General features: G+C 42.4%; 6 protein-coding genes across 9 annotated transcripts; 2 read left to right on the top strand and 4 right to left on the bottom strand.

Annotated features, from left to right (window-relative positions):
- Positions 1-55,067: 55,067 nt before the first annotated feature.
- SPON2 (spondin 2) lies at positions 55,068-64,175 on the bottom strand. Its single transcript, XM_078861628.1, has 6 exons — positions 63,986-64,175; positions 62,631-62,882; positions 61,090-61,331; positions 58,692-58,883; positions 58,037-58,196; positions 55,068-56,497 (listed from the first exon to the last, which is right to left on the bottom strand). Exons 2-6 carry the CDS (start codon positions 62,848-62,850, stop codon positions 56,313-56,315), a joined length of 999 nt encoding a protein of 332 aa, XP_078717754.1. The 5' UTR covers positions 62,851-62,882; positions 63,986-64,175; the 3' UTR covers positions 55,068-56,312.
- Positions 64,176-82,449: 18,274 nt separating this feature from the next.
- LOC144935163 (extracellular matrix protein 2-like) lies at positions 82,450-91,976 on the bottom strand. Of its 2 annotated transcripts, none has more exons than XM_078861627.1 (8): positions 91,620-91,976; positions 90,459-90,686; positions 88,092-88,275; positions 87,189-87,292; positions 86,830-86,980; positions 85,533-85,714; positions 84,875-85,010; positions 82,450-82,884 (listed from the first exon to the last, which is right to left on the bottom strand). In XM_078861627.1, the coding sequence occupies exons 2-8, from the start codon at positions 90,684-90,686 to the stop codon at positions 82,757-82,759; spliced, it is 1,113 nt and encodes a 370-aa protein (XP_078717753.1). In that variant the 5' UTR covers positions 91,620-91,976; the 3' UTR covers positions 82,450-82,756. The 2 variants fall into 2 exon arrangements, with proteins under 2 accessions (XP_078717753.1, XP_078717752.1); XM_078861626.1 differs by having other exon boundaries at positions 90,459-90,689; positions 91,620-91,903.
- Positions 91,977-95,512: 3,536 nt separating this feature from the next.
- On the bottom strand, positions 95,513-153,717 carry LOC144935162 (cytosolic purine 5'-nucleotidase-like). The gene is made up of 19 exons (XM_078861624.1): positions 153,566-153,717; positions 140,795-140,929; positions 136,782-136,855; positions 133,853-133,970; positions 130,941-131,036; positions 130,131-130,222; positions 127,715-127,772; positions 116,360-116,453; positions 113,877-113,930; positions 110,595-110,678; positions 108,713-108,754; positions 107,968-108,075; positions 106,549-106,615; positions 105,923-105,924; positions 105,022-105,190; positions 103,889-103,940; positions 103,307-103,367; positions 102,115-102,291; positions 95,513-98,505 (listed from the first exon to the last, which is right to left on the bottom strand). Exons 2-19 carry the CDS (start codon positions 140,893-140,895, stop codon positions 98,113-98,115), a joined length of 1,842 nt encoding a protein of 613 aa, XP_078717750.1. The 5' UTR covers positions 140,896-140,929; positions 153,566-153,717; the 3' UTR covers positions 95,513-98,112.
- Positions 153,718-157,906: 4,189 nt separating this feature from the next.
- Positions 157,907-176,419, top strand: LOC144934967 (sodium-dependent phosphate transport protein 2A-like). Its single transcript, XM_078861230.1, has 13 exons — positions 157,907-158,104; positions 158,691-158,756; positions 161,150-161,377; positions 162,414-162,542; positions 163,648-163,791; positions 165,451-165,562; positions 168,837-169,032; positions 169,990-170,085; positions 170,890-171,004; positions 171,920-172,087; positions 172,629-172,745; positions 174,488-174,612; positions 175,156-176,419. The coding sequence occupies exons 2-13, from the start codon at positions 158,693-158,695 to the stop codon at positions 175,708-175,710; spliced, it is 2,049 nt and encodes a 682-aa protein (XP_078717356.1). The 5' UTR covers positions 157,907-158,104; positions 158,691-158,692; the 3' UTR covers positions 175,711-176,419.
- A 2,969-nt stretch (positions 176,420-179,388) lies between these two features.
- LOC144935161 (sodium-dependent phosphate transporter 2-like) lies at positions 179,389-256,034 on the top strand. 3 transcript variants are annotated; one of them, XM_078861623.1, is made up of 12 exons: positions 179,389-179,574; positions 215,500-216,559; positions 229,014-229,154; positions 232,026-232,111; positions 235,323-235,419; positions 235,958-236,077; positions 237,055-237,339; positions 238,429-238,801; positions 243,337-243,717; positions 244,665-244,850; positions 248,127-248,211; positions 250,283-256,034. In XM_078861623.1, the coding sequence occupies exons 2-12, from the start codon at positions 216,271-216,273 to the stop codon at positions 250,445-250,447; spliced, it is 2,208 nt and encodes a 735-aa protein (XP_078717749.1). In that variant the 5' UTR covers positions 179,389-179,574; positions 215,500-216,270; the 3' UTR covers positions 250,448-256,034. The 3 variants fall into 3 exon arrangements, with proteins under 3 accessions (XP_078717749.1, XP_078717747.1, XP_078717748.1); XM_078861621.1 differs by lacking the exon at positions 248,127-248,211 and adding an exon at positions 246,782-246,866 and having other exon boundaries at positions 179,390-179,574; XM_078861622.1 differs by lacking the exons at positions 179,389-179,574; positions 248,127-248,211 and adding exons at positions 212,188-212,453; positions 246,782-246,866.
- A 4,841-nt stretch (positions 256,035-260,875) lies between these two features.
- Positions 260,876-278,739, bottom strand: KCMF1 (potassium channel modulatory factor 1). Its single transcript, XM_078861620.1, has 7 exons — positions 278,517-278,739; positions 273,174-273,341; positions 268,576-268,715; positions 266,870-266,970; positions 265,663-265,853; positions 263,865-264,183; positions 260,876-263,679 (listed from the first exon to the last, which is right to left on the bottom strand). The coding sequence occupies exons 1-7, from the start codon at positions 278,530-278,532 to the stop codon at positions 263,268-263,270; spliced, it is 1,347 nt and encodes a 448-aa protein (XP_078717746.1). The 5' UTR covers positions 278,533-278,739; the 3' UTR covers positions 260,876-263,267.
- Positions 278,740-280,653: the final 1,914 nt, after the last annotated feature.

Genomic DNA, 280,653 nt, shown 5'->3' with positions numbered 1-280,653 from the left:
ACGATTACTATGTGTAATCCCCATTGAGTCAATTGACGGGTCATTTTAGAATTTGCCACATTCGAAACCTGACTGTGCCACTTCTCACGCCTAACATTACGTAATGTAATCAAGTAATTATACACGCCGTACATATTAAGAACACCTGTAATTTATTGATGTGGTGTTACACTCCCACACAGATAACACATGCATTATCAGGTACCTTACGTCGTTAACACATTGTATTTGCTTCAAAATTGTTGTAGATGTGTACGTCATGTTGAGACAAGAATGTAATGAAATACGCAAAAAACAAGTTCACTCAACGAATTAAGACATTTGCTGGAGAACACACCAGAGTTTACACTATGAGACCTCCTTTACCAGTGGCAAAATATAGTAATAGGTTTTTACCCTTTCAACTGGTACAAAACTGACACCTTTATACAAGGCATCATGTTTGCAATAACCACAACACAAGCAGTCAAAATTGGACGAGATGACGCCAACAGGCGTACGTACGCGTACGAACGCCTTTTGGCGTCCTCTGGTCCAACACCAATATAGACGAGGCTCTAAGAAAAGCTGTCTCGGGTGTGGACCAATCAACTTCAAGGACAGTGCATATCATTATCATCATCAGAGTTGTTTCTTTCTGTTTGCATTTTGACTGCTTGTGTATGTGGTTATTGCAACATGATGCCTTGTATAACGGTGTCAGTTTTGTACCAGTTGAAAGGGTAAAAACCTATTACTATAACACACCAGAGTGTTGGCGAAAGGAGACTGGTGACAGAATGGGAACCAAAGGATGAAAAATGCAAGAGAGGAAGACCGCAGCAGAGATGTATCAATGAGATCGACTCGTGTGCAGGAGCTAGATGGATCGCTACATTGGGGAACCAAGAAGGATGTTGACAACTAGCGGGATGCTTTCCATTCTTTCATCCAAATAGACCATAGGTAATTATTAGGATGATTTTCAACCACTCAATATTTTCGTCCTTTGAAAATGTGCCACTTACTGGTAATGAAAATGGATCAATCCCACGAATGATTACAAGTATGTATATATGAAATATATGCATACATAGCCATATGACTGGAGGTTTGAGACAGCTGTATAGTATACCTTTTTTAATTCCATGAAGGTTGGGAGTTATATTCCTGGATGGGGTCAGCTCAGCCATTCATCTCTCTTCGGTCAATAAAATTTGTACTACTTTGTGGGGAATTCAGGAGCAGTTGTCCACCGTGGCATTGAGGAATTTTCACGACTGGCTCAATGCTGTAAGGATAAATATAACCGCCCATGCTCACTTGAGCAGGATACTACTTTGACTTGCCTTTCTCTTGCTAAGATAGTGTATTATTGGAGCATTACCTACTATAATCACCCAGAAATGTCTGTCCGTCCCGCCGTGACGTCACTCCACGTGAGGCCCACCCCCCTCATTAATATTCATGAGTGGGTGGGTTTTTACACTAACGCAGAGGAAGGTCGACCTGAATTAAATAATTTATTACACAAAGTCGCTTCAAATATGACGTTTCTTTACAGAAAGTGACGGTAAAAAATAAATCTACACAGCACAGTGCTACATCCGTGCATGACGTCACTGCAAAAGACCCCACCCCCCCTTCATTAATATTCATGTCCGCGCGGAAATTTACACTAACGCTCAAGAAGGTCGCGGACTCCACATGCTGCGCCCCTCCCCAATAACCATTAGCGGGTGACGTCACTCCGCATGCCGCACCCTTCCCCAGTAATAATTAGTGGGTGACGTCACTCCACATGGGGCAACCCCCCCCCCCCCCTTATTAATAATCATGAGCTGAATAATTTTTCTATTGAATATTTCAGATTTACTGCAATGTACACCCGTCCTTGGACGGGCAAAAAAGTTAGTTTAGAATATAATGAGGCAACTGAAAATGTTGGATTTTACACTTACCATATGCCAAATGCCCACTTGAATGAAATGGCTGCGAAGATCATTTTCCCATCCGTCGCTTTTTGCTTCGTTGGATAGGAGCTTCCGGATTAGCGCAAGGACGCTTTTATCCATCCAGGTTGGTATTTCCAGCTTGAGGGAAGCAACGATCAGCTCTTAATGCGCAGCTGTGTTTTCTTAAGCTGTAGCTAATTTATTACCCTCAAGACATGTTGCAAGCATGATGGAAATTGCACGCCACAATCGCGACTCTCTCCTTTGCTTCAGAAGTACTGCATCAAGGTTTAACATATTGAGTTGAATTGTTCCACGACTTGTTATTTCAGATGTCCTTTAAAATATTTGGGGTAAAAGGTTTTTTTTTTCCGCAGCATTTCAACTCTTCAATACATTTTATATAAGCTCATGAAAATTGTGTATCCATTTTCATCTACGTAATAAATTATATTTGCAGTACAGGGAAAAAAATCACTTTAAGAGATCGTTCAAAGGTGCCGCTTGTATTAACCAAAAGGTTCAAAGACTGAAATGAAATGCTGTTTAACATGATACTGAAGCATTCCTTTTTTTTATAAAGAGATTTACATTGATCGCAACTGGTCTATATTTTTACAAAGCCAACCCAATAAAACTCAAGGAGGAACTTACACCATCGGTCGTTTGTATTTGCTTTTAGTTTCACAGTGTTTCTCTATTGCCATGTGCCTTGCCAAGCCTGTTTCTTCTGCTTCCGCTAGTTCGTGTACAAAATGTCTCCGACTGGTTTTGATAAGCTGATATACGTCAAGTGTACGTGTGTGTACAGTGGACTGTTCAGCAACCTGAGTTCAATTCCCAGCCATGGTCAGTAGTTCGTAAAAGTTGAACCAGTCTCTTCATCAACCTGCACTGCGTAGTTTGAAGGAGTTTGTTCAGCAATGCAGTGACAAATTGCTCTAGGTTATTATAAGTGGTATGCACGGCATTCGCTTTTCCAAGAGCAATATTTTCACGATTATATATCTAAATAGCCACATGGCATCCAACCCAAACCTCATAAAATATAAGGTTAGGGGCTTCAATCTTTTTTTATAAAAAAAAAATATATATAAGTGGGATAAATAATCTCAGCTTGTTATTGTGAATAATGAATTAACTTCCCACACATTAAAACTTCCAAGGAACTTTGTTTTAGTTTTCCACTGAATAACGAAGAGACGGTTCTTGAAATATTTTTTGTTCCTCCATAACTTTGTTTCCACGATTATATGCACATTATCCTCATTTTAAATGACTGTATTCACGAGACTAAAACATAATTCTGAAGTAGATAAACATCCGTACTGTGCTCTCAATGGAGCGAAGCAAATATTTACACGATAGAGACAAACTGGTGAGGGCAAGAGTGAATGTCTTTCATAATGAACACATTTTGCAGACTAGGATGACATAGCATAAACCATTGTGCCGATATTACCAGCAGGTCAGCACTATGTCCCCCCCAGTGCTACTAGCATGAATGGTACAGAAAACCCCATCGACTGTTGGACCAAACAATTTTTTATTATTTTTTTACGTGAAACTAAAAACCAACAGGTGTCTTAATGGTTCATTTGCTTTCACAGAGAACAATCATCACCATGATCCACAAAACAACAATAAGTTCGCATCAGATACCCGCAGCTGGTCACCCTCGCATCTTTAAAATGCAGTATATGTTCATATGCATTTGCTTGAACTTTACCGAAAGAACCAAAGAGTATGGTTAATGATTTATCTGTAGGCTATTATTTCTCATCTCCGATGTTTACAAAGTATCTTCGAGTGTCACTAAATAGCCTTGGTGTGAGCATACATATACCTCGTCGCCCGACTCGTCCTGATTAGTATTTTGTTATTTTATTCGTAGCCGTGATATCTCTATGTACTTATTTAGGCCGAGATTTGTGAGAACTTGGATGATTGCATCAGTTTCAATCGATTTAAATGCGTTTTCATAGCTTACAAGAGGTAATGTAAAAACGGTGTTTGATATTCATGAGTCTTTTCTAGAATCTGGTTTGTGGTATGTGGTCAATGGTATAAAACCTATATATATTTATATTTTTTAAACTGGTTACTCTCGTGATTGGTTTGCTTATAAGTTGGCCATTATTCCTATTTCCATTTTAACTTCCTTTTGATCAATGATTGAGGGGTTGTTCTAACCTTCTTGGCTCTTTCGGTAAAGTCACGTAGAAGGGAAGTAATAAAATAATAAAAACAAAACATAAGAAAATAATTCTCACGACGTTTCGGCCACAACGGCTGCTTGCGTAATTCTCACGACGTTTCGGCCACAACGGCTGCTTGCGTTGTGGCCGAAACGTCGTGAGAATTATTTTATTATGTTTTGTTTTTATTATTTTTATTATTTTATTACTTCCCTTCTACGTGACTTTACCGAAAGAACCAAGAAGATGAATCCCTGCAGTCACGAAAGCTTTAAATCGAAGGGTTGTTCTAAATTGAGGTATTTCATATCTGTATCATTATTAGGTTTGATGATTTTGATACTACAACTGGCTCTTTCTCCATGATGATGTTCACATTAATTATTCCCGCTGGTCTGGCAGATTTTTATTTTTCGTACTACAAAGATATTACAAGCCACTGATTGGTAATTATATATCTTTATTTTGAAAACATAGCAATTCATTTTCAACAAATTAATTCGAGATATATTGTTTTCCTTTTGTCATTGTAGAAATAAAAAAAGCTTAAGAAACATTACAAAAACATTCCTTAGAACTTAATAAAAACCACTAAAAATACCCCATTATGTTGATACAAACGTGAAATGTACACTCTCGGCAAAGAGCAAGGTTCACATCACAAAGTGAGTTATTCTTCAACGCTTGCTTTTTGTGTTTTTAATCTGAGGGGTTTTGCCCTCCCATAGCTGAAGGGCGCATAAGGAGCATTTTAGTTGCACTTTATCAAAGGTCGATACATCTCTCCCTGCAGAAAGCTACTGTTGTTAATGTAAACAGCAGCTCGGTATTAGACAAGCTGGACTGGCCCTCTAGGTGATAAGTGGATTGAAAGCAATATAAATCATAGCGGCAGAGGTTGCCTTAAGGACGCCCAGGCCGTTCTGCCTCGCAAGCGAGAGAACAAGTCTCCCCATTGTTTGCACGGAAGAAAAGGGGGAGAAAATAAAATAAAATGGCACTCAAAATGCTCAGCGAGTGTGCTGCACCGGTCGACTTCCAGTATCCCTCCTGACAGAGGTGTTTGAAGTGGAACTGATCCTGGAACACAGGTGCCACATTCACTATTATGGCAGCAGAGGGAAACGGTAGCTCAGTGGGAGCGAAGTTAGAATTGATACTAAATGGCGTAATAAAGGAAAAATGAGAGCGAGTGAAACGCAAGCCCCTTCCGCCAAACACAAAGAATTGGGGGTTGCACTTTTCTGATACGAAATGGAGTGATGGAGAAGGCTAGGTAGGTAGGGAGAGAGGGCGGAATATTCAAGTTAGGCTGCACAGACCCTCGGAAGGAAAACGAGAAGGAGGGGTGGTGGGAGGGGGGGGATGTAAGAACGGGCGCAAATCACTCAGCACCGCTGGGCCACTCTGATCGCGCTACTGAGTGATGGATTTTGCTTCGTGTCACAATAAAGGTTTGTGTGAGCCGCACTTCTCCTGCAGCCAATGCCTTCAGTCTGCACCGGCATGTATCATTTCCAAGGAACATTGAGGGTGTTTTTTGTTCCGCTATAAAAGAACAACAATGAATAATAAAGAAAAGAAAAACACCCTTCTGAAAGTTAAACCACGTGATTTTCGTTTCTTTACACACATCGCTGTTGGTGTAAATAAACGTCCTTTCACTACCAGCTATATCGTAATGACCACAAGTGTTTCATTCATTTTTTTTAGAGTTTTGTTATGTTTTGTTTGTTCACCATTAATCTCGATATAAATCCACAGCATCACTGAACATCTACATTGGCCTTTAACGAGAAACAAAGTCTTGCCTTTTCACACATGTTTACAACACACATTCAATCTCCTTTAGATCTCCCGTAACGTGGTTTTACTTTTTCAAAATTCCATCCGACGAACCGCTCGGGATTCACACAAAAGCTTGCATGAGCCCGAAGAAAAGATGCCGTCGATAAAATCCCGGTGCTTGTGGTACAACATGCGGGCGAGGCTCCTGAAGTTTGCCACGACGCGTGTTGTTGCATTGCCCACTGATCTCCGTCTTTCAGTGCAGAATACCAGAACAACAATCCTACCTGTGAAGTGCATTTCCACAGAAGCCTTGCTCGCAACTCTGCTCTCAGCAGTGATTACGGCACAATAGGGGGGGGGAAGGGCGCTTTCAGTCAGCTTTGCTGCTATCTGCCATCTAACTTCTGTCACTGGACACTGATTATCAGTGTATACCACCAGCTCCATTACACGATCACCTTGCCTGCTTTGAATTCCATTCTAAACCTTTCCATTGCGACCAAACCAAACTATATTTTTGTTTGGGAGGGAATATGACAGATATGAGCCATTTACATTCAAGAAAGCAACGGCAAATTGTGTTTTTCCATTTTATAATCCTTTGGTAAAGAATGTCAATTTTTCATTATCCTTTTAGTTTTTCTCCATAACTAAACCATACATGTATACTGTATTCAACAGAAGAAGAAAACGACCTTAGAGGAGTGATGGCACAATGGTTAGTGCACTGTGCTCTGAGCCCGGCCACATGAGTTTAATTACCAGCCAAGGCCGACAGCAGTGGCGACTGACATCTGAACCCGTTCCGGGCGTTCTCATTCACCAACTTAGGCTGGCCAGTGTGGAGCAGTATGGTCAGACAACACATATGACCAACATAGGATGGGAACCCTTCATCAGCAGTGGGTCGACAAAGAGCTGTGCGTGATTATTATTAATTGAGTTCTGTACAAGTGCAGTGATTCTTCACAATGTGTAGACATTCATATAGCGGACATCTGCTTCCTATAATGTGATTAACACGTTTAAACAAATGTTGGCAATGTAAAAAAAAAATTACGCAATCGAACATTTATACCAATAATACTAAGCGTGAAAATACATGAGGGGTGACCAAGATGCATTTGAAAATTGTACAATGATCCTGAGTATGCGCATACACCGCCGTCTTCTGCCCACCACTCACTCACACGCGCTGACAGTCCTCGTGAGCGAGGCTGGTGTGCAGACAAAGATTCCTCCTAGAGCCTCAACCAGACTATTGGGGCAAGTGCTGTTCGCGAGCACCTATGAAGGCCAGGCACGGTACACGCGGTGGTGGGAAGGTCAGTACCACGCCCCGGCCACCTTTCTCTCCCCAGTGGCGATGTTTACACATCACACCAGGTACTCGTTTGAGGCTGAGTCGAGCTAGGGGAGGCCCAGGACCGGTTCAGACAATCGTCACCGGTATTCGCCATGAGTTTGTAATCGAACACAGTTTGCCGGGTTCGTAGCGCAGCGCTAACCACTACACTACCCCTGCCCGCGTAGCTGCAGACACACACGCACACACATTTACCCCAAGCACATGACAGTGCTCATGCGGTGTGTATTAAAGGTATGTGCCGCTATTGAACAACAATGTAAACACTCCTTTGTTTCTTCCTTTTTTGCTCGATTTTGTTTTGTTTTTTGGTGGGGGGGGGGGGTGTGGAGAAGGTCCAAGCATCCACGATTGAGAGCCGAGAGAGAGAGAGGATGGGGTTGATGGGGGTATAAGGAGGTGTCTCCTCTAATCCACGGCAATAATGACGCCAGCCGTGTTGGAATGCGACCTCGGCCACAAAAGCGTTTTGGCCGCACGTTGTTCAAACAGCACCTGCCCCACGGTTGCAAAAGGCGCACGCACCGGCGAGCCAGACGGCACACCTGCCCTCAGCAACCCGTGCTCCCAGGGTGCCTGACGCAACAAACAAACACAACAAAAGGATGGCCCCGCAATAGCAAACATCATCGACATCCGGGCATCACTCTTCGCGTGCCTTCGACGAGGAGCAGTTTGAGATGTGACCTAGGTTCACCGGGCAACTGGTTTATTGTGACTGTGCGGGTTTTAATTGCGTACTTGAACGAAAAAAAATGTTCACCCAAGCAGCGTTACTTCGTAAAAATGTAACGTGTGTTGTTGTTGATTTTTTTATGTGTGTATTGCCTACTTCTCGAGATAACATGACCTGATTTAACCTGAAAATGGGATTAAGTTGTAGTTGCAACCCATCCATATTTAGTGGGGGCAGTACATGTTTTAGAGTTGAGATGGTTCTCCTCGGCAGAGTGGCAGCCACATGTTGTAAGTAGGGGCAGTTTTACTACCGTGTGTGAATGTGTGTGTGTATACCGACCGTCAGAATGTGTGTGTGCTGACTGTGTGTACGTGTCGAATGTGTGTGTGTGGGGAGCGGTGGTGCATCGGTTAGCGCGCTGCGCTACGAACCCGGCGACCCGAGTTGGATTCCTGCTCTCGGCTGACACCGGTGACGATTATCTGAACTTGTCCTGGGCCTCCCCTAGGTCTACACAGCCTCAAATTACTACCTGGTGCTGTGTTGTAAACATCGCCACTGGGGAGACAAAGGTGCTCGCTAACAGCACTTTCCCCAACAGTCTGTCAAAGGCTATACGGGGGGATCTTTGTCTTCTTTGTTTTTGATCAGGGGTGTACCGTTTTATGGGTGTCTCTTAGCCATATTTATACACCCACGAGACCCACACTGGCTGCCACTCTGCTCCTCGCCGCTATTTTGACTCCGACTTTTTTTGTATCTTACGTGTAACCTTTGTCCCATGAAAATCCCATTTGCCAGGATATGTGGCTGTGAATGTACAATACTTTAGCATTATATCTCTGTCCATATTATGTTAAAGTCAAAGGTGGTAATCCTAGATGTATGCACGTTAAACGCGTGTTTAACTTAGGTCACTGCCCAGGGTGATGTTTGCGATTTTGTTCAATGTGCATTTTGGAGACATGAGTAACCCAGTGACGTCGTAATGTGTGTCATTACACCAAGTGGTATGAGCGGTGTTTTATTTAAAATCTGAATGTTTTTTTAAGAAGCGTTCGTCACTTGTGCTTTAACAATAGGATATGTTCAATACTTTATACAAAATATTAAAAAAAGTTATAATAGTTTTTTTCATACATTTTTTTCAGTTTTCCACATCTACGTTTTAGAGTTATATTTAAATAATTGTATGTTCTTGGAGCTCATTTCACATATATGCTTCCCAGACAATTTTGTACTGATGATGATGACATTTTTTGTACCAAATAAATATACTTGCAATGCATAATTTACTCTTCCTGTTGCAATAAAATTGCTGCCTAAGTATGGAAACTTTCTGCCTAATTGGTTATTTCTTAATTACACTCTTTTTGAGACACTCATTTACAATATTTAAAGCCGTAAAATAATAATCAAAATTGCATTAAACGGCATTCGTTATTAATTCCTAGCTTTGAAGTGTAAATCAATGGAATATTTTATTGAAATTAAGACTTTATGTACAGTAGCCATTAGTCCGTCCGTTTGCTTTCGGGAATTCCCGTTCAACTAAAAACCCCTTTCCAATGGCGCCCAGCCAAACAGCCAGATGCGATAGCAAACGTGTAGACTAAATACCATTGCTCTACAAGAAATATTTACAATGATTTTCAATGAATAAAGAAGGAAAAGTTAATTTTCAGAGAACAGTTTTAATTACATTATTTCTCCACAGCCACCCTTTACTAAAATACCCAAGTGGAAACAGTCCAGAAGCGTTCTAATGCCAGCAGAGTTAAAATAATATGGTTAGTACTAAAGCCATTTTACAGCATCATTTCCGGTGAACTACATTTCATCAAGAGGGTATTTCAGAATATCCACCCAGATGGCAGTCTAAGGTGGCTACTCTGGGCTGTGTGTTGGGGTGGCTACTCTGGGCTGTGTGTTGAGGTGGCTAATCTGGGCTGTGTGTTGAGGTGGCTACTCTGGGCTGTGTGTTGAGGTAGCTACTCTGGGCTGTGTGTTGAGGTGGCTACTCTGGGCTGTGTGTTGAGGTGGCTTCTCTGGGCTGTGTGTTGAGGTGGCTACTCTGAGCTGTGTGTTGAGGTGGCTACTCTGGGCTGTGTGTTGAGGTGGCTACTCTGGGCTGTGTGTTGGGGTGGCTACTCTGGGCTGTGTGTTGAGGTGGCTACTCTGGGCTGTGTGTTGGGGTGGCTACTCTGGGCTGTGTGTTGAGGTGGCTACTCTGGGCTGTGTGTTGAGGTGGCTACTCTGGGCTGTGTGTTGAGGTGGCTACTCTGGGCTGTGTGTTGAGGTGGCTACTCTTGGCTGTGTGTTGAGGTGGCTACTCTTGGCTGTGTGTTGAGGTGGCTACTCTGGGCTGTGTGTTAAGGTGGCTACTCTGGGCTGTGTGTTAAGGTGGCTACTCTGGGCTGTGTGTTAAGGTGGCTACTCTGGACTGTGTGTTGAGGTGGCTACTCTGGGCTGTGTGTTGAGGTGGCTACTCTGGGCTGTGTGTTGAGGTGGCTACTCTGGGCTGTGTGTTGAGGTGGCTACTCTAGGCTGTGTGTTGGGGTGACTACTCTGGGCTGTGTGTTGAGGTGGCTACTTTGGGCTGTGTGTTGAGGTGGCTACTCTGGGCTGTGTGTTGAGGTGACTACTCTGGGCTGTGTGTTGGGGTGACTACTCTGGGCTGTGTGTTGAGGTAGCTACTCTGGGCTGTGTGTTGAGGTAGCTACTCTGGGCTGTGTGTTGAGGTGGCTACTCTGGGCTGTGTGTTGGGGTGGCTACTCTGGGCTGTGTGTTGAGGTAGCTACTCTGGGCTGTGTGTTGAGGTGACTACTCTGGGCTGTGTGTTGAGGTGGCTACTCTGGGCTGTGTGTTGGGGTGGCTACTATGGGCTGTGTGTTGAGGTGACTACTCTGGGCTGTGTGTTGAGGTGGCTACTCTGGGCTGTGTGTTGAGGTGGCTACTCTGGGCTGTGTGTTGAGGTGGCTACTCTGGGCTGTGTGTTGACTCACTGTTGAGGTGGCTACTGTGGGCTGTGTGTTGAGGTGACTACTCTGGGCTGTGTGTTGGGGTGACTACTCTGGGCTGTGTGTTGAGGTGACTACTCTGGGCTGTGTGTTGAGGTGACTACTCTGGGCTGTGTGTTGAGGTGACTACTCTGGGCTGTGTGTTGGGGTGACTACTCTGGGCTGTGTGTTGAGGTGACTACTCTGGGCTGTGTGTTGGGGTGACTACTCTGGGCTGTGTGTTGAGGTGACTACTCTGGGCTGTGTGTTGAGGTGACTACTCTGGGCTGTGTGTTGGGGTGACTACTCTGGGCTGTGTGTTGAGGTGACTACTCTGGGCTGTGTGTTGGGGTGACTACTCTGGGCTGTGTGTTGAGGTGACTACTCTGGGCTGTGTGTTGAGGTGGCTACTCTGGGCTGTGTGTTGACTCACTGTTGAGGTGGCTACTCTGGGCTGTGTGTTGAGGTGGCTACTCTGGGCTGTGTGTTGAGGTTACTACTCTGGGCTGTGTGTTGAGGTGACTACTCTGGGCTGTGTGTTGGGGTGACTACTCTGGGCTGTGTGTTGGGGTGACTACTCTGGGCTGTGTGTTGAGGTGACTACTCTGGGCTGTGTGTTGAGGTGACTACTCTGGGCTGTGTGTTGAGGTGGCTACTCTGGGCTGTGTGTTGAGGTGGCTACTCTGGGCTGTGTGTTGAGGTGACTACTCTGGGCTGTGTGTTGGGGTGACTACTCTGGGCTGTGTGTTGAGGTGGCTACTCTGGGCTGTGTGTTGAGGTGGCTACTGTGGGCTGTGTGTTGATGTGGCTACTCTGGGCTGTGTGTTGAGGTGACTACTCTGGGCTGTGTGTTGAGGTGGCTACTCTGGGCTGTGTGTTGAAGTGGCTACTCTGGGCTGTGTGTTTGGGTGGCTACTCTGGACTGTGTGTTGAGGTGGCTACTCTGGGCTGTGTGTTGAGGTGGCTACTCTGGGCTGTGTGTTGAGGTGACTACTCTGGGGCTGTGTGTTGGGGTGGCTACTCTGGGCTGTGTGTTGAGGTGGCTACTCTGGGCTGTGTGTTGAAGTGGCTACTCTGGGCTGTGTGTTGAGGTGGCTACTCTGGGCTGTGTGTTGAGGTGGATACTCTGGGCTGTGTGTTGGGGTGGCTACTCTGGGCTGTGTGTTGGGGTGGCTACTCTGGGCTGTGTGTTGAGGTCTCTACTCTGGGCTGTGTGTTGAGGTAGCTACTCTGGGCTGTGTGTTGGGGTGGCTACTCTGGGCTGTGTGTTGAGGTCTCTACTCTGGGCTGTGTGTTGAGGTGACTACTTTGGGCTGGATGTTCTAGAATACCACATCGAAGCATTCCCAATAATTCCAACGCTAACCCTCAGAGGACAAAAAACACACACAAAACGAGATGTTGCTTTCTTCATGTGCAGCTGTCCAAGGGCACTTCCTTCTTAAATCACGTGACATATCTGAAGTCTAGCAGGGATTTTTTATTTAAAAAAAATATATTGAATATGATTACCAGGCTCATGCCAAAATCACGATGCAAGTGTTTTTTAAAACTCATACCAACATGAGTTGCAGAATTATAACAAATCTCTTTATTTGTTGAAATGCCTACATGCATTGTGCAAAGTAAAAGGTTGTATGCCTCTGGTGCAAAAGCTTGAAAACATTTTATCATTACGCTTGTTTTTTCAGGAAAGTCTCTCCGAGTCTCAAGATTAGTTTTCAGGATGCTCCTGTCAGGTTTTCGCAGAAGGGGATGATGCTGCTAATTGAGTAATTTTGCAAGTCAGTGCTAAACATTGGGATGCTTGGCCAATGCTGAGTACGTAGTGTGGGTTTTTCTTTTTTGCTATGGGAAGGAACTGTAAAACAGGGGCAGAACATACAAACTCCACACGACAAGGCACTCGAATCAGTATTCGAACCAAAGTCCTTCTTGCTGTGAGACACAAGTGTTCCCACTACGCCACCCTGCAGCCCGAAATAGTTTAATTTGTTTGCAAGCTGTTAGCTATGGAATAACGTAGTAAAATACAATTTATTTATCTAGTCTCTGCCGGGCTTCTGGCAGAGTCATTACACGAAGAAAGTGACAATAAAAGTCCCCAATTGTTGACTCTTGTATCTCTCATTGATGATTGTGAAAGTATCACGTGACATGTAAAACACATATATGGAGCCTTGCCTCGTGTATCCAAAATGTTCAAAATGCTCTGCTGGTAGGGTGCTGTATACAATGTATCTTACATATGTTGAACTTCTTTCGCGCCATACGTAGCCAACCGTGCTCGGTAGTAATGAGAGACATTTGTAAATTAAACGCTTTTAACAATGGGTATGCCACCCATGGAGAGGGCAGGCGCTCCATCCAAGCTGAGCAGAGGCCCCGTCTGCCATCCACACCACCTCAGAGAGAACCACATATTTACATTTCAATATACTATCAAACAGAGGTGGGACAAAGTCATTGTTATGCAAGTCCAAGTCGAGTCGCAAGTCATCAAATTCATGACTCGAGTCTGACTCGAGTCCAAGTCACATGACTCGAGTCCACATCTCATAGGTGGGACAAAGTCATTGTTATGCAAGTCCAAGTCGAGTCGCAAGTCATCAAATTCATGACTCGAGTCCGACTCGAGTCCAAGTCACATGACTCGAGTCCACACCTCTGCTATCAAAGCATTCAAAAGGTAAAAGTGCGGCCCTTCAAACGCTTGCTCGCGTCACTGCTCGGAGTAACGGCCTCAACTAGAGAGGACTCTAGAAATGCTCTCTAGTGTTCGCTTGGCCTACTCTTTCACACTGGCCAGATGAGAATGCCCACACTTGGGGTGGGAGCACCCACGCTTCGGCACACCGCACGAAAGACTTGCTGAAAGACCATCTGTGCTGTACCCAATGTATACTGATGGCTGGACGCAAGTGATGGGATCTTAGTAAGTATCTTTCCGTTGTTTCAACTGCCACGCCGTGCTGATCTAACCGATGACCTCTGGAATTCAAGTCGAGTGTGCGAACCATTGCTTCACGGCAGCATCCCTTTTAAAATGTATCGTGTTTGTACCGAGCAAGGGACACTTTTAATGAGTGTTCTTCCCATACATTAAGCTCGAGAGCATCTATCTATACACAGAGCATCTGGACAAACCGGTGCTATATACAAGTAAAGTAATTCCGACCTCCATCCGGTTGTTGACCAAAACAAAAAAGCTGCACCTGGTGTGCTGAGTGCAGACAAGCCACTTTTATCCATACAGTGTTAGTGTACGACCCAGTTAGGAAACAAACAGGGCACGATGTTTGCAAATCAACAGCCTATGTTTGCCCCAGGTGCGTGCCCCATATGGTCAGCGAGATATGCACAGCCATTCGTCTTCCCAGCGGACAATGCTTTGACAAAGCCCTGCTGTTGGCAGCTTGGTCTCACCTACGCATCAAGCCAGCCCTGACATGGGGTCAGGCATGGGGGTCACACTCTGAGGTCAAGCTGTGAAAGGAAGGGTGAAGACAGGTCACATGGGTACCGCTTGGCTCCCACTTTTTTTTGTCTCTTTTGTTTTTTATAAACAGAATTTTCAGGTTCATTTAGCTCCAACGTCGAAGCATGGTACGAATTAGCCTGTTCTGAGCAAGAGCAGCTGCACACGGCACAAATACTGTGATCTAGTGCACTGCAGAACATTGCAGTTGCAGATGATGAACATTATGCTGAATTTGTTTAACAACTTACATGGGTTACATAAAAAAGAAACTACATTTGATGGTCAAGGTCTGGACAGAACAGCTGTGTACATTCCTGCAGATGTGCAGTAAATGCATTTCTAATCATTCTCATCCATCAACTAGCATCGCTTTTAGCCATGTAATATCCTTCCCAATCTCACTATTCATAGCAGTCAATTATTTTTGTTCTTATTTGTGTACCGTACTCATGTACCGTGCTTGCGTTTGCAAAGATGATTGTAATTCCAAGCATGCATCCCTCCATGTTGCTTTAAGTACTCTGAGTTTTTGTTTTATTTTCTCTGTCAGTTTACGTGTTCTTTATCCACATGCCATGGCTGGCAATGTGAACTCAGTGAAACATTCCTCATCAGGCACAGTGGTTTGCTACTTCTATTTGGAGCCTTAAAATGCTGTTGCAATCGCAGTTAATGCCACCTAGTTTAAACCTGATCACCAACTGGGTTCTTTTCATGGATGTTGCATTGTATCTATAAAGTGTGTTAAATAAGCACTTCAATACATTGACAAATCCAAATGACTGTACAATAATTGTAGACAATGGATGTCATCATTCTATTTGCAGCACTCAATTTGCAATGCAACGTGTATTTGCTTTGGTAGTGGAAAAGATGGATGCTAACATAAAATATTCAATCAAAGAAATAGTCACCATATTTATAGACAAGGAAACACCCAAAAATCCGAGGCATCAAATTCCCTACACATAAAAAAAACTAGGTCAATATGGATAAGGCATGTTGTCATAAGGAATGGGTATCGATGGACAAAATTAACCTGTGACGGATCAGCAGCTGAGAGAGGTCACACGTGAGACAGGGATGAAATCAGGCTGCTTGTGGAAACACAATGCATCGTGGTTGCACAGCACTGGAAACATGGCATCTGCGCGCGAAGTCATTCGGTGTTAAGACAAAAAAAATAGCAACGACGAGGCTCAACAGAGGGGCCGAAAAACTACGCCTCGGTAAAACAAAAATATAACTCGATATTGAAGTCCGTCGCGAAGCTCCGTCAGTTGAAAAAAACCCACAGGGCTACTTTGCTGTAGTTCACCGACGTTTGTCAAACTTTTTCGTCAGCCGGAGAGGTGGGGGGCAGAGCCATGCCGGAGCGCATTCAAATTAAACGCAAGTGACCCCGCGGCCTCCTCGGCTGATGGCGATGACAGATAAGCAAAGAGATCACAGGCAGGTGGTCCACGGGGACACGCGGGCACAAGGCTCCCCCAGCGTCCCTCGGGCGAGAAGCGGTGCCTCAAACCGAGGCAACAGCCCCTTTCCTGTTTTATCAGCTGCGGCCGGAGAGGGGGTGTTGCGGAGTGGGACCCCCTCTCTCACGCTAGCGTGTTAGGCTAGCGGAGCGTGGATGATGTGGGGGGGGGGGGTAGCCAGTGGGTTGAAAATTACTTGAGGCAAATTACTTGCCTCATAAACCTTTTTATGGTAATAGGCAGGGAGTGGACGGAGGGCTGGGGCACTCTGCTCCTCAGTGGAGCAGGCACCACGTGGACAGACACACTGCGGATTCTTAGTGAAGCTTGTAATGTGATAATTGCCCGGTAAACATTGATTTCATTTCACGAGAGATCTTTGATGCCGAACACGTTACGGAAGGACTAAGCGAGGACACGTACCTTGGTTAGCACCCCGTGAACAATTGTCCCGTCGTTCTGTTTTTAATGTCGCAATGCTATCCTTGCGTTCACGACACGGGCTTTAAAGAAAGGTGACTGTAAATTTTAGATGGCAGAATTAACGCAGCACAAACATGATTCTTGTTCTGATAAATTAAGGTATGGCAGCACAGCGGTGAATGGTGTACAGAATGTAACGGTATATTTTTGTACTCTTGTTAAAATAAAAAAAATGTAAACAGCAATCAAATCACAAAAAGTACTCAAATTAAATGCCCTATGCAATAAAAAAAATATATAAAATAAGAGGGACAGCCCCAAAGATAATATTTGTCAATCCACTTCTTACGGCTATTACTCAATCAACTCCATTCCGTGTTGGTCATAGGGATTGTTCAATAACCATTCTTCACCACCACTTCTTAGTGCGAGTTGGAGTGAAGGTGACTCAAACTCAGCTTTCCAGTTCAGAGCACACTCCGCAAACCACTACACCACCGTTCCACTCCACAATGATTACAATAACAATATGAACAAAAATATCATGCAGACACGTGGAATTGTAGCACAAACAAACACACTTTTTTTAATGGTTGACATCAGCACAGCGGCCGACAGGACACCGTTCCGAGTACATCATCTACCCACGTCAAAATTGACACAGGAGGGCCAGATGCCGCTTTGGATTTGTAACGACTTGTCCTAAAAAAAAGCCTTGCGGCAATTCACACTCCGAGCGAGGAAAAAAAACGTCGCGCGCGAGCGCTTGTCTCTCCGGGAAGAGGGGGAAAACCCCCCCCGCTCACACATGTAAGCACGTGTGAGCACACGTGAGCACATGTGAGCTCGTGTGAGCACATGTGAGCTCGTGTGAGCACATGTGAGCTCGTGTGAGCACATGTGAGCTCGTGTGAGCACATGTGAGCATGGAGGACGAGGCGCTCCGCTCTCCGCCGTCCGCTTTGCACGCGACAACATTTTCTCAATCGGTAATTTGGGCAATTAATGCGTCCGCCAAGGCCCTCCCCCGGTGGGTGGCTATGAGAGAGAGAGAGAGAGACGTCTGTGGCCTTTCAAATGAGGCTATTATTTCTGCTGCGCCTCGACGCCAGTGTTGCACGGCCCAGAACCCTCGGGGGGGGGGGAGGTCGGCCTGCCAGAAATTATAGTGAGGACTGAAGAGGGAAAAAAACCGTGCTCTATTTATTTTCTTAAGAGGTAGCTTTAATTAACCTTCGGCAACGGTCTTCAATGTTTTTCAGTTGAGTTAATCGGGTTTGATTGTGCAATTAGGCGAAGTGGAATGGGGGTAAAGAGAAGAAAAAAACGATGGCAATTTTATGTTCGAGACATGATTCTACATGATTATAATGTGTTATTTGCCATTTACAAATTTAGCACGGCTTGCCAAATTGCCAGCGACCCCTGTGGAAACCAATCGTAAATGTTAACGTTCAAGATTTGTTGGGAGAAAAAAAATCTACCCTTGACAAGCCAGACACAACATTTAAGTAGCCTGCTATAAACGTCTGTATTTCCACCAGCATAAATACGCGTGACAGTCCATATTACTAACGTATACTGTGGATACAGTAATACAATGTTGCCAGTGAAATGTAATGGCCGCGTCCCTAAAAATAAAATCCAATGTCACCCACAGCAAATCGTTTGTCTGACTAGGATAGACCTTAATCCTTTTCTCCATTCACAAACCTCTCGTACATACCTCAACACAAAGCGTTTAACAGGCTCTGAGTTCAAAGTGTCGGAGCGTATTCAGGCTATGACAAAAAAAATGCGTTGAGTTGATCACTCTTCGATGAGTTTTTTTCGGGTTGTGCCCCGTGTTGTTCTTCACGATGACTGACGTTTCGCTCCACTGCCAGGAGCTTCTTCCGGAACTGATTGAGTGACTAACTTTATCAATATATTTACTTTATATCGTGTTGCCTGCTGCTGTTGCTGCTGTACACAGTAATAATTAAACGTAGTTAAGTGTTTCATTGCCACAAAAGGGCCCTTTTGTTTTGTTCTGCATAGAATATCTATAATACAGTTTAGGGATAATTGCAGCTGTGTGTATTATATAAAGCACGGCATGTTTATTTGCGTTGGCTTCCATTACTTGCAATTTAAATCTGTCAAAAAGAAACATTATTTCTCGTGCAGTGGAAATGAAGAGATTGAAATACTATATGATTAGTCAAAAAAAGTTACCGGTTCAGAAGTTAAATCCCCCCCCCTCGCTAACGAATAATGGGCCGTGGAATTCATTAATGTTCGGTTTCACTCACTCAGTGCTGCAAATGAAATGGGTTCACAAATTTGTGAATGGCTGTTTCTTGTTGAGGAAATGTTTGTTCCGGTAATTTGTGGACAAAAAAGCAAACCGTGAAAGCCAGCCATATCCCATGTGAGCTTAATAGTCTGTGCAATTTCCATTCGGCTGTTTGACCTGAAAAGCTAAACATGTGTTTCATGCCGTAAAAAAAATAATAAAGTGATGCTAATTTAGAGCCCGTTGGCAATCTACTGCTGGATGAAGGCCCTCCCTATGTCGTATCAGTCATGGGAGGGGTGTTGTTTAACCATGCTTCACCATGGTGGTCAGTGTGTACTGGTGAAAGGGCTGGTATAGATAAGATTCACCACTGAAACATTAACCATGGGTCGCCAGGTTTATAGCGCGGTGTGCAATCCGCTGTGCCACCACTCCCCCCCCCCATTCTTACTTATAGGTCAATTAATTAAATAAAACACAACTGAATGGTTCCTTTCTGTACATGGTAAATGGATGTTTATTACAAGACTATATACAAACATTGTTTATGATGTGTGCAGCATTGATGTGTGTAGATGTTGGTGGTTTTGGCAATAATCCAGGGAAAGCTTTTATCTAGCAATACAGACACCTCCATGCAGGTAAAAAGTTTGGCAGGTATGTACAAAGGTAACTTTTCTAAAAAAAAATCATAACTTTAGTACACATGTAGGTGGTCACAGAGGAGGGTTTATTTTATTGCAAATCCAGAATACAAAAACTATAATTGTTAATGGAATTAGTCATTCTCTCAAACGATCATCATCAGCCATAATCGAACCACTGCAAGGTGAAGGCTTCCACGCTGTCACCATTTCTCTTGATCCTGCGAGGCGATAACCCACCTGGCGCTTGCGTTACGAGCTCATTTCGTTGCTCCATCTCCTCCGTGGACATTCACTGGGGCACGTTCCATTCCTTGGCTGCCACTGTAATTATTCTTGACCGTACGCCATCAATGCACACCATGACATTATATGCACGATGACATCTTGCTCATAACACACAACATGAAAGGGCCGTTCGTACGCAAACAGCGCGTTCCGACTGCCCCTCGCGAGTGTTTACTGTGCAGTATGCGAACACGCCAAGCTGCTTCAGGCCACTGGGAGGTCACAACACAGCACTTTTATGTGCGCATGGAAAAAAAATAAGAAAAAGTAAAAACCCATTGCGTCCCTCTTCAGGTCTCCTCTTATTTTTTTTAAAGTAACTTTACACAACAGACTTCCTTTTTGCCCACAGCTCACGGGGCTCGTAGCGTGACTACACGAGGCAACAAACCAACAACATCGCAATCAGATGCACAAAAATGATAAACATAATTTCTGCTTACATCATGCGACAGTATCCATCCATTGCTTGTGGCCGCGCGTCGTCGATGGTAAGGGGGGCTTTTTTATGGCACGGGTGGGGCAGCGGGGAAAGGTTCGAACCATGGTGTGTGCCAAATGGGGGGTTTGGGTAGCTTCTATGGTCTCTGTGTGGGTTTTTTCAAAATATATATAAGGGTCGTATCTCCATCTGCCAGCGTCGTTTTGGCCGTGTTTGGGTTTCCGAGTGCACGCACACTCTGCCACCAAGGCGTGTCTCCTCCCGTGTATCCCCGACACTCGCAGTGTCACACCCAGTAACCACGAGGAGCTCCACTGAGAAATGATGTAACGCACATACACACGGTATCATTGTTTTAAACTATAAAAGTAAAAAAAAACGTAGTCTTATTTTTTCCAGGTAAGACCCATTGAGCTATGTAGCTCTTTTTCAGTGACCAGGCCACATGTGATGGCTCAACGAAGTGGCTTATCGCGTGGAAATGTATCGCGGCCAAATACTATAAACATATGGGTATGTTTTGCCGAAACTTTTAATGACTCAATGAATGCATTATTGTAACGTGTTATATGTATCAATTGGTAGTTCATATTTGTGAATGGGGTCATTGTTTTCGTTACATATTTTCAGTTTGCAATTTATTTACGTGGTTTATGATACGAATTGGTTCATGCTTTGGCATAAAATAGATTAAAAGAGAATCAGCAATGCCATTTTCAAAGTGATGTTTAATAATATAACTTCATCTTGTTTGTTTGAATATTTTCATTTTGCGTAAATGTATGTGTCTTTTGTTGTTTTTATTCAATAATTATTTTTCTACTTATGCCTCATACTGCGTCTTGAGATGTTCTCGTATTCACTTAAACAAACAATTCAAACTATAAATCAAGATCCGACCATGTCCGTCCAATGCTCACCGAGCTGCATTGGCATCTGTTTGCCGAACTAATACATTGTAAGATTTCACTCATTACACGCAAAGTGTTTGGCACAAATAAACCACAATTCGTTGCTGATCTCGTCAAGGAGGTTATCTTTGCAGTGGCTTTTGGTTAGCCATCGAACAAAGATGGTCGCTTCTGCGGCCGTCTGAAACGTTCTTCCTTCCGATATTAGGAAGGCACTGGAGCGATGCATTTTTAAATCTAGTTTGACAACTAATTTCCTTAGAACTGCTTGTTGTCTTTAGTTTGTTGTCCTCCGCCTGCACCTCCGATTAGCACGCTTGGCTATGTACGGTATTTTGCAATCATTCGCTCTACCTCTATGGGACACAGAAACCCAGTGATTTAGCCCCAGAGTCAAGAACGTGTTAAACACTTTCACCTTTTGAACAGCATTAACACATTAACCCTAATCACCCAGCAACTCGATGCACACCTCCAACATAACTGAGCATGACATCACCTCTCACCTACATTGAGATACGTTCACATCAAGTGAGAAAAGCATTATCAGCCACGAGCCTGTGACTGAGAACTTTCGACAAAAAGGTTATAATCTGGAATCTGCTTTCTTCTTTATCTTGAAGGTCCCATGGTTACGACAAAAACGCGAATAGAAGCCGAATGTCATTGTGATTCAGCAAGCGTTCACAACTCGAGATATAAAAAAAGGTCACGCACAGGAGCGCGCCTTCTTTTGAATGGCTGATTGACCTTTGCAAGAGAATCAGCCTACCACCTGTGGCAATATGGGCTGTTTATTCTCTCTGCTCTGTATTTCCCTCCCGTGTGTGCCTTGCCCTACAGATAAGATAAGGTGGAGATATACACGATTACTGCCACCAGCCGTCGAGGACCTGCCAGAAATGATCCTCAGAGTTCAATCACCTTTGCTACTCGGGCAATATTAGCACTTTCTGTGCTTCATTGATTCCAAAGGGTAAAACATAGACCAATGGCGTTTCATTACCTAGGGAATGTGCACACAGGAAATTGGTCCACAATGCAAGGTCGTAAAGAGTTAACAGTTCCTCCAATCACTAATCTCTAGTCAAGGTGTCTTTCCTGAACAGCCTGTTACATTTTTTGCTTCACATGGGTACATACCTTACATGTTTTGCCTTATACAAAGTATATTGGATTCATATCTACGCTTACACATACTGTATGCATAATTAAAACACGCGTACAAGATAAGGTCAAAAACATTATTTAAAAAATATATTTTGAACGCATGAATAAATATGAGGAAAATGATTTTCATGATTCATATCCTGGATTCACAATTCGATTCCTAGAATTCAAAGAAATTCGTAAAGCGGTTGTGGGATCCGCAGAAAAGTAGAATTGGATGGGGAGAGCCGGGTCACGTGGAGCCTGCCTTGGAATTAAGGAGATAAGGGAGGGGCTGTGGGGCCTGGCCGGCATCGTGGAATCAGCATTGAAACATTTGCATGATGCCTCGGAAATTATTTTATTTATTGTCAATGACAATTCTATTTCGATTTAAAGCTTTCGTGACTGCAGGGATTCATCTTCTTGGTTCTTTCGGTAAAGTCACGTAGAAGGGAAGTAATGAAATAATAAAAATAAAACATAATAAAATAATTCTCAGGTGAGGACGGCTGCTTGCGTTGTGGCCGATACGTCGTGAGAATTACTTTATTATGTTTTATTTTTATTATTTTATTACTTCCCTTCTACGTGACTTTACCGAAAGAACCAAGAAAATGACAATTCTGGTCAATACCGACCAGCCGGCTGGTATCGGTTGACTCCCGATTCACCATTGAGATCCATGGTTGATACCCAGTGTGGGAATTGGCTCAATCCCACCACGATTCTAGAACGACGTTCAGACAAGAAAAATAGGGCCCATGGGACCTAGCTGGCCTATTGCAATGTCCATTACAAAGAAAGGAGATTCCTCCATTGGACGATTCCTAGGCTGTTAAATAATACCAATTAATTTTGATGGAGATGTAGAAGTAATCATTTAACTATGTCAAGATCCTTCTGGAAGATTTCTGGGCTCCAAAAGAATCCCGTTAATATTAGTTTAGAAATTAATTGAATTCTATTCGATGATTCTTCCAATGGCAGAACAGCTGTTATAATCACTTCTCAAGTGAATGGAAATCTTAATATGGAAATGATTCGGCAGAAACTTTCCATTATAAAATCGTGGCATTTGGGTACAATTCTTGCACGGTTCACCCAGCACCAATAGACACACATATTATTTGATTGAAATGTAATTAAATATCATAATTACAACAACCTATTGCAATTACCACACTGTGTTTTATTGCATAATTTGTAAACATGGGACTAAAATTGTAGCTCAGCTTTCAATTGGTTTAACTTTCTAGGATTGTGTTCTTAAAATAGCTTCTATATATACAAACACACACATACACAAACCCAAAAAACTAAACCATTCACATATACTGAAGGATTCAGTAAGGATTAGAAAGGCACATTCTTTCTCCCAGCTCCCCCCAGCTCAGCCTTCCCACGACAGATAACATTCCACTGTTTGGATATGGCAGCCATTAGCACTCCACAGGGACACCTCAAATGCGGCGGGGATCCGGTATCAGTCCAGAGTGTCCTCACATCATGAGGCCGCCGCACTGCCATCCACACCATCCTGGAGACCGAATTTAAGCGTGCCTCCACAATCAGCCGCAGTGGCGCCATGCCATCATCACCCCCGAGCAGATTTCAGTCTGGTCTCTTGTTCATTGTACCCCCGATGGTGTGCGTCACTTTCTTTCACCACGTGAACCTTAGTTTGACTCTATGAGCCATTGCCATTCCAACTAAATCATAAAGCCGTGTCACTGCTCATGCCTGAATCCGGACAATCTGACTTTGGTATATTTTATGCGAATTCTCTGACTACGTCTGGCGAGTATCAGGAATGCATGGGGATCAACCAAGACACTCGTCAAACTCCTGAGATGAACTGGAAGGCGAGGCACAGAGGCATGCCACAGCAAGTGTCTAGCGTTCGTACCACACATCGACGCCACGGAACACATGGCACGAAGTCACCGGCCTTCAGCTGCGTGTAACCGGTCTGGGCAGTATTGAGCAGGAAGCGTAAAACAAGTGGAGAACATCGCATTGTGGCGATGTAGCGAGAGCACCAGACTCAGGCGAGAGCATCCGGTTGTGAGATAAAATCCCAAACAGGAGTTCATTCAGCCATTTATTCTTCCAGGGTCAATACAATGTGTAGCACTATGTGAATACATTAATAGCGTTTGTCATTATAAATCGGCTCTGTCATAGAAATGTGGAATTTACACCGCTGACTTTGGGCCACCAAAATAAAAGTTGGTTAGCTAGTTAATCCTTTTCATCCCCTATGGGACATTTGGCAACATGTTGAGTCTCGCCCCAAGAAAGATTAATCCTTGCCGCCAGATTAATCCTTGCCGCCAGCTCGTCCTTCACGGTCTTGTGCCAGGTGGTTTGGGTCTCCCAGGTTTCCTTTTGCCCGGTGGTGTCCATCTTAGGGGCATTTTTTTGGTATAAAGTCCTGGTCCACTTTGAGTACGTGTCCGCGCCATCCGAGTCGCTGTCTCTTGATGTCTTGTGTGATGTTAGGACAACCGTTCTTCTTGTACAGTTCGGTGTTGTGAATTTTGTTTGGCCAGAGGATGCAGCAGATTCTCCTGAGAAGGCATCTGTTATGGAAGGACTCCAACCTCTTTGTGTCGGTCTTGAGAACACGCCAACTCTCTGAGCCATACAACAGCATCAATTTAACGTTGCTGTTATACGGCTGGATCTTGGGACAAAAGATAAGAGTCCCATTGAATGTTAGTTTGAGCAGGGAGACAATCTGAATTGACGAAGCTAAACACAAGTGATTGATCATCCACTGGTTGTTTGTTGGGTCTCTGTGTGGAAAAGGTAAATTTAAATGCAGATCCAACTCAGAAAATAAATGTCTCTTAATTTGTAGACACATACCTAGGGTGTGTTGTTTGGCCTCTCTGGTGGGTCTGAACCTGTATTAATGACTTAGGACCCTAGTGACGTCCCTGCAGCATGACTGCTGTACCTTTTATATATCATTGCGGTGACATCATTGATGTTGTTGATTATGAAAGTCACTTGAATGGGACAATGTTTTCAGTCATGTTGGACAGCCCAGGTTTCGCACCTTTGGTAAGTATCGACAAGGTAAGCGATAATTATTGGGTTTTTTTATTTTGTGCTTTTATTTTAAAAGTGTAAATTTGGCATCAGATTATATATTGGACTTTTTGAAAATAGGCATGAACAATGGTGTTCATTATGTATTGGAAAAAAGAACGCACATTTTTTTTCCTCCTCGCATTTCGACCCTAAAACCTAAATTGTTCAATCCCCGGATCCACGTGCTACGTTTAGCCTTGTGGGCACAGTTCACACAGTTACTCCCACCCTGCAAGGAAGCCATTATGAGGGGCATTCTGCCTAAAAGTGTAAAGAATGAGAAACAATACTAAGAAAAGGCGGATCAGAAATGTATCCACGCAAGAAATTACAATCTCAAAATGTAACCACCACAAGCGCAGTCTTTTTTCTTGGACAAGACAAGTTTTTACATTCCCGATGTGAACAAATTTCTGAGTTCCATCTCCACGCATTTCTGGCTTATTAGGGAGGTCAAGGGGCGCGAGCACAGGTGGGAGGTGACTCGTAAATCATCCGCATGGACATGCGCCACGCTCTTGGGTCCTGACCACACGCTGACGCCTGCGGCTACAAACCACATCACTCAGTTGTCGTTCACATCTCTTCGAGGGTAGTTCATCCAAGGACTATAGAAGTGAGCTATCGTACCATCATTTAAAGTGCCTTGAGGATTGTATGAAAGGCGCTATATAAACTGGAATTATTGTTATTATTAGCGTGAGTGTAATGTAAAAAAGCAGCTCTTTGGCAGAGATTATCGTCGGGATGATATAAAATTGCGAATATGTGGTTTGTTGTTTTTCTAGACATGTGTTCAGAATGATAGGGAGAGCGGTAACGTAGTCATTAGCGCACTGCACTTTAAACCTGGCAGACTGAGTTCGGTTCCCAACCATGGCAAACATCAGTGGTGATTGATATCTGAACACGTCCTCGCCCCCCACAATCATCAATCCGCATTGACCAACACGATGAAGTAGAGTCACACAACCCCTATGAATGACGCAGCAAATGGGGGCCTTCATCCAGCACTGGATTGACAAAGGGATATAAATAATAAAAAATGCGTAATTTTATATTCATGTAAAAAAAGGATTTAAAATAAAATAAGAATATACAAATGCATATAGAAAATATGTTAAATTGTTTTAAATTGTAAAACAGTCTTAAAGATGAACACACTGATGTTATTCTCTTGAACACTACTGCAAATGCAGCATCTTAACTTAAAAGAGCATATTACATGTGCTGATATGTATTTAATAATTCGCTCAGTGATTCTGCATCGTGTTGTGTGTGGCATTGAAGAAATATGTTGTCAGTTATTTGGCACTAAATATTGAGCCATCTGGAAGAAGCGTGCGGTACATCTCTCTCACGTGCATGTGAAAGAAATTGATGAGCTCCATGAAATGTAGCTATTCTTTTTAATCAACCGGAAAGATTTCTACAAAACAGGACGCTTCATGCCAGAGGAGCATTGGATGCTCTTTTGATTATATAGAAACCTGATGTTGGAATGCTCCAAAATGTCTTTGTACTAACCTTGCCATAAAATTAAAAGCACACGCACAGAGAACGTACATAAAGGATATACTAAATTAAGAAAAGACGCACATTGGCGTTTTCCTGTGTCGCATGTCACTCATTTTTATTTCAAATCTGTGTTGCTATTTCAGAGCTTGTAAATATAGCACAAGGGAATAAAAGTAGACGTGTCAGGAGCACACGCACAGACTGGCATGTGCTGAGAATGCAGTGAGAATGTTTTCTAGTTGGACATGTGATCCTTATGGCGGTACCCCGGGGTACCAAATGATACAAACTGGCCGAGGCAATTAAATATTTTATTTCTGGGACACTATTTTTTTCCAGGGGTGTTACTTAACTCCGCGACTGGGGTACCAGTCAATCTGAAATCAGTGCTACTCCACGATGTCAAAACGCAGAGAGGACGATTGCGCCGAAACCCTGAACGCTCGCGGTACGCACCGTGGTGGTGCATCGTGTACAGCTCGTCGAGACGAGTCGATTGCCGCATCGCCGACCATCAACAGACTAAAAATGACTGCATCATGGACATTATGCGAGAGTCGGGGTACAATGGGACCACGGTTCTCGCATAATGTCAGGTGACTGGGCTGGCTCTAAATTTTTTACTTTTTTATTTCATGTTCGCTCAGGAGTTATGATTGCTCCTTCGTGATGCACTCTAACTAAGAAATAACAACTTTGAATGCTGGAATCTGTGCGCTCAGTCTATGATGGGAATCCCTCTCTCGCTGTATTCCATTCCAACCATTCTCTGCAATCATCGCAGTTATTAGGCTGTCAGCAACTGTTTGGTTGTGGATGGTGGAGGTGGGTCAGACGGTTTTTTGGAAACCGTAATTGTTCTTAACCTGCATTGTGTAATTTTGAAGGAGAGGGGGGGCGGGGGAAACAGGGTGGATGAGGAGGATAAAAAAGCCACTCTCACTTCAATGCCTTCGCGTAAGCCTACCTTGACCGAACTGTGTGCAACCTGCCGGGACACATCCCCCCTCCACACCCCTTTGGACACAACAAAAAAAATATCTCAACAGAGCCCGCATGTTGGTTCCTGAGACCGGGGCGGTACAGCAGTATCGTGTGACTCTTTTTTCCCGTGGCCCCCGGCAGCTCCAAAGCAAAACATTCTCAAGTGGCCGTCACGGTTGCCTATTTGCCAAAGACGGAGCGTTTGCAGTTCCTCTGCTGGTCCGGGATTTGGGGGGCTCGGTGCGTCGTGGTGGATGCGGTGAACTGGATCGCAGTGGCGTCTGCCGTCTTGGGGCCACCCCGCATGCCCAGCTATGTCTTTTTGCGTGGCCCCCAGCTGAATGAGGACGGCCTGTGCCAGAGCCACAGCAGTTTGCCCAGATGGGGGTGTACGCCGACTACAATCGAGGCCGTCGGCTAATAAAAATGTTGGTGCAACCACACTGATAGTAATGTTGGTGCAACCACACTGATAGTAATGTTGGTGCAACCACACTGAAGACACCGCCACCTGTAAGCGGTGTTCCCCAACTTCACAGAAACCATTATTATTTATTATTTGTTTGAACAGGTCACTCTGCAGCAATTGATTTTTATCATTAAGAGTCTGATTCTTCCTTATGCCTTGATATGGGTTGTGTCTCTTGTTATCTCAATATCGTATAAACAATATGAAACTAAGAAGCTGACAAGTTATGTTTGATTCTACCCGGACTTTGGCTTTCATTGATGATGTATTTGTAAATGCAGTGAATAACCACATTGTGACAGTGGCATCAGTGCATGTACCAAATGAAAATAAATTCCTCATTATAGAGCACGTCAGTCGTCAGCATAGTCGGTATTACACGATAGCATTGTTTAGAAAGATGCAGTGTTTATTTCTCCACAGCTCTGTTTGGTCGCGCAATTATGACAAATGTTCTAATAATCTTCAATGATTCTCACAAATCACTTATTGTCATAAAAAAACACAAGGACAACTAATATAGTTATACAGTACTGCAATTGTGTTCCCATGTTGTTCAATCAACGCGGAAATATACTTGATTGACAAAGGGATGAAAATAATTAATATGGTAAAAACCAATTCGTAACAAAATCATTCGTAATTATTCGTAACTTTTTTATGTTCATCAAATTATTCAAATAAAATAATAAAATACAAATTCATATAGAAAATATTATATTGTTTTCAACTGTAAAGACAGTCTTAAAGATGAACACGCTGTTTTTTTTAACTATGCCACTTCCACCGCGTTCACCCTTTACCTACCTTTAAGTGCCTTCTCAAAAAACATTTTTTTTCTTTTACTGAGCGAATGTCTGAACTGGGCTCCGTGCCTCACGATCGCTGCCGAGTGAAAATTGTGCGCGTTACAAATCAGCATTATTATTATTGACGATTTAAATGTTGTGTATTACTCGGTGAGCTATTCCCTCCTGCAATTTAGTTCATCTTCTAGCGGTGTAACTTTAACATTTTGCCCTGTAATGTTAGGATAAATAAATGGATCAATTGACATAAATTAACTACTCGGGTTGATTGAGGTCATTCTATTTCCATTTGCAATTACTTGCAATTCACGGGGAACTCACTTTAAGTGCAATTAACCTGAAAGTCAAGTGATGACCTGCAAAAATGTTGTTCGGCAGTGTCATAAAAGTAACCTATAAACTGTAAAGGATTGTATAATGTGTGTGTGTGTGGGGAGCGGTAGTGTAGCGGTTAGTGCGCTGCGCTATGAACCCGGCGACCCGAGTTTGATTCCCGCTCACGGCCAACACCAGTGGCGATTGAACCGGTCCCGGGCCTCCCCTAGGTAGACTCAGCCTCAAATGAGTACCTGGTGCCACTAGGGAGACAAAGGCGGTCGGGCGTGGTGCTGGCCACCCACCCCCTCGTGTACCGTTCCGGCCTTCATAGGTGCTCGCTAACAGCACTTGCCCCTACAGTCTGTTTAGGCTATATGGGTGGGTCTTTGTTATCTTTGTGTTTACGTATACATGTTATAAATGAGTAATAAGCAATCTATTGCCTTGGCAGGTGATGCACATTTTCATCGACTTGTAAAAATTGTATAAAAACAACAATGAAATTCCCGTCTAATTTTGGGCAGCTTCTTGCAAGTAATGTAGCTCTTCAAGCACACACTGTAAAATGTGACAAGTGACATCGAGTCAAACCTCTGAATAATGTATACCCAAAATACACACTGGTTCTCATTACATGTTGAAGATGGCATTGCAGACTATGTTAGGAATGTCGCCTGAGGTGCTTTTGGTCCTCAGATATCATTACCCCCTTAGACATACACTTCATGGCCACACTCATGTACATGAGAGCCACAAGTTCTGGCAGTAAAGTCATCATCTGCAGATGCTAACTGTGCAATTCCTGCACTTTTTGTACGCAGCATGGACGGGTTGTGCTTTTTCTGTAGGATTTCATTGTTTACGTAATGTGATGTTTAGATTTGTGTACAATGAATTTTAGGTGTATCTTGTAATTTTATTGTTCGTTGCGGTTGAACCCAAATCAAGAGCCGAATGGCTCACAGGGTAAATCCTAATAAATGAAATGAAATAAATAAATGAACTGAACCTATATGACTCTTTTAACTATAAAAAAATACAACTCCATAGCATTAGACATTTAGTCACAATATAGCTTGGTATGCTGAGCGATCATGTTTTAGTTCCTTCACTAATAAATCTTGTAGAGGGTAATTATTTAGCGAACTGCTTGGGTTTCGTGTTGGGCGCCTTAGCACGTATGTGGGTTTGAGTGTGTTGTAGTAAGGCCTCCGGGAGAGGTCAATCCTTGTCTGTGAGGCTAAAAGACCTCGACGGTGTTTAATGCAGGTATGTCCTGCCCGCGACAGCGATCGGGTAAGGTTTCTGTCCACATGTTTACACAGGCTATAGAAAAATGAGTGGCACTTTGGTTTAACAGACCTTTTTTAAAGTAGTCTTTGCTATTTTTTAAATATTTTTTTTTTATCATGAGCGTGTATGTCGAAACTTTTATTATTACAAAAATTTGATTTGTTTTATTCTAGAGAGAAGCTACAACTTGTTTTACATTTGCTAAAGAAATGTTATGACAAAATAAGGAAAAAACAAGCAGTGTCGCAATCAAAACAAACAACAAAAACCACACCACATTCGTAAAAATAAAATGACGTTTATTTTTTACGAATTAATGCAACAACTTAAAAAGACATCATCACTGGTATCTCTCTATTTAAGACCAAAACAGGAGGATTTCTCCACAACTCTGAATGTCGCCTGATGATGCTGGTTGTAATTACAGGCGAAACATTACGGTACTCAAATTGTAAATGTTGTGGGTTTACTCTCCAACACACCGGTGTGCTGTACTCGTAACAAATTGGCATGTTTTATTTACGTGACAAACCTTACTCTTTGGCTGTGTCGTGTGGTGGCGGGTTTAACGACATATTTATATTTATGCGATCTAACCCAAAAACCTCTCTGATGGATAATATTGGTCGCGAAAGCCTACGTGTTAAACCAGAATGTGTTAAATGTTATTTTATTTACTTTATCAAGTCAAAGATGTGCAACGTACATTATGCACTCATTGAACACGTCTCGTGGGAAGCGCAACTCTGAACATTTATCTCAAAACACCAACTTCATTTTATAACAACTCCCCCTCAGGTAAGGCTAATACACAAGGACACTTTTGTTCACATTTTGCTTTTACTCAATTACCGCACAACATAGGGTTGCCAAGACAAAAAAAAACACGAATAATCTGCTTTCGTTAACCTGAGCAGGGCATGCGCTTGTTCGGGCGTAGAGTTGTGTCTGCCTGGCTCAGCTGGAGACAGAAGCTGCTCCTCCACCTACTCATTGAGCCACAATGAAGGGGATATGGGGGCCTCGGCTGCCTTTGATCCAGGCCTTCAGGTGGACGTGAGCGATTATGGGGGGGGGGGGGGGTGGCATCCTGTGGCTCGCTCCACTGTTAAGTGGGAGGAGACCCCATTATAGGACCATTACCTTGCAATCACGGCATTCAAAAAGTCACTCCTTTCAGCTGCCAGGCAGGGCCTCTCTCTTTTTAAAATATGTTCTTTCATTTACACCATTGAAACGAGCACATGGCCAGATACAATTTAGTGCAACATTCTCAATAATATGTACAAAGTTATGCTTCTGTACTACACATTTTAAAAATGCATGTAACCGATGCTACGTGTTAGTATCAATGACTACACGAAGCTGGTTTATAGTGGTGCAACCATTCACTAATGTAAACTATATAATGATGTGGCGATTTGATGACTTATCGCAATACAGACTCACGATAGTTTCAAAAAATGTATTCTTATTTTATTAATCAATTGTAGTGAATGATAGCACCTCCAGTGGCCGCAGGGGTGATGTGATATCATTGATCCGCATGCGCGTGGTTTAACGCATACATCACAAGCTAAATCGATGAATCATTACAGTCACGAAAGCTTCAAATCTAGAATTAAATCGATGAACCCAATGCATCGTTCCACCCCCAACTGGTTCCGTGCCTTGTCTACAATAAGGGCCCCCTGCGGCCGCAGGTTTTTGCCGATGGGCAAAAACAGCCCCCTTTCTGTCAACACCAAAGGACCCCACATTGAAATCTACAAGGGCCATGTGTACAAGTGCTCCTTGGGTGCACTTGTTTATTGGGCTGGCAAAAGAAGGGGGGGGGGGTGCCAAGCAGCGCACACAGCCACCGTTATCACTTCCCCCAGCAGTGTTGGTGTGGTGTGACAAGAGGTTCAACACCCATGCTGGTCATAGGAATCACCCAGAATTGGGGTGAATTGTCATGCTTTTGGGGCTGCAACTCGATGCAAGAGTCAACTCTTCTCGTTTGTATTGTTTCTTATTTGTCTTGTCTAATTCATTATTTGAGCACTAGCATAGACATACCATCGGCATATTATTTGGACGTAATTTGAATACATCTGAATGACAGATTCTCAAATGTACGTAACTATGCGTGCATCGTGAGCACACGCATCTATTACAGTCAGTGATAAAACAGGTCCCTGCGGGGTGGGCTGGTAGGAACGAACAAATGAATGGCTATAATAAAATGAAATGGCGGGGGTACGATACGAAGGGAGAGTTTGAGGCCTAGTTCTAGGCTTTAGGCCTAGCTGTAGGCTTTAGGCCGCTGTGAGTTAATTTTGAATTTAAATGTTTTCATTAAAAACTATCTCAGGTAATTATAAGGGAATGTTACACTTGTTTAGCCAGGAAAGCCTCACTGAGTCTAAAGGTTTTTGTAGGGTCCTGCCAAGTGTTTGCAGTAGGGGGCGATGTTGCTACACCTAATCGGACATCGGACGGACGGACGATATAATCTATTGTAGGCTGGTTCACTTCGTTCCTACCAGTATAACTACATGCCTAGACTGCAGCACCAGTACAACAAAGTGCATTTTCCATCGCGGGGTTATTGGGTGACCTCACGTTACACTCTCGATAGAGCCACTTAATGACACAATCATATCGTCCTTCTCCACAGCTTTGCACGCTTACCCTCAGTGTCAAATCTGTACTCTTTTATACGACTTCCTTTCGCATGGACAATGCCCAATTTGCTCACATCAATTGAGAAATGTGTTTAAGGTTGGTAAATTAACTTAAGTGACTCTCAAAATAGTAGACGCAGCAGTGTTATTTTAAGAAATTTAGGTCGTTTCTCCTTTGTCGGTGCTCATGCAACAACTTCAATGCATTTTTTAAATACCTCCACATAAAACAACACTGTTGAGCAGGCACATCACTTAAGCACAGACAAAACACAAAGATCCCCTGTATATAACACACACACACACAACTACCGAGGCTGTGCTTATTAACAACACACACCCCACACAGTGAACTAAAATGAAAAGCTGCAAGTACAGTTTGAATTGTGGCCGCGCGGATGGGTCACTCAAGTTAAAGACCCAACAGCCTCAAGGGGGGGCCCCCTCTGTGTCCCGAAAGCCTTTTGGAGTTGTTTTGGTTTGGGGCCTGCCACGCGTAGTGGTGTGGTGGGGTGGGCGTCCAACCCCACTCCATGACAACTTGAATGGGCCGAGTGAGTGAAAGTACTGTACTTGCAACGTCTCTTTTTTCCCTACCCACCCTCCCTTCTCCTCTCGACGCACTCAGTTTGAAGGGCAGTACCCAGGGCAGATGGGAAGCAGTGAGTGGGGTGTGATAAACGAGGGAGGGAGTGAGGGTGGAAGAGATATATGAGGGGAGCAGGGGAGCAGTCATGGAGGAGCAATACAGGATGATTATACAGAAACTCTACTGCGTAAGGATGCTGGTTTGTGTGAATCATTATAATTTTGCTCATTATCATCATCTTAATAAATGTAACCACCATCATCAGCTCTTTACAGCTTAGCGGCCAACACTGCCTACTCATCGAGTCTTGTCAGTTCTTATTCAAAAGTATCTATCAAGGTCCCTCTCGCAGCATCGCATGGACTCATGCTTTTTTTTAACATCATTGCATCCTTCAGTGGTTTCACCGTTAACCTTGGAAACAACCTCCAGGGGGTAAAAGGTCACTCTCCATCACTGCGGGAAATTTGGTGAATTGTCAAAATTTGGTATGATTTGAGATCGATTAGTTTTCATACTTTTTTATTTCTTGCTTGGATAGTTTATAATTTACGTGTTTTTTTACCTTCTCATTTGTCAATTACCATATGCATACCCTCGTAATTCGATACATGTAACATGAAAAAAGTTTTTTTTTTATCGTGGAATCATATTTCTATTTTGCACACACTTAAACAATTTAATATAAAAACATATGATCTGGCCATGTGGCTTAGCATCGAGGTTGGCGGTTCACCTAGCCCATCATCCCTCCACGGCCGATAAAATAAGTAACACTTTTGGGGGGAAGTCAACAATGGTTGCCCTATGGATAGACTTGCCCCAGCAATAGGAATAAGGCATTTCCACCACTGGCTCAGGGCTGTAAATGGGAAATTTTCACCTCATTGCTCATTTAAGTAAGAAATGACTTTGCTTATGAAAAAAATAACAGCACAGTAGTTTAGCAGAGAATACAGGAGACGACACTGCTAGGTTACACTATATTGTAGATTTGGTCCCTGTTTTAGCCCCAACATTTCCAATATTTAATAATTAAAATTTGCCTCAAACTATATGGATTTAATGTCAAAAATAATATAACTATAGATGTTTTTAAAGGTACATTTTATACAATCCCTAGATAAAGTAAATATATTTCATAGCCTCCTAATATTTTGATAGCACTATGGCAATTAATCAGTCAATTGCACACAAAAGCAAATGCAAATTCAGACAGTGAATCAGAAAAAATCGAAGTTTTCTTAACCTTTGCAGATATAAGCAGGTGAAGGCTTTGTCTGATGGAATGGGCTGTTCCTGCATGAGGTTTAACTGCAGGGCACAAAGCCAGCCAAACTGACATGATCATTAATTACTTGGAGAAAAAAGAATATGACAGTTTGGGTTAAATATATATCAAATAAAGTTTATCGTACAAACATAGGCTTACAATGATTTAAAAACGGATTTTTAAGTAAAATAAAAACCCTTAAAAGAAGCTTTTTAGTCCCTTGGGCTTAGTTAAGAAAATATAACGTTGGCACGGTTGAAGAGATTGAAGTTGTATTCGTTGTTTATTTAACTGCTCACAGTTTGCGTATTCAAAGTGACCTTTCATATTAACTTGCCACATTACAAGCAAGATTGAAATGTCAATAAAAAGAGTGGTGTGTAGGGGTCACAGTATATTTCTTTTGAGTCAAAACAAAAGTTTGACTCAAATTCTTGAGGGAATTATTTTGTTCTGCCTACGCTGTGAAAAGAAAAATGTCGGTTAACTGCTTTTGATCTCTTTGGACACCCTTAAGAAGTAGTCATGATTGATGAATATTTTTCTTTGCTGTGCATACATATATTCTCCAATACTATATAGTGTATATGTGGATAACATGTTAGTACTGTACGCTTGTATTATTTCTATTCACACATAGACCTAAACCTTTTGTGAAGTATACGACTGATGGTGCAATGGTTTGTTCACTGTGCGATGAGTCTGCCCAACTCTGATTCACGGCGAAATTAAACTATTTCTTATTTTGACAGGTAAAGCGACCTGGCCACAAATGATAGCTCAACAAAGTGGCTTAACATCTGGGAATTTAAAGCAACCAAATACTGTAAACGTGTGTTTATAAATGTGGAGGTAAAAACACGAGCCAGAGAAAAATCCACGCGACCAGGGGGAGAACATGCAAACTCCAAATATACACAGGTGTCAGGGTCGGGATCGAATCCACGATCTCGTGTATACCAGGCGAGGTAGTTGACATCTCGCTACCGTGGCACATGACATCTGAACCAGTCATTGGCGCCCTACATGCCTTCACCAACTCAACAGCATGGTGACGTATTGTCAAACAACCCCATCATGGCATGGTATGGAGAGACTTCCATCCAGCAGTGACATTGGCAACACTGACAATTGCACATTTGTGTATATATAATATTAAGAATGCATGGGACACATGTAGTGCATATGCATGACAAGTTGAATCTTGATTTGAAGCTTTCGTGACTGCAGGAATCCATACTCTTTGGTTCTTTCGGTAAAGTCACGTGGGTAGAAAATAAAATAAAACAAATCACGACGTTTCGATCGCAACACAAGCAACCTTTATCAGGTGATACTTCTATGTCAGCGGTTGTACTGCTGTATCGTTGCCACCTGATGACGGTTGCTTGTGTTGCGATCGAAACGTCGTGATTTGTTTTATTTCATTTCTAACTACGTGATATTACCGAAAGAACCAAAGAGCATGACAAGTTGAGCAATAAAACAACAACCTTAAACACTTAAGTGACTAAAATAAGCACGATATTATATATCTTTGTGTTACAACATAACAACGTGTGATATCATGGATAAAGTATTTCATCATACTTCATCCATGATGGATCATGTGCACTTAATCTTTTATGTTTCACGTGCTCATACAAAACTATAAATGTCTGGTATGTTTTAGTGTAACATGCCATGCAAAGTAATCCCTTCTAATGGCATTACCAAACCCCTTCATTCAGTAAGACTTGCTGACTAAAATGTGACAAATTGAACTTACAGAAGATTAGATTTATATGAATCTTCATTGCTCATAACGAATATATCCAGGGTGTTGTTGAACAGCCTTATAAATATGCTATTCACCCTCCAGTATCTTTGCCGTTGTGTAATATTTTCAGCAGTAAATACATATTTTAATACAGTATGCAATTCTTTGTATTGTACAAAGCAAAACATAAGATTTATCCATTACTTGTGTTCAGTTTGCCACAGTGCTTCCAAAGTGTACATTTTCACATATTTGTAAGTTACAATTCAAATACTGTAGCAGCAATAATTTTCAAAATGCTTTCACCTTGCCACTGAGCTAAGGCCCGCCTATCAGATTTCAAAGTAAATCAATATTATTGCACTTAGACAAAAAGTCAGTTAAAAGTGTGTGAAAATTATTATTTTTGCCACAATCATTGAAATGTCAAATTATATTTACATTTAAACCTTTACAAGACTTATTCAACAAAAGGCTCTTGTACAGCTTAAATATATATAATTTATGTCTTACAAGATTTTTTTCATTTCTAAAAATGCAATAATAAACCATAATTAGATCTTTAAAATTCGGCTTCACGATGTGTTGGTGTTACAGAATCACAACTTCATAATTCAGGATTATGCCACGTGGTTCATCTTTTAAAAGTCCCATATTACAAAGTAAAGGTAATCCAAGTATGCAAATTAGGTAGTATCATTATAGTGAATATTACCTACATGGATACCTAAATTATATTAACGTTGCTATACTGCTAATTTGGGCCACATAATGTTTATAGTTTTACTTCGAGTTTATTTGAAAAGAATACAAATACACACAAACACAAACTAACATGAAAGTTTCCACACATCAAATAATATTTTTCTAACTTTTTTTTTTAAACCATGACATTTATCTAATTTAAAAAGTCCTCATGACAGGACAGGCAATGTAAGAATATTCTCTTTTGACCATGCAATATCCAACTAAAGTCTCCAAATGAAGACAATGCAAAGGAGACCAATCACACATTTCATTATTTTCACAAAAATCCACACATTACCATCCACGCTGTAAATCTCTGCTCAAGGCCCCCAATGCCCTGCGTACCAGCCTTTCACCGTGGTTAGCAATTCCCAGAATTTTGCTTCCTTGTGATATCAACATTGCCAACTAACCCGACAGAAGTCATCCCACTCATAGAACCCCTTAAAAGGGCCCTCACTTGAATTTCCACATGCACCTCACCAAATCGGGAATTCTAGCGGAGACTCTAGAAGACGAAGAAGAATAACTGCGTATCCCTTTACTGCGCAAAAGAAAAAAAAACCGTAGCCAGTGGCATCAAAGCAGCATCCGAATCAGCAGTGAAGAGGGGGAGTCAGTCCTTTGATGTGAGCCACCACCTCAGCCTCACTGTACACTGCAGCTGTGTCACTGCTATTCCTTTCTTTCCTTATTTTTCTTTTATGCTTTAAACAGTTGCACGTGCACCCAGGCTGGCTTATATATATATGTTAAACAATACATTATATTTATTCATTAATCTCTTGCCATATAACGTGTCACTGTTTTTGTCGTATAGAATGTCACTTTCTCCACGAAATTAAATTGAGCTCTCATAGAAATGCACGCTTATAAAAAATAAACGCCGAGGCACATTCACTGCCCGAACGAATATCCAAGCAACCACACTCCCCGTTACCATATTGAGTGTAAATGGTGCGCTTGCTGATCGCTTAATGGAAACTGGAACAAATTCCTGAACCATGTGAGGCTAATTGAGGTATTTATATATTCCAGGTTCTAGACTCTCCTTCATAGACGAGTAGTGAAAAAACAGCAGAATGTTGAATATTTTGTTCAGTATACGTGCTATGTATTGTTTAATCAAACTGATAAAGTTGTAAATCCAACCTCACTGAATTCTATGGTCATACGATGCAGAGTTGTATATTGACAGTGGGTAAAGTATTTAAAATCATGGAATACATATTTGATGTATTAAATATATGCTTTTATGATGCATGGGATTTAACTTTTTTTACAGGTGATTTTGTAAAGCGCTGCCAATTTGCTGCTTGCGTTCATAAAGCACTATAAATGCGTTAAATGTAGATGTCTTTCTCCAATAACAATCAAGTAATGTACTGTGAATATTTGAAGAAGTGTCCTGATACAAAATAAACATCTAATTAAAATTTTAACCATCAGCTCAATAAAACCTGGGGGAAATGTTTTTATTTATTAATTTATTAAATGGAACTTTATTATATTTCAATAAAGTATACATCAGAAAAACAACATATATGCCTATTATACATTTTGCTTATGAAATCTGAAACGTCCATCACTCATCAAAAGCTGCCACTCAATCAGTACGCAATATATGTCCCAACCCAATGCTGTAGATTATAGCAACAATAAAAAAAATGGCCTCTGGTGTTTGAAAAAAAATACTTTGTATAAAATTGATCTTTATGAAGTTCCGCTGTACGCCAAGAGGTATGTTTTTTTTGTTCTAGGTTGGATTAGAGGCGTATCATTCCCATATCAATGCCAACACATATCAAGGGAACCCCTTGATATGTACTGGCATTTGATTTGCACGCGTGCTGCAAACATGCCTTTGAAATTTGAAAAGACTTTAATGCGTTTGCAATTGTGTGCATGATGTGCGCCACACGTTATCATTACTATTAGTATTACTATAACCACTAATGGTAAGAGGTGCTGCTCACCAATTTTATTTTTTAGAACACTTCAGGTGCAATCCATTGTATTAAAGTAGGAAAATGTTACCGATATCATGATTTAAAGTACATTCAAAAGGAAAGCTTTTCATAGAGATCAGTATTGTAATTTTTCGATTTAAAGCTTTCGTGACTGCAGGGATTCATCTTCTTGGTTCTTTCGGTAAAGTCACGTAGAAATGTAATGTATTGTAATGTTTATTGAAAGCTAAAATGTATTTTACAATGGATACATATTTAATAGTACTTCCCAACATGCATTTATGTGTTACAAACCCTATGTATACGAGTGTATATGTGTATCAAATATCATATTTGTACTGTACATTACTAATCTCTCCTACATTTTAAGTCTACATTTATGTTTAACAAACGTTATAACATTCACACACGATGCTCGCTTCTTAGTGATCCATGGTAGATTCACCAGTCTTGTTTCATTTTGCCTTTGCAGTCATGGTTATACTATTGAGTCTGATTGATGCAAGTGTTTAGGACATTGCACTGTGCCGTGCATGGAAAATACATTAGAGCGCGCGCACACACACACACAAACATTCAGTAACACAGCCTCGTCTGCAAACCTAGATGGGATTTCAGCAGAGGTGGGACAAAGTCATTGTTATGCAAGTCCAAGTCGAGTCGCAAGTCATCAAATTCATGACTCGAGTCTGACTCGAGTCCAAGTCACATGACTCGAGTCCACATCTCATAGGTGGGACAAAGTCATTGTTATGCAAGTCCAAGTCGAGTCGCAAGTCATCAAATTCATGACTCGAGTCTGACTCGAGTCCAAGTCACATGACTCGAGTCCACATCTCATAGGTGGGACAAAGTCATTGTTATGCAAGTCCAAGTCAAGTCGCAAGTCATCAAATTCATGACTCGAGTCTGACTCGAGTCCAAGTCACATGACTCGAGTCCACACCTCTGGATTTCAGCCTACAATCCATAAAGTTTTCAAAGCACAGACACAGTATCCCACACACTTGTCTCCATGCTCGTAGGATCAGATGTGCAATGCACAATGCAAACGAACAGCCTGAAGATGGGAAGGGAACTGACAGATTGCTTGGGCCAAGCAATCTGTCAGATTATGGGAACAACGGAACTCATGTCTCGGTAAAGAGAAACATTTTCTTCGAGGGGGACATTTATGAATGACTGGAAAATCTAGGCAAAAGTTCGTGTGAAACTCAGTTTGAAACAACCGTTAGTGTTACCGTGACAATTGTATTATAGGAACACAAATGTTTCAGATGTTAATCCAAACTAGATCTGATGAAAAGAGGTATTCCGTAAATTTGAAAGAAAAAAAAATATGTTATGATAAGGTATTTATAACATTTGATTTAATGGTGTGGTGATTGCAAGAAAACATGCATCTGGACAAGGGAGTTTTATATGAAAATAGAAAATATTATCTTCAAACGATGAACGTGCTTTGTAGGATAGCCAATTTTTCTTTTATGCCTAAATATTTACTGGACCTTCCAAGTTGCACTATTTCGGAGTGTGTAGTTTGATAACCGGGGGTAATAACAGCAACTGGGAACCCTTCATCGGCAGCAGATTGACCAAGGCCAGCGACTACGCTGATAAACATTTTATTTAAGTAGGCTTTTCATTGAAGTCACAAAGAACATTACCAAGATTCTAATGGGCCACTGCTCGGGACAAACACAGCGTGTCTAGAATATTCCACATTTTTGCAACACACGTGTTCATAGTGAAGTTATATTTTCACCCAGAGAAATAGTTTGTACACGTGTGATCAAAGCGCACGTGGAAGCCGATTGAATACGGGTTGGGAATAGAAGCACATTTTTACCATTTTAAGTGTTGTGAAAATGACCAGCAATCACATAGGCCAAAGAAAAAAAAGTCTATACAGTACTGTATGTGCCTTTGATTGGGATATCTGAAACTGGATTTTCCATGCAGTCTGCTACTACAGTTAACAGATTTCCCAATGGAGTTGCGAATTTTGGCAACCGAGAATTCAACCCTGAAAATAAAATGTTCTGCTGTGTTTCCACGTACTCCCAGGAGATGTCAAGAATTAACTTTAAAAAAAAACTTTTCCATCTGTGAAGAAATTCTAGAAGAAATTCTTAGATACGTCTCTCGTAGCAATGTAAATAATTACAGGTTTTAATCAGTATGAAATACAGTTGCGCAATACTAACATCTAAGCCAGTGGTTCTTAACCTTCCTTTACTGCAGCCTTACATCCCTTTGGTTCTCAATTGTAAAAAAATTATAATGTTCATAAATACATAGCTTTGATGAAACAAAGTAGTTGTACTTACTTGCCCATGCTTAATTTATGTATTGATGATTTACCTTATAAAAAAATATGGCATGTCTCGCATCCCCAGAAAGGGCATCTCGCACCCCATGCGGTGTGTGCACTCCAGGTTAAGACCCACTGATCTAAGCAAATGAGAAATGACAGGCAGTGTTATGGTGACATATTAAAGCCATTGTATATTGAAGATATGCTGCCCATGCACATTTGTTACGCCATTCGGCAGAGGTGGGACAAAGTCATTGTTATGCAAGTCCAAGTCGAGTCGCAAGTCATCAAATTCATGACTCGAGTCTGACTCGAGTCCAAGTCACATGACTCGAGTCCACATCTCATAGGTGGGACAAAGTCATTGTTATGCAAGTCCAAGTCGAGTCGCAAGTCATCAAATTCATGACTCGAGTCTGACTCGAGTCCAAGTCACATGACTCGAGTCCACACCTCTGCCATTCGGCCACAATAAATATGAAGGAAAAAATGAATCGTTAATTTAAACCCAATACTGTAATCTAAAGCTCCAAAACATAGTTTTCACAGTTATTCATCCATCAGATTTTTCACATTTATTGAAAACAGATGATGGATTAAATTGGCGTGTGTGTAGGTGCTAGGTTGATGGTCATATCACTGGGCTGTGAGGAGAGATGGAAATTTTTTGGGGAAACCTTTATCCAGCGGGGGAATGATCACGGCTGTTGATGACGATGCTTGAAAATCCAAACAAATGTAAATCACTTCAAACGTCTTCACACGTTAAAATAAGATGTGAAGTCTGCCGATAAGCAGAGACTGTCTCACCCTTAAAAAACACAATACATATCCGAAATCACAATTTATTTTAAAAAATACATAATGAGACGCGCTAATCTGATATGTTGTTCCTCGTGTTAAACAAACGGTACTTTAGGACAACATGTTTTATCATTAAAACATTATTTTAACATTATTTTTGGGGCCTCGCTTGCAATTTATGAACTCTTAGTGAGATGACAAAAAAGATATAGATAAGAGAGAGCGATGTAGCGAGATGAGAAAAATGTGAACGAAGGATCGAGGTGCAGTGAGACAGAGAATACAGCTGCAGACAAGATAGAAATGACAGATGAATGAACTTTTTTATTTTTCGATTTAAAGCTTTCGTGACTGCTGGGATTCATATTATTGGTTCTTCCAGTAAAGTCCCTTCTACGTGACTTTATTGAAAGAACCAAGAATATAACTTTTCTATGTTATACTCTTTGGGTTTTTTCGGTAAAGTCACGTAGGTAAAAAATAAAATAAAATAAATGAAAACAACTAAATTCAATCACGACGTTTCGGGTGCAACACAAGCGTCCGTCATCAGTTGGGAAAGCATGGCCTACTGCTGATGCATTTATTTTATTTTTTACCTACGTGACTTTACCGAAAAAAAAGCAAAGAGTATGAATCCTTGCAGTCACGAAAACTTCAGATCTAGAATTTTCGATGTTAATTGCCTTATTGTGGTATTAGGTGTTACATTAAAGCTGATATTTGTCTCACTTACATTTGTTTTTATGAATCTGGGGCCACTTGAGACCCAACGCTTTTTCTTCATCTTCTTACGTGTAGTGCATCGCCTGACAGTACTCTGCTAAACACCCATACAGGCACATACTCTAGCAATCAAAAAACATTGATATTTTCCAGACTTCACTCTACTGGGGCAGCAGGTGATACCCGTTTGAAGAAACACGTTTCCTGTTGTGATTTGCCATTGTGTAAACAATTCCTCTACAAATGCCCGTGTGTTCTTTTGGGACAAGTGGCTTCCTCTTTGCAATGCTGGTGATCTCTTGATGGTCTGCTTGCAGTGTGGTGCCTTTCCAAACCAGCAGAGGAAACAAAAAAACACCAAACTCTGTCCTCTCTCTGATGTGCAAGCAGCACAGGAAATGTTTTTAAAGGATCATTGAGCAGAACGGCAACAAATTAACCTGCATCTTAGTGTGTGTTACAAGTATCACATAGTACTAAGCGGGAGGTGATGGATTGTGAAATACAAATGTTGAAAAATGCCTTTGCAAAAAAGCTAAAAATAATTCTTGACTGAAAATACAAGCACAAGAAGGCTGCCCAATAAAATAAAAAGATAAGATCCTTTGTAATTATGAGCCAATGAACTATAAACATTTTATTGTTGTTGTAATACTTTAAAACATTTCCACAGTATGCACCGGTCTGTAGACGCAATGGCTCCCATATGCACACGCACTGACGTGCTTGCTGCAAATTAGCTCCAATTCATCTATTTCCCCCCTCCCTCCCTCCTGCTCAACAAAAAAGTCATTGCAACAATTTCTCCATGTTCCGTTGTGCATTTCTAAAGTGCTACAGTTACACAGACACCCTGGCATTCATCATGTATAGTCGATTTCTGTGTACACAGGTGTTCAAATAAAGTGGTTCCAATAAATCAGGCACTTGTCCAAACCAACATAATACACCTTAACATTTATCTCCTTTCATGTTCCGACATGCACACGCTCGCCTTCATGCAAAACACATCACATTTGCTAGATTCGCTGGGCTGCACTAAAGCATATTGGTGTTTATAGTTCATAAAACAAACTTGAAAAGGAACTACAATGCCCTAGAGGCTGAAAAATATATCAGGTCAATGCTCTTTTGATTAATTAAATGTTAACTTACTGGTAAAACACCCCCTATTGCCCAATATATAGCGTATGTATGTCTTTAAGTATGCAGCACAAAGACCACATGAGTCAATAGATGTACTTTAGCATCCAGTTAAGGAAATCATAAAATACGTCTAAAATTATCCCACTAAGTTTTGCTACACATTCTGTAGAGTCAATGCATTTTAATAAGAATGAGTTCTTTACAACTCTTTGTGAATCTTGTGCTGGATGAGGAATCCAGTAAGCTATGAAGCTCTTTTTCACAGATGTCCATTCTGGTTCGTGCGGGTTCATTGAGGTTAAGGCCAGTGCGGGTGGCGCAGGGGCGTGGGGGGTCATCACCAGTTCAGATATCACTTACCAATGAGTTTAGACGTGATCACGAACCAAACTCAGGTCTCGGGGTTCCTATGGAATTGTGAAAGCCAGTGTGCCACTATTCCACAATATTATGATGATGATAAAAATAATACAAATAATAATGCTTTTTACTTCTTAAGCCTCTATATTCAGTTTCCTACATTGGAAGACTTGGCTCGATAAGATTAAAGAGTGTTGGCAAGTTGGAGAAAACGGAGTACGAGGAGGTAACACTCAGAGCTCTGCAGAGATAGATTCAAGGATCCATTTCTGTACTCCCATCTGCTGGCCAAATCGCAGGCCAAAGCCTTCAATACCTGGTATTTCAATATCTGGTATTTCAATATCTGGTATTTCAATATCTGGTATTTCAATATCTGGTATTTCAATATCTGGTATTTCAATATCTGGTATTTCAATATCTGGTATGTCCATACCTGGTGTTTCCAAGCAGTCTCTAATCCTATTAAAGTGCGAAACCATAATCATCCCTGGTTAACTTGCAAGATCTGATAAGATCTGGCATATTCAGGGGTATTTGACCATAAGTACTCAATATACAATGACTATAAACTATATGATATATTCACTATTGGATGAAGTCCTCCTCAAGCCGTCAATATCTCTTACGGTCTCATGATGCACAAATAAATCTCCACCCTGCACATGTGCTGAATTCATTATTCCATCTCCGCGGTGGATGGACTCGTGGTGGTTATTTCGTTGTTCGTCTGGAAATCGCCAGCCATTATCCCTTCTTTCCACGCGCCCTGCTCATGCTAACTTACTTTTCTTGACAGACAATATGATGTCTCTTAACCTGCACGTGTTACCTGATCCATGTGTTGCTTTTCAGTGCAACTCCAAGCTTGCACTCTGCAGGCTTCTTTGCACAATTTTCAATTTTTGTTTCAAATTTTAATTGTCAACATCTTTGTTTTAGATCCGTATGTCATATCAGGAAATACACAGTGATTAACAAAAAACTTTCTTCATGAAATGGGGAGTCAGTTATTATTTTAACGTGCATTAAAAAACCGTCTACAAGTTGTTTAGTAAATTTAGATAGACACCAACACTAGTTAAATGATTTTAAATATGGTCATACTCGTAATACCTTTCTAAATACAGTACAGCATCGCACATGCGACGATCACACATCCACCTTGTACCAACTAACCACCCCACACCCAGTAAAGTTATCGCGCATGGTGTAATCGTCATGTCTCTATCGGTGTTCAGATCTCTGACCTCACATATCACTCCCCAGCAAGTCAGATACGCAACGCTGGTGTGCATCGTTACACCTATCAGCGATGCTCATTTTAATGAAGCACAGACCTTTTATAATACCCCACCTCACTCGTCGGCACTCACGCATGTATTGCCGTTTGTCAGAGGCTGCAGGATCAAGAGATCAAGATCCTAACGACAGGTCAGCACGGCGCCGGAGATCCGTGGTGATGACCGTGACATTGGGGGCATTTTTTCAGAGCGCGTGAGCTGTGTCTCTGAACATGAAAGGAATGGCTGCCGAAGCAGCTCAAATTCGCGTTGGGTCGTCGAGCCGCTCGGAAGGAAGCTGATATAATCCCCGCTTTTGAGCCAACTTCCCTCACACACTCACGGGATGCCATTCGAAGAAAAAGCCGCGATAAATGTAAATGCCACGTACCAGCATGAGTACAGTCATTCAGATCCACTCAATCTGCAAAAAAATATTTGTTTAATTTTTCATACTTTTTTTTACTTTCCTTTAAAGAGTAAGAATGCGTTTCTATAACAAATGGCTGTCATTTCTCTTAAAGCTGAGTGATATATTTTTTTTACCACATAGAACTACATTTTTCTTAGTTTATTACCCTCAGGGAGAAAGCCTACTTTCATCTATTTATGTAATAATACTTTTATGTGCATGAATTTATCATTAAATAAGGAAACGTATTCCAAAGAGTACCACATTTTCGTGCATTTAGAAGAGAAAGACTTGGAAATTTCATCAAACCATAGTCAAGGAATGTGTAAATTCGATTAATTTATGATTCAAGGTGACAATACAATGTGAGAACACATCATTTTAGAGGGGGGGGTTTCTACATTGCAATGCACTGTAGTGTCTAGTGGCTGCAGGGGTTATGAGCATTTATTATATTGGAAATGGATCGAAACTACTGATGCTCATACTATAAACAATATTTATTTTACCAGGTAATACTACATTAACTATATCTCTTTTTCAGAAGCTACCTGGCCACAAATGATAGCTCAATGAAATGGCTTATCATCGCGTGGAAATGTATAGCAGCCGAATACTCTAAACGCATGTTTCTAAATGTGGAGGGGAAAACCGGAGGCCCACAGAAAAACCCACGCGACAATGGGGAGAACATGCAAACTCCAAATATACAGCAGGCGTCAGGATCGGGGGATCTAACCCATGAGTTTCTGTATACCAGGCGAGGATGTAGTTGCATGTTATTGAGCGTATTGATAATTTTGATGACGTGGAATCGATGCACTGTTTTACCCCTTGTATCCAGTCGATAAAGCAGACTGGGGATTGGTCATACTAAATACATGTCGCTAAAATAATGTTACCGAGTGCCAAACTCGTAAAACTGTTCCTAAGAAAATTGCACACATAGCAAATGCACACATGTAGGCTTCTCTGCACAATACTACGAACACTTAGCGAAAAAAGTTAGGTCAAAATGTAACTTGCTCAGTGCGTCCGTTGGCCATGTTGTTATTGCAAGTACACCACTAGACACACAGCCCCCTCGTCGCGTATCAAATAACGCGTTAACGCGGGCAAGGGCATTCGCGTATAGAATTTCAAAAGATGCATCAGAAGCCATTAAGGTCCACGTGCACGCACAACACAGCCGCGATTCTGGAGGGCGTATGAACGTGAAAATAAGACGAGCAGCTTGCAGACCTCGTATCGTGGCAGTCGCTGTGCATCGTTGGGGGAAGGTTTTTCCACCATCAACGTGGAAGCTGTTCGTCGGGGGCCCTAACGATTCGACCCCGCAGTAATTCTACACGTGCTTTGCAATGTATTACAGCGGTCATTTGATTCTTGAATGTCATCTATTAATTTCCCAACACGGGACCTTTTGGCAAGTATCAAAGCATGAAAAAATAAGAATGCGTTTTATCCTTTCTGGCAATAAAACAACTGTGTTAAGATGTATCAGTTTCAAGGACAATGCACATGTTATCAGAGCGTGTCTTGTTTGCATGCTCACCACAGGTACATGTGGTTAATGCAGACATGATTCCTTGCAAAATGGTTGTATTTGGTGTTTGAACATCTCAACACTTGTTTTATTCATAATAGAGGTTTGTTTGGGGTGAGATCGCGTAAATTTATAAATGTGTCGTTAAGACCCGCCACCACCCGACACAGCCACCTGTTTTATTGCCAGAAAGGTTAAGCTATTGAAGGTGGGCCAGTATCAAACTGATGAAGAGCGGGTTGGATTGCTATTGGAAAGCTCAATCTGATAAAGATAAGCAGCAACATACCTACGTTGCGTAATAAATTAATAATATCTGCTATGACATTTTTTAATACAATCTAAATACAGGGTATTAAACAAGCTTTTAGAGGATATTAAATTCCACAATAATGCAAAAATAAAACAGAATTTCAGTGCGTGATTTTTTTTATTGCTACAAAATAACAAAGGGCACACAATAATAGCTCTTTCCAAAAGTTCTGTCGATGTCAGAAATTTTACACACCGTGTGTCCACGTAATGGCTATCAATAACAAGTGTATTTATACAAACACGGTTCTAAATGTATTCCTGTTTGTTTGAGTAAATGGAACTCGAGCTTTATAGAGAAGCTGTAGTTCATGGTCAAATCTTCACTCAGAAGCGAGTTCAATGTCAAAACAACATCGCACGCCCATTCATCCTTTGCACGTGCGATTGGTGTACACCTTTCTATTCGTCAGTCAAGTCGACTCCAATTTCTTGAAATACGCCAACCTCTTTCCTCGCTCACGTCCCTTACACCTTTGGAATTATCGTGGATATTATTTTCGAATGCTGTGTATCGTTAAAATAAAGCAACATGAACCGTCTGACAACACTTTCAAACAATGTTATACCATGTAGTCCGTCGATTGGCACGTCCGTACGGTGGGTTAAAGTGTGGGTACCTCCCACTTCTTCCAAGAAACATGTCCATCGTGGAAGAGTAGGCCAAATGCCCCGTGGAATTCCCTCTGGTGGAAGCCTGTCGGTCTGCAGTGAGGCGAGCAATCAGGTCTCTATTGCAGAAGAGGCAATGGTTTCCTGTGTCTGAATGGGTTTTTATTTCATCTCCCGGTTCAAGAATAGGCACATAGCAAGCATTCGCTTCATACAGCCGGGATAACAATGAAATCTGCCACGTAACAGCACATGCAAGTTACAGGCAACAAAAGTAAAATTCAAATTTTTTTCAGCGTGTTTCCATCCATTATTAACTTACAGCCATCGTATATGTGTTATAAACAGACCTAAACTGTTAGTCACAATCAGCCAGTGCAACGGCATCATCTGCCATTAGATGGCAGTATTTGCACAATGGAAACCGGCACACTGCCAGTGTGTATTTACACATTTGGCAATTGATGCACCGTACTGGTTTTTATATTTATTTGCTTGAAAATCTAAAGGTAACATGAGCTCTATGAAAACCCCTTTGTCATTCCAACCACTTCAACTTCAACTTCGTAATTCTTCACTTTTGGGCCAAAACGAACCCATAGTTTTGTGTGCTGCTCTCCAGGTCACTCTCGTGCTGTGATTGTGACTGCTTTCTGGAGTCCTCGCCTCGTTTAACGAATACACTTGAGGCTTTTGCCTTGTCGTAGGAGATTGTTGTACGTGGCATCGCAAAAGAACTGCAGCATGAAGAGCTCCACCAATTTTAAACGCCCGATATTGACTGTGTAAACCATATTTACAAGGATATGCAAATAACACATATTACTTGGCCTTTTACTCAAAAACGAACACTGTAAAACCTTCACGGCCTTTTATTAATTCCTCAAACACATTCTGTGCCCATTTGGCGGCAAATGTTCTCGTAATTAGGTAATTAATTTAGTAATTTTCATCATGAATTAATAATGTGCACGTGTAGCATAAACATGGTCGTTGACTCCACGTTGTTTGCGAGTCTTTCACTCACATCATTTGCTTGAGTCATTTAACATTTCTGAGTTGATGTACGTGACCCATTTTGGCTTGGAGTAACCAGTGGGGCACTATGGTATCGATGGTATTGATGATGACCTCTGACCACTACGGTACTAAGTCCGTGAATGTTCTGCGTGCATATCTCTGCGCGTCTAAATTTACTACTATAATGAGCCAAGAATGTCTGTGTGTCCCGCGCATGACGTCACTCCACGTCGGCCAGCCCCCATCATTAATATTCATGAACAGGTGACGTCCTTCACATGCCCCCCTCCCCTCATTAATAATCAGGAGGGGGTGACGTCACTCCACATGTACCCCCCCTCATTAATAATCATGAGCAGGTGACGTCTTCCAAATGGACCCCCCCCCTACATTAATAATAGTCAGCAGCTGACATCACTCCACATGGGGGGCAAGGCACCTCTTCCCCCCTCCTCGGCGTCAACTCACAACCCTCACTACAAAGGGAGAACCCTCATGTCACGCGATCTCCGTAACGCTACTGAGACATCGAAGTAAAAAGGACGTCATGATGAACAAGGGATTATAACATTTAAATTAAATAAGTCTGTGTCACCGCGCCCTTACAAATTGCACACGAATTGATGCAATGAATATATCACGTCGTGGTCTGCTTTTCGCTTGCAAGTTTCAGATTTACTTAACTACACCCGTCCTTGGACGGGCAAAAATGCTCGTGATAAATTGATCAGTGTCGTCGTCTCTCAAACTCGCAATGAAATGTATCGATACGCGCTTGTAGGAATCAAGTTTTTTGGGGAAGGGGGGGGATTCGTAGGTTTTATTTTATTGAATCACATGATTCCTCTAGCCACTAGGGGCCGCTACATGTAAAAAAATCGATTCTTGAAATTCAATTGAACTGGAGAGGGACGAATCGTTAGACCTCAATACGCACACTCATGCAATTACGTTTTATTTATGATTTCCGTTTTCAAAAAGATTGATCCCGTTATGGGCTGTTGCCAGCTCATTCTAAAGTTAATTCATTTCCATATCATCTGCAATACCATTGTAAAATGCACCGCACTTTCAAACACCTTAACGATGAGACATTCTTTCTAGAAAAGCACACGACCGCATTATCAGTCGATTCTTACGCCGCTTTTGTTGTTGTTGGACTTCACGGTTTAAATGTGTTCTTACTCTGGCCATCCTGAAACATGTAACATCTTAGCGCAGCGTTTTCAACTGTGGACAAAGGACAATCAGCAATTGTATTTTCATAGCAGTGCAGCTTGATGAGTGACTCATTATTGTTGGTATCCGGCGCAGTGGCTGGACTATATCGCTTTGTTAATTACCTCTGTGCTGCGACTTCATTGAACAATCACTGCCATTGTTCCGATAGTGGGCAAGTGGGGTGGATTATGAATGGGTTTAAAAACACCGCACGTGCCAAGAGCGTTTATAGCAGTGGTTATTAACCTGGGGTGCACGAACCCCTGGGGGGGGGTGCGATACGTGGCCAGATTTGTTTTAGAAAATAAATAATCGAAACACAAATTAAGCGGAAGTACAATCACTTTGTTTCATCAAACCCTATGTATTTATTAACATTTTTCATTGTTTCTTAACTATTGAGAACCAAATGAGCGCAAGGCTGCAGTGAAAGTTATAAGCGCCACTGGTTTATCGGAATGGAACTGTGGCGTAAAACAATTGCTCCTTGGTCCTGTTGAAATAATCGAAACACAAATTAAGCGGAAGTACAATCACTTTGTTTCATCAAACCCTATGTATTTATCAACATTTTTCATTGTTTCTTAACTATTGAGAACCAAATGAGCGCAAGGCTGCAGTGAAAGTTATAAGCGCCACTGGTTTATCGGAATGGAACTGTGGCGTAAAACAATTGCTCCTTGGTCCTGTTGAGTGTGGAGCACATTGGCCATCTGGTGGCGAATGCGGTTGTACGGGTTCTGTACCAGGGCTCTTGCCAATCCCGACTCGTAATGGATTCAACACGGCGGCTGTGGTGCGGTTTGCTCGAAATCGTTGAGGCCCGAGGAGCCCCTGATTTTGGCGATCATAAATCTCCGTCCAAATCCAGCACAGGCAGCTGCTGAGCACTTTGATATCCTCTTGCAGGCTCCTTATCCGGTCATAGACTCCGCAAGGATCAACTTAATGGCGTAGTCATTGTACGTTTGGGACTTAACTTCCAAACCTTAGTTCCCACAAAACCATAGCTCTCTCAAAATGTATATGTTAGGCGTGTAATACACCCCCACACATCATTCCCACCAACTCCCTTGCTCTTCAGTCACAATTTTGGGTCATGATTCGATTGATGAATAAATAGTTTTTGCCATTGTGGTGCATGGAATAATCGGCAGCGTTTGGAAATGCACGTGCTGCAAACATAACAATCGTAAACAATTAACCAATGCATAATTATTCACCTATTGCAGTGGTTAGCACACTGAATTTGCAATCCAGAGGTGGCTGTGCCGGTGCGGTCGTTGAAAAACGAAAGGCGAGTTTCCTTAAATGTCCTGCCTCTGTCCGCCCACCTAATATGAATGGTCCCGGGTGATGGTGGTAAAGTATGATGGGTAGTCCTACAGTTCCAAAGCCTCTGACCGGCGTGGAAGATGGAGGCCACCACAATACCCTCTAGAGAAGCTCTCTGGTGTGAGCAAGACACTGAAAGGCTGCACAGATATCTTTTAAAACTTTTATCCTGCATACCTAGCTCTTAACCAATCAGCACTGACGATAGTGAAGTGTGAACAACCCCTGTTACCAACATGGCATGGGGAGGCATTCATGATGATTCATCCAGCGGTGAAATTACAGAAATGTGTATATTATGTCTTCCAGTTGATCGTTGCACATTTGTAAACGTTTCCACTTTTGCAACAGCCACTTTCAAACGGCAGTTGCTGCAGAACATCAAAGCTGAGAACTTCTGACCGCAGATTTCTGCATTCCCTCCACTTTCATCAATACCCGGAAGGTCAGTGCTGACTTACAAAGGAGTTTTCGCCAAAGTGGAAGAAAGCAGATCATTCATTTTAACCAGTGCCGGATTAAGCTAGCACGGGGCCTGGAGCATATGTTATAAAGGGGCCCTAAATAAAATAAAACACGTAAAGATTAAAACACAAATTCTTAACTTGCATAGTAAAGTAATTGTATTTTAAATTTTTACTTAACACTTTCGTGACTGCAGGAATTCGTATTATTTGTTTCTTTCGGTAAAGTCACGTAGATAAAAATAATAATAAAAAATAAAGCGAAAAAAATAATAAAAATCTAAAACCACTAATTTAGACTGTAGCCTGGTTCTTAATCTGAGTGAGTGTACTGGCAGTCTATAATGTAGACTGTAACCTGGTTATTAAGTTTGGTGAGTGTACTGGCGGTCTATAATGTAGACTGTAGCCTAGTTCTTAACCTCGGTGAGCGTACTGGCAGTCTATAATGTAGACTGTAGCCTGATTATTAAGCTGGGTGAGTACTGAAAGTCTATAATGTAGACTGTAGCCTGGTTCTTAACCTCGGTGAGCGTACTGGCAGTCTATAATGTAGACTGTAGCCTGGTTCTTAACCTGAGTGAGCATACTGGCAGTCTATAATTTAGACGTATTATTTGGTTCTTTCGGTAATAAAAATATAATTTAAAAAAAATAACAAACACTAACCACGACGCTTCGATTGCAACACAAGCGATCGTAAATCAGGAAAAGCGGGGTTAGCCTCTAAAGGAAAACTGTTTATAAATATTTCGATTTAAAGCTTTCGTGACTGCAGGGATTCATCTTCTTGGTTCTTTCGGTAAAGTCACGTAGAAGGGAAGTAATTCAATAATAAAAATAAAACATAATAAGATAAAATAATTCTCACGACGTTTCGGCTACAACGCAAGCAGCCGTCTTCAGGTGAAGAATGAGACACTGCCAAGCTAGGAGCTTATATATAAGCTGGGTTGGAGGTGCACATTCTTTGTGTTAAGGCGCTCTTCTTCCACCTCCAACCCAGCTTATATATAAGCTCCTAGCTTGGCAGTGTCTCATTCTTCACCTGAAAACGGCTGCTTGCGTTGTAGCCGAAACGTCGTGAGTATTTTATTTTATTATGTTTTATTTTTATTATTTTATTACTTCCCTTCTACGTGACTTTACCGAAAGAACCAAGAAGATGTTTATAAAGATTTAAAATGGGCGTAGCCCAAGTATCATCAGCATGGGCAGGGCAGCTCATGTTAATGTTAGTGATGGTAGTAGTGGGCAACGACGGGGCTGGTGCTGGGGTTCCAATGACATAATGTAGTTGCACCAAAACGAATTGAATCCCCATCTCTTGAGATTAAATAGAAAAGGATAGTTCTGGTAATTAGACTATACGTTTTATGCGTAATTTAGAACAGTATTGTAATCTATCTGAAAGCTTTCAGTAACCTCAGCTTCATTACCATACTTAACAGCGGTTGTTATATTGTTCGGATGGCAAGCTTCACCCGTGTAATTACTAATTATCATGGCTTGCTACTTCAGTGAATTAACTAAAGGCAGCACAACACGTGCAATTTTTATCAATTTTTGAGTAATAATACTCATCATAGCCTCAGTTAAGTGCCATTCACCACATCTGTATATTTTCATTGTTTTTTTTAAAAAGGTATTCAACGTCGTCTGTAAAATGTAACATGCTCATCGAATGTGACATTCGCGTTGAGTTTGACTTCGTGCATCATCAAGGGCACAGCATGCAATGGGAATATTCAAGGAGATGGAAATTGCGCACACTGCGGTGGCAAGAACACAAACATTACGGTGGTTTACAACCCCCTATGCCAACTACAGTTACTGTGATCACCATGATCAGGTACGGTCAATCCTCTCCACTCTGCCGCCCTCTCTCACGATCTTGCGAAGCAATACTGTGCTGTATTCATATCAAAATAACACGAGACACACGCAGTTTTGTCGCCTCGCCGTGTTTAATTTAAAAGGTGCCACATTTACGAGGCAATGTGCATCATCGATTAACTCCTGTTTCCCCGTTACCTTTGGAGCACATAATGGTTGTGGACTATTACGTGTGGCGATTTTACCTTGGGCATATGCGCTTTTTGAGGGGGGAAATTATGGACATATAACTATCTACACAACTCAATATACTGAGCGCGGTTTACAGCTTATTTTGGTCTACAGTGACAAGGCATTCGACCCTTTTAAAGACATATCGTTCTATACTTCATGTTTTATGAGCCACGTGATTGTTCTAATTGAGTTCATGTGAAAATTGTATTGTTACAGTGTTCATCAGAGGTGGGACAAAGTCATTGTTATGCAAGTCCAAGTCGAGTCGCAAGTCATCAAATTCATGACTCGAGTCTGACTCGAGTCCAAGTCACATGACTCGAGTCCACATCTCATAGGTGGGACAAAGTCATTGTTATGCAAGTCCAAGTCGAGTCGCAAGTCATCAAATTCATGACTAGAGTCTGACTCGAGTCCAAGTCACATGACTCGAGTCCACATCTCATAGGTGGGACAAAGTCATTGTTATGCAAGTCCAAGTCGAGTCGCAAGTCATCAAATTCATGACTAGAGTCTGACTCGAGTCCAAGTCACATGACTCGAGTCCACACCTCTGGTGTTCATATACTTCAACTGGTATCATACATGCCATGGATGATTCTTTTTAAATATATACAGTAATTTAGTCCATTGTCAGCCGTCCATTGCTGTAAAAAACATATGTTATGGGTGTTGTTTGATCGTACACTTTATCATGAAGCTAGTTTGTACTGGTTGGTGAAGAAGGGAGGCCCAGGACCGGTTCAGATATGACAACTCACTGATACATTGTGAATCTTTACAACAAACCTGCAGCTGGGAATCAAACACAGGACATTGGGTTCCTCAGTGAATAAATCCCAATGTCATCTTAATCCTTGTCACTGGCTGTAAACCTTTTTACACCCTGTAATATTCTTTTGTTCAGTGCTCTCTAAATGTCATTATTTTATTTCGCTAAAATCAAAACAAAAATTTCAGTCTTAGTTTTCTTATTTTGTTCATGGTCATTCAAACTCCATTATCTCAATCGTACTTTCGCTCTTTCATACTCCCATCCACACTTTACGTCACTCAGCTCGCATTCTTTCGCTCTCTCTCTCTCACTCAGACTCTCTCCCCCACACCTCCACTCCGTGTCTCGCTAGACAGAGCAATTGGGAGCGGAGCACTCCGTCTCTTCCTCCAGCTCGGGACACGGCGCGCCTTGGTTGGCTGGCTTCACTCGGATGTAACGCGTCCGCCGTTTCACTCCGGGCTGCCCGCACGTATCCACGGAGCAGAGGCCCCAGGGTGACCATTTGGCCACCTCACAGTCCAAAGGTGTCTCTGCAAGGCACGGTCACGGATGTGAATGGGGATTTGACTTCTTCACCTGAATACTTTCCGGACTCCCCGGTTGCATGGGGTAGGCGCGTGACTCGTAGCCACAGCCAAGGTGGGCCTGGGAGAGGACTTTTTTTTTATTCCGGATCACTGAGCCAACAAACCCGGGTGAAATTAAGCCCTGGGTTTGATGTAAACCCCAGATGCTGGTTGAGAAGCACGATTTTGTTTTACTTTATCGTGCCGAGTTACCAAATTAGCGTTCAAAGACCCCCGTCAGGGTGTCAGGAAAAGCCTGGGTTCGATTCCCAAACTCGGGCACCTTTCTCTATAAAGTCAAAATGTTCTCCCCCTGTTCCGCATGAGTTTCCTCTACGTTCTCCCAGTCCCCCCCCGACCCCATATAAAAAAAAAAACACATTGTCAATCTTTACAATATCAATCTCATTTCAGATTTTATATCATTTTAAACATAACCCACAAATTACTCATCTCGGAATCATGGCCCACCCCTACTGGCTGACTAATGCCCATCACCGAGTCAGCTGTTGAGTCACCTTGTGCCGCACAGGGACAGCTTCCCATAGGGGGATCTGCGCTCTGAGACGATTCATTACGAGCGCAATAAAAACGAATAGCTTTTATTAGCGTAATATATTAAATAGCCCCTCAGAATTCTCCACATGCTTGATGAATAGTGTAAGGATTACAATGTTTTTTTTTACTACAGTACTGTATACTTTGACCTCAGTCTAGCAGTATAAAGGAACATACAATGTGGGTATATATTATCATGATGGTTTAGATTTCAGGATTATCACGATAAAAAAAAATGTATTCACACATAACACGTCACGATCATCGTCTAAGATGATAACTTACCGAATATCATACATCCTCACTTTAACTATACAGTAGACTAAGTTAATTACAGTGAACTATCACGAATTATTTAATGCACGCTCAGTGTTAGATTGCGAAAAGAATTGCGCTCGAGAACGCAGCACGCTCTCATTACAGGGATTCGGCGAGTTTGTCTGCAACCGTATAATTATTTCGATTTAAAGCTTTCGTGACTGCAGGGATTCATCTTCTTGGTTCTTTCGGTAAAGTCACGTAGAAGGGAAATAATAAAATAAAAAAGAAATAAAACATAATAAAATCATTCTCACGACGTTTCGGCCACAACGCAAGCAGCCGTCCTCAGGTGAAGACCAGGTCTGTCGGGGAGACAGCGTCTGAATGCCATTCAGATGCTGTCTCCCTGACAGACCAGACGCTGTCTCCCCGACAGACCTGGTCTTCACCTGAGGACGGCTGCTTGCGTTGTGGCCGAAACGTCGTGAGAATGATTTTATTATATTTAATTTTTTTACTATTTTTTTTATTTCCCTTCTACGTGACTTTACCGAAAGAACCAAGAAGACGTATAATTATTGCCCACTTATACATGTGGAGGACACGGTCTAGTTCCCAAGGCCAGGCGCGTGGTGGAGTCTGTGTATGTGCGTGAGTTGTAACCTCCCCTGTGCCCGCGCCCACCTGTCAGCTGCTCTATGTCATTGCCCTTGGGTGGCGCCTTCTTGGAGGAGTGTGGCCTCTTGCCAATGCGGGTGAGGACAAGTCGTGCCAACGGGGGAAGTTGTTTCAGCTTGGGGTAGTAGAAGGAGTTTGCTGGATGACTCGGGGAAGAAGATGTTATCTGCAGAATGGAGAACAGCATGACGTTGTTCGGTTAGTCGACGGATCATCCCTCTGGTTTCTATCGTAGAATTGCTACGTTGCACCATTACACCACAGTCTTCGCTGCGTTCGTATTGATGGTAGAAAATGTAAGAATGGCAATGGTGCCAATAAATGCTTTCTCGGGGCAGCACAATGCGTTGATTCATTGCTATCCATTCTTAATTTAATGATGCATGCGTCACACCGCATACATACGAATGCATCTTGTTTTTATTATTATGTGTATATTTTGTATATGAATCATTGCAGCCCTAATACTTTCCGTTCTGCTCATGATGAAGTTGGCAACGATGGCTATGAGAGCAATCATGTGCTGATCAATGTGGTGATTAGGATACAGACGTCTATGGCAGCGGGTAACGCTAATGATGATGAGAATCACATCTGCTACACGGTAGATGGAGAAAAAGAAAAGCAGCAAGAGCGCACTGTGCGTGGGATCCCGGCGTGCCTGCGTTATGGGCTCCTGGGGGATGGTGGCGTAGTTGGGCGAGGAGAAGGTGAATCCGTTATCCGTGCCGGCGTCGTACGGTTGAAGGTCGAGGGAGAGTCTCTCCTTCCAGCGCTCGCCCTCGCACAGGTTCAGGCTGTCGACGCCCACGAACCAATCCGGACTCGGCACGAGACGCACCATCAGCGACAACTGAAGGAGAAAAAAATGTACCCGTAAAAACAAAGTTTTTCACTATAAATCCTTTATATGCGTGGCGGCTAGAGTCCTCTCGTCCTCTGGCTTGAGATGGCTGCCACCTATGGGTCAGATGATTGCCTGCCACCATTAAGCAATTGGTAATTAAATATAATTTGTATTTTCCTAAAAAGTGTAAAATTTTGGGGAAAAAATTTCACGAAAATACATTGTCACGCACAACGAGTCTGTGTGCAAAATGTCAGCTCGATTGGATCACGGGAAGTGGGTTAAAAAACGACCGAAAGATTTGCACGGTCGTAAGCGCACAAGCAAGCAAGCGAACTTAATATAAAGGATTTAAAAAGCGACAACCCGCACCTCCGATTAGCGCGGTTGGCTACGTACGGTGCAAAAGAAGTTCAACATACATATGTTTGACTTGGAATTCCCTCCCATAGTCAATTTTCCCAAGTTCTCATAACCTTGCTCGATTACTATAGCACGTGAAGTGGGGCTGTTTGTTGATAGCGGCTTGACGTTTTTGGATTTTGGGCCTTCGCTCAGCATCCATGATCGAAAAAAACAATAAACCACCAGTGCCTCGTCGGTCAATATAAGTAGAAAAGTAATAGAAAAGACGCAAAACGTAAATACTGCTAAAAATAACCATGAGATAGATCAATAACTAGTAATTGAATCTATATTATGGAACTGGTATCACTGATAGAAAATAATATCGGTATAAGGTGTGTGTCTTTTAAAACAAACATCAAAGTAAGGTCTTCTGAACTAAATGTTTTATATTAATAAAATATGAAATCATATGGTAAACTAATATTCATGTATGTTTTGTAGTAAAAATCCAGGCTGGTATGTATTTTTTTAAAATGAAACACGACTGTCATATTAATAAACTGGTTTTAAGCTTGCTTTGAAAATATGTAAATACTATAATGAAAGTGCAATCTCGAGAAAATCTATATAGTAGTATACAATCCTGCTACGAACTGCATCCAACAGGATCATAAAAAATGTTACCCATTGCGAAGTTATGGCTAAGCATTATATCTCTGGTGTCACTTGTATCGCTCCCTCAGAGACATAAATTGAATATAAATAACTTGCTGCCATTTTATCTACCGGAGACAAAAAAAATTGCAGGATCACCAGAGATGGCAATAGCTTGGCGAGGCCTTTATCCAGCAGTGGATTTATCACGGCTGACAATGATGTCAATGAGACATTTCTCAAAATAACTGCCTAGGAATATAATTTGGCCCTTACTGGGGCCAACAAAGGCCAATTGGAGCCACAGGCATTGCCGATCACAGGCATTATTAATATGTACAGTGATACCTCGGTTCACGAACGCTTCTGTTCGCGAACAACTCGGTTCACGAACAGAAAAGTTCATAAAAATCTGCTCCGGTTCACGAACTCCGCTTCGGTTCACGAACAGGAGCCGCGGCCATTTTAATGCTAATTCCAGGCTGTCACGTGGTCGTGACTTCCTGTAGGAAGATCGTGGAGAGAAGAAGAGACGCAGAAAGAAGTACTGTGAGTACTGTGAAGACACTTTCAGTGACTTTTTGCTTTTTGGTGTGCTTTTTAGCACATACAGTACTGTACTGTACTACTGTACTGTACAATACTGTACTTACTGTATTGTACAGTTCACCCGTTTGAGTGCTTACTGAAGTCATCTCAAGCAAGGTTAGTGTTCTCTCTTTATACATTACTATACTGTACAGTACTAATGTGTATTGTAAGTTGTTTCATATTTTTGTGCTTCAAAAACCCAAAAAAAAGGTCAGAACGGATTAACCGGATTAACATTGAACCCTATGGGAAAATGTGCCTCGGCTCACGACCAATTCGGTTCGCGACCAGAGTCAGTTCACGAATTAAGTTCGTGAACCGAGGTATCACTGTATGTTTAATTTATTTCACACCGTGCTAATCGTTGGTGTGGGGGAAGGACAAACAAAAAACAAAACCAGTTCTAAATAAATTAGTTTTCAATCTAGATTTTAAAGTGCATAGCTCTAGTTACTTCTTAATATCGGAAGGAAGAGCATTCCAGACGGCCGCAGAAGCGCATCTACAAGCGTGCGATGCCGGTAACCGTCTTTGTTCGATGGCCAGCCAAAAGCCACCGCGAGGATGACTGTAGTTATACCCCTTGGTAGCTGACAACGCAGTAGAATAAAGCACGCACCAAGGGTTGCTTTGCGGTGAACTCCAGCTCGGTTAAGCTCTGGCCGGTTCCGTTGGGAAGCGCTGGCGCCGAGAAGACGCCGGCCACGGCGGGCGGGCGGGCAGCGGCGGTGCGGGCCTGCGCGTGCGCGTCCACCTCTCGCATGATGCCCCACGCCTCGCCACGCTCCGACATCTCGCGCACCCCGGGGCTGGCGAAGCGGCTCGCTCGCCACATCTGAAAGGGGCGCCCGTGCACCACCGCTAAGGGGAAAGAGAAACCGGTGCACGGAAAGAGAGAGAGAGAACATTACACACTGCAGTATTTCTTTTTTGACGAACGAATTCTGAGACCTCCCTCGAGGGCACCCAATAATTCGGGAGATCCTTCCCGCCGGCAGAGGTGTAAAAAAGTCGCCAGCACCTTTTGCAACGTGTCTTGCGTGTCAAAATTGAGTCACCATCTAAGCGTCCCCATGTTCCTGTGGGTGGTGGTTGGTGAAGCTCTCCGTCGTTGTCGGTCCTGAGCCACTGGTAACGATTCTGAATTCCTATGATGGAGACCTGTTTATCCACAGAATGACCCCCGTTGACTTCATATCAGACTTAATATTTTGACCACCGTACACCAATGCATCATCATTACATCTTCATCGAGAGGAGTTAGGCCAGGGATGCACTTCTTTTTTCGATTATTAGCTGGCTACTCTTCATAGGCTACATATAAAATGTTGTCATCACATTTTCACTAACCTGCATTGATCGGTGAGGTGAAGTATGGTCAAACATCCCCCATGACTGACATGGGGGCCTTCATCCTGCAGTGAATTAAATTTGAGAATTTAGTGTCCATGGAAACCTATATGTACACCTCTAAAAATAGACATATGCGTATACGTGATATCTGCAGATATAATAACACACTTAAGATGCTACTAAAAGGTAAAATTTCGCATAGAATATCCCAAATACAAATCACATGTAAGCAAGAGTGCATTGAAAAACTTGGGTAATCTCCCCCCTCCCCCCCCAACTGCTATTTTAACCATGCAGGCACAATACTTTCATTCTCACCATTCTCTTGCCTTCATCTGGGGCTCTGTACCAGCCTTACTTCGAACTTTCTCCAACTCCCAATCTCACATTTCATTCCCCTCTCTTCAAGTTTCCCATGCATACTAATCAACCCACAGACACGTGTAGTGCACATTATCTGAATTTACATATGAATAGGGAGAATCTGGTGGAGACAATCCTTCCTATTCAAAAGCAAGAAGCATGCGTGGTTAAACACGACAGGCAGTAATCCATGAAGAAGTTCAGATTTAGATTTTCTCTAAGCGAGTTCAGCTGTTATGCATGGATGATGATGATCACTATCATGATAATCACCAGCATCATGATGATACTGATGACTATCAGTTCATGCTAACTCATGCTGCGTTAAAATAAACTTTCATTTTCCTACCCTCAAAAGATGACCGCTCTCTTTTAGCCAATGATCTCAGCTGCTGTGCACGGGTGGTGACGATGTTGATTTACGACGAACCCGCATTCACCCACCCACAAGAGTTGACCACTGAGCAGGTGGGCGGAAGAGCGGGTACTGCTTGGGGAAGGAGGTCTGGCTCCAACGGCCGGTGAACACCAGCTGGTACTTGGGGTGACCTCCAGCGGAGCACTTGTACGGAGAGCCGGTGGGAGCACCACAGACGCAGCAGAGGCAGCAGAAGCAGGAGGCCAGCGCTGCGCAAACGGCGCCCACAGGAGGCAGCGATCTCATGCTGACCGGCGTGGCGGGGCTCTGGCTTGGGGCTGCAGTGATACAATCAATGGCATCCCTTGTTTTTCGTGAAATGTCTCGTTTGCGACACGGCGTGTGGGCCTGTGTTCGCGTTGTACGCAGGTCACGGTGTGTTCGACACCAGGACTGAGAGAGCTGTGATGCTTTTTTTGCGTGAATAATTTGTGTATTGTGTCGATGTCGGTATTATTGAGCGATCATAGTATAAGTGACAAATGCATTGTACATTCTATACTCTTTGGTTATTTCGGTAAAGTCACGTAGGTGAAAAAAAAATTAATCACGACGTTTCGTACATTACTCGTGCCGTTAGATAAACCCATACGTCTTCTTCTTACAAGCCAGAAGTCTTGTAATTGCATGGGATCGGCTGTTTGGAATTTATGTATTCTTTCGTTCTCCATGTATTGCGATTCTGTGCCAGACCCAATGCATATCTTCAAAAGTTACCGATGCATAATCGCCTGTTTTGGGATGTTCATATTGTTCTCAATACACAGCATACATTAATTTCTTTACCGTAATTAGCTTGAGTGTCCCCCATAAAATGTAACAACATGTAAACCTGACCCACTGAGTAGTGCACTTAAAGAATTCATTGCATCCACTCGTTTACACACGAGCCTTGTTCTTACTCCCTCGTCGTGAATTGCTTTTCACCACAGTGCGATGGTTTACCAGTCGTGAACCGTGCGAATAGAAACATTTCAATGCAGCGCATTCCACTGGCGCTTGGGCTCGTCACCAACCACATCCACGTGCATGCACGGCTTTAAAGTCTCCGGACGGGATGGAAACATCCAACGGGCAAAAACTAAAAAAATGCATCTGAAATGTGGCTCGCACTGTCAAGTCTACAGACACGAAAGGAAATAGCGTGAAGCAAAAATGGCATTTTCCAAAGTATCCCCCATGTCCTGCAATTAGTGAGCTCAGCGCACTGATAATTCGCTTTAGTAAGCCATAAACGATTAGATTAACACACATTTTCCGTTAATACTTAAACGATAACACATTGCAATATGTTGTGTTTGATTTTATATATATATACGTATCAAACGTAGAAAACACTCAACCGACTTGAAAGTGCCCGCATGTGCAGCCATCGGGTTACCTGTTTGGAGGGATGGGGAGGCGATGGGTGATTTTGGCTGAGCGAGGTGTGGAGCGCTCCGTCTCGCGCAGCTTTCGTGCAATTTATACCCCACGATTTGGCAGAGCCTCGTCTCCTGGGAACAAATTACGGCGCTCAACGCGCTCCGCCCCCAAAAAACACAATGCCCCGAGCCAAAATCCGCCGTTAGCCTCCACCCACCCAGCGCCCCTTCCAGCCCCTCTCACGAGTCGTCCCCGAACGACTCTCTCTCTATCTCTCTCGCGCCAAAACAACTCATTTTGTACTTCACCCCCTTGTGTCCATCACCTACCCACCCCCTCCTGAAAGGACTGGTGGTGCAATGGTTACGTTACGTACGCTGGACTTCTTTCGCCCCGTACGTAGCCAACCGTGCTGATTGGAGGTGCGGGGGAAGGACGACAAACTAAAAACACTAAAAGCAGTTCTAAAGAAAGTTTGTCAATTTAGATGATTTAAAAGTGTACAGCTCCAGTGGCTTCCTAATATCGGAAGGAAGTGCGTTCCAGACGGCCGCAGAAGCGCATCTGAAAGCGCGCGATGCAGTGAGCGTCTTTGTTCGATGGCGATCCAAACGCTGCTGTGATGATGACCGGAGTTCGCGTCGTGGTTTGTGCTCCGTGACGAGATCGAGTTTGCCGACTGCGCTGTGAACCTAGAAACCTGAGTTTGATGCCCGGTCATAGCTAGAATCAGTGGCAGTTGATGTCTGAACCAATTCTACGCTCCCCTCCAGCCTCCTTTGTTAACCGACATGCAGCACAGTGTTAGGAAGTGTGGTCGAACAGCACCAATAACTGAAATGACATGGAGAGACCTTCAGCTAGCATTGGATTGAAAAAGGGCTGAAACTGGATATGTATTACACTCAATTGCCTATACGTGGCCTGCCCATCTTCATTAATCCTACACATAAACCCATTACACAATGTACACCTTACATAATTCCACAACATGTACTAAGTCACTTGCAGCTTCATCAAACCATTTTATGGTAGCACTACTGCATCCATGTTCACGGTTGTGCTGTTTGGACCTCTGATTATTTTTTCTCTGCACATGCTGAGAACTTCTTCAGGAACTGAAAATTCAGTTCCATCAGGAACTTATTTTTTGAATATTTGTTATTTTTGCTCCAGTTTACTCTCGTTCCTGGAGGAACTAAATGTTCAGTTCTTGAAGAAGCTCCCAGGATTTGGAGCGAAACATCGGACATCATGTCGAACAACATGCAGCACAACCCAAAAACACATCCGTAGTAGTATTCGCTAAGCCATCACCGGATTGTTTCTAATCTTCCTCCAGGTGGCGCTATCCATCGCCCCTAGCCGGGCCTCCTGGATAGGCACGGTCCGCATCGAGCGTAACCATCCGTGAGCATCAGGTTGACCGTGGGCGTCCTCTTGGGCGAGCCCACGACCCGTTGGGCTTTTGCTCCAAATCTGATTCAACACTCGACCCAAAAGGGCCGACCTAAGCCCGAACGTCTGCTCGAAGATGAGCTACGTGCTCGGATAGGCCAAGACGGCAGGGTCGCATGAGGTCCTCTACGTTAGAGAGATGACGAGTGCGGGATGTCACGGTGGCAGAACACACCAGAGAGCTATTGAATGGTAGCACCTCTAGTGGTACAAGAGGTGACATGAACCCATTAAAACAGACATCTAAAATACTGACTCTTACAAATGCGATTTGATGCATTGGCGCGAACGTAATAATTGATATTGATAAGTTAATGGATTGTTCCACCCATACTATTGACATTTACGAGGCAAAGGAATTATATACATTGTATAAATATTAATGACATTCTTTTACATATATTTGAAATATGTGCTATACAGTATTTGAAAGCACTTTGCTTATTTAAGTGAACAAATTGTCATTGAGACGTCATTAACTTGTTTATAAGCATTCTGCCATTACAAAAATGCTTTTTTGATATATATATATAAAACTAACCTGACTCACCTTGCACCTATCGCTCAATAAAAAATCATCTCTACCCCATCCACTCCAACCACATGCAAACCTCAACTGTATACTCCGTACCTCCCTTTACCACTCAGCCTCAACTTTCAACTAAAACCTCCCCACTCCTCCAATCCCTCCCTCCCCAGGCCGCGCACAAGCCGCCCAAACTGTTCCAGATGTTCAGAAGAAATCGGGGCAGAATAAGTATTTAAATTAATAACCGGAGTGCTATAACTATTTAACTACTACAATCACCTCTGCGATCAATTAAACTGACAGCTGCACTAATGCCCGTTCCTTTCTTTCTGATTAAAGTAGAATTATTACGATGCATTTATTTTTCTTGTGCGTTTAAATCACGTGCAGCCAATGTGTAAAAAGTGGCAAAAGAAAGGCTTAATTGTAAATAGGTTAATTGCATTCCATGGCACATGTTCCATAAACATAGACACCGGTAATACACCCTGCAGATTTCCTACATCCGCTACAGCTTCCCCTGGAAAGGTGCTGCTTTTGTGACCTTTGCAGTAATTTTTCCACGAAAACAGTACCACGTATATATGTGTCTAATTGATTTAAAATTTAAAGGGCCCCCCATTCTGTTTGCGTCCTTTCTAATCGTAAACCATGCCACCGACGGATCAGGTGCTCAAAACCTGTATGACCTTTGACCTAGAACATGTGCTTAATAGTCAAGTTGGCAATGCAAACAATAAATGCCATAAGACCGCACATACTGTGCGGTCTTATGGCATTTAAAAATAATGTACATTCCTGTCATTCATCGGGGATATTTTGACTGCGCATTATGCTGGTTAGTGTGGGTTGGTAAAGGAGAGGCTGCCCATGACTGGTTCAGTTATCACTCACCACTGATTTAACCAGTGACCATGTTTACCGTATGGGGCACTAACTACTGCACAACTGCTCCCCCACCTCGTGCTATGCCATACCAGTGCAACATATGTTTTCAAAATTTCATGAAAAAATGCAATACTACTTCATAAAATAAAACTGTACAAAGTGTTGGAACTGTGTTTTACACTGGAGAAAACACGTATTGCTCGGCATGATGCTCGACATATTTGCTGCACGTGCTGAGAGTTTATTTCCATATTCTGGGAGCTTCTTCAGGAACTGGATTGTAAAATGTCAACCCCGTTGGAACTGAAGAAGCTCCCAGGACATGGTGAAAACGTTGCATATCACACCGAACAATGCTCGGTACAAACTGAAAGACATATCAGAGGTAAACTACTATACAAATACATGTTTCCGTGCTCCTCCACACAGCTGTAAAACCATCATCAATGCAGTTTAGAACGGATGTCAGTGACTGCTGAAACAGACGCAGCTTTTGCTATGCTGCCTGGTGTCTAATCCAGATAAGCTCAACAAGGAAAGCCTTGGAAGGACAGCTTCGTTGCCAGGTCATAGAGCACCCTTAAAAAAAAAATCTTGTACATTTAATTTGAATTACTGTAAAAACTGTCTGTCTTTTATGATTTCGTTTCTGGTAAGACTATGCATGCCTGATTTGTTTAACTATAACACAACTCTTCTTGTATTCTCTATCACTAATAATACATAGCATTTCATTCGACAGATTTCTATTGCTGCTGGTACTTGGCCTCATAGATTAAATTATCATGGGTCTCAGCTTCTGGATTGTTTTACAAACTATGGTTCTGGCATCGTATCATATGAAAGTGGAATGCGGCCATTGTAAATAGTAAATGATGGTGTAATTTGTACGAGTGAAGTAGGACAGTGTTCTAAAAAGAATTTGAAGATTCAGTTTCAGCAGCCGAACTAGAGTGCGTACGTATATTTCGTTTAAAAAATGGGTTGCAGCTCTTTCAAGACAAAATATGGATGAATACATAAAAAATACACAAATATGTATGGGTTTAGGTGAAAATGTTGGCACAATCATTTGTGGCAAGTTCCAAAAAATAATTGCATGGTGCCTGTTTTGTATTAGCAAGCCGTTTTACATCCAATATGGCCTTAATACTTTCACTGCTTTTACTTACAGTAGAGTCACAATAATTATAACGGCTTTGTAAAAATGCTAACCCATTGCATACAGCTCTGACAAACATTCCTTCCGTGTGACGTTGACCCTTCTACCCATCAAAACTAAAATGTCATAAATAAGATTTCGTCAGTCTTTTATATCATACAAACAGGTTCAACACGACCAACATCTACCATGACCAATGCACTGCTGGGTGAAGCCTCCTCCAAGCTAGTTCCCGCATACAAGTTGATCTCTTTGCCATGTTTTAATGCTATAGACGTCCTCGTCGACATTTTCACGCCTCTGGATGTCCCTCCATTGTTAGTATGGACCACAGTCATCACCTCTTACTTCTCTTCTTTTCTGCAATATTTTGCTGTCTTTTCTTAGATTTTCTGTTTGCACTTAGTCACATATTCACTTTAAGATGTTTTTTGTTCATGTTTTTGTTTTTTGTTTGTTGCGGTTGCACCCGATTCAAGAGCCGAATGGCTCACAGGGCTATACCCAATACATGAACTTGAACTTGAACTCTTCACGGCTATTATGATCGCTAACTAGGGTAAGTTCTGTCATCCATGTGTTTCTCTTTCTCTATCTAGATTCGATTCCAAGGATGTATCTCTCCGTGCTTCTTTGTGCACCTTTCAGACTGTGTTCCCCTTTTCTTTGTCGACGTGCAAGTTCTCGATCCACATCGTAGCAGGTAACATTCATTCAATAAAAACATTCATTCAATAAAAACATTCATTCAATAAAAACATTCATTCAATAAAAACATTCATTCAATAAAAACGTTCTTTCTGAGGCACATTGCTTTTTCATTATGAAGTTCAGGTTTGTAAAAAAAAAACACTCCAATATTATATATACCATAAACGTCATCATTTTAATAGCAATGTCATTGTCAAAGTTATATATATAGTCCATTACAAGCCACTACGATATGAAGGCCTTCCCATACCATGTCAGTTATAGGGGTTGTTTAACAATACTACACCATCATGTTAAGATGTTAAAACACCGAACTGAAGGAATCATGTCTGAATTAACAACATATACTTGTGGTGAACATGCAAACAAAAAACATGCTCTGGTAGTAGATGATGCATTGTCTTTGAAACGGATTGGTCCACACCAGAGACAGCTTTCTTGAGAGCCGAGTCTCAAACAGTGTTAGACCAGAGGACGCCAAAAGGCGAACAGCACAAAGACAATGCCACTCTCAGGGAATTGAGAGCTCGGGGTGAGCAGCTACAGCATGGGACCTCCCAGAGACAATGCATATACTACCAGAGCATGTTTTTTGTTTGCATGTTCACCACAAGTATAATGAACCTTATGGCGGGACCCCGGGGTCCCGAATAAACGGAAGTCAAAATCGTAATGAATTAATATATTTTTGGCGACTCCGTTCCACCATGCACATATCGTTCTGTTGTCGTGTCGTGTCCAAGCGCAGCAGCGAGGATGAATGCGCAGAAGAGCTGAACAAGTGAATGCACTCCATGCTCGGGTATGGGCAGGATCATAAATCTTATCCAAAGCTGTTCAAACTGCCTACACGACTTAAGTGCTTTATTTGTCATAACGGGATGCATAAAACAGTGAAACTGCTCTCTTATCTTCATTATTATTTGTGATCTACCAATGTCTGCAGCCAGGATCAATCGATGAAGATCCTATTACCTGCAGATATTTAACAGATGAGATGCGTTGCACCGTTAATTCCTACTGTTTGATAATACTTCTCTTGTCCGTAATGCATCTGTGCAGATAGGTTTTTATTTGTTGCGGTTAAGCCACAGTCCCCACATACCGCTCGTATCAATGCGAATAAAAGGAGCGGCGACCCACTACTCTGTAGAGTACCATTGGTATAAACGCTTGTTACAATATGAACAGTGCATTGAAAACGCGTACTATTTTATGTACTGCTTACAAAGTGTGTTCACAAATCCACATTGAGAAACACGATGATTGACAGAGGGGTGTAAATTATTTTATCGATAGTGTATTTAAATAGAGCTACTGCAGGTAAGTAGTTTTCAGTTTTAAAGGCATTGTTTAACAAGACAACACTTGCCACCATCCTTCAAACCCATTAGCGATAAAGAGCATAGTTTTTTTACATTATAATATAATGTTTATGCGAGAGCCGGGGGCTTATGGGACCCCGGGTCCTGCCATAAGGTTCATATGTGGTTAATGCAGACATGATTCCTTGCAAAAGGTTTCAGTTTGGTGTTTTAACATCTTAACACCTGTTTTATTGCCAGAAAGGGTAAACCCTATTATTATCATTTACTTCACAATGCTTGTCAGTGTGAGTTGAAGTCAAGAGGGCCAGGAGCAGTTCAGATATCAATCCCCACTAATGTCAGCCAAGGCCAGGAATCGAACTTAGGTTATTGGGTTCATAGCACAGTGCGCTCACCACTTTATTACCACTCAACCACATCACATGCTAATGTTGTTATTACTTTTACAGCATAGTTATTTTGCAACTGCTAATTTTTGTTACTGAAAACATCCTGAGATAAATGTCAACCTTCCACAACCCACACTTATTCTTTAAAAAAAAGTCTAATTTATAAATGTTTATTTTTTTTAGGCGAATAAATTCATTCGATGCAAGAGAAACATCCGCATCTAAATTGGGAAATAGTTAAACCTTCCAAAGATATAATTTCTCCATGCCTGTGGGGGGAAAGGCACTTATATTAAAGGTAATTTTAGCTTTCCTGTGGAACACACAAACAACCTTTTATTACCCCTATACAGCAAACATGACACTGTTTTGTGTTTTCCTACATTCCTTGGAAAACTCTGCATAAAAACTGCGATTACTCAATTTCTTGAAATGAGCTCTTTATGTCGGTTCACATATGGCTGCAATTCTTTGAGATTTCTGCTCGTGCCAAGAACAATTTGACCACTTAAGGATTAAGTTATTTCAATGAATCATACATTGTATTCTTGTCTTAAACTAAGTACGTACATAAGTAACTAGAACATTGGCATGTTTTTCACATATAAGTAAAGGGTATTTGAAATATATTTTACGTAATATTTCACATCTTGAATCTTCTCATCAGTGGAAGAAATGTTCAGCATATATTGAAAGAAATATAATAGTGTAACTGATAAAAAAAAAGATATATGTATATAGTATAAAAAACAATACAACGGTATTAAAAGTGACACTGTTTAGTGATCACACAATCATGATTTTTCTGAGACCAGGATTAAAGTCAGAAGATGCCATTAAAGTGTTGTATGACATGGATATTATAGTAATGTCAGAGCACAGTAAACTAATGTGCAAGCTATGTCATGGCCTAAATTTGAGAGTTATCCATGAAGACAAAATTTATTATTTTTCCTTTGTGCAGACTCAATATCCCTAATGCAACCGCTCTGTAAATACTGTATACCAGCATACCTATTATCAAATCAAGCTTAATACATCAAATTGTGAAAAGGACAAGAATAATTTTTAAGCAGCATAAATTACAATAGCATCCTCCCAGGCCGCCAGACATTAGAAAATATGCCAAAAATAATGACTGCATTCTTAGACACGTAACATTTGCCACGGTTAGCTACGTGCGGTGTGAAAGAAGTTCAATATACATACATACAAACTTTGCAAAAGGTAAAGGGTAAGGGTTGCTTTCCAGATTCTGAAATGTACATAAATTAGGTAATTCTGTTTGACCTCTAATCTCTCCTACTGACTGGCAGACCAGACAGAAATGATAGCAATAGATCATGAAAGCCATACGCAGACACATGAATATGTACTTTTAAGCTCAAGCAAAGGGTGCCGCGGTGACGAGATGTTATCTGCCTCACCTAATATACAGGAGGCCGTGGGTTCAATCCCGACCATGACGCCTGTATATGTGGAATGTTCATGTTCTCCCAGTAGTCACGTGGCTTTTTTCCCTGGGTCCTCCAGTTTTTCCCTTCACATTTATAAACTTGTGTTTAGAGTGTTTCGCTGCTCTAAATGTCCACATGATAACCCACTTCGTTGACCTATAAATAATTTGTGGCCAGGTCGATTCTGAAAAAGAACTATACAGCTCAGTTGGTCTTACCTGGTAAAATAAATACAAAATGGAAAGGCCCAATGTTTATCTTTCTATCACACAAGTGAGAAATATCAGCTGCAGTGAAAATGTGCATATTACCATAATGTAAATTTTACATGTTTTAATCTCCATGCTTCACTTAACATTTGTGTTTCGATGTTTACGTGTTAATAATCATTGTACATGCACACACCAACATTATGCCAAAGGGAGTGGTCGAACACTACTTATTAAGTTATACTCTAAAAGACGAAAGATCTATTCTGATGACAACTCTATTCCTTCAACAACAAATAGTCCCATTGCAGTAAAGTCATCTGAGCCCCAGTGGCCCTTTTATGAGAAATACATTTTCCTTCTGTTCACACTGCGAATGCATTTTACACGTGCGAGTGCAGGTGAGCTGAACAAGAACCAAAGACACTGTTCAAATCCTGCCAAGATCTAGCGCTCACTCCTGTGGAGGACATTAACAAAATGTAGGGAAGCTACTGCATGTAACGTAGGAATGAAAATATACAAATGCTGTGCCAAACAATTCTAAGAAAAAAAATCAAAGTCCCCCTTATGTGAGCCACAAAGGACCAGATGAGGAAGTGTTGCTTGGGTGAAATGTGTTCATCTTTACCTAAGAGAGGTTTCAGCAATGGGCATAACTTTCAACGGGAGGCCCGCAAGGTACCTAAAGTTCAGATGGATTTTGGGTTACAGGGATGGCAGTGAGTACAGTTAAAAGCAATGGATAGTTCACATTTGCCAGGTTTATCACGAAACAATGGTAACTTCAGTCGCAAAAGATGAAGCGGGCAGTGAGCTAAACCATGTGGACTATGATAATAAATCAATTGTTTGTCAGGGTCTTGCATCAATTGCCCCCACTTACCAACAAACCCACTACTGTTACGGCCTACCTTTATTCTATTTGGAACTAATCATAGTGCTCATGGCTTACTGTACTGACACCATCCATGCCTCTATGATCATAAAACAGCCTCTAGACTTTTAAAATGTATTGAATGAGTCCAAGGAGACAATATGTTGGTGATGGTTATTTCATAAAATTCAGTAAGACTTGGGAATAACAGAATAGTTGTGCATAGTTCATAACATTTGCAGCGTAACATTATTTTTGTAATGTTTAAAGGCTTGTGTTTTAGTCACGAGACGTTGAAATCAGTGGCATAACAGTCGGAGTCAAATATCAAATAAGAGACACATGGTAGGGATGGTCAGTGTTAAGATTGTCAGTTAATACGCTTTGAATTCTTTGTTCTGTTCATTGAAGCATACAAAAAATGCATTTATATGGTCTAATTTATCAAAGACTTACGCTCCTTTCTGTGCCTCTAACAGTAATGTAAACCAATCTACCGTTTACCATGTATGTATGTACTCTTTGTTTTTTCGGTAAAGGCACGTAGGTAAAAAATAAATTAAAATGAAACAAAATAATTTATTTTTTAACTACGTGACCTTACCGAAAAAAACAAAGAGTATGGATCCTTGCAGTCACGAAAACTTCAAATCTAGAATTACCATGTATGTCTTTGCATTTTCATTGAACTTGCATGAGGTAAAACTCATTGTAAATTGGTGGACGAGGACAGTTGAAAAACCCGTACAAAATAAATCAACTCAATACCATTTCACTATATTATGGTCGATTCCATTCACGTTCAGTTATCTCACAAAAAAACAACCACTGTCAGAAACGATCTACAAAGCTCTTCAAAAAAAAGATCAACGATACACTCTCAATGCCGAAAGTTACCTTCTTATGATGACAATAATGTACAGTCCTTTGTAAATCCAATGCCGGACACAGGTTTGCCCATGCTTCACTATGCTATGGTAATTGGTTGGAGTCGGAATATCCAGCACTGGTTCAGACACTACGTACCACTCAACTCAGGTTGCCAGCTTGCCAGTACAGTATTATAACCACTGTGCCACCACTGCACCCAACATTCCATCATTGCCTGTTCAAGATTTGCAACTTTCAAACCTTCCAGTTTAGGACTGTGCCACGTTAAAGCTGCTTTCAATATTCAAAACATTTATTGAGGCTCTGGAAACAACTTAGCAACAGAGTTATTGAATGTTTCATGAGTCGGTTTAAGCATAGTCACCTTAGTAACACAATTTGTTGTTTGCAAACAACACATGAGCATGTATTGTCCCGAGTATCGACACAGAGGCACGCATTTATTGTTTTAAGGCTAATGTGGCTTTTAAAAATAATGACAACAAGGCACATCTACCTGTGCAGCTCACAGTTGCAGGTACACAGGTAGCCATCATCTCTATAAGGTATCATTGTCTGGGGCCACCTCTTGCAAGTCCCTCAGATAGACACACGATACGTGGTCGTGTGACTAACTTAATCAGGTAATGCACACATTCCTGTGCATAACACATTAATACCTTAATATGCCACATAATTGAAGGATGAATATTGTGTCATTACATCACTCTGCAAGCGAGTTATCGTTTGTTCTAAAGACCGGTGGACTGTGTAGTCTATGTGTACTCTGATCGTGATTCAAGTTGTGGTCTCTGTGTATTGTCTACGCTGTGTTATGTTACAACGGATTGTTTGAAAAGTAAATCTGTTTCGCAGGTCAACCATAAAAAAAAATCCAAACTTATATAACAAAGCACATGGAGGTGGCAGAAATCCATACATATCTGTTCATTGCTGTTAACAATATAGCAAAACATGAATATCACACTCCCCCATGCCAATAGAAGGACCTTAAAGAATATTATATTTTGGGACCTCCTTTGCCAGTACCAAAATATACTAATAGGGTTTTTCCCCTTTATTTCTGGCAACAAAACTGACACCTTTTGCAAGGAATCATGCTTACATTAACCACAATACTTGCAGTCAGAGCCACCGTTGCAAATTCCACATGTAAGTCCTGCCAGAGCACATCATGTAAAATATTATAAGCCATAATATAGCCGCAGCTATACTGAGAACACGTTTTATCTATATTTAGAGCAATTGTTCTTAAACGTCAAGAAATACGATTGAAATAATATAGTACATATTTTTTATACAGTCACTATAGGATTTCTAAACAACGTACACACAAACACAACGAAAACATGTCAAATTACTCTCAACGCGAGTCACTTATATTTCACAATGCAGTGACGTGGGTGACATGAGATCATGATGCTCACCTTCATCTTCTTAACGATGTAATATATAAATATAACGATGATATATGAATGTTCAATGTAATAAGTCACACATGCGGCTGGTTGAGGACCAAAACATTCCCAACAAAACGGTGAAAGAACATTACAAATATTTATGACATTTAATCTACAAAATATGTGTGTTCATAGGGAGTATAGTCAACACTTGGAATTTGATATTTGTACAAATCATGTATGAAATACTTCTACTTCAGAAACCAAACTAATATTTTCTGAAATTCAAACATTTGTTTTGACCGACATACTTTTTTAAATCACGCGATTCCGTTCTTCCCTTTATAACCATTAAACCAAACATCTATACTGAATAATTATTTATTATATACACCATTGCACCGGTCGCTTGACTCGACAACCTGACTTAGATAACTGGCCGTGGGTAAATATTGGTGAAGGATATCTGAACTGGTCCTTGGCCCCCACCTCTCTCACAAATTTCACTGACCAGGGTGGTGAATTATTGTCAATCAGACCCCATGACAAGAGATGGCATGGGGAGGCATTCATCAAGCAGTGGATTGACAAAGGGTTGTTATATTTCTCGCACCTCCGATTGGCTATGTATAGGGTGGGAAAGAAGTTAAAGATGCATACATACATATATCCAAACACCACACTTGCATTTTCATGATCACTGCCACTCATTCATTGCTGTGGACATGAGAGCTCGACGACATCTAAAATGCTAGATGGTAAAAAGGCTATTACAAAATGAATCTATCTCTGTAATTCATATGCTGTTGACTGTTTAAATATCTGACATCATGTTCTTGTTAACCCATACGCAAGTGAACTTGCTTAACCTTAGCACATGCGCTTTGTTATTGGAGAGGGGTATGGAATGGATGAGCCACCGAGGACTCTGCCCTCAGGCTAGGAGTGCATTGTGACCACAGCAGCAGTGGCATTTCTGTGCTGTGGTAGGAATCAGGGGGCATGCCGTGGCTCCAGTCCAGCCAGGCAGCGGGACTCCACCTCGTGTTTTCCAGCCGACAAACCCACACAGAAGTAGAAGTCTGCTAACAGCCCAGCAGAAGCCACTGATACAATGCCTCTGCTTTCCACTCAGCTGCTCATGTCACCTGGAAGAAAAAAAACGCAAGGAGGAGCGTTCTGCCTAACGACACTGGCGCAGTCAACCTCTCTTCAAAGTGTTGCCTCTGTAGGGCTAAAATGAGTGGACACAGGTGAGGTGCTGTATTTACAAAGCCTGCCGATGTTATTTAATGAGGAAGACGTTGTGCATACTTAAGACCGCCATGCTTGAAAATGTCAAGAGAGAAGTCGTCATCATCAGCCATGCTCAATCCACTGCTGGGCGAAGGCCTCCCGCAAGCTGCCCGCCATCTCTCATGCTTCTGCAATGTAATAATTCCACCCAGCACATGCACTCAATCTGCTTGATCCACTTCACCTCCTGGGTTGATGTCCGCTCGGACACAGTCCATCCAGCGACGTGCCCTGCCCCGAGCCCACTGTTTAAAACAGTTTGAAATGTCATTAACCTGCATATTCTATCTGGTCCATGTGTTCCTCTTTTTGTGTCTCAGTGCAATTTTCAAGCGTGCATCTCTCCAGTGACTGCTGTATATTTTTGGGCTGTGTTTTTCTGGATATTTCATCGCAGGTAGTGCACGCTGATTAAAACCTTCTTCAGGCACATTGCTATGTTTACGTTTCATAATCAAGCATTTTAACCTGCTTCCGTCTGCCTCTTTAAGTTGTTAATTTGATTCCGGTCCTTTAATACCTGTTCCACACATTATATATAGAGAGAAAAAGTATTTGGGTTCTTCTCCAGATTTGATCACTCAATAAAACAGATTGCTAGCTGACAGGACTTCACATTCAGAGAGATACTGAATGCACTTTCATAAGTTTATGCTCTTGAAACACCATACACATTTATCATATAATATACATTTTCGATTGTAACATTCAATTGCAATATATTTTAGTATTTATATCCATAAAGAACATTGCTCCTTTCAAATATTTCAGCGGGAACTATAATCCATATTTTCTAGACGCAATCTTGTAAAATGCAATGAAAGCAGCAGAAACCGTCAAGGGATATAACAAAAGGAGCGTATTTGTTGGGTGTTTTATACCACATAGGTCATATGCTTTGATTGTCATAGTAACAACTCATTACACTAATATTGTGGTCAATATTACGTAAGCATGGCAGCGCTTTCTTGAGCAAATAAACTTTGTGGTTGTATAAAATATGAGTGTATTAAAGAGCAGGAATAAAACATATACTCACTATGTACTGTATATTCAGATTTTGTTTTAAGTTAACTCATCAATGTATAACAGGCACCACCAAACAATACTTTCCTTAAAAATATTGAGTGTTTATAGGTGTCAAGTACTTTGCATTTGCGCGTGTATTTCTGTATGGTTTATGTATCTATGCATATAGCTGTGTGTGTCTGTGTGCGTGTCCATGTGTTGGCACAGCAGGGGGCACAGGTGGTGCATCGGCCAGTCATCTCTGTCAATCAACCCATGGCACCTGCTGGGTCCGTCCCGTGACCTCTTGCCAGCGGGCGTTCCACACTTCGCGTGGCCTTAAAGTGCACCTGGCCTGGCACAGGCACCGTGGAGACGTCACCGTCACTTTGTGGCGAATGGCGGTTGTTGTTGTCGATGTGTTCTTGGTTGTGTGTCTGTGCTTCATCCTTTTTTCTGTGTGCGAGGAATTGGTCAACTCTCAAACCCTTATTACTTCACCAAAAACCATGGTGATAACACCAAACTAAGCTCTTGTGCCGGAGACTCTGTGGGGACAATGACGTCTTCTGGCCAAAAACCGCTCCCCCCGTTCTCCCCCACGACAGGGAGTTCCTGGCGGTTGGCCACGCGGAATGTCCGAATGCTCACTGCATAGGAGAGGCTGCTACCCCTCTGCCGGGTAGCCCTGACTGGTTACTGCCTGGACCTGCATGGAATACATTACACCTGGTAGACTGGTGCTGACTTTAGTCATTATTGAGGGGTGGACAGTCCTCCACTCGGGGCAGGGAGCTGCTCAACAACAGGGAATTTATCTTCTTTATGAACACAAGGGGGGTGTCAGAGCTTAGAGGCAAGGTGTGGGGAAGCTGTGAGACCCAGTCTGTTGTTGTGAGCTCGCCTCCCCATCAATAAGAGGCGAGGAATGGTCGTGGAGGGATGCAGGCAAGGCTGATTAGCAAGATGCCTTCGATGACCTGGCACAGGTGTGAGCTAAAGTGGCCACCTCGAGATGCAGTCATCTTGTTGGGTCACTTTAATAAAGGCACCTGGGCTGGAGTGATTGGAAGGCATGGGTTACATCAGCATAATAACAACGGTATGAGGCTGCTAAACTTATGTGCAGCCCATGGTCTTGTAATCAGCAATATGTGTACTCCGATATACGTGAATCCGATTTATGATGATTGGTTGACACATTTTACGTTATAACGTTTTTTTTTGTATTCTCAATTATATATTTTTGGAAAAACTCAATAATAGTATAGTAAATGCACATTGTTGTTTATCTGTGCGTGCATTTTACACTGTTCCAGGCCGTTTGCGTGGCCGCTATCCGCTATATTACATAGCCTCACTACCTGTTAGCAAGCCCAGCCGCGGAGTTCCACCACTCTGCCCCCTCCCCCACCATCCCAGTTAACCCCTCCATCCCTCAAAAATCTCGCCAGAGCATCGTCTCATACACGATGCAACAGTTTCTGTGTTGCTAAATTAGTGCACAGTATTTGTTATTAAATGCCTGTCCAGTCATTATTCTCAATATTTATGCATGAAAATATCTTACTTGTGTTTAGAAAGTGTCGCCTTTGTAGGTTTTAGGTTAGAAAATATTTTCTAAGGAACACACCTTAGGTTAGTTATGTAATGGGACCTTATGGGAAAATACATTTCCATATACGATTTTCCACTTTACATTCAGGTTTTCAAGAACGCAACCCAAATGTATAGCGAGTTATGCCCATACACTATTCTGGCATCAGGACATCCCCACATCATAGAGGCACGCCGGGTCCAAGAAGGAAAATCTGCTCGGTTATATAGTGACGAAAAAGCGAAAGCAGGCACATGTCCTTAATACCAGGACCTATGGTGGAGCTGATCCAGCCTGGCACAATCGCCGTGGTGACGTTACCGGCACTTAGTGGTGAATGAATGGTGGTTGTTGGAAACATTTTCATTGGACAGTAATAGCTAAAATGTATTTATATATATGCCAGTTTGGATTTTTGTTACAGTTTACGTGAAGAAATTAAACAGATCATTCCAACATTTTATAATGAATGTGCATGTCACAATAAGCAATATGATTGTTAAACAAATCAATTCCTTAATCAGAACCAGGCACCTAAGGCACACACGTTAATTTTCCCAAAAAACAGAAGACAAAGCAATGAACATTTGAAAAGTAATTGTACTGCACAGAAGATTGGTCTTAGTGCGTGGCAGCTTTGCGCAGTGAATATTGTGTAAGATGTGTTATGCTCGAGGAGCTTTAAATTTTTCCAGGAAATGGACTATTACGTGCCATTAATTGCGTCAAGAAGCCGTTCTGTAACGTCAGTCGTTTCCTTGGTTTCGCGAACAAAAACCGCCACAGCGTTTGGGACCTTTTTGTGAACTCGTGAAAGTTGACGGCGAGGGTTATAGCATAATGCAGTTTACTTGTTTCGATTCAGTAAAGCGGGACATTGTGTTCCTGACTCACGCTATATGATCGTAGTTTTGTTACAAGGAGGAACAGCAATGTAGGCAGACCCACGCATTTGAGGATAAATGTGAAGCGATTGATTTCTTAGCTTTCACTTACAATGACATTATTTCTGTATCGCTCGTATGCATTTTTTAAACATATGATCAAGATTTTGTCACTCAATATATTTGCAATATATTCTTGGTTCTTTCCGTAAAGTCACGTAGAAGGGAAATAATAAAATAATATAAATATAAAACAATGTTTGTGTCATATATAAGCTACTTTATATCGTACCTGTTACGATTTTAATAGGGGTATAGACCAGTAATGTCCAGTATTCGTGTACCAGAGCACGATTCAAGTGCTCAGCATTTAAGTTTTACAAAGCTGAGAGTGTTACTCCAGATGGAAAACATATCCTCCACTGCCTGACTACTCAACAAAATGCAAAAATACTGCACTCGAGTGCTAACATGAATACATCCTCATACCGTAAAAGAACATTAAAGCAGACTCGTGTCTCCACAATTCATGTCTCCACAAATGTTTTATATGAAGACACAAAAGCAAATGTGCTTTCTAGATCAATATTATCCACAAGAGAATGTTAATAAAAAAAAAACTCTGGACCAGTTTCGACACGTTTAGAAAAAAACAAGGAACAATTTGTAAACAACTGTACTGTATTTCAATATTTTGTCATAGCTTATGATTGTTGCCATGCAAACAAGCTTATGATCGTACGATTTGACTGATTTTCAAGACGCTGTAGAAATGAGGAGTAGGTGAGATGGACATTAATATCGTAGAATAATGGGAAATAGAATCAAACGTTTCTTTTTAGGTTACTTTCACAAGGGTTGAAAGGGGAAAGAAAGCTAAAACAGAGGTGAGGAGTGAACTAACCTTGAACAAGTTCAAGTTCAAGTTCATTTATTAGGTATAGCCCTGTGAGCCATTCGGCTCTTGAATCAGGTGCAACCGCAACAAACTAAAAACAAAAACATGAACAAAAAAATCTTAAAGTGAATATGTGACTAAGTGCAAACAGAAAATCCAAGAAAAGACAGCAAAATATTGCAGAAAAAAACACCATACACCAACGCTGTGTGCAAAAATCCCAGTGGGATGCAAGTCAAACAACAACAACCACAAGACAACTTAGATTAAGGCCATCAGTCTAACTCTGTACTACAACAAACAAACATGGCTAAACCAAAAGTTGACTGGGGCTTAGGTTGTTGGAGTGGTGGGCATTTTGTAGATGAGAAGGGAGAAAGCTATACATAATACAGTATACAGCATGTGGTGAGACTAAATATAAGCATATGAATCTGCTGCTGCTGCTACTCGTGGCGATCTCGGTGTTTGTCGCTGTTGTTGCAGGCAGCCGCCTGAAGACCGCATGTCGACCGAGCTTTTCAGAAGGCCGACGAGGGCACCGGCCGCATGGAATTCTGGACGCGACAAACTCAAGCACAAAACAACCCCTTGATTGAGTTCAACCCACTTCGAGAGAGACCTTAAAAAGCAGAGAGCAAATATCCATTGGAGGCGCTATTAGCATGATTTTGCGTTTCTTAAATCACTATTTGCGTGACTATTTACATTACACGGAAAAGTGATTGGCTGGTGAATAAAAAGCATTAATTTTAGATGGAATAAAAAATTGAACCTGTGTATTTTAATTACTATTCATCTGTTTCATTAATATGCCAATACCTGTACTGTATGAACGTGAATATTCAATTCAGCACTTTAAAGCATGAGCAAGCAATTGTCATTGCATTTGTAGCCCATGTCAGATCAATATTGCAATGGACACAGACGTCAGGGGCTGACTAACCTCAGCATAGATTTGTTTTTTTTTAAGTAAATAGTGCCCCCTTGTGTAAAGTAGAACATAGCAATGCCGAAACTTCTCAAGGTCTATGCATTGAAAGGTGGTGAGTTGAAAGTTCGCGCGATGTCATTCGCGGCTGCTCGTGCGACTTGGTGGAGGCGTCGTCGTATTGGAGCGAAACAAATTAGAAACGTTACCAATTTGAATTAACTTATAAATGTAAAGGTAGCAACACGAATTTAACATAGACGACTTGAATTGCCAAGGGTGTATGAGGTATACAGCTGACATGCTTAATACATGCTTAATACATGAAGTTTACATAGCGTAGCTGTATAGCTTTCATGTTGTGTATTGTCAATTTAGCGCCACGTGCTCTTCTGAGAATGAATTTCCTGAAGAAGCTCTCAGCACATGGGGTGAAACGTCGGTCATCACGTCAAGCAACGCACAGTGCAACCTGCAAACACATCGCAGGGTATTTTATATGGTATCTAATTAAAATAAAGGCATTCTGTAATTTTTTAATAAATGGAATCCACAACGACACGCAACTGACACTCGTGTGATAATATCACTTTATTAAAATGAGAATTGACAAAAACGTAATACATTCAGCTTAGTTAGCAGTTAAACAATACTTGCACTAACGTTATTTCAGATGTAAAATATGTGAATAGTAAGATGTGAACAGATAATTAGAAGAAAAAAAACAATACTCAACGATTCACTTAACGCAACTGGGTGACTTGTCATGAATGGCATTTAGAAACCACAGACTATATTGAAATAAATTGAGAGCTTTAGAATCAAACGTGGAAGGGGAAATCAATTGCATGATCTATTTTGAAGTACACAACACTTAAGCGTCAGTTTTGTTTGTATTGTGGCTGGAGCCTTCTGGTCTTAGTATTTCGAGTCTTCTTGATCCCTTCATCTTGCAAAATATGATGGTTGTAATGAACATAATCAACACGACCATCAATATACCTGGGTGTGGGGTGGGTGGTTAAAACGGGAAAAAAATTAGACAACAAACAAATAACTAAATTGGTGAATGCATGCGCTAAAACAATGATCTCTATTCACCTCGATAAAAACTGAGTTCCAAGACTCTCCCAGGATGGTCCTGCATTTGGGATTCTTTGGCCAATCAGATTAATGGGGTTTTTTTTCATATGGGAGGAAACTGGTGTACCCGAATAAAAGACACGCAAAAAATATGATAGATTTAAGAATCTATTGCTGTACTGATATCTACTGGAGACCTCGATGCTTAAGTAAACAACAGGTGGTATATTAGTATAAAACGGGAGGTTATGCTCATTGGATTATACCACCAGCTGGTAAAGGCTGGTCCGATCAGTGTGATGATTGATGGTCACAAAGTACGGCCTGCTAAGCAAGCCAGAAATCTCGGTGTGTCCCTCAATCCATCTCTAATCTTTGAGGCGCGCATTAATAAAATCAACATGACCATCATTAATAAAATCGTCAAGGTCGCTTTTTTTCTTATTTACGGAACATTGCCCGATTACGTCCCGTCCTCTGAGCCGCTGATGCGGAGAAATTGGTTCGTGCTTTTATTTTTTTCACACTTTGACGAATGAAACGCCGAGCCATCTGGAACTTCGAGTACGGTACTTTGTCGACTCGAGCCTGCTTAGAAAACAGCTGCTAGTGTCCTGGCCCGAACTCCTCGTTCAGAACATATCGCCCCGCTTCTTGCATCACTTCACTGGTTGCTGATCAAATTACGCAGAGTATTCACAGACATCCTCCTCCATGTATTTAGGGAGTTGCTGCACCCCTACTCTTTTTTAAACAATAACTCTTGAGGTCGGCAGCCCAAGGTCCCCTCTGCATCACCACGATGAAGCTCAAGTCCGTGGGCGATTGAGCCTCGTGCTTTTGTGCCACTTGGATTGTGGGACTCTCTGCCAAAAGCTGTCGGTAGTCCGCGGGTCGGTTCAGATCTTCAAGTCCCGTCTAAAAACATTTATCTTGCAGAATGCATTTCCTATTTTAGCCCAGAGCCACTTCTAACCAACCCCATCCCCATTGTTATTGATGTAAGTGCCTTGTCATTTTGTGAAAGACGCTACATAAGATGTAATTATTATTATTACAAAGCAGTCTCCCTTCCAAATTAGTAATACCAGAGGCCTAAAGAACACAATAATATAGATATATAGCCATGAGAGTGCACATATGCATGTGTTTAACATTCCCTTATACAAATGCATAAATATATTAATACATTCATAATAAAGGTTTATGGATTACATTGTGTAAATATAAATGTGTCGTTTACCCCCCATCTAACACAAAAAACCTTCATTAGGAATAATATTGGTCGCGAAAACCTACGTGTTACATGTGAATACATTTATGCGTATAGTTACAGCCTGTTGTTAAAACACATGGTCGACAATGTCATGTTTAGTTTAACAGTAGGTGTGCCTTCATGTTCTGCCCAGCCACCCATCAAACTCGTCTTATCAGGCACCTGAACTGAATGACTCATGGTATGGTTATGTATGTATGTTGAACTTCTTTCACGTGCTACGTAGCCAAACCGTGCTAATCTGAGATACTTTCGAAGTCTGAGATGCTCTTGCAGTGATTCACCTACGGCAATCGGTTCAAACACTATCTCTTCGCATTAGTGTCAGAATCATTTATTACTTTTAAAAATATGTGTACATTTAGTAAATCGGCAGGTCGCATTTGTGGTGGGTTAAAGTGTGGGTACCCCCCCCCCCCCCAGCTATTACACCACGTCTGGCTACAATCGAGGGGTTTCAAGTGGCAATTAATTACAATTAATTACAGAACTGCACCTTTCCCCGTACCTCCGATTTCAGCACGGTTGATTACGTACGGTGCGAAAGAAGTTCAGCATACGGCACATTCATATACATTTATAACCCAATCCTTAAAGTACACATTTCAAATGATGCTGTGTGTGCTCACTTACATATGATCCAGAGTGTGTAATTAATGCTACTTTCTCCACTATTCACAGCAGAGTTGTTTTGTGGACATTGTTTTGGGCACCAATCGTATCTTTCTTCATGTGCATGACAAACTATTTTCAGAGTTGGTAAGCTGTTCTGTAAAAGATAAAAGGGTTGTTGTTATTATTAAATGTCATGAAGGTATCTATATACATACCATTCCAGCGTCAATTGTTATAATCGAATAATTGCATTCCAGTTCATAAGAGGCTAACACTTAAAATAATGCTTACTCAATTTGCTGATATATGAGAAAAGGTAAACATATTGGCTGACAGACATTTTATTTTCGTTATATCGTTAAAATGGGGATTTTTTTTTCATAGTAGATGCTCCGGCAAGTAAGACACACCCCAACACACTTGTGCCCAGTGCGAATCAACAAGAACCACCAATCGCCACTAAGTAGCGGTAACGTCCGCACGGCGCTTGTGCCAGGCTATATGCATTTCAAGGACACGTGAAGGTTGGTGTGTGTGTGTGAGTGTGAATCATCCACTCACACACGCGCACACACCTACGGGACTTTTACTTTGTAATACACGGGATATGAAATTATAGTCTGTAAAAACACGGTAAGATGTACTGCGGGCAGACCGTCACGCAGTAAGCACTCACATTGCACAAATTCGTGCATTCTCGGCAGGTAACTTCAACCTGAACCTTCTTGTCCACAAGGCTCCGAATAACGTTGTAGTTTGTCTGGAAGTCACTCTTGAGTGGATTTTCAGTCAAGTCCAGCTTCGTGAGATTCTTTTGAGATTTGAATAGGTCTAAGACGAGCTTATCGATGTTACACGCTGGCCGACAGACGGACAGGAGACAGCTTCAGCGCGTGAAGCATCACAAGTGTATACACAACTGTACCGTTGTAGTAGCTTTTTACCCTTTAAACTGGTACAAAACTGACACCTTTATACAAGGCATCATGTTTGCAATAACCGCAACACAAGCAGTCAAAATGCAAACAGAAAGAAACAACTCTGATAATGGTAATGATATGCACTGTCCTTGAAATTGATTGGTCCACACCCGAGACAGCTTTCTTTAGAGCCTAGTCTCCATTGGTGTTGGACCAGATGACGCCAAAAGGCGTCCAACTCAAAAAACAGTGCACTATCAGAGTATTGAGAGCTCGGGGTAAGCATTTACACTATGAGACCTCTTTTACCAGTGGCAAAATATAGTAGTAGGTTTGTACCCTTTAAACTGGTACAAAAACTGTTGTAAGGGACGACCAAAACAATTGTGCTAGATTCTGGATTTGGTGGGTGAATTTACCGATCACTTCCAAACAACAGCATTTACACGTAATTGCGCGTATTGCATCCAATTTAGATCGGCAAAATGTGGTGTCAGGGATTTGCCCTCGCATTTCCCATCACATTAGTTATAGTTTAACAATGATCTCAAAATAATGAACATTTAAATTATCTAACTATTTTAATAAGGCAAGAATACTTTCTACTCAAGAATGCAAGGCATTACAGTGTGTGTTGTATGCATAATTTACATTGTGGCCTAAGTCTGTCAAAAATAAAATAAAGATTGCAATGTAAATGTAAATTATACAATAACTCCTCGTATCCATGGTAATGTGGGAACCAATATCCAGGATACTATTCTGTAATCATTAAAGGTTATCGACACATTTTCTCCACTTTATCGAGACATCACAGATAATTAAGCAATTCTAGGAATAGGACCTCTGAACACAGGAGTTTTTGTTACAGCTTTCCTGATTAGAAGCTAATATGGTAATGCATAAGAGGAGTTCTGGAGTATAGTTTTTCTATGCTCCACTTATTATTTACTTTAACGAGATGAATCAACAAATTCCTCACAAATACGGTGTGATTAATAGAGAGCTTATAACTCTAATGGCATGATCCCAATCCCTGTGGTGTGCCTTCACCTTTAAAGCTAATGATTTCGAGATGTTCGCAATTTTCAAAGTCATTTGCGTTGAATGTCAGGTTGTTGCTTGAAAGATCAATTTGTTCAATGCGGGATGATGGAGGAAAATGTGGCACGTTCACGATCTTCATCTTCGTCAGATTAAGAACCTACAAGTACATTGAAAACAAAAATGAAATTACATTGCAGTGCTGTACAATATATTTAAATGTGTCAATAATTTGAATTTAAAAAAAACATGCAAAATGCATATTCTCAATGAATATTGAAATTAATTTTTAAAATATCACAATCTCCGTGAAGTGCAGGTATGGACATACGAATGCAGTATGTGAGATGCTGCTAATGCATATGTACCTTGAGATTTCTAAGTCTACGGAAATCCAGTGTGTCCGGAGAACGCATTGATAACTGAGGCCCAAGAGAGAGCATCTTCAATTTGCCATTACGACTGCTGAAATCTGATGAACCAGTAGTTACGTTAGATATATGAAACAAACAAAACTTATATCACTAAATTAGTGGGTGCATATCCAATGTTGTCCATTATGCAGCTCAGGCTATTGCAGACTTTTACTCGAGCAGGGTCATAAATATGTTTTAATATGCAGTATATGGTGACATGTTTACAGCTTCACAATGAACTTAATTTGATTTGTCATTTAAATCCATGTCACTTCAGCCACTTAAGATCAGATTGAGATACACCCTTTGCAAGGGAGTCCTGAATGACATACACGGGTAAAACCTAATAATAAATCCGAAATAAATCACATACACATGTTCACAAAAGGCAGCTTCCTCATAAAAAATAGATTTATAGAAATGTAATAACATATGAACTTAAAAAAAACATTTAAACTGGTCTTTCTCTATAAATATTGCTACAATTTGAATGGGATTGATTTTATACTTCAATGATTGACGTAATTCTTTGTCATACATAAATGTATATATATATACGGTGGGGGGGGGGGGGTGCTGCAGTTGTTAGAACACTACAACAAGTTTAATTCCTGGCCATTGGCCCCCACTTCAAATAACCAGAATGGTGAATTGTGGCCAATCAACCCCCATGGCCAAAATAGCATGAAGATTCCTCCAGTCATCAGATGATAATTCATATTTATATTCATATATCTATAATTAATTACACTTTACTGACACTTGTATATTGCAATCATTAATACATATGAGACAACTTAATTTGATATATTTGATTAAATGATAATAATAAGAAGAAGCGTACTGAATGCATACCATTAATTTTCAAGAAGCGATTTGAATAGATGCTGAGAGTGTGCAGGTTTGGTAGATGTTCAATGAGTTTCGTGGGGAATTCAGAGAGTTTGTTTTCCTGTAAGTAAAGTTCTTCCAAACACTTATTTCCTCCAAAGGCATTTTCAGACAAATTCTCTAAGCCTGAAGCATTGAGATAGAGTATCTGGACAAAGCAGTTGGGGTGGATAATGCATCGATGAATGGATTAATATATATTCTTAAGATCACGACACAGGCATCAATTCACACGTACAACAATACATTTTTAAAAATGTGTTTGTTTACATATGTTCATGTCATCCGTGCAACCACTAAAGGCCATAACATCGATTCTTGAATTTTTAAGAATTCATCCACTTGCTGGGGGCTACACTTGAATGTTGTACACCCTGAACGTGTAGCATTGCTATAATGTATTGACAAAAAAATGTAGGCACCAGTGTCCTTTGCCCAGAGGTAATGTGAACATATATAGCAACGGAAAGCATTTGTAATGTGAAAATGCTGTAAAAACCGTTCACTACTGCCGGGCGGTGGTGGGCCATCTGTATCGGATAGAGTGTTAAACCCTTGTACACGTGGGTTTTCTCCAGGTGCTCTGCTTTCCTCCCACATGTATGAACATTAATTGATTGTTCAATAACACCGAAATATATAGTGGACCGCAGAACATGGGCGGCGGGGAGGGAGGGCGGGATTAAATCTAAATGTTATTGTATAGACTCTCATGGATTTACTGAAACCCATACAATCACACAGAGACCCAGACTCACAAAGACTCCCATGGAGACCTCTGATTCTTTCTTCATATAAGATAAATATGCCCATTGTGGTCACGTGGATTTTTCTCCGATTTTCCCCTCCACGTTTAAAGTGTTTGGCTGCTGTAAATATCCACATGATGATAAGCCACTTCGTTGAGCTATCATTTGTGACAGCCAGGTTGCTTCTGAAATATGGCTGCACAGCTAGTGAACCTTACCTGGTAAATAATCAAAAATAGTTTTTAGTTAGATGCTGGCTCACTGTCTGGCTGCCTTTCCCACTCTTATGTGGTTCCTCGCGCCACTGAGAGCCATTCTTTCTCTTCGAGGGCGAGCAAAGTATGTGCTCATTACAAGTTGAAAGTATGGGTTATTACTACCAAAAATAATTGATTTCACTAATTATATACAGCAAATATGAATAGCGAAATACACTCTTGCATGTGTGCCGACATTTTGGAAACAAAGAGAGGCAGGCAGGTAGGTGTCCAAGCAACAAATATCAAACAATTATTTTCTGGAATATATTTTTAACCATGTATTTTAAAAAAACATATATAGAAATAAACAATGAAAATAAATACAACAAAGTACATTTTATCGTCTGTATTTCAAACCCACTTACTGCATTACAACGAATGCATTTTTGAAATAAATTTAAAAGAAATAAAAAATATATAAAGTATGTATTGCCATGTTCACAATAGCACTGAAAGCCGTTTGGTTAGCGTGCAGTATTGCGGTTTTAAAAAATTGCCAGCCTACCAGACCTAATTGGTAGAGTTGGAAAGTATGCTAATGCAATGTGCTTACACTGTACCGTGTTAATTCACATTTTCAGCTTTAATCGCCATGATTTCACAAGAAAATTGCATTCACCAAAATGTGAGCCAAGGCCTGTTGAGCATAGAGTACAGTATATGTATCCTTTCTGCTGTTAATGAGAATGCTATTGGTCATGGCTCTAATTACTACTAGAAAAAATGGCATCCCTTATACCGGGTGCTTCAACAAAAATGTTAACACTTCTGAGAATTTGAAACATTACCACAAGAAATGTGCCCCCGGGGTTTGGAGACCACCTGGAGAAGATTCCAGGCCATGTGTTGACAATGATGGCGATCTTTGACTTTTTGAAGCTATTAACATACATTTGTTATCATGTTACAGTGTATAGTCCCATGGGATGTTGGCTATCAACAACAAGGCAACTCCTATGACTAATAGGGAATGGGACGCAAGCGTAGGATTGATCACCCTGTCGCTGGCCGCCTTTGGGGAGGGTGTATAGTATGAAAGGCCGACACACCCTAGGAACCAAAGGTTCACTACTGACGATGCGCTCCCCAAATTTCACCAGGCTCACTGTTCATGAACTCTTGGAAGTGCTTGCACAAAGGATAGTAACATCTCATCCTGTGTTCTTTGGAATCAAAAATATTATCCGTTATTTTTGCATTAGAAACGATAGTCCCATATAAGTATGAACATTTTTTGAAGCACCCTGTATAGACACTTAATGCGTTTAATAGCTGTATACATCATTTGCAAATTATGCTAGCTGTTTAAAATACGCCCTCACCGTTAAGTTTTGAATGGGTCGAAAGCTCTCTTTGCCAATGTTTCCAATGCTGTTGCCACTCAAATCGATGGTTGTCACGGAGTAGCACGACTTGTTCCATGATTTAACCTCGGTGATGTTCCTCCGACTGAGGTTCAGCCGCTTGCCAGGCCCTTTACAAATGAATGTCTCCACCGTGAGCAGCGCAGAGGTCATAAAAACCAATGGCACCAGCATGGTTTTTCTCATCTTCTGCGGACAAGAGACAGGAACAGTGAGCGATGATAAAAAAAAAAGATTGCGATAGAATAATTTTGTACAATTAAATGCAATACTGCGGAAAGTCAACAGTGGTTGTTCTAGCGATGAAACGAAACTAAAAATTAAACTACTTTTTTATTTTACCATGTAAAGCCCACTGAACTATATAGCTCTTTTTCAGACGCGACCTGTCCACAGATGACAACTCAACGAAGTGGCTTATCATGTGCAAATGTATCGCAGCCAAATACTCTAAACGCATGTTCAGAAATGTGGAGGGAAAACCCAAGCGACCACGGGGATAGCATGTAATCTCCAAATATACAGATGTCAGGGTCGAAATCTAACCCATGAACTCCTCTAAACCAGGCGAGGTAGTTAACAATTTGCCACAGTAGCTCCATAGGAATGTGGAATTTCCAATTACTAACTGCCAGTGGAAATTAGAACACCAACCCAATGGTAATATGGGTAGGAATATTCTCTGCTTTACTTAAAATGCAAATAATGACCCTCTCACATTGACTTTTCAGAATAGGAAGAAAAGCATAATAATATACAACTTTGTTATCAATCTTCTGCTGAAATATCTTCCCTTGCTGTGTCCGTGATGGTGGTTGTTCAACCATACTTCACCACGCTGGGCAGTGCAGGTTGGTGAATGAGGGGCGAAGTGACGGTTAAGTTATCAATCCCCACCAATGTTAACTACCGCCAGGAATCGAACACAAGTGACTGTTCAGAGCACAAATATCCCATGTGTGGAGCAAAAACGCCGCGTAGTGAATTTATATATTACTGCACATATGCACTTAAATAGAGTAAATATAATAAAGCTGCTGCGATAAATTATAAAAATCACGGTGCTTCACTTTTACGTATATAAAGTTGTGAATGAGATGTAAAATGTGTACAACTTACCACTTCCTTTAACAAACCCTGCCAAGCTGTTATTCAATTTCAGCGTTTACTGTTAAAATTAATTGCTGAGATTTGAAGTTCCAAATTAGATTCCTCACATACAGTTGACCCAGGGAGTCAAGAAATGGTGACGCTTGTCTCCGAGTTCCTGCTCAAACTTCAACGTGGAGAGCGAAATTCTGCGAATATAAGGAGACCATTTATGGCAAGGTGCAAAGCCGTTCCCCACAATGAAGGACATTGGTTCTGGGCATTGGCCCTCATCCCACATCGCATGCTTTGGAGAGATAAGGCCGCAGCTGTGTGTGGGTATGGAGGACAAAGCATATGTTGGAATTTGGAAGCACATAATCCTGGAGCCTAATTAAAAGCGCTTTAGATCAGACTTAGGGGTTGGGAAGTTGTCATGAAGTAAAAACTCAAGGTTATAATGATGCATTATATTTTTTTTCAGACTGAATTCAGTTCCAACTAATTAAAACTTCAGGAGTTTTAAAAGAAAAGGTTTAACGGTAAGAATGAATCACGTGCAGATATGAAAGTAACATAAATCAACAGATTTTGGTGTATGAAAATAGAAGAAGAAGAAGCCCTTTGCTCATCCCCTGCGAGAATACGACCCCCTCATGCCATGTCAGTCTGTAATGATTGTATAAACATCTTTCACCAAGCTGGTCTTTGTGGTTTGGTAAAAATGGGTGGGCAGAGGTGGGGACATGACCAGTTTAGGTATTTTTATTTTATTTTACCAGGTAAGACCCACTGAGCTATGTAACTCTTTTTCAGAAGCGATCTGGACACAAATGATAGCTCTACGGAGTGGCTTATCATCATGTGGAAATTTATAGCAGCCAAATACTCTAAACGCACGTCGATTCTAACCATGGAGGTAAAAACCGGAGGACCCGGAGAAAAATCCACGCGACCACGGGAGAGGCTGCAAACTCCAAATATACCACAGACGTCATCAGGGTCGAGATCGAACCCGCGACTGCCTCCATAGCAGGCGAGGAAGTTAATTAACATCTCCTAGCCACTGCAGCACCCCCGGCCAGGAATCAAACTCAGGTCTCTAGGTTCACAGCGCAGCGGCATCAGTTCCTGAAAGTCAGCAACCAGTCATCGTTTGCAGTGGAATGACACGGATCGGCACGCGTGATCATTGGTACATTTGCACTCGTTTAAAGCAATTGCTTTGCTTGCTCACGCCACCGCTGGTATAAGGGCCTCAACTACAGGCAACTCTTGGTCTACACTTCCATACCGATTGTATCCTACCACACGCTAACCTGCCGATTGTGAGTGTGCCCATGTATGCTGCTGGATGAACATACCGCACGGGGAGATCGAATTAGCGAACTCGGTAATGCAAGTCCCGTCCAGTGGGCTAAGGGTGCCATCCATTGAGTAGGCACGCAAAAATCTGTCAAAACGTGTCCCCTCCCCCCATCCCTGTACGCCCGCGGACTTCTTACACCCCCCCCCCCCGCGAATCCTATAGAACGGCCTATATTTAATCCACGCAGAAACGATCAAGGATGAATAACATGAACGTGTTTAAGCAAACAGATAGTCCACCGCCAGCTGCATTAAAGGATTAAGTTGCGCACCTTGGCCACTTATTTTGCTGAGCTGCGTGGTAGTTCGCAGTCAGGGGCACGGTGGCACACGAAGTGACACCTCTCCCACAGTCCCACTTCTCCCGACAGGACTTGTTGTCTGACAGCTGGAGACACTGAACTGTGGCTCATTTGAAGGCCAATGTAGACAAATTATTATCGAGGCTTCACCCCCCCCCCCCCCAGTTTCCTATGCTTACATACATTGTCAGTAGACCCCAGAGGTCGCAAACGGGTTTTGATTCCTTACCCGTACCCGGCCGCACCAGGGTCGAAAACGGGTACCCGTACCCGTACCCTACCCGATACCCGGCTACCCGTACCCGGCCGGGTATCGGGTAGGGTACGGGTACAGGTACCCGATTGCGACCTCTGGGATGAAGCCATGTTGCAGGCGCGGGTGAGTTGATTCTAGGAACTTGAATTGTGAGAAGAGACAAAACGTTGGGAAATGAGTGACAAACGGTTACTCACCAGTGACTCGCGGCCTACCCGTACCCGGCCGCACCAGGGTCGCAAACGGGTACCCGTACCCGGCCGGGTACGGGTAGCCGGGTATCGGGTAGGGTACGGGTATCGGGTACCCGGTTGCGACCTCTGGTAGACCCCCCCCCCCATACGCAAGCTACGCATTTGGGTTAACCCCCCTCCATGCGTATGCACTAAATGGATGGCCCCGAACAATACAAACCCCGGCAGCTGCTTTCGATTTTCGGTTGACATTTTTAAACACTTAGCAATGTATAGCTCTTAGACATATTTCTTACCGTTTCGCTATTTCTTTCACACGATTTCCGGGAATAAATAAATAATTACAACCCAGCTGTAGACACACTAATATAAACAAAATGTGTTATCCGGCAAAACCTCATTTGTTTCCACAGATAAAGCCATGACGCAGAGGTGGTAATGCATGCAGCTGTATAAGCTGAGAAACACAACCATTGGTGTGTTGCCAACAGACGTTTTTATCACACCGAAGGGATACAAAGAAAGGAATAAGCTCTATTTAATCAGTCCACCTCAACTGCTATGACGTCGTTCATAAACATGGGTCATTAATGAACAGTACAGAAGTGTGCAAAGAGGAGTGGAGAGATTCACGCTTCGAATTAGAGAGACCGAACGAGACAAAATTAGATTCGAGAACAACATATGGCCGACGGTTAAGAATAATAACAGTGGCACCCAAGAAATGCAACGTGTCCGAGAATTATGGCTGGCGCTGAAGCTCTGTTTAGCCACATCGGATGTGAATGCATCCAACAGAGGATGGACACTCATGACAACGAGATGTCATCTTTATTTTTTACTTTGTTTCAATATCCCATTATTAAATTCAGGAGTGGGGAATATATACACAGCCCAACCCACGACTTCATATCACGTGGCCCAGTAGTATTTGTCCGTCACCGCATATTCGCTGAACTAATCGGGTAATAGATGGGGGGGAGGATATTTAAACCTGACAACACGTACAATGTTTCTAATTTCAGCGCGCCGAATAATTTCTATCACTGCAAGGGGCCTCTCGCAGTGTGACACAAGTGACTGAGAGGTACATCTTCATGTGTGGCCCACCAATAATACTTTGAACTGTCCGATTTGTGCCCCGGTTAGGAAAAGGTCCCCCCCCCCCACCACCTCTGACTTAAAAGAATTGGCAAGTGCCGTAAAGCGACACCCCCTCCCGTCCCTTCTACCCCACAGCGGGTCAATTGGCAGGTCGCGTTTTGTGGTGGGAGGGGGTAGGGTGTGGGTACTCCCCCCCCTCCTCTTCCAAGATGCCTGACCAGCGTGGAAGAGAGGCCGAAGTCACCACGTGTTATGTAACCGTGTTGTTTTATAAAGCACGTCATGTTTACTGCAGTCTAGTCTTTTTACGTCCAACCATATGTAAATTAATGCGGTGAATGTCATTGAGGCATAACTAAAACAACACAAAGCCACACTTCCCATGTAAACAGATTGCGTGAGGCGTAAATGTGGTTAGCGAAACACAACGCCGTGTCTCTGAAACAGAATAATTTTTTTTCGATTTAAAGCTTTCGTGACTGTAGGGATTCATCTTCTTGGTTCTTTCGGTAAAGTCACGTAGAAGGGAAGTAATAAAATAATAAAAATAAAACATAATAAAATATATTATTATATTATTGTATTATGTTTTGTTTTTATTATTATTTTATTACTTATATTATTTTATTATGTTTTGTTTTTATTATTTTATTACTTCCCTTCTACGTGACTTTACCGAAAGAACCAAGAAGAAGAATTTATTTTGATAAACGTGACCCCCATTTCTGTGAGTCTTTACGTGAAGTGTGTGAGGATTGCAAGTAAAGGTCAGAGTGCCCTGGCACAGATGTTGGATGTACCACCTGCTAAAGTAGTAAAGTGCTCAAGGGAAAACAAAAAAAACACACAAAACTCGTCTTGCAGACGACTTTAATGTGACCTAACGGAACGACGCAACACGCAAAATGAATACACCGCAGACATGAATGAATAAACGGGCGACACTTGTAAAGTATGTTTCATTCGGTCCCACGATAAACTTATGGCAGCAGCAGCACCAGCAGGATCCACCTGCACAGCAAGTGCCTCTATGTGTCAGTGACTTTGTAGGTTCATCATGCGCAACCACACTTACAAACCTTGCAAGTTATGCATACATCAGGGTGGTAATAATTTAGTCCAGGCAACTACATTCCATTTTGATTATTATTGAACTGTAGTGACATCGCCGGATGTCACTGTGCAGTGCCGGCCCTAGAGGGGCTCGGTGAGCGATGTAACGACATCGCGGACACCACGTTGATGTGGGTGTAGTACCGACCCTAAAGGGGCTCGGTGAGCGATGTAACGGCATCGCGGACACCACGTTGATGTGGGTGTAGTACCGACCCTAGAGGGGCTCGGTGAGCGATGTAACGACATCGCGGACACCACGTTGATGTGGGTGTAGTACCGACCCTAGAGGGGCTCGGTGAGCGATGTAACGACATCGCGGACACCACGTTGATGTGGGTGTAGTACCGACCCTAGAGGGGCTCGGTGAGCGATGTAACGACATCGCGGACACCACGTTGATGTGGGTGTAGTACCGACCCTAGAGGGGCTCGGTGAGCGCTGGTTGATAACGCTGGGTGGCACCACGCTTGGCGTGCAGTGCCAACCCTATAGGATAGGGTGTGGGAGTGCCGGGGTTACTGAAGGCCGTGGCACTCTGGTTGACCCGAGAGGACACGTGACCGGTTAAGTCTACAAAGGGGCCCCAAGTGGGGGCTAGGGGTGGTCACGTGGTCCGGGCCGAGATCCTGCTCGAAGATTCTGCAAGGTGGTCGTGGCCAAGGGCGGAGCCAGCCACGCCGCAGAGAATATAAGCCGGGTCCCCCAGAGGGACCTGCGTTGTTGTTCATCTTGAAGAGGCTTTTGTCTGCGTCCTACGTTCTACCGAGTCTCCAACACGTGGACCTGGACCCGAGCTGTGGTCCCGGTCCGTAGGAGCTAGTTACGTAAGTGATTAGTGTAGTTTGCCTGGTGGTCACCACCATAGGTTGTTATTCTGTTAAGGGGCAGTTACCCCATGTGTTGGTGTTAAATAAATGTGTTGCCTCCAAGAGTGCATCTGCGACTCAGTTGAACTCACTACAGAACTGCTTTCAAAGCATAATAGTTGCCAACATTCTTTTTTACTTATCATCAAATGATAGGTTGTAATGATGATTGTAAAAACAAAGATAATGAACATAATATGGCCCATGGTGACAGCAAATGAAAAAAATACACTAATCTTATCAAGTTTTATCTTGTCAGCTGCCGCCATAGGGAAGGGAACACGAGTCTAAATTCCAAACTCAGAAGTGAGAATAGTTACACCAGCGTTTGCACGGCCGTCAGGAATAGGATCCGACCCATGCAGAGCTGTTCCTGGAAATGCACAAAGCTTCACGATCACGTGGCTCCATTGGTTTGACCTGTCTCCTTTCCCCCCTCGTCCTCTCCTCATCCCTTCCCTCTGCATCTGGAGGGAAGTGAACATAATTGTGTTTTAATGTATATGATTACAGGTTTACCATATGCTTAGCTTATACTTTCCCCACGCTAAAATCATTACATGTTGTCATTTTACACCATCCATTGTCTTCGTCGACATTCTTCATTTCAAAAATGCACCTTTAAAGTTGATAAAGGCAAGAGATGCAATTGATGGCATGTTCGATTAATGTGTTTAGCCTATGATGTCGTGATAATTACTTCGGGAGGCCTAGCAAAAAACATGTAGCTTCCTTAGCAAAGCGAGCTACGCTGCCCTCTGAATTCGGAGCTGTCCCGGCTTGCTACCATGGCAATTAAGCCCTGTTCATGAGCTGAGCTGGCCTGCTTTTTAGTGGCTATGGGATCATGGTATAGGCCACATAGACACATGTGTAAGGAGTTTTCTTTGTTTCCCACCAGTGGCATCCAAAACTCCTGAGTATTGCTTGTGAAAAAGGACAAATTGTGAAATTAAGACAGGTAAATTCATATAAAATAAAACAAATAGCAGACGGACTTAAAGGTGAAACAAAAATAAGCTATGGCTGACGTGAAGACTGACCTTAAACCAAATTAACCGGAATACGCTCGATGTCATCAGATCTCAAAAGCTGAGTGGGTTTGAACCTGGATAGAGCTTGGATTGGTGACTGCCACGCAAGTCAGGTAGGCTGAGGCAAGGCCCTGCTGGCAATACAGAAAAACTTACTCTTGTCATTTACGTACATTCTCCCACGTCTACGCTTCCCACTTTCACCAACCCACATGGCACGGGGAGGGACGCTCATGCCGACAAAATGGCTGTACATGCGTAAGCTAGGCAACCCGTAGGATAGCTACTGCTGCTGGAAACCTCGAGATGCGTGACTCTCGCCAACCTCCCCACCATCATCACCATCACCATCGTTGTCATCGTCGTCATCGTCCTCGTCGTCCTCGTCGTGACAGTGCGTGATCTCGGCCGGCGGCTGCGGGTGGAGACAGGGCGGCCGGATTTCGCTCATCGAGCGGCTGAAGCACTTGCGGCGATCGCCCGCGTGACCGCTGCTCGTCGTCCCGCTGGCTGTGCTGCCATCGTAGGCGTCCCAGCCCCCGGCCCCAGAGCCCGATGGTGAGCCCAGCAGGGCCCAGTCCTCTGTGACACTGAGCGGTCGATTTCGTGTCGACATGGGTGACTGCTGGTTGGCGGCGTCAACCCGAGCATGCTCGACGGTTGACTCGTGAGGCATCTGTGCACATTTCAGGATACGAACATTCACGTTACTCCTGCGTGGATATTGACAGTTGGGCTGTACAGCTATGTGATATTTGTTTCAAGTTGTCCCACGTGTTGTCTGACATTTTGCACGACATTCTGGCAGCTTCTTGAATCAGTTGCTGAAGTAGCTCCCAAGTGATTCAGCTTCCATCTTGAATCAATTGCTGAAGAAGTTCCCATGATCTGCAGGGAAATGCTGCAGGTTGAAAAACATCTCTCCTCAATAACAATGCCTCTGCTAGTGGACTTGTTGCCAATCTTGGTTGGTTTAAACATCCCAAACTTGACAGATTAAAGTGATGGCGAGTGACCTAGCTGTTGTGGATGAACAGCTCACCTGCCTAAAGTAAACTCACACCTGTGAAGAGGAAAAAGCTCTGTGGGTGTGCAGGTCAGCATGGATGTAATTAAAGAGACTCAACAAATGGACCAGCCAAAAGAACATGCGTAAAACATAAGCATCCTGAAAATCAAGTAGTAGACAAAGCACAATGTTTGCACACCACATGAACACGATCTAACCCAAAAAACCTTTATTATCAATGATATTGGTCGCGAAAGCCTACGTGTTAAACACAGTGTATATACACACACACTGCTCCACAACAAATGATGAACATAAGTTAAAATAAGACGTTTTATTTATATATACATGTGAAAGTAGAGAGAGAGAAAATACGAAATACATATACAAGAAAAATAAGGCAGAATGAAACACAAACAACAATTACAGTGATTATAAAAAAAAATAGGAACAGAAACTGTTAAAGTGAAAGGTGGATAGACAGGGAAGAAGAGCAACGTGGAGCGAGTAAACAGGTAGATCCGCCTGGACATACGATACGCAGGCCTCACCTGCAGAACAAAGCTCTAAAAAAGGAAACATTGAAGATTAAAACTATCAGCATAACACAGTGATGTATTCAGAGATGAATGGCAGTAATAGCCGACAGTTAAAGGCAGGAAGGAGATGGATAGGCAGGGAGGAAGGGTTCGATAACAGTGGCCCAATAAACATAGCTTGGACTTATATTCTTGGTTCTTTCGGTAAAATCACGTAGAATGGAAATAATAAAATAATACAAATATAAAAATCTTTGTATTATTTTATTATTTCCCTTCTACGTGACTTTACCGAAAGAACCAAGAATATGAATCCCTGCAGTCACGAAAGCTTTAAATAAAAATTTTGCTTGGAATTGCCTATAAATTACAAATATGTGCCTAACCTGCTCAGGAATAAACGCAAACATATGTAAAGACAGTGGAATAAACCTATGGTGTGAGTGGACTAGTGGCCACAGGAGGTAATGCCAGGGGAGTCAGCTTGCAGTGCGAATGGACTAGTGGCCACGGGAGGTAATGACAGGGGAGTCAGCCTGAAGTGCGAATGACTAGTGGCCACGGGAGGTATTGCCAGGGGAGTCAGCTTGCAATGCGAATGGACTAGTGGCCACGGGAGGTAACGACGGGGGAGTCAGCTTGCAGTGCGAATGGACTAGTGGCCACGGGAGGTAATGACAGGGGAGTCAGCCTGCAGTGCGAATGACTAGTAGCCACGGGAGGCAATTCCAGGGGAGTCAGCTTGCAGTGCAAATGAACTAGTGGCCACGGGAGGTAATGCCAGGGGAGTCAGCTTGCAGTGCGAGTAGACTGGTGGCTGCGGGAATGATCGAGAATAGGAGCGTGGCCAGAGGACGAAAGAGGAGAGTAGAATCTGCTGGTAGAGTGAGCGGTCTCGAACCAGCGAGAAGGTTCGGGAATGGGGGCGTGGCCTCAGACCGTATATATAAGGGAGATGCGTGGGAGACTCTGGGCTGTTGCAGTGGGGGTCTCCGCCTGTCCGAGTGTGAGCACGTGGCTCCTTAATAAAGAAACCATCTCAAGACGAGTGTGTCGAAGTCGTCTTTATACATATATAGATTAAAACATACATTTCAAAACAAAAGGATCAAAATTGGCACTTACAAAGCCTCAACCTCCAGGAAGAGAGGGGTAATGTACCCAGAAGCCAAATGATGAGCAATAAAACGTGAATAAAATAAAATACAGGAGGGCTGTGGTGAGTGTGTGAACAACAGTGACTGTGAGATGAAGTTTGCATCTGGAGGTTGTAAAAAGTGCCGCATTCAAATATGATGCCAAATCTTTAACAACTAGTTCTTTCAGACACTTTTTTGAAAATAGCATAACACTAAATCCATAATAAAGCTTCCAAAGCCTGCGGTCAGTTATTAGTACTGCAATTAGATGATGATCATGATGATGAAGCCTTGATTTATACAGATTTACCTCGCACTGGGAACCGATGATGTGCATTTTGAAAAGCCAATTTAGTCGTCAGCAGTAAATCCATTTTGCACGTCTTCCCACATCTGTGTTACAACTCATGTATGCTGTATGCATGAAAACTATTGGCAATGCCGGTTCATATGATAGATAGTGGTCTTGGTATCCTACCAACTCTTGAGTGCATGCGTATGAGTTGAGTTATATCACATGCATTGCAGTCAAGCGATTAACTGTTGCCAGACAAATTATATAACGAAAATTATCAACAACCAGGCTCAAGTATACAAATTGTGAAACAAATGTTCCAGTGGCATTTTAGTGGCGGTAGAATGTAAATTGTATTTGTTTCGTCTTGAGACTGCTCCAGTCTGGAATTTGAAATCACACCGGCATCACCAATCACACACGTGCCATCATAGGTTGGCACGTTAATAAATCCTCTTGAAGCAGTGGCGTAGGGCTAAACAAGACACGGCAGCCAGTCACAGGCGGAGTTTGACTTCTATATTTGGGAGGGGAGTGCAGGGGTTCGCTTTGCCTCTCACAGGAATTGTGAGTATATGTAATTAATTCATTTATTTGAATCTTAATTATAAACGACTGAAATTGAATTAAGAAAGGTGTCCAGTTTGGGAGGGGCGTTGCCCCCCCCCCCGTGCCCCCCATGCTCCCCCCCCCTGTGCCCCCCCCTCGCCTGTAAATTCCGCACATGGGCAGCCTTGGTCCACTGTGCTTCGCTTCACTTTTAATGCAGGTGGGTCAACGACAAACAAGATAATGGGGAACTTGGTCAGCTGTTGCCCCCACCCCCTTGCTTTTAAAAGTTGCTAAACGAGGTACGGGGAGACTTGTCACTGGTGCTTCTCTTTCGCTTTTCACGCAGGTGCGTTGTGAATGTTGTGAATGTTGGGCCGGGCAACGTTGGACCTGGGCAGCTGCGCTCCCCTCCCTTTTGATGCAGGCGCATTGCAAAATAAACACACAACTTTGCCGTGCTCGCTTTTGTAACAACAATAATAAGAATCCTAGGATCCCAATGCGCAATGCATGAAAAGCAGGAAACAAAAACAGAACCAGGGCCACCGACCAAACTAAAGAGGGAAGGCCATTTTAACAAGATGGGTTTTAAAAGCAGACTTAAATACATCTACCGACTCGGATTGCCTGATTTCAAGTTGGCAAAGCGTTCCGCAGTTTTGGTGCCACGCTAACAAAAGCCCGATCACCCAAAGAGCGCAACCTCGACCTGGGAGTGCTGAGCAGGTGTTGTGCGAACGAGCGAACTCACCAGCACGTGTGGGGCACGGAAGAGGTAGCTGAATGGGTAGTGCAGCATGTTGATGCAGGAGGCAGCGTAGATGTCAGCGTAGCGCATCACTTGGTTCGCGAAAAGCGTCTGCCTGGACCTGCTTCGAAAAAGGCTGCCCATCATGCCGTAGCACATGTCCATGTCATGTGTCACTTTCTGGAGAGAGAAGAGGAACGGGTCATTGGGACGATGCAAAGGGTTTGGGCCTTGCACACATTGCTCGCATGACGTACACTCTGTCAATAATAATTAATTATATTATTATAAGCTGGCCCATGGGGGATGGAAGGTATGAGAAGATTCACACGGAACAACATTGACCGTATTTGCAAAATACTCACTGTCCCGATTAATAATGAAACATAACAACAGTTTGCGTGCATTGCGGAGAATCACCAGGAGACACAACTATCAACTGAAAGAACCGATGTACAATTAATAACATAATACAACATGTTGCTGGCTATTTAATGAGTAAGAGTAAAGGTGGAGCCCTGCAATTGCATGCTCACGTCACTGTCGGCAGAAGGGAGCTCTTGAGAGATCGATCCTTCTCAAAGGGTGTTTGTTGACCTACTCGTCCAAGCTGTGCCAGACATCTGGGGAATGGTGGCAGTACCCACGCACACTTCACCCCACCACACTCGACTCGCCAATCGACTGTGCTGTACCCATGTTACACTGCTCTGCAGACAACGGTGGCGGGCGGCGGGGTTCGCGATTTAAGAAACTCGCCGATTGTTTCAACTGCCGCATTTGGTGATCGAACTAGCAACCTGTGAATCCAGTCGAGTGTGCTAACCATTACACCATGTCCGCGTGTATAATAAGCAGGCCAAGTCCAAAATCTACAATCCTATCGTCATTCCTCGCTTAAAAGATCCCCACGTCATGTGAAGAGGATGAAGGAGGACGAGAAGGAAAAAAACACCTACAACCAATTCTAGATTTGAAGCTTTCGTGACTGCAAGGATTCATACTCTTAGTGTTTTCGGTAAAGTCACGTAGGTAAAAAAAATGAAATTAAAATTAATAAAAAATAAAATAATATTATTTTAATTAAAATTAATAAAAATAAAATAACATTATTTTATTTGTATTAATTTTTATTTCATTTTTTTCACCTACGTGACTTTACCGAAAAAACTAAGAGTATGGACCTACAACCAACCTTGATGCGCTTCTGCAGAGAGCTGATGTCGGGCCTTTCATTGCTGCTGCTATCCAGATTCCTGTGATTACGAGCAGAGAAGAAAAAGGCACCACGTCAAAGAAGGGAGTGAAGCCTGACAAGTTGGCATTTTTCTGCATGTAAACATGTAAACAAACAAGTTGAGCTCCTCTTAGCTGAAGTGATGTGAGCAACACACTATTTTCTGCGATGTTATCCGTACATTTACTCCACTTTTCTGCGGGAAAGGAATTGCAGATAATTGTGAACAGGATGAAGTTGGTGATGCACCTCTCTTATCTGTGAAAGCTAGCAAATGATAGGAAGCCGTTCCACAACCAGGGATAACAGAAATAGTATAGTAGGACTTTTTGTGGACCCTACAACTTCCGTGGATACTAGGAGTTGTGAACAAAAGTTATCTTGTGACAAACAACGGAATATTGTTAGATCTATATAATACACGTGTAAAATATATATACATTTTAATCAGTAATTGTATGCGACCAAAACTAACAATTGCATGCAGTGTTATACACAGCGAGTGTGGTGAAAGTGTGTAAGATTACTTTGTGAACTTACTTGTACAACTCGGCCAAGTATATGTCCAATCTCTGCAATTCCTCAAACAGGGCTACGAGGCAGGAGTGAAAGAACACACAGTGATAGTACTCAGACACTCCAACGGCCTCTCGTGTCACGTAGACTCCCGTGGCATTCCACAGATGCCCCTCCTTAAGGCAAGCTTATTTTTAAAAAAAATTCACCCAACGTGAAATGTGCAAAGATTTGTTGTAAAAGTAGGCGCTGGGTAGCTGAAGGGTTAGAGCATTGAGTTAGCACCACTGAGAACCCATGTTGAATCTGGGTTTCAGCCAGAGGTCGCAAACGGGTTTTTATTCCTTACCCGTACCCGGCCGCACCAGGGTCGCAAACGGCTACCCGTACCCGGCCGTACTCGTACCCTACCCGTACCCGGCCGGGTATCGGGTAGGGTACGGGTATCGGGTACCCGATTGCGACCTCTGGGATGAAGCCATGTTGCAGGCGCGGGTGGGTTGATTCTAGAAACTTGAATTGTGAGAAGAGACAAGACGTTGGGAAATGAGTGACAAACAGTTACTCACCAGTGACTCACGGCCTACCCGTACCCGTAGCCAGCCGCACCAGGGTCGCAAACGGGTACCCGTAGCCGGGCATCGGGTAGGGTACGGGTATCGGGTACCCGGTTGCGACCTCTGGTTTCAGCCACTTGTGATTAAACCTGTTCCTCAATTGTAGCGAATATTTGTTCCCAGCCCAGTAACCAATGAACTGCTATAAAAAATCATACTATTGAAGGGTTTCCACTTCATTTTGCTACATTTCAGTTCTGTGAATTAAACGTATCAGTTTAGCTGCCATGCAATGAACATTTCTCTGCAGTTGAGATCACTTGAAAATACTTCAGAAGTAATTCTGTGACATATTGTTCTTCAGCTATCGTCTAACACAGCGATGCATTTATCTGCAATAATCACGAACGGATGCTTCGTCTCATGTAAATGAGAAAGTTTAAAATATATATATATATATTTATATATATATATATTATATATATATATATATAAATATTGAATGGAATCACAGCCTCAAATTGGGAATATCCATGGCATTGCTCTAACGATTAAGTTGTTACATGCTCAATATCGAGTATAGCGTAAAACGCAGCAGACCGCTCTTATCTGTCCAGACGTGAAGCTCCAGGGCAAGTTCAGGAATGACCAGAAAAGTCCGCCAACCCTGTCGTTTCTTGGACTTGAGAATGTCTCCAAAGATGCGGTCACCAATGTAGAGAATGTCCTTCCCATTGACGCCCAGGAGATCGCACACCAAGTCTGAAGGCTTCATGAAGAAATGGGTTCCAAACCTGTCTGATTTCCACACCTCGTCTTTAACATTTTAACGTAATTTTTGTTTCATGTATTGTATATGTCCAGGAAAGCGTCACCGAGTCTCAAATCTTTTTGAGGCTAGTCCTGCTTTGAGACATTTGCTCAGTTCCTTTTTAAATAGTGTTTTACATTTTGGGAACAACATTAAAACCAGCGTAGCTGAAGTAAACGTATGGTTTAACACTCAAAGGTTCACAGAGATGGAATAATCAGAACACTTACTGGACTGCCATAGCCTGACCATCTCTCAGCAAGCAAGTTTGGTAGTTTAAGATCCTTGAATGATCTGAACAAGGCCCCATCAGTGTTATCCACAATCCTTTGCATTGGATGACAGGTCTGTTATCTGTTAGCTGAAATTGCAGCTTGTTATTATATTATACAATATTGCACACATTTGTGTACAAAACATTTTCTCAATGCATAACGTCGGTGATAGATTTGAGAAATCAACCACTGGCAAAGTTAACCGGCATGCAAGATATTGCAAATAGTGAACGCACATTGATGGCATGCAATGATTATATATTTTACACAGAAATCATAAAATCAGGTTACTCATCCACCAGGTTAAAGGTGTTTTCCAGATACTTATTGTGTATTGTATGTACGCTCCCGTGATAGAGTTTCAGTTGCCACACGTGATTATCGTCATCATTCTGCTTTTATTGCTGCAAAATACACCTCGTCAGCTTAAAACACAATTGGTGGTAGGACAGTGCAATACTAGGAAATGAGCACCACCTGATCCAGTAATGTAGAACAATGCTTGGAAATGTCTAGGCCCGGGCTTTGGCTTATAATAACCTCACACAATATAATGTTCCTATAAATGACGTCACAAGTAAATTTCTATTTAAAGCTTTCGTGACTGCAGGGATTCATCTTCTTGGTTCTTTCGGTAAAGTCACGTAGAAGGGAAATAATAAACATATTTTGTATTATTTCCCTTCTACGTGACTTTACCGAAAGAACCAATAATAAAAATATTTTTATTATTTTATTATTTCCCTTCTACGTGACTTTACCGAAAGAACCAATAATAAAAATATTTTTATTATTTTATTATTTCCCTTCTACGTGACTTTACCGAAAGAACCAATAATAAAAATATTTTTATTATTTTATTATTTCCCTTCTACGTGACTTTACCGAAAGAACCAAGAAGACGTCACAAGTATTTAGGTTTCACATTACAACAAATGGTATGGTTTTACAATGGCCCTCACTTTTACGTGACTGCAGTGAAATAAACTTACTTCATATAAAAACACAAATGTAAAGGGGCAGATGGAATGAGCTTCTCACCTCCAGAATATACGATCCCATGTTGCAGAGGCCCTGCAAAAGTTCCAATTTTCAGTTGCCCAGTTTCCTTTAAATAGAAAAAATAATTTCGATTTAAAGCTTTCGTGACTGCAGGGATTCATCTTCTTGGTTCTTTCGGTAAAGTCACGTAGAAGGGAAGTAATAAAATAATAAAAATAAAACATAATAAAATAAAATAATTCTCACGACGTTTCGGCTACAACGCAAGCAGCCGTCTTCACCTGAAGACGGCTGCTTGCGTTGTATGTTTTATTTTTATTATTTTATTATTTCCCTTCTACGTGACTTTACCGAAAGAACCAAGAAGAAAAAATAATGCTTATGACTCAGCTCGAGCAAAAAGCTCAAGCTATGTGACAATATTTATAGATAAGATATTACTTCTATCGAATGTGTGGATTTATTTACGACCAATGCTATGTACTTTTGCCATATTTACAAACGATGTCAATAATATCGAATGTGTCAGAAATACATTGTCGGGGAATGGAGGTGAAACATTTATGTACTTCAAGAAATAAATCAATGCTGTAGGTTGCAATGAAAGATGGCACAATTTGTTGTGGGGTGACCAAGCCTAATGTGGATTGCATTTTTATACTGAGACCTTCCAGACAAAGCATGTGTATTTCCCTTCTACGTGACTTTACCGAAAGAACCAAGAATATGAATCCGTGCAGTCACGAAAGCTTGAAATCAAAATATAAACAAACCAAGGAAGTGAACAATTTTTTTTTATTTTAAAGATGCTAACTATCATGACTCATTGTTGTGCTTCACAAAAAAGACTGGTACAATGGTAACCATTAAATCATTGTGCGCTTCCTACGATGACATATGGTTCTAAAATATGGTCATTCAGGGAAAATATACGGTAACACCTTAAAAGTGCACAAATAAGCATTGAGAGATGCATTCTTGGAATTACATTGAGAGACAGAGAAAGAAACACATAGATTGGAGATCATATTCAGGTTAATAACATCATTCAAACTACAAGAATATTAAGTGGCCTTGGGGGGGACACGTCGCTCGAAGGGACGATGGCCGGTTGGTTGTTAATAAAAACGAAGTGGCGGCCAAGGAATGAAACGCAACTCAGAGAGCGTCCTTCGAGGAGATGTCGAAATGAAATCGGTTTGTGTACAGGTTCTGGGTGAATTATTACATGGCAAAATATTGAGAGTCTTGAGTGACTTGAGGCGTTTATTCCGTAGTGGATTGAGCACGAATGACGATGACAACGACAAAGATCGTGGCAACAAAAGAGTGTTGTCTTTGTTACTGCACACCAACGGCTTGTGTCTGCTTTGGCCTTGTGACAGTAACTGAGAGAAATGTGCACTCAAAGACGAAAGCTCAAGAGGTGAGATGCCGCGTGCGGTGGAGATGTCGCACCGTGTCCACCTGTCGAAGCACAGTTCCCTCGCCAAAGAAGAGCGGCTTGCGGGCATCCACGATGATGAGGTCAAAGTACGACTGCCAAGGCCGGTGCTGCCACCCCGGCTGGGGTCGTGACACGGCGAAAATAGCAAAACAGCAATTGACGATTGACCTCCCCTCCTCGAATTGCAACTAAAGCAGTTCAGGAAGGGGTCAAATGAACCATTGGGGAGATTAAGCACAAGTAGAAGAGCTGTTATTATTATTATTATATATTTCCGTTTTCTTTTTAGGAAAGTACACGAATGAAAACTACTGTACAATATCTACGTGCCACTTCTCATAGGCATGCACTATAATGGAAAGGGAAGGAAATTATAAACATAACTAAATATAGTTTGTAGATGTAAGATACAATTAAACTAATCTTCGTGCTGTCCCTTCTACCAAAGGCAGCAGTTTACAGAATGAGGCAAAATAATAAAGTATGTTAAATATATTTGATAAAATGTTCAATATCTTCAGTTGCTCAAAGATAGAACTATGTAAATTTAGTCAAGCCATCAGTGTGTGTTCAGAATTGTATTGCAATGCCTGCAACCTGAAACTAATTATTTAAATACCAAATACCATAAATTTGACATTTTTTTTCGTTTTGTATTCATGAAATAAAATGCGATAGAATCAATAATATGCAACTATAATTTTAAAAAAACCTTATCTGAATTATCGGTTTCAATGTTGGAAATTAGCCTCTTACCTGTGGGACATGCGGCAAGTCAAATAAATATGTCATAATTTTCTGTAAAAAACAAATACAAATGCTCATATCTTTTACTACACGATGCATTTTCATTGATATATGGACATGAGTTCTGTAATGTACCAGGAGACCAAAATAATGCATTGCCGAGTGAGAACCAATCATTTAGACATGTTGGCTGACCACCATGGACTCATTATACTGGCAATTCTGATGAATGTTGATGTTAATTTATTTTTTTATATATCATGGAACGAGGTTTTATACATTAACTTTGAACACAATTTCATACAGGTATTGTCCACTATTTAAATATTTATATTCACAATGATGTTATAAGTATATACATATTTGTAAAATGGTATTGTTCATATGATTATATCCTTTTAAATCAAACATAACCCTGCGAATGTCACAGGAAAATACCCCTAATCAATGCCTGTCCAATGAAACGATTTGTCAACCTTACCCTACCAATGTTTACCACACAACGTTGTAACACTTCGAGCTTAGTATATCTGACTTGCACAAGTTTGCTGTGTCGTATCGGCCAGTGTGATTGCTTGGTGGTAATCATACAATCATTATTGTGAAAGAAAATGCTTAAGTCCAAATTACACAATTGGCCTCATGTGAGTCCCATGCGAAGGTTACAGGGGAAAAGGAGTTAACCTCAGGAATGATGATTATTTAAAAAAAAAAAATCTCAAGATTCATTCTCAGCTTTGATCTGGTTTTGTAATACATTAAACAAAGATGCATTAGCAAACACTCCACCGTGTTCCTGACTATATCTCTAAAAAAATAACTCTAGTCAGCCACACGGAACATTTCTTAAGATTAACCCATACTTTTTTAGCTCAATTTGACAAAAGGCACAATTCCAGAATTACCATTCTTTTTGTCTTGGTTAGAATCAAATCTGCAGAGCATTATAATATACTTGCTTGTGTGTGTGCTTTTACATGTAATAATAATGTAAAGCCATTTGCCAATCTACTGTCATAGCAGTATGACCAGTTGTTTGGTCATACTTCACCATATGTTAGCCGACTCTCTGTGTTGAATTGCATTATATTTCTAAGTTTACTAGGTTTGTTTTCTCTTTCATTTGTACCTGATGATGATTGCTTGTGTTGCAATCGAAACAGCGTATTCTATTATTTAATTATTATTATCTTTCTCCGTGACTTTACCGAAAGAACCAACGATTAATTCCTGTAGTTACGAAAGCTCCAAATCAAATCTTAACACCTGTTTTGTTGCCAGAAAAAAGGGGAAAACCCTATTATCAAATTAAGTCCTCTTTTTTTTTTACTCCTGATGACGATCGCTTGTGTTGTGATCGAAACGTCGTAGTTTTTTGTTTATTTTATTTGTATTAATTTGAACCTATCTACGTGACTTTACCGAAAGACCCATAGAATATTAACTCCTGCAGTCACGAAAGCTTTAAGTCAAGAAATGAAGTGCTGGTCAACGGGAAGAACTGAAAGCAAGAGAGGATAAATGCATCTTGAGGTGGGTATTAAACATTGCCACTGTCTCCGAAAAATGAACAGCACTGGGCAAAGTGTTCCACAGCCGTTCACCCATTGTGCGGAGGAGCATCGTCCGAGGAACGTACAGGGCACCGGCCATCGGAGAACAAAGCCTTCGGGATAGCCACACATATGGGGTCAGTAAATCTGCGAGAAAATCTGTTTGTCCACTGTGGAGAGCATTATATGTCAGAAGAATGGTAAACTCCGCTCTAAAATTAAGGGGAAGTCAGTGAACAGAGTCCAAGACCATATTTGCATGATGGGATTCCAGAATCTAAGTTACGTAACAAGTGCAGAATACTGACTGCGTGCCGTGTTATTTGCTGCTAACTTACGTCAGTGTAATTATAGTCACTGTTTGTTGCCAGGAAGACCTTCGCCACCTCTTGCATCCTACTCAAAAGAAGTGGCAGTTTTGGCTGAAAAATATAAAATGTGAAAGATGTTTTACGAGCATGTTTTTATTTTGTTATGCTGTAGTTTTTTTTTATGACACATCATCATGCCAGATCATAATGCACTTTGAATAAAGTGAATATTTATATTGCATTGTTTTATAACAGTGACAATATAGTTTAAAATACATCTCCGTGTTAAATACAGGATACATACCTGTCAACCCATACGGTTTACCCGTATTCTTGTACAGGGAAATTGAGTTTTCAGGTCCATAGAGCGTACAGCCGTTTCAATACGGGAACAAACATAGATTTGTTTGTGTTTTTCTTTTGTGATGGGACTTTGTAGGATGAACGTTGAGATGTATAAGGGGCACGGGGTGACCAATAATAATCTGGAATTGGTCTGTAATAAGGTAGGGGGCACTGATAAGAGATGGACAGGTATGAAGATGCATGCTGCATTTAGAGAGTGTTGCACTCAGGGATGGTGCTCGCTCATGCGGGGCCCTCAGCAGGAACACGTTGCCCCCACAACATCCACTTAAAAAAACATCTAATTGCAATCATTTCCGCAAACAAATAATTTCGAGTACAATTATAAAAAAAAAGGCAAAAGTAAATATCACCATCGATTGTGTATAGAATACAATTTGTTATGTTTAACAATTAACAGATACTTTTTTAATATTTAAAAGCGCTGAGAAAGTGGCATTTATTTGACGTTATACGCGAATGTGTAAACAATATAATTGTAATTAATTGCTTAATTTACAAACCCCCATGCTCTTGCATACACGAGAGTACTTAATTTTTGAGTTGTATTTTGCAATGTACTTTGTTGCTACAAATAGTCTGAAGGAACACAATTTGACTATCTTCAATTGCTCTTGCCCTTTACCAGGGAAGGGCCTGTAATGTTTGGTTTATTACCTCTGTACTCAATAAAGGCCTCCCCCCCGGCCCCCCCGAGGTCATCTGAGTGTTAAACGTAATACTTGAGTCATTAAATACCAAGAGGGATAACGATGCATCAATTGGTGGGACCCTTGGCCTGCTGAGTCACACAACCAAGTGCAATTCATCACAGTGCTGTGCACGAATAATACATTGTGCTGAAAAAGCAATACCCCCTCCCGATGCGTTCTACGTGGCACGTCGTGCCGTCTTTGAGCCCCGCCCCCCTCCCTCCCGATACGTTCCATTCATTGGCTACCACATTCTGATGAGCTCCCCCCCCCCCTCTCCTCCCCCCTCAACTTGCTTTTAAGGGATTACATCTTGAATCATTGCCTCACTTGATGCAGCAAATCTGGCTGTGACGGTCCCACTGATGACGGAGACTTGTGTTGCCTCCGAAACGTCGTGATTTTTATTTTATTTTACTTTCATTAATTTTAATGTTTTACCTACGTGACTTTACCGAAAAAAACCTAAGAATACCACATCATGTTCAGGGGTTAACAGATATATCTCTGCAATGGCAACATTTAATGGCTGAGATAAGCAATATATATATCACGATATGACTAGCTAGCCTGTGTCCACATTTGTGGCTGTTTTCCCAATTAAAAATGTTGTGATTACTGTAATGTTAAATGTGTAATGTGCTAATTCACAGACACTAGTAGGAGGTACTCTCTCTTTTATTACAGCCTTCACAGCCTTAGGGGATATCTACATATTGGGTCGGGACAGCCAACATGCTGCCAGACCCACAGCTTGAAGAGGGCGAATATCACATTGACGATGGCACGATGCGATCCATTCCAGATCGCAGCCTTTTATCCTGATCAGCGTGGCCAGGCTCCGCCCTCGGCCCTGCATCCCTCTGGATCCCCCAGAGGGGTTCCGTGCCTTGCCCACAGGTAGAACGGGCTGTTACTCCTAATTCTAGTGTCTACCAATCTCCGAGTGGCACGCGCTGCACATTCAATGTCACTACAAATGTATTGAAACTCGTGTACAAGAATTACATAATTTGTTTCGATTTAAAGCTTTCGTGACTGCAGGGATTCATCTTCTTGGTTCTTTCGGTAAAGTCACGTAGAATGGAAATAATAAAATAATAATTCAAATAATAAGAAAAAAACTGAATAAAATATTATGTTTTATTTTATTATTTTATTATTTCCCTTCTACGTGACTTTACCGAAAGAACCAAGAAGATACATAATTTGTATTCATATTTGTATTCATATTTGTTTATCTGATGTGTGAACACCTGAAATCAACAAGTTGAACCTCTATAGACTCCACCCTTTCCCCTCTAGGCCCCGCCTCTTTCCCTTTAAGCCCCGCCCCTTCCCTCCTAGGCTGGTTTGAGGAGGTGGGGCTGGTGGTGCGGCTGGTGGTGGGACAAGGATTCCCAACCAAAATCCCTCTTCCAGCAGCAGTGCAATATAATAGATAGGTGGGCGAGAGCTTTCGCGATCACATCGCGAGGCAATTGGTCAATTCATTCTGACATAGCGAAGTCAAGATCATGTGGGGCAAGTTTTGAAGCAATTTTCACGTAAAACGTCCGTAATGGACTACTTATTGCTTCGTTCATCATTAATAAATCCGTCAAAGAACAAAACACGTGACATTTTAGCAATGGACCTTCTTGATAGCAGAGAGATGCGCGCCACTGACCTGGAAAATTGAGTCATATGATCTTCAACCACATACCACCGAATGCCATAGGGAATTATCCAATATGGACATGACAAGACAGGCACTTTTTGGTTTAGATCGCGTAAATATGTGTCGTTAAACCCGCCACCACCCGACACAGCCAACTAGTAAAGGTTGTCACGTAAACAGAACGTGGCCAATTCGTCACTAGTACAGCACTAGTGTGTAGTTTATAGTGTAGTGTATAGTAGTGTAGTGTATAATAGTGTAGTGTATAGTAGTGTAGTGTATAGTAGTGTGTAGTGTATAATGTAGTGTATACTGTAGTGTATAGTAGTGTATAGTAGTATAGTGTATCGTGTAGTGTATAGTGTAGGGTGTAGTAGTGTAGTGTATAATGTAGTGTATAGTGTAGTGTATAGTGTAGTGTACTAGTACAGCACACCGGTGTGTTGGAGAGCAAAGCCACAACATTTACAATCTTGAGTACGACGTTTCGCCAGTAATTACAACTAGCTTGGCATTAAGTGACATTAAGTGCATTGTTATTCATATCTACTTTATTTGTGCTTTTCTAAAAGTGTGAGTAAATAGTCTTACCTCTTTCGCCACGTACTTTTCCACATTTTCAAGTGTTTTTTCTTTCAGTGTCCCCTGTTGAATTAAAGCCACACTTGTGTTGACACCATTTGGATAAAAGAACAGCTTACACTTTTTTATCAGTCAATGAAGTAAACTTATACTATTGGTATATTAGACCAATAATCAAATTTAGTATTGACTGTGACAATGTAAAATTATCACGTTTATGATTTGCAACGATTAAACTGTCGGAAATGTTGATAACTATGACGGCATAACGCATCTCGCAAGTACAAAAGCATAATTTTTTTTGAAAAGACATTAAATGTTCGAGGTAAGAATGCATGGTTTGTATCATATGCAAATGCTATTCATTTGTTGAATATACATTATAATGGATTGAACTGTACAAACGAGACGATAAAACGAACAACAATACAAACACTAGAGTAAAATTGAGATGTAAATAATTTATTATTGAATCGAAATTGTGACCCTGAAAAACGAGAGATAATTTCGCTCGGCAGATAAATCATTGCATGCCGAGCAAACACAGTTAATTAAACAATACATGCAAATGCAGGGATTGATGATTATACTTGCTTACCAAGGAAAGCCGAATTAAGCCTCAAGACTTTTTCAGGATATTCAGTTTTCGTAGTAGGGGTGGCTGTTTGCCCAATGAAGCATTTTGCGAGTAATGTTACATGCATTGAATCTCGTGTACAAGAATTACATTATTTTCTATTCATATATGTTTATCTGATGGGTGAACACCACCCGCAGTCACTGGAGACGCTCCCATTCGCCGCAATGTAAACAAAACCAAAAATAAATCATTTGAATTTGGAGGCATGGGGAGAGGGGTGGGTGGGGTTCAGACCAGTGGTCAAAGAAACTGTTCTCGCCCCCTAGTGGAGAATTCAGAAAATCCAGAAAAGTATTCTTCATACATATTCTTTGGATCTTTCGGTAAAGTCACGTAGAACTCAAAAAAATAACAAAAAAACTACGACGTGAGTTTACCTGCAGTCACGAAAGCTTTAAGTCAAGATTTATTCTTAAGAGAGATCGTATTCTTGTCTGTTATTGTCTTATTATCTGCACAATAACATAGGATATGAAGTGCATTTAGCACCACAGAGAAAATATAACCGCACGTAAAATTAGGGTTTAAATAAATAATTAAATTCTTTAAACTTTGTGACCTGAAATGTTTTATATATTTCCCCGCTGTAAGAACGTTTCCCAAGATAATCTGTCACTGCAGGTCAATATTATCTGTGACCAGGCTGAACATTTTAATACATAATATAATCAGTTAAAAATAAATAGCCTGAGGGTTACACGCCTCTGTGAATGCATCTAAATGATCATGGCCATCATAAATACACTTTTAATGTATTAAACCTGCACCGTCCTCGTGCATATTTTCCTGTTGTTGTTATATAGTATCAGTGCTAACTAGAGTACAACCCTGTAGTGTGACCTTGTTTAAAGGTGAACCATATGAAAATTCAAGGGGAGGGGAACCACAGAGTGAATGTCAAACGAACTTTAAACGAACGTTAATAACAAACACAATAGAGTAATTATATTATCTTATTGTGTACATTCTGTTCTAGCTGTATATCTATAACGCACATGGGCCCGTTTTAATAGTTAAGGGTATTGCTGAACCGCAAAATTTAAAGAAAAAACTGCCGCTGGCGGTAAATATTATGCCAACAATTCTTTGACTTAACCGTGTGAATTCATGAAGGGGGCTGAACCTCTCTCCCTCTGCCTCCCCTCCCAATGCTAACGGGCTGCCAAAAATACCTTTGGCGTGTTTGTGACCTTGAAAGTCAGCCCACAAATGTGGCCTCCAGCTGCCATGCCTCACAGTTTCATAGCTCGTTGTCTCTCTCGTTTGCACTCAACGACCGAGCCGCGCCCGGGCCATGGACAAGCCAGACCAGCACGGCTCAGGAGGCATCACGGTGGGTTTTTTTTTACACCGCAAAAGCCAAGCTGCGCCGCTGACGTCACACACAAGGAAGGGTTGATATGCACTGTGGATGATGCAGTGACGCAGTGACGCCGTGTGCCTACAGTGTACAGATTGACGTCACAATGACTGCCATTCGTACCTTCCTAGGCCCTTCTTAACCTCGTGCCAAATCCATAGCGCAGTGCTGTGCCAGCCCATTTCCCCTTTGACACATCACAACACCGCACAGGGTTGGTGTACGGGGATTTTTTTTCTCCAATATTTTGCTGTCTTTTCTTGGATTTTCTGTTTGCACATAGTCACTTTAAGATGTTTTCTTGTTCATGTTTTTGTTTTTTGTTTGTTGCGGTTGCACCCGATTCAAGAGCCGAATGGCTCACAGGGCTATACCTAATAAATGAACTTTGAACTTTTGAACTTTGAACCGCGGGCCAAGGAAATGGACAATGCCAACTTACGCACCTCCTTTAGGGTGTTTGGTCAAATGTATGGGATGTGATTGTATTACCATGATGTGGACCCAGTCCACTGCATCCCTCACGTCTTGGAACATGCTCTTAAAGGACATGAAGAGATCTCCCTCCTTCACTCCAGTGGCACAGCTGTCACGGGAAAGCCAAGTAATACAAAGACAAGACAAAGACCCACCCTATAGACAAAACATACTTTTAGGGGAAAATGCTGTTAGCAAGCATCTATGCGCACTGGGACGGTACACGAGGGGGTAGGTGACAAGCACTATGCCTGATCGCCTTAGTTTCCCTTGGTGGCGATATTTACGCACCGTGCCAGGTACTCATTTGAGGCTGAGTCGACCTAGGGGAGGCACAGTACCGGTTCAGAAAATCATCACACGGTAATCGAACTCGAATCACCAGGTTCGTCGTGAATGCGCTAACCACTGTGCCACCGCTAACCACAGCCAAGTAAGAGCGCACATAAACAAGCACACATGCACATAAGGGACCATTATTTATTCATAGTCCTTTGTCAATCCACAGCTGGATGAAGGCCTCCCCAAACCTTGTTGGCTATGAGGGTTGTTTCACCATACATTACTACACTGGTCAGTGCCGATTGGTGGAATGATGGGCCCAGGACCAGTTCAAATATCACTTGCGACCAATATTAGGCCTGGATAGGCATAGAACTGAGGTCAACGGGTTCAGAACTCAGTGTGTCCACCACTGGGTCACTGGACAGCAATTATCCTAAAAAAACTCTAAAACAACACTAGCGAGTTAATGTTCAACAGTCAGTTACTCAAAATCGTACAACTAGATACAGCAAAGGCAGTTAGAATCGAATTCTTATCATTAGCACACACTTCATAAACCTGTGGTTTTCTAAGAATGTTTAAAACATTTATGAAACTTTCTTCGTACAATGTTCATCCCTGCGCATGAGCCAAGTGCATGCTTCAACCATAAACAACAATCTTTGCCCCCCCCCCCCATAGACTCATTCTAGACCACGAGTTGACCATAAATTCAGTGCGTGATCAGCCAACGCAATTGCAGGCCCTTGCACCGCTGTGCACCCAATACAACGCCTCAGCGATCAGCAGCACAATAGTACACTGACGTTAACGGCAAAACGGAAATGTTTATTGACTGGGAGCCACCACTCGAGTGGAAACCACTGGCAGTTGTCTGCATTTGCGTGTGCTCTTGGACAAATGTGGTTAAAACATTTCCCTATTTATCGATGGGGGTAAATTTGGTTTCAAAAAATGTAGCACGCTTGAAAAGAACACAAAGTAGAATACAGTACAGCTGTATATGTGCATTTTGTAATTTTTAGTTTACAGATCGACAGACATGGTCATTAACTCAGAAACAAGTTTAAAAAAAGCCACAAGTTGGCCAAATATCAATGAAAAGATGTGAAAATTCATAGAGATAGCTGAAAGGACACCAAATTACGCAAAGTATAAGGGTCACTAATGCTGTTGTTAAAGCAAAAGAAGTCAAGCGAGAATGGGCAGGACACGACATGATGAGAACACATTGATGAGTGGACACCGGGACAAGGCAAAATAAGCTATCGTGCTGTGACGGTTCCACTTGAAGACGGAAGCTTGTGTTGCCTCCGAAACGTCGTGATTTTTTATTTTTTATTTATTTTACTTTTATTAATTTAAATTAAAAAAATTTTACCTACGTGACTTTACCGAAAAAAACTAAGAATATGAATCATTGCAGTCACGAAAGCTTTAAATCTAGAATTACGTGGTAGAGGTGTCAAGATAAAATCAAATAATTCAGAGGCCGCTATTGGGCACGAGCAGCCACGGAAAGGTTGGAATGGGGCGGGAGAAGCCTTTTGCCAGCAGACTAAATAAATTCAGAGAATTAAAGTGTCGTGTCAATTAAACTTCAAAGTGTTGTTGTATTGGTTTTAATAGGCTCTCCACCATGAGTGCCAACAGAAAGTCCTTAAAAGGTAGAAAACGTATAATCAATCCACCTTTGAGTTATGTGCATTTTAAAGCTGTCTGTTAGGGCCATTAGAGAGAGAAAATATCTTCAAATGTAAATAAAAACCTTACAATAAACACTAAATGCATAATTATAAACTAAACAATACACGTTGGATTGAATTAGCATGTAAATGCATATGCATCTCAATACGCTGAAATAATTAAATAGACAATACCTGGTAATATTCTATTGTACTACCTTAAACATTACACTATGTCACGCAATTGTTATTTCGGAATTGCTTATGCCTAAAAATTATAGAAAATGCCTATTATTCCCCACAAACTTTGCTTCTGTGACCAGGACATTGATACTTTTACCTATTTTCAATGAGAAAACGGGCGAATTTGTGTCTTTTCATTCACATAAGGTCAGAAAAAAAATATGAATAAAAATTAACATGTATTTATACTAAAGTAATACAAAAATTACTACAAAAATTTTGAAGTGAATAATTTTTCGAGATTTACGATTACACTTTAAATCACTTTAACGAATCAGCCCCCAAATGTTGTCTCCCATCATGTTCTCGTGATACTGTCCTTGGTAGCGGCGTTCAAAGTCCAGTATATCCTGGTGGAAGTGCTCGCCTTGCTCCTCCGAGTACGCTCCCATGTTCTCCTTGAATTTATCAAGATGAGCATCAAGGATATGGACTTTGAGGGACATCCTACAGTCCATTGTGCCATAATTCTTCACCAGTCTCAACCAGCTCCACGTAGTTTTTGACCTTGTGATTGCCCAGGAAGCCACGAACCACTGCGTCAAAGCTGTCCCAAGCTGCTTTCTCCTTACTAGTGAGCTTCTTGAGGAATTTATTGCACTCCAGGATCCTCTTTATCTGTGGTCCGACGAAGACACCGGCTTTGACCTTTGCCTCAGACAGCTTAGGGAAGAAGTCTTGAAGGTACTTAAAGGCTGCCGACTCCTTATCTACAGCTCTGACAAAATATTTATAAGGCCCAATTTTACGTGCAGTGGTGGCATCAGCACCTTCCGGGGGTCCACCAGTGGCTCTCACTTGACGTTGTTCCTACCCACAGAGATCTCGGTCCGCTATGGCCAGCCCCGCCTATGGTAGTGCGCCTTGGTGTCCCTGCTGTCCCAAAGGCAAAAATAGCAGGGAAACTTGGTAAAACCGCCTTGGAGACCCATTAGGAATGCCACCATGAAGTCTCCGATGACCTCCCAGCCGTACTCATCATACTTCAAGGTGCCCAGCAAGGTCTTGATGCTGTTGTAATCCTCTTTGAGATGCACCGAGTGAGCCAGGGGAAGAGACGGGTACTTGCTACCATTATGGAGCACCACGGTTTTGAGGCTTCTGGATGAGCTGTCAATGAAGAGGTGCCACTCATTCTGGTTACAGGCGATTCCGATTGCCTCAAACAGACTGGTCACATTGTGGCAGAAGCAGAGCCCATCTTGACGGGTGAAGAAGCTGCAAAAAGGTTGGTGACACGTCCTCTGATCTGCGACTTGCCCACTTTCATCCAACAAGTTCCATTGCTTGAGCCTAGACGTCATGAGCTTGGCATTGGACTTGGTGAGACCAAGATCTCTGATCAAGTCGTTGAGGTATTTTTGGTTGGGGTAGTATGGGTTTCTCTCCTCAGCTCTACCTCTGAAATTGTCATCTGGATCTACAACGTCTTCCTCGCTCTCTGACTTGCTGCTCTCTTCTAAAGACGGCTGCACTCTCTCCAGAGGAGTGGGTATGGGGAGCTCATGACAGTGTGGCACCAGGGCGATGGATGAAGGAAGGTCCGGATACGTGATAGCAGGTGCATTCTTGCCAGTCCGACGTTTGGAAGGGTCCACCATGCAGAAGTAGCAGTTACTTGAGTGATCAGTGGATTCCCACCAAATTCTTGGGATAGCGAACTTCATGGCTCTCTTTTCCCCTCTGTACCATCCTCCAGAAATACATTAATTTCACCCATGACTAATGTGTAAGAGATTCTCGCAACATTTTTCATATATTATATAATTTTCAATAACATTGAAAATTGTTAAACATTTTAAAATTAAAAACTTTTACAATTAAAAAAATTGTAACAAATTTCATAACATAAAATTCCGAGCAACAATTGTCCATCTTACCTTCCAGAGTTTGTTTGCATTGCTCGCAGGTGAAATGAGGTGCCCAGGGTTTGTCTTGATCCCCGACAGGCATGCCAAAATATGCCTTGCAGGCCTCACACATCTTAGCAGATGCTACCACAGAGTACTTTTTCGCTCTTGTCTTGATAAATTGGCCGCAGAGACATAGCAAAATGCGTCTGCCGGATGCTTGCAAGCCTCTTGATGCCATCTCAGAAAAATGCAGATATGTATCCACTTAGGCAGCTGGAGCTAAACTGAACTGGTGGGCTTAAGGCCCCTGTATTTATACTACTATTTATATTACTGGAATGTTCTAAAATGTTCTAAAAGTTACTCCAAGTTTACTCAGCACTGAATGTATTTGGAATGTTCTGGAAAATAGGTAAATGTCTAAATATCACTGTCATGGTCACAAAAGCAAAGTTTGTGGGGAATAATAGCCATTTCTGTACTTTGAGGCATAAGCAATTCGGAAATAACACTTACTACCCAGGAACAACAAATAAATGCTACACAGTGTTATCATTGCTTAAGGTTAAACAAACTTTGCATTGCCAGCCAGATGACTATTAGCTACTACTGCATATGCATGAAAGAGACTTTGACCTGGATTAGTGAAATAACATGTTCCATACCTTTAGCACCTCCTATCTCAGAGCCCGGGGGGGGGGGGGTGGTGGTTATAAAGAGTATAAAGCTATCTTACTATTGTCAACATAACATAGATAATGCTGACCACTGAAACTATATCTTAAAGGTGGTTATTGAATGTGATAATGATTCTGGAACACAAGTTACAAACTGATAGACTGTGAAGAATGTGAATGTAATCTGTGGTCCACTCAAAAAGCAAAACGCCAGGTACGTAGTGACCGCCACTTCGAGTTTTCAAATTGCAGGTGACATGTGCAGGTGGTTAACGTATTCTTAAGTCACGGCTTAGCTGAGGCTTAACTCTGGCTCAAGTGAGCCGGCTTAAAGACGTGCTTAACCAGAGCCGGTTCTGAGCATGGTCTCAGCATGGTCTCAGCCATGCTCAGGATTTACATGAGCTGAGCCTGAGCCAAGCCAGGGATGGCCTGCTCACTCTTCTATCTTCGGAAACAACTGAGCGGATGAACCCTGACTTGAACCACGTTAGAGGCCAAGCCTTTGTGTTTCGTTTGTTGTCCTTCCCCCGCACCTCCACAGAGCACCAGTTGGCTACGTACAGTGCGAAAAAAGTTCAACATACTTACAAGCCGAGACTTGTTCTCCTGGGACGTTGTATGGATTTGTTGCCTAGAAAACCTGAGATGGAGCTCACTGCCTACCCGGCATGGAGCCGCTGCATGTTCCTGTAAACATTTAAGAGATACTCCCGTACGATAAACCACCAAATACAAATGTGGTATAAATGGGACAGGGAACCTTTTCGTCACTGCATTCAAGTAGGAGGTGCCATTTTCAGATAAGAAAATCCACTTGTGAGTTACTATCCTATCCACAATATAACAGACTGTACCTGCAAATTACACATACATGCAAATACAGTAATAAGATGACTTTGCCATTACCCTCGATCTTTTCCACAAACATGTGCAGATAATAGAACAAAATAATGTCGGGATATAGTGTAGTGATGTCACACCTTTACATCTGTATCTAGAAATGGTAGTACTGGATGAAATTACATCAGTATCAATTGCTATCTTCATCGTGATTATCATGATCACCTTCATTTCATCGTTCATCAATACCATCAGCTGGATGAAGGCTGCATGTCCATGCTCGGCTGCCAGGGGAAGGTAGTTGGTGAGCATCGCCACGGGAACGGGAGCACGACGCGGCTGGGAAACATTGAGAGCGGCCAGGTGCGGGAAGACCATTGATGTAATTAAAGTAGGATAAAGTAGGATATGGTCAATCACATAGAGGAATCTTCCGGACAGGATGTTCTGGAAGGGTCATGAGGCCTATATAAGATGAGCGAATGAGCTCAAAGGGGAGTGGGCTGAAGACAAGACAAGTTGAAGTCGGACCAGCATCGGCTAGCTAGAGCGTCCCTGTGTGGGAGTAGTCCTGTGTGGACTCGTATAGGCTCGGGGTAGAGACGCTAAAGGCGTGAGCGCAGTCCGTACGTCGGCAAGCTTAAACGCCGCGGCTGCCGTGGTATCGACCCGCTGAGACAGCGAGACACGGCAGCCGAAGGGACGAAGGAAGGATCGCAGAGAGTGAGACCGGGAGGCGGCAAGTGAGAGAGCGCACGAGCGGCGCACGGCGTAATCTCGGCATACTGCAACAAATGCTGTAATGTTGACATCGTGAATAAAGTGACCCGGAAAGAAAAAGACAAGAATTCGTCCGCCTCAAATCTACAACACTACACTACACAAGTGTAACGACAGGGTGACACCTGCCTGTCTATAGGGGTATTTACGCTTATAGCTGCATTACATAATGCCTTATTATTGTAATGACAGTGTGACACCTGCCGGCCTGTAAGGGTAATTACGGTTATAGCGGCATTACATAATGCCTTATTATGAATGGGTGTATCTGGGGTCAAGGTCAAGGGCGGAGTCAGTCGAGAAGCTCTGGGAACCATCCCAAAGGGTCTAGAAGGTTCTAGAAAGGGGGTGTGGCCAGAGGTGGAGCTTGGGCACGCCATGCAGATGTAAGGAGCACCGAACCAGAGCTTCGGGCTGTTAGTGTGGGGTCTGGGTCCTGGTTGCATCGCTGCCATCGTCATCTCTTCATCTTCGACCACGTGGCTGTTCTTCTGCAAGACCAGCTCTGTCACCGCCACTACGTTCATCAACCAGCCAGCGTAGCGCAGGACAGAGATGGGCTGCGTGTTTGGACAGCCAAGGTGTAGCCGTGTTACGAAGTGTATCGCCCTGTGTGCTCTTAATAGATAATGTGTGTCAGAATTCGCTCACTACACAAGTATTAACAGATGCTGTATTTTGTGCTGTGTTTTTCCATCAGTTTTACCTCGTTATATTGATTAAATACGTTGGAGTCGGATGTTCACCCTGGCTCTGAAGGTTTATTGAATGCGAGGTTAGCTACTCGGATAGTTGTGCAACGCAGCATACAGCGAGGCCGAGACAATACAGTAGTATGGCCCTTGATTTTTTTTTTATCAAGGTTACCCTATTCAAAGCAGGGACATTTTACAGCGGAAAACTGTGTGAAACGCAGTGCTTTCTTGAACGAGCCATCAGATTGTTTATAGTCATGTACTATATATTCCAGCAGATAGCGTTCGTAAAACGACCACCCATTTTACACTGGTGGTGAAGGTAATACTAACCATATTTCTGCAATAAATCTGCCTCTCATTGTCCTAGTCCTGTGGTGATAGGTGGCAGGAATTACCGCTACGGCACAGAAGTAGTGATGTTACTTGTTAATTTGTCCATGTACTCTATTCCTGTTGTGGCACACGCCAATTTACGGTCATACACGGCGCCCACGAAGTTAACAATGAGTCAATTCACTGCTTAGTAAGGGGCCCCCCACTCTGTGCTGGCAATGTTGGTTGTTTGACGATACTTCACTACGTTGGTCAGTGCGGATTGGTGGAGTAGTGATGGTAGCGAGATGTTAACTACCTCACCCGGTATGCAGGAGATTGTGGATCCGATTCCTGACCCTGCCACCTGTATATTTGGAGTTTGCATGTCCTCCCCGTGGTCGCGTGGATTTTTCTCCAGGTCCTCCAGTTTTACCCTCTACATTTAGAATCAACATGCATTTAGAGTATTTTGCTGCTAAACATTTCCATATGATAAGCCACTTTGTTGAGTTTTTATTTGGAGGTCAGGTCGCTTCTGAAAAGCAGCTCTATAGCTCAGTGGACCTTCCTTACCTGGTAAAATAAAAAATAAAATAAAAATGTGTATTGTTTATTGTTTGAAGTGGCAGGCAGGACCTGTTGCTCATATCGCTTGCCCACTGACGTTAGCCGTGGCCACAAATCTAAATTGAGTCGCTGAGTTTATAGTTAAGTTGCGTGAACCACTGTGCCAGTGTTCAATAAAAGGTATCATTCGTTTTTAAAGAATCGCGAGTAGACGGCAGTTTCAAGTGCGAGGTTTAACGCTGAGGTTACGTGAAAGGTGAGGTGTATGCCAACAATCACAAATGCTCAAGCTGCTAACAGAAGCATTTGAAGCAACCACAGCTGAGATGGGATGTGTTTTCAACACCATAACAGATATGTGGAGGCTTCAACGATTGAAACTCGTAAAATAAATGCTTCATACTTACATGTGCATCATAGCCTACATCAACCTCGTTCAAATTGCTGTCTACTGATAGTTATTTAACTATATTAGACAGCATATCTGCTTAGCCTCCATCTTAACTTAAATATACTGGGAGTTAAGCTGTATTTGCAAGATCCATTGAGCATAGTTTAAATCTGTTATATCTCCAGCTATATGACAAGTCTTTTATGCTTATTCACAAAAACGCATTCCTATGCATTTTAGCCAGGTGCTGGTAGTGTGCATCTGGAATGGAGCACTGCAGAAGCAAGTGTTTTGTTCAGAAGTCTCCTGACGTGCCAAAAGAGGGAGTAGCGTCTACCTGTGATGATGTCCCAGATGCATCGATTGCCTGGTTTGTGACGATGTCGTTGCTACCCCACGACCCTGACAATGTGGCACTGGCACCTTATGTGGAAAGACTGTAAAGTTGTCTCCCGTGTTCCTTCAGCAGTGTCCACGCCTTTGAAACCACACGGCAGCACTGGCAGGATGCAAGTGCTGTGTATATTCGGCTTTTTTGTTGCAAGGCTTAGTCACTTGTTTCTCCAGGCGTGGACCACCTGACCCACAATAATCCACGATGCTAGGCCCATTCGGCGATGCACCTCTGGTGATTATCTGGAAGAGTCGAAGTCACATCCTCGTTATGGAAATGTCTTTGTGGCTTCGACGACTTGTCCCACGAGCAGGACGGGGATTCGCGGGGGCTCGTGACCTGATGTACCGGATTAAAGTTTTCATCCAGGAAGTGTGCATCCACATGATGCCGGCCTCCTCTTCCACCCGATGGGAGTGCTGCCAGTCATTGATTGGGCCTCTTTGTTAACAGAGCTGCGTCGTGTGCATAATCAAGTTCCGCGAATAGCGAGTCTCTAATTTGCATGCCCGGGTCACCGGTGCATCAACTGAGAATCCAGTAGACGGCACAACAGAACGGGGCTAGAACGGAAATGCAGCTCTGGCGAACCCCAGACGTGGTGGCAAAGGAGCCCGATATGTTGGATCCAATGCCTTCGCATGAGTGGGTTCCTGCATGAAGGTCCTGGATCAGCCTGAGTAGAAATGGGGGGGGGGGGGAGGGGGTATGCCAGAACCGGCCCTAGACCTTTGGGGGCCCTAAGCAAAATTTGGTTGGAGGCCCCTTTGATGTATGATTTTTTTCAACCACTAGCTAGCAGTGACTCTAGGGGGCCCTCTGCTGGCCATGGGGCCCTTTGCAATTGCAAGGGTCGCTTAGTGGCTGGGCCGGCTCTGGGGTATGCGGTCGCTTTGGGGGCTCTCACAGGGCGTTCTGGTCAAAGGTAACCTCAATATTGATGTAGGCCACGTGGAGTGGTCTCGTCAACTGACGGTTGCGCTCAAACAGTAGTCGCAGGGCGAGCACTGTGGCCATTGTGGCCTGTTGTAGTTGACCACAATGGGTCAGCAAAAACTCGACACGGTTGAGTAAGACATGGCTTTACACTTTTCCCAGTGCTGAGAGTAGTGATAGGATGGTAGTTGGGGCACTGGTTTTGGTACCTTTTGGCAAAATAATCTCCAGTTTTGATTTGAACCTTCACTGAGGACACACAGCTCTGCATTATCATTGACTCTGTCAACCCAACCACACTGTCCGCACTCACATTCTGCTGTATTGCAGTCTCATTTTGGAATTGGTTCTAACTTTCTCCAGCTAACTGTATCCAGAACTGAAGTGTAGACTCCTGAATGGTAACATTCACTGAGTAACGACTCTAGTTTGACCATGCACCTCTGAAACTCTGACATTGTAATAGAGTTGTACTCGAGTTATTTTTAGGAAAATAGACTAACCTCGGGGGATGCATGATGAGTCAGTGTAAACATCAATTAGAAACCCCAATGAAATCGAAATCAATAAGGACCACTTTTTTTGTAACTTATGTAGCATGTACAGCAGAATGCATTATCCAATGCTCAGTGGCAGATAATACATCTGAAGAAAAAGAAACTACATACCTTAAGTAATTCCAAGCCAGTGTGATTTTTTTCAAGATGACTTCAATGTTTATTTTCTAAATCAGCATTTGAGTTGCATAGTTGAGAATTGGCCAAGTAGATGTTTGCATTCTACCACATATAGTCTGATATCTCTCCACAGAACGTTCTGCCACTTTGCCTGCAGTAGCTGGGTTACGTGTCCACGTCGTCGTCAATGATTGGTATGAAAGTGGTTTATGTATCCATAACCCTGCCCCATCAGAGGCAGTTGGTTGATAAAGTTGGGATCTTATTCTTCTTATCTCTAACTGCTCAGCACTCCCAGGTCTAGGTTGTGCTCTTTTGGTGATTAGGGCTTTTGCTAGCGTGCCACCCAAGCTATGGAACACCTCTCCACTTGAAATTAGTCAATCAGAGTAATTCGATATAATTCTATATATTTACGTCTGCCTTGAAAACCCATCTCTTTAAACTGGCCTTCCACCTTTAAATGCGTTGGTTGCCCTGGTTCTATTTTTGTTTCCTGCTTTTCGTGCATTGCGCCTTGGGATCCCAGGATGGAATGTGCATTATACATTATAATTATTATTAAGTTGAATAATAGTCTACGGTTACTGTTTTAGGTAGTATCTAACCTCTTAAACTGGTATGTTTGCTGCACTGATTGTATGACTGATGATGCCAGTTGGCAGCAAAATGCAAGAGAGACTGGGAGTGGGTAAGCATGCAACATGCTTTCTGACTTTAACCAGCATGTCCGGCAAAAATCAGACAACTTAAATGTATGGCTACTCAGTCAATGGTGGCAATTTTGAGAGCACTCAAGTTCTCCTGTTTGCATTTGAGCCTGTGCCATGACTTGTCAGCAAGCCTTCACCACCGTACATGGCTTCAAAGCTCACCAAGCATGGCAAAGTTGTCACTCAGCCATCGTACAATGGTGGTCACTGTAGGTAGTAAAGCAAGCAGACGAATTCCGAGAGGGGAGGTAAGCGTGTCATTGTGACATGTGGAGTGTGATGTTTTATTTTGAGCAAAAATTGTAGACATCACCTTATATAGCGAGTGCAGTTGATGAAGAAGTCCACAAGGCATGCATAAAGGTAGGTCTCTACAGGACAGGTAACAGATACATAAGCACTGTTTAGTAATTGTAGAAGTAAACCATACATCAAGAATGGCTTGTGTACTTTTATATTTGTAGAGTGTGCAACTTGTATACAAAACCTATGTTCTGCAAATGAACAATTGAAAATAGTGGTGTTTTGGTTATGTCCCTTTCAGGGTCTATTTCAGGTCTCAAAAGAAAATAAAATTGTCATGAGATAACTGAGGAGGAAAACAAAAGAGTGTTAGTTTAACACGTGGGCTCTCGCAACCAATATCATCCATAATAGAGGTTTTTTTTGGGTTAGATCATATAAATATATAAATGTGTCATTAAAACCCGCCACCACCCGACACAGCCAACTAGTAAGGGTTTTCACGTAAACAGAACATGGCAATTCGTCACTAGTACAGCAAACCGGTGTGTTGGAGAGCCAAGTCACAACATTTATATTCACGTGACAACCCTTACTAGTTGGCTGTGTCGGGCGGTGGCAGGTTTTAACGACACATTTATATGAATAGGGTTTTATCCCCTTTTTTCATGGCAACAAAACTGAAACCTTTTTACAAGGAATCATGTCTGCATTAACCACAATACTTGTGGTCAAAATGCAAACAAAAAACACACTCTGATTATGATAATATATGCATTGTCCTTGAAACTGATTGGTCCACACCAGAGACGGCTTTCTTTTGAGCCTCGTCTCAAATGGTGCTAGACCAGAGGACGCCAAAAGGTGTACAGCTCAAAGACAATGCACTATCAAAGTAATGAGGGCTCAGGGTAAGCATCTACATCATTCGACCTCCTTTGCCAGTACCAAAATATAAAAATAGGGTTTTTCCCCTATATTATGAGTGTTTTTTTTTGCATTTGACCACAAGTATTGTGGTTAATGCAGACATGATTCCTCGTAAAAAGGTTTCAGTTTTGTTGCCAGAAAAAGGGGGAAAAACCCTATTCTTATATTTTGCTTCTGGCAAAGTAGATCAAATGAGACATTTATATATTTACGCAATCTAACCAAAAAAAACCTATATTATTGAAGAGAGTGCTAATTCCACCAAACACCTTGCTACTAAGAAAGGTGTTTGGCCTGAGCACCACTAGAGTAACATCGGTATTTATACAATACAATAAACTGCCAAGAACATGTATTGGCCAAAGACAAAACGATGAGATCCTCTGTAAGGCATTAACAGACTGTTGTTAGCCATCACCGTGAAGGCCAACATGGCACAGAAGGGGGTGGTGTGGCTAGCGCCATTCCCCACCGGATTTGTCTCCCCATTTGGGCTGTTTACACACCACACCAGGTACTCATTTTATGGCTGCGTCAACCTCAGGGAGGCCCAATACTAGTTAGATATTCACCACTGTTGTTGGCCGTGAGTGGAAATCGAACTCAGGTCACTGGGTTCATGTGCAATGCACTAACCACTACACTACTCCCCACCATAAAAAAATCATATATTTTAACAGGACAATATGTACACATATATACGAGCAGGGCCAAATAAAACGTGCCTACAGGCACAGTCACGCTTCCTGCTTCTCAACCAAACTTTTGTGTTTATGTTTCTTGACTGGTAAACACTCATGTATATCACAGGATGCCACTCACTCATCGTAAGACTTAGTAGCAAACTACTAAGCTTAATTGCAAATTGTTGCGATGGGTATGAATCCGTGGAATGTTTTTGTTTTATTATACGCTGCATGCTATCAAATATTAGTGCAAAAAAAACTTATTTCATATGTATTAAAAAATATATTAAAATCTACTGAATTACTGCTAGCAGAAAGCCCTGATGCATATGGATGTGTTGGAGGTTGTAGGATGTGAATGCTTTAATGAATATAATTTATTCCTGGGCATATTCGGTTTGTATACCAATGTTGCAGAAACCATGTGGAAATGTCACACAGCAGTGCATTTCATGTTTCAGAGATTGGTTTGTGGAAGAAATGTATCACTGAACTTCTTGCAAAAAAAAAAATTACCCTTTTATCCTTTAAATTAGCAGATAATGTCACCTTCATAACATCAGTCTCTCTACAAAATAAAGAAAAGTATTTTGTTCACATCCCATCGACCCCATGGCCTTCTGAGAATGCATAATTTCAGCAGCATTCCACCAGCATTAATGCTGCTGAAATCACATACTCCCAGAAGGCCGTGGTGCTTTTGTAAGTTACTTGTATTTACTGTAGACTATTCTATCCTTTGCATATGGCAACATGTTCGGAAGATAAATGCATAGTTGGAACCTTGAAGGGCATGTATGATATTATATTTTCTGTGAATAAATCCCAATGACCACACCACATCTAATCAGGAAATTGAACTGGCCTTACCAGGGAGGTTGAAGAGAGTGTTGAGGACATAGAATCTCTCGGTATCGTCTCTCTGGATGAACTTGTTTGAGTACTGCTCTCTAATCTCAGGCCTAAAACACAACAGACAACACAGGAAGCCACGAAATGTATGTTAAGGCACTAAGACTATCAGACATGTATAAGTACTGTATCTAAAGACTACCTAAGTAATCATTGCCACAATCCATTGATAAACGTTTAAGATGTAATCTCTATAATGTGTATTTTAAGCTACTTGCATATTAACTCTCAATAATTACTAATCAAATTGCATAATTGAAGCAAGTATGTCTAATTATCAATGAAAAACGTTGTAAAGCACGTACCCAAGGTTACTTTACAAGTATCCTCTAAGTTGGTATCCAATATGGTCTTCTTTGTATGAAGCAATGTAATCAAGGCACAGAAAATCAACATTACAGTCTTCGGTTTGGCATGTGCTCTGACTTATCGCCAATATTTAACCTGAAATTAAAAGTGATTTTCCAAACCATTCGATCATATAAAGAGGAAAGTTTGACATATTTATGGGTTGTAGAACTTACGAAACAAAAAACACATAAAGTGTTGTATTTTTATGATTGCTTCTATATGCAAATACTGCATGTGCAGCATACATTTTGCAATATTTTCATTATCGGTATATGTATTTTTTAACCCTTCTGTGTTCAACTTAAATCATAGTTAGGTGGGTGAGTTTTCTGCATAGTATAAATCCACGAGTCGTCTTTACCCCGCAGCTTTGATTAGTTGGCTACGTATGGTGCGAAAGAAGTTCAACATACATACCCCTTCATGAATTTAAATCCGTGGACGCAGACTAAGAGATTCCCATATGCGTCCACCTTCAGGAGGTTTCCATAAAGAGTGTCAAAAACCAGCCCCCTGCCAAAAGAAGAAAATTGAAGACACACCAACAACTCATTCATTTGTATTTCACAATTGCGCATATATTGTACATATATCATGATGGCTAAACGTTGTTTATTCCGTCCCTAATTGGGCCTGGGGTGGAGCAGTGGTGGCACAGTGGTTTATGTACTGCATTATGAACCGTGCAAACTTACTCTGATCGGGCAAACATCGATGGCCGTGGCAAACGTTGGTGAGTCTGTCCTGGGTATTCCCTTTGCCATCCAGTTGTGAAATATGGTCAAACAACCGAAAGAACCAAATAATAATTGCTGCAGTCACGAAAGTTCTAAAATTAAGAATGGTCAAACAACCCCCACGACTGACGACGCAGATAAAGTCCTTTACAAAGCAGTGGATTGACAAAGGGCTACAAATGACTGTACTATCATTATTAATGGTCCTTGTTAATTTAGGTGTTTAAACAGAAACAACCATTGTTATCCTGATCCAATGACACGTGTACATGTCACGTTGCAATAAGGAAATAAAATATGTTTAAGCAGAGTATTTCAAATTAATGCAGCTACAACCAAGATAATCGTTTAGGTGACTGCTAAGGCAGGTAGCTGCTCAAGGAAAGAAATTATCTTTATCACTGGACTACAACCCCTAGCCACCCTCTGCCTCACCTGGGGTGTGTTCAATGGGCCAAGAGGGCTTTGCCATGGCGCAAGGAGTATGAAGAGATAACTTTTTCAAAAGGCGGAGAAAATTTGCACAAGCAAAGGGTTTAACATCAATATATAAATGTTTAGTTACTCATATAATTGTACTAGTCGTCTTGAAATTTACCCCCCAAAGCTATTTGAGAATTGTTACGATTTGATTAACTAATACATGCGGTATACTTGTTTTTACAGTTAGGTGAATGTAGCAGCCTCGAGTGGCTGCAGGGGCTCGCATGAACCTGTTGCATACAACATTTGCGAATGGAAAAACATCGAATCTCGAACACACGTGATGGGCTGCAAGAACCGCGGGTTCTAAGAAATTATACGGATCGATTAATCGATGCATCGTTACTCCCCCATTATTCACCCGCCATCTTCAAACAATGTGACAATGTCATTAGACCTCCTTTGCCAGTACCAAAATAAAATAATGGGGTTTTTCCCCTTTTTTCTGGCAACAAAACAAAATCCTTTTTACAAGAAGATAAAATAAAAAACACACTGATTATTATCAGTGTCATTCAGACTTCTTCTCGACAGACCTGTTCTCCACCTGAGGACGGCTGCTTTCCTTGTGGCCGAAACGTCGTGAGAATTATTTTATTATGTTTTATTATTATTATTTTATTATTTCCATTCTACGTGACTTTACCGAAAGAACCAATAAGATATTATCAGTGTGTTTTTGTTTGCATTTTGACCACAAGCATTGTGGTTAATGCACACATGTTTGTATTTTGACCACAAGTATTGTGGTCAAAATACACGCATGATTCCTTGTAAAGAGGATTCAGTTTTGTTGCCAGAAAAAAGGTGAAAAAAACCCCTATTATTATAATGTGACAATGCCCACCGAACGGTCAGCGAGGCAACGCCACAGACCGCTATCTCCTGTCACGACGCGCTCTGGGCTAACCAGCCATTCAATAGAGAGGCTCGCTCTGGAGCTGTCTGGAGTGCTTGGGGCCCATTGAACGCACCCCTCCGTACGATACCTCGCAATAGATGAAGTTCACTGCAGGGGGAGGATAATGTCACACAAAACATGCAGAACGTGAGCGCGAGAACTCATGTGGAGCTTGGTGCGAGCGGTGATGTACGCAGGGGTTATCAATAACACTGGGTGATCGGTGAGCCGTGGTTATTGTGGTACTAATATCGCATCAGTTGAGTTTGTTTTTGTCCAGACCATTAATGGAGATTCAAATAACGTTATTTATTTAAGATTCTTAAACAAGGCATACAATGATAATATAAATGACGACTCAGATAACGGTCTCAATTACTTCAGATATAGCATGGTAACAAAGAGCTCACAAAAGATTCGAAATATTTCTGCATATTAATATACATTACATCATGGTATTTTTCCCAATAAAGCAAGTACCAATTCCATAGAAAATATGTCTTGATCAAGATGTGTGGTTTGACTCAGACGCGCATTTTTCAAAGTTTAACAATAATGCACTCTCCCGATTCTAGGAAAATGACTTCCCACACCAAACCTATCTTTCTAAAAACACTCCTGCCCACACATATGAACCCTGCACTGAAAAATGCCCTGCCCCTAATAAATAAGTTAAAACATGTTAGTTTATAGAAACCATATTTTATTCACTAATTTCTATAATAAGCAGGTGCAGTGAGATGCAGGAAGACTCCGTGAGATAGTGCTCGTTAGTGAGCAGTGAGGCTACACTTTTATGGGGGCTTAGGGCTGTTAAAGTTTTGGGGGCCCCACTTTTGTACTCATACTCCCTTCCCTTTTAACTGTCTTACATCAAACATCGCACTGTTATTTACGAGGCGTATTTCAGGCGTAGTTTTTAAATGTGATATGCGAATTATAAAGTTAAGTGAAAGTTAACACGAACAAAACTATATTTATTTTGGCATATATATAATTTCTAGTAATGCACACAATTATTTGGTTTAAATAACCAAATTACACTATAGGATGTATCATCGTGCTACATTATGGCATTTAAACCATTATAAAGCAGTATATTTATTTTTTGGTGGGCGGGGCGGGGCTCAATGGTCATAAAATAACTATAGCAGCCCCCTAAAGGCCCCACATTAATCCGACACTGGCCAGGAGGGGTTCATCCTCACCTGATGGGGAACTCGGGATCGTACTCAAAGTTGTGCAGCTCTTGAGGGTAGCCGATGGACACCAAGCGCTCGATGGTCAGATCAAACTCCAGGGCTTCGTACTCTGGTGAGCGGTACACTGTGGGAGGGAATCTGTTGTCGTGACGCGCCAGACAGTCCCCTGTTCTCTTTGTGCAGGTGGTAAAAAATAATTATCAGTGTACAATATGTTCAACCGCAAAGCACTTAAATACGGTGAGAAGTCCACAAGGGAAATTAAGGACTGCTTTCTGTAATTATCTTGACGATTTTTCCAATCCAAATGAAATGTCACAATACTGTATACTTTCTTCATGTGCGTGTTTTTTGTTAATTCGTAATTAGATAAAAAAAAATATTTACTGTAAATTACTCATTGAGAATGTTAATCAAGTATTTCTCTAAACTGGGAGCTTATTTATGTTCTCATCTTCAGAAGTTAATATTTTCCACCACATATTCTTGCAGAAAGAATGCATATGTTTAAAAGAGCAACCATTATATTGGACTTGCAGGTCACTTCCAGAAAGCTATTGTAACAAGCACTGAATATTCCTCCTTACTTATCATGCAACTGCCCACATGGTGCATGCGTGATCGGCTAAAGGGTCTACATGCAACTGCAGGAAACGTGAGAAAATTATTAACCAATATTAAATGAGTGATACAAGAAGCATCCAGGAACAAGTGGACTTGTCCACGTGTTCTTTAACATGAACCCACATCCAGACATGAGTGCAAAGGGCTAATTCCAGACCATGAGCAGAGTACTTTTTAACACTTTAGTGCAGCAGGGTAAAGGTGCCAAGCATAAAGTTGTGCAAAGGTGACGTTTGACCTGCCACTTGATTGGGCACTCCCACGAACAATAAGTGTGATAAAGTCATCTGTGAACCACGGGTGCCAGCGACATATCAGGTACCCGCCTCACAACCCAGTACATTGACACACTTCTGATAAGCAGCCTGTACTATGCCACCTCTTGAACTGATCTTGTGCGGCATCAGCTAAGGGGAGGCCCTCATTCTGAGCACGGAAGCCGTACGCACGTATAACGATAAACCACCGTCCCGTGAAAGCACTCCTGCACGATTAGGATGGCCGATCAATGCTTCAGCTTATCAGCCTCTAACCGTGGTCGGGTGGATTTTTCTATGGGTCCTCCGGATTTTTCCTCCACATGCAGCAACATGCGTTTAGAGTATCTGGCTGATATAGGCCACTTCGTTGAGATATTATTCGTGATAGCCAGGTCGCTTCTGAAAAAGAGCTATGTAGCTCAGTGGGCCTTACCTGGTAAAACAAAAAACATTTAAAGTACATCACAGTATTGATTGTCGAGGAAACCTCGACTGTGCATTTTGAACTTGAGCCAATGCAATTGGCTATGACATCGTTTGGACATCACATGTGTTACTGCCACCAGTGGCTATGTCCAATACCCTAAATTCATTTACATTTGAACTGTTTCTAATTTGGACGCAGTAACGTGGCTATCAATGATTTAAGACAATGCTGCTATTCATCACACCATGAGCTATGCTCAATTGGGTGAAAGGTGAATGGTGTGATGAAAACAAACTAGAGTGACCCGTATAAATGATTGAAACACATTTGCATTCATTGTAGCATGAAAGAGAAAAAAGATTTGAAACATCATGTTCATATTTACACAGCCGTTTGCCCTTTTGTAAAGGATCTGAGTCTCCAATAGTGAGTTAGAAAGGTGACTTAAATATTCTTTGGGTCTTTCGGTAAAGTTACGTCGATAGGTTCAAAGAAAATACAAAAAACTACGACGTTTCGATCGCATCACAAGTGGTCATCATCAGGAAAAGGTTGTTAGCTTCTAAAGGCAAACTGTTTATAAAGGTTTTAAATGGACGTAGCCAAAATATCAGCAGCATGGGTGGAGCAACTAATGTTAATGTAAGTGATGGGCAGCGACCGCGATTGGCGGTGGGTTTCCAGCAATTAAAGGGCTGCCAGGTGAAAATTAGCATGTTAATGTAACATCGGTGAGCGGCCTCCACGGCGAGCGAGCTGAGGCGGCTATGTTAATGTGAGAGATTAGCATGTTAATGTGAGAGATTAGCAGGTTAATAGAAGATCACAAAGCCACGCCACGTCGAGGTACAGCGCGCGAAGGTGGCTGTGTTGGTGTGAGAAATTTAACCTGTTAATTTAAAATCGGAGAGTCGAAAATAACAACTAACATCGGAAGGTGGGCAGGATGGGAACATCACAGCCAGTTATGACTTAAACTGGTTGATAACGTCCTTCCAATTATTGCCTAGTTTGTACCCATCTTCTCAGTTGAAATTGTGTCTGTGTCTGTATATATGGATGGCTTCATGAACAAATCTTTGTTGATAGCCAGTGGGTTTGCAAAGTACCTTAGTCTGAGATCAATCAATATCGTGTGAGCCCACCGCATTAAAACAATGATCAGCCAGATCTGCCTTGTGTTCACGAACACGGTCTGAGAACACGAGGCAGATCTGAAACATCGTAGGACCAATACCTCGGCCGTGGCTGATCATTGTTTTAATGCGGTGGGCTTCTCCCCCTGTCTCTGCCCCCTCCCTCCCCCCATTGTCTAACTCACTCACTTTACTTGTACTTGTGATGCTTTGCTGCTACCCATGCTGTTTACGCAACACAGCTTTGCTCACTCTGAAAGCCTTTATAAGCAATTGCATTTGGAGGCTTGCCCCCCGTTTTCTCTCCACCGGATGAAGAACGTCGTGGTATTTTTTTGCTTTTATTTTTAATTTATTTTTAATTTTTATTTTATTTATATTTTCTATCTACGTGACTTTACAAAAAGAACCAAGAATATGAATTCCTGCAGTCACAAAAGTTTTTAAGTCAAAATGTATACTGCATACCACGTGCATGTTTTGCTTACCTGCCAGTGTGTAGTCCATTTCCAAACCAAAACATCGTATCCTCTCCACTGCTAAACTACGATTCACAAAAATCCTGCAAAAGGATAAGCAGAGAATAAGTAGGTTTAGAACTATAAAATTAAACCTACCACACTTAGTTATCATATATTTAAGTTCAGGAACCCATCCGTGCAGACCTATGAGTGGGTATTCTCTTGTGAGATTTGGTTTACTGTTGGTGCTGCAGTTATATAGTACCCAAAGTTCGAATTCCCAGCCAGGGCTATCATTAGTGGTGAGTGATATTTGAATCAGCCTTGGGCACCACTGCACCAGCCCACACTGACCTTCCCCGTGATTGATCGACGTGGCATTTGTGTAGGCCTTGATTTGGCGGTGAATTGAGAAACGGCTGTAAACCAAATTGGAAAACAGATATGACTAGGGATAGAAGATCTGCATGTATCAAACAATAATCAATACTTTTAACAAGTAAATATACTTTTAATTATGCTTTTGGATATATTAGACGCCAAGAAAAAAACTAAATTCCAGTGTTTATGTTTGTACATACGTGGATAATGCATACTCGTCCCAAAAGACAATTCATCTGCTTAACAAAATGCTCAACAAAATTATCATAACTCTGTGCTAAAGAGGAAATCACACATATATACACACACACAGTATGAGGCCGTCCATAAATGACGTCACGCGATTTTGGACTATGTTTGACCCCCCCCCCTTCGTCACATGGCGTCACAAAAAGTCAGACCCCCCCTCAAATATGACGTCACAAAGCTCTGCACCCCCCCCAAAATAAAACATGCTTCAAATCGCTTTAAACTATTCTCATTGTAGTGCGTATTTAATGTGGCGCTGCACTCTGATATTGTAGGAGAAAACATTTATTAAAAAGTAAATTTAATCAATTAGAACGTATTGTCTATATTTATTTAAAGTTGCGCATTTTCATGTGACGTCACATTTCTCAAACCGCCCCCCCGCCTTCGTTACACATCGTCACAAATGTCTGACCCCCCCCCCCTCCAGGTGCGTGATGTCATTTATGGACGGCCCCTATATAAAAGGTGAGACATGTTTGGTTCATGGCCCTTGCCCAAAAACTTTACCAATTATATATGTGGATATGTTTTTGGTGGGGGGGGGGGGGTGCAAAGGCCAAACAAATACATTCAGTATTATACATGTGTGTAGTGACATCGCGGATGTCACTGTGTATTGCCGGCTCTAGAGAGGCACGGCATGCGATGTATCGACATTGCTGACACCACTTGGATGTGGGTGCAGTACCGGCCCTAGAGGGGCTCGGTGAGCGCTGACTGACGGAGCTGGATGGCACCACGCTCTGCGTGCAGTGCCGACCCCTATAGGATAGGGTGTGAGAGTGTCGGCCATGGGAATGGGCGTTACTAAGGGCCATGGCACTCTGGTTGACCCCGAAGGACACGTGACCGGTCAAGTCTACACAGGTGCCCCCAGGTGGGGGCTAGGGGTGGTCACGTGTCAGGGTCGAGATCCTGCTCGAGGGTTCTGGAAGGTGGGCGTGGCTAAGGGCGGGGCCAGCCACGCCACAGAGGACAAAAGCCAGGTCCCCCAGAGGGACCGGCTGCTGTTGTTCATCCTGAAGAATCTACGTCCTACAAGAGTGACCAACACGTGGACCTGGACCCAAGCTAGGGTCCGGTCCGTCGTAGCTACTTCCAGTGTAATTAGTGCAGTTAGCCTGGTGGTCCACCACCATAGATAGGGTGCTATCTTGTTAAGGGGTATAAACCCCGTGTGTTGGTTTTAATAAATGTGTTGCCTCCAAGAAGTACGTCTGCGACTCGGTTAAACTCACTACATATGTATACGTTTGTTCTTGACGAAAGTGTTGAGTATGTGTTATTTATGATTGTACACCACTGCCAATGCAATATGACGAGTTTTGTGTTGAACTTTGAAGATAACCCAAACGTTGCCAACTCGTGACGATGCGTTCAGGAATGGAAAGATAACTGACTGAGTACAGCACCCGAGCGCAATTGGTAATATTTCCAACAAATGTGTGTCCTTTGCCGATGACGAGTAAGCCACAGGGTAGAGTTGCTGATACTGTGCGTGTTATCAGGAGGGCTTGATCAATCCCTGGCGATAGAGACGATGGTGACATTGGTACGATCCACTGCATGTTTGGAGGTTGTGCACTCTGGCAGATAAACCTGAGTGTAGCTTTCTTTTTATGGTCACCATAATCTTTTGTTTAAACGTAAATATATCAATGAAACGTACACTGGTCAGGAGTCAAACAGGCAAACACTGAGAAAATAAGTTAATGTGGAGGGTAAGAAACTGATTTAAGCAGCTTATTCAAGATTTGGACAACACTTAAATACTCTGGCTCAAATAATGTTTCTGCACGGAAATATACCTGTGATCACAATTTAGTAAGAACTCATGTATAACCCAAATACAAACCATTATATCATACTATCCTCAGCCCTTTGTCGATACACTACTAGATGATGACCTTCCCACACTGTGCGGGTAATGGGGGTTTCTTTGACCATACTTCACCATGCTGTACGGTGGTCGCCGATCCAATAACTATCCAGTAATAAACCTGGCTTAGCTCCTGAGATCTGACAAGATCACGTGAATTCTGAGTGATTTGGTCACAAGCGAATGATATTATAATGTTTATTAAATATTTGCACAAAAACAAATCGTATGCACTACATTGTCGTCATCATCATCATAACACCATCCTCCTTCGCAAGAGGTTAGGGGGTTCACTTCAGCCACTCCAATACTCATATCCTGTAAAAAAGAAATACATTTACGTCATCCCATTTTTATTTCATTTAATAATTTACTCAGCCACATGTTATACAAAAAGAAAACAACTCTAAAGGTCCACAAAAAACATACCCATGTCTAGGTTATAAATAATGAAATGTGTTGCTTTTTACGTTTCAAAATTACAATGTTGTAGGAGCACACTTCTGTGCAGGATTTGATGGAAATTTTCTGCTCTTTGCATAGATTTTTTTTAAAAAGCAAACAACATTTTTCTTTATCTAGAGGGCATGCGAACTTTAATTTCATAACACTTATCAACGAAATGAGCACTAAAAGTCAAATCGTGCTATTGCAATAAAATAATATATCTTTATTGATGCATACCTGGGTAGTGGCGTGAGGCGCGGGGTTTGCAAACAGCGGGTGCATTTTAGGGCGAGCAGGTGCAAGCGTCAAGACATGGCGTAGCCGCTAGAGAGGCGCCAACAATTAGGGGGAGAAGCAGTAATTAAGTGGGTGCATTTGGGGACAGGCAGGTACGAGCGTGGGAACACGGGGTCGACGCCGGAGAGGCGAGAGATGGAGATGATAAGAGAGAGAGAGAGAGATCACGTGCAGGAGGTGCCGCTGAGGCGCCAGCTACAAATGGGGGTAACTGAGGACCCTTAATGAGGAGGGGGATATAAGGGTTTGTGCAGAGCAACACGGGGTGGTTGTTGGTTGGAGCTGAAGGAACGAAGAGGACAAGAGCCGGGGAGAAGAAGCCTGGGACCTTGCCCTCCACACCTCGTCCTCCCCAGCGGTGTTGGCTGATCCCCCGCTGGGGGCAAGGACGAGAGTGGAGGTGTGAGAGAAGAGTGGCAGGCTAGCAGAGTATTAAGTGAGAGGCTAGCAGAGTACAGAGAGAGGGAGTTCGGAGCAAGGACGCGTTGTGTTAGTGCGAGGAGCATCCACATGGGATGCGAAGTAATAAAGTGACACAGGAGAAAAGCTAAAAGTGTCCGTGTGAATACACCACTACGCCTGTGTAATTGCACTGTAATAATATTTCAACATCCACCAGTGTATCCTCGGTTCCTTAGATGTTCATACTAAGGTAAAGAAGTTGGAAGGTTTGTCCTTGTGTTGGATCGTGCCGTCAAAAGGTCACCACAATCACGAACGCAGATTCTTTAGCTGTGCCCTCTTGTGTGAATTAATTCTCGACAGGGACCTGGAGCACTCTCACCGGTGGCACGCCTCCCGTTTGTACTTGCGAGCTGGCGTCATCCCGTCGACGCTCACAGAAGGGTTCTGCTGCTGTTTGATGTTTTCGCACCAGGACGCCATGGCGATGAGGTTGCTTTCCACTTCTGGGTAAGGCCTTGGGGGAGCGAGACCACGTGTTTACTAGATGGGCACAAGTCACGTTTTTGTCACAAGCATAGTTAGGCAGCATCTCCATCACCACTGTCAGAACTAGATTAGAAAATCTAAAGCCATCGACCTGTGTTTGTTTATTCACGACATTCATATGTGTCATCCTTTATTCAATTACACATATGTTATGTCATATTAACTAAATATATTTCTTCGTGCATACAAATTGTCGCACTCTTCATATTTGTTAATTTACATGCTTTAAATATTTGGTCTTTCCCACCCCCCCCCCCTAATTTATTCTGTAAAAAAGAGAATTGCTGTAAAAAAAGATGTTTCACAGGACTTCTGAAAAATTATTCGAGTGGCACATTTATCTTTAAGCAATAGAGGTGCCAGTTGTATATATGTAGTGCTCGTACCGACACGACAGCTTCGTGTATTTCCTCGGTTCTTTATTCAATTATATAGCTCCACATTTCTCCCGTCAACACCGCTCAATGTTCCTCCGTACACTCCAACCCACAACTCTCCGTCAACACCACTCAATGTTCCTCCGCTCGCTCGCTGCGCTCCGCTGGCCTCGCTCGCTCCCCTCTGCTCCTCCGTCGACTCTCTGTCGTCTCTCTCCTCTGATGCTTCGTTACTCCGCTGCTACCCTACACTGTACTCACTCTATCCACTGCTACCCTATGCTGTACTCACTCTATCTGCTGCTCCGTCTCTCCATCCGTTCGTCTCTCGTTCCAGGCACCAACTCCCGTTTCACTCCACCATCTCACACTTTATCTCTGAACCAATTACCCCTAATTAATTAGATCATCCCCCGCGACGCCCCCAGATGCCACGTGGTGTTGTTTTTCCAGACACGCAGGCGCCAATCTCGGACAACAGCCCCTCTCGTCCAATCAGCGCCCTGCATCCTTAATTACCCCCGGCCACCTGCAGCCCCCTTAACTATCACGCCACCTTAATTTGGGCAACAACAACGGCCAGCCAATCAGCGCCCCGTGTCCTCATTCGCCCTCACTGTCCGCCACGTGCGCGCATACCGACCCAGCGCGTGACGCGTGTCTCAAGCACTACATATACACTATGCTATGAGATTATCACGTAAAAATGTTACCCGATATTTAAATATTGAGAGCTGGAATGTAATTTGTTTATGTCTCGGGCACCTTGAGACATTAGTGGAAGGCGCCTTACAAATAAATGTAAAATATTATAATATTATTATACTCTTTGGTTCTTTAGGTAAAGTCATATAGAAAGAGAAAATAAAAAAGTAAATAATAGCATACAACGTTTCAATTGCAACACAAGCAATCATCATCAGGTACAAATGAAAGAGAAAACAAATCTAGTAAACTTAAAAATATAATGCATTGACCAAGCCAGGTTTAAGGAAATTATTCTCAATAATTGACCATACTAATATATAAACACCCAGGTCTGTCATTCTGTGACTCTGTGACTAACGCGGCACGGATTGGCTGAAGTGCGTAACGTGACCGAGAGCAACCAGCCAACCAACGGTGCGCCCCTCCCAAACATGTACACCCCCGGATTGGTTGAAGTGCGTCACGTGACCGCGAGCAAGAGACGAGTGAGTGAAAGTGAGGAGACGAGTGAGAGTGAGGCAGAGCCATGCTCTCTCCACTGCTGGCCTGGGGGAGAGCCGCGCTATCTCTACTGCTGCCCTGGGGCAGAGCCGCGCTCTCTCCACTGCTGGCCTGCGAGAGAGCCGCGCTATCTCCACTGCTGCCCTGAGGCAGAGCCGTGCTCGGTCCGCTGCTGCCCTGAGGGAGACGGGTGAGTAACAGTGAGGCGGAGCCATGCTCCGTCCACTGTTGCCCTGAGGGACCCCCGTGCTCTCCACTGCTGGCTTGAGGAAGAGCCGCGCTGTCTCCACTGCTGCCGTGATGGTGCCAGACGCGTTCTCTCCACTGCTGCCCTGAGGCACAGCCGTGCTCTGTCCACTGCTGCCCTGAGGCAGAGCCGTGCTCTCTCCACTGCTGCCCTGAGGCAGAGCCGCACTCTCTCCACTGCTGCCCTGAGGCAGAGCCGTGCTCTCTCCACTGCTGCCCTGAGGGAGCCCCGTGCTCTCCACTGATGGCCGCCTGAGGCTCGCACTCCCGGGGTGCGCTCCGTCGCTTTAAGATGTTCTGTGTTCATATTTTGTTTGTTGAGGTTGCACCCAACTCAAGAGCAGCATTGGCTCACAGGGCTATACCTAATCAATGAAACTTGAAACCTAAGACCCCTTAAGAGCTTCCAAATAATCCTAACGGTTCTTTCACTGATTAATAAGTGATAGCTCTTAGAAGTTGATGTCAATATCACAACTACAGTTTAGATACATTTTCATTCATTCATATTAAAGTGACATCGCGGGATCGCCAAACAAGGTGTGTAGAGTGAAAGTTTTAAGTGAAAGCCGCGTAAAGCCGCTCTTATTCCACTTATTAAAAGTCCTTAAGTACAGCGAAGCTGTTCGCGTTCTTTTTTAGTTTGTTTTTATCATAATTCACTATCAGCCGTACATCCGTTCGTCTCTCAAGCCATGAGGTAAAAAGTAGTTGAAGGTGAGTTCTTCAAGAATTAAATCTGAAAACAATGCACACGGTTCTCAGTACATTAGTACTGTAGTTTTTGGGGTGCTTAAATCCACTGCTGGATGAAGGCCCACCGCACGCTGTGCGAGTGGATCATAACGATTTACTTGACCAGCCTGTTGGGGGCCGCCGCACGCTGTGGTTGTTGGGGGGCACCATAGGTGCCCCCGCACAACCACAATCTTGTATTAAAATAAGTTCTGGAAAGCACTCATGAATATAAAATACTGTACTGTTATGCCTAGCATTTGGGGAATATAAAAAATGCATTTGACTCAGGAGAAATTGATGCAGTCATTCAAGTTCTTTCAAATCAATGCCTCAACAATATATATTGAAATATGAATACAAAAACATTGACAAAACCGTAAGTAACACTGAGATTTCATGAAAGAGTAACACATTTCAAACGAGTCTAACAAGGAGACGTGTATTCGCCAAAATAATTTACAGCCACATGAGACGATGTTTGTTAAAAGTTGGATTGGAGAAATAAAGTCATAAAATAATTTACAATTTTAACGGTCTCTCCTGGCATGTCGTTTAAATGCCACACACGTCGCTTAAAATATACTTGTGTTTGAGCAGTGGCTGTATGCTAGGTGTTACTCTTCCCAGAGGACACAAGGCCATCACGTGATGGTAATGCTTGAAGATGGTTGTAAAAAACCACACATGCAAGTTCAGAATGCTTAATAGTAATCTTAATTTTAGAACTTTCGTGACTGCAGGAATTATTATTTGGTTCTTTCGGTTAAGTCACGTCTAAAGATAAAATAATAAATTAAATTAAATAATAGAATACGACGTTTCGATTGCAACACAAGCAATCATCATCAGGTATAATGAAATAGCGACATAATATCTAACCAGAAAACTATAGACAGACATATTAGCAGACAGATATCACAAGATACATACATAGCGAGAGCAACACAGGTGTAGTGGTGATACGCGCTGGGTGTATATGTCGTGTGCCAGCGCGTATGTACGGGTGTGTGTGTGGTGACGCGCGCTGACGGGGAGGAGCAGGCGTCAGTGCGCGGGTGGGGGTAGTGCTGCTGATTGGCTGTGTGCCGGTGACGCGCCCAGAGGGAGTGATCGGGTAGCAGCGCGGTGTGATTGGTCGGGGAGTGGAAACACGCGCTGAGCGGAACCGGATCGTAGGGATAGCGCGTGGGGATTGGGTAACTGAGGAGCGGTGCCGACGTTGAGGTCCGCATCCGCTCCGTCTCCCGGGAAGAAGGGGTATATAAGGTGATGCACAGAGGAGCAGGGGCAGAAGTGGAACCATCTAAGAATGAAGAGGAAGGTGCAGAGATAGAGCCCGGAGAGGAGAGTAATGGAGAGTAGAGGAGAGTAAGGTATAAGTGTGTAGCCAGCGAGAGAGAACGGTCTACACGAGCTGAGTAATGTATAGTGTGTAGCCAGCGAGAGAGAACGGTCTACACGAGCTGAGTAATGTATAGTGTGTAGCCAGCGAGAGAGAACGGTCTACACGAGCTGAGTAATGTATAGTGTGTAGCCAGCGAGAGAGAACGGTCTACACGAGCCGAGTATGCATACGGTGTAGCCAGCGAGAGAGGAAGGTCTACACGAGCCGAGTATGCATACGGTGTAGCCAGAGAGAGAGATGCAAAGTCTACACGAGGCGAGTGGAGAGTGTAGCAGAGGCGCAGAGTCTACACGAGGCGAGAGAGGAGTGTAGCCGAGGCGCGGAGTCTACACGAGGCACAGAGAGCCAGCAGCACAGAATCCAGAGTCAAGAGAAGCGCATTGTGAAGAAGAGAGGCCACGCGTTGTATTGTTACAAGTCAAGATTTAATAAAAGAAGTGTGTTCCCGTCAAGGAGTTTCCTGCCGTCATTTTCCAATACTTCATCTGGCGTCAGAAGTGAAACGGGCTTCCAAGTATGGAGACGAGGAAGACCCGTAGGACCCACGGGATTGACCGCGAGGAAGACCTGGACGACTCGGGGCCGCTGGTGGCGGGGGGTGAGGAAGAGGACTTGCCCACGCTGCAGGGTCCGTCGACGGCGCCGGCCGAGCGACCGGGGACAGACGCCGGGCTTCGTGAGGCGCACTCCCGACTGGCGGAGCTGCTGCTCGCCGCCGCGTCCATCTTGGCGGAGATCAGCTCGTCGGGAGGAGCGGGGACGGTGGGGGACATTTTACAAGGTCGTCCCGCAGATTCCCGCCAAAACGAATGGGGGATTCCCGCCATTGCGCCTGGGCCTACTTTTGGCGGGAACGGCGAGCGCCACGTGGTGGTGGGTTCCCAAGCGCGCGCATCGACGTCATCAGCGCGCGAGGGGGTCCGCCATCTTACGTCTGCTGCTGGAGCCGCCATCTTAGACACCGACGGACAGGCGGAGAGGAACCACGAGGCGGATGACTTCATTTTTCAGCAGCGCCTGCCCACGTTGTCAGCCTTCAAGGCGGAAGGCGGAGACTGGGGCCAATTTCAGCGAAGGTTTTTGGCGCATCAAGAGATGTCAGCGTGGTCCGATGCTACGGCGCTGCGGGCATTGCCCGCCATGCTGGACGACGATGCGCTCGCGGCCTTCAGGGCTGCACGGAAGTCGGACCGCTCCACGCTGAAGGATGCGCTGGGTTTGTTGGCCAGGGTCTACGGGCCTCCCTCTACGTGCCGCCATCAGTTCTACGCAAGACGGAAAGCGGCCACGGAGACCGCGCTGGCCTATCGCACGGCGTTGCTGGCTCTTGCTGATGCTGCGTTCCCTCGGATGGACGAGGAGGGCCAAGACGCGATGGTTTTGGAGCAGCTGCTCAAGTTGGCGCAGGACCTGGGGGTCCCTATCAACACAGCTGACGAGATTGATATTTCTTCTTTGAGAGTCGCCACGAGTATTCAAGCGCACGAGGCCCTACAACGGAAGCAAGGCGTTGGTTGCAACGCTGCTGTCGTCGCAGCCCCGGGTTTGGTGGTCGCCGAACCCCAAGTCGTCAGCCCACGAGAGGAGGCGTTCGCCACGGGACGACCAGGGGACTGGAGGCCGGGGGCCCGGTCGCCTCTGCGATCGGGCCGAAAGTCGGAGCAACCAAGATCTACTCCGACCCTCGTCACGTGCTATAACTGCGGCCTCCGGGGCCACGTGGCGTCCGGGTGCCGCGCTCCGCGGCAGCGCGCCATGGGAGCTCGGCTGGACGACGACCGAGAGCCCAAGTCATCTCTACAATCCCCGGCAAGTCGCGGCACCTCACACGCTCGGCCTGTTTATTCGGCACACATGGGACGCCGCGTTGCGGCGGAGGAGGGCCGGTTAAGGTTCGGGGATTCGGTTCGGCGGGGGGGGTTCGGCCGGGACCAGGGAGACATTGAATGGGCGGAATTGGGGCATAGAATTGTGGCTGCTTCGGCGGGTTCGTCCGTTGTTACGGGATCTATTGATGGGGTTGAGATTAGGGTGTTAGTGGACACGGGGGCATCGGCAACTATTATATCGGACCTCATTTATAATATTCTTCCGGTCCAATGTCGTCCGCTGCTTCCAGTGGATGTGCCATTTTACGCCGCTAATGGGGGATCGTTGGGCATTATCGGTCAGGTTAGGGCGTCCATTTGCATTGGAGATATCAAATTGTCGGGACCCGTTTTCGTTTCGTCTTCTTTGGCAGTTCCGTGTCTTTTGGGCACTGACTTTTTGGCTAAAATGCCCATTAAAATTCTTATCGATCAACGATGCATTGAACTGCCATCGGGTCGCCGGATTTCATTTTTGACGGGCCCTACTGACATTCGGACGGCGTGCGCTACGATACAAGCGGTGGCGACGCAGACAGTGCAAGTGCCCCCGGGTTCACAGATGTTGATTCCCCTCCGGTTGCGGAAACCATGGGTGAGGGAGGCTTCGGGACAGAGTATGCTTTTGGGTCCTTCTAACAAGGCTGTCGGGGGTCTTGATTTATCGGTGGCTCACACTTTGGTGCGGGCTGACAGGGATCCGTTTGTGATGGTTTTGAACGCGGGGTCGCGACCAGCTGTCATTCCGCAGGGCACCGTGCTGGCTCACGCGGCGCAGGTCCCTGGGGATGATGGGTTGGTTGCGCAGGTGGGCTCGAGCCCCGCGCGGAACGTTGAGCCAAGGGAAGACCTTGAGTGGGTCCATTCGTTATGTGCCGCCTCGGACGATTTGTCGGCGGCGCAGTTGGGTGCGCTGCGCGAGTTGCTCATTGAATTCTCTGATGTATTCAGTAAACATAAGTATGACATTGGGTGCACGGATTTGTTGCACCATCACATTGAAACGGGCGATGCGGCGCCGGTCAGGCTAAATCCCTTCCGACTGAGTCCCGTGGAGAAGGAACATGTTCAGTCGGCTGTTAACGATATGCTAGAAGCCGATATTATTTCGCCCTCCTCTAGCCCGTGGGGAGCGCCTATTGTGCTGGTTAAGAAGCAGGACGGGTCCCTGCGATTCTGCGTTGATTTCCGTCGCCTGAATAAGATCTCTGTGGCTGACGCGTATCCGCTCCCCAGGATGGATGAGTCCCTCGATGCATTGTCTGGTGCGCGATATTTTTCGACTCTTGATTTGTTATCGGGGTTTTGGCAGTTGCCGCTCGACGAAGAGTCGAAACCTAAGACAGCATTTCGGACTCCAGGGGGGCTGTTCCAGTTTAACCGGTTACCCATGGGACTTCACTCCTCTCCAGCGACGTTTCAGCGACTTATGGAGCTGGTTTTGTCGGGCTTGCAGTGGGATACATGCTTGATTTATATGGACGATGTCATTGTTTTCAGTAAAACGTTTGAGGAACACCTCCGGCGATTGAGAGGGGTGTTCTTGCGAATGCGATCGGCTAAGTTGAAATTTAAACCGGCCAAATGTCACCTCCTTCGTAGGTCCGTTAGATACTTGGGTCACATTGTCGATTCTTCGGGGATCTCCACCGATCCCGCGAAGACGGATTGTGTCGGTTCGTGGCCGACACCTACGTCCGTTTCCGACGTGCGTAGTTTCATCGGGTTTGCTTCTTATTATCGGCGGTTCGTTGAGCACTTCGCCACTATTGCAAAACCCTTGCACGCTCTAACGGCGAAGGGAGTGAAGTTCAAATGGGGACCGGAGGAGGAGGCCGCGTTTCGCTCCCTCCGGGACGCCTTGGTGGGTGCCCCACCCTTGTGTTATCCCGATTTTGCCAGTCCCTTTTTGCTGGACACGGATGCTAGCAACACGGGCATTGGGGGGGTGCTATCCCAAGTCGTTGGGGGTGTCGAAAGAGTTGTCGCCTACGGTAGTAGGGTGTTGTCTCCGGCGGAGCAGCGCTACTGTGTCACCCGTCGCGAGCTGCTTGCCATTGTTTTTTTTGTGCAGCAGTTTAGGCCATATCTTTATGGTCGTCACTTTACAGTCAGAACGGACCACGCGGCGCTACAGTATTCATTGAGGGTCGCCCAGCCCTCGGGCCAGTTGTCGCGTTGGTTGGAAGTCCTCCAGGACTATCAGTTTACGACTACGTACCGTAAGGGGTTGCGACACACGAATGCCGATTGCTTGTCGCGGTTGTTGCCTTGTGATGAATGCGCGTGTTTGTCGGGATCGGCGCGCTGTAAACCGACGCTTGCGGGGGAGATGGGGGCACTGGCTGCGACAGCGGGCGCACCGATCGGGGATGATTCCACTGCCTCTCAGGGTCGGGACTCGCTGCTCTCGCTGTCGCTCAGCGAATGGGGCCGCCTCCAGATGGCGGACAGCTCGCTGCTAGCATTGCGCCGCAAGGTTGGGGGTCCCGAGGGGGACCAGGAGCGTACCGGCTCCTATGTACTTGAGCGGGGCGTGTTATTGAAATGGGACAGTTTGTCCCGGCGGAACGCACTCGTGGTGCCTTCCGCTGTGAGGGGGAGGGTTGTCTTGGCGGCACACGAACGCCTCTTGCACTTGGGAGTTAACAAGACGCTTGCCCTGCTTCAGCGTGACTATTACTGGCCGGGAATGGGAAGTGATGTGGTGCATATTCTGAAGGGGTGCGTTGAGTGCGCCAGGCGTAAACCACCGGCCGTGGCAGCTAATCCACCGCTGCAATCTATTCAGGTCTCGCGTACCAACGAGCTCGTTGCACTCGATATTTTGGGGCCCTTCCCAGTCACGCCGAGAGGGAATAAATATTTGTTAGTGGGGGTCGAATACTTTACCCGATGGCCTATGGCGTGGCCTCTCGCTAACCAGTCGGCAGCGGCTGTGACGGATGCCTTCGTCCAGGGCTATGTCCTGGACAAGGGGGCTCCCGAACGCCTGCTGACCGACCAAGGTAAAAATTTTTCGAGTAAATTGTTGCAAGAGGTGTGCGATCTGTTGGGTACCAAGAAGGTGCGTACCTCCCCGTACCACCCGCAGACTGACGGGATGGTGGAGAGACTCCACAAAACCTTGACTTCCATGCTGTGCCAGCAGGTGTGCGAGGCACATGTAGATTGGGACCTGCAGGTCCCGGGAGTCCTTGCCGCGTATAGAATGGCCCCCCATGCAGCTACGGGGTTTTCCCCATTCTATTTGATGTACGGTCGGGAAGCTGACCCGCCAATAGAAACGCAACTTGGCCTGTCCGCTCCACGAACTAATTCTAATTTGGCAGAACATGTTAAGTTTAATATTCACAAGCTGACAGAGGCGAGGGAGGCCGCGCGGCTTAATTCGCGGGCTCGCCAAATTGCTAATGAACGGTTGCGGGCACGGAAGGTGTCCATGCACGAATGGAAACCAGGTGACAGGGCCTGGCTGCATTGCCCTCAGGCACCCTTGGCTACGTCGCCTAAATTGTTGAGACCGTGGAGGGGACCCGTGGAGGTCGTGCGCGTTGCACGGCCCCAGTGCGTTCAGATAAAGTGGGGAAAGCGCCGGTGGTACGTTCACCCCTCCCGACTGAAACCGTTCTCGCCTCCATATGGCCTCCCCTTGTGTCGTGATGGCCGGGCGTGTGACGTGACCGGCGACCCAGAAGGGGAAATGTCTCTGCCTGATCCACACGTATTTTCGCCTGATCTGCTCCCAGGTGTCTCGGAACTGACAGCTGCCGATCACCGGCGGCCGGATCTCCGCGGCGGGGCCGGCCCTTTCAGGCCCGTTCCGCGCCGTCTGGAGCAGCCGGAACCGCCGGACGGTCGTCAGTGTCCCGCCCCATACGATGGACCAGCCAGACGGACTCGCGCCAGGTCGTGCTACTTTGCATGACCTGCCTCGTGAGGAGTCGGGGCAGTTGGAGCGCCTCGTCACTGCGTGTAGTCGCAGGGACGTGGGGCGCGTTCGTTTCGAATTTGCTCGTATTGTGTTATTGTTGACTTTTCGGGTTCATTGTCAATCTGTACATAGTTATTCTTGTTGTTGTTGTTGTTGTGTTATGTTACGGGGCACACTCGGGGGGTTACGGGGTTTTTTTTTGTTGGTTGTCGTTTTATCGTCGCGGTTGGTTGTTGTTAGCAGCCGGGCCGGCTGCGAGCTATGTGGGAGGGGGTGATGTAGTGGTGATACGCGCTGGGTGTATATGTCGTGTGCCAGCGCGTATGTACGGGTGTGTGTGTGGTGACGCGCGCTGACGGGGAGGAGCAGGCGTCAGTGCGCGGGTGGGGGTAGTGCTGCTGATTGGCTGTGTGCCGGTGATGCGCCCAGAGGGAGTGATCGGGTAGCAGCGCGGTGTGATTGGTCGGGGAGTGGAAACACGCGCTGAGCGGAACCGGATCGTAGGGATAGCGCGTGGGGATTGGGTAACTGAGGAGCGGTGCCGACGTTGAGGTCCGCATCCGCTCCGTCTCCCGGGAAGAAGGGGTATATAAGGTGATGCACAGAGGAGCAGGGGCAGAAGTGGAACCATCTAAGAATGAAGAGGAAGGTGCAGAGATAGAGCCCGGAGAGGAGAGTAATGGAGAGTAGAGGAGAGTAAGGTATAAGTGTGTAGCCAGCGAGAGAGAACGGTCTACACGAGCTGAGTAATGTATAGTGTGTAGCCAGCGAGAGAGAACGGTCTACACGAGCTGAGTAATGTATAGTGTGTAGCCAGCGAGAGAGAACGGTCTACACGAGCTGAGTAATGTATAGTGTGTAGCCAGCGAGAGAGAACGGTCTACACGAGCCGAGTATGCATACGGTGTAGCCAGCGAGAGAGGAAGGTCTACACGAGCCGAGTATGCATACGGTGTAGCCAGAGAGAGAGATGCAAAGTCTACACGAGGCGAGTGGAGAGTGTAGCAGAGGCGCAGAGTCTACACGAGGCGAGAGAGGAGTGTAGCCGAGGCGCGGAGTCTACACGAGGCACAGAGAGCCAGCAGCACAGAATCCAGAGTCAAGAGAAGCGCATTGTGAAGAAGAGAGGCCACGCGTTGTATTGTTACAAGTCAAGATTTAATAAAAGAAGTGTGTTCCCGTCAAGGAGTTTCCTGCCGTCATTTTCCAATACTTCACAGGTGACAGAGAGGGGTGATCGTCTCTGTGGGGTGGCCTTAAATAGACAGAGGGGGGGCGGAGGCAGAGAGAGGGAGGGGGGTTAGAAAAAATTAGCATATCAATGAGTGGTCCAAAAGAAAACGTGGTGCTGCGAGTACGATGGCACAGCAAGCAAGCCTGAAAATCAGGAGAAAGACACACTAAAATTAAATAACCTAGTAAAATATCGAAATGTAATGTAATACAACACAGATGGTCGGTCAACACACAATTAACGCATAGCCTGGTTGATTACGTATTTCAAAGATTGCTAAGGCCACCCCACAGAGACGATCTCCCCTCTCTGTCACCTGTGTTGATCTCGCTATGTATGTATCTTGTGATATCTGTCTGCTAATATGTCTGTCTATAGTTTTCTGGTTAGATATTATGTCGCTATTTCATTATACCTGATGATGATTGCTTGTGTTGCAATCGAAACGTCGTATTCTATTATTTAATTTAATTTATTATTTTATCTTTAGACGTGCTTAATAGTAGTTGTGCAACTCAATAAGCTGTAAATAAACATTGTTAATTTATATTCAACAGTGCTAAAGACCAATGGAAATATTACTTATGAAGTCACCATCGATATATTAATTAAACAATTGTATGTGGTTTAGGCCATGCAATCACGCTGATTATAAAATATGGCAATTACAGCTGTTAGAATTTCTTAATCCAAGGACCCACCTTACATTTAGTGATTTATGTATATAATACAGATATAAATTACTTAGCAGTGAAGTGGTGACACGTTGGCTAGCATAGTGTATTATGATTAGTATGGTTGGCTATGTACGGTGCGAAAGAAATTCGACATACACACACAAGCCCTACAAATTTAGTTAGATTCCCAGTCACGACTAATGTTGGAAGATAGGTCGTAAATGAAGTTCGGCGAAAATGTATTCAAAGTGGCCTTATATTGTATTTTCGTCGTAAATGTGTGTTTTCCAAATTCTGTATCAACATTTTTACCAACATGTAAAAAAAGACATAAAATCAATACTCGATTGAATCATAATATTTCACAAATGTCATGCGATCAACTTCAACTCAAATCCTATAAACTTAAAGTGCCATGTGCCACGCAAACATTCTGCGGCGCGACAGCTCACTGGTTCGAGCGCCACAAACCGTGCCACGGCGCGTTCAAAGCGCTCAACGCACCAACACCCACAGCGTCGTCGTCATCATCATCATTGACCGCACGGGCCTGATCCGCAGCTATGGGGAGATAGGCACGTTGTCAGCGGAGACCGAGATGAGGATGTGTGTCCGGTGTGGGGAAGCGACGAGACAAAACGACCCTGCAATGACCCCTCCCCAACCCCGCGAAAGGGAAAAGCATCTCGACCGCCCCCCCCCACTCCGCCCCTGTGTGTGCTTTTCGGCACGACCGATATCACACGCCCGGGGCGCAGTCCACGCCAGCACAGCAGCACTGCATAGCAATGTCCGTGGCCTTAAAATAACCGCTGCCGCATACGCCGTAAAACGGCTGCACTAAAAACCACACCGACACACACACACGCCCACGCAGACACGTAACACAAAGCCTCTCGGAGTTGCGTACACGTACCGAGGATGATATCTGTAGGGTGCAGCCGCGCAGCCTTGGGTTAAATATCCTTGCCTGTTGACTCTCCTCGGCCCACCGTTCTCTCGGTGGCAGGGAGATGGCTGGCAGGGAGGGATGAGTCACCGAGCGCCCTCAGAGCACCGCTGCTCCAATGCGCCGCCTGACATCAGGGCCAGTTTCAACGTTGCGGAGTCGACAGAATTTTGTGTTGTACTTGTGAAACACATGCCCGTCGTGGCACCAACACCATGTAGCGGAGCCTCCACTATTTTTAGTTGGCTATTGGCATGGTGTTCCCTCCTTGCAGTCCAGTAAAGTTTTGGTTTACTTTACTCAAGCCTCGGAGTTAATTTTCTTTTTCACAACACGAGGCTAAACGTGATGGGACAAAAAGCAATCTCCACCTCGCGTAAGCATGAACTTAATTCTACGTTTTGTACAGACGTAACCTCCATAATGCAGGTTTTTTTTTGTTAGATCGCGTACATATGTGTCGTTAAACCCGCCACCACCCGACACAGCCAATTAGTAAGGTTTGTCACGTAAACAGAACATGCCAATTCGTTACTAGTACAGCACACCGTTGTGTTGGAGAGCAAATCCACAACATTTACAATCTGAGTACTACGTTTTTCCAGTAATTACAACCGGCATCATCAGGCGGCAGACAGATTTTATGGTTGCTATTGGTCGCGAAAGCCTACGTGTTAGAAGTAACCTATTTATGTGACTGTTAAGTCGACATAACTCTTGTCACCACGCGCATAATATGTTAACATAATTCCTGTTCGTGTGAATTGGTCGCCGCAGTGGCGAGATGTATCTCCCTTGCCTGGTATGCAGACGGTCGTGGGTTAGATCCCGACCCTGATGCCTGTTACATATTAGGAGTTTGAATATTCTCCCCGTGGTCGTGTGGATTTTTCTACAAGCTCTCTGGGTTTTCCCTCCACTTTGATAAACATGCGTTAACGGTAGATTATTTGGCTTTTAAAATTTCCCACGTGATAAGCCATTTTAACGCCAGGTGACTTCTGAAAAAGAGCTATATAGCTCAGCGGCCTTTACTGGTAAATACAATAATTCAGTTTAGTTACACAAATGCAAAACGGTCCACCACATCCCCTCATCATTAGCAGGTGTGGACTATCCACTGCTGGATGATGGCATCCCCACACGGTTTGCCATCCGTCATGGTCCTTCGATGCCAGAATTCATATAACTCCTGCAACATGAGCTGACCCCATTGCTTCATCTCCGCAGTGGTTGTCTCGCGAAAGTATTCTCTGCTTTGTCGGAAATCCACCACCAGTATCGTTCATCGGCAATCATCCCTTTATAGTCATGTGTCTAGCCCAAAAAAACACCTTCCTTAACAGTCGTTATGGGTGATGGATGGATCGACGTCTACCTTTATACCTTGCAATTCTCAACTTTGGAATGTCCTCCCATTATCTCTTTCCCCAAGCTTGTATAACCTTGCTCAATTCAAGAAACGTGTGAACTCTTATCGGTTACAACTTTGATACTAATCTTGATTTGAAGCTTTCGTGACTGCAGGAATCCGTACTCTTTGGTTCTTTCAGTAAAGTCACGTATTTTATATCTACCTACGTGACTTTACCGAAAGAACTTTGATACTGCTTTTCGTTGCTGGAGACTTAACGTTTTGGGCCCTTTGGGCCAGTGCTTGGCAACGGTGAGAATTACTACGATTCAGTCCGTGAAAATATATTTTTCAAGATAGTTAGCGACAGCAAAAATTCTAATGTAGACGAGTGGTGCCATGTTGGTAACATTAGGGCGCGTCTTCCCGTAAACTTTTAATTCAAAGAAGGACACATGGTAAGCTGGAAGCCCCTCCCTTCCTCTGTCAGCAGCCATGCCCACTCTCAATAACCATGCCCACTCGACCACTTGCCCCACCGACAGTGGCCTTATTGCTCTGTCTGAAGCTGGCCCTGCCTACTGCCCATAGACCCCGGGTACTCTTCTGTCAACCTGACCCATTACTCAGGCAGCCCAGCACTTTTACAATGTCATGAGTCGAGCATGGGGCCAGAACATTTTAAACTGGGACAAAATTCCGATTTTCACAAATTATTCAGGACCTATCGAAAGCCTTTATGAAACCATGCCTTTCCCAGCCAATCGGGTGTTTAGTATCTTTATTCAGGGCACACAGCCTATGGAGTGAGAATGAGAGCACCAAAATAAAGGTCATGAAAATCACGTGTAAATATTGGCAAAGGGAATATATTACTGTGGATGGATATCATTGAGAACAATTGAGACGATTGTATTTGGAAATATTCTGACAGAAGATTGCATATTCTTGAAGAAGATTACTGGCTGGATTGTCATGGGAATAGTGGAATTCAGTGAAAGAACAATGCTGCTAACTAGGCAAATGAGCAGACAGTTGAAAAAGAGACTCGTGAATAATCTAGTGTGGGGTGTAGTGTTGCATATGGCAGAAACTTTGAGAAACTAATATGTTAAAAGACTGGAAAGTCTAGAGATGTGGTAAATGTTGGATCAGTTGAATTTAGAGAAAGAGTAATTATGAATTCTAGAGCAGTACTGGCAAAGGAGGTCCCATGATGTAGTATTGTCATATTGACAAAGACCGTTTATTTAAAATGATAGCTCCATAGTTTTCATATTTAAAAGTCCAAAGTGTTTACATAAGCACAATATGTAGAAAGTCTGAAAACTAAAAGGTTACTTCCAGTAACACATTACCAAATATATAAACGTACAATATGGGAGTCCAGAATTGCATAGTTGTTTAACGTAAAAAAAAAACCTGCTCCCATGAGCCAAATAACTTACGCAACCAACGTGAATAAATCTACACATTTACTAATGCCTGCAAAGGCTTATCCACTGTGATATTTCATACAACTCTCTAAAGCCATACTCTATGGGTCTTTCGGTAAAGTCACGCAGATAGAAAAATAATAAAATAATAATAAAAATCACGACTTTTCGATCGCAACACGAGCAATCGTCTTCAGGTGAAAAAATACAGCAGGCGGACTGCTGAGGCAGGAAGAAATGTGGGCTATTGCACCCAAAGGTTATAAAGGTTTGAGGTGGGTACAACCCAAGGGTAAGTGGGCGGGGCTAGAGATGGAATTTGCAAGTAAATGTAAGATCGCAGAGCTAGCTATACCTCGGCCATTGTATTGCTAGAGATGAGCATGTCAATGTGAGACGGCTCCCGCAGCAGCGGCTGTGTTAATGAGAGACATTCAGCCTATTAAACAGCGAGCGCCACCGCCGCATCGAGGAAAAGGGAGCAACAGCTATGTTAGTGAGACATTTAGCCTGTGAACGTAAAGACATTTAACAAGGTAATGTAACTCAGAGAGTCGGAAATAACAGCTAACATAGGCAGGTAGGATGGAAGCATCGCAGCCAGTTATGACTTTACCTGGTTAATAAAGTCCTTCCAATGATTGCTCAGTTTGTACCCATCTTCTCGGTTGAAATTGTGTCTGTGCTTATATATCTGGATGGCTTCATGAACAAATCTTTGTTGATAGCCAGTGGGTTTGCATAGTACCTTCGTCTTGGAGAAATCTATTTCATGTCAGTTTTAGAGAAGTCAATTTCTCTAAAGCCATTTTACTGCTCCCTTCACGTAACTGCGTTGCCTGCTTGACTAGGTTGGTAATCCTCACCGTGTTTGCAAATCAATCGCAGAGATTAGACTAACAATCATCATAAGTCGTGTAAATAAAAACTAAATCGTGGTAGAGCAGGGCTCGAACACCAATGTCATGATTTTTACCATGATGACACTACAAATTTGTCCCATACTGCGGCCCATTGTAAAGATTACTCGCACAATACGATGCACCCATGCAGTTGCTTAAAGGCTAAGGCAGTTTTGATTGTGTTTATTATTAAATTGCACTGCAGTAGTTCAATTTTGCTCCCTACTTGAACCCTTTAAAGTTTAATGAATATAAAAATCGAATTATACATTTATAACAATGCAGGTCAGATCCAATGGAGACGAATTGTCTCTTTTAAAGTGATAACCGGGTACAATCTCAAAATTCCGTAAAGCAAAACAAACCAGATATACATAAAAGCACATCGAACGATTTTGACGATTGTGATGACGATGGTAACGATGATCATAAGGAAGCAGCCAATTCTCATCACCGCGAATATCTCCCCAGCCTCAACTCCGCGTAACGACCCGTGCCCATCAAAGTGACAACGCCTGTGGTTTTAATGAGCACACCTCCCCTGCCCCCCTCCCCGTCCCCACTGAATGGCCAGGCGTGGCCCGAGAATCATTAACCAGACCATCGAGGAGACCGCCCCGTGAGAATCCTCGTGTTGCGGCACCCGCACCGTGCGTGCTACATTTAAGACTTTGATCGCTTCTCGGGGTATAAATTGCGTTACTTCGCCATTCATCCCTTAGCTTCCGCTCGGCAGCTCAACTCAGCAGCAGCAGCGCGCCTTGCCCTGCATCGTTGTGTGCCTGAGCTTGCTGCGATTTGCTGCAACCATCAGGTGTGTTTTAGTGTTGTTAAATGTGTACAGATGTTGCCCTGTGTTTGTTTTGCCCATGTGCGTTTATTTATTCAGTTTTTAGTCGCGTGTGGACAACACTATAATGTAATTTTATTTGTTTTAAAGTTTGTTATATGTTCGACCAATTACACTCTAGGTACATTATCTATTGACACCGTTGCGTGTAGTCCGTGTGTGACAAACAGGTACTATTACTGATATTTATACATCGTTTTCAGGATTCAATCATTTGAGCGTTGAACATGAAATGTTTAGACAAACTGGTTGCACTCAACCAGCTTATTTTACGTACGAAGGTCTTGATTGATTTTTGTGGTTTGTTACACGTATGTACAATGTATGTCCATTGGACTAATTTGACAAGAATGTATTTCACGTACTTAAACACGTAATTCTCCGACCATTTATTACACACTACATTGTTATGTTGGAAAAGTATTCGCTACTGATTTATCTAAAAGACGAACTAGCCTGTATTTTTTTTTGTAACATCGGTCTGCCGTGACCTGTTGTTACACTGACCGGTGAAATAACACGTGGACGAATGTTTCGTTTGATCACAAAGGAATGGCTCCTCTTCCCAACATCAACGACAAGGTGGACGAAGCAACAATTTACGACGATGCTGAAGGTAAGGTTCCCGCGTATACGAGTTGACGTCCACATTGCCCCAGGGGTGACCAATAAACTTTGGCAACGGCGACAGCGGGGGAACGAACATTTCAAGCTTTTTTAAATAATTGGAACCTCATTTGCCAGTAAAAATATGATAATTGTTTTTTACCCTTCTATCTGGCAACAAAACTGACACCTTTTTTTTACAAGGAGTCATGTTTACATAGACCACAATAACTGCGGTCATAATGCAAACAAAAAACATAACTCTGATAATGTGCTCTGTCCCCCTAGATTTGAATGTGCATTCCCTTCGATGTAATGGAAATTATTTGGTAATATTTTTTTTACGAACGGTGCTTATTTATTTAATTCGTATAAAAATATCAGTTGTATTAAGCACAATATAATTCGGCAAAAAACGAATATCAATAAGTAGAAATTTTCTGGTTCTCGAAGAGATGGGGCGATCCCCCCCCCCCCCATCGCCTCCGCATTGCCCTTACTTACGACCTTACTCAAAACAACACATACACTTGATTTTACACATTCCAAAACGTTGTCAGTATGCATTTTAAGTAACATTTTGACTCAATTTCATTTTTTTAAATACATTTTTATCATTCTAATACGTGCACGTTGGATCATCAACCAGTGTTCATCTCCAGATGGATGGACACTGAAGACGTGTTCACGTTAACGCGTTCGCCCATCGCTGCGCGTCGGAAACATCCACGTGCGTTGATGTCACTGTTCGATCTCGCCTCTGTATTTATGTACCGCATGTTGAACTTCTTGCGCACCGTACATAATCAACCGTGCGTAATCGGGGGTGCGGATTGAGTCGGCTGAACTAATCGGTCGCTATAATCGCCTGACCCAAACGCTCATTGCGATCCATTTCAGCGTTAGTTTGTTCCGTTAACCTTAAAATATGCCGCACCCAACCATCTAGTCAATTGCCCAGCTTTAACAGCGTTACGTTATATAGTCTGGAGACTTTGCATCATTGCGCACATGCAAGGCGGACTGGTGACACATTTCCTGAAAGTGTAAACAAACGTTGTTCTTCTCTGGCTTTTGACCTATTAACGCAGGTGCTGTATTTTTCAAGAACACCACCGTTCGTAGCCGTCAGATATTTTCCCGCAAACCAGCTCGAATGAAATAGAACATAAAACAAAACCTATTGGCATTGTTGCGTGAATGTGAAGGGCCTCTAATGGCAGCAGGGACCACAAACTACCAGAACTCCTCTTATTTGCGGCACGATTACCCGTTTAACAGCTGTAAGGTCCAGGGAAAAAAATTAACAGGGGCCCCATTGCTTTCTGATATCCCTAACTTTGAAAGCAATGCCAAGGTCATAGCAAGTGCACGGGCGGAACTCGCTGTGATCAATAGAAAACACAGACACGAATACACTCGCAGAGGCACGGACATGCAGAGACAAACAAGGAGAGAGAAATACACACACACAAAGAGACAGAGACACACGGAGACACACAAAGACATGAAGACACAGAGACAGGGAAACACCCTTTCCTGTAAGTGGGCCAGGGCCGGAAACGTCAGTAGCCCCTGACATCTACAGTACACGAGGAGAGACACGTGTACTATCGGTGTCCCTGTCTTTGTGTCTTTCCGTGCCTGTGTGCGTATCCGTGTCAGTACATGTGTGCGTCTCCGTGTCTGTGTGTCTTTAGAGTGTCTGTGTGTATCTGCACCTCCGCCTCTGTTACGGCACACGTGTACGTATGTATGTTGAACTTCTTTGGCAACGCACGGAGCCGACCGTGCTTATCTGGGGATAGAGACGGACGCGTGTCTTTGCGGCACCATGAGTGCAAACATTTTGAGATTCACCCCCCCCCCCCGCTGCGATATTGTCCGCGGAGTTGTCCGTAAAAAAAGTTTTCACGTGCGGAAAAGAGGAGGAACATCGCGGATAACCCCGCTGATGCTCGGAGCCGCGATATTGGTCCCCTATATCACCCCGGATAAGAGGGATTCTCCTGTACTGCGATTATAACGTGCGAGTGTGTAAAACACATCGACTGCACCGCGCATGGTTCGATGCATGTATCGTGAGATTAAGAATCAATATTGATCAATTGTAAGCCGCCGTAACATGTTTTAAAACACCATGCGTTATTGCTTTTGCGGTACATGGGGTCCCATAGTTGATATGGATTGCTCTAGCCAATGACATCTGGTAATTGATGGGACCCAGATTTCAAACTCGGTCCGGTCTGCTTAAAACATATCTGCTTGACAATATCACTCTAGACATCCAATAACGCGCCATGGATTAAAACCGTACAACGTACCTGTGTTTTGTAATGTGGGAAGACATTTGCTTTCAACCTATGATGCGTCATGGTCTTCCACGTGGCCTCCACCACACAGGGCAGGGTGTGGCCAATGGCCATGTCCACGGGGAAGTCAAGGGGTACGATGCCAGTGGTGACCCCGAGCTCGGCTCCCTGGGTCCGGCCGTATCCCAGATGGCACTGGTGAAGTCGGGCGAGGAGGATGAGGAAAGTGAGAAGGACGAGGATTCGAAGGACACGGACGAGGAGTTTGACCCCTGGAAAATCGCGGACATACAGGTGGAGGCTGGCCTCAAGTGGTCAGGTGAGGTCCACACCTGTGGCTGTCTTCCCCTGACTTCACCCCCCCCCCTCCTCCCACCTCCACTCTGCCCATGGGTGGAGTTTGGGGGGGGGCACTGGCAGGCAATGCCCCCTCTCCCAACCTGGGCACATTTATTAATTAATTTTCAGTACTTTACAATTAATAGCTAATGTGAGGGACATAGCAAACTGCGGTCTGTCGCCCCCACCCCCCCCAATATAGAAGCCAAACTCCGCCTATGACTCTTCCAGCTCACTCTTCTTGGGTGCAGTTCACCACACCGCACTGAGGCAGCAGCGTGGTTGAAGCATGGTCAGACAACCTCCGAGTGACATCACCCGCCACTGACTTTAGCCGCGGCCGAAGAAGCGAACTGACATGACCGATGTCAAATCTTGCACAAGGGAGCACTGTTTTCATAGGCGGAGGTGGAGGAGGGGTTTAAATAAGCATTCAACTTATTCCCAAGAACAGAACAGCATTTACCAACGATGCTAAACCAAACCACGATTAAGCAGTGCTCGTTGTAAAACTTTACGAATTCACCCATAGACATCAATCACTGCATATAAAGTGTTGAAATGGCCATTCACTACAATATTGTAGGGAAGATGACCAATCAGGTCACACAATTGATAAGGGTATCTTTATAGTAAGGCCATCTTTGTGGTCATGTGATCCAAACTAGCTCAGTGGCTGGAAAAAATGCTTTAATATTGCTAACGTTCCTGATTGAAACATTTTAATTGGGTTGCGACGAGAGTGCAACAACAGCATTGAGACCAATCTCACGATGCAATGATGATGCGATTATGATATAATAAACATTGTTTGTAGAATCAAACCCATCGATAGCTCCAAAATCACATCGTGTTTTCAAGGCCTTAAGATTGTGTGTAATGTACGTACGTTGAACTTCTTTCGCACCGTACGTAGCCAACCGTGCTAATCGGAGGCGTGGGGGTGAAGGACAACACATTTAACACACAAAAATGAGTAATAACATGGGATGGCTGGCTTTTTGTTTTTGTTGCAGAGATGAGCACGTCAGGGAAAGTGAAGCGAGTCCTGTCGGGCATCATCAAGCCAGTGCTGTTGCTCGGCCTCCTCTACTTCTTCGTGTGCTCTCTGGACATCCTGAGCTCAGCCTTTCAGCTGGTGGGAGGTAGGGAACCAATTCCAAGCGTTGACTCGGTCAGCGCTTTGGTTTCTGACCATTTTTAGTTGGTGTGAGAATGCAACACCTATGGGAACCTCATTTGCCAGTAAAAATATGATAATTGGTTCTTTACCCCTCTATCTGGCAACAAAACTGACACCTTTTCAGTTTTGTCAGTTTTGTTGCCAGATAGAAGGGTAAAGAACCAATTATCAATGCAACACCTGTTGTTGCTTTTCTCATGTTAAGTGCTCATCTGAATAGGCCGTACGTGTTGGCCACATCATGCGAACACTTGGACAGTTGAAACGTCCAGTGTAAATTTTGGTCAATATATACACACACACAAAAACACTTTGCACTGATAATTAACTTGTTTCCATATTTGGGGGGAAAGATTACATTGCTGGTGTAAGGAAAGTGATGTCGCATGGTGTGGTGTGGGCCAGTCCCAGCTACGGCTTTGGCTATTGAGTAACTTCCAAAGTCTGTGGCTAGAATACCTCAAGAGCCAGTAACCTGCATTAATTATTAATTAATGTGCTAAGCTCTTTTTTTAATGGCTCAACCCACCACTGCGTATTATCAACATAGCCCCCTGCTGCTGATCTTTCACATACCCCTTTAACAAATAAACCCTAACCTATTTGCCCTGAAGCAATGGTAACTTGGAATGAGATAAGAACCTCCACATTGCAATGCAGTCGACCTTTTCCCCAACCAGAAGAGATTAGATAAATACAATTTTCCGTCGTACTTGGTAACCTGCTGTTGAAATCCAACTGCAGTACCCTATTGGAATTTGACACCTTTCGTTTATATCTCACATTTTTGAGGCTTATATATTCTGGAAAGAGGTTAGATGGTGGCCGTCCAAAAGTGAGCCTTTAAATCACTTTAAATAATTATCGCTCCCTCAACGTGAATAGTAGCGACCTAAATATATGTTATCCTTTGAGTTACTCTTAAATTTACATCTTAGTAGACACACGATTTGTTGTCTACGAATCCACTCGTAAAAACAAAAACCACGAAAGTGCATATCATTGCTGATATACTGGCAAGTTACACGAACGCATTACACAAACCTCACTTTTCTGTTTTGCGGCAGGTAAGGTTGCTGGCGATATCTTCAGTGACAACTCGATATTGTCCAACCCTGTGGCCGGCCTGGTCATCGGAATCTTGGTGACTATCCTGGTGCAGAGCTCCAGCACTTCCACCTCCATCGTCGTCAGCATGGTCTCCTCTGGACGTGCGTGACACAACGTGCACAGCAGCCCACACTCCTCCAACACGCGTGCGCCCCAATGCACCCGATTGCGAAACAAGAACAAAAAATTCTAGATTTGAAGCTTTCGTGACTGCAAGGATTCATATTCTTAGGTTTTTTCGGTAAAGTCACGTAGGTAAAACATTAAAATTTGTTTCTTTCGGTTAAGTCACGTCTAAAGATAAAATAAGAAATTAATTTAATTTATTAATTTAATTTATTATAAATTAATTTAATTTATTAATTTAATTTATTATATAAATTAATTTAATTTATTATTTTATCTTTAGACGTGACTTAACCGAAAGAAACAAATAATAATTCCTGCAGTCACGAAAGTTCTAAAAATTAAGATTAAAACATTAAAATTAATAAAAGTAAAATAAAATAATGTTTTACCTACGTGACTTTACCGAAAAAACCTAAGAATAAGAACAAAAAAACCTCCCCTAGCCTTTTTACGCTTGCCAGACTGAAACTTTGCAAATACTTTTAAAAGTAAATTTTCTGTACTGTGGTCAGTGAAGCAACCAAGACAGTGATTTGGTCCGGCACCCATCGTGCATATCTACGGTATACGCCATTGTCTCCGAAGTGCTGATATCGATTCACTGTAGTTTGTGTTTAATTTTACCAGCTTGTACTCAAAATGGCTACTGGTGTGCACAGCACAGAATTGTATCTCTGTCGCTTGAGATTGTATTGTGTATCATTATTTTCTCTATCGAGACACCAAGTCAAAGGAAAACTCTTGTCAGGGCCGGGTGCGCTTTCAATAGGGACCTCGCATGCACTTGGAAATAGTTCATACAGTGTTGTGCAAACAGAGCCGCAGGCTCAACATTTTGGCATCCGGAGAAAGTTGCCATCCCCTTACCCACCACCTGCTGAGGCGACGGTAGCGCCATCTATAAAGATTTGAATCAACGGCCTCCACTGCTTCATTCGTCCCCAACAATTCTGCGCCCGTGAAGGTGGCTGCCTCACTCTCCCCCTGTCATTGCTGCTAAAGTGTGGGTGCATTGCAAGTTTGTACAGCACACTGTGTGAAGCTCGCTACGTGGATCTGTTGTGAATAATGTGGAAATATTGCTTTATCACAACGGGGGCTGAGTAAGCCTCCTTGAACAAAAAAACATTCCTAGCCCAGTTTTATCAATGTGCATCCACCCACATATACTCCCTTTCACAGCACATGCGTACAGTGATCCTCACTGGCATAATTGGTTAAAGTGTTACGAACTGAAATGTGTAAAATGAATGTCTTGCATTGAAAGTCACATTTTTATAAGTAATACTAAATGCAAATGCCTAAACATTACCGACCTGGTTTTATAAGTGTCATTCTCTACTCGATAATACAGTGATAATACAAAAAATATGATTTGAAGATGCCATTCATTGTATATGAAATGTCAATTACATAACCAACATTATAGTATTGTCATGGAATTGAGTTATACAATTAAATGTCTGTGCACCAGCGCAATGGTCTACAGTATGGCAACTGGTAATGCGTCAGTGACACAAGATTGATTGATATGACAGAAAAAAAACATTGTCCTGGACCGAAATGTCCAAATTAATATTTGGCAAAAACAGCGGAAAGATGAATAGATTTTTGTATTCTCTATTGAACAGTAATGAGTGTGCAGTCAGCCATTCCAATCATCATGGGCACCAACATTGGGACATCGGTGACGAACACCATCGTGGCTCTCATGCAGTCGGGCGACAGGAATCAGTTCAGGAGGTAACTTTTGTTGTAATGCTCCACACACACACACTGGGGAAATCCCCACACAGCTAACCCGAATATATACGTTCGCTATGAATCCATAGAGCCGTGAAAGCCGCAAACATAAAATAATACCGTGCATACAGTCATTGTGTTTTAAAAAAAAAAACGTATGGGTGGATAATGAGATGCTGCCGTGGTGTAACGGTGAGCATTCTGAACTTTTAATACAGATGTCACTGGACCGCTTCAATCTCCCGGTGCGGCAGTTGTAACAATGATGCACGTTTCTTCAATAACCACCGGCACCCCCACCCCTCTACCCCACTGTCCACGTAGCATTATAAAACATGTGTGCACTACAGTTAGTCAATTGGCAGGTTGAGTCTGGTGGGCGAAAGTATGATTACTCCCACCTCTTCTAAGATATCTGGCCAGCATGGAAGCGCCAATACCCACTCGAGGAGCACATGCAAGCTCTAGCTGTAATAGCAGCGGTGGGAGCAACGCATTTAGCAGAGTTGCATCTTTACATTTTTTACGAGTGAAGTTTATATTTTTTGCTACTGCCATACATTTAGTATTGATATGCAGCATTAATTAGCGGTAGAGCGGTAGCGCACTGGCTAGCACACTGCACCACAACATGGCATGTGGAAGCCTTCATTCAGCAGCATATTGACAAAGGGCTGTACATTTTTTTTCCGATTCAAAATGTCCAGACAGACTACCAGGGGGAAAATGTTTGGACATTTCCTACAAGGGTTATGTGTGAATGTAAAATCTTTCTAAATTATAAAATGTGGGTAACACGTGGCAGATCACACAGCCACAATCATACACACTGGAGGAGTAATTATGCATGGTTTCATCGATTTCATTTACATTCTTCTCACTCGCAATACGTGAATTTATGGGGGGTTTTTATATTTATAAATGGTGATTCCCTCTGGTCACTCGAGGCCGCTACATTTACCACGATGCAAAAAGAGAAGCGATTATTGAACTATAATGTGACTTCGAATTACAAACAAATGTTGAATCACAATGGAGAAAATCATTACAATCCCAGTACACAATTTACAGGAAAGCCTGTTCAGTTCAATTCACTGGGACTGCGACTGGCAATGCACCATACCGTACTGTGTTTGTGTGTGGGTCATCAAAGTGCAAAGCGGTGGACCTCGCTCGCACGACGAGCATTCATAGCGCATCATCCTCTGACTGACGTGAGCGACTAGCTACAAGAATTGAGTTCCCGTTATAAAATGGGCTTCATTATTATTCATGCTGAATATTTGCTCAAGCAGTACATGAAGCAAAACATAACATGTGTGGGAATAAAAGGGACAATGGATTTCTGAGAGAGCAGTTTGTACATTTGGCCATTGCCTCGTGGGCTGGAATAAATCAAAGTAATCTGCACTTCTGCATGATTGCTCACGGAATAGTTAAGCAGTGTGTGAGTAAAACTCCCTAAATGTTTGAAAAAAAATTAAGGTTCGGTTAGTTTATGGAACTATAGTCAAGGACATAGTTAAAATGAAACATAGCTGAGTGAATCATACATGGGAATGTTTCCAATGTGACTCAATTTGTATTTAAATTAGCTGGTTTTAATTGACTAATTATGAATGTCTCATTATAGAATCTGATATCATTGGTTTGTGAAAAAGTACATCATTCTAAGTGATCTGCTACTCACGCAATGTATGTGCTATCCAATGAAATCATTGTTTAATTTTATTAATACCAGACACCATCACATATATATGTTACAGTGCACTAAATAATATCAAATGCGCACCAACTAACACATTACTATGTACGTATTGGAGGGAAAGCACGATGACAGCATGGTATCATGGGTAGTGGAGTCTCTCTCACTTTGAAAGCCTCCATGGACTCAATGTGTCCATCTCATCTGCATCGACTCGCTTCCACGTACCCTCTGCACTTACAACCAAGGGCGTCTGTCAAAACCCTGAGTAAACCTCCAATCGAAGGGAGGTTGCTCCTCTGCTATTGGCCCCCATTGTCGGGAATTCCCTGCCCCTCATTTTCTGTCCTCGCCTGTTCTACCAATTCAATGTTAACATTTTCCTCTTTTTCCAGTGCCTATGACTAACTCTAGATTTGAAGCTTTCGTGACTGCAAGGATTCATACTCTTAGGTTTTTTCGGTAAAGTCACGTAGGTAAAAAATGAAATGAAATTTAATAAAAGTAATAATAGAAATAAAATTAAATAATAAATCACGACGTTTCGGAGACAACACAAATCCCCGTCATCAGGTTGGACCGTTACAGCTAGATTTACTTTTGCCTCACTTGATACAGTAAATCTAGCTGTGACGGTCCCAGCTGATGACAGAGACTTGTGTTGCCTCCGAAACGTCGTGATTTATTATTTTATTTCTATTATAACTTTTATAAATTTTTATTTTATTTTTTACCTACGTGACTTTACCGAAAAAACCTAAGACTATGACTAACTGTCGCATCCCTAAAAAAATATTTTCATTCCCAACGTACCATAGCTTCGTCTGATATCCCTGTATGCCTATAGTATCCTAAAACGAACCATTATCTGAAAGATAAGCTCCTGTAAATCCATTCTCTTTTTTAATCCTATTCAATGTGCAATTCACCCTTGCTATGCAGTACAGTATCTTGAAATGTGGTTACACTAAGACAGTTTATGCCCTCGAATCGTAAGGTATTCTATGGTAAAGGTGCAGCCTTGCAAATGCTTGCTCACGCTACGACTGTCAGAACAGGCCTCCACTGAGGGAGCTTTAGCAAGCCCCTCTAGAGGGTATTTTGCCTACTCTTGCACGCTGGCCAGAGGTGTTGGAAGAGGTGGGTACCCATACTTTACCCTACCGTATGTGACTTGCCGATCGACTGGCTGTGGTGTACCATACTCTTTGGTTTTTTCGGTAAAGTCACGTAGTTAAAAAAAAAAAAGAAAAACAACTGAATTAAATCACGACGTTTCGGAGGCAACACAAGCTTCCATCTTCAGGTGGTTTACCCATTTATACTCCGGGGTAGGCAAAAGTGGGAACATTTGAAGAATCTTTCCCACTATTTCAACTGCTACACCACAAGAACGAACCAGTGACCTCTGTACTGGGTGTCCAGTGTGCTCAACATTATATCACGGCAGCATCCTAGTGGTTTCGATTATATTTAAAAACACGTAACTGTACTTTTTCAGTACTGCACATGCATGCATGGATGCATGCATTATTGATTACATTTATGATTTTTTTTTGTATCTTACAGAGCATTTGGTGGTGCAACGGTGCATGACTGCTTCAACTGGATTTCCGTGATAGTCCTGTTGCCCATTGAGGTAGTCTCTGGTTACCTTTATCACCTGACAAAGCTTATAATTGATTCATTCAACATCGAAAATGGGGAAGACGCTCCTGACATCCTGAAAGTCATCACTGAGCCTCTCACCAAGCTCATCATTCAGGTAAATCATTTGCTGCTCTATTATCTTCCGAGGTGGCTGTTGAAAGCTTTCTTCAGAATACCACTCCCACCATGGTCATTGACCACAGCTATAGCAATGGGGAAATGTTTTATCCTTTTGCTAGTGGAAGGCATTGTAGAGGTCAGTCGGTCGTCCAATTCTGTTATAGATCTAGATACACGAACTTATGTCTTCCGCATGTGCATGGTAATTTAACAGTTAAAATGGCCCTGCATTTGGTTACCTTTATGTGTTCCAATCTACCCAGCCTTAACATGTGTACACACACTGCGCTTTTGTCAGTCGACCGCTGAGTGAAGCCCACCCCATGCCATGCGTGTCATTGGGATAATTTAACCATACTTCACCACACTGGTCAGTGTGGGTTGGCGAAGGTGGGGAGCATAGCCGTGGGAGCATAGAAGTAGAGGGGCAGCCTATAACACCTGCTTAATGCACGACGGTCACACATCCAAGCGCAACCCAGGCTCAAACCCTGCTGATAAGATCGAACGCATTCCGGATGATTTGCACATAGGCAACCGAAAAAGCAAATGGGAATATTAATAGTTAAACTTTTTATACAGCGTAACTTATGCAACTGCATCACACAAGGCCGCACAATCCACAAACACGGATGTGCACATAGATGAAGATGTTTTCGGGCAACGATTGAGTGTTTATACATGTGGGAAGAAACTGGAGCACCCGGAAAAAAAATCCCCGTATGTGAGGGGGAAACACGAACTCTTTCAATATAGATGGAGATTAGTCCACATTTTCTGTACCGCCTATTGCTGGTAAGCCAGGGTATGGCTCCTCGACGCCTGCAAGGATGAAGTTTCGCAATGCTTTTGTGCTCCACTAACTCTCGCCTTCACAGTTCTGGAATGCAGGCGTGCACCACCGCTGCCCAGAAATAATCACGTCCTCCCATTTCCCCCGTGTCTTTCGCAGCTGGATAGCTCGGTGCTCACAGACATTGCAACTGGGGACCCCGAAGCGCAGGACAAAAGTCTCATTAAATCCTGGTGCAAGACGAACACATATACAGTAAGTGTTGCATATCTGAATTATTGAGTTTATTGATTTGTGTTATGTTATTTTATTCGTACCGATAAAATGCTGATCATAACAGGAGATAAGCAGGTCTGGCTATCTCCTACACCAATGGACAATTTAACATAGCCCACAGTGCGATCATGGACCACAAAGTACAACTCCGGTTGCAATCATTCACTGGCAGCATTTCAGATATTAACCAGGAATATCCTGAAGTCATTCACTGGCTCACCAACCTCAACATGAACAAATTAATCTCGCTGATCAACTCCCCACAATACAAGAGAAGAACTGGTGTTTTTATAATATATATACAAAACAAACATGTTTATCGAGAACAACAACAATTCAGCAATTGCCAATCATGAAAAAAAGAAATCATAAAAATGGCAAAAACAAACTCGTTTTAAAATCATAAACGTGAAGTTTGTATTCTATAATATCCTATCCTTTATTTACGTCCATTATTTCCTACTTGACATGTGCTATAGTCTATGAAATTGGGTTTGTATAAAAAAGAGACATGCAGTATAACACTATACATTACAATAATTTTAGAGCACATTATAAAAGCTATAACTGCGAAAATTATCTTGCGTAATTTTTTTCATTAACAACCATCATCGCTTTTTTTTTTTTAAATATCAACCTTTTTGTCCAATATTTTGCAGAAAATCTTGAGTATAAAAGGCATAGGAAAATACAAGCACATTTTCGACGACTTGTTTTATCAGGATATCACTCTTGCTGCAATAAAAAAAAAAATGCTAACCAATTTGTCTGTTCACCTATCAGGTTCTGAAAAATGTCACCGTGGCCAACGTATCTGAGTGTGGCAACATGTGCTGGGAAGATGGAAATTTCACCTGGATGGAGAAAAACGTCACGGAAACCGAATACATTGAAAGATGTACGTGCCCTGGGTATTTATGAGTTGCTTCTAGATATGGGTATAATTGCCAAATTGCCTCGAAAGTAAGGGGGCACTCTATACAGGTAAATTAAAACAGATGTGCCATTTTTAAATGTATTGTTTAAATATAACTCAAAAGCAGCACACGTGTCATATGCAGCTCATTCGGACTTCATTCTTAATATTTAATAATCATATGCTTAATTCTCTGTCATAAGCAACTGCACAATATCATATAGAGTGTTTTGCATTGTGTGTAGATATCACATAATGTAAAAATACCTCCCATAAATGTTTTAAATCATAATATGTAAAAAAGTATCAGCTATAATAGTCTAAAGACAAAGATCCCCTGTATACTCTTAGGTTTTTTCGGTAAAGTCACCTAGGTAAAGAAAAATGATAGAAATAATAATAGAAATAATTTCTATCATTTTATTATTATTTTATTATTTATTTTTTCCTACGTGACTTTTACCGAAAAAACATAAGAGTATGAATCCTTGCAGTCACGAAAGCTTCAAATCTAGAACCCTGTATAGACAGTAACAGACTGTTGGGGCAAGTGCTGTTAGCGAGTATACCTAATGAAGGCTGACACGGCACTGGAGGGGGAGGGTGGCCAACACCACGCCCGGCTGCCTTTGTCTCCCCAGTGGCTATGTTTACACATTGTACCAGGTACTTATTTGACACCGAGTCGACCTAGGGGAGGTCCAGGACCGAATCACATAATTGTCACTGGTGTTGGAATCGAGCTCGGGTCGCGGGGTTCATAGCATGGCACGCTGCTGCGCTAATGCTCCCGACGATGCGACCTGTATACCTGTGCACATGCATGTTGCCACAGTGTGCCAAGTGGATGATTTTTGTCTGCATGGACATGAGTTTTGTGATGTCGTTTGCCCACAGGTAATCACATATTTGCCTCGACCACGCTGGAAGACCTCTACGTGGGGCTCATCCTGCTTGCCTGCTCGCTGCTTTTGCTATGCACGTGCCTCATCCTGATAGTCAAGGTCCTAAACACAATGCTCAAGGGTCAGATCGCATCCGTCATCAGGAAGGTCCTCAATACAGGTGTGTGCGTGTATTGGTCAAACCTGTGACTGTCTCTCATCCTCTGCATTTTATTGTCACCCCCCCCCCTCACCTCATGGCCCTTCCCACCACGTGTGCCTATAACTAAATGACAGAGAATGTGCACAATCTCTTTTGGTCTGGGAAGCTAAGCAGAGTTAAGCTTGAAAAGTCCTTGGATGGGCTGGGATACGTTATCAGCAGATAGCAGTGCAGAAACATAATTTGTTGTACTGTACAATGCTATGACATCTATGCCATCCACCTTCACCAAACTGCACTGAACAATGTGATGACGTATCGTCAAATTAACGGAATGACTTTCTCTGATAATAATATGTGGCACATCCAGAATTCACTCCACTAATTATTTTTATCTAATTTTTATGCTCGAGTTACAAGCACAACACTGACAAAGTTATTAATCTGTTACCATGTGGAATCACAGCTAGGGATAGTTCACATGCATTTTATTAAACTTAGAAGGTTGTTGCCAGTGTGCTGCTCTCATTCAAACTGATTGTTGACCCTTTTTTTTCAGATTTCCCTTTCCCATTCGCTTGGGTGACTGGCTACCTTGCAATCTTGGTTGGAGCTGGGATGACATTCATAGTGCAGAGCAGTTCTGTCTTCACTTCAGCAATCACTCCACTCATAGGTAAGGCTTTTTTTATCTCAACAAATTCCAGGTTCAGTAATGATTAATGATCATTGCTAATTTATGGAATAGATTTGCATGTACTGTGCAACTCATCTTCATTCTATATACATATTATGAATCATTCATATTATCTGTCTATTGTAATTGATCTGCATAAACTGCTATTGCCACTTACTAAATCACACGGAATGCATCCAATGCAATTAAATCTCAGTAGCTAAGCAGAGCTGAGCCTGGATAGTGCATGGATAGGCAACCAATGCTCAAATACAGATGCATTACGCGTTGTGCGCAGTGTAATTGTTTTGTAATTCGTCCACCTTCACCAACCTGCACTAACCAGCATGATGAAATATGGTAAAATATCTATCATGACCCTCAAAGTGTGGGGAGGTCCTAATTCAGCAGTAGGTTAACAGAAGAGGCAGTGCTTGTACAAACTGCTGCTATTATTATTTGGGCGGTAACATAGCCCAACGACAGCGCATTCGCCACTTTTTTCAGAGGTTCTTGGTCCGAAACCAGCCGGCCACCCTGGTAATTATTACTGCTGGTATATTACATGTTAAATTCCATACCGTCTGTTTTACAGTGGATATTAAAGATCCAGCGGGTGTTGTCATTTAACCAGATAAGGCCATTGAGTGCTGACAACATGGACCATTTTTTGCTAATTTGAAAAGAAAAACACCTGCAGATTACTCAGTTGGCAGAACGCATATCAGCATCACCCCCTACTGTGAAACTACTGCAGATGATGTAAAACATAACGGCTTCACAATAGCCATGAATGATAGCCAAATGTACTACATTAATATCATTATAATGCACTAATTCTTCATATTTTCCAAGCATTTGTGTGGATGAGTGACTCATAAGAAGAAGACAATTCATTGTATTCAAGTCTACAAATTGACAACTAATCAATCCTAATGTTTTTATTTCTGCTTCACTGCTCAGCTAAAAGGAGTAATTTGCACGGATAAATCTGTATAATAGGATCCATATCTTGTGCCCTAGATGATATCAGATAGGAAGATTTCCACTGCACGGTGCAAATGAGAAATCTAATTAATAACTAAATAAATAAGTGTTAACGTTTTTGTTCAGCAATGTCAAATTACAAATCGGTCATGTCACCAGTCATGCCAATGGCATTCTGAATGACAGTACTCACATTCTGCGAGAAGGGGGCACTATTGCTATTGCAAAATTACCACGAGATACAGTTCTGGCAGTCAAGTAAACCTATATTAGCTATACTGGGAAGGGAAACTGTGAGTCTCATGGACCAATATTCACAACACTTTAACGTTTTGCCATATTATCCAATAAACAAAACGCACATCGTTTTAATCAAATTACAAGTGCCTTACATAAGGAGATAGAGCATCTGAAACATCTCCAGTGTTAAGAAAAATAAGTTGGCTTGGGCAGTACATGTCACAAGAAGGGATTATGCTCAGTCGTGCAGACTAAAGGAAAGAACACTGCGAAAAATGTGTCCGTAGCAGAGATAAAGCGATGAAATGGCCTATGCAGAAGCTAGTTGGATTCTTGCATCGCATGACTGAGAAGAGTGATGGCTGAGGAAGCACCTTTATCCAGTTCATGGCTAACGGTGGTGATGATGACGACAGTCATTCCTTTCACGACTGCTGTGATAATAAAACTGCTCGGAACTTGACCTGAATGCAGCATGTAAGCATATCTACTGTCATGGTCCATGTCTTTCTCAGGACTTGGAGTCATCAGCATTGAACGAGCATATCCACTCACTTTGGGTTCCAACATTGGGACGACCACAACAGCCCTCCTGGCTGCACTTGCAAGCCCTGGAGAAACTCTCAACAATGCCCTCCAGGTTTGCAATAAATATTCTATCCATATTTACAATGTATACTGATCTTGTTTATCGTACAACTGACAATTATGTCAATCTTGTTAACAAAAAAAAGGCTGTATGAAAGCACCATAGTGTAAAACATTTATATAATTCAGTTTCGAAGTTTTTTGTAAAATGTTCTAATGAGAAGCTATAAAATATGGTCCTGCAGCGCATTACATTATTTTACCACTGTAAACTTTATGAAGTCAGTTTTCCTTGAGAAATTATATTATTCAATGTTATACTGTACTACATACGCAGCCCATTTCTCATTAAAAAAATTGTTCTTAAGGCAAAACTCGCGATGTTTTTAAAAGTGTATATCACCTCATTACCATTGGTAATCAGTTATTTTAGCATTGATACAAATGAGATTGTCATGTATTGGGCGTTTTTTTTTTATTAAACAATGAATATAAGGTTAATTAAGTTGTATATTTTTTTAAGATGCCTTCAAGACAAGTTTGAGGTCTTGTGATGCACGAGCTGATTGTTTTTTTCCATTTCGTCTCATCACAGATCGCACTTTGCCATTTCTTCTTCAACATCTCGGGGATTCTGCTGTGGTACCCCATACCGCAGCTACGTTTCCCCATCAGGATGGCAAAGATACTGGGTGATCGTACGGCCAAGTACCGCTGGTTTGCCGTCCTATACCTGATCATGTGCTTTTTGGTGCTGCCACTGGCGATATTCGGCCTCTCGGTAGCTGGATGGCAGATCTTGGTGGGCGTTTGTATCCCCATCGTAGCTGTGCTGATCTTCATCATTGTTATCAACATATCTCAGTCCAAGTGTCCAAAGTGCCTGCCGTCGTCACTGCAGACCTGGGACTGGCTCCCCAATTGGATGCACTCCATGAAGCCTTTGGATCGGGTCATCTCGGCGGTGTGTGGTCGCTGCTGTAAGTGCTGCAAGTGCATCAACAAAAGTGGCAAAAACGAAGAGGTCGAGGTTGTCTCCATACCAGACTCCACCAAAGGCAAAAAGCAAGAAGACACTGGAAGTTGTGGTGACAAAAAAACATTGGCCGCATATGATAACCCTGCAATGATTAATTCGACAAACCTTTAGCTAAGCCTTCCCTAAATGGCGTAATGGCCATATTTTGAGTAATAATTGTAAAATATTAACCTTGCTCTATTTGGTTACTTCGTGTATTTTGGTTGTGTATGTATTTTGGAAATATGTATTTGATACTTTTACGAATGTTATTAGTATATCCATGAAAGCTACATTTTTGTACACCTGGTGATAAGCCTTGCTTAGGACCTTTTAAAACTAGATATAGCTACCAAGCTTTCAAAAGCCAAAAGTATATAGTATACACGTATTTTTTTATGTCATGCATTTTATCACACTGGAAAATGTAGGTAATTGCTATAAGTCTGAATGAGGTAATGTTTATTTTATTGTAATTATGATGCTTGAGTTTATAATACAGAAATTGATGTACATAGTATAATGCCAGGTTTTATATTAAAAGAAGATGTTTGAATAATTGTAAATATTTTCAAGGGTTTTTATTTTCATTTAACATAATTGCACTTTATTATTTTTTTAATATAAATTGCAGTTTAGTTCAATAAATGTTGATATTTGTTCCGCTAACTAAATCATATCATTTGCATATCTACGGTAGTAGAGGCATTTTGCAGGGTCGTGACATGGTCCAACAGAGCACAAGTGTATTTTATTCGCAGTTCGATTCCAGCAGGCCGCCCTGTTCATTAAAATACAAGCCGTCTGTTTCACAGTGGATACTCATTGGTTTTTTCGGTAAAGTCACGTAGAAAATAAAAAATAAATTAAATCACGACGTTTCGGAGGCAACACAAGCTTCCGTCTTCAGGTGGCACCGTTACAGTAATTTTGCTGTCACGGTGCCACCTGAAGACGAAGCTTGTGTTGCCTCCGAAACGTTGTGATTTAATTTATTTTTTTACCTACGTGACTTTACCGAAAACACCAAAGAGTATGGACCCTTGCAGTCACGAAAACTTCAAATCTAGAATTCACAGTGGATGTTAAAGATCTCGTGACACAAAAAAAAGTAGGACATTATTTTGCTGGGGCCACGGCCAAAATAAAAAAAAATACCTGTTAAATTACTCAATTGTGATGTATACGTAGCAACATCGCCCACTACTGTGAAACTACTGCGACTACGGTAAACATAGAGCTTTCGTGATAGCCTTGCGCAATAACAATGGTGTGAATACCATTTTTACAAAGTTATTATTGTTAAAGGACTGCAATACATTAATTGGTTTACACTAACTTGAGCTTAATATCAGCACTTTTCCTACTGGGATACTGGGCATAACCAAAGCTGCAGTTCACATTCTGTTGCAGTGAGTATACGTTTAATTTAACTGTAAAGCCATAGTAAAGGTTCTGGTTTTAAATTTCTCAATTTTTCAGTGGCCAAAAGCTTTTAAAGACGTGATAACTCAACACGTTCGTCATTAACACTGCCTTAAGTATACAACAGGCGACGTTTTTGGCAAATGGCCCTTCATAGTCCATAGGCCAGGGATGTAGAGCAACTCTACCTCTCTGTGATGGCAGGCCATTTGCTCTAAACTTAGTATTTGTTCTAAGGTTCGTGTTATTGACGAATGTGCTGAGACGTTGTCTTACTTGTGCTTGTTGCAACTCTGCCCAACATAGGCTCACCAATGTTTAATTTTAAACACACGGCATTGCCCAAAAGGGGGCGCTATTGTACTTTGTTAACGGAACGACCGATTTCGGGCAGTTTATTGTGTTCGAAGGAGGACACGCATGGTTCACAAAGGCAGACTTTGTAGCAGTGATCAATGGTGATTATACTTTACTAAGGAGTCCTAATATGAATGAACCCGTTCCATGAGTGTATATATAACTGCTCCCTATCAGTAGGTCATCATTTGTCCAAATTTACTTTGATGGTGATCGAAGTCAAAATAACCACAATGCACTTCTTGAGGAACTGCTAATGGTTTTTAGTATAACGCATGAAGACTAAATGCTTCTTACACGTCTTTTGTATGTTGTTTGAGACTTATGGTTTTCTGGCCTGTACTATGATTCTGTTCTCGCGGGTTATTTTGTTACTTACGAATTTGATTGTCGCATAAAACGATACTGTTGTAGAATATGTAATTGCCTATCATTCATTTACTACACTACATGCGGTTTTAGGAAACAGCTTATGATATACAGTACTGTATCTACAAAAAAACAACTAACGGCTCCCAGAAAATAATTTCCAGCAAGTTATGATTTCTGGCTTAACTTAAAATTGTAATAGGTGGCTTTCATAAGTTTGGTTTTACTCAGGGTAGTGCAATATTACAAAACAGTGATCCAAATTTGAAATGTGCTGTATCTACTACCGTGTCAGCGTTCAACAATAATCGTACCGATTCCAAAGTGCCACCCGTTCCTAAAATGCCCTCCTTCAAATCGCATCTGGCTCGGCAATTTTTTTGGCTCTCGTGGGATCCGCTTGAGGATCACGCCTCTTGCCCCCAGCTAATCCTGCAGCAGATGCATTCGTAACCAAAAGCATGTCCCGGTGAGTTCATTCAAAATAAAGCCCCTCAATCTGAAAGAGTCTGAGGCTGTTTCACCCTTTGAGCAAATCCATCCACGTCTCCCGGGGTGGACTGTTTGTCTCCTTCAAGACGTATTTCTGTACTATTTGGCGATGTTAAATAGGATTACGGTTGAGCCATTAAACATTTTCAGGCGATACCCCATCGTTGTTGCGTGCGTATTCTATGAAATGTTTGAAAGAATTCCACAGAAGTGGATTTACTTTATGCACGGAGCAGAATACTGAAATAGGATTCTGCGTGGTGGATTTGTTGAGTTATTTTTAACGTGACTCCATCAGGAAGGATTAACTACAGCCACCCCCTAACCTCACAAACACCAATGTGTGTATAGTACAGTCATTATTATGAAGTTACCGCAAAGCTTACCATGCTAAATAGGTTGAGGAATAATTTACATAAATATTTACTTTTATTTGTCATTTTAAACGTAAAGAAGACCAAAATAAACAATTGTTTGTATATCGCCTTCTACATTCTATGACTAAACATGTTTTATAACGAGAGGATTATGGATTTATGGTGATAAATAAGGAAATCACTACGAACAACCAACCAATATAGTTTCAGTAAATAAATAAACAGTGATAGACAATCTACAATGAAAACGAATAGTTGTATGCAACGTCTTTAAACACAACTTTGGCTGCAGATGCATTTATAATGAGATGGGAGTCCAGTGAGATGAACCGTTTCTTTTGCAAATTCCATCCCATTTTAGGAATATGTAATTGAAAAAAAAATCAGGATCATTCAAAAATGGTATCATAACAACACTTACACGTGTGTAAATATAAATCAAATTTAAACGCTACACGTTTACAATGTGTGTAAAAATAAGAAAAAAACCTCTCTCCATAACACAACTACTAACGGGAATGACAGCACACGAGTGGCACACGGCACCGCGTGCGTTGGTGTGTTTGCAGCACAGCAAGACGACGGTATAATAATGATGATGATGTTGTTGTGGCTGTCATCCCTCTTTTGTGAGTTGGATTCCTGTCGGCGGGGGTGGCAGGCCAACGGTGGAGAGGGCAATTTCATTTATTTGGAATTTCTCAGAACAATGGCTTAAAAAGGAAAACACGACCCTCTGTCTGCGCTCGGATGAGACCCGCCTACCAGCCGCCAGCTCTTCCGGGTGAAACCAGCTTAGCCATTAGTTGTCGGCTGTTGCGAGCACAAGGCGGGCCAACATCTCGCCTCCCTCTCGCTGCTGTTGAAAGGAGGAGGAGGAGGGGGGTGCCAAGCAAGAGAGCAAACAAACCCCGGCTGATCGCAAACCTCCCGGCGGTTCGCAAGCGTGCGGACGGTAACGATCATTCGTCTTTCGGTGAGTAGCGTCTCGAAGCAAGCAAGCACAACACACACACACAACACGCACTTGACGGTGATGTTTAGTAAGGGACAACGCCACAGCCAGCAACCCATGTGTTCAAGAATTTTCCACCACGTGGTGACGTTCTGGATGGACCCATCTTTTTTTTTGTGTGTGTGCGTGCCCTGTGCGCCCGTTGACTTTGGCTGCATCGTGGCAACCGATTTGACGGATTGTTTATCTTCTAGTTAACACGATTTGGTACATTGTGAGATCAAGATCTTTACGGGGTATTTTTGTACGTGTTTTAACCGTGGGCATTGGTAGACACTTGGCTTGCGGCTGTCAACGCGCGCGTCTGTTGACATTGAAACCACGCGGCAGGAGCTGGGGCATTGAGGTTCGTTACCATGCGGCAATGTAATGGTTGGAGCTTTCGACAGCACACGCATATTACTTACTACCACGTTGATAGATGTATACAGAAACTCTATTATTCAGGTGTGTGTGTGTGTTTGTGAAAGTGTGTACTGTATGGTGCTACACGGATGATTGCGTTTGTATCGTTCACCTTGTTTCTTTCATCACAACAAAAGGATTTCTCTTTCATATTCAAGACCTCAGTGCCCTGTAGTGCCCTCTATTTTTCACAGTCATTGTCCCTCTTCTGCGCCTCAAACTTCCCCTTCGATTATACATTCTGTTGCAATGTACAAGTACTGTACGAACCGCGACTTCCATGGTGACAATCCTGCTATTGTCGCAGACTCAAAGCGCCTTGAGGTTTTCCTCGCATTTCTCAGCTCTGCGAAACATTACCACCTTGAAAATGGCTCCTATTTCAACTTCTGTTCCCACGAATACCTTTGCAGTTAAGACTGCAGAGGTCGTGGCTAATATCTTTATTATAGCACTTCCAAAATGGGTTATTTATTTTCTCTGCAGATTCCCCAAATTGCCCTCAAGACGTCAGCAGACGCAGAGCTTCTAATTACTCGCACGCGCAAGAGATCAAATTATTCGCATCGTTAAGCTCCATCGCCGACTTAGTGTATTCGACATCTCTTGTCGTCTTGTTCCTGTTTATTGTATCGGAGGTAATCTGCCCGAGTACGCGGCAGGGATTTTAATACATAGCTTTGATTTAACATTGATTACGTTTGCAATATTTTTAAAATGATTCACGTGATGGTGTTTTTTGTTGTTGTTGTTGTTGTTGTCTCTGATTGCTTTACATAATTATCGCTGCGCAGTACTTCGTTTTACTTTCGTCATATTGGTGATCCATGTCACTCTTGAAAATGAGACTGCCCTGGTGTCATGAGTTCTCACCTCCTGGTTAAACACATTGAACTGGAACTTGATTCCAACTTTGCTCTTTCCCAATGCATGCTATTCACTCTCCTACCCCCACTCCCTTAGCCACCTCCTAGGAGCCTATTCACATAGTTTAAATAGCCACAAAATCGGGTGTCACCCATTCTCTTCTGCTGCACAGAAGGGCTGGAACGGCCTTCCTTCCTTCCTCCTGTTTGTATTTCCGTCCCATTACCTCCTTTTTAGGAGGATAGGGTGGTGAGTCATACAACTACTACCGCAATTCGCCACTTGGTGGCGGTGACATCACAATGGCGCTTGTGCCAGGCTCGGTGCACTTTGAGGCCACGTGCAGTGTCGAAGGCTTGCTTGCTGGCAAGAGGTCACGGGACAGACCCTGGTGCCATGGGTTTTATTGGCTGAGATGAGCAAAGTGTTTTCACACACGATGCTATGAACCGGGGAACTAGACTTGGATTGCCAGCCATGGCTAACTTAAGTGATACGTGATATCTTATTCGGCCCTGGGCTCGCACTCCCTTAACCTGCACCGACCCGTCTTTGTCAAACTATACCCCCATGACTGGTCGAGCATGGGGAGGCTTTCATTAGTAGCATGACAAAGGATTGAATATTATTATTAACCTTGATGTACTGTATATAAACACTAAATGCCTTGGGCAAATCTCTATCTTATATTTATTTTTATGAAAACCATTCCAATGCAGTGTTAAATACAAGAGGGAGTTTTCTGCAAAAATCTAGTTTGTTCAACGGAAGACAATTTCTCACTACATTATTGTAAACTTTATTTGTAATTATTGTGGATATGGTTAGACTGTGTAGTGAGAATAGAAACTCAACAAATTTGTCAATAATCCTGCCATTTCTTTGATCTCTGCTATAAAGAAGGGGCATTGCACAATGTCACCTATCATAAAAAAAATCAAAGGCATTGTTAATTAAAAATGTATGTTTGAGAAGACAAGAGGAGACCAACCATTTGAAAAGTGGCAATTGTGTCATAAATTAATGGATGATTGATTAGGGAAGAGCGAGATTCTTAATCTGTCCAGGAATCATCGAGTTTTAGGATTCACTGGTACATTTGATGTAGTTGCCCAACTAACATTACGCCTCTGGAACCACTAGACGCTAAATGTATACTCCATATATGAAGTTGTACATTAAATGGGTGAAGGAATTAACCAATTTCAAAGTCCGGGTATAACACCTGACAACAACGCAAAGGGTGGCTTTAAAATAAAGTTGGTAGAAGGAGTGGTGTCAATGGGATGGTTGGTAAGTTTAACGGTGCAGTGAGGCATCAGCAAGGTCTAACTATAAGAAGGAATAAAAATATATATATCAGAAGGGTAGTCAAGGAAAGGAGATGAGCTTTGATCATAGTTATTCAAATCAACATGACAATGTTTTTTCCCTAAAATCAGAGAAATAAGAGATTAAACCAAATGGATAACGTATTACCCATCTAAGGTGTGTTGAATACATATCCATTAGGGTGGAAGAACTTAATAAAGAAGGCTGCAAAGTTGTGTTGAAGATAAATACCATATACATGTTCTTTATATGTATACATAGTACAGTACCATACGGATTTGTGCAGTCATCGGGTGCCCATGCAAACTGCAGACTGGGAGAAAATGCATTGCTCCTGGCCTGAGGTAGAGCACCGTGACTGCATATTCCTCATTCGGATTCCCCAAAATGCATACTTAAATACAATAATGCATTGGAACACGTGCCTCTATAATACGGTCTGCACTGCAGCTCTGGTCCAATGTCCTTAAAGGTCTACGCGTGAAGAATGCCTAACCAACAGCACACGGCCCATTGATAACACACAATGGAAGATACACAATGCCCCCCAACAATGATGCATGTAACGTATACAATGTAAACTGTAAAGGGACCGAATGCAGCACTACGGCAAATTTTTTAGATAAACGTTTACTTAGAGAAACAGACGTCCATGTTTTATTCTCGTGTTTCATGTAGAAATATTTTGAGCAGGAGCTAAATGCCAACGTTGAGGTCTGCTAGCCACGATAGAGGGCTTTCGGAGAGAGTTTGTGTGGTTTTGCCATTTCCTCTGTTGAAGGAGCGTAGACCACAGTGGGTTGCTATATATTACCCATATGCATCCCGGAGGCAACACCACCTTGCACTGCGGTGTGAATGCCGGCGTGCTTCAGTTGCACAGGTGTGGCGGAGCGTTCCATATACTGTACATGTATGTCAATGATCTATGCCATGCAAAGTTAATGTGGCCAATCTCGTTTGAGCTCCAAAATCAAATGCACAAAAACATTGTGATGCTGTGTTTTGAAGTGGTGCAGTGGTGCACAAATATCAATACATAAGACGGTCCCCATGCTTGTTGGATCTCTGAAGCCAAGCTGATTTTAGAAGGATAGTACACATACTTTGATGGGTTTAATGGGAGACTGCGAATAGCAGGTGTTGTAGGCTTGGCCTACGAAGTGGTCAGGAGATGGCAACATAACACTGGGTTCTTCTTCTTTGGGTCTTTCGGTAAAGTCACGTAGATGGGTCAAAGAAAATAACAAAAAACTACGATGTTTCGATTACAACACAAGCGGTCGTCATCAGGAAAAGGGGGTGAGCTTCTAAAGGCAAACTGTTTATCAAGGTTTGAAATGGGCATAGCCCAAATGTCAGCAGCATGGGCGGGACAGCTAATGTTAATGTGAGTGATAGACGGCGACCGCGAAGGTGGTGGGTTTTCCACCAATTGAAGGGCTGCCAAGTAAAAATTAGCATGTTCATGTAAGATCGCAGGTCGGCGCGCAAAGGTGGCTGTGTTGGTGTGAGAAATTTAACCTGTTAATGTCAAATCGGAGAGCTGAAAATAACAACTCACATCGGAAGGTGGCAGAATGGGAAAATCACAGCCAGTTATGACTTAAACTGATTGATAACGTCCTTCCAATGATTCCTAAGTTTGTACCCATCTTCTCGGTTGAAATTGTGTCTGTATATATGGATGGCTTCATGAACGAATCTTTGTTGATAGCGAGTGGGTTTGCAATGTACCTTCGTCTTAGAGAAATCAATTTCACGTGAGCCCACCACATTTAAACAATGATCAGCCACGCCCGAGGTATTAGTCCTACCATGTTTGAGATCTACCTTATGTTCACGAACACGGTCCGAGACATGTCGCTTGGTTTCCCCAATGTAACTACTGCGCAGATACAGCTTAGTTTGTAGACACCAGGAATTGAATGTCAGGGACCACATCCTTCACAGATGGGATCAGATCACGGATTTTATGTACGGTGTTAAATCTAACCTGGATCTTGTTTTTGATGACCCCTGCTATGTTTGGCAAGGTGATGGTTTTGATTGGGTCCTCAGATGGCTCAATGGGACACCTTTTTCGATCGAAAAGAGACCAGGTGGCTCAATAGGACACTGTCTACAGAAAAGCCACCCATATGGATGCCTACCTAAAACCTGACTCCCACCACCATCCATCCCAAAAGAATTCCCTCATCAAGACTCTACACCATAGAGCTAAATGTATTTCCGACCATCATCACCGAGCCAGTGAACTGGAACATGTACACCAAGCTCTAAAGATAAATGGATATTCAGACCACAATCTGAGGACCCAATCAAAATCATCACCTTGCCATACATAGCAGGGGTCACCAAAAATATTTCCAAAATCTTGAGAAAACACAAGATCCAGGTTCGATTTAACACAGTACATAAATTTTGTTATCTGATCCCATCTGCGAAGGATGTGGTCCCTGACATGCAATACCCCGGTGTCTACAAACTAAGCTGTGTCTGTGGCAGTAGTTACATTGGGGAAACTAAGCGACATGTCTCGGACCATGTTCGTGAACATAAGGCAGATTTGAAACACGGTAGGATCAATATCTCGGCCGTCGCTGATTGTTGTTTTAATGTGGTGGGCTCACACCATTTATTTCTCCAAGATGAAGGTACTTTGCAAACCCACTGGCTATCAGCAAAGATTTGTTCATGAAGCCATCCATATGTAGTGTATGTTGACTGAGGCGCACACACACCGTTGAAGGAGGCAACGCGTTTATTAAACAATTCACTGTACACTGGGTTCTGTTGCTAAGTGTGGCTAACTTGTTCTAGGCTGCTCACTATGTGCATGTCTGTTAACTCTCGAGCCCCGAATGTCCGAACGCGCTCCCCCTTTTATCCCTTGGCCCCGGCCCCGCCCCTTACTGTATCAAGGACGATGCCCCCGCTTCCGGCTACGTGTCCTTAACTCCTCCAATCGAGACACCGCTTCAGGTCACGTGCCCTTGACTCCTCCAATCGAGGCCCGCTTCCGGTCACGTGCCCTTAGGTAGTCCAATTGGGGCGCGGCCCACAGAGACATCTGTCTTTACACTTAGAGTAGTGGCTGTGTATTCACGACACTACACATATATACAGACACAGACAATTTCCACCGAGAATATGGGTACAAACTTACGAATCATTGGAAGGACGTTATCAACCAGTTTAAGTCCTAACTGGGTGTGTGTGATGTTCCCATCCTGCCACCTTCCGATGTTTGTTGTTATTTTCGGCTCTCAGATTTGACATTAACAGGTTAAATTTCTCACACCAACACAGCCACCTTCGCGCACCGTACATCGACGTCGCGGCGGCTCTGTGATCTTACATTAACATGCTAATCTCTCACATTAACATAGCCACCTCGGCGCGCTCGCCGATCTTACATTAACATGCTCATCTCTCACATTAACATAGCCACCTCAGTGCGCTCGGCGTGGAGGCCTCTCACCGATCTTACATTAACATGCTCATTTTTACTTGGCAGCCCTTTAATTGGTGGAAAACCCATCACGGTCACCGTCCATCACTTACATTAACATTAGCTTCCCCGCCCATGCTGCTGACATTTGGGCTACGCCCATTTCAAACCTTTATAAACAGTTTCCCTTTAGAAGCTAACCCCCTTTTCCTGATCACGACTGCTTGTGTTGCGATTGAAACGTCGTAGTTTTTTGTTACTTTCTTTTAACCTATCTACGTGACTTTACCGAAAGACCCAAAGAATATGAATTCCTGCAGTCACGAAAGCTTTAAGACTGGATTCTTGAATCTATCTGTGTGAAGCTTAAGTGTTACCCCCTCATATATGCATGGTTTCCTCCCACATACCAATCATTAATGGCATTAGCCAAACCTCCCAAACCAGCACCCTCCTTAAAAGAGTCTTGAGACTCGTCTGTGAATCATACACCGTCTAAAATACCAATGTGTTGCAACTTTATACACATTTAATGAGGTGAAATAAGTATGATAAATCTACAGTCGTACATTTGTTGTATTGTACTCTGCTCACAGCTCTGCAGTTTGCTTGCCTTATCAACTGAGTCACAGTGAACAAAATGCAACTTGAATAAACGCACACTTGCCTACCTCGTCCTTCTGCCCAATTATCATCGCATGGCTTTTTGCGTGTACTTTGATTGCCTTTTATTGGCTGTGTTTAGCTTGCAACATATTATCTACACTCCGTGTTCTGTGGAAACATCTACATGTTGACTTTTAACAAGGCGCTCATGCCACTATTTGTTAACTTTTCTGTCTATGGTAGCGAAATGTGCGCGAGGATCGCTTGCCAATTCCTGACTAATTTGTTGGCTTGTTATTATCTGCTGAAATAATGTTTTTATGTTTGACCACTGGCGCCTGCCTGAGCATTATCCCCATTTATATCACCATTTAGGTCATGATTGCAAAAACCTATTCGCTAGACTGACTTATTTGGGTTAAATGTGGTTCTTATTCTTAGGTTTTTTCGGTAAAGTCACGTAGGTAAAAAATTGAAATTAAAATTAATCAAAGTAAAATAAAATAAAATTGTACTTTTATTAATTAAATTTTTTTACCTACGTGACTTTACCGAAAAAACCTAAGAATATGAATCTTTGCAGTCACGAAAGCTTCAAATCTGGAATAAATGTGGTTCTGCTAAATTGTATGGCAGTTTAAACTTTGACAACTCAAAGCAGAGATTATATATTTGTAAATATAAAGCAAAAAGTATATTTTGGCTTTAGTTAAATTTTGCGGAAGGGATGAACGACTGTAAGTTTTAAAATGATAGTGCATAGATGAGCAGTGCTCGATCATTACAAGACTACTGACCACAAACCGACCACCCTTTGGGTGGTTGTAAGTAAATCACTTCAAGGGTGTGCTATTGTGTAATGCAGGCGCAAATGCATGTGCTAATTCTGCAATGTCATTGAATTGAAGGCAGTTCAAATTAGTTTTAAATGATTAATCTCAGACAGCCATTTATTTTGTCCTCGTTATAAAGTCGCCTTAAAGCTGATACAGGTGTATTTCTACTTGAAGAGAATAAACATTTTCTCACACGCGGGATTGGGATTATAAATGTTTATTCAGGTCTGATGGTCGTGTCCAAAGCACTGAGGTTTTATTGTACCGTCAACCCCGTACTGATTGTTTATGGTGTGCACACCTACATATATTGTAGTTTTGTGCATCATTTGACGCACCTTGTGCATTCGTAAAAACTCGTCTGGCCTGGATAATTCATGAGCTCTTAAGCATTTATGGAACAGACATGAATATTGTTGGTATGATGTACCCAGTGGGAGCAATAGGAGTAGGTGACACAGGTTTCTTAGTACGGAAATTATAAGGGATGCAATATTAAGCATTTAATAGGAAACTTCCTCCACCTAGGGCACGAGCAAACCTAGCGCCAGCCCTGAATGTACCTGTGTAGTGTACAGAGTTAGATTAACTGCACTTAGCTCACTCCACATTTTACATCTGAAGAACCCAAAGCTGCTCATATTTGCTACACTTACAAAAAATAATAATGATTTCTTGATGTCCAATCGTTTAATCGGTGCGTACACTTATTTTTTTTAATTGTTACCTATCGGTCATGTCACTTATATTTTGTGACAGGAACATTACGTTCAAGCAGCGACATGGTCAACAACTGAAGTTCATAGCGAGAGGGATAGATGAGACACGGGTGTGTCTCCTGCCCTTCCCTTGGAATTCTTGCATTTTTTTTTCTAGGGTTTGTTTTGTCCCATACAAACCCCACCTGGTAACATGCATGGCCTTGTATCCCAGAGGTTTACATTCTTCATACCAGATAAGTGCTCACCGACTGGCAGAACACCATATCAAACCAACAACCTCATGTGCCTGTGGATATGTTCATGCCATAAACACGATAAGCCACTTTTAGCATTTCACTAGTGTACAATAATTTTCATGTAGTGTATTCATAAACTATATTATCCACTTTGGTACTTATAAAATAGGATCCGAACATGGCATACGATAAAACAATCTTAACAGGCTTAAAACATAAATTTTTATTTAAAGCTTTTGTGACTGCAGGGATTCATATTCTTGGTTCTTTTGGTAAAGTCACGTAGAAGGGAAATAAGAAAATAATACAAATATAAAAAATAAAAATTCTCACGACGTTTCGACTGCAACACAAGCAATCATCACACCTGATGATCATCACACCTGATGATGATTGCTTGTGTTGCAGTCGAAACGTCGTGAGAATTTTTATTGTTTTATATTTGTATTATTTTATTATTTCCCTTCTACGTGACTTTACCGAAAGAACCAAAAATATAGGCTTAAAAAAAGGTGTATTATGAGATCTTTATTGATATTCTGAAAGTCAATTTGTGACTTCTTATCGTATCATCTGCAAAGCACAAAGACCCAGATGGTCCTGAATCAGTAATGCAGCTGCTTCATATCAGGCTGCAAAAGTTTGATAAATCCAAAGCTTCAACTTGACTTTCTTGTATTATATACATTATGGATAATTTGAAAGGAAGATATAACTCACAAAAACAATTAACTCTGATCTCGTAGGTATATAGTCAGCCTACATGTTAGGCAGCTCGACGTTAATGAGGGGGAATAAAAGCCATTGAAGTCACAGAGATTTTACTCTGTTGACATAATTCTAGTAATATTAAAAAGCAGTCGAAAGTATTCTCTCTTCAGCAATGTCACAACAGTATGCATGAGCTTTTTTTATTAGCTCATTAACAAAACTTCAAACTTATGTCAGAAGACTCGAGACAAGCTTTAGATATGTGCCGTACACGAAAAAGGTTCCTTAATTTTGGTCTTTGTGTCACCTTCCATATAGTTATAGGTTCCTCTAGACCAATAAATTAGGAGTATCGTGGTGTTTGGCAAGAGACGTGGTCAGCAGCAGCAGCAGCGTCATAAGAGGACAGTCCTACGTGTCAACCTCCCAAGGGTAAAAATCGGTGACTGCCTTACTTTAAACCAACATAAATGAAATAAGAATAATAACCTTGGATATGTATATTAGTCTCTTGTTTTTTCTCATAGAGAGGCGGTAAGTAAAGACACAACTTTTGCAGGTGACCTTTTTACATTGGACTTTTGAACAACTGGCACTTGCCAGTGCACTGCAGTACGTAGGGCCGAGTTTCATTATTTTCAGGTAAGCAGCAACAAAAAACGCGAAATCTGTTGCGCGGCCTTGAGACATTAAAAATTGTGAAAAACCATGAGTTTCAAGGATAATCATTGGGACCTGATGTGTATGGATAGTAAAATGTAAAACACATACAATGTAGCAAAACGATTCCACTCGAAGCTGAGGGTAGCCCAATCTGCTTTGCACACCATACACAGTAACGTGTGAATTATTGTGGGGAATGTAACAGGGGAAGAGTAAAAAAAAACGGACCGTGCAATGTAATGGCAAAAGTACATTCAGTGTCTTGAGCTATGTCAATTCATGTTGGACCAAGCAGGCATAGGCATGCTCATTCTGGCCGGTTTAAAGAGAATACATTCTTTTCTTTCAAGTGGGAGTGTTTCTGTCGCAAAGACATTAAGGCATTCAGTTTAAATGAAATAACGCAATGAGCTCTGCCCCATTATTATTTTTCCCATTCCATTTCCACTGCAGCCCGCGGCATTGAGTAAAACGGCTCCAGAACTATGGTACCTACCGTTTGGATGTCATGGGTTGCTACATTGTTTCATTAAATACACCAACCACCAGTGACTAACGTGGTAAAGTATGCTCCAATAACCTCCACGACCCATGCGACATGGGGAAACCCATCCAGCAGTGGATTGGCAAACGGTTGTACATCTACATAGGATTCACCAGGGCACTTTTAGACTCATCTAGGATTTGACTTGGAGTGAGAGTATTGTAATTGGTTAAGGATAAAGCTAAACATGTGAGGACATATTGCACTGGGTTATAGTGCTGTGCCAGTATTTGTCTAAAACCTCAACACATCCCTCAACCACAATTGGCATACAAGGAGAACGATATCATTGGTGGCTGGTCAGGCACTTGCCCTTATTCATGGGCACACACATCAATATTTGTTCAGAAATATTTAATCCCTAATAAGCTGGCAATTACAAGGCATGCTGATTGTGTATATACACACTCACAAATGGGGGGGGGGGTGCTCAATTAACAAATAACACTGGTCAACACACTTTTTCTGGCAAAAGGTATTCCAACGGTTTTAATGTAATTTTGGGGTGCTGATTCCAAATCTGGCATCAGTTTTTGTCTATCACATCAGGTTTTTGAGATATCAAATATTGCATTTTCAATAAAAACTGCAGAAGAAAAATATTAAATAAATGTGGATATATACATAAAATGATATTATAAACACACTATCTTAAAAATACAGCACCATATTTTAACACTAAAGCAGTCACTGACTCGCAACAACTTGCAATCATAAGTGACAGAGTTAATTTCGGGTAAAATCAATGAAAATGGGGTATGCCGATAGCATAAAAATTAGATGTGATAGAGCAAATCTGAGATCAGATTTGGAATCGGCACCCTGAAATTAGTCTAAAACAGCTGCAAAAGTCCAGGCCAGAAAAAAATGTTTTTTTTGACCAGTGTAATTGGAATGCATCGAATCTCGTCAGATCTCAGAAGCCCAGTGTTTGAGGACCGCCCACGCTGTGGGCATCAAGAGGGCACTGCAGCAAAATCCATTGTTGCACTTTACTTCTATACTCCAACACCTATAGACCCCGCCTTCACCAACCCGCAGTGAACAGCGTGGGGAAGTATGGTCCAATAACTCCCACGTCAAGCGCAGCGTAGGAAGGCCCTTCTGCAGTGGATTGACGAAAGGAGGGGGCTTTACATGTGCAAATGTTGATACACAAAACTGTGTTTGATGTAGTGATGATTATAGAAGTTGAATGTGTACCTTGCATCACAAAGGTATGTTGCACACAGCTGCAATAAAATAAAAGACATGAAAAACAGAAATCATCATAAGTGAAAATTGTGTTTTGGTTTGTAGTCTTCTCTTTGGAATGATGTGCCAGAGAGTAGAGCACTACGCGAACATATTGATCTTTCGTTTTGATGTAACAGGATAATTTTGCCATCAAGTTTAATCATTATTGGGTCAGACCCATTCTATCCACGTTTGTGCATATTTTTTTCCTGTGCTCATGGTTACAACCGGTGGAGTAAGTTTTTTTTAGCAATACAGTCCTGAGTAAAGTTTTTGACTGAACAAATTACCTTCGGGCTAAGGTTGTCTTCTTCCAATATTTGTGGCAGAAAAAAATAGTGGTTTATGTGTTCTCTGTAACTTTTGCTTCGTTTTGTTTAAACACTATTTACAAATAATAGTTGTGGTCACTTGCATGTTGTTTCACAGTATATCCTCAGTCCATGATGGTCACCCACTTGTGTCCAGTCATTACCCAAGTTTGACCTTCTGATCAATTATATTGTCTACAGTTTTATTATACAAGTGTGACATTTGCATTCATGGTCGTTGTCTTGTGCACACTTAAGACTTATTTTGCCTTAACTTGCTCAGAGATAGACGCACAATACTGCACTCCGATGTCCTTTCGGGATGGACACCGCAGGATTAGCTCCCGGTATGTGGAGCGAAACATCAGACATCTTGCCAAATGACACCAGGTACAACCCACAAACACATTGGAGAACCACACCGTACAGCACAACCATGACGAACCTACGCAGTAGGTGCAGTACCTACCAAAGTACAGTTATGAATTTATCAAACTCTACGGTTATTTCGGTAAAGTCACGTAGATAGAAAATTAATAGATCACGACGTTTCGATCGCAACACAAGCAACCGTCATCAGTTCTCCTGCTGTGTTTGTTTCACCTGATGACGGTTGCTTGTGTTGCGATCGAAACGTCGTGATCTATTAATTTTCTACCTATGTGACTTTACCGAAAGAAGCAACGAGTGGATTCCTGCAGTCACGAAAGGTTCAAATCAAAATTAATCAAACTGCACGGTTTCCTTTTGCACCAAAGATGTCCTGCCCGCTCGACTGCGATGTCACCTGAAACACATTCCTGCGGAGGGAGCTGGTAGGAACGTTGGGTTGCTCGGTCAATGGCCAGGGTCAACGGTGGCGTGGTGTATTCCGCAAATATGGCCGACTGTGAGGGCGGGCACAAGCCGGCGTGAGTAGGTTAAACGTTGAGTTTTATAAGGGCACCACGGGGTGACCAGCCCCTCCCCACCCAGCCCCACCCAGCCCCACCCTCCCCACTCAGCCCCACCCTCCTCTCCCCACCTAGCCCCTCCCCACGCTCCCCACCCAGCCCCTCCCCACCCAGCCCCTCCCCACCCCTCCCATTTTTGGATGCACGACGGACGGACACAATAATCCCCTGTGGGCTGGTGTAACCAGGAGGTTCCGACCAGTAACACTGTTGCTGCATTCAGGACAATTATTTCTGTACAAGATTATCCTCGCGAACCTTTACATATATGTATGATCATACTGGCTTCTTTGTTGAAGCCGACATTGTGCAATATTTGTTTTACGTTCAACTCGTTTGCTCTGTAAAATTATTTACTTTTCGAACACTGACTCAATGGAAGTTTTCCTCTTGCCTTTTTCCTGAGCAAATGTTGATGGTGCTTTATACAATTCCTCTTATGAGTATAAATTACTGTAAAGTATTATAATGCAAATACTGACTGCGTTATGTACACGGACAAAAGTGCATGTTATCGCTCTAATACTCGTGTGATTCTGTATCAACCAAATCGGGTAACATACACCGTGCATTGGGTAAACCCTTCAATTTGAAATGCATTTAGAATGTGTTTAATGGGATATAAATGCCTGTTAAAAGGTTCCATTGAGAAAAAGCAGTCCATAATGGGTAAAATTATCCTCCACAGTGGAATCTAAGCCTACATGCTGCATTAGACATTAAATAAGCTCGTCATCTTGTGTGATGGTATGCTGTGAGGGCAGAGTAAAACATATGAATTATGTTAAACATTAACATTCTTTTGCCTCTTAAGCACACAAAGTGGACTTTTTACAGACCTACATTTATGTTGGAAAAACGCAGTTTTAAGGATATTCCAAACAATCTTCAATTACTAATTCTTTTTTGTGATGGCAGGATATTCTGGCAGTCAATTTAGCCTTTTCATGGATAATCTATCTTTAATATACAAAAAACCAAAACCTTATCTTACATGACCCTAAGGCGTCTTTGAGAAAAGGAAAAGTAACTTTAGCATCCTGCCAGCTCATTCACCATGGTGAGCACAGCCGGTTTAAGGAGGATGTTGACAAATGCATTTATACTGACCTGATTACTCGCCTTAAAAATGTCTCAAGTTTAAGTGACTCAAGTTAAAACATACCACAGCTATCTATATAATGTCCACAATGTCCACAATTCTTACTACATGGAAACGGTAGCCATACGTGTGTATGTGAATAACTTTTAGGTAACCGATCCGTTAAGGCAAGATGGGTGTGCATTTGAAATGTTATATCAAGGCATGCACATATGTCACCAATGATTCATTAGTAATGAGTATGGTCTGCTTGTGTCACGGACCCATAGGATTAGGTGTTGAGGTTTTATTCCGTGTGCAGCCACAGGACTAATGCAGATTAAAGGTAAATCCTATAAAGAAAAGGATTTTCCTCATACAATTTCAAGAGGGCTTCTCCCTGGGTATATTTGACAAGTGCTGATAGATGTTTAAAGAAAAGTTGGGATTTAATGAACCTGAAAGAATATCCACCTAATCCTACTTTTTTCCTAATGTTACATTAATGTAAATTATCCGAGTAAAATATGCAAAGCCAATGAGGCTAGTTATTTAATTGTTCCTGAAAATGTCTATCTAAATAAAAAATGGTGTTCAGGTAGTGCATAGACTCTAATGTACAGCACAAAAAATATATTTCCAGTTAGCTATGCACAATGATTATTGTCACAATGAAGGTAAAGCCTCAGTTTGCAACTGTGTATAATGTTGGTAACATTGTTATAGTGCACTGCATAAGCACACAATTCACAATCTCTTATCAAGCGTCAATTTGGTGTATTTTTTTAGGGGCGATTAGGTGTAATTTTGGAGACCTTTCAGGAATGTATTTCCTAAATAAAGCCTATAAGCACACGAGTGCAAATACGTGATGCTTCAAAAACACGTGTCTGTCTATCTCAATGTGAGCAACAGAGACGCAGAGACACACACAGACTTGGAGAGACACGAGTCTCTTAACTCTTTTACTGGTAGGAACCACCTGGTTCCACCAGCCCACAGGGGATTATTGTGTCCGTCCGTCGTGCATCCAAAAATGGGAGGGGTGGGGAGGGGACGGGAGGGTGGGGCTGGGTGGGGGGTGGGGTGGGGCTGGGTGGGGAGGGGCTGGTCACCCCGTGGTGCCCTTATAAAACTCAACGTTTAACCTACTCACGCCGGCTTGTGCCCGCCCTCACAGTCAGCCATATTTGCGGAATACACCATGCCGCCGTTGACCCTGGCCATTGACCGAGCAACCCATCGTTCCTACCAGCTCCCTCCGCAGGAATGTACTACTGTGGGTGTTGGTGGCTAGCGACGTCTTCTGCACAAGCCCATTTACAAAAATAGTGTTTTCATCTCTGCGTAAATATGCCTTCATCTCGTTCTCTGCATCTATTTCCCTCCGTCTGTCTCCATGTGTGTCTCTTTGTCTCCGTGTTTGTCTCTGCGAGTGCATTCGTGTCTGTGTTGTCTCGTGATCATAGCAAGTGCTGCCCGTGCACTTGCTTTGCTCACAGACATTTTTTTCATTAAATAGGTTTGCGGATAATCGTGGGTATTGGGAGTAATCTGCTGTGCAACTCCTCTTATCCACAGGAAAAAACTGCGAAGTATGAGTAACCTGCTTCGATATGCAAGATGGGTAGAATGTTGGATAACCAGCAGATAAAAAGAAGGAACGGGACCATGGATAACATTTTTTTGCGGACGCTGCAGCTGCCATGGATAATATTTAAATGCTAAGTGAAATCTATCTTTTTTTTACGTGGTGTATCTGACCTACTTAACACGATATTTATATATGCTATATTATACTAAATAACCTTTATATATAATGTATCTTTTTTATATTAAAGTTATTAATTTTAAGGTAAAATTCCTTAGCTCAAAAACGAGAGGAAGAGGTTGAGGGGGAAAAACATGTCCCGTTACTATGATATACATGTAAGATACCTGTTTGCAGAGTGAATGTAATGTTTTGCCAAGATCCGCGGAAATCCACTTTACCAGGTAATGTGGGGAACGAACGTTGCCGTTATATAATTATCAGCAGATGTGTACACGATTTTTTCTCCACTCATCCGTGAGGAAAATTACGGATAATCGCAGTTGATAGGATATATTTGCTGACAAACTCCTCTTATCCATGAACAAATTGTGGATAATAAGTCGTTCCACAAAGCAGGATGGGAAAATCTGCGGATAATAGCAGATAACAGGAAGAATAAAGCGGTGCATAACATGCTTTTTGAGGACCCTTACAGCTCATGTGGTAATAGGAGTCGTGGGTAAGTAGGCTTGGGGGATAAGCCGAGTTCGGCAAAAAATTCACATTCTTGGGTAAGTAGGCTTGGGGTTAAGCTGAAACATGTATATGAATTTACATTTTCCACCTCCGATTAGCACGGTTGGCTACATACAGTGCGAAAGAAGTTCAACATGCATACACATTCTTATGTTGCTGAAAAGGCCCTGCTGGCTAAAGAAAACGGAACCTTGAGCAGGAACGGCAGGTAATGATACATTTGATTAGCCGATTTGTTTAACACCAAATTTGCATGTGCAGTACTGTAATATGGATTAAACGTGGCTTTATTTTGAAAAGGGCAAATTGCTTGTATTAGTGTATGAAAAGCAGTACATTTCTTAAGCAATTAAATGTCGAACGAGTTGAACATTGAGAAAAGCGGTAATGTGAAACACTACATATTGTTGTACAGTCGCATATCCGACCCGCTGGGGACTGAGGTATAGTCGGATAATTGACGTGAAAATGTTGGACATCTGAACATGTGTCGACAATTCCGGTCACACAATGCATAAATGTGAATTTATTTTAAAAAATCACAAATTGCTTTAACATGAGACACTGCCTCACTGCACATTAGACGTGAGCGAATGTACGTACACAAGACTAAGACGTTGCAGTTTGTGAGAAGGTCAGATTTGTGAACATCTATAGAAAGTTACACAGTGCACACACACTGCAGCGGGCGTGGGCGCTGAATTGGCCGGGCGGATGTGGACTTGTACTGTATTAAATGACATACATTATTTTATTCAATTTTTCTTACTAAACTTGCCTACAGATTTGGCATTGAGACTGAACTTTAGTATACATCCAGCAAACCAATATTCTAGCCATGGACAATGCAGGTATGTATAAATAAGCTTCGTGTAGAACTCTTACGATTGGCTCTTTGCTTTATGAGGGCTATGTGGGTGAAGGGTGATGTCTCAAGGGCATGGGGGAGCTGAAGTTGTGGTGAGGGACAATATGCCCTGGTCTCTTCCCATGGGCACTCTTACATCTTGGCCAAAAATCACGAGTGAGCAAACTATAAATGATCTGGAGTTTCCTAACCATGTACGCTGCACGCAGGTTGTGCATAATTGCATTGAGATACTGAAAACATTAAACAGGGGGAAAAAAGTCGTTGAAAAATATATGGCTGTTAAACCTTTTAGCCACCAATTTACCAAATACAGTAAAGTGTATGGGAGTAAACTCATAAACTAACTTTGGTAGGATTCAAGGTTGATTTGGCTCTTATCATATGGGAAAAGTTTTACATAGACCAGTTGTGATCAACAGCTTGAGTAGAGAATACAGTGTGAGAACCCAGCCTTTAATTGTTAACTTCCTTACATATCATGGCGTAATGGCCACAATATCAGCTGTTCTGGTAACACAGTAGGATATAATCCAATAAGGGCAATGCCTGGATGAAAATTCACATTGTAGTACTGGCAGGGATTTTGTGGTTGTGGTGTTGTGGAATAGAATGCCACGTTTAATGGATATGTAAAGTTTAGACAACTACTACTAAAGTACACTTTAATCGTGAAAGAATGCCATTGTATCTAAATTAGTTTAAGAGGTACGGGGGCCGTGAAGGCCACGCTGATGTCTGCTGAGCCTCTTGGAAGGGGGTACGCGGGTGACCACGATGGCGAGATGTTAACTCCCTTGCCTTGGTATACAGGAGGCCGTGGGTTCGATTCTGACCATGACGATTGTATATTTGGAGTTTGCACGTTCTCCCCGTGGTCCCGTGGATTTTTCTCTGGGTCCTCTGGTTTTTCCCTCCATATTTAGAGTCGGCGTTCGTTTACAGTATTTGGCTGCCATAAATGTACACGCGATGATACGCCACTTCGTTGAGCTATCATTTGTGGCCATGTCGCTTCTGAAAAAAGAGCTATATCGCTCAGTGGGCCTTACCTGGTAAAAAAGAGTTTGTTAGTTTTAGTTCGACGAAGAAAGGTACCGAGCGGGGGGGAGGGGGTGAAAGGGTTTTCGAGGGGGGTGAGGGGTCACGTCACACACTTGGGAGGGCACCTGGTGGTGGGGGAGACGGGAATGTTGGAGGTGGGCAGGGCGTCTCAAGGTACCTCCTCCAGTTGTATAAACGTTAGGAGTGTATCATCATTGAAGGTACAATATTTACACAAAGGGTGTGCCATTGTTTATTAGAACATACAACTATAACTCGAGAACCTGGGTAATCCAGTTAGTGCAGTACCATAGTGCTATAATATAAGCTGTTTTACGTTTGTGTCGGGCGTTAACATTTATCTGGCAAAGTGGCCCAGCGGCAGAGCGAGGTGGCTCAGAGTCTGAGAGGTTGAGAGTTAAAATCCGGGTTGGACGTTGACTCAGCCCATCATCCTTCTGTGGTCGATAAAATTGGTACCATTTCGTGGGGAAGTCTGTATTCATTTCAGCAAGAAATCACTCTTAAATCTTGACTTAAAGCTTTCGTGACAGCAGGAATTCATATGAAAACAATAGTAGTTCTTTGTTATTTTTTGTTATTTTCTTTTAACCAATCTTCGGGACTTTACCGAAAGACCCAAGAATATGAAATCACTCTTACTTTTTTGCTTAACACTTAACTTTCCTTATATATTTTAGATTTTTGAGAACACTTCCCATGACTGTATTGTCAGATTAGTCTGAGAACGCATACCATAAAACCCTGTTTTTTATGGCTGGGTGTGGTGGTGTGCCTGTAACCCAGTGACTTTGAAAAGGGTTGATGGATCACACTGCAGATCATATCCATGATACATCTACGTACAGGTAAAGAGCTTCCCATGGCAACAAGTATGGCAAGTAGACTGCATCTATGAGCAGAGTGGCTAAACATACTCCCCTTAAACTTCATTAGCACTCCAATCCAGCTAACTTTGTTAACATAATTACACGTTTTACAATTGCTGTATTGTACAACACACCCTAAAAACAATCATGTTTAAAATATATATATAATACCACACCACTGATTCACACTTCCTGTTGAGCAATTCATTTTTTCCTAAGAATGTAAATGGAGAAAAGCATCCACCAGTAAGTGGATAGTGAGGAACTGCAGGTGTGCTCATTCACGGGACTTGAGGATTTGTCCTCTGTACCAACCGGTCTGCTTTTGTTAGTTTGCTAAGCTGCAACTTTTGCTTGAACTATGGTTACCACATTGCATTAATCATTAACCACCAATGTGTTTGTCCCTTTCATTGACCTCAGCTTCGTGATTTTCTCTCCAACACTTACATCATAGTTCAATGTAACCAGATTGTGTAGTATCCAGTAAAGGTGGAGCCCCGCAATTACTCTCTCACCCCTGCTGGTCGAAGGGCCTCCACTGGAAGGAGTCCGAAAAGCAACACCTAAAAGGGATTTTGGCCTACTCTTCCGCACTGGTCAGATGTCTTGGAATAGGTGGGAATACCCACACTTTACCTCACAAGATGTGATCTGTCGATGGCCTGTGTTGTAACAACCATTTGCGTAAACTGCTAGGTAGACAGCAGTTTACGGATATGGTATGACTTCCATCATAACTGTATTGTACTTAACTGTGCTTAATTCGTGTCCAATTAATATACAAATACAATGACGTAAAAAATTCATAGCGGATCCAAATATAGCCGCATCTCACTGGACATTTAGTTGAAATGATTGTCAAACTCTGTTTATCTGGAGTATATGAGCCCAAGGGTATCCCGGTTCCAAATATCCGGGGGGCCCAACCGGGGATTCACTCGTTTATCTGGGGGACATGATCCACACATCACCCCAGATAATTGGGAAAAAATTCCCAAAAACTCCGTTTATCCGTAGATTCCGACCCACCACCCCCGGGTATTTGGAAGAGCCCCGCCCACCCATCACACGTGGACAATGACGTCACAACAATGGGGCGTGGCCAGCAGCAAGGGCACGGGGACCCTCGAGGGCATTCTCTGACGTGAAGTTTTACGACACAGAACGAGGTTGCGGCCATCAGGCGCTTGCCCCTCAATCACCAGTCATGCGGGGTCTCTCCGAACATGGTATGGGAAGGGAGCTGGCTCGCCATCCCACGTTGGGAGATACCGAGGGACTTGCACCTCAACGATGCAGTGAGGACAGAGCTGCAGGCGGTGCTTGGGGTCTGCTCACCCACTTTACTCTGGATAACCGCAGATATTTGGAGGAATTTCCCGAATAACGCCCATTTATCCGCGGTCTCGACTGCAGATAATTGGATGGCTACGCCCCTTGGATGTTTGGAGGAGAGCACTTGCTTTTTGCTGACCACGAATTGACTGATAATCGGGTCATCGATAAATAGAGTTTGACTAATTACATTATTTTGTCACTGGCACAAATGCGATAGTGGTGTTAATACTTCAGCCTCTAAAGTGTTTGCATAATTAATTATAACATAAAAGTAGTGGACCCAGCAGTGACCCTTGATAAATCAACTACATTCGTGCTGATGCAAAGTACCTTGCTGATCAGTCGCGTCCTCTGCTTGCCCTTTAGAGACCAAAGCCACGTTAAAATGCACCATTTGGTTTTCGACTCTTGAGCCAACGCTGCAGTGGGACTATTTAAATTTTTTGTCTTTCTCTGTTGTGTCTGACACCAGGAGCTTTCGTTCTTTTTTTATTGTAATGAATCCTGTCAGAGCAATGGTACCTTAGGAAAGATCGAATGCATTCACTGTACTCCTATTTGATCAAATTAGATTGTACAACTATTCAAAAGGCATCTCCACAGCCTTTCACTGCATTTTATGTGTATTTTAAGGACTGTATATACGAAACAATGCATAGTTATATACACCTCTGTTTACCCATGATACACATGTGTCACTTTTTTCAAAATACATGGTGAGCTGGAGATGCATTTAAACTCTATGTAAATTATAATTCTATTGAAGTGATCACTGCTTACCAATTGCTGGATAAAGCACCCCTCCCCACACCCAGGGGCTGTTTGACCATACTTCACCATGCTGGAAAGTGCAGGTTGGTGAAGAGGGGGCCCTAAGACTGGTTCAGATATCACTCACCACTGACATTTCGCTGTGGCCAGGATTCAAATGTGGGTTACGGGGTTTATTGTACAGTGTGATAACCACTGTGCCACCACTCCACCACTATTAGATGATCTAATTGAATTGAAATTCCAGAATCTGTATTCTGTAATATGAATGGCTGCGCAGGAAAATGTTTCTACAGGGGGACAGTATTTCCTTTTCCGTGGAATAAACATTGCACTGTACTTTAATTTGCAACCACACTTGCAAAATCGATGGTGCCAGTTTTCACAGACCATCTTTCTCCCCCTTCCTCTTCAACCTACAATCCTGCTGGTCTCCCCAATTGTGCCTGGGTGTGTGGGAAGGTGTGAAAGGTCATGTCATTAATTTAACAATTTCAGGAGTTGAGGCACAAGAAGGCACAATGTAGTGAATAGCCACCTTAGAAGTGTTGGGCCTGAATATCAAGCAATGAAACAGGTGTCTTGATAATTTACTGCATTGCTTCTGAGACATCATTTCACATCGGTGTGGCATTGACTGATTGCTTTCATACAAGCCAGAAAAGAACAAAATATGAAGACATTTAAGGGTTTTTAAGAGACCCAAAAAAACCTTTAATTTCCATTCCAGTGATATTTCTTTACACAGTTTCTGAGCACAAGCCCAGTAGCCCCAAAGCGTCAAAAGGCCAGTAACAAACAGTAATGGGTACTGTATACAATACTACACTGCACGACAATTAGGCAGAAGAGTATAAGAAATAATTAATGATTTCAAATAGCCATAATGCCTATATTTACTGTTTTCATAATGAAGTAAGTCCTGAAGTTGATTTGACCTTTTACAGTGTATGGAAGTCCTAGGCAGGACATGGGTGCTGCGTTGTGCGTCATCTTTTTCAAAATGGCTTGCAAATGACAGAACGTCGTGTTATTTAAACCTTTGCTGGACATTGTGTATACACTCGTGTGTTGTTGGCCGTTGACCCACAAATCCGAGACCATCACCCATTAATAGCTCTGAACGTTGATGTCAGGCCTTGCTGTGCAGCCTCTCACCACTGAAGCATTGCAAGCAGATGGCATTCAGTGACCCACTGTAACTAAAATAATACGTACAAGTCATAAAAAATTGGTGACGTAAAATTGCAGTCTATAGACTACAGTAGATGGACTTGTGTTGCTAACATAGGCTTAGAACACGATGGCAGAACACTTGCAGGTGAGTCCTTAGCTACACAACTAAAATAACAAGTTAACTGTATACTTTTTAATTATATGACTATAAATGGAAACATTGTACTCTGCTTAATTGTTATTGTAAACACGAGATGCTGCTTTTCCAAAACGCTGTACTCGAGCCAAAGAGAACTAATTGGGATGTTTCTCCGCTAGTCGTATGATCTTTTAAAAAGCTAAATATATCATCTACTTCAACAATTATTGCCATTGTTGCTTATTCCAGCTTCCTTTCATAAGAGCACACTCATTACACACCGAGTGATTGCCACAAATGAACCGCAACACCTTGCTGATCTCGTCAAGGAGCATAAACCATCACACGAACTCTGGTCATCCTCGCAGCGGCTTTGGGCTAGCCATCGAACAAAGACGGTCACTGCATCACGTGCTTTCAGACGCACTTTTACGGCCATCTGGAACGCTCTTCCGATATTAGGAAGCCACTGGAGCTATGCACTTTTAAATCTAGATTGAAAACTCATTTCTATAACAGTTTTTTTCTGTTTTAGTTTGTTGTCCTTCCCCCGCACCTCCGATTAGCACGATTGGCTACATACGGTGCGAAAGAAGTCTACATACACATACATAGATTCCTGAAATATCCGAGAACGTGCCATACAAAGACTTTACAGTCAATAATCAGTAACAGTGAGTTGTGCATGTACATGGTATTGCTTGTTTTTTTCCCCTAAAAGCAAACAGAAGCAAAATAACAGACAACATAATGCCAGCAAATCAAAGAACCATCGAATGATTACATACAAATTTTCAAAGGTAGAGGAATTCTTTTATAAAATTGATCATTGACATTTCCAAAATCAAGGAAGCAACTGTCGCAAAAATTGATCCACCAGAGCCACGAATCATTCCTTCTTATCAACCAAATTGCCCTTAAACCTCTGGTGGTATGTGCCCTATACTTGTAAACTGTTTTGTACACTGCAGGATATGTTAATGTATGTGCATTCATTCACCAGCAAATTTCAAATCGACATGAGTATATAACAGAAGAAATATAATGCCAACACTGAGGCACACTAATGGATGTCAATATTTTGTAAAAGTTTTTTTTTTTAATGTCACTTTTCTTACCCATGAAAGCCTCTCACTGAATTTCATGAATCGTTTTCAGCAGGGATCCTGCCAGGTTTTCGCAGTTGAGAGCGATGACTGTTTCACGTACAGTTCCGATTGATACATTTTTTGGAAATGTTTTCAGTACTTTGGCAAATTTGAATCCTGACGTTGGCAAACAATGGCGCCCTACCCTTGTGAATGACTCCACGGCATCTTAAAACGTCCACTGTGAAGCCGACGGCGAGGATTGTATGGTCAATGTACCCAGCAGTATTAATCTGAGTGGCCGCTGGATAATGAACCGTGAACCTCTGTAAACAAGTGGAGAATGCGTTACAGGTAGGCCATGTCGCCACCCCTACCTAAGACTAGTCCTGTTCGCCGCTCCAACGATACCTTTGGCCTGTGTTTTGAAACTATTTGGTTGTTAGGCTGGATAAATAATTAATAAAGAATGTAAAGGGAAAAAATGCGGGTGCAATAACTGAGGAATACAACGCAAATGTTATTTTCAAAAAACAGGTTTGTAATTACAGCGTATTCTGAAGAGATGACAACAGCAAAACCTTCCCTCTCACGGGTTTAGCTGGTCGCAGTTTCACGCCAAATTTATTGAGGTATGGTCCACCGATCGCAGCCTTGCGGCTCGACCATTCGCGGTTGACCGCGAGATTCCTGTACGCATCGTCAACTGAAGTGCTCGCAATGATTCTGCCGTGGCTGAACACACGCGCACCATCTTGTCTCCCAAGTAGTCCATCGCAGGTCCTGGTGTAACAGGCCGTAGTATACCCACAGGCCGTAGTATACTCGGGGTTAAAACGGCCTAGGCTAGATTATACCCGGGTATATTATGGCCTAGGCCAATTTATACTCTGAGGTATATTATGGCCTAGGCCAAATTATGCCCCTCTAGGCCAAATCATACCCCCATTATAGTAATAGTGTTGAGCAATATACACATGAATTACTAAATTTTTCCAACATTTTATTTAAAACTGTACTACACAGACTTTGATTGCTTCAACCAGAAAAACTTTAATAATAACCCGAAACCTAAAAATGCTTCAATTGATCAAATTGAGATTCTTACTTCCATTTGTACGCTTTTTAGATATCGATTGAAGTTCGTTGTCGGCTGTTATCTGTATGAATAATTGCCTTTGAACTTTCACATGGGGCATATTCTGGCCTGGAGGGGTATGGTCTGGCCGAGTCTAGTTTAAACCCCCGGGGGGTATAGTTTAGCCTAGGACACTTTATCCCCCCGGGTATACTCTGGCCTGGCCCAAACTATACCCGGGTTTAATCGGGGCAGGGGTTATTTTAGCCTGTTACACCGGGTCAAACGGTGTTCCCAGCCTCCATTGAGCCAGTGATGTTCAACAGCACGATTTTTCTTGCTGGATCCTTGTACAGTACTGTACACAACATTAATTTGGTACACTACATGAATTGTTTTAATTATATACTTTTACTCTACAAGTTCTACGTACACCATTGGAACCTTATTTGCCAGTAGAAAAATATGATAATTGGTTTTTTACCCTTTTACCTGGCAACACTAGAAAATATTAATCTTATTTTACATTAAAATTCTTTCTGTTTAACGTTTGGGTTCATGTAGGATAACGTAAAGCAAAAGGAGTGTGGTATTGCTAACCATGAACCGGAACCCCTTGTTTTCCCATTTGCCTTTGAGTTTGCGGATTGCAGATTTGCCAATTGTGGTGATTTTCACGAACGTAACCCCTGCAGTGGGCAAGGGTTTGCTCTACTCGATGGATAATATTCTTCTCCAGTTTTATATGAAGTCATGCAGTGCTGAAATAAATAAAGACAGAACAAATTACAGCACACTCCATTTCAGGAATAATTTTCCCAAGACACCCGGTTGAAACATTGTTTAAGTTAACTGTCCTTTCTCATGTCTTCGCCTGTGTGACGCCCACTTTCCCAAGGCCAAGTTTAGTTTCTCCCTCCCGATTTATCACGTAAATATTTTGGGATCAAAAGGCCTCCTGCAGTTTCTGTCTGCTAGCTTGTATTTGTTTTTGCATTTTAAATTAGTTTTACAGTAGGAGAACGGTATAATAAAGTACTCTATAAATAAGCGCACTACATGATGATGAAAAGGCATCCTTAAGAGAAGGGTGCACTTGGTGATATTTCATGAATACTGATTTAGCATCGAGATATTTATTTATTGTTAAATACCACACCAATATAAGAGTAAATATGAAATATCCAATTTTTCTGCTGTGTCGTATTTTCCTTTCGTTCAACCTCCCATCCTGTGTTTAACTATGAGATATAGTGGCAATGCTGGCATCCATGATGTGATATAACCGTTTTGGGTTGCATTAAAGCCCAACAGCTTTGCGTTACTCGCTCCGTCTCTGATTACAATTATTAAATTTCTTATCTACAGGAAGCCATTAAACAGTCACTGAAAAATCGAATTAACATCAACTGGAAAAAATATTCTATTTATTGACCCGACAGTAGATCTCAATTGAACGAGTTCAAGTCCAACATACTCTATTTATAATATTTCATAGCACCGAGACCCCTACTGCGTGGTTGTAACATGTAAGGTTCAGTTGCCAATGCTTCGAGAATTACGGAGGCAGCATAGCCAGCAATAGCTTTAACTCTATTGACATGACTTTTTGTTTTTGGTGACTTTGTTCGGATTTAAAAAAGATCCCACAGCTTTTGGCTCTGTCAGGTTTATTTGAGCGTGTCCCACAGATGTTTATAGACTTTGCCAGAAATGTAACATAATGTGCATCACAGAAATATGAGTATGAAGATGGTAGTATTCACCCCTTCCTGTAATGTACGGTACCGGCGTGTGTCATTTTCCTGTTTACTCAATAGTGTGTTCTCTTTTGTTAAGCCATGACAGACCTAATGCCAAGGTCAAATGCTATTCATAGCGAATGTAGTCATCATTACAATCGTAACAGTAAAAAATTAACATTTCATTAAAAACAACACCTGCTATGAAGAACATAAATCGGTTATTCTCAGTAGGATTGTTTTATTAGGGGAACCGTATACAGTGCAGCACTGTATTGAGTGAAATAGCTTTGTACGAATACCCGTTACGTTTCACAAACTATATCCCGATTTGTCACGTGTTTGTCGTGGTAATATCATCACAGAACATGTAGCCCACAGGTTTTTGTCCATGTGCCCCATTAGTGGGTTTGCATGGTAAACATTCGGTGATCGACGACAAGCGAAAACATGAATTCTATTAAAAGTTTTTTTTGTTGTTGCGTGAAATCGTTTATAAAACGCAAGTCCAGTGCGTTGCCGTTGTTTAAACTTGGTTGTGGAACTCGGCTCTGAAAATAGAGTGGATGACGAGCAGTGACGTGCCACAACTCCTCTGCTGTCTCCAATGGTGACATTTGTAGTGGGTGCCGAGCGGTTATTTTAGACCAAGCAGCTTGGTGCTAGAGGCTCTCGCTGGTTAGAGTGAAAACGACAACACGGATCTCATGTTAATGATGGCGTACTAAAAGAAGAACATGTAACTTTGATTTCTGAAGTTATATTTTTTTGTGATAAAAGCAGGTAACGTGGGGGAGCGGTGGTACAGTGATTGGCGTGCAGCACTATGAATCCGGTTATCAGAGTTCAATTCTCGGCCATGGCTAACATCTGTCAGGCGGTTTCCTTTAACCAGGAGATTAAATAAACCCATTGAGACAGATTAAACATTGCCTCTTTTGGAAGCGTGACAAGGATTACATCAAGTAATTTTCAGTACTTTACATAGAATTTTTTTTTTTAAACCTTAAAAATATAAGAAAGACTGCCTTTCACAATAATATATGATATTGAAGGTGAGTTTCACTGAAAAAATTTTTTCCAAGAAATATGTAATTTATGGAAAAGAAAGTGGCCATATTAGGCAAATACTGTAGAGGCAACTGAGAAACGTGCAGAAAATGTGTGAAAAGGTCAACAAATTGTCTTTATGGCAGCCAGAAAACATTCAAACAAACACGGTCTAATCAAAAACATTTATGTATAAAGTTGTTCGTCGAGCGATCTAAGAACCCGGTATTGCCCTCAGCGAGAGGGGGGGGGGCTTCTTCACAATTCTGCACTGATCAACGTAGTGAGGTTTGGTCAAAAAATATCCATGACCAATATGTGGGGGGGGGGGGGAGGTCTTCATCCATCAGTCGATTGAGAATGGCTGATATGTTTGTTGTATTATTTGAAAAGCAGATTCTCGTTTGGCAGGCTTTAATTTGAGCCACATGGCACCTCATCAGTGTTCATGGAATGGCTACATAGGCGAATGTGTTCGTTTCTCGGCTCTAGCTAGCTTGGTCACATGAGCGTGTCATAGTAATTAATCATTTATTGCCTTAAACTCAGAATAGTGTGGTCAGTGCTGACAATGTAACGTCGGTGCCTCATCACTATAAAGAAGTCCACAATACTAACCTGATTTTCAACCAGATTGCATTTGCTTAGAGCCCTGGATATCTCGATGGTCTTTTAGAAGTCGCTGACCTCGGCTGATGTGTGTTTGTGTTCGTTGACACAGATCGCTTGGATTTCCATCTCATTTTGGATTGTTGTCAACAGTGCCCGAGCATTTTCATTCAAACTCCATGCCTCCTGTGGGTAAATGCTTGCTATTCAACTGTACATGCTGTGATCAACAAATATTGCTGCCGCACTGTTTGCTTATAGTGCGGAACACGGAACACAACACAGTCCATTCTCAACTATCCGTGGGCAGATTAACGGCGCGCTTAGCCAAAATAATAGTGAAGAAATTATTTGCCGTATATTTTCGCATGCTGGTGTAGGTATTCGCTGCTCTTCACTCATGAGACAGTCTGTGGCTCAGTGTCCACATAAGTTGACCTCTTTTAAGATGCCAAAAAAAGACAATTCTGTGCCCCTCGACATGTATGGGTTGCAAAATCTGGCTGTGACGGTCCCACCTGATGACAGAGACTTGTGTTGCCTCCGAAACGTCGTAATTTTTTATTATTTTATTATTTATTAATTTTAATTTCATTTTTCTACCTACGTGACTTTACCGAAAGGTACTAAGAGTATGAATCCTTGCAGCCAGTAAAGCTTCAAATCTAGAACTACATAGCCTAATTTACATACACGGTGCACTATCTGTGTTTTTCATTTATCCGAGCCCCCTATTTCCCTGGTTAATTGACTTAGCTCTACAACTGCCTTTTCGTTTTTAGTAAGACAACAAATCTGCTTTTCTGTTTAGTACTGTACTGAATTCTGAGTGCAGTTCGGTATGAGCTGTTCACAGACTGTGGGATCTAATGCCACAATAAATGCTCGTACGCCTACACAACTCGCGTAACAATTGCACCTCAAATTGTGTGAATAGCAGAGGAGTTTTGCTTGGAACTGCTATGACTCAATATATTCTAAATTTATACGGAAATATTACAGACTCGCTTGTAAATGTTGAATGTGCTTATTGTTGTTATGCAGAGGATGCCACTGCTCTGTAGAGTGATTTAAATTGTATTTACTTTCATCAACAGTCAATATGACGTCTCTCACATTATCTCGCCCGATTCCTATTCTTAGTTGTATTTAATTTTTATTTTCATTCCAGCTCTTCCTCCTTTATACATGGCTTTGATCATTTCTCTATATGTTTTTAAGGCCTTGGGTTTGTGAGAGCTTGTAGGATGACATCGGTTTCCACTGAATAACATTCTAAATCGTGTCTAAAAAGGCAAGGCATAGTTTTTTGTTTATTCTTATTATTTTTTAAACCTATCTACGTGACTTTACCGAAAGACCCAAAGAATATATTATGAATATGCATAATTGTCGAAAAATGGTTAGTTATCCTACAAGTTAACCATTTCTGTATTCTCTTCTCTCATGTACTTCATCAAAAGTTAATATGCATGTTATAAGAAGATAATTGTCCAGTAATTGAACCTCATGGCGGGACCCGGGGTCCCGAATAAAACGGAAGTCAAAATCGACATTAATTAATACATTTTTGGCGACTCCGTCCCACCGCGCACATAAACGCCGCAACCCGCCTGGCGCGGATCATTCTGTTGTCATGTCATGCGAGCGCATCAAGGACGAATGTGCAGAAAAAACAAAAGTTTGAAACTTTCTCGTGTAGAGCTCATCGAGAGGAATAGATTGGCGTATCGTTCGTCTTCAACAGACATAAAATGACGTCGCAACGCAGTTTATGTGAGAGCCGGGGGCTTATGGGACCCCGGGGTCCCGCCATAAGGTTCAATTGTTCAAATCAGTTGTGTTAATCTTTTTGTATTAGAAAAATTACATTGGAATAATTCCGGAATTGAAGGTACAATAATACATTTCTGTGTACACATTTGGTAAATAGGCCTGATAATTTTGGTCCAACAACTGGTCCCACTTCTTTAATTTCTACCTCGTTCCAGAGCCTTCCCTATTGTGTACTGCATTGAAGTTAAAATGTGTTTTTTTTACAATGCAAACCACTGCTTTTTCTATTATTCCCAAATAATCTCATTGGGGTTAAAGTACTGTTGCAGTCCCCTTGCCAATGATCATAACCTCCATTAGGGTTTTGACCACAAGGGTACAGATGGTTGTGCTAAAATACCACTTCTGTGTCTTAATATAGGTTGCTATACAGCATTATGGTAGCTGTTAAGCGAGTCTCCAGGGGGTTCGTAACGTTGACCTTTGTTGTAAAATACTTAGAATCGAAAAGTGCTTCAACACAATTGAAACTCACTGTGGTGATGCAGAGCATTATGGGTTTAAAAATAAAAAAAACAGGATAATATTACTGCGTAGCTTTTTGCAGTCAACATTTCACACAAAGTGCTTGCCACAAATGGACCAATACCTTGCTGATGTCGACGAGGAGGATAAACCATCACGCCAATTCCGATCATCCTTGCAGCGGCTTTTGGCTGGCCATCGAACAAAGGCAGTTACCGCATCGCGCGCTTTCAGATGTCCTTCTATGGCCATCTGAAACGCTATTTCATTTGATATTTGGAAGCCACTGGAGCTATGCACTTTTAAATTATCTAGATTGAAAACTTATTTCTTTGGAATTGCTGTTTGTGTTTAGTTTGTCCTTCTCCCGCTCTTACGATTAGCACGGCTGACTACGTACGGTGCAAAAGAAGTTCAACATACATCAAACACTGGCAGCAGCCAAAATATACTACGTGTTGAGAGAGAGCATGAGCTGCTCAATGCAGGTCCTGAAGATACTGTAAGCACGTGTAGCGAAACGTCAAACATCTTGCTAAACAACATGCGGTGCAACTCAAAAACACATGAGGACAATGTTATCGTGGTCTGGAATGTCAATATAGGCTGATGGATGAAAAATATAATTTATATGTAAGTTGAGGGACAGGTCTGTTTATTTTATTGCAGTACATAATGTTCAGTATAGCATATGAAAGGGTATTGAATTAATGCGTTTATATATACTGCAAATGGATTTATAACGATTTGAATAATGTGTATAAAATTTATTCGACAAAAACAACATTCAGAATTCACAATGAACGCTTTGTGGTGGTTATAATTACAATATTGTACTCGTAACCTATGAATGCTATATACAGTCAATACATTGGTCTGTATCATTATTTTATAACACGTTCCTTCGGAGTGGGCAGGTAGGAACTTGGTTGGACAGCGCATTCGTGCACGACAGGCAAATATGCACGACAGACAGACAAATAATCCTTGGTGGGCAGTGTGGAACCTGTTGTTCCTACCTGTATTAGGAGTATAGCAGTTGTGATGTTTTTACTGACACACATTTACGAGCTGCTATTTTACATTTCTCCACACAGTCAAAGTTACTAAAGCAAGAGTGTTGTTTGTGTGTGTCTGTGGTTTACGCAGTTCTGGCGCAGGCAACATTACATGGGCACTACGTGCTTTATACATTCACCCAAGCTGCACTGTGAACAGCTTGATGCGAGAGGCTGCCCTCATGTGCGGCATCTTGGCATCTGCTGCGCTCGTATCTTGAGACACAATGTAGGAACTATACTTGGAGGCTGTGTAAAAGGCTTGCAAATTTGGCCTTCCCATGGTAATATTTGGCAGAGTACCACGTTTGTAATGTGGTTCAAAAAAAGATTGCCTTAATTCATTCCGCTGGCCATGGCACAATAGTTAATTGAGGATTTAATCAGGTGTTGCCGTAAAGGTTACATGCATCTCTAAGCATTCACAACTGCTGCAGTGATGATGCACGTACAGTATTTTTGAAGTAAATGTAAATTCGGTATAAAAATATTGCGAAATGTAGATATCAGCATGTGTGACGTATTGAAAAAGTACAATACCCAATCCATCAACCGTGGTCTATCCACTGCTGGATGGAGCATCACCATCCCTCGCGGTTTTGCAATGCGGCAAAATTGCCCTTCGTGTTCACAAAGGTAAAACAACAAAACCGAACTGGACGTGTTAAACGGTAGAAGATGCCAAACACTGATTACTGGCCAAAAAAAAATAGAAAAATAATTGAAATAAATGATTGCACACGAGTGCAAAATGTAATTCATATTTTTTCAAGATAGGGGAAAAGGAGAGGGATGGGTGGGGGGGGGGGCTCAGGTTTTTTCTGTAAAGTCACGAAGGTAAAAAATTAAAATTAATAAAAGTAAAATAAAAATCACAACGTTTCGGAGGCAACACAAGCTTCCGTCTTCATTAGTTTAGCGTACAGCCCCATACACTCATCTGAGACATTTGAGAGGCCACGTGACAGCGACGTCCCATCCCCGTGCCCGTACACCCACCCACCCACGTGCGTGCGTGCGCGCGTGTGTTTGCATCTAAAATGACCAGCGCATTGGCAACTTGCAGGCTGGCAGAGCCGTCCTCTCCATAGCGCAGCGACGACGCTCTGAGCTATTCATGGGCACGGGCTCGCGTCCTGGGATTGGATCCAGCGACAGGCAGTCGGGCTACAAATACAAGCGCTCAAGGGATGTTCTTTCAGTGACCGCTCCGTAGCAGTTAATGAGTGTTACCTTGTGATTTGTTTTCTTCCAATTATCAGTGTTGGTTTTTTTTCTCTTCGTATAACATTTGGTACCTTGGTCAGCACTTTGATTGATTTCATCGACTGAAAAATATTGTCTGGCTGTAAACGTATCTCAACCGAGCTTGGTTTTCAAACTGATTTTAAAATAGCATGCGAAGCTTTTCTACAACTCCAGGCTGTTTTCATGCAAGGTAATACCAGCACTTGATAACCACACCATGAAACTTGTATATGGGTTACTTATTTGTTAACAGTATTTGGCTTTTTACGGTTCTGCGTCATTAAAAAATATTTTGCTTGATGTTAAACTGTTTCATGTAAAGGGGCACTCGGGTTTTAGTGTGCATATGTACGTGTTGTGAGATCGCAGCTGTGGATTTAACCTCGTAAAATGAAACTTGGATACACGGGTTAAAGGAGCAACAGCTACATGCTAAGACGTGTTTTTAAATAGCCTTCGCAATGATTGTTCCTTTTTAACATAATTCGTTATGGATCTTATTTTAAAAAATGTCAGAAAAAATCAATGGAAGGCGAATGTTATGATAATGAAAAACTATTCGAATGAATATCAACAAATCAATAGGACTACACTCATAGGAAATATATATTTGTTAATTCTTAAAACAGTTTTTTATTGCAGGTTTTACAGTATACGTAACCAAAAATGCCTTGAATGGTGATGTGTGTGTACACTGCTTTAACACCAATATTATCCATAATAGAGATTTTTGGGTTCGATCTCGTAAATATAAATGTGTCGTTAAACCCGCCACCACCCGACACAGCCAATTACTAAGATTTGTAACGTAAACAAAACATGTCAATTCGTACTAGTTCACCACACGGGTGCTTCACGACAAATGTATAATTACGTGACCTAACCCAAACAAACTGTTGTGTGTATGCTGTACATGACAGTTGTTTCCGGAGAGGGCTCTTTGAAGCATTTTAATGTTTTGCAGGCATAATATATTTAATACATCGACGTGAATTAATACATTCAAATATATTCAAGTAGTTGGTATCTTTAGTAAAAAAAAAACCCAGAATAGTTCTGCGCGGACTACTTTAGTAACATGACAAAACATTTTGACGACCCTTTGTAAAAAAAAACACATGCTTAAAATTACCTCTATCCGAGTGAAACATCTTTTTGCCCCATGTCGACTCCGTTGATAGGCCAATACGCCCCCGCCACCCCCCCAAAAAAAGTATTAACCAATTACATTTTGATTACTAAGCTATTATAAACGACAGCAAGGGCATTACATTAATTGCTTCTTGCATAATGATGCCACATTGCAGTTAAATGATGACCCCGGAGATTATGTAAAGAGAAGGGGGCTGCTGGCTGCTGTGGTATTGCACCCAAGTCTATCGTCAACTGGATCAAGCCCTCGGCTCCGACACGAAGGGTCGTTGTAATGGACTTGGGCACATATAGCGGAGAGACATTAGGCGTGCTCAATATACTGTGCTTGAGCACGGCCTACAAGACCTCCGCTAAAGGGAGCTCTAGAGAGTCCCCGTGTAGAGACCGTATTTGGCCTGCTGTTCCACACTGGCCAGACATCATGGAAGAGGTGGGAGTTCCCACACCTTTACCCCACCACACTGGACCTGCCAATCGTCTCACTATAGTGTTCACATTTAAGAGACTTGCCCAATATTTCAATTGGGAAAGGGAATCTAATTGGAGACCAGTGTGCTAACCATTACACCATGGCAGCTTCCTCTTATAGTATTTTAAGATATACGTGTTACCTTTCTTATATTACAGTTCTTTACTTTTACATATCAGTATACTAATAACAAAAGTCAATCATTTAGAACCGCTTTATCAACAGATGTACGCCTACCTGCCATATGCCGTGTCAGTCACGAGGATTTTTTTTATATATACCAACCGTACCACACTGGGTTGGTGAAACGGGAGCCCAAAACCAATTCATATATCACTCGTCACTGGCGTTAGCCATGACTGGGAATCAAATTTAGGGAAAAGGATTCTTAGCACAGTGTGCTAACCACTGTGCCACCACTCCTCCCAAACCCACACAGATGTGTATATATAGTATTTTATATAATGTACAGTGCGGTACTTGCATGTACACCTGTGTACATCGTAAGGGCCTTCCCGCTTTGATCACACAGCATTTGCGTCCTACATCCCATCATCTACAGTAGCAGACGCTCAGTCACTTGACCACTGAGAAATGAAGAGCATCCGAGGGGCAATGCATAGTCAAAATTCCATCTGTAAGTACCTGTTAAGAGATGAAGCACAAACCAGTTCCTTTGTTCTAGTCAGGGATTGAAGCAGCTTCCAGTATTAACTGCTCGTGACGAGCACTGGGTTTTTACAGAATGTTTTTTTTCAGTACAAAGTCTTCCTTTTACAATGTTGGTGTTTTCTTCCGGCAGGCTCGAGGAAAGGTATGGGTAAGATAAAAAAAAGTGTTTTTAATAAACGTATGTAAAAATATACGCAAGTAAAATGCTGCGTTATTTGATTGTTAACTTTATGGGTCTCATTTAGATTCAATAAAGCCTTTTCTCAGTTTTTAGCATACTTTCGTACGTTAAAAAGATTGTACGCTTGCATGTGAAATGTTTAAAGGTGCAGCCCTGTAATTTCCTGCCTACGCCACTGTTAATGGAAGGGGCTGCCGTACGGGGGGGGGGAGATTTAGAGAGTCCCTCTAGAGTCCAGAAAGGGCTCGCTACTGTTCCCCCGCTGGACAGACATGGTGAAAGAGGTAGGGGAGTGCCCACACTTTACCCCACCGCATGCATGACTTGCCGATCGACTTAACTGTGGTCGTACTACCCATTTATACTGCTGGGTGAAATGTTTAATGAGAATGAATTATAGCCGTGGTTGCCTGTCTTTGTGTGTTGCGTGTGTGTGTGCATGATAGCGGTGGTGGTGTAGCGGTTAGCGCGCTGCGCTACGAATCCGGCAACCTGAGTTCGATTCCCGCTCACGGCCACCAACACCAGTGACGATTATCTGAACTGGTCCTGGGCCTCCTCTAGGTCAACTCAACCTCTAATGAGTACCTGGTGCGGTGTGCAAACATCGCCACTGGGGAGACAAAGGCAGTCTGGCGTGGCGCTGGCCACCCACCACCTCGTGTGCCGTGCCAGCCTTCATAGGTGCACGCTAACAGCACTTGCCCCAACAGTCTGTGAAGGCTATACTGGTGATCTTTGTCTTTGTGTGCGTGATAGGATGTGCCCTGCCAACCTCTGCAGCACCTCTGTCGCATCATGGAATGTCCCTCACTGCAACTGCTAAATAGGCGCATCAACCACAACGAACAAATTTGGGAGCTGGCTGGATAACACGAGAGAACGCTGTACTAAATCAGCAGCACCTTCCTCAACGGCATCTAGGAATATATCTTCCCCATTTTATACTGTTATTGAGCTCTGTGAGTTTAGCTTTAAATTGCATAAATAGTTATATTGAATTACACTGACTTGATTTAGTATAAATATATTAATCGCTGGATCATTTAAATGTTAAAAGTAATCCCTTTTATGTAAAAAAAAATTGAGTTAGCAGACGTTTTCTAACAAAAAAAGGAGAAAAGAAATACATTTAATTGCTGTTTGGGCGTTTTATTTTTAAAGGAACACTATAGAAATATTTTAATACACTTCCTAGATCGTTATTTGAAAGTTAAGTTGGAATCTTATGTTATAAACTACTTTTAATAAAACCTCAAACTAAATCTAGCAATATCTGGTCTTGGGTGTTAAAAAAATAAAGATTTAGTCTAAGTATAATTATTATCACTTGTCATTACTGTAATAATAAGTGGACTCCACTTACTGGAATAAACACTCGGACGAAGATTATCTTTCAATAATAACAGGCTTAGAACCTCAACAATTTAGCTTCTGGCTTTGAACATCTGAGAAGTAGAGCGAGTCAGTGCCGACAACTGCAAAGTTGCGTTATAATCCCAAGTCACTGTAAGAAATCCCATCGCCAAGATGATGCTAACAGAGTACATGTGGATGGTGATCGTTGGCTTCATCATAGCCTTCATCCTCGCCTTCTCCGTGGGCGCCAATGACGTGGCCAACTCGTTTGGCACGGCCGTGGGCTCCGGCGTCGTCACCCTCAAGCAGGCCTGCATCCTGGCCTCCATCTTCGAGACGCTGGGCTCCATTATGCTGGGAGCCAAAGTGGGTGAAACGATCCGCAAGGGCATCGTGGACGTCGACCTGTACAATGAAACTGCGGAGGTGCTCATGGCCGGCGAGGTCAGCGCCATGGTCGGTGAGTACTTTCACCACGCGCACGCGCTGCCCCCATTTCAGCTGCAGCTCCTGCTTAAACTAAACTATATTTTGTCAATTTTATCAGGTCTGATCCACTGAGATATGAAGCTCTGTTTTCAGAAGTGGCCTGGCCACAAATGATAACCCAACGAAGTGGCTTGTGGAAATTTATAGCAGCCAAATACTCTAAACGCATGTTGATTCTAAATGTGGAGGGGAAAACCGGAGGACCCAGAGAAAAATCTACGCCACCACGGGGAGAGAGACACGCACACTCCAAATATACAGGCGTCAGGGTCGGGATCGAACCCACAACCTCCTGTATGCCAGGCGAGGTAGTTAACATCTCGCCACTGCGGCGTCCTTACTAATATTGTGCTTGGTCGACATAGGGTCACGTCGCGCCCTCAACCCTAGCCCTTTACTCGCAAGCAGTCCATCCCTCCAGAGCTGTGAGGCCCATGTCCAACTCCGTCAGGTGTGACGAGGCCAGGCAACTGGGCACTTCCAGTCGCCACTTCGTCTCACTTCCCCACCTCGACTTGACACCGAGGTGTCGGGCGGCATGGGCCTGGGGTGTTTTGTTGGCATCCACCTGACATGGCTGAACAGCAATGATCGCCTCTTGGAAATGGCGCAAGGTTGATTAGATTTTTTTTAGAGGTTGATATGAGCTGTTAATGCGTAGGTCGGTTCACAAAGTTAGCAGCAGTCGGGTTGGGAGAAATATTAGCATTTGAATGGGGACTCATCTGGTTTTTATTGAAGGTCTAAATTTTATATTTTCACTGTCAGCTACTTCATAATTTACAGGTTGTGTGTATGGAACCTTAAAAGCTCGTTGTGTTCACTTATATATACCAAAGCACTTTATCTAAGTTGTTTTTTGTTTGCATGTGTTCATAATTCCATACTTTTAATATCTCAAAGTTGAATAGTAAACTGTTATACGTTTTGATTGGCTCATTCCCCATACAGAGACCCATTTATTCATAAAAAGAGTGATGGCAATTGACTTATCACTGGGATTTTATTTTTTTAATCAGACATTACATTTATTAATCAATTATCGATGGTAGTGCTGGGACAATGCCAAATGCAATGACTTTCCAGTAATCCTTCTTCACCGCCACCTTGTCCTACAAAAGATACGCCACGCTAAATATTATTTAATCGCAACGCCACCCAGAGATTCGATGAATTATCGCTATTAAGGGTTGCGCTCTCGATTCAAGAATTGATCATCCTCTAAACTTGGGGTGAATGAGGCGACCACTGCCTGCAACGGGGAGTGGGGGGGACGAGATCTCCTCGCATATGGCACATACGAATTAAAACCATCGATTCTTTCAAGCATGATTTTATTCATATCGTCAGCTAAACGAATCGATATTAATTGCCGAATTGATTAACTTTTTACAGCCCTACTAAAGAATCTTATTAACTGGAACAACACAGACGCTTTTCAAAAAAATATGTATTCCTGCACTTCTGTCACTGGAACGTAATTTACATTATGCATTTTGACCCCACCCTTATGCAATCTTTACCATTACACAAGCGGCTGTGGTGATTGTAGTAGATTGCCTCTCTAAGTAAATGATTTATATGACAAGGCTGATTCACCAAAGTCTGAAATGTTTACCATAAATATTAACGAACCATGTTATAACCTCAATGGTACTGAGCTTCCCTAGGCAAATGACAGTGCACCGATGATCAGATGAATGATGATCAGAGGAATGAGGACGTTTAATTGTGTTTACAGTTGTATGGTAAACTGGTCTAATTAACTTTATTGCAAAACAGCAAAAGGATACATTTTGAGTGGCTGTAAATTTCTCCAGTGAAATCTGTAGTGGAGCTTTGTTATTCTCTCCCTTAAAATCTAATTTGTCATAAATGTCACATTGAATGTATACGTATAGGAATAGGGCACACTCTTGTTTTTAATGTATCCTGGTGCTCTTAATAACCGTCGTTGTTTAGTCAAATTATAATCCTCTGCAATTAACATTTGGACAGAGGGCTTTAGGTTAAACATTTGAAAATGGATTGTGTTGGGCCACACGAATAGCAGTTTGAGAAGTCCTGGACTGAAAAAAAGTCCCTACGACTGCCTTGTTCTGATCTGCCTTGTTCTGATCTGAGTCTCAAGGGTGAGATTTTCACCAACAGGGCTATTGTTCAGCCTTACCTAATTACGTTTCCTTAATTGCAGTGCAGTATGCGCCCACGATTAGAAACACTCGAGACAGGACACCAAGGCATGACAAGAATTCTGTTATGCATCCTGGTTATGTTAAGCTCATTATGGTTTTAATGAGGTATTATGCTTAAATGTATTAAAGCAAATGGGAATATATTTTAATGTTTGAACTCCTGTTTTGAACAGTGATTTGAATATGTATATCTATAGCGCTTTGCCAATCCACTGCTAGATGAAGACCTCTCCACACTGTCTCATTCATGGGGATTGCTTGCCATACTTCTCCAGAATGAGCTCCGCTGTCACTCGTCACTGATATTATCAGTGGCCAAGAAGTGAACTCGGGTCGCCAAATAAATGAGTGCAGTGTGCGAACCACTGTGCCATCACTCTCTCCCTGATTAAACCGTACTGTAACAAAACACCACTCTAAACGGAGGAACCCATAGCGCTAGTAATAAACTATAACGGTCTGAGGAATTATTCATCGACAGGTTGTTTTCCTTTTGGTCATGTGGATAATCTATTTATAAATATATTCGGATTTTTATTTCAGAGAAGTGCGTCCAATTTTAACAGGACATCCAATACGAGTACAAACAATCATTCTAGTTTTTTTTTATCGTCAGATTAATTTGATGTAGGAAAAAAACTATCTGACAACTTGTTGACCGAATTACACGCGTTGCTCAAATATAGTTATTTATGTTTAGAAAAACATTCCACCATTTTTTTTCAGTGTGGAACTAAAGGGACCTGTGGTTGCTTAAACTTTCAATTTATCCATATTTTTATCGCACGGCGGCTAATTAAATATACTGAGCCTGGGATTTGACTTGTATTTGCTTGATCCGTGCAGTTTTGATGCATGGCTTTGGTGTAGTATAATTAATTTCTGCTGTATGCTTGTGATTGCATTAATGTATGTATGAAACTATGAGGGCAGCAGATCAGTGAAATTCAGCATGATTTATTGAAATGTAGCTTTGCTAATTTGTTTTCCCAATGCAGAGACATATTTCACTGGTATTAAATTCGGGCAAACTTCAAGGTCACCCTTACAACACAAATATATTTCCGAAAAGGTCCAGGCTACAGTGCATGTTACGTTACTAAAATATTAAAAAGCAATTTTTTCGGAATTTATTACAACCATCGATACCACATGACGGCATACAAGTCACATATGGGGAAAATAAAATAAGAATTGATGCGTTTGCTGTGCGAGTGGAGAAAGGACAGGTTCTGAAACAATGTGACATCACAGCGACGATCGTGTATTACAATGAAGTGGCTCAACGCATTGGGTTTAGATTTGCTGTGCATGAGCGTGAGCATAATTAACTTCACTCGCGTCACGCGTTAGTGGCTGCATGTTGATGAGCATCTGGGCGCAATAACATTGCAGTGACTGTCTGCAACCATGTGTCTCTGCTGCTGCTGGGGGGCAGTCGGTCTCCCTAAATGGGCTGTGCTCATTCTGTGGAAGAGGCGTACATGGGACTATTTTTTTTATGATCAGTAAACATTTACTCTGTATTTGTGGATTTTTATTATTTCATTTAAACATGTAAAAAATATGTATCTTAACAGTTCACACACCTAAGACATGCATAGCTATAGGCTCTGCATATAGACTCTGCCTATAGCTATGCATGTCTTAGGTTTTGCTGCACTGTTGTGTTATAAAATGCCAACTCTTATTGCTTGAGGTCCTATAACTGCCGTGCATATGCTCAACCTCCCGTAATCTTTTTGAAGCGATTTTTGTTTCATACTGAGAATGATGGCGCTCTAGACTGGATGAACATGAATCTTGTTTCTTCTTCATCGAGTCGAGGGTTCGCCGAGCCACCGTGTTGGGAAATTACAGTGCTTGTTGTTTAAAATGTAAAGATTACACGGTGCTGTCGAGGTGAGCTCTAGTGGGATGAATGGGGAGTGTCTGATGCCGAGGAGGACGTGGGCACGAACAATCGCTTGAGCGGATATCGGCAGCAAACCAGTCTCCCGCTGCCCGGTCCAAGTTTAGCTGCACCCTACATTGAGCATGCAACCTGAGAAGAATGTGAACTGCAGTTAGTGCAGACTGGATACCAACTGGAGTGCAGCTGAGGTCCTTTTAAAAATGCCACCTGAGTCAGATGATAAATCACTTCGAGTTAACAGTTCAAGCTGGCGTGAGGTGGGGGGGCCCCTTTCCGAGTCACGGTTTGAAGAACAGTCTGGTTACTTCGAAGGCACGCGCTAACGCACGACCTGTTTGAACACGGTTAACCCGAGCCTTTTCTTTTCGTCGCTAACTCGCATTTCAATCTTAATTTTGCGGTTTGCGGCCGGCGGAGGTATGCTTGAACCGTAAGCGTGTGTCGAGTCACATGCGGCCACCTGCATATATAGAGATTGCTGTGCTCTGAGAGCACCGGCACCATCCCACACGTGGCCGGTCACGTGGTCAAGTACGCACGTGCTCTCGGTGCGTCGGAATTGTCGACACGTGTTTTATTATCACACGCAACTACATTGCCGGCATTATCAGGGTTTTTTTTCCAACTGCCTTACTCGTGATTTTTTCTTTCACATTCTCTTGTGTGCATTGTTAAGTTTTGTCTCGTCTTATGCCTCTGTTTGAAGACGGTCAGACAAAAATTACATAGGGCATTGCGGTTCTGCACTTCCGATCAGCACCTTTGCCTATGTATGGTGCAAAAGAAGTTCAACATACATACGTCCCTAATATAGGTTTTTGGGTCACATCGCGTTATTTATAAATGTGTCGTAACCCTCCACCACCCGACACGGCCAAACAGTACAAAAAATGTGTCACGTTTTTTAAAGGACAAAATAATTCACTTTAGCCCACCAGTGTGTTGAATAGAGAATCAACAGCATTTTAAAATTTGAGTACGACGTTTCGCTGATAATTACAATCAGCTTCATCGGGTAAGAAGAATGGTGAAGCTCTCCTGTTGCTTCCGGTCTTAAATAGAGCAGCATCAGGGTGACGTCATCATTTAATTCAATCTGGTGCAGTGATTCGAGGCAGAGAGGGGGAGGGTATTGTAATTGTATAGATTGGTAATCATTCAATTGTTATTCATTGGTATTTGTTTCCCTTAAGGAATTGTAATTGTATTTCTTTAATAATACGCTTCCAGGCCGCACTAAGCCTGTAGCTGTCAGACCGATTGAAGTTGTTTCTGTTTCTCTCAATTTCAATGGATTCTCTAATTAGTCTTGGCCAGTAATTTTTTTTACTGTTTGGCCGTGTCGGGTGGTGGAGGGTTACGACACATTTATAAATAACGCGATCTGACCCAAAAACCTATATTATGAATAATATTGGTCGCGAAAGCCTACGTGTTAAATACATACGTCCCTCCTCAAATATGTTCAGAATTCTTCAGTGGAGCGCTAATCATGTATGTATGGCTCGTTCGTATGAAAGCAAAGCCATCATACTTAACTGTGAGTTAACTACGGATGATGTAAAGTAAACATTTCAAATTGATTGACTTCTTCCCATTATACTAATTAACATTAATGCAAAACTTCCAAGTATTACCGCACATCATTCATTTGTTTTCTATTCAAAATGTCCATACATTATTTACACAATTATGCCCCTGCCTATTTTACAAGGTTCTTTTTTTTCTCTAAGAATTCCCCTGATGAACAATACAGAATCGCTGCCAGTGAATGTTTATTTTGGATAATCTCGTTACAATTTTATATTTTGACATAAGCATTGGGAATTGGATATTGTGTTAGTCATGAATTGTGACCTTGAGTAGAGGCGGTGCAGCACAGTGATTCTTTAGTGCAAATCCCAATGCTATGTCCACGCACCTCCTAAATGGATATTTACAAAAGAGCCACTTGCAAGCTAACCTTGGTGCAGTCTGCGTCACTCCTGCAATTTAATCAGCATTAACTGCAGCTTCCCTCTCTCTTAGTGTTCGGGTTTCTTTAAAGGAATAACAGCCGTGAACACATTTTTTTGAAGGTGAATTAAAGCAGAGGTGGTTCCTTCTTCATGAGAGAATTCAAGTGAAATTGCGTCCTCCAACGGAAATTAATTTGCGGTTCTTCAATTTCCAATAAAGAAACGCCTTTCTCTGTGCTGTAATATTTGTTTGGAACATTGGTACACTCCGTGTACACGTACAAAGCTCTTGTGAATCTGGTGCTTGGGTGAAGGAGTCTTGAAGCCATGTTCGTCATGAGGTTTACCTCGCTTGTGAGTGCATAAGGGTGAAGGTGTGGAACATTGAGTTAGTCGAACATTCGTACTTTCGTATATGACAGTTTGGGCTTTTAAAACGTAGTTTCATCTGGTGCATAAATTATTCGCGTGAAAAAAACACAAATTAAAGTACTACAATTTTTATAAATGTATTGCAGAGGTCTCCATTAAGACCACATTCATACAAATTCCATATTGTACTTACATAGAGATTATCCATAATCACAACACTTCATGTAATAAAGCGATCATGTAGCAGGGACTTAGGAAAGCCAACATTTTGGCAGGTTTTGCTGCACTGGCTGACAACATTAACAAACGTTTACACAACGCTTGTCTCGATATGCCAATTGCTGCATTAATCTCAGTCGGATTAAGCTGACATAAAATGTTTACTCTGTAGGTTTTTGCGGTTGTGCTGTATAGTGCTGCGATGTGTTTTGGGTTTTACCTGAAGCCTGCGGAACACAGCGAAACGTCGGACATCATGTCGAATGACGTGCGGTACAACCCAAAATCATGGTTGAGATGAGACCTGAACATCCTGCACCTTCTCCCACTTACCAGACCTCCACCTCCCAGCCCAAACATGTGATACAAAGTGGCATAAAAAAAAGCAATATGTTGCCGTAAAACAGTGGAAAGATAATGAAATATTGATCAAAAATATAAGATGGAGCATATCAATTAAGGGTGAAAAAGCATATTAGAAGTTTTTGCTTAAAGTTGTGGGCGTTTTTTCTTCAGGTACAGAAGTTGAATCTGGCATCCATGGTGACCAATTACAGAAATGCTGCTTATGTGCAGAAATTCCAAAAATAATTTAATTTAAAGTTTACATTTGTTCGAAGAAGATGTTTTTCTTTAATATGCAGCATGATTTGACCATGCTTTAGCAGGTAGTAAATGTTATCTTGTCACCTGCAACAATGCACCATGGCATTAGTGCTTTTCGTTATAGTGTAGTATTTAACTTCACCTATGGCAAAGGGTTGTTTTGTTTATTTTGCGGTACTCTTTGACTTTATTTGAGGCTCTGATTGACTTGGTCCCAAATGCCATTCCAAGCATGGATCTCTCTCCATGATATCTTGGGGACCAAAAGACAGAGGGACACATGGATTTGAGGACAATTACAGGTTAAAGACGTACTGTTAATCAAACTGTTAAGAAGAGTAAACACATTGTTTGGTGAGACTGTATTGGCAGTGGTGTGCACATGCGCAAATAACAGTGACTACTTCTGGCCTCTTATCTGCTGTGAAGGGTCATTGTCCGAAACGTCATCTGTTATATATTTTTTTCTTTTTAAGGTAGTGTTATTGACAAATCGTGAGGTTTTTGTGTGTGCATTTGTTAAGAAAAGTATGTAGACTTGCGTAGGACATGTCGCTAGAAGGGCTTGACGGCCGATGCTCAAGAATTCTGCCGGACTGGCAGCTCCGATTTAGCGTGGTTGGCTACGTACGTTTGCGAAAGACGTTCAACATATGTACAAGAAATGGAACGTGTCTGAGGGCACGTTCACCGAGGTGATGGAACAATGTAATGCGCTCGTGCTCAGATGCACATTGGCGATGGCTACGTCGCAAAACGGTGAGAAATGGTGACCACTTGCGGAAGCCTCAACCAGCAGTGAATTGACCATGGCTGCTGATGATGATGATTTTTTCTTTTTGAGTGCAACATAAACCGAATTGTCAATGTTAACACTTTATTGAAGCTGAAAGTACAGTACACCGTTGTATTTCAGTACAAAAGAACAATGATTTTTCTACACAAGGTAACAACATTTTAAACAAAACAAATGTACGTGTGCATCACATGACGATGTTACGGGAAATTACCAGTCCACTGCAGGTTTGCATATGCAGAAATAACAGGACATAACGGGAAACTGTGCAAACTGAAGCCGTGCCATTGTTGTGGTGTGGTCCAACTCAGCTTGAATCCTGCCAGCACAGCTTTGAAAAATGTGCACTCTTAACATTCTCGGACGTACAGAGAAACCACTGTGACTGCTGGTTTTGAAAGCCGTCGTGGCGTTGCTGTTTATGCCACAAATCCCTTTTTACCAAAATAACCGAGTAAAATTGAAACACATTATCAAAACATTCATGACAAAACATGTTTGTTGATGCCATCAAAAGGCAAAAAACATTGAACGAGCGCTTTCTGATTCAAACTACAAGTTTGATGTTTTAATTTTGGAGGAAGTCATATTTTTCACAGTTATTTTGTAATGCATCAAAGGGCCTGCAACGCAGTATTATCTGGTGAATGGGAAATCATATTGGCAGCTCCAAATTAACATTTAAATGCCTTTGGTTGGACTGAAAGAAAAAGTCATGCATAATATGAACCCCCTTTGTCAATCTATTGCAGACTGAAAGCCTTCCCCTCACGCTCTGTCAGTCGTGGGGGTTGTTTGGCTGTACTTCACCACACACCGTTCGGCGATGAAAAGGGGGCTCGTGAATGTTTCGGATATCATCGCTTTGCCTCTGATGTTTGCTGTGGCCAGGAGATAAATTCAGGTCACCGAGATTTTAAAAGAGTGGCGTAAAAATCATTGCACCAACCTCTCCCCCACTGTAGATGAGTCGTACAATAAAACCTTAAATGTGCGGGACTCTACGGGGCTCTTTGTAAAATCCAACTTTGAATAAGTTGATATGTGGAAGTTGCCACGTTAGACCAGACATATTTGTGCGTGGGCATTTTCCAAGTGAATGATTATGGTTTATATATCCACATTGAGTAGTGTGTTGCCATCATTGTTACGTTTTCATTCCTAGCAGCGGGGGGACACAGCCAAGATGAATCAATCAAACAGCAGGAAACGGACTGCTCGTGTAACCGAAGCAATTTGACATGAATAGGCTGGCTGCTGCCGATTACTGTTATCGAGTTACAGTTTTAATTAGAATTGCTTGAATGTCCTAGAATGAAACAAAAATAAAGAAGGGTTTTCAGCACCACAAAAGAAAATAATGAAGCGTCACTTGTTCAAAACGTTGGGCTATAGAATTCCAGGCACTGATAGATATCCTTCTAAGAAACACTAAATTCCTCTTATCTCAAATTATTAAGACCTCTCAACAGTGGAACATTTGATGCCCACTTGTTTAGTGGCATTACAATGGTAGATGCCTGTGTGAGGAGACCACATCTTGAATTTACTCAAAAACATAGATGCCAGCACAAGGCTTAGCATAAGCTGTTTTATGCCATTTTATCACTGCATTATTCATAATTTCATGAAATATCAGCTAATTATGCAGGGGTGGTGGGTATAGTGGTTAGTGCACTGCTCTACAGACTCAGTAATGATCTATTTGCTCCAAGTGCAAGTCAGACATTATATCTGACTTGCATTTGCTCCTTGATCCATGCTCCCCTTTCTTTCTCGGTGTAATGCCAAGCGTTGTGCATTTTAGTTGTTCACTTTGCCTTGTCAGCATCTATCCCATCTATGTCACAGCAGGGTAATGTGCACTGATTGAAATTTTTATTTTGGCACAATGGTCGGTATCTTCACGTTTTCAAGTTCGGTTTTCCAGAAACACATATTTATACTCTGATGTGTCTTCCAATTACTTCCCAAAAGATATCATAAATTGTTTAGTAGACTTGTCACATTTGACTTTTGTTTGCTTTTCCCAACTATCAAATATACAATGCCATAATGTAGAGGATGAACATAGTTTTTATTTGGAGGGTGCAACGGTGGCAAGATGTTAACTACCTCGCCTGGTATACAGGAGGTTGTGGGTTTGTTCCTGACCCTGACACCTGTATATTTGGAGTTTGCATGCTCTTCTCGTGGTCGCGGGGATTATTTTCCGTATCCTCAGATTTTTCCCTCCACCTTTAGAAACATGCATTTATAGTATTTGGCGGCTATAAATTTCCACATGATAAGCCACTTCTTTGAGCTATCATCCGTGGCTAGGTCGCTTCTGAAAAAGAATTATATCGCTCAGTGGGTGCCTTACCTGGTAAAATAAAATTATAAGTCATCCATACTCTCTTAAATGCCTAGATAACAAAATATTTAGAATTCTCGGTAAAACAAAACTGGAACAGCTATAGTCTGGCATTGCAATATTCGATATGGAGTCGGGCAAGTAAGTGCACTTTTTCCAAAGTTTTGTTGACAGCAGCATTAGAAGGTGTCTTCTGAACTTTGGATTGGAGAAATAAGGATGTAAACATAAAATTGAGAAAATTTTAACAAGCTCAAATTTGCTCATAATCTCGTCATTAAAACAACCAATCTAACTGAACTGCAGTATATAAAATTATTTTAAAACTAAAAACATGTTTTGTTCAAGATAAATGTGAGCCAAATACAATTTCAATAAAGAAATTGCCATAATTACAGTATTAAATATAGTACCAAAATTAGCAAAATTGAAATCAAAGTTACTGTGTGAGCTCACACACAAATCTGGCTTCATAGCCATTGCTCGGTTAACATTTAATTCGCGGAACTGAATCCATATTGTAAAGCTGCTTGTCCAGCACCAAGCCTCGAAGCAATCCAAAAGCTGTATGGTAGTGTATAAATATTCATAACAAATATAAGTGTTGCAGACCAGACCCTCGTCATGCACTATAAGTGTAGACTGCGCTTGTTTGTACTCTGACGTGCCCTGAATTCCGTAACTTATTCCCCGACTTGTTAATGCGTTGCTTCTCGCGGAGCGGAATGAATGGCGCAATATTCCATCGCTCTCAGCGGCACGGCTTTCATGAGAACATACATTTCAGAGGCCGGTCAATTGTAAAAATTTGGATCGGAGCAAAAAAAACAGCATTACCTGTGTGCAACTCACAAATGGCCAAACAAGCGTGGAGTGCAAGCTGACACGCAGGCTGCGCGTCACGTGCATGCAGGAGTCATGCGGAGCGGGTGTGATGGAAGAGGAGGGGTGGGTGTCGGGTTGAGCTTGAGCTGGGAGGATGGTGGAGGGGAGGGAGGTGTGTAGCTGATATGGGAAGGTTAGAGGTAGACAAGTGTGGCTGGACGAGAGATAGGAAAAAATGTGGGAAGGACGGGAAGGGCGAGATTATATTGAGCGGGAGGAGAGAGAGTGGCAGCCAAGATAGGTAGAGACAGAGGGCAGAGAGAGGATGGAAGAAAGGGCAGAGGGGGGGGAGTTGGAAAAGCCGGGAAGGGGTTTAAGTATAATGAGAGCAGCAGGGTGAGTTTTGAGAATGACAGAGGGAGTGAGTGCAGAATAGACAGCGGTGGGTGAGGGGGGGCGTTGCGGTGGGGGGTGCGTGGATAGAGGAGTGAAGGATGGAGTGGGGGCTTACAAAGGCCACTGCAGTAAAATTGACGTCATGGATTCCTCATCAGCACACTCCGTGCCTGCCAAGCAGTCCAAGCAGCCTGTGTTTCGGAGCTCCGTGCAAAAGGAGTGCTCACGCTGACTAATAAATATTAATCACTAAGTTATTACTCCAACACTGCATTGTAATTCAGTATTCCTCAAGGCGGTGCTGGAAATGTGAAACCGCAAAAAAGGTCATGTGTAACCGTGTTTAATGCAATGGCATTGTCCACTTTTTGTGACCTTGGGGGCTGAACATTAACTCTAGAAATGTACAGTGCCTCTGAAACTCTTAAGATGGCACTAAGATAATGGATAAATGATTAAGTACTGATAATTAAGTTGGCATTGGCGGTGGAATGGCAATGACATCTTTGTTCTTGTTTATATGTGTACTTCCATCGCTGATCTGAGAGATGATTAATGATGAAGATGTTATTATGGTGATCAGCAATGTAACATCAGGGGAACTAAGGCTCTGCAATATTTGCATAGAACTTTTGTTTCCAGTTTATTCATCATTGACTTTCATGGTTCTCTTCCCATACGTTTTTGTTGTATGCTCCCCTTTTAAATAAGGCAATGCCGCAGAGCCAATGATGATGCTATGATGATGGCTCAGAATGCCAACATACTTGTTTGTTTACATTTACAGGCTCGGCAGCATGGCAGCTCATCGCTTCGTTTCTCAAGTTGCCCATCTCTGGAACGCACTGCATTGTGGGCGCGACCATCGGCTTCTCCCTGGTGGCCATCGGAACGCACAGTGTGCAGTGGTTTCAGCTCATCAAGATTGGTCAGCACGCCGCACCTGCAACCCTTGCCTAAAATGGCTCTGTCACATTGTGCATTTCCGTGGAGGTCGCTGTTTTGTGAGTGAATTGGTAGCATCAATATAGTAACGCACACAACTGCCGAGTTGGTCATCCACACCCTTTTAAATTGTTTCTTTATCTGTACTTATAGACTTTCGGTTCCCGACAAATTTGATCACCTTGCACACCTCAATAAATATACGCGTTTTTATATTTTCAAATCCTTTGACATCTCCTCATTCGGTGTAGAATAAGACGAATGGAGCTACATCTTTTGTACTCGCTACATTTATGTATCACATTAATGTAATGAGTTCCCTCATGAATTTAAGACCGAAACGAAAGGATTTCTCCACAACTCTGGCTGTCACCTGATGAGGCTGGTTGTAATAACCGGCGACAAAACGTCAGACTCGAATTGTAAATGTTGTGTTTTTGTTACTCTCCCAATACACCCGTGTGCTGAACCAGTAATGTATTGGCATGTTTTGTTTACGTGACAAACCTTACTAATTGGCTGTGTCGGGTGGTGGCGGGTTTAATGACACACGTGTCTTCGATCTAACCAAAAAAAAACTCTTATGGAGTTCCCTCTGCACCGATTAGAAGTTGTGATAGCTGTCTTGCTTACAACCGTTTTAATAGCAGTTGCATTACCGATTGAACTCTTACAAAAGTAAACTGTACACGTGAAATTGCTCTAAGTACAGTAAGGTGTCAGAGTACGCGGAGCCGCGCATACGCAACCGCCCCCGATTCATACGTGCACCTTGTGACTCGTACTTTCGATACCCGCACGGGATGGGAAGCGAGGAGTCAAATCCCCCCCCCCCCGCCATCACGCGAACGATGGATTTGATGGCGTGTAACTGTAGCGTTTGTGTAAAAAACGAGTCCAAAAAATATCTAGTGTTAATAATGTAGTGTCAATGATATAGCATTAATAATAATATGGTGTCAATGATAACAGTGTTCCATCTGACCTGGATGCTACCGATGATTAGTCAATCATTTATCTACAGTACTGTACTTTATTAAACATTGATGTACATTTCTACACATTTTATATATACTCTTACATTGTATATACAGTACTGGACTCGTATACGCGAATTCGCGCTCACGCGAGGGTACACGGAACCTAACCCCCGCCGCGTACTCTGAGACCTGACTGTATCTGAAAAAATAATGTGGTGCGGTTATCAGTTTTTTCCACTCTTAATGATCAGGTATGAATTATTATTATGCTCCCTGTAGCTTATAGCTAAAGGTTACGGAGCAATTTGTAATGGGTTCCTAAAATTTCCTTGTATAGTGAGCATTGTAAAGTTATACTCGATTTAATTGGTGGAAGTGCCTGTAAAAATATCCACAGCAACACTTCCAGTCATTATTAACAGAGCTACTTCAATACATTTGCCTGCGTGAAGTGTAGTAAATGTATCTGAAGTTGATATTTCCTTATACACGGGTTCTGTATTATAATCTAAAGCCCTATTGCTGTTGATTTACTCTGAAAACACAAATATCCCCTGAAAGCCTTAACAGACTGTAGGAGCAAGTGCTGTTAGCAGAGCACCTAATGAAGGCCGGCAAGGCGCACGAGAGGGGGTGAGTGGCCAGCATAACGCCCGGCCGCCTTTGTCTCCCTAGTGGCGATGCTTACACATCTCAGCAGATACTCATTTGAGGCTGAGTCGACCTAGGGGAGGCCCAGGACCGATTCAGATAATCGTCACTGGTGTTGGCCGTGAGCGGGAATCGAACTCGGGTGTCTACCGGACAAAGACCTGCGCACACACACGCCGTGCAAGCATTGTTGAATAAATATTAGGACCTAACCCATTGTCTTTTTCTATGGACACAGCCTTAATTGTGTACATTAAATATTTGACTAGAAGCTGAAGACTGTCCACAAATAGATTTAAACGAACAACAGTGATTAAAAATGTAGCTTATTCGGTTATTTCTTGAGAGATACTTTATCTAACATAATGGATTACATTAATCTTTTTTTCTGTGACAGTGATTGGTAACTCTATTTAATTCACTCATTAGATTTGTAGATTCAGGCAATATATTGAAAGTTGACGATAATGATATCACACACATTAAATATGTTCACGCATATTGCATTGCCATGCCTAACAGCTACACATGAAGCACTTACAGAGGCACTTGCTGCAAAGTTGAGTTACATTTATGAAGTATTGCACCTCTTATAAATAACAATTATTTAATAATGATCTCTTTTACATAGTGCCTTTCATATTGAAGTATCTCAAAGTGCTATACATGAAAATGAAACTACACTCGCAAGTATAGATAATATCTAAGCGAAATAGAATGTAAAGCCATTGATCTCAAGCCCTAAAATATTCGTAACTGTTGCAGATATACAATTACGAAAGAGATGAACGTATCTAAAAAAAAATTGGTTATCTTTAATTTACAGGATGGTGCATTTGTGTAACTGCTCAGTGTATATAATAGTTAGAAGGTGTGCGGTGGTTCGCATGCTGCACTGTGAGTCCGGTTTGCTTGAGTTCAATTTCTGACCATGGCTGCCATCGGTGGCAACGCCCCACGTCGCTCTCCTTCACCCCACGTCACCCGATTTCACCAACACGGTGTAGCGTGGTGAAAACAAACTTCATGACAGATGCCTTCATCCAGCAGTGGATTGGGAAATGGATACATTTTTGCTCATTTAATCATTAAAATACTGTGGCGTAATTGTAGAGCTATAAACACTCATAGCTCACAAACGGCACGCATCTCAATTAGATAAGCATATGTTAAGTGATCTTACCGATAAAATGGTAACCATGTGACCTATGATTGTTCTGCAGTTTCTTCTTGGTTCATATCGCCACTGCTTTCGGGGATCATGTCTGCCCTTCTATTCTACCTGGTCCGTTACTTCATTCTGAACAAGGTAAGCAAGACATTCCTCGTGCCAAGGAAGTAAATACAGTAGGAGTTGACAATTAAAAAAACGTCTTAAAATTATCAAAGACTACATTGAATGTTGTCCACTTGTCACTGTGCAGGCAAGGAACCCCATAACAAAAACCGACCATTTGTCAACTTTATCATACAAGGGCCACTTGGTGATTCATTAGAAGGAAAACGCTTAAATCTAATCATCTCTTTAAAATTAAAGACATGTAAGAAATAAGTTGGCAATTGATAACCTCTTGTTACCCACATGCTTAATTACCACGATCATCGCTATTGTTCAGCAATTCCCTAAGATGACTAAATTAGCATGATTATTATTTGACAACCCGGACTCAAGCTGGTGCTTGCTTTATAATTGCCATGTACTTAATTGCTAAGCTTTTATGAATAAGCCGGAAGAAAATGTCTGAAATTTCACAGATTAATCCCCCCAGTGACTCAAACGTTGCAGTACCAACGTTTTGGAAAGACGACATTTGTTTCCTTCCTTAAGTTCGTCCATCTTCCTTCAAAAAATATCCAGAAACAGATGATTAGTGGCAGTTACAGCCAACATTTGTAACTGCGATTTGAAATTATGAACCTGAGACATGTAACGATAGTTCAATTATAAAAATGCAAGACTGTATTGTCTTGGTGTGTGGTCTTGGATTGTTGTTGTTGTTTTGCTGCCTTGCACGAACTTGTATTTGGTCTTGACAAATCTTCAGGAATGTATGCACGAGTGCAATTTTTGTACTTCTGTGCTATATCTATATTTATGTAGTTAGTAACTTGCTTAATTCTTGTTTTACCTTAGTCTTGCATCCTTTCTTGTATTATTTGTTGATGTAACGTACTGACCCGCCCTAACTATAAAAAAGAGCACCATAGCTCATCAGATTTCTCCAGTATAAATAAAGATTCTGGTTCACACATGCACACACATAATACAAGGCAAAGATTCCCCCATGTAGCCTTTAACAGACTGTTAGGGCAAGTGCTGCTAGCTTATGAAGATCAGCATGGCACAGGTGCAGGGGTGGGTGGCCAACACCACGCCCGGCTGCCTTTGTCCCACCAATGCTTATGTTTAGACACAGCACCATGTTCTACTTTAAGGCTGAGTTGACATAGGGGAGGTCCAGGACCTGTTGTTGGTCATGAACGGGAATTATGCTCCAGTCTCCAGGTTCGTAGCGCCATTGGGGGGGGGGGGGGGGACAGTTCAGTCCCCTGGCTGTACCGAGAGGGGGGTTTTGTCACAGGAGGTCACAGGCACCTAACCTTTTGGGGCCTCCGGCACATGCTCATATTGATTCTCTGTTCATGGTTCTTTGGGAAATTAATTGAAGGTGCAGGGGTTACCAGCTCACTCGCACCAAACTGCCCCCCCCCCCATTACCCCATTAGCCACCATGGTTTACGTGAGCACGCAATTAGGTTAATCCGCTAACGTGTCTGCTTTTCTCCCATTGGCCTTATTCACAACAAAACAGTATTACCGTCTGGTACCACCAGGAGATCGGAGTTTATTTTGCAAGACTACATGCACGTGTGCTGACATTCAGATACACATATGCACACAGATACTCGTAAAAATGCAATACGTAATCTTATACATACAAAATAAAGATCCTTCATATAGCCTACATAGACTGTTGGGGCAAATAATATTAGCAAGCACCTACTAAGGCCATAACACTGCACAAGGAGGTGATGTGGCTATCATTACACCCGGCGACCTTCATCTCCCCAGTGCTATAGTATCTACCACATCAGATACTCATTAAAGGCTGAGCTGACCTAAGGGAGGCCCTTAACCAGTTAAAATATCACCAGTCACACATGTTAGCTGGGGGCGCGAATCCAACTAAGATCGTGCCAACCACTCTACCATAGGTCACCATCATTATATATATCCATAAAATACAAAGATATATATTCACACAAATGCTCATGCATGTACATGTAGCTCAGATGTAAACTCTTAGGATGTTATATCTATTTGAAATGTTCCATTGCGTTAATGAGGTTGCTAAGCACAACACATAGTTAGTGTTGACACGCAGAGGCCTGGGATGTGACATTGGCATCTCAGCGTTTTCAGTCTCCAACCATCCACTTGATGCAAAATCCCTGAGCACCGAGCACTTCTTAGAGATTCAAAGAAAAAAAGGGGCAACTAATTTAGGGGGCTGTGTTTAATCTTCCAAATGTTACCGATGTCAAACCGTTGAGGTGTCCATTCCCAGATTGTGCGAGCCATAGTTTTGATCACGAGGAAAGGTGATGAATTCACACACAATTTTAATTGCTGCAGATTTTAGCACAATCCAATTAAAGTAACATGATGTCCCATCGCTGCTAAAACGCGACTTTACAAGTTCAAACGATACAACATTATTGGTTTTATATATGTCTGCAAAGTGATAAATTCTAGTTTGTGCTATTAAAATAGATTTTATATTTTATTCTCTTGGAATATGTTTTCTATCACATTTATACAACTTTGGTGGGGAGAGAGGATTTATTAGTTTGCAGTAAGAGGCACGGTACATTACTTTGGCTTACCATTTGACTAATACTGCAGAGCAATACTAATTTGCTAAATGACAGATTGTAACATATTTGTATCTGTAAATTACATTCATGTTTGTATAATATAGTGTATCTCTCTGATTTTTTTAAAGCATATGAAGGTGAAAACTAGAAATTAGTTCAGTTGAATTTCAACAAATTAGTTTTTTTACAAGGAAAAAAATATCCCCCACGTTATTGCCCAAAAAAGAAAACCCAGGTTGCTGCATTAGTTCAGAATTTCCCTGGTTTCATCCACAGGCTGACATGCCCTCTGCCCGTGATGTGTGCGCGTGTTTATTCTACAGATAGGGAGCGGTAGTGTAGCGCTTAGCGCGCTGCGCTACAAACCTGCCGACCCGAGTTCGATTCCCGCTCACGGCCAACACCGGTGACGATTGTCTGAACTGCTCCTGGGCCTCTCTAGGTCGACTCAGCCTTAAATAAGTACCTGGTGCGGTGTGTAAACATCGCCACTGGGGAGACGAAGGCGGTTGGGCGTGGTGCTGGCCACCCACCCCCTCCCGTCGTGTGCCGTTCCGGCCTTAGTTGGTACTTGCTAACAGCACTTGCCCCAACAGTTTGTTAAGGCTATACAGGGGATCTTTGTTTCTCTTATTTTACAGGAGGATCCTCTCCCGAACGGTCTTCGTGCTCTGCCTGTCTTCTACGCTGCCACCATGGGCATCAATGTCTTCTCGATCATGTACACCGGCGCCCCGCGTGCGTACCTTGCATGATCACGGTCCCACTTTCTCATGTCTGAATTTTGTGACCATATCCTTCGCACTGAGCCACCGGCTGATGATCACATGGCCGTAGGTTGATACCTCTTGAGCATGAGCTGTGCTCTTGAGACTAAACAAATCCGGTCCAGTCAGGAAGAAATTAAATCTTGGCACTCTTGATGTGCTGAAAAATGTTTTATTTTAGCATAAATGTCAAAACAGGTTTAATTCAGAATAAAAATGTGGCATTGCTTTAATTGATGGCATACAGCATTAATCGTAGGTAATTGAAAACCTGCTGGACATGAGGAATTAATACCCTTTGCATAATATTATGAATTTTAAATGTATTCCCTTAGATGTTAAAGCTGTACGCAGGCTCGTAAATGAGGCTTGTTTTGGGCTCCCGTGCGAAACGGTGCAGTGCGCGGCCTTCGCGTTCCCCCACCTCCTCCTCGTGCTCCTGAAATACGTGCTCATGTGACCACGTGTATGTCTCTTTGCCTTCCCGCATTTTCCTTTTGGCTGCGCAGTTCTAGGTTTTCACTACGTCCAGACGTGGATTATAGCGCTCATCACCGTTGGCATCTCCATCATCACCGGCATCCTCGTGTGGTTCTGCGTCTGTCCCCGGATGAAGAAGAGGATAGAAAGTGAGGACTTAGTCACTGCGCGACTTAAACACGTGTTGCGAGAAGCCCCCTTCCACTTGTGTGAACATCCTTATCGTGTTCGCCTCGGGCAATATGCAGTTTGCGTCGAGGATAATGACACATGAAGGCAATTTACATAGTTGGTGGAGGCAACGGCTGAGGCGACTGATACGAGAAAGGACGAACGATGCTGTCAGCGATGTAAGTGTGAGGTTGAGGCGACGCACATCAGGTGTTTGTGAAAGGACATGAAAGGGGGGAGTCGTTAATCAGGGTATTACTGTACCTGAAAGACAAAATAATTAGTATTGCAAACAAAACAAAACATTACAACAGAAATCGAAGCATCTTTGAAGAAGTTAAACCTAATTCTATCCACTGGTTTCAGCTGGTTATTCTAATTGGCTATAGAGGCCTGCATTTCGTTTACCATCACTCAAAAGCTTTGCTTATCTGCAGAAGACACTGTTGAGACAGCCCTTACCCACAACAACTGTGGTAAGTGACTGCCCACAGGACATTGTGTTTATGACAACAATTAAAAGTGTAGTGACTGTGAATGTCACCTACTCTTCCATGCTGGCCAAACGTCTTGGAGGAGGTGGCAGTACCCACACTTTACCCTACCACACGTGATTGACTAACTGTGGTGTACTAATTGAAACAGCTGGGTGGACAGAGGTGGTAGAATTAAGAAACTTGCCGACTTGCAATTGCTGCACTGGAAAATTAAATTGAACAGGCGACCTCCGAATTACAAGTCCAGTGTGCTAACCATTACCCCATGGCAGCATCGCTGAAGTTTGAGTTCAATGTGTTTGTAGAATTATTTGCATCTAGTTTGCAAAGAGATATTTGTGTGTGTGTATATTTTTATTTAAATCCCACAAAATGGAGACAACACCCTATTGCAGAGGCCCTGGTGTCCATCCACCCCCTCAGCCCAGGGCACCACCTACTTGTCCGTGTGCACGCAGGAAAGAAAGCGGAGCAGGTACGGTTGCGTGCAGAGGGCAGCTCTGCACGTGTGGGCCGGGAGGTGGTCCAGAACCCCATGTTCGCCGATGACTCTTCCGAGGACCGGGACCACGAGGACGAGTCCTCCAAGCCGGCACTGCCCATGGCTCTGACCAACGGTGGTGCCACCGTTGCGCCCACCGAGGTGGCAGGTGCCACGGTGCCGCTGCTCAGCCCATCCAGCGACCCTGGCAAAATCAAGGTGGATGGGAACGTTGGCAAAGCTGCTGCGGCCGGCACCGATGGTAAATCATGCGCGGCAGTTAATTTAACATTTGAGTTGCAGACGTGTACTTTGATATTGCAACGCACTTGTATTTTAATCCCTATGGTTCAATGTTTTTTCTCTCCCTATTTTAAGAAATGTCTCATTATGTAAGTTTAGCCGACGGTTGTGTTTGTGGTCATAAGTTCAAGGACCGTTGGCCAATGTCATTGTTAAGGAGAGGGTGCCAGCTGCTCAATTTAGATTTCTTGAGGGGTAAATATGGAGCTGCATTAGGGGTTTCTTTGTGTTCTGGGAATAAAAACTAAAAAAAAAATCGGAAATATAACATGCAAAACATTTTAATTTCACAGGATATTTTTGAGGTGCATGCAATGCGTTGCTTGTTCAGCCTTTACTCGAGCAATGTTCATAGCCTCAAATCCATGCACATGCTTCTCAGGCAGCAAGCATGAAACTGCCGCTATAATGCACAGTGTCTGCACGAGCTCCGCATGCTCGCTGGGGCAGTGGTGGGAGGCGTGGGTGTTGCTGTAGCGTAGAGCCTTTTACCAGAAAAAAAGGGGAAAACCTATTCTCATATTTTGGTACTGGCAAAGGAGGTCCTATGATGTAGCCTTCATTCTCCCGAGACCTGAAGTCTGTGACACTGCTGTCAACTGTCAAAGCAAACACATTTCACTCGGCAATGCCAGAGGTCCTGCAATGCAGAGACCATTGTGGACAGGACCCTATCGTGCGCATGACCCGGCTGCGGCGTGGGTGTGCACAGATTGTGTAAATTTTATCAAGGTTTTGGATCACTGATTACCACTTCACTGTTAATGGTAATGCAATATTTGAACACAAATCATTATTCTTCCAGCGGACAAGGCGGCTTTCATTTAGTTTTGAGAATTCCCTTTCACTTGTAGGATTTACTTAACCTGCTATTGCTCAGCAAGCACATGTCTACAAATACAGAAGGGCAGAAGCCAGTGGCTGTAAGGCGTGGAGAGTTATGAAAGAAGCTTCGATAATTATCTGTGCCTGCGGGTGACGAACCGATTTCACGCCGCGATCGAGAACACCCACCGATGGGTGCCACCTTTTATCTCGCGCTTGCCAGGCGCGTCCGGACGCCCGGCCGCGCTGCCTATCCAGGTGGGCGACCTCTTCAAGAACGACGGGTACAGCCACTACCACACGGTGCACCAGGACTCGGGCATCTACCGTGACCTCCTACAGAAGCTGCACCTTGGCCCGGGCGGCGCCAACTCCGCGGGAGGGGCACCCGGGGCGGCCCAACCGACGCACCCGCACGGGGTGCACCACTCCATCTCCCAGCCGCACCATCACCACCAGTACCGCTCGCTGCGCCGCAACAACAGCTACACCAGCTACACCGCCGCCATCTGCGGGGTGCCCATCCAGGCGCTGAGTCAGCCGGAGCCGGTCGCCGCCGCCGTCTCCACGGAGGACAGCTTGAAACTCGTGCCCAGGTGCGTACCCCCCCCCCCCACCACGTAGCCCGCGAACGGGCGTGGAACAGAGCGGCATGTACGGACGTTGAATGTCTTTCACCCCGTAAATAGCCAACCGTGCTCATCGGAGATGCGGAAGAAAGACAATGTTATTTTGAAAAGCAAGCGGCACGACATGTCACGTGCTGCACCAAGCACCGCGCCGCCGCTCCACGCCACATGCCGCACAACCACGCGGCGCAGCGCGGCCTCATGGTCCCGTAAAGCGTGTCCCTGCCGTAAAGCGTGTCCCTGCCTTAAAGTGCAGTCACGCGAGCCGACGCGCTTTGCATTCCTCGCATGAGCCGTAAATCTCCTTATACAGTATAATTGGCAAAGTTGTTCTCTTCGTCTGAACCGGAACACTGAGACACGGTAGCCGGGGGTCTCCCTTTGCGGAACGGACTCTTGCCCGTGTGTAAGCAAACGTTTAATTGTTTCGGTCTTGCGCATTACATTGCTTTATTAAAGCCTACCATGATTACTTTGATACCGTTACGATTATCAGTCGATTGCATTGTTAACGTATCTAACTATAGAACCAATGCTCAGTGTATTTATATATTAGAATCAGAATGTTTAATTATTTTTTAAGATAAATCCAATGAGCGATGAAGCTCTTTTTCACAGATGTCCATATATGTATGTGGTAACGTTGATAGGCAGTATCTCATTGGAAAATCCTTCACTTGTTTACAAAGCAACCTACTTTGTCCTCCCAAATGTGATAACCGCCGTGTTTCCGCTTGATCAGAACAGTTGCGTCGAACGCCTGAATGAGAGGTGATGTTTGCACTGCAGGTGACGTTCACTGGTATTGCAGTCACACGTGACCAAAAGATGCACTTTAATGGCTTGCCTCCTGTCGGGCAGCACTCATTACACAGCTTCAACCTCGACAGTGACTCAACAAGCACACCCGAGCATTCAAACTAGATGCTAACAACATCCCCAGGATCTTAATCGGTCGCATTACTTACATTTCAGCTAACCCTAAACTTCCATGCGGATTAGGTCTTGCATGTTGTTTGTGTGTGTGTTTATTCTTGCACACAAGCCTGCTTTGTTTCAGCTTAACGTTATGCCACAGTGCCGTAATGAATTGGCGTAATTATTCATAAACTCTTGATGTAACAATTTGCATTCACAAATACAGCTTTGTAAAAAACTAAAAAATAAAACGCTGAGCTTTTAAAGGCTATGTGTCCCACCAACAATTGCCACGAAATAAAAATCGTCTTGGATGCACAGTACTGGCCCACAGGACTTGCAATCCAGAGGTCGCTGCTTCATTATCTTGGCGTGGCAGTTGAAACAAAATCATCAGAATATTTACACTGCAGGAGGAATCCGATGAGCTAGAAAGCTCTTTTTCACAGATGTCCAGTACGGGTGGGTCAGAGCAATGGGTACATTTCTTAACCCCGCCCCCCCCCCCTCATTAAACCTCTGTTCACCCACAAGTATAAATGTTTACACAGCAGTTCGTCGATAACCAGGGCACGTGTAGTGGGGTAACACATTCCTGCGGAGGGATCTGGTAGGAACGTTGGGTTGCTCGGTCAATGGCCAGGGTCAACGGCCAGGGCGTGGTGTATTCCGCAAATATGCCCGACTGTGAGGGCGGGCACAAGCCTGCGTGAGTAGGTTAAACGTTGCGTTTTATAAGGGCACCACGGGGTGACCAGCCCCTCCCCACCCAGCCCCACCCTCCCCACCCAGCCCCTCCCCACCCAGCCCTCCCATTTTTGGATGCACGACGGACGGACTGGTGTAACCAGGAGGTTCCTACCAGTAAAATGTGGATACTCCCAAACATTCTCTAGAGGGGCTGTCTAGAGCTCCTTCTAGTGGAGACTCTTCCACCAGCAGTTGCGTGAGCAAGCAAATGCAGAACTGCACCTTTTGCCTTTTCATATTTAATTATCTAAATGCAGAGGTAATTAAGTGTTAGAGCATTTTTTTCGTTTAACATGTGAGCTGCAACGTGAAGCCATCATTCTACAATAACCGGTTCGTTAGGAAACTATTATGAAAGATCCCATAGTCCCATCTCCTGGCACGGGTTTTTCTAGAACAGCAGGTATGGCCTTGGCAGCTTTGAAGACCTGCATGGAAATATACCAGTTATCCCCTCCAACTCTGGCCCCATATTCAGGGATTATAATAATAAATGAAAGAGGCAAATAAACTGTACCAAAGGATTATGATTCACTCACTGGAACCGCAGGAGAGAGAGGAGAATGACAGTAAATTACAGTGTCATTGTGTGTGTGTGTTTGTGTGAGACTCGTGGTACAGTGACAAAGTATAATTACATTGTCAAGAACCATGCCATACCATCTTTGACAAGTCATATTTCATCAATGTGCACCGCATGTGGCAATGCGTTGGGTTGAGCTTTTTTTCTGTTTGAACTCCCATCACATCATCTTCTTCCTCTGTCATGGTCTATCCACCGCTGAGTGACACAGTCTCCCCGCATTGGGGATGTTTGACCATCGTTCACACAGCTTAATGCGGGTTGTTCAAAAGGGGGGGGGGGTCCAGCATCCAATCAGTTATCACTCGCTACTGTTGTTAGCCGTGGCTGGTAACTTCGTTTGCTACCGCTGCCCGTATGAACTTACCAACTGAATACTATTATGCCAATTAAAATTCTGAACTCGTGAAAATATGTTACATTATTACATTAATGCATTGTCTCGGCGATTAAAATAGGTTCTCACTTTCACAATGCACGTGTGGAATAATCAATTCGGATTTACGCAAATGATATTGAAATGGCCTGCTGTTATTCAATGCACGGCAATGGAGCAAGCAAAGCCATATAAAGTGAAAGTAAAAATGAGACAACTAAATTGAGTATTAAATTGAATCATGATTCCAAGTCGTGACGATTTTGTACAAATCACGTAAGGCGAGCAGGTGTTTTTTTTTATTCCATTGCAAATTCTAAAGCATTACTTTACCATTTGACTTTAAGCTGACAGCTTGGTTTTTTCTAAAAAAATATTACGGAGGCTACAAATTACGTGGGTTGGAAATAACTGTAAACCACAAGGAGACAGCTGTCATCAATGAACTGTATGGCTCTTCTTTCGGTGGTTCAAAATTGAAAGGTCTTGACCTCAGATCCTGGTTGGGTGTCCACTCCGCCCTTCATTATGTACGGTACTATACCATTCTGTGGGGATGTCACACCAGCGGTTGTTGTAGGGACATAACTCAACTCGACCATAGGAATGTGGAAATCCCACCACTGGCATCAGGGCCGTAAACAGGAGGTGGTGAGCACCGTTTCACGGCTCGGTTGAAAGGGAAACCACTTTGGTGTTTATTCATTTGTGTACGCACTCCTGTTTGAAGTATAGCCAACAATGCCAACTGTCCTGTGCATGTTTTGCATCATTTACTCATTTCTCCGTTTTGGTTTCTTCTTAACACATTTCTCTTTAGTGGCTGCTCTTTCATCCTTACTTGTGTTCATCTTAATAATCATAATTAATTTCAATTACATTGTAATTATCACCATCGTCATTTGGCCCAGTCGCCAAAAAATGTACCATATTATCATCAGATTTCGGAAGCTGACCACTTGTTTATCCAGGGTAGTGCTTGAATGGGTGACCACCATACACACACAGGTAGTTGTATAGGCTGTGCGGCTACGTGGAGGGCAGTGTACCAAAATCCATAGTTGCACAGATACCGTACTTCCACGCTCCCGAATCTGTGTTCCCAGCATTCGACAAAGCGCACTGACCAGCAGCGTTGTTGAAGTATGGTCAAATAACCCTCACTACTACCTCTCAAGTCGTTGGGAAGCACTCATCCAGCATTGTATGGACTAGATGGCCATGCATGGACTGTACATGTACAGTAAGTGATGGTGATAGCCAATTAGGGGTCCTAAGAAATTATACTTGGGGACTGCTCGTTCAAATTATAAAGTGAGATTACGGAAGAGTTTTCTACAGGAAATATACATTTAGTGAGAAAAGTGAAATGTAGACAAAAATAGATATGTAATGAGATAGAGATGGGCGTTTCATGGTCTTTTCTATGTTTCTAGACTTGTTTGGGTTATTCATCATCATCATGATCCATGAGCAGATTGTCCATAGATGTCCGCTGCACATTTCGTCATTTGTTTCCACATTCCTCTGTGTCAAGGAGTGCCACCGCCTCTTCCTGGCACCAATCTCTGATGTCGTCATCAAACCATTCTTTTAGGTCTTCCTCTCTTTCTGGTTCCTTCCATTTTTCCAAACAGCATACCTTTTATTTTCCAGTTGTTGCCCAACCTACATATGTGTTAGGGTTATTAGGATTTTCCTTCCAGCTGATATTTGATGCACCCCCTATATTTGTCACGTATCTGGGGCCCTAAGCAATTGCTTTGTTTGCTTTATGCCTGGCGCCGCCAGGCAGCCGGCTGTTGAGTCAGCTCACGCCACGCTCAGCGCGCATGCCCTCGGCCTTGCCCCCCACCCCCTTCCGCTTGTGCGCAGGGCATCGTTCTCCAAGAGGCGCATGCGGTACGACAGCTACTCCAGCTACTGCAATGCGGTGGCGGAGGAGGAGGAAGCGGCGGCATCAGGGGGGGGCCCGGGGGGCAGCAGCGGCCTTGGGGGTGCCGGTGGGGGGCTGCTGGACTCGTCGCAGGTGCGCGTGGTAGTGGGGGGCGCGGCGCGGGCGACGCCGGTTGGGCAGGCGGCCGGCGCCGGCGGCGTGGCGGGGGAGACGGCCGAGTGCGACTTGTCGCAGGACGGCTCGTCGGACGGCGAGGAGGACGACGAGAAGGACCCGCTGGAGGCCAACCTTCTGTTCCACTTCCTGCAGATCCTCACTGCCTGCTTCGGCTCCTTCGCTCACGGAGGGAACGACGTCAGGTGGGCGGGGTAGCGAGGCTGCCGTCCGATGTAAAACGAAAACGGCTTTGGGAAATGTGACACTGTCTTTGGCGGTGGTGCGCAAGCACAAATAACGATAATGGCACAAGTTGGTACAATAAAATTGCCACTAAAAGGGGAAATAATATATGATGCTATGAAGAAAGCCCACTGCTCAAGTGTCACCTATTATATAAAAAAAAAATCCTCTTCAGGGGCAATGTTAATCACGAATGTTTTGAGTTTTTTATTATGTGGGTATATCTGATGTAGTTGAGCACTGTTATTATTATTGTACTGGGTGGGGGACGATGGGGGATGGCGATGGCTTAGGGAAGCAGGCCTTCATGCAGCGGTGGATCGATCATGGCCGATGATAACCGTTATTATTAGATACTAATAAGGTTACTTGTCTTACCTTGAGGATGCTCCATTAAATAATTTCCATAATTAACCTCACAATCACCTGTCTTGAAGAGTTTTTAGGTCACACCCAGATGAACAACATAAGATTTTGTGTCATTTTTCTTCAACCAATATTTTTCTTTTGAAGATACATTTTTACCACACTCTGATCTCAATAAATATAACTAGCTGAACTGAAAGTTGAAGTTCAGTATTGTTGTTAGCATATATACGTAGTATTTCACAACTTTTTGCTGCATTACACACTTTTTAAATAGTATTTTATTTATGTTTGAATGTTACGATAATGAAGATAAATTACTAAACATTTTAAATTATTTTACTGAGGACAGGATATATAACATATTTATTCCACAGATATTCATCATTGATGATGACCCCCTGCCTTGATAATCCCTAGTCCAGCTCGCACCTTCCTCATGTGTGGTGGGGTGCACTGCCCAGCTCGGTTGCCCAACTGCACACGGTCACGTCCATGCTGTTGCCCCCTCCCACCGCCCCGTGTGTGTCGTGCCTTCCAGCAATGCGATTGGACCGCTGGTCGCGCTGTGGCTCATCTACACGGAGGGCTCGGTGATGCAGAAAGCCGCGACGCCAGTGTGGCTGCTGCTGTACGGGGGCTTGGGCATCTGCATCGGCCTGTGGGTGTGGGGCCGCCGGGTCATCCAGACCATGGGCAAGGACCTCACTCCTATCACGCCGTCGAGGTGAGAAAAACCGTCGCATTGCCAGACGCGCGACGGTGGGTTGCAGGCCGGAGGGGCGATGGATGATCCGAGTACGTGAAAATCTAAATCTGCCTACGATTTGGCTGCTTAAACTGTGCACGAAAACATGGGTCTGCGAGGCTGATGGAGCTAAATGTAATTTCATCTCTGAGCTCTAAAAGAGATTTGTTGTCTTATGCATTTATAATTTAGTCTACTGTATGTGTACATTGCACAATGTACAATTTGGAATGCATCTTAAGGGAAGAGATACCAGTACTTCGCGTATATGGGCATGGCTTGCTCAGAAAATATATTTTATTTTTGAATAAACTGTAAATGTTACAATTTAACATATAAAATGATTAATATATTGTCTAAAGAATGACCATGTAAGTGCACATGAAATGTGTATTGGTGGCTACAGCGATGAGATGTATATTGTAATTGTAAACATTGTGGAGCCAACTTTGTCGTGATGAAGTATGATGTATTTGCCTATTATTTTAAAAAGCTGTTCCAAGACTTAATATTTTGCACCACAGCTTATAATTCTTTCAATTACTATTTTTATACGTCTTTACCCATGAGAGCCTCGCTGAGGATCATGACTCTCTTTCAGGAGGATCCTACCAAGTCTTTTTTGTTTGCACTGTGGGGCGATGATTGCAATGCAGTGTACATTCCAACCGAGTAATTTGCTGGTAATTTTTCTTACAACTTGCAAATTTGGACCGTGACGCCGGCACGCAAATGATGTCGCGTGATCTTTAACGCCAACCATGAAGCAGACCGTGCATATTTTCAAAGTTAATGCGTGTGGGGCATTAATTAGGGTGGTTGCTGGATTCGAACCGACAGCCTCGAGATTTAAAAAAGTCTGCAGGTGTTCTCAACAGTATTAAAATGTTAGGTTCTGACTTTGTGTCTTGTGAGCGTAGTGGTATCGCACTTTCCCTTGAGATCAAAGTTGATCTACTTAAGCCCCAAAAACCTTGGTTCCCAAGAACCTTATTGATAAGAGCACTGTTCTCAGAAGAATAGTACATCAGCTGTCTCATCCAGGTCACAGCACAAAAGCTTGTACGGCACTTTTTTCAGAAGGAAAAGGTTTCACAGAAGTGGCAAAGCCAAAATTAGCAAAAATAGGACTAGGTTGTGTTAAGTCAATGCTGTAAAAAGCAATGCATTCTTATTTCTAATCAATGGGGGACTGCACTTATAATTTCTGTATTCTCTGAACTTTTCAAAATAAAAAGAAACTCGATGAAGGAAATAGGAGACAGTCACGTGACTCAGGAAAGACCTAAAAAATCCATAAAATCATGGCTGAGCATCGCACATGGCCCTAAACATCGTCATTGTACATGTGTAAAAATCCCTGCATTTCGTTTGAACATCATATGTCATGGACTGTATACATATATTTAATTTGCAGTTTATACATTTGAATACATATTTTAGTACAATGCGTTATTAATGGTGATAATTACTGGGTCTCTCGGGCTCTGTTTATTTTACTGATTTTACTGGTTACTTTTTTGCTCCCTTGCCTCGAGGCTCAATCTTCCAAAGCAGCTTTAATTATAATTAACACTGCAGCAGTCTACATAATGTCACATTCTTTACTTATGATTTCATCTCTGTTCAGAAAAAAAATAAAACATTTCTGTACTTGGTTAAACACGGAGAGGTGAAGATAAATAATAATTTGCTTGTAGCCAAATTGTTTCATAACAAATACATTTGATACGTACCTGTTTAGTATTTTTCGTGTGATAACTATATACGGTTTACATTATTTTCACATTATTTTTGTCACGCCTTATGGAGCTTGGCCACGTCGACATTCGGCCCGCTTTCGGCACTCTGCGAGCCGTCCGCTTCCTTGCTTGAATGCATTTGACGAGAAATGTCTCTCTCCCCTGCAGCGGTTTCTCAATTGAGCTAGCCTCGGCCTTCACAGTCGTGATCGCCTCGAACATCGGCCTGCCGATTAGTACCACCCACTGTAAGGTAGGCACGCGTGCGATGTGGTGGCACGGAGGGACTGCCACAGCGACAGAGCACTGCCTGACTGGTCCGCAGCAGAAGAAGAAGCAGCAGCAGAAGCAACAGTAGCAGCAGAATGTATCGATGTATGTTGAACGTCTTTTGTAGCCAACCGCACTAATCGGAGGTGCGAGGGAAAGACAACAAACTAAACACAAAAAGCAGTTGTAAAGAAATGAGTTTTCAATCTAGATTTAAAAGTGCATAGCACCAGTGGCTTCCTAATAAGCAGCATCAGGTGAGAGGCCGCCTCTACCACCTTCACATTATCACACCTGCAACAGTAATCATAATAGGTTTGTACATTTTTGGTATTCGTGCCATTCCTATAGCAGAAGGCAAAATGTTTCATAGACGAGTATAATCTGCCACTCGTGGCCGATGTTGATATGTGCTATTTTCCAAATTTGGTCAAAATGTTACCCTCGTGACGCCAGTGCACGTGGCCGACTCTTTCTTCAAAGAATGTCGCACGATCTTTAACGATCCGCTATAAAGCGGATGGCGCATATGTATGGTAAAAAACAACCCGCAGCATTGACCGGGGTGGCCGCTGTGCTCGAACCAAGGACCTCTGAAGCAAGTGGAAAAATATCTGCCGCTCGACCATGTCCACCTCCCGAAAAATACTGTAAACATTGACTTCTATGCATTGAATTGAAATGTTATCAATTAGTATCATTGTTATTTCAGATCTTAGACGTTAAGTCATATATTTAGTTAATTACACTTCAGTAAATGGCACTCATAAAAAGTATGATAAGGAACAATCATGAGGATCACTATCAGCAGCGCGGTAGAAAAGTGAAGGCAGACATTGCGGAAATTAAATTGATGTATCTTGAGACATTAATTTAATTCAAAGGACATTTGCCATGAAATATAGCAGGAAGATAACGTATGTAGTAAAATAGTCCAGCTCCCTGATAGTGAGGAAGACTTCTGAGTGTGGAGTGCAAAGATAGGGTGGCTTCCTGGAATTAAAAATATCAGCCCACAAGGATGCGCACTGCCTCCGTCTTATATAGCAAGGCGACACCCATGCCCCTTCCGCAACCTCGGGACACTCAGCAAAAAAAGTGTTTGAGGAATGGACGTGGCTGCCCTGGACTCGGTTTTGGCAAAGTTCTCTCACTGTGCGCCCCTCCGTGCTGCACGCGCGTCACATTTGCACCGTTTGTCTTGACACGTCCGTGTGTTGTTTGTCCTCTTTCTTTTTTACAGTGGATTTAGTGTTGAGATCAGTTCTGCTTTTACGGTACTCGTAGCCTCAAATGTGGGCATTCCCATAAGTTCGACCCACTGCAAGGTATTCCTGGTTGCGTTGTCCCGTGCAAGGGATGAGCATCAAATTACTTGAGCTGCTGCCACATGGACCTCTGCCTCCACCGAATATCTGTCGCCACAGAGCACAAACAGTCCCATCGCTGGAGACCAGCTGACGCCTCTTTCATCATCCTCCATGTGACGTGGCACGTTCCAATTTAAATAACCCTCAGCTACCCAGTGTTACTTGTATTTATCTAAGGAATTTGAATTGGTGCCTTCCAGTCTGCATTGAGATGATGTGGAGACCACAAGCCCTCCTCTCTCTTCCCTCAAGCGTGTGGTGCGCTTTCACAAATGTAATGTAAGACAGCTGTGCAGCTTAAAAAACACGCTTCAGGGGCATCCGCTGTCACTGTAATCTTGGAAAAGAGACTTAATTGAAATAATCAGGAGAGTAGAAACCAAAGCTTTTGTCTTAACCTTCCCAACATGTACGGCGATGGCAAAAAACATAACTAGGTTTTTTTTCACCAATTATCGTTTAATTACATTCTCCCTTTGATGTCGTCATTGTGTAGTTGTGGCAAAGCCAGGAATGTGCTGCATTGTTAGAGGATCAGTCAATTAATTGAACGGAAGCCGAATTGGAAGGGTAGCACTGACTTTTTCCCCAAGCTGCTGCATTTGGCTGCCAGAGCTGGTGATGCCATAGCAGGAAAGCAGATTGGTGGCCATGATTTCACATTACCGGTGCAAAGTAAACCACACTTGCTACGTACAAAATATGTTGCAAGTTGATTGCTACATTTTATCACCGACACTCGATGGCTTGCTTCTCTCATGAAGCGGTGACTTGTGTAACACTCGTCGGGTGACTGTGGTTCTCCGACGTCACCATTGGATTGTCTCAGATTTTTTTTTTCAAACAAATGAAACGTAGCATTCTAAAGTGCACAAGTTATTATTAATATTGTATTGAAAATAATTAAAAGTTATATTTTTCTTTTGTAAGCATATTATAAAATAAACACCAATTTAGAATAACAAAAAATTGGCTGGGAAGACCTACATGTTCAATACACTGATATTTACACATTTAGGAATTTCAACAGAAGGAATGAGAAACATTGAACCATACATACATTTTGCTCAAAACAACAACAAAAATTACCTTTTTGCCACCGATGTACATATTTTGGGTTGCTCTTGAAAAAAGCCCTTGGGTTTAATATTTTGTAAGACATAGGCTTAATTCACAACTGCTATTTAAATTATATTTGCCAGTGACTTCTGAATGCCTCTCCACATCTGAGACATAATTAAAAGCGTCACTCAATGATAACACAAATATTGGTAGAGTGGATATTAAATATGGGTTCCGTCTGGGGGCATGTAAAGTATAGTCCCAAATTTCACGCTAGTAGATGTTTCAGGTGGTATACAAGCTGCAATGCGGGGACAGTGTTTGCTCGCCGTGGCTAACTGCAGCACGCTCGGCTACTATAATTGGCGCTGGGCCACCTATCCGTGCGTCGCTACACACGGTTATAGCAGCATGGCAAACATTGTGCTATCTGCGTTCCCTGAACATATTGTTCACTGCAGGCAGGACCTTGGCAGCAGCTCGAATATAAATCTGTTCCTGATGAACGACATTGCCAGTGGCGGCATAACGGCAATGATGATTAACATGATTTCCGAAACTTCAACGTGTAATTTTTAATCTGCTATATGCGCAAACCATGTCTGCGTATATACACGTAGGATTTATTCCAACAGGCAATTGTACAATTTTGACATGTTACCATTTTATAACATGTAATGTTCAAGATATTTTAACCCTGTTGATTTCTCAATTCGATTTTTGATTTCAAAATATAAAACCCAAAAAAAAGCGTATTTAATAATCAATTAACCATATTTAACTCGAACACAATTTTATCTCAATACAGCTTTTGGTAATTAAAACCTTTAACGTAACAATGTATACCATTTAACTTGACAGTAAAATAATAATTAAATGCGATTTCTTCTGGACGAATAAATGTTAAAATGCAGCTGTGTGCTCGGAGCGCTCGAGTGGTGACACCCGCCCTGCGCGACCCTGGCAGGTTGGCTCCGTGGTGTCCGTGGGCTGGCTGCGGGCGCGCAAGGCAGTCGACTGGCGCCTCTTCCGCAACATCTTCATGGCGTGGTTCGTGACGGTTCCCATCTCAGGGCTCTTCAGCGCAGCCATCATGGCCCTCTTCGTCTATGCTATCTTGCCGTATGTCTAGGAGCGCGTGTGCAAGCGGGAGAGGAGATCCGAGGGTCAGAGAGGTGAAGCTTGGGGGGGGTGGGGGGGAGGGGGTGGGAGGATGGAGAGAAGTTTTTTCGTAAAGTGTCAAGAAAGTTGCTGAGGTTAGCAAGGTGTAGTTATTGGTTTGACGAGTTCTGTCAGCTTTTGTTGTGGGGCATTAGCTCGGTAATGCAATGCAGAATAGTTGAATGGTAGATTTGAAATTAAAATTACTCAGTCGGCCTTTCTGCAGCTGAGCTACTGCTGAGACCAGAAGCATTCCTATTTGTGCGCACATCCCAATAAGTTAATGATCAGAATTCCCTGCAGCTTTTTGTTAACGCCTACATTGTATCATTAAGATCTGCACTATGTGTAGGGTTGCAGAAAACTATTAAAGAGAAACCACTTCAATTAGGGCTTAGGATTCTGGCTCATCTCTCTTACTGTTGTTTTGTTCGAGTGCACATTATGTATGTGCACTCTACAACATTCGAAACACATCCAGTTTGTCCTCGAAATAATGTGGGTGGATAATGCCGTGTCCCACGTATACTGATTTTTTTGGGGAACCCCTACAAAATTCAAATTTTTGGAAGAAAAACATTTAAATCGAACTCCCGAAGCTCAAAAACTGAACCTCGTGCACAACAATGCTGCCTTGTCATAAGCGGAGTCTCCACGCCTCGCAACAACAAAGTCACGTGCCAGGCAGTCCCAGTTGAGTACTCTGCAGTAACTATTGTACACTGCTCTACAGTGCCCTATTGCTCCACCCCACACCTGTAAACCAAGAGTTACGTACTTATAATTTTAGATTTTAATTCACTTGATACCTTAATATTGAATATTACAGTATTTTTTTAATATTCAATATGATTTGTTGAGCACTCAAAATTCTTATTACAAACCATACATGGGCTAAATTTTGTTTGTGTAAAAAACAAGATATACCAGGGTACCCACCCCTGAATTACCCCAGTATTTCGAGGACATAGTGTATTATGCTATTCACATCTATTGAAGGACCACAGTCTTTTTTATATGCAGTGCGCCATTTCTGTTGCACCTACAGCCCACACTTTTTAATTGGCTACCATCAGCAGGAGCAGCAGGCACAACGTATTCCCAGCCATAGGAAAAACAACTTCCTGGCAAGCCGCAGAAAGATCCTTTTCTGGGCTCCCAGGTTGAAGAGTTTGGCAGTAGTCTGCTGAATGGAGGTGTAGATCAATAGGTGGCTTGCGTTGGCGTCTACGAAGACAGACAGCACCTTCAAACTCCCATTGTGTCTCCACGTTGTTGTCACCAAGTGCAGTCTTTATTGCGGTCGAGATCGGCCATACATTCGAGCCCTTGCCAACCCGCAACTTTTGAACGATCCCTTTTAACACCAGCATTATATTGAACCTATTTCCTGCAAACATGACGACATTTAAAGAGCTACCACCGGAGAAATGTACGTGTGTACATATATGACGGCCAAAAAATTATAAACCATTGTTGTTTCAATGCTATTTTTGTTATTCACCTGGCAAAAAATATTGAGGTGCAGTACAATATCACATCTGACTTGCCTGGGACAGAGGTGTAAACGTCTGTAGAAAATTATACTTGCACCATGCACGAATATATTGCCTGACAAAATAAATTCCAAACTGTCCCTAAACATGAGGAAATACTTTACTGTACCTTCGAAGTGAATGTATGTAAGATTAGCCGTACATTTCTGCACGTAAAAAAGGTCAAATTTATGATCATCAATTGAAAATGACATTTACTCCACGACAAATACCGCCACTTGTTGTGAGTAAAATTGGTGAGGGCAGACATGATCGTCGAATATGCGACGTTGTACTGTACAATCCATTAATGGTAATGCTTTGTAACATTTTTTTGTATTTCTTAGCTTGATTTAACATTTAATTATGTAGACATAAGCAAAAAACCTGTTGAAAGTATTGATGAATTTGTTAAATTAATAACATTTTACAATTCATTTTAGCAAGTTAGCAAACATGACTTTGGTACTTACCATGGTCGTGACATTATTGAGGTTTTCAAATGATTATGGCCGAATGTGGTGACAAAAACCAATCTCGGTTTCGGTGCACGAAAACAGCCAATAAAGAATTCAGTTTAACATTGTTGTACAATACTGTAATACACGCTTTGTATGCGTCCAACCTAAACTATTCGTTCTTGAGTAAATGCAATTATGGTGTGCAGCATCATTTAGGCTTGAGGTACCTGAATCAATTGTCTGTAAACCTGTCATTTTAAATGTTTTCTGATAAATACCTGCATATTCTAATGCCAAATATTTTAAGCTTCTCATACATGTTCATAATTGTACTGAAACATTTACTTTTAATTCGCATTCATTTTTATAAAACTAACAACATATACCAACTTTCTAAAACGTGGCTTTAACTGTCATAAATCAACTGGATTGTCAGCAGTCGCTTAAGTTATCATTTTGATAAATATGCATAAACAATGTTTTTTTCCCCCCCATAACAGAGGGCTTCTGTTAAATATAAGAAGACTCGTAAACTTGATTTTAGAAATATAATCACACAATAAGTTTGCACACGTCTACAAATTACGTATGTTGCATATCACAAATTGCCTCGCTTCTGTGGTCGGGGTATAGTGTTTTTGAATTCATTATGGTAGACTCATCAGTCATCAGTATGAAACTGTATATGGGCTTTGTTAATGCACACATCAGCAGCCACCACAATTCTCAATTGCCTCATGAGGTAAAAAAGACAGCTAATATCAATATTTTAAGCATCTATGACTACACGCTTGCTGTTGTGTAGGTACATAATTCATAAGTTATTTTTTAAAATACTGGCACATTACTAGTGTCATTCACTGAATGTTTTTTTTATCAACTTAAACACCTCCAAGTTACTTACTCGTGCACATACACATGTAGAGGGCAGTGAAAACATTTGGAAATTGAATATAAATTAATTATGCACGTAAAAATTGTTACTTTAAAAGCAGTGAATGCTTAATTGGTGTTTAAAATATATATACTGGATGAATTACGATGTGCATATTTTTTTTAATTCAATGTCTCGTTCTTGAAATGTTTAACTATCCCCCAGTATATGTTGTAAGATTTCCACTTTGCTGTTTAGAAACCCCCCCTTGTTATTTCGGGGAAATGTTAATGTACTAATGGATATGTAGTTTGTTTCTAATGATTTTGCTGAAATGGTGTGTACGGATAAGACAATGCAATCATCATTAATATTTAAATTATTTTTTTATCTTGCTGTTTTAACCAAATTAATAATGGCACCTTCCAAATGAGTTGTTATCAAAACTTTACCCCTTGGGTTGAGCAATACATAGTTTAAAGTGAGGGTTGGAAAGATCTATATTATACATAGTGGAATATGCTCTAGATGTGTACACAGGGGAGTGGTGCTTGCAGTTTGGGAACTGGTTTACAGGTGTATTTGTATTTTGTACAGCAGTTGCTTTTAGTGTATGAATCATACTATACAACCATAAGTGGTTTATATAATACAAGTGCATACTCTGACTTGGCTTTCGTAACCAGTGTTCAATATGTTCAGTATCATCTAAATAGACGGCTCGTAATTGCATGACAGCACATGAGCTGTGATAATAAAGTTTCCGGGCACACACACCTATTGTTGATATCTCCCATAATCTCGCTACAAGATAGACCGTGCACATTGGTAGTGCATAAAGTGTGTGTGTGTAGAAGGGGGTGGTGGGGGGGATGGTCCCTGCTTTCCATAATGGAAAGTTGATTGAACCCGAGTAAATAAGCCGCTTTCACTGAGAAAACGAACTAAAAAAACGATTTTACCTGTCTTCAAAGACCATGTTGCGTGTGATCATTGCATATACTGTATATGGTTTTGGGTGTGTTGTAGTGCAATGTGTCAGATCTGTTGGGACACACAAACGGTTAGAACAGGAGAAACACACGCAAAAGATGTGGAAATAAATGTCAATTTAATCCCTTCCTGTAGTGGACTGGATGAAAGATGAATGTATCCAGTAAACGTAGTGACTGAGCTTAAATATCATTGGTCTTTGCCCTATTTGGACCGAGCAAATGGGAATTCACATTTAAAACGTCGTCTGCGGGCATGTTTCCACATCCTACCGCGCAATGCTACAGGGATTCCCTTGGTAGTGAAATTAAATGAAAAAAACATGAAAAAAAATATTTTGGGGATTAACTACCAGAGTATGGTAATGATTTTTTTTTTAGTTTTATAACAAATAAAATAATCCCATATGAAATTCAGCGAGTTTAAAACTACCGTTCATGTATAGTTTTATTTTCATTAGCAAAAATGTTACTGGGATAAATTGTTTTAAACATAGCATACATACTACACATACTGGATGAGTGATTCATTATTGAAGATTACTTATTGGAAAACAAAAACGGAATTCCTTCAACTGGAAAATGTTTCTGTGGATTTTTTATGATTCTTGATGATCAAATTTAATACATATCCCAGATGCGTATCGATTACCTTGTGTTATTTTCATGTTCGCCATCATAAATCGTACATACTAAAAACTACTCCCTCAAATGTGGCGTTTCATCTCTTGATTCAAAACTGCCATAGTTATGATTTATCCCAGGTAATATTTCAGAAGACGTGGATATTGTTCCCAATGAGAATTCGGTAAGTTCCAACGGACATGTGTGTGAGCCTACACGACTGGCCGTTTCCCTCATTCAGCAGATCGTAGAGTAAAACTTTGAGATTCGACGAAAGCACTTGAAAAGTCAATGAAATCCGTTCAGAATGAAGTGTTGCTGTCCATTCATATGGGGGAAAAATTAGAGGAATGATCATGCGTAGAATGTTGGCAATAATGTATATCACATTAAAATAAATTCAAATAGTTTTTACGTTGGTTTCATATGATCTATAGGGTGTTGCGACCACTTGCCACAGCCACGTCGTCTTATGGCATTATTACACTACTTTTTGATATTCAAGTAATTTTTTTGGTTCTATATTTACAGTACAGCAGTACAATACATGCATACAGACACGTTTATGTTTTGCATGGTGTTGGGTTGACTTATGTTGTTTTGTGACGCCAAATTTATTTTAGAATGTTAGTTTGTTAGATACTTTCCAGGTCAAACTATTGCAGCAGAAAATGATTTTGTTAATTTTAGGAATTACATTTAAGTCATTCATTGGATCTTACAGGCCTGTTGCCAGTAGTAAAACAAACAAAATACTAAACCCTGAAGGCTCCTGCAGGTATTGTATCTTGGAAAGTGATTATGCCTGTAAATATATGAATAGTGAAAACTGTTGCCAAGCCCTCTGGGATGCTGTATTACTTATATAGGCATTGTGTGCGTGTTTGAATTTGTGACTTTTAAAGAAAAGAAAATACTGCTCATTAACTTCATAGGTCTTCCATTCAGTGTTTTTTTTATTTTCTGACAAAATCAGTTTCGGTGTCATGTGTGCAAGTGTACAACAATGTCCTACATTTCGTACTGTAAAAATGAAATGTTTACTATAAATAAACTTTTCGGTTGAACCATTGTTGTATTGGTACGTGTCTGCGTGTTTAATGGATATGCCTTGTAGTTTTAAAATAACCACTCATTGAAAATGGCAAACTTCAAGATCAGCAACATGGATAAATCTGGACCATAATTTCCCAAGTTTGTAAAAAAATATAAGCCGTCCGCTCTGTAAAACTGCTCAAATATGGTGTTCCTTTTCTTACTTCAATCTGGACTTGTGTGGGAAATACTCGTTAATATATGGTGGTAGTTAGCCTCCTCACATATTTGATACTGAACATTTGACTGCAGTGCTAAGCAGTGAAAAGGAGCTTTATAGCTAATGGGATTCGTCCAGTATAAATGATTCTTAAAACTACCAAAGAATTAGCCAATCTAATAAAAACTCTCATGAAAGCATGGTGATTGATAAGGCTATCCTCGGTAAAATTGTAACGTGCTTAATACTGGACCAGACATCTATATTCGAGTATATTATACAGAGCAATGTGTCAGTAAATTGGCCGATTGAATCATTTAATGTTGCAAAGAATTGTGAATCATTAGTCATGTGGAATGACTGATTTTTTAAAGAGATATTTGGCTGTTAATTGGGCACGTGGTTTTTTCCAAGGTGTTACCATCACGAAAAGCAAGTTGCGATACTTTGCCTTTTCCCATGCATAAATCGCTAGATATAAATTTTTGTTCTAATTTTACATTTTTATTATCAAATTAATAATAATTTGATTCGGTGAGAAGGGAAACATTTTTTTTATTTGATTCGGTGATTAGGGACACATTAAATCCCAACTATCTAGCAATGTATGCATGGACATAGCAAAGTATAGTAGCAAATACAATTTTATTCCAAAAGGAATGTGCCTAATTTTCTATCCTGACCGTCAGCAGTAGCTCATCACTCCAGTGTGAGGCAATGTGGAGGACACATTTTAATTGCAAGACCTCAGGATATCAGTGTTGGGTTCCTACCTGGCCTGGAAAGCTGTTACCGCACTGTGCATATCATGTCCACCTCGTGGTGAACGTGCTGAGCAAGCCACTTGCTCTCACTTTCCAGTGTTTGCCTCAATCCACCTGCAATGTCCTTTGCTGGAGGCTGGATAACTCACGGGGTGGACTCTTTCCTCTTCAATTGGAGCTATGAGCCACCACGTTTGCGACGCGTGGACCCACTGCAATCGTGTACGGATATATGCGGGGCAGTCCCCTGGAGATACGCTTCAAATTGTTTTTATGGAATAAATGTAATGTGCCCTGATGCCTACTTTATTGAGGGCGATATTGGCACATAAAATACAGATTGATTGAACAGAATGCAGCTCTTTTTTTCTCGACCAAATCTGTGCAGCAGAGCATATATATGAATCTGGATATTTACTTACGGGTTCGGAAACAATGACCAAACACATTTCAAGACGTCCAATATCAAGTCTGTTTCAACACAGTACAGCTGTTGCGGCAATAGAAACGTCAAGCCCTGTTGGTAACTCACAATCTATTTCCTGATGCCAACCAATTAAACGTGATAGAACGCTAGTGATGTTTGAAGTCATTAAAATGGTCATTGTGGAATGACGGGCTGGCTGTGTGCAAATTAAGCTTGATATTTCTCCTACTTGCTATATTACTGTCAGTTTTTTTCTTGGTCTAATATACAGGACACTGCATATTATAATCAAAGTTATTTTTTTAAGATCTTGGCAAATGAACGGTATAGATTAAAATAAAACCATCCCACCAAAGTGTTAATGATCTATTAAACACTTCGGCTTTCGCGACCAATATTCATAACGGGTTTTTTTTGGATTAGATCGCGTAAATGTCTTAAAACCACCCCTACCCGATATCGTGTCAGGTGGCTGCCGTTATGTATAATAATGACATTGCACACATGACGACATGTAGACAATACTTTTTTGTATCAATTCCCCGCTTGGAAGAGAGCCCTCAGCATTCCGCACCTCCGATGGGCACGGTTGGGCTACGTACGGCGCGAAAGAAGTTCAACACAGCGTGCTGTTTGGGTCATTTAGGGGCTTATACTGGTAGGAACCTCCTGGTTACACCAGCCCACAGGGGACTATTGTGTCCATCGTGCAGGGAGGGGCTGGGTGGGGAGTGGAGGGCCTGGGTGGTGAGGGGAGGGTGGGGAGTGGAGGGGCTGGGTGGTGAGGGGAGGGTGGGGAGGGGCTGGGTGGGGAGGGTGGGGAGGGGCTGGGTGGGAAGGGTGGGGCTGGGTGGGGGGTGGGAGGGGTGGGGCTGGGTGGGGAGAGGCTGGTCACCCCGTGGTGCCCTTATAAAACGCAACATTTAACCTACTCACGCCGGCTCTCACAGTCGGGCATATTTGCGGAATACACCACGCCGCCGTTGACCCTGGCCATTGACCGAGCAACCCAACGTTACTGCCAGCTCCCTCCGCAGGAATGTGTTTTGACCGTACTTCGAACCATGCTGGTCAATGTGGGGTTGACAAATGGGGAGAACAGAACGTGAGAATCACGGTCCAAAAACAACAGCGTCACACAGCGCCTGCGAGAACATGGCCTACATTGGTGATCACCCATCCACGCACAATCCCGGCTAAGCTATTGTTTATCTTCGGAGATCGGGCACATTCCATGGTGAATTAGTCATAGGGCTTGTTTTGATACAAAGTACTGTATATATTCTTCGCAGTTGCCAGCCTTTTTATATAAAGTGTGTTCGTTTGCGAGATCCGGATTGATTACATGGGTCCAGACCAAGCGAAAATGTCACAGCTATCGCCGCCTGCAACTTGCAAGGTTATTTACTTCAACCCGTTTCCTCGGATACAACAGCCGTGCGACGTCAACATACACAGCTGGTCTGGTCACTCAGGCCATTTCCTTTGATCCCATGATGCTATTTAGGTGACTTAGCATGGTGCACGAAGAAGCACGCATTGTTAGAGTATTGATGTTGATCAGGTAAGGGGGGAGATGTAGGCTCTTGAGTCAATAATACATGTTTAAAATGAACACGAAAACAAATGTTGCTTTACAAAATGAATATCAGAGTTATGTTTTTGTTTGCATTATGACTGCAGGTATTGTGGTCTATGCAAACATGACTCTTGGTAAAAAAAAGGTGTCAGTTTTGTTGCCAGATAAAAGGGTAAAAAAAAACAATTATCTTACAAAATGAAGTTGGGAAAAACAGCTTGGGTAATAAACTACTTGCCAAACGAGTGTCTCCACCTGTTAGTGGGGGAAAAAAATCAGACGTGAACAAAATGGTTCCTAACTTCATCATGAAAAACATCACAGTATTTATGTCACGACTCTCGATTCCTACCATTAGATATGAATCAGTTCACTAATAATTGGGGGGGATGACGAAAACAACAGATTTTCGACCTGTTCAAACATTTTATACCCTGTATGAAGATTGTGTGGTAATATACGAACATGCCGATATTGCAAAAAACACACCTAACATGGGAGCCTTGGCCTCTGTCCAATTTTTGTATATAACATCAATGCCAGTCAAGGGTGTGGGATGAATCCACACCCACGCGCAGTTGGTTTAAGACCCCATCATAAATAACCCACTCACCTCATTGCAAGAGGGCAATAACCTCCACAATAAAACGAATATTTAGTTTTCACGTATCACGGTAAGCTCGGAGGTTTTAGTCGATATGGGGAGGTACCACAATAGAGGTCTGCTTATATACGGTATATATATGGACTGTATATGCGTGGGATAATTTAGCACAGCCCACTTCTCGGGAGTTAAACATGTGCTTATTCAGCAAATAATCCTATATTAAATATTTTTTTAAGAAAACTCCAGTTTTCTGTAAAGATGTGAACGTTCCATTTAAACGTCAGAACATCTATACATTTGCCTTCGGACATGACAATTATTTTGAAATGGTCAATAAAGGGGGGTGTTTTTATCTTCCTTAAAAACATTAATATAAACTAGCCAATGTTCTTATTTAATAACAAAGTGCTGAGGACTTGGGAGACCCAAGGCATTTCCCCAATTGTTCCGACTGCACTGCAAGTGGCGATAGCACCACCGTGTGGAGGCTGCTAGCAGCTGGGTGTGAAATGTCAAACGTGGCGCTGTAACCAAAGCTGCTCCTACGTTGACGGACGATCATGCATTGTGGATTGTTGCGCTAGCGGGGGCTTGGTGCACTGAATGCGATTTAGGCACAACACAATATACACTCGTGACCCTTTAAGCCTTAAGTAATGTCACATGGACTTTGAAGATCGGCCGGTGCACACAGCATGGACGCACACACACACAGGTTCTCCATCAGCTTGGTGTCATTAACACCACCACGCTAAGACAGTCTGCAAATAACACTGTTCAAATTTACTGTATCGGAATAAGGGTGTGCGATTCTATTTTAACACTGGATTTGTGTAGAATGTGTGCAGTTAAAAAGGTGTTTCAAGCACAGAACTGTATCGATTCCAAGAGGTCGTACGCTGCTCTCAGCAACCACTCCCAACATTTAGTGGGTCCAGATTTGCACACACCCTTTTCAACTTCACCCTGCATGACACGTTTATATATATAAACAAATCAAGTGCCAACTGTTATTTCGTAAGGCAATCAATACCAAATCATAACATTCATTTGCCCTCAAGTTTTATGAATGGATTTTGATCACTGCCATAATGCGATTGGTTTTACGGTTGTTTTTTCTCAAAGGGTTCACGGAAAAGTGCTCGTTTGAAAATGTGACCTTGTCAGCAAAACATTAAAAGCTATGGGGATACAAATGTAAAACGTCACAGTTGCCTACGTATGGTGCGAAGGAAGTTCAAACATCCATACAGGACACACTCAATGACAGTACTCAGTGCAGAAAAAGCACCCTTTACTCACCTGCTTCAAACAGCTCAGTATTCACCACTCACCAGGGCTGCCCAGCATACAGTGCCCATACATGAAACGCAACCAAACAAGTCTCATTTTACTGTTTCACCTCATAGTAACGTACTGTTTAGGCCCTTATATCTTCAGTGATCAGTAAACTATTGAGGCTGTCACAGCGATTCCCAAAATCACAAGAAATATAAGGCCCTAGACATGCACCTCATGGTCTACACAAACATCACCGTAATTTCATTTCTTCACCTTAATCTTACAAGCTAGATTATTTACGAGGTGAAATAAAACGTTTAAAAAAACTATTTAAAAAATGGTAATTCACAAGGTGGATGCATTACACAATTGGTAATTTGGCAACACCTTGTCGATGGACCTGCATGTAAAATTATAAATGAATCAACCATTCTTATAGCTGCTATTAAATACCTTACTATATGGAGGTTTTTGTGCAGTTGCTATCCACTCACTCCTGCTCACACAAATATTGAATAGCCGAGTTAATATCCCACACTGCGCTCAATACAAATTTAACGCAACACATGCCAACAGAATTCATCTGACCATTCGCCATGCCATTAAAAAAACGTAATGCTTACACTTCTCCAAAATTATTTTGTAAGATGCTCATCTTTACACCAAGTAAGCATTTGAAACATGTTACTGGAAATGTTAAGTGCTAAATATAAGATCGTGGATTGCTGAATTTGCCATAATTAGACAGAGCAGTTATTTTGATTGTCATAGTGACAATTTGCTGTGCAAGTCTCGTTTCTATAACACATAAGTACAGGGTTCCCACACATCAAGTACTTAAGTGCATCCACATTGCAATCAGAACTAATGTATTGAGGAAGATTTCATACCAAACACCAGATATTAACCACTGCAAGTACCAACTCTGCGGTTTGAATTCCTGAAGACTTTTTGCTTATGGCAATTCAATGACAATTCATTTTTCACTCACTCGGGTACATTCAGCTACATCTTGGCACTCAAATTATATATCGCACGGTAATACATTAAAAGGAACGTTAAATATAACTTTAAATACAATGTTCTCATCTTTCGTATAGTATTTTACATGAAACCAAAGCAAAATTAATAACACATCTGCTGCATACCTGTGTTCCAATGAATACAAGCTCATATCCATCTGTCAGTTGGTAATAGTTGTTTACTAGGCACAACTTATGAACAAACCAAGGTCCAAGACTTACTGCATGCCGATGTATACAAAACGTCATGCAAGTGTTAGGGTAAACCATCCAAGCACGATTTTATTCATTAGCATTCATACACACAGCAGCATAATAGGCATAGTTTCCAGAAATCACCGCAGTTTGGTTTTTCTCTTTTTTCGTATTTTTAACTATGAAAACTGTTTAATCTGTGCCGTGTTCAACTTGAGACATAGCCACTTGTGTTCGCGGGAAATTAAAAGAACATACAATCCTCCTCCATTACAGCTATATACACGAGTTACAGTGCCGCTAGGAATATAAAAACAAAAAAGATGGAAGATGCATACTTGTGACAATATACAGTAGAGTGTCATAGCAGAAATATTACCAATTACTGAATGAAAACAAAGGTTCACTAGTAACAACCATAACACAGGCAGGCTGAATTAACTCTTTGGTAACATAACCTTCAACTTTCGTCTTAAATAATAGAACGGTGGTTGGAAAATTTTCCAATTGCAATTTGACATTTTTAATGGGCTTAGACTGAAAATGCACTTTGTTGCGTTCTAGTAATTACTGTTTTAAGTACCATTGCTCTCCTAATTTTTGTTTTACGTGTAAACTATTTTTGTAGTCTCAAGTTGGAGATTATGAACCTTGTACAATGACCAATCAAGAAATGAAACTTCAGACATCACCACCCCACATAAGCATGCAATAAGTAAATTAAATTTATTTTATTAAGTCAAAAAAATACCAAACTTTTGCCTTTTGTAACAAAACAAGTTAACAAGTCGGGAGATCGTGTGATTCAAATAAAGTTCATTTTTAGAGAAAGAAGCTACTTTCAAAACAAAACACAGCAACCTGGGAAGGAATAATGCAACATATGAAACCGGTTTAGTGCTGAAAAAGTTAAAACGACTTCCATTGGCATTGTGCAGCTTATCAAGCTGATCAATGAAGAAAAAGTGCCATAATTTAAGAAAAATAACGTTAATAAACTCTGCCTTTTCCATAGCCATCGCTGCTATGATTAGGTCGCAAGTGTGGTGATTTGGTTTAATTACTAGTGAACCTTACCGATCCCCAGCGAGAGTATTTTTTTTCCATTAACCGACCGTCACTGACAGATACAGCAGAGGGGGCATGTACGGCGTGGGGTGGCACACTGAGCGCCATCAAAGAGGCGGCGGGGGAGGCTCCTTCACAGCCCGGTGGTCTGCCAGGCTCAGCCCGTCGAGGGCTGGAATCTCACTGGCTGGGCGGCTCCCTGTGGAGGCCTCCCGCACAGGAAAGAAATGCGCAGCCGCGGAGGGCACATCGCTGGCCGTGAGGTCGCGTGGGAAAGGGGTGAAGGAGGTGGCGCCACCGAAGAGCGATTGCTCAAGCCACGGAAAGGCTCCACCACCCATGAGGAAACTGTGCTGCTGCTGCTGCTGCTGCTCTCCTCCGCCCTTGTCATCATCGTGCTCGACGTCCGCAACGCGCAGCAGCGATGAGAGCAAAAGCTCTTGTGTAAACAAGCTATGATCAGCACGCTCGCACTCCAGGGCCTGCTGCTCTACGTCGCACAGCTGACCCTCGTTTAACCTGCATCCCACACGCAAACACACATTTCACATTTAAGTTATTGCAAGCAGAATATGGGGAATAGAAAAAAATAATTGCACGTGTGACTAATACTACACATCACGATATTAATGTGAGTGTTTGCCTGCTAAGGCAGTGGTGCTTTTACACAAATTGTAAAAAAAAAATGTCAACCCAGAACAGACCTGTCAAGAAGAAAAGGTGAGTTTGCTGCCCCTGATTGCCCACTCTCTCCATTGTTGTTGTTATTTGCAACAGACTGCTGCTGAACCAGGCTTGCACCGTGAGCTGCGGCTGAGTTGTTGTTCTGCCGGGCTTGGCTACGCGCTTCTCCGCCCTGCTGCTGTTGCTGCTGCTGTTGCTGCTGGTGGCGTGCTGCCTGGGCTTGCTGTCGCTCCAGCTGCAGTTGCATGTGGATCTGCTGCAGCTGTGAGGCCATCGAGCCGGCAGGGTTGAGCGCACCACCTGCCACGCGACGCACGCCTGACAGCTGGGATAGCAGCTCTGTGACCGTACAGAGAACAGACAGTGTCATGCGGAACACACTGCACACAACTCTTAACGAAACCCATTGTTGTCACCTACAACTATTAGGATAGGCCCCTCCCCATTTCAAACCTTGCACTCGACAATCCTTTCCAATCATCAAACTTGTGCATTCAAATCCGAATAAAATAATGAATTATCACAAGCAACTGAGGATGTTTTGAAAGCAATGTACTCATGAATGTTACGGAAAAAATATGCACAATAAATGCAATTATGCCCAGATGACAAGGGGGAGAGACCCGTTCTTAATTAATTGAATCCACTTGTACACTTACAGGATCAGCAGTGAGCGATGAAAACATTAGAGCATTTAAAATCTATGTCAGATTCAGAGCTTTCCATCTTGTAACAACATATCCTTGTAGCGTAATAACACTTAGTTATTAATCGCTAAATGCTGAATACAATGAAGTCTACAGCTGCAAGTATACATTGTATATATTGGTTTTATTACATCTAATACTAAATATTATCTTTTAGGTTATTTATCCATCCTTAGGAATGTCCAGTTATTAAATGTAAAAATTTACTTTGTGCATATGGACAAACTGACCAAGAGAGCATGTACACGCAAACTCAAATATAACCTGTACGTATGGCCAAACAAGTCCAGTGTCACGCGTTTACACAATGTCACAAACATAGAAAGCCCAGATATAGCCCGCAGCCTGTAACTCTTCACGCAAGTATATATGGAGGGCAGCTGCAACGTAAAGCTCAAAGTCCTTATACAGCACTTAAAAATGTTATATCACCTTTAAAGTATCCCCTAAGATGTACATACACACCTCTGATATTCCTCAATAAGACAGATGTTTAGTTTAACACTAAATAGAAAACACTTTTTACAGTACTGTATCCTTTGCCACCACACTGAAATATCTATGGGTCTCCACACCCACCACGCCATGCTACCTGTAAACCACTCTTCCAAAGACTACAAAGGCCTGAACAGTTTTACTGTTAAATGCTGGTAACGGTAGGGGATCCGATGCGTCTAACAATGCGTCCCTCATAATTGAGTTTGCTCCTGTGCGAGTGGGAAACTTTGTGCCATGGCAGGCACCAGGTCCTTTGCAACCGTGGTATACCATGGAGTGGAAACAGATCAGGGAAGAAGTGCAGAAGAGTACCTGCAAGTCGTAGTGATGTATTGAGGTAGCAAGAAGAGAAGCACATGTTCCCAAACAATTACAAAGCCTAGGGCTTTAAGACGATGACCATGTTTAACATGTAGGCTTTTGCGACCAATATTATGCATAATAAATGTTTTGTTGTTGTTACATCGTGTAAATGAGTCATTAAACCCTTACTAATTGGATGATCGCGTGGTGGTGGTAGGTTTAATGCAACACATTCACGCGTTCTAACCCCCCCAAAAAATACATAACGAAGACCATGGGGGCGCCTCTGACGTGTGCGCTATCGTGCTACCTGCTATGGGATCCATTGCCTCGCGGGCGCTGGGAGAGTAGGATCCCTGCGAGGCCGAGGAGCTGGAGAGGCCCCCCCCACCCGTCGAGTTCCCTGTAAAGTGCATATTGGAGCGGCGCACGCGCGTCACGCCGATTCCCCTGCCCGGGTGCAGCACTCGACGCATGTGCCGGATGCCACTCGAGTCGTCGTGAGAGAAGTGTCAAGGATTCAAAAACCAAGAGGCATCGAAAGACGATTTTCATATGACTGTACATACCTTATGTAGAGTCTCTAAAAGTATAGTTCAGTTTCATGCCTGGCTGGTTATAGCAATTTTGACATTTTTGGGGAGATTGCCTGCAAGCAAGAATTAATCAATCAGTGCATTCTACGACATTGTGTGCCAAACAGATGTTGGACACGTGCCGAACATCATTTCACTTGGGTAATGGACGAATGCATTACAACTATGCCGTTTCATATCCAATAAAGCAAATGTACAAACTCATTAGATCAAAAACAAGTCGACATCTAGAAAATAAATTGTGAACCTAGAGCAACAGCCTATGATGGGTGCCCTATTGCTGGGAAAGCATAAATGAACCAAAAATAGTCAAGCAAAAGGAGCATTCATTGTGCAGCCTCCATCCCAGCTCGCAAGAGCCAGCTTTCATAAAATTGAACTATTTTCTTTAAAATTTCAATATTTCACCCCATAAACGTTATTTTTATGCCATCTTGGAAAATAAATATTTAATGCGTGCTTTTGTGGAAACAGTAATTTCAAATAAACTATATGTCTATTAATACAAATCTGAAATTAAATCACTAAAGTAATTTCGACAAAAAAACCTTTCAATCCACCCCTAAGCCAAAACACAAGTGTTTGCAGAAGTATACAAAAACATTCGGAATTGTCAACTCTACAAACAACATATTTGGCAAGCCAAAGTGACTTGATTGCAAAACTTTAAAGAAATAAAATCAACATTGTGCTATAAGTTGTAGCAGAATACAGAACCGACTTCGTTGTTAGTCCTAAAAGATGTCCAATTTTAGGTCAATGCTAATTCATACGGTAAAAAACATAATTAACAATTAAGGAGGGTAGGACTATAATAAAATTGTCATAGGAAAGAAAAAAACAATCAAAGAAGTTCAACAAAACATACATAAACGTGATGATACACCCCAAACAGAGAGCAACTTCAACCAAAAGGATATGATGTCTCGCGGAGTTCTGTGTTCGACTGTAAGGTGTGCGGCAAGGTCATCCGTCACGTGATTGGGATCTCCTCCGGGTAACGCCGCACACACTGGGCAAACCTGCGTGATGACATTACACAGGCTGACCGACACCCTCACCCAAATGTCAGGGCGCATCAGACTGATAATAGTAATTAACAACCGTTTGACTGCTCATTACGCATCATAGGAGGGGCACTGTTACGCTTTGAAAAGCAGTCTGCTCATGATGATCTAAAAACTGCAACATGAGCTTTCAGAAGCACTTCGGCAGCCATCTGGACCGCTCTTCCTCCCGATATTAGGAAGCAACTGAAGCTATGCACTTTTAAATAATCGAGATTGAAAACGAATTTATTTAGAACTTTTTGTTTGCTTGTTGTCCTTCCGCCGCACCTCCAATTAGCACGGTTGGCTACGTATGGTGCGAAAGGTCAACATACATACATCTGCAGGCTACAACTTTAGCATACTGCTTGAAATAAATGTGTACATAATTTAGGTATTAAAAAAAACTTTCCACAGACTGTCAGTGGTTCCTAAGTAAAGCATTCGTTGTACAGTTACATGATTCACATTTCAACAAGGACAATTTAATGTACATATTGATACAATTTGGAAGAAATTTCAAACTCTGAAACATTCTGAATCACACTGAATCACTCATTCTCCTGGTAATGGGTCATATGCTGCCAGAGGTAGAATGAGTTTAAATTTTCAGAAGAAGTGTACATGTCAAATTAACTTGGTAAGACTTATGAGCATAAAGTATGGTCAAATCATCTGGTAGTTACACAAGCTATGATGGTTAACTGGACTTTTGAAACCTATCAAAATTGTAAATGCCAGCTGTTACAAACACATTGTAAATAAGTTAACAAACGTTAATATAAAGAATACAAAAAAATACAGCACGTGCAATTCTACAACATCAAGCTTTTTGCGCTGTCACAAATTAGATTTTTCAGAAAGGCCTGGATGAAGTCGATAATCAGAAGATATTTGTACCCAGCAAGAGAAGGAATGACTGTAAATGGATATATTTTGTGCAAGGCACACCATGCATAGATGGACATTAAAGCGTACACATCTGTGGTTAAACACCAAGAAACGTATTCTTTGGGTCTTTCGGTAGTCGCGTGGATGGGTTAAAATTTATTTTTTAAAATGAACAAAAACGTATTGCAAATTTAATGCTGGATTGGAAAAATAACACACTGCATATCTATTTACATAAAACCTATTTCTTGGTAGATACATAAACTCATTACTATCTACGGCCCTTTGGTCAATCCACTAAGGGCCTCCCCACTCAGTGCGGCTCGTGGGGGTTATTGAACCACACCTCACCACGCTGCTGTGTGTGGATTGGGGGACAGCAAGGAGCACAAGCATGGGAGCTGCCTACAATTCAGCTGTGCTGATAATCATGAAAACCTGTCGTGCATGGTGGTCCATCCATCCAAGGTGATCAATCCATCCAGGCTAAACCCTAGTTAGCTTCCAAGCACTTATCAGATTGGGCACAATTTGGGTAATTTGATCACTCACTAGCCTAAATCTTTATTTCAAGGTCGGGCAAAGGTGGTCCTGTAGCAGTACACATTCAAGTCACAAAAATTAAACATGCAACCAATGTCAAATCATATTTTATATTTAAAAAACGACAGTGTGCTTGGCACGTACCACCTCAGTGGAGGCCTCTGCGTGCTCTGATGTGACGTGCTCTTGAAGAGTGGCCTCCGTGAGACCCATCTTCCCACAGTAAGGACACGTAAATGACTGGGGCTGCTCAGCAGTGAGTGCCTCGCCACCGTAATACAGATCTGCAGCACGCACACACAACGCATGTAAATGAGAAACTGTATAATAGGAAAAACGCACCTCGACTCCAATTAGCAAATGCATTTACATCACACATGCCGCATGCTGAATTCTCAACGCACGTGATGCTTACAGCTTACTGTTTGGAATACAAATCATATGAATGTAGTGAAAGTTAAATCTCAATATATCTGAACCCAACTGACCGACTTGTTCATAACGTATTGTGTGATGTTGCAGTGGTGTGCTAGCACAATTAACAAAAACTCAACATTCATAAATAACACTGACTTACAAACAATCGACTTATGAACTTTTAGAGATACTAACAAACCTGTCATATGTCAAGAACCAGTGGCATCTACATCTGCAGAACATGAAGATCCAGTGGTGTCTACATCTACAGGAGATTCTACAACTTTTAAACCCATTCCCCTTGTTTGGTGTACACGCCATACAACATGTCTGGAATCGACAGGACTAAAGTTGGACTTACAAACAGACCTCTGGAACCTAACTCATTCATAAGTAGAGGAGTTCCTGTAATCGGCAACGTTCTACGCAACGGTTCTTCATAGCACACAAAACTTCGAAGGGCCATTGCCCAAAACGCTATTGATTATATATTTAGTTATTTAAATTAGTGTTCTTGATTAATGTGTTCAGTTTTTATTTGAATATTTTTATTCATGGATGCACCTCCAAACTTATTTGCTCATTGTTTTACTTTTTCAATATAATTTATCAGTGTCCATGGAAGGCTACGTACGGTGTGAAAGAGGTTCAACACACATACATGCATGTCATAGCAATACATTCATATACGCATTTGGTACATATTCTGATACAATTAATGGACAGTTTAGTTTTACCAAGACAACACTGCCATCTGGTGGTTCGTTCAATACTTAAACGTGGATTTAAGGCTGATTTTTTTTTATCCTCTCCAGAAGATACATCTAGTACCGTATTTTCCCACATAACCCACATATGCAAATACCCGGCAAAATAGCGCTTTGTGTAAAACAAATTTCAGATAGCCCGCACCTCTATATACCCCGCAGGGTCTTGTTTTGTTTGTAAAAAGTGGTATACCCCACGGGCTATATACGGGAAAATACGGTACTGTACCAAGTATGTGTTTGTATGGCTCAAGTAAAAAAAAATTTACACCTCAGGATGTGTGATTTTGAAATGCACCATTAACTACAGATAGTAACTGAAATCATCAATTTTAATTCATAGCCAATATTGTAAGTTTGAGAAAGCATCCAAAATGTCACAACAAAAACCCATCAACTACTATTCATATAACAAATTAACATAGTAATTATGGTAAATAAAATCAACTGAACAGCTCAGCTCCCTGAAGCTCATTACAAAGATTCTGTGCTGGACAGCATAAACACCAAAATCACATCAAGGTCACATGTAGAAAGTCTGAGAACACTTAACAGCATCTGGATTCAGTGACCATTAGAAACATGAGAAACAAGGTCAGAGAGTGTTTTGTGGGTGCCACCAGTACCATGCCTTATTTATTAGGACGCTAATATAGTACAACTGCTCAATTATAACACAAGTCCAATATGTAAACTTCATCCAAATAGTGAAACCAACAAATGAGACTAAGAGTAGTGACAGACAACAGTGCAGGATTCACCAAAAAATAAGTAAAGTGTAGTCCGTGAAATAGAAACATACAATTTAAAAATACTTTCACAACATTTTATGCATGCAAAAACAGACTGGAGATGAGATGGTCTATACTAGGACTGACTTATTGTGGGTGTTTAACATCACCGTTATTAATACCACAGCATTTATATGTTTTGATTGTGAATTTAAGAAAAAAATATTGCTACTTCAGTCAATATTTTGACAAGTAAAATTTTGCAAAGCAATTGTATCAGCAATGTTGATTATAAAATGCAACAGAATCCAGTAATAATGCTAAATGAGAGACGCTGCCAAATTGTCATTGCAATGACCAGATGGCAGAGTAACAAATTCACTACACTGAAAACAATGTGACTGAAATATGCATCAAGTAAAATTTAAATAACTGGCTTGGTCATAACTACAGTACATCACAAATTAAGTAAAAAAAGACACTGTCCCTTCCCTGGGCCTGACATGTGATTTTTTACTCTGAGAGAATATATTCATTTTCATCAGGTGCTTGTCATTGGGATTTTAACCAATGATCCGCGTGGGTATAATAACCATAGTAAATATGCGCCGTCTCCTTCACAGTGCAAGTTAAAGTTCCCAGACGTCCTTCACAACAGCAGACCACTGTGTGCCAGCGTCAAGGTTCAACATTTGAACCTTATAGTGGGACCCCGGGGTCCCATAAGCCCCCGGCTCTTGCATAAACTGCGTTGCAACGTCATTTTATGTCTGTTGAAGGCAAACGATACGGCAATCTATTCCTCTCGACAAGCTCTACACAATGCGCTAATTAAAGTTTTGTTCATGACTACGGACATTTTGGCGACGGGTGCTTGGTGAAAAACGAGAGGATTGATTTCTGGTGGGTCGCGGCGTTTATGTGCGCGGTGGGATGGAGTCGCCAAAAATAAATTGCGATTTTGACTTCCGTGTATACGGGACCCCGAGGTCCCGCCATAAGGTTCATTTTTACAAATTCTAAAATTATCCACAAATTATGCACTTGGGATTATACATAGCAATTATTGCCCCCATCTGGCAGATTAATGCCCTAGGTTACTCTTACAAATGAGCGACTATCCTGATCTCTCGACCTCCCACCTGGTTAACCAGAATACACTTGAACTTGAGTCAGTACACCAATCATGTGACCATCTTTCATTAAACTGGAGCACACGTAGGGTGAGATTACGCCCATCAAAAATTAATATTCATTTACTCGCCATAACGCATTAACGCACTCGGCAAACACAAGGAATAATCTCAATGTTAGCATGCTGGCTTGAATTACCATGAGGTAAATTAGAACAAGCCTAGAGCCACCTTACAAGCACATGCTTACAGAGATGTGCCAGGACATGATGATCTAGTCATGTATCATGCAAGATGCCCCAACTTAAAATAGATGATTGGAATAAAGTGCTACTGGTCGTACAGTACACGTTAAATAATCAAAAGCCTACATAAGAAACAAATATTCAATCAATAACCATCAATATTTAAAATGTCAACAATATCTGAAAAGCACAAGCTTGTCTACAATGAGCCGAAATTCCCACCAATAAGCACATTTGTGAACTGTAAAGTATATTGTTTAAAATGTAACCCTGATTCAATGAAGTACTGTTTTAACACTAACAATAGCGATGCTGCTTTTACCGAAATCCTTTCTAATATAAGGAAGATAATGGATAAGATTACGCTTGAGACACATGTTATTCATACTGAATCTTAAGAACTTTAAACATGGTCGGTTCAGACTTGGGAAATTTGCAGCAACCCACAAGTACATGCTTCTCAGCAATTGCTAACAGTGACGAGTGATGCCTAAATTGGTCCTGGTCCCCCTCAACCCCCTTCACCAATTGGCACTGCCCATCATGATGAATTATGCTCAAACAACACCTCAGCTCAACAGTGTTAGAAAAGCTTTCATTCACAGTGGATTAACCAAGAGCTGTAAATATTACTGTATTTAAAATGTATAAACCTTTGCCAATCCACTCGCGGATGAAGGCCTCCCCATGCGTGCAAATGAATGCTAGTAATTTATTTTTTCTCAGGTTTCTGTTTTACAGGACGAGTGAGCATTGTTATTGCAGAGGAGATAAGATAGAGTAGAAACTAAAAATCACAAATATGTATGCTGCATGATCATGATTAGAGAGCATCTCTTTAAAATAAAATGTTCGCCTATTTGTTTCTGTTATAAGTCAGTGTGTTAATTTCAAATGTGGTTGTTTAATTTGTATTAAAACAATTCTATGGGCCAACAGTTTTCCTGTGCAAATATTTGCAATAAACAAGTTGAATGCAGTCTAGTGTAGGATAATACTGTATGTTGATAAATGTCCAAAATGTATATTTTCTTAAGATCGCCTGAACCATTTTTTGCTTTGTCTATGTCACCACCAATATAAATGGGTACATTACAGTTTGTAAATCAGTAGGTCACTCCTTCCAGGATCTAGCAATCATGGAACGGCAGGGCAAATACCCTCTGGAGGGGCTCTCGTGAGCTCCTTCAAGTGTACACTCTTCTGACAACTGTGGCATGAACAAGCAATTGCAGTTTCACCTTTACCTGCTTATGTCCTCTGAATAGCGCAATATTTACATATTAACTGGCAAAAAATCAAATTTACGTGTTACACATTCACAATGCTACAAAACAATCGCACAAATTTCAGCCGTAATAAAAAAATTCCACTGTCTTGCATTATAAACAACAGTCCCTTATTTTGTCAATGGGAGCGCTCGGCAAAACCTCCAAGATGTGGCCTTACCAAAGTCGACACGTGTGAGGATACACTGCATGGGATGGTCCGCGGCGTGCCTGGACGTGGTAGCGCCGCTCTCGTAGCACGAAGCGCACAGGTCGTAGTCGTAGCAAATTAGACACTTGTATCGCCTTCCGCGGAAGTTACCTTTCATGCATGCGTCGCAGCTTACACCTGTACGTACACAGAGAAAACATGTTAACAACCTGACACCCACATTCACAAAAGCTTGTAACACATTCCTGCGGAGGGAGCTGGTAAGAAGGAACGTTGGGTTGCCCGACTATGAGGGCGGGCACAAGCCGGCGTGAGTAGGTTAAACGTTGAGTTTTATAAGGGCACCATGGGGTGACCAGCCCCTCCCCACCCAGCCCCACCCTCCTCACCCAGCCCATGTGGGCTGGTGTAACCAAGAGGTTCCTACCAGTATGAAGGTCCAATATGCAATCAATTGATTGTGAAAATCAGTATTATAAACCATCCAGTTAACTAATATTAACAAATGGATACATTTTGAGTGGCAAACATAATAAATGAAAGTCATTAAAAAATTACACAATTATTGACTTAAGTGGTGGCATTGTTGTTAAATATATATAGGGGTACATACATTTTTTAAGCCATATAAGCACGCATTAAATCATCACAAGAGATCTCAATTTCATTAAACATTTCACATCCACTTAGCTATAACCACAAAATTATCTGCAGAAAAGTCAAATTTGTAAAACAGCAATATTTTTGTATGTGTTATGGTACCTAATTTCCATTTTGGGCTCCCCTTAAAGGCGGGGGATAGCTTGAACCTTGTGAAAATGATATTCTTATTGGTGATCTCCTACATATGCAGTAACCTATGAGTTTAGTTAATTTTTTTTTCAAAACTTTGTTATTACAACACTTTCATCCTTCGTAGACCACTAGATAAGAATACTATGAAAGTTTAGGCCTTTACCCTGTGCAGGCAGCAGGTAATATTCAAAAGTGGCTGTATAGTTAAATGGTCATGAATTGCAAAAATGCAAAACATTATTCCTGCCTAAAGGCTTTAATATCTGAAGAACATTCTGGAAATTTAATTAAACAAAAAACCTAACCACAAACAGCCAAAAGGCTGCAGTACATGAACCAACACCGGGCTGGCAGAACCTCAAACAACTGATTTAAGTGGACCTTGACATTTTATGTTGGGACAATTTTTATTTTAGAACATTTTTGTCACACACCATTTTCCACACATCTGTGTAATATTCCTGGACACCAGTAAAGGCCCTGCTCCACTAAATGTGAAAGTAGATTCACCGTCAAAAACCCATAACCATCACATGGGGATCGTTCCACCTGCTTAGCTAAAAAGTGAAGGCTTTTTTATCTCATAAATCCTGCATCAGTATACTACATAAATCAATAGTATAGCTAACACTGAGTATTCCCATGACTAGAACACATCCGTTGTAAGGTGATTTCAGGCATGCGCAGTTGCATGTGCGCAATACAGTCATTGGACATGGCGGACGGGAGCCATCTATTAAAACCTGTGGTGGCACAGATTACTGAGGTAAATTCAAGTTCGCATTTTGTCTAAGATACCGCAGAATGTTTTCACTATTTTAATTAACTTCACGCTTTTACAGAGCTTCCTTACACAAATGCTGCATGAAATTCACACCTACTTATGTGGAATAGCAGCAGTGAAACAACTATTGCCACCCATGTCACCATGTGACAAAAAGTGCACTCCGGCACCATCTGCCCCTGGAGTCCATCAACGCTACTAATAAGATATTTCTTCACAAGTTAGAGTGATCGTCACATCTGCATCGGGGAAACTATATCTTTGTTGCATTCCAGGAACTGTGTGTAAAATGTTAGGGTAATTGTACGTGAACTCACACAACTTGCCAATGAACATTAGTGCTTGCACTGCAACCCTTTGGTCCTCATGTAAATACATTTTATCAAAATTAAATTGGGAACATATTTTAAGCTAAAGCACTGAGTGTTTTTCATTAACCACACTCATTGCATTTCTGGATAAAAGCCTATCAATTATGACTGCATTACCTAAGAGTCTATGCAGCTGCAATCCATCCCACTCCTAGACATCTACACTACAATGCTCTATCTTTTCATTACACATTTCTTTTTTGCTTGCACTTCCACAGCACCCCTTATCTAACTGCTTAATCCACAAATTGCTACTATTTGCAGTCATAATTAATAAACTTAACTTCTTAGTTTTTCAAACATTTGTGGATGTATTCCGAGAATATTACTAAACAGCTTTAAAACAGCTACACTATGCATACTTTACAAAAAGTAATCCATCACAGCTGGAAGCGATATGAAGGAATAATATATTATTATCTTTGTGTATAAATCACTCCAGTATGCACATCAGTAATTGTTTATATTCACCATGACATTAAAAAAGCAAAATGTATTACTTTTGATGCCTAAATATAATACAGCTGGTTAAATGAAGCAAATAAAAGTCTCCTGCATAACTCAAAATGACATAAAATAAAGTTGCATACAAGCCCTCAAACATTTCTGTACACCTACCACAAATCATGCGTTTTAAAATGTATATACATTGACATATAATTTCCCTAATGCTCCTTTGATTATGAAGCCCGACATAAACTTAATTAAGATATAACAAAAACACCTCAACCAACTAAGATTAAGCAAACTAATATCTACACTCGCAATTCCGAATGACAGGGCTTGGTGACATTTTCATTTTTCCATACATAAAATCTCAATGGTGGAAACTGAAATTTGTGGATTGTAATTCTCATTAAAAGCCTTCAAATGACACTATTTTAAATATAAGGTAACTAATGTATTAATTATAGGGCAGTTTAAAGCTACGTATGAACTTACAACAGTTTCAAACAAAGCAGTCCAAATAACCTGTCTCGTATCCCTGCAATTCGCAAAACCGTCACGCACTTGATTGTAATATTTTGGCGATAAAGTAAGTCTCTCCTTTTACCAACATAGAAATATACAACCAAAGGTCGAATTATGATACTATATAAAATATCACTGTACAATTGACCCAAAAAATGTTTTCACAAAAAATACTTGGGACACCACTTACACAAAAAGCCTTCCTCTGAATGAATGCATTTTGTAGCCCTTTGCTTTATGAGAATGTTGGCTTAGCACGCCAAAAATATTTAAATTACATTTTTTCATCATCACCATCATCAATCATTGCCTACCCTCACTGTTTGCCCCACCATAACCGACTGGTCACATTGAAGTATACTGTCGAGGCGATATCCGACAAAAAAAACTTGCCAGGGAATAAAACTCGGGTCATTTGAATTGCGAATGCAGCCTCTACACAAATACAGCTTAATATTGTGCAAATAAATTCTGTATTTATATATATATGGAGAAAATAAAAGAAAACATCGGTTTAGCTTCAGGACAATTCGACAATATAACGTGCTATAAATAGGACATTACAAGCCTGTATAGTAAATATGTTTCGAATCATTTGGGTTCCTGATTTTCTCTCTTGCTTCTCGAACCAAATACTTCCTGGTATTAATGCTAAACGTCTGGTGCTCTCTATAAACAATTACGGTACATCCAGTGCTACTATTTACAAAGGTGTGTTATGTCCATGTGTACACACACCTCCAAACAAATACCTGTCAATCCTGCATTAATTAAAACAGTCACCAAGCACTTCATACGGTAATTACAATTTTAAGAGTAAGCAAGATATATTTGCACTTGACCTCATATAAATACTATAAAACGTACAACTCTGCACTGAAATGGTGGTCTTTCACCGGTGACTTAACAATATTTAATAAAATAGCAGTAATTCAACATATCCCACTTTGTACCACGCGCATAACGGCACAGTGGCAAAACAGCAAGAACTTGTGACATGCGCAGTGATCTAACCACCCCCCACCCCTCTTCCAAGACAAACCGACATGTGAGCACACGTAAAAGATTACTTACATTACTATGCCCATCACATTCTTGCCAATGAAAATACTTACGAGATAAGTTAATACTCAAGGGACCGCCGTCCCTTGAGGATTAACCAACCGACGCAGGAAACCCCCTTTTTACCGAATCTATGCAGGAGATGCAAAGCATCACTCGAGATGTGCACTTGAGGCCATGATAAATTGCCCAAACCCTCGGTAATCATGCGTCAATCAAATAAATAAGTGTACGGTAGATACTGCAATTGATTCGACATCAAAAGCCACGGCGCTGTGCGCTAGTGTTTACGACACTGGGAGGGGACGATCTGCAGTGCAGTCCGGCAGACACAAATCGCCCTCTCCGACCACCTCTGAACTCTTGCCGTATTTCGATGAAGCCACCATTAAGAACGCTATCTTTTTTCAGCTTCCATTTCACGAGGCCGTAATTGGTACGTTAATACGTACGGTCAGGCTTTGCCAAGTCCTCAGGCTTTTCAAGAGGTGCCTGCGATTGGGATATTTGACGTATTCCTTTTTTAGGGAGCGTTTGCAAAGAAGCCCTTACACGTCTCACGTCAGGTTTGGCCATCGCATATGAGGCAGTCTGAGGATCATATTCACGTAACAGTAGGCGTAGTAATAATAAACCTTAGCCATCACGTGACACCAACACGAGCCTCACCGAACAGGCCCGAATGATTTGACATGTTGAGATGCAAGAGCATCGACCACGGTCATCACCGCTTTGGATCAAACACCTCGCATACGGTGGCGATGTAGGAGGCGGCGGGTCAACATCGCCACCGGTGTTCACAGTGACGCGGCAGCTTGGTGGAGTGGTGGGAGGACGTGCAAAGGAGAAGAGGGAGAGGAATCAGCGATGGGGTTAATGAGGTTAAGGGAAAGAAAAAAAAGGATGAAAAGAGAACGTGAATGAAGAGCAGGTTGACAACGAAGATTAAAGGTTGAAGGAAGCGGGCTTCCAAAAATCAACATGATACGATGACAATGAAAATACGCACAAGGTAATTACAAACACGATCAAGTAGTCCGAGGTTTACAACAATAAGAGCAGTCCAAGTCATCGAGGATGACGCGAGGCCTCTGCCTCGCGCCGGAGAGGGAGGGGGCCACTCGTTACCGACAACCGCCTCTCCCTGCTCACGACAACACATCGCCACCCTCCACCCCCCCACCCACACTGGTTGTCACCGACAATTCCGTGGTCCCCCCTTGCACGAGGGGTCCCGCACGGGGTTCCCGGCCTGGGCCTCGGGCTCCTCCCGCAGCCTCTGCGAGGCTCAGGCGAGGAGAAAGAGGAGGGGGGGGGTGGTGGTGGTGGGGGCGCCCCGCCATCTTGGGCCGCCCCACCGCCTCTCACCTTCATGGCGAGACATCCTCGGCAGCCGTGGGCCCCGGGGCCGTCGCGGAGGCTTCGTAACGCGCTTAGCCGGCGACTCGAAGGTGTCATGAAGGAAGCCGGGGCTCGCCGGCGCCGTCCCTCTCGCCGCCCCCGAAGGCCGCCGATCCGCCGCCCTTTCTCCGCCGCTTCTCTCTCCTCCTCCTTCTCCACGGACCAGCCAAGCGACTCTGACGTCACCGCTACCGACATCCAGCGCGCGGACGCCGGAAGTCGGCAAGGGTTTGGGGGGTGGGGATGCCGGAAGTAGAGAGAGGGGTGTGAAAGGGGGTGTGGCCAGAGAAAGAAAACGAAGAGGTGGGGGAGGTGGGAGTCACCACCGGAAGAGATGGCGGGGATGGGCCGGAAGTAGAGAGGGGGGTTTGTGAAAGGGGGTGTGGCCAGGGAAAGAAAACGAAGAGGTGGGGAGTCACCACCGGAAGAGATGGTGGGGGGGGGAGCGGAAGTAGAGAGGGGGGTTTGTGAATGGGGGTGTGGCCAGGGAAATAAAACGAAACGGTGGAAGTCACCACCGGAAGAGATGGTGGGGGTGCCGGAAGTAGAGAGGGGGGGGGGTTGTGTGAAGGGGGGTGTGGCCAGGGAAATAAAACGAAGAGGTGGGGAGTCACCACCGGAAGAGATGGTGGGGGGGGGCGCTACCGGATGTTAGTTGGGAGTGAGCGCGCGGCAGGATCCACCGGAAGTTATAGAGGGGCGAGGGTGGGGGGCGAAAGGAGGGGGAGGGGCGAGTTGGGGAGGGGTCCTCCGGAGCGACTTTGGGGGGTTGTCCACGCAGATCGCCTGATTCAGTAATTTTCAGCACGTGTCAATACGTTTCCTGTCTTTTTTGTTGTCGCGTAAAGTATTATCACGTTCGCATTTTCGAGTCGTTGGTGTCATCCCTGGTCGCGGGTTTTCAATTAAAGTCGAGCTTTAGAAACCTCACTGGTAATAGACCACAGCTTTTGTCTGACGCATTGTCTCGCAGGATGATCGGGTTTCAATGCAAATTCAACGTCAGCTACGTCTAAGACGATACACACGTGTGGACGTACATGAACCACGTTTATTATCTGATGCCGTCAATTAATTCGAGCACTGGCTTATACCATGTGCTGGCACGTCTACATACAGTACAGTACGGTGTATAGATAATGGAGTGTCAATTGTTTGGTTTGTCACGATATGGAATCTCCAAAACGGTTCGATAACAGAAAAGCAATCAAACAACCAAAATATGCTTCTCTACGCCTCTTGCCGTAGACATTTACGCGGGGAAAAATAACGTTCTGTACAAATACAAACCAATGGTAACCAAACTAAATATTCTGTAAGACTCGCGTTTTATCTACAGAATAGAATCTTGCGGGAATAGTTTTACCTTACCGTTGAATTGTATTAAAGGCAACGGTTTAGGCATGACGTCACCCAACCCTGTAACTTCCACGGGGTGACGTCATCCTGCAACGGCTGGACGTGATGTCACGCTTAACGGACACACCACCCAGGCCCTTCAGCGTTGAGCCGACGTCACCCGGCCCGACTGCAGGCGTGCGTCTCCCACAAATACCCGGGCAGTGCAAAAGGAAATGCAGCAAGTGCATCTACACACCGTGTCAACCCGTAATCTTCTACAGGGAAATTGAGTTTTCAGGTCCATACGGCGCACAGCCGTTTCAATACGGGCACAAAGAAAACACGTGTCTTATGTTTCTCCCTTGTGGTCTTACAGATAATTGTTTTTTTACCCTTTTATCTGGCAACAAAACTGACACCTTTTTTTACAAGGAGTCATGTTTGCATTGACCACAATACCTGCGGTCGGAATGCAAACAAAAAAGACAACTCTGATAATGTATGCACTGTCCTTGAAATTGATTGGTCCACACCCGAGACAGCTTTCCTTAGAGCCAAGTCTCACATGGTGTTGAACCAGATGACGCCAAAAGGCGCCTCTAAGAAAAGCTGTCTCGGGTGTGGACCAATCAATTTCAAGGGCAGTGCATACATTATCAGAGTTGTCTTTTTTGTTTGCATTCCGACCGCAGGTATTGTGGTCAATGCAAACATGACTCCTTGTAAAAAAAGGTGTCAGTTTTGTTGCCAGATAAAAGGGTAA

The sequence above is a fragment of the Lampetra fluviatilis genome, chromosome 12, assembly GCF_964198595.1.
Source record: "Lampetra fluviatilis chromosome 12, kcLamFluv1.1, whole genome shotgun sequence".
NCBI lineage: Eukaryota > Metazoa > Chordata > Hyperoartia > Petromyzontiformes > Petromyzontidae > Lampetra > Lampetra fluviatilis.
The sequence above is the reverse complement of the archived record's forward strand: the minus strand, read 5'-3'. Positions and strand labels throughout refer to the sequence as shown.

Bases quoted from the DNA above. Each gene is read 5' to 3' on its own strand.
- SPON2 (XM_078861628.1), bottom strand. From the start codon at position 62,850: ATGAGATCGCTGCCTCCTGTGGGCGCCGTTTGCGCAGCGCTGGCCTCC. The intron at 58,197-58,691 runs GCACGCCGGGAT...TCCATTCTGCAG, and splicing joins CCCAGGAGCCCATAACGCAG to ATAACATCTTCTTCCCCGAG. The intron at 56,498-58,036 runs GTGGGCGCGGGC...CGTGCCTTGCAG, and splicing joins TGACATAGAGCAGCTGACAG to AGACACCTTTGGACTGTGAG.
- LOC144935163 (XM_078861627.1), bottom strand. From the start codon at position 90,686: ATGAGAAAAACCATGCTGGTGCCATTGGTTTTTATGACCTCTGCGCTG. The intron at 86,981-87,188 runs GTACATATGCAT...ATGTACTTGTAG, and splicing joins GTAGACTTAGAAATCTCAAG to GTTCTTAATCTGACGAAGAT. The intron at 85,715-86,829 runs GTGAAGGCACAC...TCTGTCGGCCAG, and splicing joins CGAAATCATTAGCTTTAAAG to CGTGTAACATCGATAAGCTC.
- LOC144935162 (XM_078861624.1), bottom strand. From the start codon at position 140,895: ATGGCGTCCTGGTGCGAAAACATCAAACAGCAGCAGAACCCTTCTGTG. The intron at 133,971-136,781 runs GTAAGCAAAACA...TCCCTCCCACAG, and splicing joins AATGGACTACACACTGGCAG to TGTACCGCTCACCAGAGTAC. The intron at 102,292-103,306 runs GTTGGTTGTAGG...TTCTCTCTCCAG, and splicing joins CTCTGCAGAAGCGCATCAAG to AAAGTGACACATGACATGGA.
- LOC144934967 (XM_078861230.1), top strand. From the start codon at position 158,693: ATGGCTCCTCTTCCCAACATCAACGACAAGGTGGACGAAGCAACAATT. The intron at 163,792-165,450 runs GTGCGTGACACA...TCTATTGAACAG, and splicing joins CAGCATGGTCTCCTCTGGAC to TAATGAGTGTGCAGTCAGCC. The intron at 172,746-174,487 runs GTAAGGCTTTTT...TGTCTTTCTCAG, and splicing joins AGCAATCACTCCACTCATAG to GACTTGGAGTCATCAGCATT.
- LOC144935161 (XM_078861623.1), top strand. From the start codon at position 216,271: ATGATGCTAACAGAGTACATGTGGATGGTGATCGTTGGCTTCATCATA. The intron at 216,560-229,013 runs GTGAGTACTTTC...TTACATTTACAG, and splicing joins CGAGGTCAGCGCCATGGTCG to GCTCGGCAGCATGGCAGCTC. The intron at 229,155-232,025 runs GTCAGCACGCCG...ATTGTTCTGCAG, and splicing joins GTTTCAGCTCATCAAGATTG to TTTCTTCTTGGTTCATATCG.
- KCMF1 (XM_078861620.1), bottom strand. The intron at 268,716-273,173 runs GTAAGGCCACAT...TGCGTGCTGCAG, and splicing joins CCTCACACGTGTCGACTTTG to ATCTGTATTACGGTGGCGAG. The intron at 266,971-268,575 runs GTACGTGCCAAG...GTCATCACGCAG, and splicing joins CAGAGGCCTCCACTGAGGTG to GTTTGCCCAGTGTGTGCGGC.